Source organism: Nelumbo lutea, chromosome 2 (genome assembly GCF_056320005.1).
Source record: "Nelumbo lutea isolate HS-2025 chromosome 2, American lotus-T2T, whole genome shotgun sequence".
NCBI lineage: Eukaryota > Viridiplantae > Streptophyta > Magnoliopsida > Proteales > Nelumbonaceae > Nelumbo > Nelumbo lutea.
This window is the reverse complement of record NC_142685.1, coordinates 46,125,530-46,413,887: the sequence shown is the minus strand read 5'-3', so window position 1 is coordinate 46,413,887 and position 288,358 is coordinate 46,125,530. Positions and strand designations below refer to the sequence as shown.

Sequence of the window (288,358 nt, the reverse complement as noted above, 5' to 3'; positions counted from 1 at the left end):
TATATATTGTGTTTCAGTAATTATTTATTATTTTTGTGATAAATATATTTTCAATAATTATGTATAAATATATTTTTGTTTTGTTATTTAATAAAAAATTTTCAATAATTATTGAAGTTTAAACTATTATTATTTGACTTTAAATTTAATTTATTGTGTATTTTTGCTATAATTTTTTAATAATTATTGGAGATTAAACTATTATTCATGGATTGACTCGGCTCAGTTGTAAATTGTTTGCTCAACCAAATCGACCTCAGATTGAGGAATTGGCCACTCAGGTTATATCAATTTGGGTCAATTTTCGCTTTAGTCGGTAAGTTTAAAAGATTTAAATTAAAAAAATTAAAATTAAAAATTTAATTTATGATATAAACTATTTTAACCTAAAAAATATTGGAAATTTTCCACTTTCCTGTATTAAAAAATACATTTAAAATATAAAATATTAATATATATACCTATTGTTCAAAAGATCAGCTCATTGATCAATCCAACCTAGTCGGGTTGGAAAATTGTTCTAATGGCAACAAAATTATCCCCATCCCTGTAAGAATCCCTACTCCCTATGATTCTTTATAATGTCTACCATTATATTTTTATTTTTTATTTTATTTAAAAAATGAAAATAAAATATTTAAAATTTACAATTCTATTAGAGAAGATTCAAACATATTCAACGATATTTTTAAAAATATTAACATATAAACATATGCGCACATATGTACATATAAACATATACGCATTTATACACATATATTAGCAGGGATCGGGGTCCATGCGGGGCAAAGAATGCTCTCCTTGTTCCCGCCAACGGGGATGAAAATTTCCCCATCTCTGTCCCCATGGGAGAAAAAACATCCCTATCCTCACCCCATTTGGGACAGATCTCCACGGGAATCGAAAAAAATAAAAAAGCTTGCCATCCCTAAATTTGATAAACAACCTTATCTAAAAATAATAATTATTATTTTTATATTATAAAAAATATAAAAATTAATATATAAAATATAAATATTTATTATTTATTATATAAAACATTTATATATTCTCACATATTTCTATTATTTATCTTTAATTAACAAATCCCAAATCGCAAGGTCCCGCTAGTTATTAATTACATAATTAGTTTGGGGGAATTAATCGGTTCGAAACAGAAAGAATCAGTCGTATGACCCGTTATAACTGCAAAGCAACTCAGAATCAGAACCTATATATAATCGAGTAGATTGGTTCAGTTGTGTCGTATGGATCCAACCCATTAATAGCTCTACGACCACCGGTCCCAACTCCGAATAGGTCCTGCTGGTTAGGAGCAGCAGATCCGAATTTGTCAAACACGCGGTGTGGTTCCATCTGACCACAAGTGGTTCTATCTCCATGAGCATCAAAGATGTCACTGTTTCTTGTTCTTCCCACCGACATACATATATAAAACAAATATATGTGAACATCATTTTTTCTTGTCATAGAAGGAATTGAAATCAACTCATAAAGATGCAAGATGCAAAGTTATAATGAGACGATCCAACCATATCAATTCAGATTCTATCTACATATATATTCTCAGTTGTAAAAATCTCCTGCTACTAATGCTTCTACTGTCCTCCATTGCCAACACCTTTACTTAATTTACGTAAAGAGCAGCTCCGTTCACTAACCGTCAGTTTTGAAGCAATTTTTGTTGGATTTTTACACAACCCAATATTCCTGCCTCTGAGGTTGCTTCAACTGAAAAAAGGGTAGTTGCCAAATTAAAAAAAAAAGAATATAAATAAAAATAAACTGAAAAAAGGGTAGTTAAAGAATTGGATGTAAGCCTGCGACAACTTAGGGCATGAAAATATACATTGAATCCAATTTTATCATATTTAAAGTGAGACTCATTAAATTGTGGATTCTAAGTAGATTTCAAGAAGTGATTTCTCATAAATTATTAGAAAATTAACTTTTTTGTTCTAAAACTAAAATCAGAAAATATGTTAATGTTTACCAAAGTCAAATTGGTCTGATTATCTAATCTGGATTAAGGACTTTGCATTTTCTTTTGCTTTAAATCCAAATGCAACCAAAAAATTTAGGTGCCCAAGGTTGTATTTGGTACCATTGTTGTTTCAATTTAGAAACATTTTGGGTTGATCAATATAAATTGGCACCGTTGAAATAGGCATATCTTAAAAATGCAGAGGCTGTTTCTAAAAGTATCATAATGAGGCTTCTTGCTCCAAGGGAATGAAGTTTAATCATTCTAGCTCAAGTAATTCTCACATATGATGTGACAATACATCACCAATTTGTATTTTAACATCAATAGTACTAAATACAACCGAAAAATAATGCTTAAAAACTACTAATTCAGTAATAGACAAGAGTTAAGACTTATGACTGCTGATTGTCCTGGTAGAGAGAGAGATGGTTGTCTATTACGTGAATATATTGTTTTATCTTCTAATGAAACTTAAATCTAACCAAAGTGTTAAGTACGAATCAATAGGTTGTTCAGCATTCGAAGTTGACTTGGCTTGGTTGATAATAATGTCGGTGGACAAGATCACTAAAAATAAAACAAGAAGTGTGAAAGAAAATGTACTTAGTAGGTCTACTAAGAAACTGACTTCAACTCAGTCAACTGCTAAGCTTCAAAAGCTAATGTATATTTATTAGTGATCAAGTATGTATCACTTATTCAGAAAAAAAAAAAAAAAAAAACCTTTGAGTTATGAACCATGCGATGAAGGTTTTGATTGATGAACTATGAAATTTGGAATTTCCCTCCAACTTTTACAAATTGTCATCAACTTAACGCACTAGAATGCAGCACAAAAGAAATTCCTAAACTAGTCTTAATGTGATCCACCCATGTCAGTGAAGACTCTGAGTCCAGCTTCAGTCATTCCTCAAATGTTCATGTTTTGTTACCCAAGTGTAGTTTAACCATATGGAAAAAGACACCCTTTTCAATCTGGAGTATGAGTTTAACGTGATGAGTTTATTAACATGTAATTGTTCACCAATTTCGGACAATACTTATCCACCTCTATAGCTTTGTCAAATTGATTACTTACAGAATCCAAACTTCAATTCATGTTTGAAAGTCTTTATAGTTTTATATTTTGATACATAAGTTATTACTAGTTAAACAGATGTAAAGGACCCATAATTTTCAGAATTAAATGCCGTTAATTAAGTCTAAAAAATGAAATAAACTCATCCAGCCTGATTAATATTGTTAATGGCCAAAGTTTCCAAGCTAGAGGATCAAGAATTAACACTGATTCCTATCATTAGTGGACAGTATTCAAGATTAAGTAATTTAGTCTTTAGCTTTAGCACTGATCATTAATGCTAAGCCATTGCCATCAACTACCAAAAAGGTTTATCTCCATCATCAACTTAATTGCTCACATGATGCATCAACTTTTTGCTGGAAATAGTACAGTCATGTTCAAATTAATAATATGTCTACTCGCACAGCATAAATTTGAGTTTTATAGGATTCGTGTAAAATCAGGTTAAGTATATGTTATGCTCAATAGATCTGCAGGTCTCTGTTTAAATGTATCATCAGATTTTTTTAATATAATGAAAGTGAGGGTTTGATGGAATTTCGTATTTTGATTTGTCTGCAGGTCTCTGTTAAGTTAAGTGTCAATTCAGATTTATTTTTATTTTTTTTTATAGTGAGCGTTTGATGGAATTAATCGTTTTCTGTTTTTTATACTTTGGGAAGATGAAAGAATATTCAAGTACACGTTGACAAGTCTATAGGTACGTTCATTTATCGATATTCGTGTTATAAGTAAGAGACTGACACTATAAGAGGTATATATGTGTGAACGTAGAAAAACCCTCTTGGCTTGGTTTTCTAGAGCCTTACATCTATCAAAGCTTTTGCTTGTTGTTTCATATTTCCTTGATGTATCACTACTTACAACTAAGTTAGCTTTATTTCCCATCTTCTCATGCTTCTGCTATGCCAGTACTACTTCCTATCCTATGGATTGTCATTGTTCATTAATTGTAGAAAAATTTCAGTGACAATGTTGCTTAGCTTCTAGGTTTGATGAACCTTCTTGATACACCCCCCCACTCCGAAAACCTAACAAAGCCACACCTACTTGACCATGGATACATGTGAATGATCATTTGAAAAAACATATTTGATTATTGTGACTCAGAATTAGTATAGTACTAGGGGCATTTGATTTACAGCAAGAGGCAAAATTTTAGGCACTGAAGGCGTAAAAAACAAATTTTACGCCGGATTCTAATTTGTAATTTCTAAAGGTTTGGATATATAAAGCGTTCCTGATGAGGCAGTTGACCATGCCATACTGCCATAGCTATAGGATCTTTGTAGAGCTGAGAAAGCCATTGGCAAAGGGAACACGATCTGGAGTACTATGGTCTCAAGTACATTCTAGACAAACAAAACAGCAATAATGAAAAGCTCACTTGCACCCAACCCAACATGCAGGCTGACATGGCCCAATTCAATGAGGCTCATCAAACCGAAGACATTAATTTGCAGAGTAAAATATAGCCACCCTAATTACGCCTTTCAAGCTAGGTTTATTTACCAAAGCAGCTAACTAAAAGGATATCTTTATTAGGGACGACGAGTAAGAAGGAAATTAGTTATCGTAACAAAGAAATAATTCGAGATAGTAGTGAAGATGATAAGTACGATATTGTGGTAATCTCTAGACTCTACTAGTGTTTATAATCTGTTCATATGAACCATTAACAAAGAGCAGTCTGTTCATCCCACTAAAGTGACTATTCCCAACAAATATATAGTCTGATTCTCATCATGTAAACATTGAATTGGATCAACAAAAGTAAAACTTTATTCCTTATTTTAGATCTGTGATCTATGTTTCATTTTCGTTTTCTTTCCACAGCCACAACTAGATCTTGAAGCTTTCCCGGTTGATATTTATATATAAATTAAAGAAGAAATTAAAGTGGGTTTGTGTTCTTTCAATGGTGATAAACAATATAAAAATGTTCACTACTTAGCCTACTTTATACGCATTGAAAAAATGAAAACATTAGTGGGGGATGAAGAAGGGGGAAAACATGAGAGAAAATGGCGAACATAAAAGATTAATTAAGAACAACATAATAGTCTCATCTACAAACTGAGAGAAAAAGGAGAGTTCCAAAGACAAACCTCTCAGAGCTTCTCTTCGAAACAAGGAAAACAAGAGCAGCTAGCGCTGCAGCAGCTCTTGCCTGCAAAATTAACTTACATGTCTTCACGCCTTAACTTGTTCAGAAGAGCTGTAATGAGGGCGTCCCTTTTCTCAGCCCTGGCTTCCTCTCGAAGCCTTCTTTGTTCCTCTATCTCCCTCCACCTTCTATCCATCAACAACCGTTCTTTCTCCAAGGCTTCCATCGCTTGTCTCCATTCCATCTCCTTCAATCTTCTCTGCTCTTCCCTCGCCTCCACCGCCTCTCGCCATTGCACCTCCATCTGCAGTTGTTGCCTCATGAATTCCTCCAGTATCTCTTGTAAATTATTGTTAGCACTGCTACTGCTACCCGTACCGGTACTGTTATTGCTCCTACTCTTTTTCTTCTTCCTACCACTATCCTTGTCCTCGTAGCTTTCATCGTCGTCGTCATCGGATGATAATCGCCCCGTTTTCTTCTTTAAATTAGTACTACTGACTACACCTTCGGCTTCTTGCCATAGCATCCTCTGCATCCTGGCCGTGAAGATTGCTTGTAGCTCGTTGTAAAATGGGAATTGCTGTCTCATGGACTCGGGCTCAATAGTTTCGCAACCCTGAACAACACAAACCCAGATGGATAAGAAAGAAAAAACAGTAAGGAGAGAGATGATCGATGGGAGACGAAGCATTCGCTACCTTGTACCGGGTAACAAGGTTCTTCCACTTGCACTTGCACTGATCTGCACTTCGATTGTAGCCCTTCTCCTTCAACTTGGTTGAGACGACCTCCCAGAGGAGCTTGTTACGTTTGGTCTCCATGAAAGTTCGATCCAGTTCCGCTCGGATCGATAAGAACTCTTTGGTCTCCTGAAGGCTCCACTGAGGGAACCGATCGGTTGTGTCGACGTTGTAAATTGTAATCCATGATTTATCACAACATGAATTCCAAGCACAGGGGATCAGAACCGGAGAATGAGCGGGTCCCAGCTAAGAGACGATCAATGGCGGAAAAACTATCTGATGATGCTCTCATGCACCGACTCCGAGTAGGGTATAGTGGGTCCCATGAGCCCCGCTCGACAGATCGTTTCAAAGCATGGGATGATGGGACTATGGGTGCAGATATGCAGGCGCCCACTGTGATTGAATGCAATGGAAATGGAGCAGCTAGCTTAGGTGAGTTTGATTTGTGTTATTGTTTTAGGTGTTGGACTTGGACCGTTGGCGTGGGCTTCCCATCTATACCTCCTCCTATTCCACATCCGTATGCAATAAAAATTAGGTTAAGGGGAGTACTTTTCAGGCACATCTATCCGTCTACGCGGAAACCAGCATAGACGTTTCTTCTCTACTCTCCTCTTTTCTCTCATAGCTTTACTTCTCCATTTGTTCCCATTGCGTGGAGTGGCGTCACGCTTACGACTGCATCAGCTGTGGCGGGAGGCTTTATTCCCTGTGAGCTGTGAGCGAGAGTGAGCCCCCCCATTTTTAAGAGGAATAGATGACTTGTTCCCTAAGCTTTTATTGTAGACCGCGTGAGGTGCGACTCTGGAGCTGGACTGGCCGAATAGGAATAGGATTGGCCGATTGGGTTGGGACTTGGCCACTTGGGAGGGATTGCTCATTGCTGGGACTTGGGAGGGATTGCTCATTTCTGGGACTTGGGTTGGGAGTGGCCGATCGAGTGGGTTACGTGAATGAACTCAAGGCGGTTTCCCTTTCTTGGTGGTAGTGGACCCAGACTTTAACAACAGATGTTGCTTTGGGAAGCTTTTTTGCTTGGATTTGAATTTTATTTTTTATGGTTTTTATTGTGGGTCGTCCATTATTATTTTATATGGGGGACGCGGTATCTGAGATTGACCCCACGTGTCTGTTGTTTATTCTCACAATGTACGTGGCTCACATGCAAGGATCTCTATAACGCTTTCGATTAGAATTTAGACTTGGACCGGGAACAACGAACCAACGCCGGTTGTGTAGAACATGTTCACTGCAGCGCTCGGCAGGCAGCGACCGTTATCGAAGTCTGGTTTAAAATACACGCCACTGTAACCATCCAAATTCCATTGGGCAAAAGGAGGAAACAGCCCAATCGTGCAGAGAAAGAAATAAATTGAAATCAGATGGTCAAATTTCGCTTGATAAAATCCTTTTTAGCAGGTGGGGCCCGACAAATGTGGGTCTACATTTGTCCCCACGTGTTCAGCGATAATTCTTACTCTTTTGCTAAAAGTTCAACCATAATAATTAATCATTGCTGAGATCTGTCTGTTCATCACGGCATGAGATGTGATCTTTTGGAAACCGGAAATGGAATGAATTGGTTCCATCTTCCACCATTTGGTTCAACGCCATAAATATAGATGTCTGCTCATGGTCCAGAAATAAAAGAGAAATTAATTAATTAAAAAATATTTCAGATCTGAGTCTCTCTCTCACAGTCACAGAGCAAAAGTTCCATTTGGGTTTTTGGCGGTTGGGCCGGCTTTGGGCTGCAGATATTGTACTTAATTTGTTTCGACCAGTATAGATTACATTACAGGAGAGGAGCCGTGCTGGTTGAGACTTGAGATTCAATCCGAAACTACTCTCACCAGCTGCTGGTTTGTTATTGGTTAACCAGCAGTTTGCCCCCACTAACTTCTGTTATTGGAAAGGGATTAGGGTTTGCTCCACCAACTTTTGTTTGTCATTAGAAAGGGATTATAGCTATTATATATTGTGACAGTAGATGAGCTGGAGAAAATAGATAGAAGAGGATCTCACATCAGGCGCCACACAACGTATTGAGAATATCTCGGGGGTGATAAATATAAGACATCATCGAGAGGTGTTTCCATCTATACGTGACTGGGATGTGAGGGGGGCTGAACATCATATAAGAAGACTGCTCTAACAACTACTCTTGCCAAAATTAAGCCTCCAGTGCGCTGTGCGCTATTTATTATAAGGCAAAAAAAAAAAAAACGATTAGAACAACTTGTAGATCAATCTACATTATTTTCAGGACCGTAATTGAGAGGTTGCTTGAGTGAGCAAGTTTGCCAATCTGTCCACTATTTAAGCCCAAATCTCAGACTGAGAGGATTCGTGGTCATGAAATATGAGCTAAAACGACAACGTTGCCAGATTGGATTATGTACAACTTGTTGGAGAATAAAGGTCTTTCGGAGTCTTTCAGGTTTAAGTTTTTAGGTTTAATTATTATTTGATATGGTAACAGATAATAGTATTTATCAAAAACCAAAAAGATTCAAATCAAAGCTAAAAATTTATTTAACTGAATCAATTATATATATATATATATATATATATATATATATATTATACGTGATGAAGGAAGATTTGGCCCGAACTCACAGTTATGCACACAACAGTTCGGCACGAAAGCAAGCCTAAGGCACGAGCACCAAGGGGAGAAACCAGCGGTCCGAACTCCCTACTAGGGGCCCGAACTCACCCTTGGCCCCAAACCAGAAAGTAATCTGAACTGGCCTGCCTTGCAACAGTTCGGGACATACCTCGCTGAACTGTCCGGCCTTGTAACAGTTCGATATACACCTCGCCGAACTGACCTGCCTTATAACAGTTCGGGATACACCTCGCCGAACTGGCCTGCCTTGTAACAGTTCGGGATACACCTCGCCAAACTGGCCTGCCTTGTAACAGCTAGGGATAACCCTCGCCGAACTGACCTGCCCTATACATACCTCCGAACTCAAGACTTCGCCTCGCTCACCACTCCACATCACCTTCAGGGCACCAAAACCAAACAAACCGTACTATGCCTGACATTGAGGAAGTCCGTTCCCGAGGACGCTGCACCTGACTGACTTGGGATCTGACGCTCGATGGCCGCACTCTAAACGGCCACCTGCCACCGCCTCCTGACACTGCCATCTCCAGTTAGAGAGACGGTTAGGCAGTGACGGTTCTGTCCCAGCAGAAAGGACGACGGCCGAATCGACAGACGTAAGGGTAATCATACCTGACCTGACAAGGGCCTCGGAGCGAGTGCGCGAAGTGATTATAAGAGTCCCCTGCCCCCAACGAACAAGGTATGGGAGCTTTGCGCCATCTGGTCTACACTTTGCCTTTGAGAGATTACTGACTTGAACTTCGGAGTTATCACATCGGGTTCCCTCCGAAGTTCTCTCATTTTTCCCGTTTCAGGCTCCCTGACGCTCCAGCTCAGAGGCGAGTTCGTTGACAGCTAAGACCGACCGGATTACGCTCCATTAATTGGCGTCGTCTGTGGAAACGCTTCTAAAAGCCTCCCTCTAAATCTCTTTTAACTACCCTTCTTTCAAAAACTCCAACACCCACTCCAACACCAAAATGGCCTCCTCCAGCAATGCCGGACATGGAACCGAAACAGCCACTACCGGAGAGCAACTTCATGCTCCGGCAGTGTGCATTGGGCAATTCACCATTCCCCTTTCAGTGGATGGGATCCCAAGTTTGAATGTGCCACATGCGGTGGCACCTCTGAACACTCCCTCGCTGAACATCCCTCTCCCACTCCCCATCGAAACGAACTTCGCGGAACCAACTGCTGTCCCACTGGCAGCCCGCCAAAACCAGATAGATGATCTGATGCAATGCATGCGGGCAATGCAGGCCCAAATGCAGCAATTCCAACAGCACCAACTCCAGCAACACCAGGTGTTGCACCACCTCTCCCAACACCATTATCAACAACAATTCCCTCATCTACCCTTGAACCAGCTGCTCCCCCCCCCCCCCCGACACCCTGTTTCAAAGCCGGTCAAGGCCTCCCCCCAAGGTGGATGACCTCACCAAGGAGAGGCTTCCCGACCGCAGAACCCCCCTAACAGCCAGGCTTCATCCCCGGGCCGAAAGCAAAGAAAGATCACCCCCGCCTCGCAGCTCGCGGGTTGGTCAAGAACCTCGCCAACAAAGTCACCTCGACGCTCCAAGCCCGAGTTCCCACTCATGGAGAACCGCTTCAGCGCCTTAGCAGCAGGCCAGCAATCCGGGCCCATCGAGCTCGGCAACATAGAGGCAAGTAGCGCCAGCACCAAGCCCAATCAAAGAAGGCATCGGCGAAGTCGCCGAACTGCTACCCGCGTGCTACTCGAGATCAGAGGCAAGGAAGAAACGAGCTCGGGCGAGGTAAAAACCGTCCCCATTCTCTCAGTTCCTTCACCCCTTTCAAGAGAACTTTTGGCAGTCCCCTTGTCTAGATATTTCAAACTCCCTTCTCTGGACAAGTATGATGGGTCCTTTGACCCCAACGACCACGTCAACGCGTTTCGGTTGCAAATGCACCTCGCTAGGGCAAGCGAGTCGTGCATATGCGTGGCCTTCACCACCACCTTCAGAGGGGTGGTCCGCACCTGGTACCGGAACCTAGCTTCCGGGTCAATAAAAAGCTGGCCCCAGTTCGTGCAGATCTTCACTGCACACTTTGTTACCAGCAAAAGGTGTCCAAAAACCGAGGAAGTATCTTCGGGGTGATCCAAAGAGAGGGAGAACCCATCCGGAGCTACATCAAACGGTTCAATGAAGCATGTTTGCAGATCCCTCGGTTAGACCTCGCGGTACAGCTCACTGCGGCCAAAAGAGGAGTGACTCACAAAGAGTTCAAATGGCACATGGTAGCCAGCCAACCAGCAACCATGGCTGACTTCCTCAAGCTTACGGACAAGTTTATGAGAACATAGGAAGAGATCAACCAGAGAAACGAAGGCGGGGTTGAAAAAAGAAAAAGAGAAGGCGAGCCCTCCAACCCCGGCGACAGAAGAGGCCATAACCGAGAGGCGAAGCCAAGCCAGCTGTCCCGAGCTCCCTTAGCAGTTCGGACGGATTACACGCCATTGAACACAAGATGGATCGAGATCCTGATGATGATCAAGGACGCCCCTTACGTAAAGTGGCCACCTCGCCTGAAGAGCAACCCCAACGAGAGGAACAAAAATTTATATTGTAGTTTTCATAAAGATCACGGTCATAGCACCGAGCAATGTAATAATCTCCACGACGAGATAGAAGGACTCATCCGTCGCGGGTACTTAAGAAATTTTGTACATTATGACAATAGTAATAAAGCAGGTCGGCAAGGGGAACACGGGAAGGATGTCCCCGAGCCGAGCAATAGACCGGCCGTAACCTTGCAGCGACCTCCCCCAGAAGAAAGGCCAGTCCGGGGAACCATCCACGTGATAGTGGGTGGTTCGGTGGTGGCAGGATTCACTTCGGCGGCCGCAAGGATGTCATTTCGCGAAGCAGCCCGAGAGGAGCAGAACCCTCCCAAGAGGCCGAAGAAGGAAGAACCGATCTTTTTTACAGAAGACGACGCGTGAGGTGTTCATTACCCCCACGACAACGCGCTCGTCATAAAGCTAAGGATCAGCGACTTCGAAGTCCGGAGCGTACTGGTAGACTCAGGCAGTTCGGCAGACATACTATTCAAATCGGCGTTCGACCAGTTGCAGTTGCAGAAAAGCGATTTGAAACCCGCTCACACTCCTCTGGTAGGCTTCAGCGGAGAGGAAGTCAGGCCCTTGGGAAAAATAACAGTACCTGTGGAAATCGGTACATGGCCGTGCGCGGTAAGACTCGACCACGATTTCCTGGTGGTTGCAACCCCCTCCCCATACAACGCCATAATAGGGCGACCAATTACACATATTCTGCATGTAGTGGTCTCCACCTATTATCTGGCAATGAAGTTCCCCACGGACTTCGGTGTGGGGGTAGCGCGGGGCGACCAACTTGAGTCCCGCAAATGCTATGTTGCCGCCCTGAAGGGAAAAACCAAGGCAGTCGATGATCTCGAACTAGAACGACCTGTGGAGCAGGGCGAGGAACGAGCTTTGCCCACTGAGAAAACAGTCGCAGTCCCGGCCTCGGCTACAGATCCGACGCGAACACTACAGATCGGTGCCTCCGTCAATGAGCCTTTGCGAGCTGAAGTGGTGAGTTTCTTACTCCAAAATTTAGACATTTTTGCATGGTCCGCGGTAGATATGCCCGGTATTGACCCCAGCCTTATAACTCACAAGCTTAACATTGACCCTGTAGTCAGACCCATTAGATAGAAGAAACGCAACTTAGCCCCGGAGCGCTGGAGGGCGGTCGACGAAGAAGTCAAAAAGCTCCTCGCAGCGGACTTCATAAGGGATGTTCTTTATCCGAGCTGGGTAGCCAACCCAGTGCTGGTGAAAAAAGCCAACGGCAAGTGGCGCATGTGCGTCGACTACACTGACCTGAACTGAGCTTGCCCAAAAGACTGCTTCCCCCTGCCCCGAATTGACCACCTGGTGGACGCGACGTTGGGACACGAGCTGCTAAGCTTCCTAGACGCCTACTCAGGCTACAACCAGATTAAGGTGGACCAGTCCGACTAAGAAAAAACCAGTTTCATTATCGAGTTCGGCCTGTACTGTTACAAGGTCATGCCCTTCGGGCTAAAGAATGCTGGTGCGACCTTTCAAAGACTTGTAAATAAACTTTTTCGGCCTTTAATTGGCACGGAAATCGAATGTTATGTAGACGACATGGTCGTCAAAACACAGTTTTCGCGAGAATTAATAAAAGACTTGGATTATGTTTTCCAAATTCTGCGTCAGTATTACATGAGACTAAACCCAAACAAGTGTGTCTTCGGTGTCACCTTGGGTAAGTTCCTAGGGTACATTGTCAACGGGCGCGGCATTGAGGCCAACTCAAACAAAATAAAGGCCATCCTTGGTATGAGACCATCTCAAAAAGTAAAAGAAGTTCAAATGCTCAACGACCGCATAGCCGCTCTGAGCCGCTTCATGTCCAAGTCGGCAAACCGCTACCTGCCTTTCTTCAAGGCAATCAAAGGAAAAGGGTTCGAATGGACCCGAGATTGCCAGCTCGCGTTCGACGAGCTAAAGACTTACCTCGCCACCGTACCAACGTTAGCCAGACTCGAGGAGGGCGAGTTCTTAGAACTGTACCTCTCGGCAAGCGACGAAGTGGTCAGTTCGGTATTAGTAAAACAAGTAGATCAGGTCCAGCGGCCCGTCTATTATGTTAGTAAAATTCTACAGGGAGCAGAAACAAGGTACCCACAGATAGGAAAAATTGCCTATGCACTGATGATATCAGCTCGAAAACTTCCCCTGTACTTCCAAGCTCACATCGTCGTTGTCTTAACCGACAAACCCCTAAGACAAGTTTTGCTGAAGCCCGAGGTCCCCGGTAGGCTGACGAAATGGGCCATCGAACTCAGCGAGTACGATCTCCAATACAAACCCCGGACTGCAATTAAGGCCCAAGCTTTGGCAGATTTTATCGCCGAGTGCACTTTCAGCCACGAAGCCCTATAGGTCGAGCCCGAGGTCCCCAGTTTGGGCAAACCCGAAGCTCCCGAGCCAATAGAGTCTGAACTCCGTGAAGTAGCAGCCAGTGTGGCATCTCTCCTGGTCAGGCGAAACGCGAACTGGGATGAAGAGCCCTAGATCCTTCACGTGGATGGTTCCTCGAACCAGCAAGGCAGCGGGGCTGGAATAGTCTTATGCGGCCCGGGCGGCACAAAATTAGAATACGCACTACGCTTTGAGTTCACGGCATCCTACAATGAGGCAGAGTACGAAGCACTGATAGCCGAGTTGAACCTAGCGCGAAAGGTAAAGGCAAAGCACTTGGTCATCTGCAGCGATTCCCTGCTCGTGGTCAACCAAGTTACGGGCGAGTATGAAGCACGCGAGCTCTCCATGATCGCATATTTGGCGAAAGTAAAAGAGGCCCTGCTCAACTTACAGTCACATTTCATCAGGCAAATCCCGAGGTCAGAGGACACTGAGGCCGACGCTCTGTCCCGGTTAGCCAGCACAAGTCACAACAATATGAGAACCGTGTACATAGAGGATTTACCTCGGCCTAGTATTCTCAGGGGGGTAGAGGAGGCCGCTCCAGTCCTCGAAGCAGAGCCGAGCTGGATCGACCCACTCGCGAGCTTCTTGATAGATGGAACCCTCCCTGCATAACGCAATGCGGCCAAGAGGGTGCAGCGCCAGGCAGCCAAATACGTCATAATAGACAAACGGTTATACCTATTGTCCTACACGCTCCCCTACTTGCGTTGCCTGCGACATGCCGAAGCCGAGTTCGTACTCCGCGACACTCATGAAGGCCTGTGCGGCAGACACTTGGGGGGCGGAGCACTCGCCCAAAAAGCACTTCGACAAGGATACTACTGGCCAACAATGAAGGCAGAAGCTGTCGAGCTCGTCAGAAAATGCGACAAGTGTTAGAAACACGCCAATATCCACCATCAGCTTGCTTCCAACCTCAAATACCTCGCCAGTCCGTGGCCCTTTGCACAATGGAGCATCGTCCTCTTCGGGCCATTCCCGCCAGCAACAGGTGGAAGAAAATTCCTAGTTGTTGTAGTAGATTACTTCACGAAGTGGATAGAAGCCGAACCTCTGGCAACTGTTACGGCCCGAAACATATAGAACTTCTTTTGGAAGAACATAATATGTAGTTTCAGGTTACCTCAGATACTAATTTCCGACAATGGCAAGCAGTTCGAGGATATCAAGTTCCAAGAGTGGTGGCAGAACATGGGAATTCGACAAAACTTCACACCAGTCGCGCACCCGTAGGCAAATGGTCAGACGGAAGTAATGAACAGAGCCATCCTACGCGGACTGAAAGCACGTCTGGATCGTGCTAAGGGACTTGGGCCGAAGAGCTACCAAGTGTCTTGTGGGCTCACCGAACTACAGAAAAAACCGCCATGGGAGAAACCCCCTTCAACCTCACCTACGACACTGAAGCATTTATCTCGGCGGAAATCGAAGTACCAACATTGCGACTAGAAACATACGACAATCGGACAAACGGAGATGAGTTATGTACCAACCTTGACCTACTGGACGAAGTAAGGGACCTCGCGCACATCCAGACAGCGGCCTACCCGCAGCAGGTAGCTCGCTACTACAATGCCAAAGTAAAGCGACGAAGCTTCCGAGTCGGCGACCTGGTCCTTCGTAAGATTATGGTGCCCGAACCCGGCGTGGGCAAACTTGGACCAAACTGGGAAGGGCCCTATAAAGTAAAGAGAGCGCTCAGGGGGGCATACGAGCTCGAAACCTTGGAAGACAAACTAGTACCTCGAGCGTGGAACATCGTGAACTTAAGGCGATACTACCTATAAACCACCAAGCGAAGTAGACGAAATCGCTATAAGGTCCTATGGGCCACGATGCGGAGCCAAGAGGAACCTCGGCGTAAACAAGCAAAGAAAAGTTGGGCATATTATCAGCTCGACAAAAAATCAGTTCGCTGCAAAAGCCTTCGCGGCAAAATAGGTCGCAGAAGTACAATAACCCGGACAAGTGGCATATTATCAGTTCGACAAAGAATCAGTTCGGGAAAAAGGAACATGGACAAAAGGATTTATCTATTCCGTTGCAAGAAACAGGAGTACATTGGCCATCAGAATGCACTTCAAAAAAAAAAAAGATTATCTTTACATGCCCGGAACTACTTCTTCGCCATCAGAAGGCACTTCAACAACACCCGAAGGCCCTGCCTCTCCTTCAGAGTCTGGCTCGCCATCGGCAGCATTGGCCATCTCCTGAGTTATACGCGAAGTGGATATGACACTAACATCGAGGTCGGGGTACGTGTTTCGGATCATCCACCAGCTCAGCTTGAACCCCCTTCTGTAAGAATCCACCATCAGATTGTCAAAACGTGGAGAGGCAATATAGTCTTCAACAGCCTTCTTCTTGGCGTCTTCAATACCTCGGGAAAAAATCTGTGTCTTCTCCCTGATGTCCTCCTGAAGATATTCGACTTGATGCTGCAAGTCCAACTTCAAATCCGCCATGTGTTTGACGACTACCCCCATGGCCTTGGCATCACGCTGAGACATCGCCTGCCTGGCCATGGCAACGCGAGCAGCTTCTTCGGCAACATAAGCGGCCGCCTCAGCGGCTTGGGTATTCGCCTCGGCGGCATGGAAAGCCTCTTTAGCAGCATGGGCAGTAGTCTCAGCAGCTCGCGCCTGTCGCGAGCTCCTCCCCACTTGGGCCGCTAAGGCGTGAATTGAAGAGTTCACCTACCAAAAGAAACAAGTGAGCAACAGCAGCAAAAGTGATAGAAAGTGAAGGCAGACGAAATCTGACTTACCACCATAGCGTGTGTTACGGCACGGCAGGCGACCTGATTCAAAGGAAGATCGGTCCACGCCGTGATCTCCTCGGGGAAAGTAGCCTCCCTACTCTTCTGAAGAGCATAGTTTGGCGTCAACACACTCCTGAACTCCCCTTGAGCTCCTGAGCCCGAGGGCTGGGACCCAGAGTGAGCAGGAGCACTAGAGTATGCAGGAGCACCCATATGAGTAGTCTCAGCGTAAGGCGCCCTGGTAGTTTCATACATCGGCGGAGTCACCTTGGGCTCCCTCGGCAGATCCTCCGGCGTGTGGCCTGGAACTTGAGGCTCCTCATAGAGGGGCAGCTCGGTACGAGTTCGCTTGGCGACCCGCTTCCTCCTCTTCATGCCCTGGAACAGGCGCCCCCCACGAGTTCTCTCTGCATCCATCACAACTGTAGAAACGAGTTCGACATCAGAAAAAATGAAGGAAAAAAGCAAGCAAGAAACCGCAGAACTATAAACCTACCCGAACTCAGGTCGGCCGCAATAAGCTTGGCCTTCGTCAAGTACTCATGACACTTTAAACCTTGTCGTGCCCATTGCCGGAGGCCCTTCACCGTCTCTTTGTCGAGAGTGACACCAGAATCAGGAGCGGCCTCACCCCACCCGGTCTAAAAGGGCCATCCTTGCACACTTCGCACGCCGAAGTAGTCCCGCTTCCATGCCGGGACCTTATTAGGAAGATCGTGCTGAAGCTTAAAGCCCGGGCGAGTAGAAAGGTAATACGCCCGTCTTCCCCCAGGAAGAGAACCCGCTTGTCTCTTAAGCATCAAGATGGAGGAGAATATCTCCAAGTCTAAAGGGAAATTCTGCTCGCAAAAAAGGGAGACTGTCCCCACTAGGTTCCGAATAGAGTTCGGGTGAAGCTGGCCAATGGTAACGCCAAAGTGGTTTATGACTTCGACTAAAAGGGGGTGGAAAGGCAGCCGCAGCCCCGCGGCGAGCTGCTCTCGAAAAATCATGATCTTGTCAGGACCGTGTTCCCAAGGAAAACTACCCGAGGGAATGAAATATGTATACCCCCCAGGCAGATTGTAAGACATGAGTATAGATTGGAGCCCCTTGGGCGTCATGGTTGAGGGACCAAACCTATCTAGCATCCGACCTCGGCGAGAGGTAGACGCCAAACTGCCCGAAGCGGCTCGGCCTACGAGTTCATAGTCATCCTCAAGTTCCACCTCGGGATCACTAAGGCAGTCGGGGGATACGGCTTGGTTTGTAGAACCTACATCAGTCCTATTTGAAGAGTTGTCTGAGCTATCAAAGCTAGACATCGAAGAAAATAGGTGGATTCAAGAAGGTACTCACTAGAAGAAAGTTTTGAAGGCTCCGGAGACGGGAACAAGCCAAAAAACCTTGGAGGCTAAGTAACCAGCCTAGATGCGAGCTAAAAAAAAAAACTTGGACGCGAGCTCAATAGGCAAACCGCAGAAGTGACAAATCGACTGGGGTCCCCCACTATTTATAGATACAGTAACCAATAACTGACCGTGCAGATCAAAGACGATCTGGCGGTCCACATTCACGCTGACAGCACGTCCCCTGAGGTCGAGACGTGATTGGTGCACGTCTTTCCGAAAAGAGTGAAACGTCAGTGCACGTCTTTTGAAACCGACGTCGCGCCAGCGCACGTCTTTCTGAAACTGACCACGCCGCACGTCCCCCTGCAACGAAAACCGAAGGACGGGACAAATCCACTTACCACCTTGCAAAATTCCCCGCACCAGGGCAAGACCCTTGGCGCGAGGAGTGGGGGGCAATTGATGAAGGATGATTTGGCCCGACCTCACAGTTATGCGACACGTGGCAAAAGCAACAGCTAGGCACAAAAGCAAGCCTAAGGTGTTTTCACCAAGGGGAGAAACCAGCAGACCGAACTCCCTACTAGGGGCCCGAACTCACCCTTGGCCCCAAACCGGAAAGTAATCCACTGGCCTGCCTTGCAACAGTTCGGGACATACCTCGCCGAACTGACCTGCCTTGCAACAGTTCGGGACATACCTCGCCGAACTGACCTACCTGGTAACAGCTCAGCATACACCTCGCCGAACTAGCCTGCCTTGTAACAGCCTGGGATACCCCTCGCCGAACTGACCTACTTGGTAACAGCTCGGGATACACCTCGCCGAACTGGCCTACCTTGTAAAAGCCCGGGATACCCCTCGCCGAACTGACCTGCCCTATACATACCTTCGAACTCAAGACTTTGCCTCGCTCACCACTCCACATCACCTTCAGGGCACCAAAACCAAACAAACCGTAGTATGCCTGACACTGAGGAAGTCCGTTCTCGAGGGCGCCGCATCTGACTGACTTGGGATCTGACGCTTGACGGCCGCACTCTAAACGGCCACCTGCCACTGCCACCTGACACCGCCATCTCCAGTTAGAGAGACGGTTAGGCAGTGACGGTTTTGTCCCAGTAGAAAGGACGACGGCCGAATTGACAGACGTAAGGGTAATCATACCCGACCTGACAAGGGCCTCGGAGCGAGTGCGCGAAGTGATTATAAGAGCCCCCTGTCCCCAACGAACAAGTATGTGAACTTTGCGCCATTTGGTCTATACTTCGCCTTTGAGAGATTACTGACTTGAGCTTCGAAGTTATCACACCGGGTTCCCCCTGGAGTTCTTTCATTTTTCCCGTTTCAGGCTCCCCGACGCTCTAGCTCAGAGGTGAATTCGTTGACAGCTAAGACCGATCGGATTGCGCTCCATCAAGTAGTGCACCTCACACCAACCTCACAATGTTTCAGCCGTATAGCCGTATATTAGAAACATCTTTACATGAATGAATAATAGGAGATGATCGGGCTGTGAAGTTGGTGTGAGGCGCAGATGTGAATTCGGAAAAAAAATAGTTTCATCACTGAAATGAGCGTCGAATAGGTCTTTCATCCATCAACCATCAGTACACTGAAGGACAAGATGTGACAACTCCAAAATCCCGTGTGCTTGCGCAAGCGTAACCCCGAAATGGACCCTTTTTCACACAAGTTGGAGAATCATTCATCTCACAACAATTTTGGACCGTCAAGTATGATGGTAGTTCTCAAAACACTCTGCCCTTCCTTTATAAAAACCAAAAAAAGATCGTCTCTCTTGTTTTATGGGTGTCGGCAGGCGTGCGTGAAATGGTTCAATCTGAATCCAAGGTTTGACACCGCTGCATATCGTTTTTCTTTCTTTACAAGGCAGCTTCACATCGTATGTAACGTGTCGGGATCACGATGACGGTAAAGATAAACTTTATATGATATAATCACATTCTCATTTAACTTTTATGACCAGCAACCAAATCAAGGCAAATATATGTATATCAAGCCATTATAACCTATAATTTCTGCTGGTTTTCATGGTCCGACCGTTTGATCATTGTTTAAAAATCACTCACTTGGCTATATCTGGTCTCCAGATTATGCTTCTAAATGTGAAACAGCTTGGTTTAATGCATTTCAACAATCTTTTAAGGCTTTTGACTTTATTTTTTATTATTATGAATCTTATGACATATTGGCTAAGTACATAAAAAAAAAGTATTAAAATTTTCTAACATTTCAAAGTCTAATTATTTATGGAAAAGGCTAATTAAAATATAGTGAGAAGCATCATGAAAATGACTAGTTATTGTTAAAGTGAGAGTCATCATGGGAACGGTTACCTACCATTAGAGTGAAAGTTGTTGAGAGTCTTCACACAATGGCTGCATGAGTGTGGTGTTTTGTTAAGGTGTCTAAAAAGTTTGTTGTAAAATAATAAAGAATGAAAAATAGAATTTATTGGTAACCGATTTCTAAATCGAAACTTATAGGAGATTGTTGTTGCAAAATCTTGAAATTGGGAATTGCAGAGATGATGGTTGGGTTGTGCCACTTGGTCACTCTTCTTAAAATCACATTTGCCCTCTATAGTGCAGTCGGGTGATTGTAAAGCGATCGTCAAAAGATAAAATAGCCCACAGGCCACTGGTAGGCATGCACTTGCTTACTAGACCTTCGTGAACTACAAAAGGATGATTCTCAGATTTTACAGAGGAGACAAAGCAGAAGACTGTCAAAAATTCATGTGTGTAAACTGGGTCGACCAACATCCTTTTTATAGATTGGTCTCAAACCCGAAAGGACACAGAGGTGTTCGTTCAGATAGGTGCCTCTTCAAAAAAGTGCACATGTTTGAAGAGACATAGAAAAGAAGGGAGACTCAAATTTGTTCAAAGAGACATGAAAGGAAAGAGAAAATGTTTTTAAAAAAATTAAATTTGAAAATCAAACATTTAATCCGATTAAAAGAAAATGATTCGGTGCATCGCGTGCATGTACACGCACCCGCGCCCTTGCCTCGACTCGTCCTGGCTCGGCTCAGCACGCACATGTGAAAATCACCCCCAACCTCCTCACATTCATGGAACATCTATAGTTCTCCCCTCCTATGGGCATAGAGAGAGCAAAACTACAAATATACTCTACTTCCACTCCTTTCCCAAGCAATGTGGGACAAGGAGTCTTCACATGCACTCAAGAGTGGAAAGAGGAAAAGACAAAAATAAGAGAGGGAGGAGAGAAATTCTTTAAATTTTGAATCTCCCTCCAATAATCCTCCACAAGATTCAAAATTATAAGAAGATCAGAAAATTTGAGCATCGCGGTGAGAAAAGTATTCATGATGATGTCTTTTGAATTTCAATCAACACTTAGGTATGACAGACTATGTCACAGAGTACAGGTGGAGTCAGACTTCTTCAACCTTTCCTCTTTGTCGTAACTAGCTAACTTGCCAACCAACTCAACTCACCAGTCCTTTCGTGGTTCTTTTGTTTTGGAACATTTCGGCCTTGTTTTCCTCTTGGAATCATGAGTATTTTAGAAAGTCAGTCCTAGATCTCTCTTAGAAGCGGCCACACCTCATACTCACTTAGGTCAGTTATTAGCGTGCACTGCACACACTATTCTTAATTGATTAAGAGCCTCATACTCAACCTCCTCAAACTGCAGTGAGCACTATCTTACCTTAGCATTTGAAATGGGACACAAATGATAGTGCTTTTCTAAGTCATATAGCGACTCGCTTTTACCCATTCAACCTAATTCCAGGGATATCCTTTCACATAGGTTGGGTGTCCATTACTAATGACTTCGTAACGGGCTTCAGCCCCATTCCTATTGATGCCTCATAAACCACTTTAGAAGTTTGTGGTTTGGTTAAGACCTTACAAAGTCTAGAGCGATTGTACCTTCGATGAGGTATTGTCTTACCAGGTTATGCCTTAAGCGGATGTGCCTTCTTTTACTATTGTACGTCTGGTTCTTGGCTCTAGCTATTGTTGCTTGGCTATAACAATGAAGAGGTATGGATGGAACTAGTCGTGGTCAAAGTGGTATATCTGCCAATAAGTTCCTTAACCACTCTGCCTTGGACCCCGCCAATTCTAGTGCAATAAATTCCGCTTCCATTGTTGAACTTGTATCGCATGACAGCTTTACCGATTTCCACGATATTGCTTCTCCACCTAGAGTAAACACATATCACCTAGTGGAAGTACTATTCTTTGAATTTGAAATCCAATTCGAATCAGTAAAGCTTTCTAAAACAGGAGGAAAACCGGAGTAGTGTAAACCAAAATTTATGGTTCATTTTAAATATTTTAATAATCTTACTAGAGTTTCCCAATGTTCATTTCCAGGATTATGAGTGTGTTGACTTAATTTTCTCATAGCTATAGCTATGTCCGGTTTTGTGCAACTCATTACTAATCCAATTATACTTGCATACTCATTTTGTGAAGCAAGTTCTCATACATGTTTCCTTAAGTGAATACTATAGTTAATAGGTGTTTTAACCAGTTTACAATCATAGTGTCCAGATTTCCTAAGAATACTTTCTATATAGTGTGATTGGGAGAAAATGAAGTTTCTTTGTTGTTTATGAATTTTAATTCCCAAGATTACATCAGCCTCACCCAAGTCCTTAATGTCAAATTTGGACATTAGAAATTATGTTGTTTCTTTTACTACATCTATATTTGTTCCCATTATTAGCATATTATCAACATATATACAGATTATGACTCTTTTATCATTTTCACATTTTCTATAAACACATCTATTAGAATCATTTCTATTATATCCATTAGTTACTAACACATTATCAAAATTTTCATGCCATTGTTTGGGGGCTTATTTTAAGTCATATAGAAACTTAATTGGTTTACATACTTTATTTTCTTGTCCTATCATTATGAAGCCTTTTGGTTGCTTAATATACATTTCTTACTCTAATTCTCCATTTAAGAAAGCTATTTTCACATCCATTTGATGAACTACTAGTTTATAAATGGATAGTATAGCAAACGAAACTCTAATTGTAGTTAACTTTGAAACTGGGGAATAGATGTCAAAGAAGTCTACATCTTTCTTTTATCTAAAACCTTTAGCAACTAACTTGACCTTAAATTTATCTATTGTACCATCTAGTTTTAATTTTTTCTGAAAAATCCATTTACAATTCAAAGCCTTAGTTCTAGGTGGAAGATTTACAAGCTCCTAGGTGTGATTAGTGAATAAAGAGTCTATCTCACTTTTTATAGCTTCTTTCCAAAATACTGCATCAGGGGAAATTACGGCTTCTTAATAAGTTACTAGGTCCTTGTCCACCAGAAATGTGAACATTCCGTTACCCAAGTTTGTTTCTTTCCTTTGTTTTTTTATTTCTCCTTAGGTCTGGTTCTTGACTAAGTGAAGTACTGATTCTTTGAGCACTCAATTGTTTTTGGTTTTTTGTTTGGATTTGGGAAAGTTCCCTATTTATTGTTTATTTTCTCAAAGGAAAGATGTGCTCAAAGAACTCTGCATCTCGGGACTCTATTATTATATTGTTTTCTCTAACATTATTAATTGTTTTAATCACAAGGAACTGATAAGCTGCACTGTTTTGTGCATATCCAATGAACACACAATCATAGGTTTTCGGTTACAATTTCTTTCTTTTAGGTTTAGGTATTCCAACCTTTGCTAGTCAATCCCAAACTTTTAGGTAGTTCAAACTAGATTTTCTGTTATTCCAAAGTTCAAAAGGTATCCGTCCTTTCTTCTTGGGTGGTATTCTATTATATAAGTGACAAGCCATTAGGATTGCTTTCCCCTACAAATTCAAATCTACACCTGAAATAATTAACATTACATTCATCATCTCTTTTAGTGTTTTATTAAGTCTTTCTGCAACTCTATTAGATTCAGGTTGATAGGGGGCTGTGGTTTCACGTATGATTTCATTTTCTTCAAAGAATTTTCTAATGGTTTGTCCATCATATTTAGTCCCTCTGTTTGTTCTAAGTCTTTTTATTTTCTTTCCTAACCGATTTTCTACTTTAGTTTTGTAATTTATGAAAGTTTGATCAGCTTCATCTTTTGATCTAAGTAGAACTACTTTTGCATATCTAGAGAAGTCATCTGTAAAGGTTATATAGTATCTTTTTACTCCTCTATTTTCATGACATTTAAGGTTTTCTAGATCACTGTGTATAAGTTGTAATAATTTAATTTATCTTTATACACTTTTATGAGGTTTCTTAGTGAATTTTTCTTTTACACATGGAAATTTTCATTTGTAAAATTAATAGGAACATTCAAAACTCCTAATCTACATAACCATTTTAAATAAGGAGCACTATGATGCCCAAGTCTAGCATGCCAAATATCAAAAGATTCAACAATATAAGTAGAAGAAGAAACAGTTTTATTTATAACAATATCAGAAATATTCAATACAAACAGTCTTCCAGCGTTGTATCATTTTCCAATAAAAACATTATTTTTTAGTTAACATGACCTTGTTTGTTTTAAATGTGAGATTCAGTCCTACTTTGTTGAGGAGTGTTCCCGATACCAAGTTTCGTCGGATCTCTAGCACATTCAACACATCATTCAACATTAGTATTTTTCCTGAAGTCAGTTTTAGGAGCACATTTCCTTTACCGATGAACTTCAAAGTTTGTGAGTTTCTCAACTTGTGAGTTTCTCATGAAGATTTGCTCTTCTTTAAGTTGAGTTGTATAATCATAGAATGAGCTACGGTCTCCACATATATGCTTAGTAGCACTAGTGTCCAATACCCACTCTTTTGTATTATCAATTAAGTTTGCCTCAGTTACCATGGTTGCGGTTACATCCTCAGTTAAATTGACTTTTGGTTTCTCAGAGTCCTTCTTTCGGTACTGGTAGTCCTTCCTGTAATGTCCAAGTTTGCCACATACAAAGCAATTTCCTTTCTTTTGTTGCTTCTTAAAATTCTAATCATTTTTCACATTCAAATTCTTTTTGAATTTTGCAACTTTTTTCTTAACCATATTGGTTTTGGAAAACTTGTCATCATTTTTCTTTCAGTTCTTTTCTTCTATCTTAATTTAGACTACTACTTGGCCCAAAGTAGTTTCCTTCCTCTTATGCTTCATAGTAGTTTTGAAATCATTCCATGTATGTGGCAGTTTCTCTATGAGAGAAATGGCAATGAATTCATCTAGTAGTATCATGCTTTCTTTTGCTGGTCCCCCACAAGAACCCGAAACTCATCTATTTGGGCAACACATCCATGTCTTCTTTCATGGTGAAGTGCAGGAAGTTGGCAATTACATATTTCTTATTTCCAACATTTTCCAAAGCATACTTATTGTCCAATGCAATCCAGATTTCATATGCAAAGTTATAGGAAGAGTAAACATTATAAAGCTCATTGGAGACAATTGAGGATATGGTTGGTATAAAGGTGGTTGGTTGTAGTCCAATGTTCTGCAACAATAGAACGGGTTGGTTCCTCCAATGTTTAATGGGTTTGGTTCAGTCAAAGCAAAGGCTACCCCTAATTGCTCTAAGGCAAACAATAAGAGTTGTCTCCAAAGTTTGTAGTTGGTTCCATTGAAGGGTTCAATCTTAGAGAAATCGGGAACTGTTGATAGTATCTAGTTTCTGATGAAAGGGTTAGCATAGATAGGTTCCATAAATACAGTTTTAAGATTGTTGTAAAATAATAAAGAAGACTGAATGAAACTTATCGGTAATCGCTTTCCAAATCGGAACTTGCAAGAGATTGTTTCTGCAGAATCTCGAAACTAGGAATTGTAGAGAGAATGAGGGCTGAGTCGCGCCACTTGGTCACTCTCCTTAAAACCGCATTTGCCTCCTACGGTGCAGCCAAGTGATCGCAAATCAATCACCAAGATAAAACAGCCCACAGGCCACTGGTAGGCATGCACTCACTTACCAGACCTTCGCAAACCACAAAATGATGATGCTCAGATTTTACAGAGGAGACAAAGAAGAAGAATGTCGAAAATTCATGTGTGTAAACTGGGTCGACCAACATCATTTTTATAGATTGGTCTTAGACCCGAAAGGACACAGAGGTGTTCGTTCAGATAGGTGCTTTTTTAGAAAAGTGCACATGTTTGAAGGGACCCGCACACCCGCAGACGCACCCGCACCATCGCCCCAACCCGGCTCCGACTCGGCTTGGTGTGCGCATGTGAAAAGCACCCCCAACCCCCCCTCACATGCATGGAATATCTATAATTGCTCTCCTCCCTACCCATAGAGAGAAAAACTAAAAATATACTCTACTTTCACTCATTTCCCAAGCAATATAGGACAAGGAGTCTTCTCATGCACTCAAGAGTAGGAAGAGGAAAAGACAGAAACAAGAGAGGGATGAAAGAGATTCGTGAAATTTTAAATCTCCCTCCAACAAAATTAAATGGCTTGATTAAGACGTTGTGAAAAGGGCTACTTGCCGTTAAGTGAGAGTTGTTGAGACGTTGGCTTCATAACTAGGGTGATATGTTATAGTGTACTAAAAGTTAAATGGACTGACTTGGCCATTGTGAAAAGGTTAGAGTTAGTTATTGAAACATTGGCTATTTAAGTTTTATGGTTGTTGTTCATAAAATTGTATAAACTAATCAAACCTAATAAACTGGACCGGTTTGGCCTAAAGTTTCAGTTTTGAAATGAAGTTGGTCAACTTCAGTTTGATAAATGTTAAAAACAAATGAATCGGTTCAATTGCTGGTTATGTCCTTGTAAGCTGAATTCAAAACTGAAGTAAGAACCTATATTCCGATTAGAATACTTTGAAATGGGATTGAGAAGCCACCGACTTTTATCATTTCTTACTTTTTTTTGTTCTTTTAGGCTGCATTTGGAAACGATGCAAATAAGTAGAGTGTAAAACGGTCCATATAAATTGTAAAATTAGGTTAGTTTTGCACTCACAAATTTACCTTCTTATCAAACAAATTTTTAGCTGTAATAGATGCAAATACGAATTCCAATAAAATATATGCCTTTTTTATTAAAAGCCCACTTGAATGCAATTTTACTTATTTCTTATTGATGTATTTTTACATCTTATTATCAATGTAAATATGCATTGAAAAATGTGTTTCCTGTCATTTTTTAATGCATAAATGTAATGTTGTCAAACACATCAAAAGTGAACCAGAATGCAAATTTACCCTAAACTAAGATTTACACTCTATTTGCATCATTTCTAAACGCAACCTTATTATTTATCTCTCTCAGCCCTGCTTTGTTAGAATATCAGTCCTAGCATGTAACATTCTCTCTGTCTCTTCCCCCTCTAATGTCTCTCCTCACATTATCACACTAACTGATGATACAATTGACTAATTAGTTAGAAGATTCTCTCTCTCTCTCTCTGTATCAGGACAGGTTTCACAATTTACCCTTTATCATATCCACTTAGAAGTTGATTTCAGTGCTCACAAGGCCGTGTTATACGGTTCCCACGTGGCTCCCAGCCTTATTTTTGGGAATATCTCCCCATAAAAAATTAACATACAATATATGACATGAAAAATAGCATACAATATGGAGATATTCCCAATACAAGCCTGAGAGCGACTGCAAATAGTGTAAACAGAGTATTGTGAGCACCGAAGCCGATCTCATCCAATTGGTAGGTCTGGGTTTAATTAATGCACTTTTTTTTATCTGTTGCCCATGTTGTACACCTCCATTCAATATGTGACATGTGTACTTCTATTTAGTCTAGGACACCTGTCATAAATTGAATGGAATAAAGTGTAGCAAATAGAGACTATAACACGGCATTGAAGGCTAGAATAGAGAAAAGGAGAATGAAGTAGATGATGACGTTCCTGACTGGCTGAGAGGTATTGTTTGCAACCACCCATTCCTAGGGCACATCGTTTCCACTCTAACTGAAGATCACATGTCACATATTGATGCAAACACTTGTTGGAAAGTCAAGGATGGTCACAAGGCATGTGCTCTAACTGACCCTTGGGTCCCCACTTTAGCAGGTAAAATACCAATACCGAATGCCACTTTGGGGCATTCACGTATTAGATGCATGGTTTTGGATCTAATAAAATATGATGGAAGCTCGGATATACAATGCACATTCTTCAGTTATACCAAGCAAGAAATCTCTTCTTTCTTACTTTGGGAAATTCTGTGTAATGGTATACCTAATATGGCAAGCATGCAACAAGAAAATATTTGATGGAGTTGAGATGATGCCTTCGGATAAAATAAGCAAAGCCAAATACTATCTCTTCGGTGATAACAATCTATTGGCAAGAGGTATGCAAGCGCAACGCATTAACATTATCATTGTAGGGGATTGGGCTACTCTTCACATAGATGGTTCATTTCACCCAAACACAGGTGTTGCAGGACAAGCTTTCATTCTTCAAGACACTGATAGAAAGAAACCTCACAATAGCACAAGGAAGAAGTTGTTGGGCGATAGAAAGTTATGATGCGGAGCTTCGTGCCTTAGCTAGTGGTCTAGAAGCAGCTTTAACAGCCAATATATTCTGATTGTTAAAAACATGTTAATCTCTTGACAATTCACACCAGACCAAGTTCATGGGTAGAACAGATGCACTGGGCTCATATCCAGAGGGTGCTGTTTAGTTTCTAATCCATGAATTTATTCATGTAAAATGACAATTAAATCCAATGGCCCATCTTTTTGCTTATTTTGCTTGTAAGGGTAAAGTCACTCTAGCATATCAGGGCACCCCTAAGTCGTAGGGATCATTCTGATACAATCTTATGGACTCAGAACAAACAAGTAAAGTTTTTTTATTTGGCCTTCCTACACCAACAACCAGCATCATCAAACTCCCCTATTAAATGGTCCAGAATCTGGAGTACCAAAATGCCATACAAATTTCAAGTTTTTACTTGGAAGGCTTATTGGGGTGGTGTTATCGCAAAAGATAAGAAAAAACATAAATAAAAAGAAGAGGACACAAGTTGTGCTCTATGCAAGCACATTTAGAAAATTTCCACCACTTATTTTTCCTTTTTCCCATGCACAGTTGGGAATCAATCCTGAACTGGTTGCACAAAAACAATATTGTTGAGGAGTGGTGGCACAAAAGAATCTTCCTTCCTCACTTAACAAGAAAGAAAAATATAATCTTTTTGCACGAGTTTGCATTATCATGAGATTAATATGGGATGCAAGAAACGATGGAGTGTTTCAGAATAAATTCATTAACCCACAAAGCTCTAGTTTGTAAAGCTCATCATTACATTCTTCAGCAAGAGCAACAAGAATCGGAGCAATTGGACCAAAATGATGAGACAAATTAGGGTCAAGCTCAAGCAATGGGTCTTTTGATCCTTCACCTAGTAATGCTGGCTATGGTTTTGTTATACTCTCTGATCAAATTGCAAAAAAAGGGTAAAAAATGCAAAGCCAGAGGAAGTTATGATGCAAAACTATGGAACATAATCCTAGTTTCAAAACAACACAAACAATTGGGCTACACCAAGGTCACTATATTTTCTGATGCTCAAACTATAACTGAGAAGTTAGCAAGCAGAGACAATGAGCTCAATTGGCTGGATTGTATCTACATAGAGCAAATTCGGGATATTGTAAATACTATGGATCAGGTTAAGTTTATGCATGTTAGTAGGCATCATAATGCTTTAGCTCATATGTTAGCATATGAAAATGTTGATGTATGTAATCAGGAGGAAGTGGTGTACAACAATCCCAGTAACGAATGATTTTTATGCTTTTGATTGCCAAAAAAAATTGTGGATTGTTGTAGACTTCATGAATTTAAGCTTAAAAAAATAAAGAAGGTTAATTATTTATATATCCCATACATTTGAGAAAATACTTATTTATAGTTTAAACTTTGAAAAATCATTTTATATATGCCTTGTTGATCAGCCCCAGCATTGGACCATTTAGAGACATTAACAGCTCACTCCAAAAAAATTATAATGCCAAAATTGCCCCTAAATATTTAAAATGTTGGGAAAATAATTTCTTCTCTCTTCATCATCCCGAATGAACTAGAGCGGCAACCCCCTATTCTCTCTCTCTCTCTTCTTCTTCTTCTTCCTATCCCGGCCACTCAAATAAATAGAAGTTTGTTGTTTACAGAACCAACAGAGCCCAAGCGAACTACCTGAACCCCACCTCCTTGTTCCATCGGTTATATTTTCTTCAATGATTATTGTCACACAGTACTAGATAAGTTGGACGGACCAATGTCTCGAACTGCAACACATAAATTTCTCCAAAGAAGGAGGAAGCTGTGATAGAGAGAGAGAGAAGAGAAGAGAAGTGAAGTGAAGAAAACCCCAAAACCAAAACAACTTTTATCTTCAAAATCCAAAACCGAAGTGAAACAAAAAGACAATGCACATAGAGGGGGCCCATGGCTTTTTTGTACAAGGGCTTCATCCCTATGATTTAAGGGTAAGGGCCATTTGTGGTGGACAGTGAGTGATACCTTTCAGACTAGTCTGAACACGGGATTTACCATGAAGATGGAATAATAAAGAGTAATTTGGACAGACAGAAAATCGCAATTATTTATATGTTCTTTTAGGCGATATTTTGTTTTTCCTTGTATTCTCATTCGCTTCATTTTCTTTTTGTTTCAAGGAAACGGACAAGGCAGCTTCCCCAGTGATAAGTTAATGGCCCTGGATTCCAACCTTGGTAGAAGATTAGAAGAGAATCGATGGGGGCTTTCTGGGTGGAATATCTACATGACAACGATAACACAACCTCACATGCATGTGGAGATTCCACGGTATTAAAGCGATCCAACATTTGAGAGCACCCTTTGAATCACGAGTCACGATTCCTTCTGTTTAAGAACAATTTAATGTCAATCTCAATGGTGCTGTGATGGATCAGCCAAAGGAATAAGACTGTGAGTACCTTGTATTATGTCCCAAGGATACATGTAAAATCCTATTAATGTATATTGGGAATATTTCTAGTACACATATGTTAATTCCATGGCTGGATTCATTCCCATGCTTTCTGTGTACAGAGTTTTCGTTGCAGGGAATCTGGTAGCCTGATAAATGGGCTTTGTCTTTGGACTTGTTTAGTCAGAATTCTCTATGCATATAGAAATCAAGAGCCCACTTCAGAGATCTTGTAGGGATACTATCTCAATCAGACATTCTTCAGATTTCACCTCACTGCTTGAGGGATTCTTGTCTAAAAATAAACAAGGTGGGTCCATCAAGATATTAAAGTTAATAGGTGTTGGATTTTAATCTCATAAGATATTAAACCTAATGTGTTTGATTGGTCAATTACATGAGAAGTTGCACCTGTACACTTGATTGAAAATTAGCATTTCTCTTACAAAACCCATTTTTGAGCTTGTCCCACATTGGAAAATTATAAGTTTGTTTTTAGTATTTTAATAGGAGCTGATTTACATTCCTTAGAAATAGTAGAGAAGAGTATGGAAGTTTGACATTGTGCAACGTGTGTGCGTGCATGTGTGCAGTGCAATGAGACGCTTTAGACGTGCACCCGTGTGGCTCGCAAAGGGTAATTAACTAATTTTTAAATAGTCACAATTTCAAACATTGTGACTGTTCAAAGTGCCTTATCTGAACCAGCACCTACCTTTTCTTCATACCTCTTCATAAACTATTTAAGGAGCATGAATCATACTTCAAAAACACACATTTTCAAAATCCACTTTCTCTCTCTCTCAGTCCGGTCTGCTACACTCTCACAGAAGATTTCTTCGGAGATTCTTCAACTTTGCTGGTTGTAGATTCTCGCCCAAGGCTTTATTGTATCCTGGGAAATTTGCCTATAATCCAACAACAAACTCAGTGAAACTGAGTGGGGGCAAATAACGTTCTAAAGACAGTGTCTTCAGACGCGCCTCAAAGCTTCTCTTCCAAAGTTATAGTGACCCCATTTTTCAACAATTTTAGAACGTTATTCTGCAATGGAGGCGGAAGCAAGCATGACTTCGATCAAGATGATGAACCAAGATCATGTTCAATTAGACCAGTTCGATGGAGCAAATTTCAGCCGATGGCAAGACAAGATGATCTTCTTTCTTACCATACTAAAACTATACAATCTGTTGGACCCGAATCTGCAATCACTTCCTGAACCCACTAACAAAGACTAAAAAAAAAACTAAAGAAGGAAAGAGCAAAACGAGAAGATGACTCACTTCTATGTCGATGACACATACTGAATGCCTTATCAGATCGGCTCTACAACTTCTACAAGGAACTTACATCTCTAAAAGAAATCTGGAAGGCCCTGGAATTCAAATACAAGGTGCAAGAAGCATGTACGAATAAGTATCTTATAGTAGAATACTTTGATTTCACCACGAACGATGATAAACCCATACTAGAGAAAGTTCATGAACTATAGGTGATAGTCAACAAAATTTGATTCCTTGACATCATCATTCCTAAATCTTTCCAAGTAGAAGCAATCATTGCCAAACTTCCACCATCTTGGAATGATTACAGGAAAACCTTCTGCACAAGGCTGAAGAACTTACCTTGGAGCAAATTCAGCAACACCTTCGTATTGAAGAAGAGTCTCGGATTAGAAATATTATGGATAAGACCATGGCCGGTATGCTGAACTCTAAGGTCAATTTTGTGGAAAACGGATAAAAAAAGACTAACACTGCATTACAAGTAAAAAAGAAGGATGAAAAATTCAAAAAGAGCAACAATAAGAAATGATCCTGCTATGTTTGTGGAAAGAATGGGCATTATGCCCGAGTCTATTGACATTGGAAAGGCGGAACCAAGTCTACAAACATGGTAGAAGACAATCTAGTGGCCATGATTACTGAAATCAACATGGTAGAATCGTCTACTGGATGGTGGTTTGATTCAGGCGCCACAATCCATGTTAGCAAGGACAAGTCCTTGTTTAAGACATATGAAGAAGTGACTGATGGCCAGGAGGTACAGATAGGAAACCAAACATGTGCCAAAGTTGCTGGAAGAGGTAGCGTAGAGTTGAACTTCACATTCGGAAAGACACTAACTCTCCTAAATGTTCTCCATGTTCCTAACATTAAAAAGAACTTGGTTTCGGTAAATCTTGTCTGTAAGAGGGAATTCAAAGTTGCCTTTGAATCCGACAAACTAATCCTACCCAAGAATGGGATGTTTGTTGGAAATGTATATGGTTGTAATGGTATATTTAAATTAAGTATTAATGAAGGAAAAATTTCTGCTTATATTGTTTATTATTTCTCTTTATGGCATGACAGATTATCACACTTGAATTTTAAATCTATAAAGAATATGAGCAAACTTGGTATAATTGCTTACAGTAATGAATCAACTGAAAAATGTGAGATATGTGTAAAATCTAAAATGGCTAAGAAACCTTTCTCTAGTGTTGAGAGAAATTCCCAACTTCTAAAACTAATTCATTCTAACATCTGTGAACTCAATAGTATATTAACTAGATGAGGTAAGAGATACATCATAACATTTATAGATGACTTTTCTAGATACACCTATGTCTACCTTATGAGAATTAAGGATGAAGCCCTTGACATATTTAAACTGTACAAGATTGAAGTTGAAAATCAACTAGAAAAGAAAAATAAATTCCTTAGAAGTGATAGGGGTGTTGAATATTTTAAAAATGAGTTTAATTATTTTTGTGAAGAACTTGGAATAATACATCAGTGTTCTGCTCCCTATACCCCTCAACAGAATGGCTTGACCGAAAGGAAAAATAGAACACTTACAAAAATAATAAATCGCATGTTGTTAAAAGCTAATGCACCCTTAAACCTGTGGGGGGAAGTACTCCTAACAGCCTGTCATTTACATAACGGAATTGTTTCTAGAGTTAATAACAAATGCTCATATGAATTATGGATAGGAAGAAAGCCTAATTTAGCATATCTAAAAGTGTGGAGGTGCTTAGCATATTATAGAGTTCCAGATCCTAAAAGAACCAAGTTATGACTCAGAGCTAAGAGAAATATGTTTGTTGGACGCCAATATGGAAAAGTAGATACCATATTGGGAATAAAAGTTAAAAAACACAATAGGGGTTATGCATTAAGCCAATCACATTATATTGAGAAAGTACTTGAGAAATTTAAACTTTTAGGGATTAAAGAATATAGCATGCCATATGATTATAGTATAAATCTAGTAGAAAATACTGGTAGAGCAATTGCACAACTTGAGTATATTAGTGCAGTAGAAAGTTTGGTGTATGTTATGCTTTGTATCAAACCTGATATTGCATTTGTAGTAAGTAAACTCAGTCAGTTTACAAGTAATCCTGGTGCATAGCACTAGAAGGCAATTGGAAGAGTTCTTGGGTATCTTAAGAGAACCTTGGAACTTGGCTTATTTTACTGTGATTATCTAATTGTACTAGAATGGTACAATGATGCAAGTTGGATTACCGGTAATGGAGATGACAAGTCCACCTCTAGATGGATTTTCGTCCTTGGTGGGGGTGTGATCTCTTGGGCATCCAAGAGACAAACTTGTATATCTCACTCGACCATGGAATCCAAATTCATAGCTTTAGCGACTGTTGGAAAATATATTGAATGGATTAGGAACTTATTATTGGATATAAAACTTTGGCCTAGTCCTATGCCTCCAATTTCTATTTACTGTGATAGTGAGGCAATTCTATCGAGAGCTTACAATGGTAATTACAATGGTAAGTCTAGACATATAAGTCTAAGACATGAATTTATTAGGCAATTGATTCAAGATGGAGTCATCACTATAACATATATGAGGTCAAGTAAAAACTTGGTTGGTCCTCTTACCAAGGGCTTGGCCAAAGAATTGGTAAGAAAAACAACCAAAGAAATGAGATTAAAACCTTTTACTTAGTCACCTGTAATGGTAACCCAATTTGAACTAAAAAACCATCAGTGTTGAGATTAATGGGTAACAAGTTACAACAATGTAACTGTTAACACTATCATTAAGAAATTTTCTATCACAACATAAACAGTGTTGTCCGTTACGATGAGAGGTTGAGTAACTCCTAATGAAATTCTAAAATGTGTCAAATAACGGAACAAATAGTGGAGAATTTGGGTTTGCTCTCGAGATTGTTCATGAAAACAGGAAAAAAAACACATGGTCATAACAGTGCTAAGCAAAACTTGAAACTCTTGCAGAGATTGGACATTTTTGTGTGTATGGGTGTCTCTGGTCTGCCTTAAGAGTAATTGGTTTAAGGTCTTACCACCAATAACTTTGACAAGGCTCTGAGATATCTATACTAACAAAAGGTTTAAGTTGATAAACATGTATGCATAACTGTATTATAGTAGTTTTGATTGAGAGAGAACTATGTAATTGATCAATCAATGTGAGGGATTGTTGGATTTTAATATCATAAGAGATTAAATCCAATGTGTTTGATTGGTCAATTACATGAGAAATTGCACCTGCACATTTGATTGAAAATTAGCATTTCTCTTGCAAAACCCAGTTTTGAGCTTGTCCCACATTGAAAAATTATAAGCTTTGTTTTCAGTATTTTAATAAGAGTTGATTTACAGTCCTTAGAAATAGTAGAGGAGAGTATGGGGGTTTGATATTGCACAACGTGCACACACACGTGTGTGCAACGCAATGAGATGCTTTAGGCACGCACCCGCGTGGCTCGTGAAGGGTGGCTTTAGTTTTGGTGCGGTGTTGACCATTGATCATCGTTGATGAAATCAACGGTCACGATTCGATTGGGTGTGATCAAGAGACACAATTCAAAGTTAATAGTCATTAACTGTTAACTACTTTTTAAACAATCACAATGTTTGAAATTGTAACTGTTCAAGGTGCCTTCTCTGAACTAGCACCTACCTTTTCTTCATACCTCTTCATAAACTATTTAAGGAGCATGAATCAAAGTTCAAAAACACACATTTTCGAAATCCACTTTCTCTCTCTCTCTCTCTCTCTCTCTCAGTCTGGTCTAATACAGTCTCACAGAAGGTTTTTTCGGAGATTCTTCAACTTTGCTGGTTGCGGATTCTCGCCCAAGGCTCTGTTGTATCCTGGGAACGGATTTGCCTGTAACGCAATAGCAAACTCAATGAAACTGAGTGGGGGCAAATAACATTCTAAAGACAGTGTCTTCAGACGCGCCTCAAAGCTTCTCCTCCAAAGTTACAATGACCCCATTTTCCAACAATAGGCACCCAGATAGATCTTCATTTTCCAATTGTAAGCATGCAACAAAGTTATCTGACATACCCTTTCTTTTTATGATAAATTGCATGCATGTGAAATTAGATCCCATCTCACCCAGTAGCCAGGTGATCAGGTTGAATGGGTTAACAATTAAACCATACGGATCATGTGGTTTTGACCGAAAGGGCAGGTTTCAATAGAATAGGATATGGAAATAATTCTAGGTGATGGTTTGAAGGGTTCAAATGATTGGGTCAACAATGGGCTAAAAACACTGGTATCGGTTTGGTTGGTTGGTTCAAAAAATGTAAACTTTAAAATAAGGATATTATTAAAAAATAAATTTAAAATATAAAATATTTTGGATTAAGAAACATGGGAATTTTCCTACTTTTCTGTATTAAAAAATTATATTTAAAATATAAAATATTAATATATATCTATGATCGAGTCAATTCAATTTTGATAGGTTTACAAATGACTAAACTGAAACTTACTTGACATGATCGAATTGGGAAATTGCTGAACCAAATCCGAACAAAAATACTAGAAAGTGAAATAGCAAAAACAGAAATATTATTATTTTTGTATATGTTCAAACCAAATTATTTGTGCAACAGGGCTACTAAAAGGGGAAGCTAAAAGCATATTCTTTGTTTTTCGCCGCATTTGTTTACTTTTAAAAAAGAACTAAAGCTCTGTTGTTTGTTTAAGTACTTTCCCTCCAATTTTATTTTTTCCTTTTCTTCTATCAAACCAAGCATAGTCTAAAATAGTTTTCAGGTTAAAATATTGAAACATTTCAGTTGTTATTTTAACCTTTTTTTTACTTATTTGTTTTGAGGTAAATTATAATTTTTTATTTTGTTTTCGTAAAAAAAGGGTCAAAATATGGATTAATTATCAGTATGAAAATGTTTCTATTCTTTTTTTTTGGTTGAAAGAAGGGGAGCCTTTGTTTATTATTTTAACTTTTCTCCCCCTCAATAGCTTTTTCTTTTGATGTGTTATTGTGTTTTCAAGTTTGTTGTTTGTTATTAAAAGCAGAAAAGAGAATAAACGTGAACTGCACTACAAGACTACAACCAGCAAAACTGAGTTGCCTTCCGCCTTCCACGGAGAGCGAGAGAACATAGAAAGCTAATTGGACAAACCATTTCATGAAACATTATTTAATTAATTAGATATTGCCTATTAAGTATTGACGTAATGGAGGAAAAAATAAAGAAAGCAATTTTCAAAATATAAAAAAAAAGGAACGTACCAGCTGATCCGTTACCGTACGCATCACTAGTTGAAGAAGCTCTATTTATGAATTACTCACATTCTTTCGTCTTCGAACCTCGTCTGAACTTCCACTCTTACAGTCAGTACTTCTCCACTCACTCACTCTTGAAGGTTAGGGCTATGGTAGTAGGGTATCTTCACCATAATCTGAAACCCTAGCTAGGGTTTGAGGGCTTTTGTTCTCCAGAGTTCTGGTCTCTTGGAGCGATTGGATGGGAAACTGCTGCAGATCACCCGCTGCTGTCGCAAGAGAGGACGTCTCCACACATGATCATGGCCGAAAAGATAGAGGTGGTAGTGACACTGGAGCTGGCGGTAAAAAGACGATCACTGTCTTGAATGACGTTTCCAAGGAGAGGATAGAGGAGAAGTACTTGGTGGACAGGGAATTGGGAAGAGGAGAGTTCGGTGTGACGTACCTATGTATTGATCGCAATACGAAAGAGCTTTTAGCCTGTAAATCCATCTCCAAGAGGAAGCTTCGGACGGCGGTGGATATTGAGGATGTGAGGCGAGAAGTGGCGATTATGAAGCATTTGCCCAAGAATTCGAGTATCGTGAGCTTGAAAGAGGCGTGTGAGGATGACAATGCGGTTCATTTAGTAATGGAGTTGTGTGAAGGAGGGGAGTTATTTGACCGGATCGTGGCTCGTGGTCACTATACTGAGCGGGCAGCTGCTGCGGTTACTCGAACTATTGTGGAGGTTGTTCAACTGTGTCACAAGCATGGGGTGATCCATAGGGACTTAAAGCCTGAGAACTTCCTCTTTGCAAACAAGAAGGAGAATTCACCTCTGAAAGCTATTGATTTCGGCTTGTCTATATTCTTCAAGCCAGGTGATGATTTGAACACTATGCACGTCTCCATCTGTATATTTCTCTTATATTTTGGATATGTATTCATACCTCAATGCCAAATGAAACTAAGATTTGAATTCCTAATATATTGATCTTCTTTTTACCCCGTTTTCTTCCATTAATTGCTTCATTGGCATTTGTAAGATTACAGTTGCATGAGACTAGTCACAACCGTAGTGGTACCTTTTACTCAATTGCTAGCTATTTCATGGGATCTTGATTTCATATCCCTTTAATTCATGATCAGAATAGCTGGAGCGCAGAAATATTGGAAGGTTTAGAACTCTCCTTTTTTATTTTTCCCCTAGGATCCACAAGGAAACAAAATATACAAATCTTCTTGTTGCATCCGGTAAAATCTATCTTGCAGGAATGCTTTTTCTCTATTTGATTTTTTTATTTTTATTTTTTTTCATGTCTCTTACACGAATGTTCATTGTTCTGTTCATAGGGTTGTGCATTCAACCATGTAACTGTAATAGAGGATAAATTCTTGCTTTGTTCTTTCTTTATCCATCTGAATTTTGCTCACTGGTTTGTTATTCCTTGAGGTTTTCTATCACTGAGGACTGGATTGGGCACCAACAGTCTATAGTGATATTGAGTTATGTAGCCTCCCACAAGTATGGTGAATGATCCTCAATTCCCCATAAATCCTAGAGTGATATTAGGTTCCCTTAGACTGATTCACTCTCTTCTCTCTTTCCTTCTTAGATTCTTGTTCAAGAATTCTTCAACAACCACTAATCAGCCATCAAAGACTAGGGACAACTTCATTAGTGGGCTAGGATTGATTCCTGGTAATCATCTTGTTTCTCAAAACCTAGCCTTTCTCCACTTTCTCTAGAAAGAGAGAGAACTCTTTCTAATTCACCTTACCCTAAAGTTAGTGAAAATCAACTCCAATCCTGATGCCACCCATATTTGCCTAGAACCCTAGTTTCTAGAACATCCTCTGGGTTTTCTTCATCAATAAGATTTTTTCCATCACTTACCAATCAAAAGACAAGATTTTTTTTTATTCTTTTGTGAAAATGCTACTTACAGCCCTACTAAACTTGGCTTTCCCCATGTATCTCCAATATAAATCCTTCTAACAGAATTTGATTTAGAAATTCCCCTTCTACATATTTATTTTGAGTTTTTAAACTCCCCTCCAGCTTAGGGAGAATTCTCTGTTTGCTGAGTTTTAACCAGGAATCCTTCCATATCGTATCATACTCCTCTAATATCCCTAAAACCTATCCTAAATCTTCCCCTAAGCCCATAAATTAGCCTTACACCACCAAAGAAGCAGTTATTCTTCAGTTCTCTAGTCCTGGATCATACCATTCCCACACCGTATGCGGTTCAGAAATACAATTCATAGCATGCACTTTTCCAATCTTTTGGTATGTTTCTTCACATAACAATCTTTTCTTCATATGTACTCCTTGTTATCAGTGAAGAAGAATGGATAACAAGATGAGATCTCCTATGTGGTGCATGGTACCATCAAATAAAGCATTGATAAAATGAAAATAAAGAAAATCATGCAAAGTTGGTGAGGAACTTTATCTCATCTATTTAGTTCAAATTTGATTATCTTTGATTCAAATGGTTAGAATGGAAAAGTTATCCTTTCATCATCAGCAACACAAGGGAATTTTGTTGAAAAGATAAGGAGAAAGATACAAAGAACAGTCAAGGCAACCCAAGTCCTTCTGGAATTGGAGGGGTCATAAGAGATAAGGAAGGAAATATGTTAGCACTTTGTTCAGGATCGGTGGGGACTGGGGAATGGAGACTCTGTAAAGGCTGAACTGTATGCAGTTCTACAAGGTATTCAGATTGAAAAGGAAATTTACTTGGAGAACCTAGTGAGTGGAGGGGATTCCAAGGTGGTGGTGGGCTGGCTAAAAGATATGGATTCAGTGATATGGTGTTGTCGAGATGAAATGAAGTTCAGATGGTTAACACAACAGGTGAGTTTGATTATACAATGGGTGGGGATGGACGCTAATGCTTTGGCTGATTCCTTAGCTAACTAAGCAAGGGGTAATTAGGAATCAGTTGTTTTGGGCTCATTTGTAATTCTTGCACTGTTTTTTCTTTGAGAGTGAGACTGCACCTCATGTCTCCCTCTGAAAAGCTTGTAACAGTTGCTTATCCTTACTGATTTAATGAGTTTTTACTTATAAACAAAAGAGCAGTAATAATAGGGTCTTGTGACTTCACCCTTTCTTTTTTTAATATTTTTGAAATGGTGAAAAGTACTGTATTGCTTCTTTTTTTTCCTGTATTTTTGTTTCTTTTTTCTAATTTTGGATAAGCTGGATACTTCTGAACAAGTAGGTATATAATTGTGTCTGTTTGGTAAATCATGTTTAAGGTTTTTAGTCTTGGTTTTCACATCGAGTTTCATCCTGGTCAAAGTTGTAAACATCCTAAAATTGAAGAAAGAAAACTAACTCAAGTTTAAAACCCTGAGTACATCAGTCTAATGGTCTTTTAACGGTGGAAAAAGAAAAGATGAGGGCTTGATTTAGCATATGATACTGCAGGAAATTAAAACCTTGAAGAAAGATAACCATGATTTTTTTTATCAATAACAGAACCTTTTATTAAAAAAATAAAGAGACAATTACAAAGGAAGCTAAGGGGAGAGGTAAAATCTCTTAACCCTCTCCAAGAAGAAAACAAAAAACAACTTACAACACAGCCCAAAACATTTGTTCCCTTCCCACCCTTGTTTAGCAAGAGTACCGAAAGGAATTGGCACTTCTCTTCGCCCATTGAAGCTGAACCTCTATACCTTGAGTTAACCATTCGAGCTCCCTTTTTTCATTAGTAAACTCCATAGACCACTATTCTCCTTTTGCAACCATCCTATAACCAATTTTGAGTCCCCTTCAGCAATTAACTTTTGAATACTCCTTAGCCTTCTTTAACCCTTCAACAATTAACTTTTGAGCATTGATTTTAATTTTAGTAAATCTGTATTCTGTGCCCACTTCATGTTCACTAAGTCTGTTAATATTTTACCAAAAAAGTTGTTAATCTAAGTTTGAATCCTATTGTGCTGTCATCATTAGTTCTTCTATTTATTTTTTACTAGACACAGAGATATCAATGCATAATGCTTATATTTTCAAATATAGGTCAAAGGTTCTCTGAAATTGTTGGAAGTCCATATTATATGGCTCCAGAAGTTCTCAAGCGGAATTATGGACCGGAGATAGATATATGGAGTGCAGGAGTCATTCTTTACATCTTACTTTGTGGAGTTCCTCCATTTTGGGCTGGTAAGGCTCTTCCCTGGTGGAAACTAATCTTTTTTCCTCATCTTCAAACTGCTGCCTTTTCTATTTCATGCACCAGACTATGTAGAATTTGTAGCTGTCAGATAATTTTATTTTAACATTTTTGCAGTGTTGTGTTAATGGACAACGTGTCTGTGTTGGACACATGTTGGATTCTTACACTACTCCAGAGATTGTTGGACACTCCAGTCTTTTATGTAGCATTTCCTTTTTATCTTCTATATTTGACATAAACAAACAGCTAATGTACAAGATGAATGCTATTTTTATTTAAAACACTACTTGGTAGCAAAAGCAACATTTAGACCCCTTTTTGTAGGTATATAATGTTAAATTCAAAAAATATTAACAATTTTAATAGTATTTGCATTTCCATAGACATGTCGTAAATCCACGTTTTCTTGTCTTGCCCAGTCAAACTCTTGGACACACGTTGGGATCTGACTGATGTTGATGTCTATGCAATACTGCTCTTTTATATTATCTTTCTGTCTTTAATTGTATCTTGAGCTTAATATTTAGATCTTTTTCTACAAGTTGATATGCTTTCTTATAAAATGCAGAGTCTGAGCAAGGGGTTGCACAAGCCATTCTTCGTGGTCTTATAGATTTTAAACGGGATCCATGGCCAAATGTTTCAGAGAGTGCAAAGAATTTGATTCGACAGATGTTGGAGCCTGACCCAAAACTTCGCTTGACTGCAAAGCAAGTGCTTGGTATTTTCCTACTTCTTTTGTGCTACTGTACATGTTGAACATGTAATAATGCAAATCAACTTCTTGAAAAGCTACACTTAAGGCACACTCCTTACAAACTTACATGTACTGATATGGTTATTTGGAAAACATCTGGGGCATATTTCTCATGGGTTAATGATGCCCCAGGCGACCAGGCCATGGGTTCCGTGCCTAAAACTGTCTTGCCCAAATAGAAGGCAAGCTCTATGTCCATTTCAGAATCCTCATGTCAACAAGTGATCCAGCTCTAGGCATAGGTGCTACTTTACTGGTAGGGTGTTATATAGACTTTCTAAAGAAATGTACATCCTTCGAAGAGAACACATGCAGAAATCGGTATTGATATCTGAGTGGTGACAGCATAGACTTGGGTTTAATTTCTACCAAGAGCAGTTTTAATCTGATAGTATTACTCTTACTTGTGCCATTATTATTTTGTTATGGACTTACAAGAGTACTGTTGATTTGAATGTACTTGCAGTTGATTGTTTTTGTTATTATATTCTTCCTGGTTCTGTTTTGCTGAGCCAGTTGATTTCATGAATACTACCCGCAAGATTATCATTCTGCTTATTGAATCAGCATAACTTACAGCTTGCACTTGGGCTATCATTCTGCTTAGTATGATGATCAGACTTTCTGACATTTAGATGAATTATTGAACACTAGACAATTAGGATCTGATGCCTATATTCTTCCTCCCTTACAGAACATCCTTGGCTCCAGAATGCTAAAAAAGCTCCAAATGTTCCTCTTGGAGATGTTGTCAAGTCAAGGCTGAAGCAGTTTTCTATGATGAACAGATTCAAGAGGAAAGCATTAAGGGTTGGTTGACCTGTAGCACTACCCTATTTATTTTCTGTTTCTTTGATACTGTAATTTGTTCAAGAATTTATTACTAAAATGGGCTTTCAAATAGGTTATTGCTGATCATTTATCCATTGAAGAAGTTGAAGACATCAAAGAAATGTTTAAGAAGATGGACACTGATAATGATGGTATTGTTTCAATTGAGGAACTGAAAACTGGACTTCCAAAGATTGGCTCCCAGCTGGCAGAGTCTGAAGTGCAGATGCTTATTGAAGCTGTAAGTGCTTATTAACCCTGTAGCCCAATTCTAAACTTAAAGCTTCTTTATCGTACCTTTCAATTTACCTGTTTTATGTGGTTTATTTTTTTTTTTTATTCTTTATTTGCTTAATTGTTTTTCTCTTCTATTCTTAAAGTGAAGTTGTAAGCAGCTATCAGTAAGTCTAACTTGCAATATTCTACCAAGGAATGAATTACAATTTTGAAACTCATCATGGATGGAGCTTCATGCCTTTTCACCTATTTAATTGAACTTTGTTACAGTCCAGGCTATGCATCGGAAAAAGCTCTTATTAGATGATGTGTAAATGGTAAACCTTACTTTTGTTTGTATATTGACCTGAATTATTGAGAATATTGTGTCTTCTGCTTCTATTTGAATGATTAAGAGGAAGATATATTACATCTCACGAATAAAGTTTTTCAATAGGATGTTAGTCTTTTGTCTTAATTCTTGTTTTGAGAGGATATTTTGAATCTTTAGATGCTTCTATAAATTGAACTGTGCGGGGACAAATCTCATAAACTATGACAGGGTGTTTCCCCTATGGATTTTGCATTTTATTAGAAATTAGAAAATGTTAAATAATCTTCCAACACTTATGGTTTCATCTGCAGTAATATTGCAGGACAGTTGTTACATGATTCAACTTTATTTGTGAGATGTACTATATCTTCCTCTTAACCATTAACAAAAAAAAAAAAACCCAACTCAGCTTTATGCTCTATCAAGAGCAATGATTTTTGTCAAATTGTAAGTCCTTAGATTATTATGGCTTTAGCCAACATTTTATTTGATATTTCCCTTGCTCTTTTAAACCCTTCTTGAACCAAATTACTCCTCACTTGCAGCCATTCATTTATCTATTCACATGACCAAACCATCTTGATCTATTTTTCCTCATCTTGTTACCAATTGGGGCCTACTAAGTCCTCCTTAATTGACTTGTTTCTAATTAATTCTGTCCTTTTCTAGTCTTGCCACTCATCCATCTCATCGTCCTTGGCTTAGCTTATGTCCTTATTTTTTTACATGCTGTTTCTTGATCACTAACACTCTTCCATGACAATTACCAGTTGACATACCAATAAAAAGTGCAGACATGCAGCTTATTGTAATTAAATCCAAGCCAGGAGCTAATTAACTATTAAACCTTGACCATTTGACCATCAAATCCTTCTATAGAGCTGGAGATACAGTGAACCAGTGAAGTACTACAAAATTTGTTTACAGATCCATGTTATGATTATTCCATTGAGCTGTGGTTTTGCTCATTAATGGTTTTCCAATTTCCATATTAAGAAACAGAAACATGCTTTGAATTGGTTGGTTGGTTTTAGAGAGTGTTAGGGCAGTCCTAAGGATCATAACTTGGTTTTTGGTCTAGCACTACTCAGAGAAATGCTAGCAAGGAACATTCTGATTCTGATGGAAGAAGGTTTGTTGGAAATAGGTAGATACCAATGGGAAAGGTACACTTGACTACGGAGAATTTGTTGCAGTGTCCCTCCATCTACAGAGAATGGCGAATGATGAACATCTTCGTAAAGCCTTTTCCTACTTTGACAAGAATGGAAATGGTTATATTGAACAAGAGGAGCTCCAGGACGCCCTGATGGAAGATGGAGCTGCGGACTATGCAGATGTAGCAAATGACATCTTCCAAGAAGTAGACACCGACAAGGTCAGAATCCACGCTCTTTGAGTGTTGAATCTCTTAGTAGCTTACTATTATCATACTATCACTATGATAGTCATAAAATGCAGGATGGAAAGATCAGCTACGATGAGTTTGCAGCAATGATGAAAACTGGAACAGACTGGAGAAAAGCTTCTCGCCATTATTCTCGAGGAAGGTTTAATAGCCTTAGTGTAAAGTTGATGAAGGATGGTTCACTAAACATGAGCAATGAGTAGCATAATAGCTGAGGTGGGTTAACTACCATTGGATTTTTTTCTTCTTATATGCTTACGTATTCCTTCTTTTTCTTGATTAATTGTGGGTTATGTTTATTAGGTGGGTCCCAACTCCACTTTGATTTGTAGGTATGTTACCAAGGATCGTTGAGAAGCAAGCACACATCATTTATTACTTCCTGCGGTGTTGATGAGTTAAACACGGCATGTATGTATGAATGCTTAACGAGAGAGAGATGTGATGCTGTCCTGTGTCACCCACTTGGCCTCCCGACGGTGTTTCAACTTTCATGTGCAGAACTTGTACGTGGTCCGATGGATAGTACTGTACCGCTGTCTGCTGGTTTACCAGAAAGAAAAAAGATTGGAATTTTCTATTGGGCAAAGGTTGAGTGGTTTTGCTGCATCCCGCTTGGTGGAGACTCGTTGGATTTGGGCCAAAAGTTTTTTTCTATATGCCAAGATAAATATCAAGGTGCAAGTCGGACTTGGAACAACATCGCTTGGGACTTGGGAGTTAGGGACTTGGGATAAGGATTAGCCATATAGATTGTCAAACTTCAATGCATACCACGTTGTACTTTAATCTCCCCTCCATGTTTTGGAGAAGTTATACAGACAGAGTGACAGACCACTGTTGTTCGTTAAGAACATAACCAGATATGATGATGTATTTGATGTCATTACATAAAATTCCTAATTTGCTTATGAAAAAAAAGAAACGGGAAACAAAAATTAGACATGATTCCATCGTGGGGCGGGATACAAAGAAATTGCTGATTGGTTGTTTGCTTTGGAACTCTCTTTCCGTTGTAAGGACACATGCACCCCCAACAACACTCATCAATCAAGAGCCCTTTGCCCATAGGAAACCAACATCCGATTGCCAGCTTCCAATGAAGAATTATCACCATTTAATTTAACCATTGAGGGGTCTGGCCATGGGAATTATCAACCACACACCTATCTAATATCCGCTTATCAACTGCTCACGCAAACCACTCACCAGCTGCTTTCACTAATCACTCAACCATGGGGAATAGATAGAGCCATGGGAGCCATTGTGTGCGTATCATTAGTTCTGATACCACCGTTGGGGGGGAACCAGGGAGAGTCAATAAATTCACCCTCTTCCTTATTAGCGAGTATATATGTTTTTTTTTCTTTTTTTTTAATTTTGTAAAGAAATAGAGATTTACAGGTTCAATTCCCTGGTTCTAACTTGGCCAAGCTGAATTGGTCTTAGAGCCAATCCGTTCATTTCTCCTACAGAAAGACAAGAATATGGGACTTGGGTTGGTGAAGAATGATACCAGGAGTAGGAAAACAACTACCTGCGTTGGGTTATCTTTAGCAAATATGCCTACCAAATCCGCACTCTATCTCAGCGGGTTGGTTGATTTTGAGAGTTTTCTTATATATTTTCTCTAATCTGTAGTCCAGATTCAAGAAAATATACCAGATTATGAGGGTGTTCGACAACATGATGGTTGATTTTGTTTTTGAAAACAAAAACAACTGCCACATTGCAGATGTATCTGCTCATTCCTTATATAGTTATGTATGATCGGGCCTAGGAAGATTGGATTATATATGTGTTCTTTCTACTTGAGTGAGTGGGCAAGTATATAAAACAAGCATATTTCCTGGCCCAGGCCAATCTGCAAGTCTAAAATGAAAGATCCACCCATACAAAAACCTCGTTTGGTCTCAGACAATGAAATAGTTTCGGATTGGGCCCACCCAAAATTAGTTTAAGCAAGGTGGCAACCAGCTGGTTGGTAAGGCCTCCTGCTCGTCATAACCAGGATTGGGATCAAATACTGCTTGCACCTGGGTTGGGGGGTGGGCTACCCTCGTTGTGTAGCCCTTCAAAAGAAATCCCCCCCCCCCTTAAGAAAAAAAGCCATCCAATGCAGGTTGAGTGAGTGATGGGTTTACCCAACCCAGGTCGCAAAATACAATTACTTTCACCATGCTAATTTCTCTAGTGGGTTGACTCCGTTCATCAGGTTGAGTGAGTGATGGGTCCTGATCCAGATAATGTTAACACTAGCCCTTTGTTCCCAGGCCCAAGATTCTCCTCTCCTTCCAAGGGAATGAATACATCCTAGAAGAGGAAGGTAATTAAGGGGGTGTTCGTCAATATGTGTGATTTTGTTTTTTAAAACAAAAAATAACTGCCACATCAAAAAAATCATATCCAAGCCCATTTTCGTATCCTCTTGTAGATGTTAGATTAAAAAGGGTTCTCTGATTGGGTCAAATAAGGGATTTCTCCCTACTCTGCTCCACTAATATTCTGCCATTTGGATAAATTTTGTGTCCGTTTGGGCCATGTATCAGATAGGGGACCCACTGGATCGGTCATAATCCAAAATCCACAATCCGCGTCAGCCATATACCAACCATGTAGTGGAGTTTTCTCCCGATCAATTATAGTCATCCATGATTTCAACCTTCTAATAATAAAAGAGACTTTTATTCTATTAGTGCTTGATAAAAAATTTTTAGTTGAAATGATTTTCATAAATAAATGATAAGATTAGGAAGATGGGGACACTCCTTCTAAGCCCTAAACCAAGTTGCCATTTAATGATTTAAATAATCAGACTAGCAAATAGATTTATGAACATATTATACAGGGCAAGAAACCAGAAATGGGTCTTTGTTAGTAAATTCCCTTCCCAAAAGAAGCAATAATTCGATGAACCAAGACACCAACACTCACCACCACCTCAAAGTAGGCCAGGGCATTTTTCTATTCTATCATGCTCCATCTATTAAGGCATCATTAATGGCGGGCTGTGTTCCTTGTTGAAAACTTTTCTATTATTCCCTCCTTGTTGGGGTCTATCATTTTGTTCCATTAACTTGGAATTGTATTGTCATTTCTGTTTGGATTTGGGGTGCAGTATGATTATATTATCGACCATATTTGTTCATCAGTCGGAACACATTTTATAAAGATACATGTTCTCGTGTTCATATATTGTTCTCAGTTCTCACACAGAATTTGCATTCCAGTTCTAGATTGATTGTAATTTGTAACTTGTAAAACCTCTCCTAGTCCTTAGTCCTTGCTACAAGAACTGGCCTTTGGTTGGAACCTGCAACTCTTCCATTTGATTATATCTTTTGCAGTAGCCAAAGGTCTCAGAACGTCTTTAATTTTTCTCTTCACCAATGATTAAGGTCTACATAATCATCGTGATTCGTGAGATGGATTCATGACTCTGCACTCAGCACCATGTCTGAAGTCTGAACCCAATGGTGCAAAATGCGGATACCATACTTTCAGAACAGTCAAGTCAGGGGCCTTTTTCAGACATGTGATAATAAGAAAAAGGCACTAGAATTGGTAGCCACCTGTCAAGATTTTGTTTCGTATATGCGACATGACTATTGACTAACGAAGAAATCAAACGACAGGGAGATCCATGGCCGATGGGTGTCTACCACAGCATGCAGTAGTAATGCAGGTTCCAGCCTAACAGCCCCACCAAACAATGTGATTTAATTTTGTGATAAAGGGGGAAAAATCCCTTCCCTACTTCTCTCTGTAGTCTGTATTGCACCGTTTAAGGCAAAATATCTTTAATGAAACAGAAACCCACAAACCAAGACGCCACCCATTTACAGTCTTGCGAACCTTATCCTCTCATTTCATCTCTCACTAGATTGTAAATATGACAGAGAGGAGAAAACAGAGAAAAATCGTCAAAAGCTTTAGTGAACTGAACTTTGATTGGCATGTGACATCAATATGGTGTATTGCTGTCAGTGATGCAATGGTGTAACATTAATATGGCATGTGACATCAATATCTAATGTTAAAAACACTGCTGCGAATAAATTAGTACCAAATAAAATCATTATTGTTTTCTCGTAAAATAGTCTATGTGGCAGAAGAATGCATTTCAAATAAAAAATAAGCAATGATACTTATAACTCTATATGCCCAATATGATTTTTCTCAGAAAACGATGAAATTATCCCAGCACCAATGCCAAATACCTACTAAAAATTTTGGATTGAGGAAATAAAACTCAGGCTGTGGACATTCTGCTGGTTGTTTTAATTTCTTCAGGCATAAACTTGTCATTTCTCCCATTAGATCAGAATTGGTATTTTCTACCAACAAAATAAATTTCAACCCTCTACCAACATAATCTCAAACCTTACATCTTAACTTGAGACTGGGATCCACCATAAAAGTGAAGCCTAGATGTGGGGTGTGAAATAATGTTGGTAGAAGGTTAGAATGTATTTTATTGGTGGGTGATCGGGTCTCATCAGTGGTGGGTGATCGGGTCTCAACGAGAGATGTTACCAATGCAAGATGGGGATATGTTGTTGGGCATTGTGGAGCGCAAATGTGAACTCAGGTTGATATATTACACTCTTCTTTTTATCATCAAGTGAGCTGACGTCAATAAAAGCTCGATTATATTGAATTGCGTACACTCTTCTTTTTGCGCAATTCTACGACTTCACTTTGTGGTCACATTAGGCGCAGCCTGCAGAGGGGTTTATACACGCACACACCCCACCATGCCACACCTGAAAAGCACTAGCAAAAATTGTTCAGTGGTCCTCTAGATCTTTCTCTCTGACTCTGACCAAATTTCATTCAAACAAATGGGTCCAAAAAGCTACAGTGAATTCACTTTTGTACTGCTGCTGCTGCTAATTTTATGTAATTCTCGGTAAAAGAATTGACGAAGTCTGTCTGTCTACAACATTGTTGCCTTGTAAAATTAATGTGAATGCAATGCAGAGCAGTCCGACCCAGTTCACGGCGACAGGCGACTGGTCGTGTCATTGTCTCGACTCTCATGTGAGTATGCATAACACGTTTTACAAATTAAATCAATTCCAAGAGAGTGATTTGACATTTTCTAATATTCTACTACTTCAAGATCCAGCCTGTTAGGTTAGAATTGTTACATTTCCAACAATTTGTCATTTTTCCTTTGTTACAGTACCGATAGTCATTTGATAGGGGTGTTTGATTTACATTTTCGGGGATTATTAAATCGATTTTCCCTTGATGCAGGATTATGCAACATCGTGCTCCACCATACCTTCCAATAGATTAACCTATATTATCAATTTAATCATTTATATATATATATATGAAGTACATAGATCAATTATTTAGCATTAATTTAATTAAAGGCTTTCATTAGATGCTTTCTTATTGCATTTTATTATTGAATTAGAATAATTCATGAAACAAATTTACATTTAATTATTAAAAAAAAAGAGAGAAAAACCCGATAGCCCATGGAAAAGAGAAATGGTGTCTTTAGACTTTTATATATATAAAAAAAAGATTTGGTTCACCCCATGTACTTGGGTGGGAAAATTTGGGTTTTGACATTAATTTGGGTCTAACCTAGGGTTTATATTTATGGTTGGCCCTTAACCCAATTCAATGCATCTTATTTACACCTAGAGAGAGAGAGAGAGAGGTTGATTTAAGAATAAACTTATTGGAGAGTAAATATGACTTTTATGAGAGACAAAAAAGACCCATGAGAGTTTCAATTTTAACTTATTATATTTTTTATGATCTAATTTAAAAATAAATATGAGCATGTATTAGAAAGGAAAGAAAGAGGAGGTACATGTGTTTGATTTTATTATTAGTTGTTTTGGGGTTTGAGTGTGAAAGGGAGAGCTTTATTGTTGGATTTGGGACAAGGCGGGCTACGTCTTCATCTTCCCTTGTTATGTTTTATCTTCCTTCTGACAATGTTTAATAAAATTTAAAGATGGTCATCTCTCCATTTGGAGTAAATTTTGGGAATTAAAAAAATGGATAAATAACATTTTCACTTGGGCTTAGTTTGGAAAGAGTACAAATACAAATTTATAGAGTGCAAAACCTTATATTTTGCATTATTTTGAATTTATTTGCACTGTACATATTTGTATATGTACTCTTTCCAAACTGAGCCTTAGGGGAAAACTGTCAAAAATATTGTTAGATAAATCTAATAATGAAATATATAGATAAAAATGATCAATTGTTTAGATTATTTGAATAAATTTTATGACTAAAAGAACATGAGTAAATGCACTTAACTGAATACTCAAGCAATACTTAACGGAATAAGTACATTTATCCAAGTAAATGACTCACCAAATTTTAAAAAAAAAATGCTTTGATTTTCAGCATTTTGTGAGGGGTGGATCGAATGTATGTGAACCTGATCTTCGTCATTTTTGTACAATGTATGTGGCTGCTCTCTAAATTTTACCATTATGCCAAACAAGGGATGTGAAATTAGCCGGAATTGGAATTTGAAAGAAGCAAGATTAACACAATTCGCCAATTGCTTGTTCCTCTGTGTCGCAAGTGGAAACAAAGCTAAGACCTATTAAATATCTCTTTTGAATTAATATGATCACCAATTAATTCCACAAAATAACAAATGGGTGTTATTTTGTGGTCACTATGGGTTTTGAGCAAAGAAAAACTATATTAACAACCCATGTCGTACCCTGTTGATAGGCACACGAAAGGCTCCATCTAGGGGTGTAAATTGATCGAATTTGAATCGGATTAGATAATATCTGAATTTGAATCCAATTAGAAAATCTAATATTCAAATTTGATTCGATATTCGACGGATATTGAAAATTAATATCCGAATTCAAATCCGATTAAATATTTGAATATTCGGTTCTATTCGAATTCAATTAATTAATTATTTTAGATAATTAATAAATATATAAAATAAATTTTTTATTGATATAAAGTATATAAATATATAACTTAATTATTATATATAAATTATATAAAATATTTTATATATTATATATAAGTATTAAATAATCGGTCGAATTCGAATATTTATTGAATCAAATAAGATCATATCTGAATTCGAATCCAATTAACTATTCATTAAGAATGGAATATCCGAATTCAACCGATTAGATATTTGAATTATCCAAATTTGATTCGATTATACCGAATATCAAATTCAAAATCGGATTTTCGAATACCGTTGACACCCCTAACTCCATCTCATCTGTAAACTCCATCAATATCACTTTCTATTTTAATGTATCAAGTTTCATTTTAGCTGCACCTTCACATGGCGCAGGACAGACCTTGTTTGGGCATGTTCCCCATTGATATACATTTAGAGGGTAACGGTTAGAAAGGAGACTAGGACCACACCAAAATGTAAGGGCTTTATTTTGCCACATGGCAAAAAGTGCAAATTGTATTGTATATATTTATATTTGTACTATTCCCAAACTAAGCCTTAGGTTCAAACTTGGCCATGATCAGGAGGGGAGGAGTGGGACTCGCGTGAGGGCCTGAGGCATAGCAGCTTATGCTGCAGTATGGGACATTCAGAGGTTGTATAAAGCCTTTCTCTTTCGGGTACACAATAAAGTCTCAACCACAAAGAGTCAGAGAGGTTACCAACTGAGCCAGTTGATGTATGGTAGGTACACTTGGTGGCGGGTATTCTGCATGAAAAATGTGCTCAATACACTGCTCAGGGCTCAGCAGTTCCAACACGAAATCGGATGTGCTCCTCACATTAGGCGCCTGACACGCACATCTTATCATTCATTGAGTTTTACTTTATTTGGTTCCTGACTTATTGGGTGTATGCGTTGGACCAAGTTACCCAGTCTTTTCCTATGGTAGTTGGTGATACGGCTAGCAAAAAAGAAAGCTACTGTCAAAGCATGGTTCTACTCACCTGGGAAACTTTTGTGCATACGACAATGTTTAATATCAATAAAAGCCCCCAGCGAAGGTAGCTTTTGCAAGTTAAAAAAAAAGCTGTGCTTGGTACCGTGAATCCGTGATAGTTTTATTATTAAGAATCATTTGTACTTCACTGATATATTGGAAATCGGAACCATCGTTGAATTACGCATTTGTTTTTGTTATTTATTCGAGCCGGGTGCCTTTGGCTTCTTTGTTTATAATTTTGTAAGGGGTGGCTATTTAGTGTGGATGAAAAATTAGTAGGTATTACACTATATACTGTGATAGAGATTGATCCATACCATATCACAATTCAATGCTGGTTTCAAATGTGGATAAATTGTGTATTATACTTTTTGATTTCATGTATCTCATATGCATTTTATGAATAATCTATACAGTTAATCAAAAATATCTAAGTTTTGTATTTTATATGATTAATATATTGAAAATGCATCAATAAATTAATATTAATCAATAAATATTATTTTTTTATAAAAAAGCAAAATAATTAAAATTTTAAAAAATATATTTTAAATATTTAAAAATATCATTTTATTGATAAAAATATTAAAATTAAAAAAAAATAAAAATTAAGTAAAATAATTAATATTTTATTGACAAAAATATTAAAATGTAAAACAAACAATAGGGTTTCAACCTTAGGGAGAGTGTAAAGCACAGGATCAAAAATAGTTTGTGGGCAGGCCCTAACCACGAGTTTTTGTTGTGGATGAAAAATTGGGGTGTGGACAGGACCCCGTCCACAACCAACCAAACAAGACAGGATGAACATGGTGTCGAACACCGCCTAAATGTTTTATGTTTAGTATTTATCCAGTTAAGTTTACTTACCTATATTCTTTTGATTCTCATGTAAGTAATATAATTACCTTTTCACTCATAAAAAGCTAATATCAAAATGGACACTTATCCCATTATATTTTATAAATTTTCCCACATGGAAAATTGATAAATTTTATCTAGATAAGTGAATAATTAATTTAAGTCAAGTTGATTAATAGGAAAGAGATACCCATTGACCAACTCCCCCCCCCCCCCACCCTTTACTGGTAAACGAATAGGGTGTCATATAACAACATGGGATATGAAGTTGAAAATGCTTCTTTTGACAAGAAATACAAAATCATTTACTTAGTCTATGTTTGGTTTGAAGGAAAAGGTAAGGAAATGAAGGGTAAAATAGGGAAACCAATACAAGTAAAGGTCTCCCTACCTTTCCCTTCCTTTCCCTACATTTTCCTTCAAACCAAACATAGGCTTAAGGTTACTTTCACTTAAACCAACCAAGACATAATCTCAACCATCTTGATGGGTTTTGGTTCGGTTGTCGTTTATTTGAAAAATTGTGCCAATTCGGTGCCACATAAGTGTTTCTCCTAAAATGCTATTTGGTTAAATCATTTATTAAATAAACATTTTCTTCGATTTGTATGAGAAAGTCATCTATTGGGAGACACTTATTTTTAATATTTTCCCCAACAACTAAGTGTTTTTTTTTCAATATTCAGCTTATATTGCGTCTAATGGCATTTAATGGCACCTAACCATAAAAAATCATTAAAAAAATGTTTTTCATATATATATATATATATATATATATTTTTTTTTTCATTTTTCAAGATGAAGAAAGTACAAAATGTTTATTAAATAATGGTAATGAAATCAAACAGCTCCTTTGTGTAAAACTACCTAACCAAACAAAAAATAACATTAGATATGGTTAAAATGCTTTCATGATGCTGATGCAGAATAAAATTACAAACAATTTTTAGCCAAAGGTCAAAATTTTTAGGCCCAAAGTACAGTTGGGGTGGGTGCCAACTCAGAATTGATGCCAATTCACTGGCGGGCATTAATGTATAGAGTGAGTGATTTTGACATTTTGAATATTTATAACTCTGTAGTGGAAATCAGAAATCTGCATTGGGCCGTACTTCTCCGCAATTTTTAAGAAAATTAAAACAGTACCCAACACCATATAATATTCTCAAGACTGAGATTCCATTAGGATAGAAATCTCATATTCGAATAAAGTAGTTCCATCACTTTCTTTCTCGCTCTCTCGCCCACCCGCCCAAGTCCCGACCCAAATTGTGCAATATTACGGTGGGTAAGCCAATGTTAGCTAAGCCATGTAAAAACTAAAAGCTTCATATAGATACAGTACCAAATACCATCAATAAGCATTTTTTCTGGGGTCGTGGAAGCAGATAATGGGAGAGACCCCAGTGAATTATGATCCTTACAGAACGTGTCTCACACCAACCTCACAGTCACATCCCACTCTAAATTGGGAACATCTTCCCATAAATAATAAATACAAATATGGGATGGCTCTCTATCTGCGGCATATACTATGAGGTCAGTGTAAGGCATGCCTTGTGAGGATTGAGGAGCAGATCTGGACTCGACCCCAGACCCCAGTCCCCGGATTCCAGATGAATTGGGATTTACTTCTGATAAAGGGAGACTGGATCTAATAAAGCACACCTCATTGTGAGGTGTCCATTTGTGAGGAGCAGATCCCGCTTCCGATAAAGCACACCTCACGTCGGTCGACCTCACAGGAATAACCCGCCATGCATTGGGAACATATTCCAAGAATAATAACGGGAGATGTTCCCATACATAGTAGGTGTCTGTGAAGTCAGTGTGAAAGAGCAGATGGAGACTCAATACAGGTATCCTACTTTGGCAATGGCAACAATACAAATAGAAAAAGAAACTTACAGAATTGTCATTCAGTATTGAATCAAGAATAGCCATCAAAAGAGAAAAAAAAAAATTAAGTGCAAATGGAGTGGGTGAGGGTAAAGTCCGTTTCAATAGCCTTTACAGCCTTATTTTGAGAATACTAGTAGGGAACCCAATGTCTAATTTGCTGGTAAAAAAGATCAAAAGGATATATTGAATGTTGGCTCAAGGTAAATTTCTAAAAGTATATATACTAAATTATTGATTTTTTAAATATATTAAATAATTTATTTTCTTTTTATATATATTATTTACAAAATTACACTAATTTATCTTTTATTTTTCAATATAAGTTAATTAATAATTTCCTTTCCTAAAATTTTCCAATATTATACTAATTAATTTATATTAATAACAGAAATAATTTGTGTAATTATTGGTTCAAATTAATGTTTTCCTTTATAAATACTAATTTATCTTTAATAATTTAAAATGAAAATCATACAATTTTTAAATAATATTCCAAAATCTATCAAATGTAATAAAAATTCCCAAATTTCCAAAATATTCCAATAGTTTTCAATAATTATTTACTACATTTTAAAGAAATTTTCCAAAATTACACTAATTTATCTTTTATTTTTCAATATAAGTTAATTAATAATTTCCTTTTCTAAAATTTTCCAATGTTATACTAATTTATATTAATAACAGAAATAATTTGTGTAATTATTGGTTCAAATTAACATTTTCCCTTACCAATACTAATTTATCTTTAATAATTTAAAATGAAAATCACACAATTTTTAAATAATTTTCCAAAATCTATCACATGTAATAAAACTTCCAAAATTTCCAAAATATTCCAATAATTTTCAATAATTATTTACTACATTTTAAAGAAAATTTCCAAAATTACATTAATAATTTTTTTTTCTTCTCAAAATTATGATATTTTGTTTTTCAATTTGCAAACTCCACCAACTCTTTCCTAGAGCTATAATTGTTGAATTTATTTTCAATTTTATAATTTTTAATTAATTTTAAATGACATTTATAAAGAAATTAATGGTTGAAAATTTTGTATATTCATTGACTTAGAGTAATTTTTCTGGAAAATAACACAATTTAATTGTTAGTATAATAAAATTAATTTTAAGAAATTGTAACTATAGTAAAACATTTATTATAATGATTATTTAATTACTGTACCGAAATTCCAATAATAATTATTTTGAAAAAATAATTAATTTAACTACACTAATAATTATTATTGGAATTACAGTTATTTCAAAATTACTGTAATTACAGTATTTTGAAAATAACAAAATTTACTATAATAATTAATGTAACTTAATAATTATTATTACACTAATAATAAAATTACATTAATAAATATCTGAAAATGTAATAAGATGGAAATATATTTTAATGACAGGGGTATAAATGGAAGAATGAAATCAGGGTCCTTTGACGATAAGATTGAGCCATTCTTATTTTTATTAATGGGTAATATATTCGTATAATTTATTTTATGAAAAATATTCCTAAGATTGCAAGGGGTTTCTTGAACGATGCAAACACCGACTTGCCCTGACAGAAGAAGTAGGGTCTAATGAACAATGATTCAAAAAATTTTAAATTAGGAAAAAGGGTGAGTTGCTTTTGTGAAGACCTCAATCAAAAGGCACCAAATTGAAGAAAAAGTTAAATACTGATCCATTCCACCAACCAGAAATGTCCCCAACACCGCATGTGTGTGTGAATCTCATTTCGTCAAGATAACTAGTCTTAGTAACCCCAAAGTGAAATTCTTATTTAACAAAAAAAAAAAAAAGAAAAAGTAAAATTCTAGGGCCAGGATTATATTAGCTGGTGGAATAACCCATCAAGCTCTAGTATAATATAACAAGAAATGCACGCAAACTCATATAAATATTTAATTAAGTTTTGAACCAAAACCCATTAATTATGTCGCATGTCTGTCTCCTTTTCGTGCTTCGGCTCCCATTTTTTTCACGTTTTGAAAACCTAGCTGAACTCCTCAGTGAAGTCGGCAAATGTTCGTCTTGCCAAGTCTAAAACTAAGTACCTAACAGGAAGGGGTATGGTTTTTCACCCCACCCGCCACACACAGAAAAAAAAAGAAAAAACAATCAGTCTTAGATCTCCTCCCAACAAAAAACCAAGATCTTCCAATAAAAAATATAAACTATGTATTCACATCTCATAAATGGGTGTGTCTTAGTGTATATGTGCAGACAGGGGTCACATTGAAATCATGTCTCAGTATTATCATGGAAGTCCCTACCAACTCCCAACTATTCCCTACTGAGTAGTACTTTGATTTTTTTTTTTTTTTTCTTTCCTTTGATAACTACCCAATACCCAGTGAATAGTACCTTGAGATTTGAGCCCCATACATATTCATACGTGTAAAGGCAGTTTCACGTGGGCTTGGGCTACCCACAGGGCCCCGCCCACTACTAAATAGACCACTGAACCGATTACGTTTGATCATTTTAAGAACCCCTACTTGATTTATGCAAGAGTTTTGGAGAGAGATACTAATACGAGAGTTGTGATGATTGCAATGACGGCATGTGTTTTCTAGGTTGTATTTTGATGAACTTTTTTAGAAACTGTTTTGAAGTTTGATAACGTTTTTCAAAGCAAAAACATTGAAAGCAATATTTTGGTAATAAAACATAAAAAAAGTATGAAGCAAGAAAAGAATGCTTTGTGCTTCGACTGTGCAGCTTGAGGCATTTTTTTGTTTTTCGCAAAATTCAGAAGGCATGACCGTATGAAGCCTTCCCTCAGCTCAGGGCATTGAAAGCACATTTTATGCCATGTCACGTGGCACCTCTATGCCATGTGGCAAAAAATTGCTACATAACCTTAATTTATGTAATATATTATAATTATCGTCGTTTCCAACAACCCTTTTTGTGAACCACATGCGATGGTTAATTTAATAAGAATTGGCTGCTTAATGGGGTAGGTTCTTCAACAACATGTAGATTTGCCACGTGGCAAGATGAGCAGCGCAGGAATTACTGATACATTGAATTTTTCATTTCACATGTGGTAAAGCAATACATCATAACCTTAACATGGAAATTTTAATTTCACAAATTATGGATTCTTCAAAAATGCTTATTTATGGTTTTAATTGGTTTGCAATCAATATTTATCAAACTATTAAACCACAAAAAAGTACTTCATAATTTTTATACTCAAAAGGTAAAAGCAGAAGTTTATCTAAAAACATCCTTAATTAATTCCAACTACTCATTACAACTAGCTAGGAAAACAACCTCCATGATGGGTTCAAGTACCTCTATGAAGCCAAGGGAAAAAAAAAAAGGAGTTGCGTTTATGGATGGGTTCAAGTAGAAGTTTATGAACCTAAAGGCCAAGGAGGTTTGGGTTTTAGAACTTATAGTTCTACGAACCAAGTTATGTTTAGAAAGCAAATATAGAGACTGCCAATGGATAAGAGAAGTTTCTGCAGATCAAATCCAAATACTTTTCACACACTTTCATTTTTGCATCAAAAAAAGGTTGACCTAGTTCTCAATGGTTCAGAAATCTATGCAACTTCAGACCCTTGAGTCCCATCATAGCCTGGACACATATCACATCTTAACACATCACCCTCCCAAAATCAAGTGTCTGATTTTAAGGTATCAGAGTTACTCAACCCTGAAGGCTCCTGAAATCTCTCCAAACTCCAACAATTCTTTCAGGTGTCTTCATCCAACGTATCATTGCAATCCATCCAGAGCCAACCCAATCCACCGACATTATCTAGAAAAATAATACTTCAGGTATTTATACAGTAATCTTATCTTCTTTGGGTGCTTCAAGTTCGGCTACATAAGATAATCTAGATGCTCAAGATCCCATTCAGGTTCCAAGTCTTCCTCTAGAAAATCCTTTGGGATGGATTGCTCACAAAAAAAAACAAGTGTATTTGGTTGCGTGAACCATACAAATTTTATGTTTTTTGCAAGGTTCACGAAAAATCGACTCATCGTCTGCTCTTCCGGTGCCCATTTGCACGAACTATATGATGTGGGGCCCAAATCGGTTTAAATCCTTCTTCCATACCTTAGCTTTCCATCCACGCCTTCAAAACCTAGGAAAACAGTAAGTTCTAATGAGTCTCTACAAATTCGCATTGATTATCTACCATATATGGAAAGCCAGAAATAAGTGCATTTTCGAGAACATTAAACATGAACCCTCACAGATAGTTAAAGCCACGGGAATTTTCTCTGTTGAATATCCACTACCTCAATCACTTCTATCTCAGCCTCATCAGTTACATCAGTTACAACATAGTAACAAGCCATCTTTATTTACTAATGGTTCTTTTGATCTAGATTCAGGTTAAAGGACGAGGGTTCATCCTGCAACATGCCAATAAGTGGTACATCATTGCACAAGGTAAGCCTAATTCGGCATTCAACAGCTATGATGCTGAAATTCGAGCCCTGTTAAGAGGGCTTCAAGTAGCCTCTACAAAAAGAATTTCACATCTTATTGTATATACAGATAATACAGCATTAGTTGAATTTGCAAATATATATCAAGTAACTCAATGGTTCGAACTGCTGCACAGAAACTACCTTAGAAGACGGATATCCTCTTTTGAATCAATATGTTTTATACATATACCTAGATATTACAATCAAGCAGCCCACCTTTTTGCTTATATATCCTGTAAGGGCCAACTTAACTTATACTATAGTAACTCCAATCCTAATCATGTAAGCGTTTCAATATGATTTGAATGGAGAATCCTTTTTCAGCCAAAAAAAAAAAAAGTAGAAGTTTATGAAATCCAAACAGCTCGTTTCTTCCGGTTTAACCAACTATACCTGCTCACCCATCAATATTAGAGGGCTGTAATTGGGTCAGATTCGGCTCCGATCTATCAAGTCCAAATCTCCAATAACAAAAAACGTTAGATCCAAAAAATAAAAAATAAGAAAAAGATTTAAACAATTAATTACTTCTTATTCTTATTTATGTATATAATAAATTTATATAATATAAAATATTAAATTTATTAGTTATAAACATTATATGATTATATATTACATACATGCATCACATGGGATGTAGTTAAATCTGCGTTTAGTTCTAAATCCAGGATAATCGATCAAATGTTGGATTGAATTTCAGACTTTTTGACAGACTTAATCAATATTTATACAAGTAAACCCTTGTTATCTAGCAATCTTTATTGGAATCAGATTGGGGGAAGTGCAGTAATAGATGTCAAAGAGTGGGGCAAAAAGGAGAGACGTTTAGTGGGAGCTTTAATGGGAGAGAGATCTGAAAACCAGCCTAACAGGTTAGATGGTGTTTGGTAGCGTGGTTCTTTTTTTTTTTTTTTTTTGCCCAACTTACGAAAAGAAAATTGCCTACGCTCATGCAACACCCATACAGCCGTTGTTTTATATTTTTCCTGTTTGGCAACGTTTACGCCACATTGCTATTGAAGGAGGCATTTCCTTCAACGATTCTGTTTTGGTATTCGTTTTTCACATTGTTTATCAACTATTTTAAATGTGCTAGGTGATCCAAATTATGTATACCCATCTAACCGCCCAGAAAAATTGGACAACTTATGTATGCCTATCTATATCATTAACCACCCATATTCAAATCAACGGTCAACTTCAGAAATTGCTAATAATTTTTTTTTAGTGTATCAAATCCAACGGTCACTTTTGGTGTGTCCATTCTCAGGGGACCTCACACATTCACAATTGGAATATGCCAAGAATGGGTGCTATGGATCAATGATGGTGGTAGCCTTTGTTGCCAAAAGAGAGACCCTAAAAGTCCCATTCCAAGCCCATGGAAATAGCAATTTCAAGACTGTGAGAGTAGCAAATTCAAAGCAATTGAGCCCAGAACAAGGATCACTCTTTACAGTGGGTTATATCACAAACTGCATTATTTAATGTGAAGGCCTGTAAAAATTATCGTAGGGAGAGAGTAGGTTTAGGATCTCTAAACATAGAGAAAAAAATGCATTTCTCAAATACGAACAATTCATTCCATGGTGTTCTTAGACTCATGTAATAGAGTGAGTAACAGAGAGTAACAGAGAGATGTCATATATGTATATAGGGGGGAGGTGATGGGTACTCTCTCACCACAGATCTCACATACCTCCTCTTCTTCTCCTTTTTCACAAATATACATATTTATTTTTAAATTAAATCATTAAAAAAATAACAAGTCAAAATTAAAAACCACATGGATCTTCATTGTCTCTCATAAAATTCATATTTACTTTACTATCTAATAAGATCCCTCTTAAATCTCTCTCTCTCTCACCTTAATGCTTGTAACATCCCCCTCAACTCTACAATAACCCCCCCCCCTTTTCTCTTAAATCTCTTTATCCCTTTTGGTTCTCTCTAATAAAGTAGGGGTGTAAATTAGATGGGTTGGAATAAATTAAGGGCCAACACTAAATATGAATCCTAGTTTGGACCCAAACTATGTCAAAAATCAAAATCCAAAATTTCCTAGCTTTCCAACACTAAATATGAACCAATCTTCTTCTTAAGTTTAAAGAAATCGTTGCTCCTTTCCATGGGTTATCAGTTTTTTCTTTCTTTTTTTATTAATGTAGTGTAGATTTGTTTCATGGATTGTTCTGGTTCAATAATAAAATGCAATAACAAAAGAACTTAATTAATGAGCCTTTGGTTATCTTTGTTAGTTTAATTTTGAAATTGTTTCTTTAACTTGGTTCTTGATCTCATGCTAAGCACATTTTTTGGCTTCATAGGGCTACAGAACGGGGGTAGTCCATTCCCCCCAACCCCCAGTCTCCCAACCCTAGTGGCAATGGGATTTAATCCCAAGTTTATGCTACAACTAGCCAAAGAAGTGAATTAACCTACTAATTAAGCCACCATCAGTTGGTTTATGTACTTCTCATAATATATAAGTTATATAGAAAGGAAGAAATTTGTAATTCAATAAATAAAAAAAGAAAATAAATTATTTTTTCTACTATTTTATATGTAAAGAACTAGAAATATATAAAAATTTTGGTGAATCATTATTCATTTTTCCCTTGAAAATACATTTTTTAACAATCCACACGAACCTCCTTCTCCTCTCATTTCTCACGCTTATGGTTATTTATTTTTAAATTAAATTATTAAAAATAAAAACCCTCTTGATTATCAATTATCTCTGGTAAGGTCGATCATTACTCTCCCTCTCTCTCTCTCTCTCTCACGCACGTGTGTGCGTGCACACACACACACACACACACAATTCTCAACCCCTTTTGCTCTTAATAAATTAGATGGATTGGGTTAAGGGCCAATCCATGACCAACTCTAAATGTAGACCTTATCTAAACCTAAATTGACACCAAAAACCTAAATTTGCCAACCAAAACCTAACTTGTGCCTAACTCTAAATATGGATCTTAGCTTAAACCAAAATTAATGGCAAAAGCCAAATTTCCAATCAAAACCTAACTTTTTCCCAACTCTAAATATGAACCTTAGCCTAAATCCAAGTTAACACAAAAAACAAAAATTTTCTAATGAAAACCTAATTTCTGGCCAAATCCAAATGTAGACGTTAACTTAAACCCAAATTGATGCCAAAAACCCAAATTTTCAGGCCAAAACCTAAATTCCATTAAAACTATGCATTGCATGGTTTAGTTGCTAGTTCTTATTCTTATTCTTATTATTATTATTATTATTATTATTATTATTATTATTATTATTATTATTATTATTATTATTATTATTATTATTATTATTATTATTATTATATTGCAATAAATTATAAAATTGTTGGAATTCATGACGCATGTGTGCTAGATATACTTGTGGTAAGAAGTTGTTGATGGATTTTGGTTATAGGTCTTTTAGGTTGTGTTTGGTACTTCTACTTCAAACATTTTGGGTTGATGAATATGAATTTGTCAAATATTTTTTTCTCCTTGGAATGTCAAATTCGACTTTTCGACCATAAACATCAATGATCACTGACACACTTGCATCTTTCTGGTTGAAGTGATTATTGATGGTGCACGATCTGGTTGCTCCTAGCTGGATGGTAGCTCGAATGTCGGTCTACTTAGGTGGCCGATCGAACTACAAGAAAGCACGATCAGAGGACCCAGGGTGCTTTACCCAGTGTGGGCACTCCGATGCTTAAGTTAGTGAAGAGTGATTGCGAGCTTGAAAGCTTTGTAAATGAGAGAGCTAGAGAGCTAAATCACGCGTACCTTGTAAAGCTGGAGGTGAAGCCCCTATATAGGCGAGCTGTCGTAGGCCTCATGAAACACATCCAAGATCCCCGACCCATGTTACCCAGAGTCCGTTTCGCACCCAGAGATGGACTTCGCATAAGCTAATAAATCTTATCAAGTCCATCCGATCTGGGCAGGATAAGGATAAGGCTCATAGACGTGCGGCGTAATCCCGAAAAGGTTGGAGACAAATGGCTAGCTTTTAGAAGTGGGCTATGTGGCACCTCGGCAGGTTAGGACACCACGAACTGCTTAGACCTTAGTCCTAGACGAGGTACCCAAGATGCCCGAGCTGACCTGGCTTGCTGAGGTGGCCGAAAGTGTTGAGTTGTCGTCCAATGATCAGGTCGTTCCATGTGTCTACACTAACAAGCCGGGCCAAATTACCCCTCATCAATTGCCCCCCACTACCATGCCAAAGGTACTCAACTCGGGACAGGAATTCAGGACGGGTCTAGGTGAATTTGGCCTGGTCTCTGGTTTGGCCGATGTCCGGTCTATAGGTCAAACTTGACCGGCCCAACTGGCTCGACCTTAGAGCTAGATCGCATCTCAGGAATGCATGGATGTAATTCGACCTCAAAAATCGAGCAACCGTCCTCCTAGGAACTGTTGGATCATATCGATTTGGACCGTCTGTGTCTTCGATGTCACTAGGTCAGTGGTCGAGGTCGTTCTTTCTCTTATGTTCGGTAAGTCGTCTTTCTTGCTCGGTTCATTTCTTTTGACTTCCATTATGTCGAGTAGTTGTGAGTTTAGCGAAAAGAGGGAGGAGTCCAGTCAGGCCAAGGAGGGCACCTCGGTTCAAGACCGGCGAGGTTCCCACAAAAGAGCCTCATCTTCCCATCGGCCTGCTCGACCTAGAACCAGACCGCTTCGGTTCCTCCCAACTGTCCATGAATTCCATTCGAAAGTCCTGGCCTGGAAAAGTAGATATTTCTTTCTCGCCCAAGGCGGGGGTGGCCTTTCCCAACACACTAGAGGAAAGGTATCAAGGACACCAGGGACCAAATGGATGAGAAAATGCAGGCCAAGATGTGAGACCTGGCAGAGTGCAGCCTAAAGTTGGAAGATTACTTGACCGAGGAGAAGCTAGCTAAGGCCGGGTTGAGTCCTCTGGGTAGGTCACCACCTTGGGCTCAAGTACTTTGTCCTTACATTGTTTTGTTATATATTGTTTTGACTAACTTTTGACTTGTCTTCTATAGGCATCATGGAGAATCTTTTAACAAAAGGGCTTTTTGCCGACATGAAACAAAAGAAGAGGAAGAGGAAGTCCTGCGATGATTCTTCTCGGACACCAGCTGCTGAGCCTGTCGCCCCAACTTCGGCCAAGGAGATCCCAGTCGTTAACTTGGTCGAAGAGGACAAGGAAGAAAGGTCACCACCACGCCAACCCGAGGTCTAGCCCAAACATCTCGAGGATGGCTCTTCCGATGAAGGCCCCGAGGAGAGTCAGAGTATAATAGATATTCAAACTAGCCTCGCCAAGAGCAAGGAGGCAACTTTCCCTGAAGACATCTCCAAGTTCACTGAGATGAAGCCTACCGAGGTGGGCACAAAGATAATGCTGTGCCTCATGGTGTTATGTTCTCGAACCCTTTGTCGTGATGTCTCGGAGGTGCTTCTTTCTTTCTAGTAGTTAGTGAAATTTGTTTCTTTTTCCATGCCAACTCCATGACTCATGCCTTCATGAGGCAGTCTGAACAGCAACTTGTGTGGGCTAAAGGAGCCAAGACTACAACAACTGAATACAGGTCTAGGGTGGAGAGGGCCGTTGGCGTCATTGGTACATTGAGGGATGAGGTGCTAGCAAACCGTAAGTGCATTGAGGAGCAAGATCTTGAGATAGAGAGACTACAGAAGGAGGAGATAGAGAAGCTGAAGGAGGTCGAGGAGTAGAAGACTGCCTTTGCCGAGCGCGAATCTATCCTCCTCAACGGAATTGAAATCGCCAAGGCCCTCACCATCAAGGAGTACAGGGCTTCTCCAGAGTATCGTAAGGAGAGGTTGGACCTCGGTACCGTGACCTTCCGCAAGGGCTTTAAGCTCTATCGTATGGTTAGGAGGTCGGTATTTCCCGAGCTTGACCTCAGACCTGTCACTACTTCGTCCTGCACTCTGAAGATGATTAACAAGATCAATGAGGACCCTGAATCCGATGAGGTCAACAAGGGAATCATGGAGGAAGCCGATCTAGACACCGCTGCCGAGGACGCCAAGGAAGTTGAGGTCGCCAAGGATGACACCACAAGTGCTGAGAAGGATGGGGGCAAGGATCCCTAGGATGTCTGACAACTCTTTTGCCTCTTTTCTTGGACCCCCTGTACAAATGTTACTCTTTGAACCTTCGGGCTTGATCTAGAAGTTTTTCTTTTCTTATGTACAAAAATCAAAGTAATGAATGGCAATACAATTCCTTTTTTATCGCATTGCATACACTTGCTCTATAAACACTTAACTTCAAAATTTTTTCTAAGTGTAGGTTTGCTCGAGGTGCCTAACTTCCAAAATGGCTAGGCACGGTATGGGAGTAACCCAAGGTGACTGTATGCCGAGGCGACTAGGCACCGTATGGGATATAACCTGAACTACCTATGCGCCAACAAGGCATAATAAAAGATATACTCAAATTTCCCATATGCCAAAGCGACTGGACTTTACTTTATTGTGGTGTTGAGGTCATTACCAACTCAACATAGGGGCCCTTAGGCTTATAGTGACTCAACGTCCACTCCTCAGTACATAATTTAGCCGATGTGTAGCTTGACCAGGTCGCCGAAGCGGGTGGTCCTCCATACTTAGAATAATTTATTGATGTGGCGGATGCTTGAATCCCAAGCTCATAAATAGTACTTCCTTAGGTTGTTGACGTTCCAAGTGTAGGATACCTGCCTCCCTTCCAGCATCTCGAGCTCGTACGTCCCTTCTCCAAACACCCATCGTACTCTGTAAGGACCTTCCTAGTTTGATCCTATCTTACATACGCCGGGCTCAGGTACCATAACTTTTCAAAGTACAAGGTCACCAACTCGGAAGTGGCATCGTTTAACTCGAACATTATAGTACCGAGCTACTTGTTGCTGGTAAGCTGGAATCCGAATATAATCCAGGTCGTGATCTTCTTCAATTTGGTTGAGGTTGTTCCGCAGCTCATCATCATTGGCCTCCTCATCGTATGCTTCTAACTGTAAGGTCGATACTTCGATCTCGGCAAGGATGATGGCCTCCGTACCATATGTCAGATTGAATGGGGTCTCTCTAGTTGCTGTCTTGATAGTAATCCAGTAGGTCCAAAGGACGCTAGGCAGCTCGTCTACCCACAAATTCTTAGCTCGAGAGAGCTGAGCTTTGAGTCCGTGGAGGGTCGCCCTATTCATCACTTCAGCCTGACCATTCGCCTGTAGATGCGCCACCAAAGTGAAATTCTATTGGATCCCCATCTCATCACACCAATTCTGGAATTTTATGCCCTCGAACTACTTTCCATTATTGGATTTCAGTACTTGCAGGAGTCCAAATCTGCATACTATGTTCTTTTAGAATATGTTTTGTACATTCCAGGATGTGATGGTCACCAGTGGCTTGGCCTCCACCCACTACGTGAAGTAGTCAACTACTATGCCTTGAATGCAAATTGGAGAGTGTATTCCAGCTTTACCTCGCTAGGTCCATAAAGTATGAGTCCGACTTCGCTTCCTCACTGATTAGACAAGCCATTGATGTGGAGGATCTAGGGCACCTCATCCCAGGCTGGCATGGGTGCCACACTGGTTGACGCCTCCACTGCGTTAACTATTTCAAACACCTCAAGGACCGGCATGCTGAATGTACACACGACAACAAAGTCAGCTAGGACATGTGCCTTAATTGCTAGGCGCGACTCGAACCGAATGTCGTATTCACTCAACTCGATTGCTCACTTCATCAACCAACCTGAGACCTCGAGCTTCTGAAGGACATGGATAAGAGGTTGATCAGTTAAGACAACAACTATGTGGGCTTGGAAGTAGGGACGTAGCTTCCGAGCTGCTAAGATTAAAGCGAAGGCCAACTTCTCGATGTTGGGGTACCAGGTCTCAGCTGCCTGCAAAACTTTACTTATATAGTAGACAGGTCTTTGGACCTGGTCTACTTCCCCTATTAGTACCGAGCTGACTACCTCGTCACTCGCAGAGAGGTAAAGTTTTAGCTCGTCCCCGAGTTTAGGTCGGGTTAACATAGGTGGTGAGCTTAGGTATTTTTTGAGATCATCGAACGCAAGCTGGCACTCCTCGAACCACTCAAAGTAGTTGTTCTTTTTAGTGGCCTTAAAAAAGGGTAAACAACACCCAACCGACTTAAACATAAATCAGTTCAGGGCACCAATTTGGCTAGTTAACCTTTGTACTTCTTTTATTGACCTAGGTGGTTTCATATCTAAAATATCCTAGATTTTGTTTGGGTTGACTTCGATACCACGTCAGTGCACTATATAGCCAAGGAAATTGCCCGATGTGACCCCGGAGACACATTTGTTCAGATTGAGTTTCATGTTATATTTTCTTAGAATTTGAAAAACACAATTTAAGTCATCAATGAGAGAACTTTCAAATTGGGTCTTTACGACCATATCATCAACATAACATTCTACTTTATTTCCAATAACAGGTTCAAAAACTTTATTTACAAGTCGCTGGAAGTTTGCTCCAGCCTTTTTCGGTCCAAAGGGCATAACTTTATAACAGTATAGCATGAGTTCAGTTACAGAAGAAGTCTTTTCCTGGTCAGCTAAGTCCATTCGGATTTGGTTGTAACTGGAGTAGGCGTCCATGAAGCTCAACAACTTGTGCCCCAAGGTCGTTTCTACCAGGCGGTTTATTTTGAAAAGTGGGAAACTATATTTTTGGCAGGCTCTTTTGAGGTCGGTGTAGTCGACCCACATGCGCCATTTGCCATTAGCCTTTTTCAAGAGCATAGGATTGGCTACTCAACTTGGGTACTAGACCTCTCAAATGAAGTATGCTGCAAGAAGTTTCCCGACCTCGTCACCTACTATCCTCTACCTACCTCTCTCGGGCAAGGTTTCTCTTTCTCTACCTGATTGGCCTGACTAAAGGGTCAACATTTTACTTGTGAGTTATCACAGTTGAGTCTATGTCGGGCTCCTTTAGGAGAGCTCCAATCTGGATAGTCTTTATGGGCTCGGTATCAGAGACTGTGACAAAGACTGTATCCTCCATCGGTGCAGCTCGCTCATCGTTGTGCTCAGGGGACGGCTCTAGCTCGACGTCATCTACCAGCTTTGCTTTTCCCTTCAGCACCGCGACATAACACTTCTAAGATTCCAACTGGTCGCTTCGTACAACCCCTACTCCGTACCTCATCAAAAACTTCATCTATAGGTAGTAACTCAACACCACTGCATGACGTGCATGCAAGATGGGCCGACCTAAAATAGCACTATAGGAGGACGAGGTGGCAACCACCAAGAAGGTGTGCTCAAACCAGACGATGTTGGGCTCCGTTCCTGCTGCGACTGGCACCTTGATTCTACCGAGTGGCTTCACAACATCTCCACTGAAGCCAATGAGAGGCATGTCTTTCGGCTATAGATCCTTCCGATCCAACTCCATCTTCACAAAGGCCTCCAAAAATAGGATGTCTGTTGAACTCCCTGAATCGACCAAAATCCACTTTACCTCAAAGTCATTTATTATCATTTTGATAACGAGGGCATCATCATGCGAATATTGGATCCCACGAGCGTCGTCATCAGTAAAGTAAATGACTTCCTCCACTCGAGAGCACTTCGGCGGTTCTCCTCTTCACGCTCAAGCTCCTGGGATGCATTTTTCCCTGCCGTTGTGCTACACCCCGCTACTATCAAACCACTGGTGATCATGTTGACTATGCCACGGATCGGTCTCTCCGGTGTTGGTTGATCTCGAGGTGGCTGGTTGCAATCTTGCTGCCTGCTTGATTCTAGCACTTTTCTGTGTTTTTCAATAGGTTGGGTGTCTCTATCATCGCACTTTATGAATTGTCTAAGGTACCCGTGATGGATCAACTCCTCAATCTCATCCTTCAGGTTCTGGTAGCTTTCAGTGCCATGGCTGATGCCACGGTGAAATTGACAGTACCTGTTGGGGTTTCAGTTGGTAGGGTCTCCTCACATTCTGGACGACCACTTAGTGTACTCAGCCGTCTTGATCTACATCAAAACCTTGCTCTGTTTTGCATTCAAGGCGGTGTAGCTACGTGTTTGGACTGCCAGGGTTCTAGATCGTCGGCCTGACTTGGAACCCCAACGTGGTGATCTTCTTTTTCTAGGTGATCTACTTCGTTTGTTGCAAGGTGACTGGCTTCTTTTTGGTGACTTGCTTCTTCGCCACTGCTACTTGTTGTTGTTTGCCTCTTCTTTGATCTTTTCCTCTTCCCGGATTGCTGCAACTCTAACTAGGATCCGAGAGCCACCTCCGCCATAGTTAACTTGTCATCCTTAATGAGGAACACCTCAATGGAAGTCAAAGGGTTCAACTTGAGCTGCTAGCAAAAGTCAGGTAGCAAACTCCCTTCATTGCTACGGTGAGCTACACGGACGGGTCGAGATTTGGAACTTGTAGCCGCTCGAGGTTGAATCTTCTAATGTAATCACAGAGAGGCTCATTTTCTCACTAGACAACATTCAAGAGGCTAGTCGCGGATTTTGGGCACCTCTTGCTTGTAGCGAAGTGCGTGGTGAATAGTTCTGCGAACTGGTTCCAGTTTTTAATCGAATCGGGGGCAGTCCCCAGTACCACAATCGTGTTGTACCTTGGAATGTTGTCAAAAAATCCATACAGAGGCATGCGCCATCGGCCCCATGAAGCTGCATCAGGGGACTGGATCAGTCGTTTTGTCGTACATCTCCAGGTTTGGGGCCTTGAAATTCTTAGGCCATGGGGCCATAAGAATTTCCAGTGCTAAGGGTGATGGCCAAGTCACAGGTAGTGTAGGCGGCTGTGTTATGATTGATCTGACCTCACCTTTCTTCTCCTTCTTGATCTGCATGGTGTTGGCGGGTGCAAGATTATTAGATTACTCTTTCCAGTGCCGCAACGCGACGTGCACGTCTGCAGGGTCTCTTCTTCGACACCTCGATTGTGTTGTTTGCCTCTGTACTTGCCGATATCAGAGCTTTGGTGTTCTATTCTACCGGGGCCTGGTTCCAGTTATCAAAATGGTAGGACGGGTCTAGAACCAGGTCCCGATTTCTCACTTTGGGATGCTGGTCATTCTGACGACTGTTCTGTTGATTGTTCTACTGGCAATTGTTCAGTTGCTGATGGTTCTATTGTTGTTGGTTCAGATTTTTTTCCGGGGTGGTAGTGGTAGTGGCAATTGTGGCTGTTGCGGCTGTTATGGCGGCATAAAAGCGCTGAACCTCTCTTCCCATGCCCGCATCTGTAGGTTCATGCTACGGACATACTGCACGAGCTCGTAGAACTGCCGCACATCGATCCCTGTGGTGGATCTACCGCAGGGAGAGGGGTGTTCACCTAAGGGAGAGGGGCATTCACTTGGGGTAGAGGAAAGGTTGGGTTCGGCATGGCTGCTACTCCAAGAAGAGTCAGGGGCACTGTAAATTGCCCGATTGTCACAAAGGGGACCTCAGGATTCATTGCGGGCTGCTCTTGCCACCCTGTGACTGGTACCTCGTTGTTGTTGACATTGGTGTTGCTTAAAAATGCCATTGAATGAAGCAAAAGTAGAGAGAGAGAGAATGAGAACTTGGCTTTTTGTTGTTGGTTCCCACAGATGGTGTCAATTGATGGTACATGATCTGGTCGCTCCTAATTGGATGGCGATTCGGACGTCTATCTGCTCAGGTGGCTAGTCGAACTACAAGAAGCATGACCAGAGGACCCGAAGTGCTTTACCCGATGTGGGCACTCCGATGCTTAAGTTAGCGAAGAGTAATTGAGAGCTTCAAAGCTTTGTAAATGAGAGAGGTAGAGAGCTAAATCGTGCATACCTTGTAAAGTTGGAGGTGAAACCCTTATATATGCAAGTTGCTTTAGGCCTCACGAAACACATCCGAGATCCCTGGCCCATGTTACCTGGAGTCTATTTCGCACCCGGAGATGGACTTCAGGTAAGTTGATAAGTCTTATCAAGTTCATCCGATTCGAGCAGGAAAAGGATAAGGTTTGCAAACATGCAGCGTGATCCTCGATAGGTCGGGACTCCATGAGCTACTCGGACCTCGGTCCTGGCTGAGGTGCCCAAAATGCCCAAGCTGACCTGGCCTATTGAAGTGGTTGGAAGTGCTGAATTGACATCCAATCATCAGGTCATTCCACATGTATGCATACTAATAGATCGGGCCAAATTACCCCTCATCAATTATCATATATGATGGAACAACACATACTTCTTACCATCAATTTGTATTGATCTACTCAAAATATTTCAAGTAAAAAATAACAATGATACCAAAAACAACCTTCATTTTCTTTATGTGGTTTTTGGCCTTTGATCCATCTATTATTAAACAAGAACAGGCCATTTTCTTATCCCACTCAACAAGCTTACCAAACAACCCCCAGTCGGAAGGGTAAAGTAACGAGAATAGTAAAAGCCATGTCAAAGAGCAAGACAAGCTAACCAATGAGCTAACATATTTGCCTTGCTCCCTAAGTAATAGGAGAGGGATTGATGGCTTGAAAGGAAACTTCCAATTCAATTGTCAACTTGTCATGTTTAAAAGGATGTTGTAAACAGTGCATTAAATTTCCAATTTTAAGTTTAGCCAAGTGCCATTTTAGATAGTTTTTTAATTATAAATTAATATTATTATTCTCTTGGATTTATTTTTTGGGATACAAGAGAAATGTTATTTGTATATGAATAGCATTTTAAAACCAAGACATTTTAAATTTTCAAGTTTTTTTTTTTATTTTAGGTCTTTTAGGTTATGTTTGATATCATTGTTTTTTTTTTCTAATTGAAATGTTTTTGGATTGATTAATACAAATTGATATTTCTATTTAAAACATTAAATTTGACATTTCAACTATAAATGTTAATGATCAATACCAAACATGCATTTTTTTAGTTGAAGGGACTCTCATATGTGATGTGATAACTCATATTTAGGTGGAAATAAAAAAAAAATTGATTTAAGCACCCATAGTTTAATGATGGATATGATATTAAGGCTTTATTTGTTTTTGGATAAATGAGGTAGATAAGTTGGTCAGCTTCACCCACATTCATGTTCAGATGTTAGTGAGTCCCACAAAAATAACAATTCCCAAGCGGCACATTTATTGGGTAAGTATTACCCTAATGCCCTCTACCCAATTTGGTAAATATTTTTTTCTGTTCACCAAGAAAATTGCTAACACATGATGGGACAACATTGTTCCTTAATACCAGTAATTTCACTTACTTGGGCAAGTGTTAACCTGGAAATATTTTGCCTGGATAAATGCATTTACCCATTTAATGACTTCTAGAAAAAACTAGGCATAAAAATAGAATGAAATGATTGATTAGGATTCATGTAACCAATCCCATATAGTTGGAGCAAAGCTTTGATGATGATGATCATGATGACTCTTTTAAATGAATAAAATTTTAGTCTTTTGGTATCCTTTACCAAATAGAAATAGACTATATTTTTATCCCCTCAACACATTTATCAAACAATCCCAAAGTCTGAGGGGGTGTTCGTTTTTTTGGATTTTGAGAGGGGGAAAGTTGGTCAATAAGATTTTGGTTCCCATTGACCAAGAATCCCATGTTCATTTTTCAGATTTATGTGGGGACCAAGGAAAGTTCATTTTCTTGGGTATCAGATTTATGTGATACCCATCTCCTAGGTGGGTAAATAACTTTCCCATCTAGGGGGAAGTTGCTAACAGTTGAATGGGACAAAAATACTGCTTTTAATAATGGATTTTTAAAACTAAAATGGCCATTGCCTTATTTACCTAGGAAATAAAAGAACATGGGTAAATGCACTTACCCAAGTAAGTGTTTCCTAAGTAACTTACCGAAAAGTGAACAGGGCCTGAAAGGGAACCCAACAGGATAGAGTAACAAGAATAGTAAAAGCTTTGTCTAAAATCATGACAGCCTAACCAATTAGCCAACTTTGGGCGTTCACGATCTGGTTTGGTTTGGAGATCTCAGACCAAATCAGCAAGACTGTTTTGGTTGCAATTAATTTTATTTGCACTAGTAAATGCATTCCATTGCAAATGAAAAAATAAGGTAAATTTTATTCTACTTCAGGTCTTATTTTACTCCATTTGTATTGCAATCAAATTAAATAAGGTAAAATTTATTCTACTTCAGGTCTTATTTTACTCCATTTGTATTGCAATCAAATTAAATAAGGTAAAATTTGAAACAAAAATAGACTAGAATTTGTACCCAAATCATTTGCATTACCATAGTTTTGAACAAGTGCAAATTGCATAGCAACCAAACATAACCTAAATTACATTTCAAGAAATTCTCTAACCAAACCAAACCAGACAAAACCGTTCTATTATGGTTGGTCCAATTTCAATACAGTTTAGGCCATTCTATTAGTCTTAACCCATACCTATATAAATAACAAATATAATTCAATTATCGAATTCAAATGTTAACAAGTATATATAAATTACATTGACACTTTCTCAAACATAATTAAACAGCTTATTGAGCCTCAAATTACGAGTTAAAAATTGAAACAAACAATAACAATATATGAAATACTTATATAATCAAGAATTATGAAATTATGTTTAAATGTTAAATGAATGCACACACATATATATGGGGTTCGATTTGGTACCATAAAGACATGATACTAGAAAAATTTATAATCAACCAACCTACATCATAAAAGTAGAAACCTATCAGGTGGATTTTCACCGAAATTCATAAGGGGTTGTGATTGGTCCAAGCCTTTCAATATCATGTCTTTCCGGCATCATAGATTTTCACTATATAGCACATTTATTAATAATTGAGAAAATTAAAGCAAACCAAACCGTTCGGTTTGGTGGAATTGAAATCCCATTCCCATTCCGGATGGAATGACTTCCCCCATACGAAGGAATGGTCATTCCCTCCCCCTCCCCTGGGAATGAGAATTCATTCCAGCCAATTCTGATTTCGATTCCTATTCCAGACTGAACCAAACAGGTTAAGAGAATAGACCATTCCGATTTTAAAGTTTTCTAATTCCAAAGAATTCCGATTCCAATTTCAATTGTGGACCAAACGGACCTTAAGTGAAACTCTGCAATTTTTCCTTATCCTCTTCTCCTATTTAAGGAGTAAGGACGGTTCAGTTTAAAACTTATGTCCAATTGGTTGGCGTTGATTTGGATGGGTTATTGTAAACCCGTTCAATAATTGAACCAGCCAATATAGTGCCAGGTCCTAGTTCAAGTGTTAAACTATTATATTCCAAACCTTAGCCAACTAGTTTGCTGTATTAACTAATTTTTATGTGATAAAGATATCCCTAAATCCTTAATTTATTTATCTCCCCTATTTTATCATCTGTTTAATATTTATTCATCTAATAACCCCATCAATGATTCAAAAAATTAATCAATGATGTTAAAGATGTTGCATGTTCTATTTACTTTTTATTAGTTGATATTTCACAAGATGTATTTATCAATTATATCAGCAACTAACATATTGTCACTAACAACATTTCACCTTATTACGGTTCTTTTTTTTTCTTTGCCGTAGAGTTTTTTTTTTTTTCGAAAAGAGCCTTAGAGTTTATGTATACCATAGATTTTGCCTACTTATATTTATGTATTGATGCTTGTGCTATCAAACATCAAACTAAAATAATTAAAAGATAAGAGTATCAAATGAAACATTCTCTATATCACGGTTTTCAAAATTGGACCGGACCGGATGGTTGGAATGAAAAAACCAGGAACCGGTCAGGTGTGATTCCATTTTTCTTAAAACCGGATTTTTTTCAAAAAAAATGTTGATTTGGTCAATAAATTGTTGATCCGAACGTTTGAACTGTTCAACAATTTTGACCGTTTTTTATTTTTTTGTCAAAATGGGCCAATCATTCGGTTCAAATAATCCAACATTACACAGTTTTATCATGCTTCTCGCACTATAGCAGGCTGTGCCAGCATAGCCTGATAGATTAGGGAGGGGGGCACAACATGGGCCATGGCTCATAGGCCGCATGATTTTTTTTTTATAAAAGAAAAATTATATATATATATATATATATATATATATATATATATCGGCTGGTACTGCCCATTTACACCTATACTCTCTTTTCTTTTTTTCCCTCTTCCCCTCTTCATGTCTCCCCTTTTGATATAGAATGTGTTTAGTATAGCTTCTGTTTATTAAATAAATATTTGTATTTGATTTATTTTTAAAATTGAGAAAAATATTTGATAAATCATTTATGGACAATTAGACACTACATTAACGGAATAGTGAATAAACGCTCATTCGTTGGGGGAAGCATTAAAATAAATCAAAACTCACTTTGTGAATATCAATGCATATGGATGAATATAATAAAAAAATTGTTGATTTGACAATGACATGAAAATATTTTGATAAATACCTTTCATGAAACACTATAAAACAAAACACAAACATATTTTATTTAATTTAAGCATGTCTCACTCCTGATGAATCATCGTTCGAGATCTCAAATGGAATTTTAAAACGTCCACTCTGTTGAAAGAAATACTTGTCTTAACCCAGCCAGCTATAACAATATGCCCTGTTCAATACTATCTCTTATATACTATCTAATTGGGGTGCTCTCTCCGTACAGGAAAAAGAATCTCACATGAGAACACCCCAGTAATTACTGTTATAATAATTAACAATTATTATTGTTATTAATTACTATTGTCACTGTTATTATTGTTATAAATTACTGTTATTTATTTTTATTATTATTATTATTATTATTATTATTATTATTATTATTATTATTATTATTTTTTAACAGTAATTATTGTTTATTACAGTAATTTAATAAATCTACAATTAGTGATTATAATTAATAATTACTGTTACTATAAATATTGTTAATAAATAGATATTTACTTTAATATTACTTTAAATTAAAATTATAAATATTGTTATTAGTAAATACTGTTAATAAATTTAGTAATTATTGTTATATTAAAAATAATTAAAAATGCTATTAAATGTATTTTTATTGATTATTTAATAAAATATTATAACTACTGACTATTACTAATAAATACTATTAATTTAATTTAATTTTGGTAATTATTAATTTAATGAATATTGTTAATAAATCCTATTCATAAATTTAATATTTATTGTTATGTTAAAAATAACTAAAATATTATTAAAACTATCATTAATGATTATTTAATTAAATAATATAATTATTTACTATTATTAATAAATATTGTTAATAACGTTCTAACAACCGACAGTCTGACCATCCAATTCGAACAGATGACCCGTTCTGATAACAAAAATTACGAGCAAAAAATTATGGAACCGTTCTAGCCACCGATTTTTGGGTGGACGATTCAATCATCTGGTTCGAACGGATGGTCCATTCTGACAACAAAAATTATAAGTAAAAAATTGAGTTTGTGAGGTCCATTAAATAGTATCATATGTGTTAATGTCATTCGAGCGTGTGGATCATACAACCCGAAAACGGAACCATTTTGGCCACTAGTGACAGCCTGTTCTAACAACAAAAAATTATAAGCAAAAAATTACGGAACCATTAAGGCCACCGATTTTCGGGTCGACAATTCGATTGTCCGGTTTGAACGGAGGACCTATTCTGACAATAAAAATTACAAGCAAAAAACTGTGTGCGTGAGGTCCATTAAGCAGTATCGTAGTGTTATGTCATTCGAGCGTGTGACTCATACGACCCGAAAACGGAACCATTTTGGCCACTAGTTTTTGGGTTGATGGTTCGACTATCTGGTTCGAACGGATGGCCCGTTCTGACAACAAAAATTAAAAAAAAAAAAACGGCTAAAAACCATTGAATGGGTCGACAGGTTAATGGTTCCACCACTTGGGTCAATGGGTCATTGACCGATTCAACGGTTTTTGGTCAGGGATCGGGATTGGGGTAAAATGGAACTGGTTGCCTGGACGATACCCAATTAAAAGAAAACGAACAACCTATTCTAACAAAAAAATTACAGGCCAAAAATTGAGTGTCTGAGGTCCATTAAGCAAGACCATACGTGTTATGTCATTTGAGCATGTGACTCATACAACCTGAAGACGGAACCGTTCTGGCCACCAATTTTTGAGTCGATGGTTTGACTATTCGGTTCGAACAGATGGCCCGTTCTGACAATAAAAATTATAAAAATAAAAAAAAAATGACCAAAAACCACTGAATGGGTCAATGGTTCGATCGTCTAGGTCAATGGATCATTGACCGATTCAACGATTTTTTGCTAAGGACCAAGATTAGAATAAAACAACACCGGTTTCTTGAATTATTCCAAATTAAAAAATAAAAAAAAACAACCAAAAACCATTAAACGAATCAACACATCGATGATTCAACCGCTAAAATTAATAAATCATTAACCAATTCAATAATTTTTTAACATAGACCGAGTAAATGAATTAACGGATCCACGATTCCATTCCACCCCTCCGCTAATGAATTCAACTATGATGAATTTACTTGTATCCGTTTTATGTAACATTTACAACTCAACCAATAATCATGTTAAAGTTTATTTGTTTTATATTGGCTCATGTTTCACGAAATGTACTTAGATGTATTTTGATTGATATAAGCAGTAAATTTATAGATTTTCCTTTAAAAGGAAAAGATTTAAATAATTTTTCCACTTACATCCCGATAAAGAATGAAGGATAAGATAGAAATCAAGTTCCTGATAATGACGCCAAAGTCCAAACAATTTAGAGTATGCAAAATCTATGGTACAGATTGAAACAAAAAACATGAACAAGTATTTAATGATAAATATGTGAATCAATGAAAATTAAATAGACGATAAAGGTGTTGCAAATATTCATTTATGCATTTTCATTGTCAGAGTGAAAGAATCTGTCACTCTATCTGTGATGCAACGCACAACTGGAATCGGTAGTGTTGCGTGAACACTTGTATTGCATGCTGGGTTGTAAGTCTCCCGAGAAGACCATAAACAATAAAAAAACATACAACCCAGCCTTTTTCTATCCCTATTAAAACCCCACAAATAACACGTTCTTTTTTGCTCTCCTTCCCGCTTCAATTGAACAATCGCACAAGACTCTTCAACTTTCCACTAACCTTAGGCAACTGTTGCCCACCTTGCTCAAGTCCTCACAACCTCTAATATTCCTTTTTCCTTCTTCTCTCTCTCTCTCTCTCTCTCTCTCTCTCTCTCTCTCTCTCTCTCTTCTCCCTCTCCCCTCTCTCTCATATATGTATATCATTCATTCAAAGTTTTAAAACCGGAACAAGGTAGCTAGGTTAGATTGGTTGAGTTGTATCATCACCTCGCCACACTTGTATACTAGCGTTTAAAGTAACTATTAGAAGCTAGACGAGACGAGAGGCATCATCAGCCATGAGTTGCTTACAAGATTGGCCTGAGCCAGTTGTTAGAGTGCAATCTTTGTCCGAGAGCGGAATATCCGCAATTCCTGATCGATACATTAAACCACCATCGGAGAGGCCTTCCATAAAATCTGATCATCATCAGCTGGGAGCCGGCGAAGGAGGAGTTAACATCCCATTAATTGATCTGGGTGGCCTACTTGACAACCTTGACGACAAGACCACCTTGAATCGAATATGGGAGGCTTGTCGAGACTGGGGCTTCTTCCAAATTGTTAACCACGGAGTGAGCCCCGACCTGATGCATCGCACACAGGAGCTCTGGCGTGATTTCTTTCATCTACCGCTTGAGATGAAGCAAGTTTACTCCAACTCACCCAAGACCTACGAAGGGTATGGCAGCAGATTGGGGGTGGAGAAGGGCGCCTTTCTTGACTGGGGTGACTATTTCTTCCTCCACTACCTTCCCCCGGAGCTCTGCGACCAAAACAAGTGGCCTGCCTTCCCGGAGTCGTGCAGGTACTCAACCCGCCCACCAACAAATTAAAGCAATAATTAATTAATATATATATATATTAGTAGTAGTCTTATATATATATATATATACACCAGGAAATTAAAGGAAGGAACAAGCTAGCTAGCTAGCTGCAATTTATATAAGACTACTACTAGCTAGCAGCTACTTCAATTCATTCCTTTTCTCCTTAATCCTTCTCTTGGCTTGCCTACTGCTCCTAGCTACTTTGGCCGGCCGTTCAGTGGTGATAATTTCTGACGGTGATGGAGCTAGCCAGCTAGGCGGCCTAATTAAACACCTTCCATCAGGACCAAACCATTATATACAGAATATATATATATATATATAATTCCATTGAATAATTCGGCCGGCCTCGATCTTTTGTACTCTTCTCTTCCCCAGATAATCATATATAATAATTGATTTGTTAAATGTAGGGAGGTGACCCAGGAATACGGCATCCAATTGGTGAGATTATGCAAGGTGTTGATGAAAATTCTGTCTGTGAACCTGGGACTGCAAGAGCAGTATCTCCAGAATAAATTCGGAGGGGAGGACATCGGCGCGTGCATGAGGGTGAATTTCTATCCAAAGTGTCCACAGCCTGATCTCACTCTTGGTCTTTCCTCCCACTCTGACCCCGGAGGAATGACTATTCTCCTTGCCGACGACCGTGTCCCCGGTCTCCAAGTACGTAGATGCGATGATTGGGTAACTGTGAAACCCGTCCCGCATGCCTTCATCGTCAACATCGGCGATCAGATTCAGGTCTTCTGTCTCCCTCTCCTTCTCTTTATAATTTGCCTCATACACATATAAATAATTCTCTCTCTGTCTCTCTCTCTCTCTGTAGACTATACAGTCCATACAAATTGGTTGGACAGTATTCTTTCAAGCATAACCTCTGGAATTGTACGTACCTAATAACCAATAATTCATCCTCAGTCAAATACATATCTTAAAGGTTTTGCTGTTTGGGACCTTATTGCGCTTGTTTCGCCTTATCAACACTCGGCCTGCAGGGGCAAATTTTAGCTCCTACCAGCTGGTTCTGGTTGGAGGACCTGCGTCCTACGAAATGTGAAAATCTCAAAATCCCAAAATCAAGAGGTGGTTATCGGACGCTTTCGTCCCACCATGGTAGCAACGAATTAAGTAATGCCCCCTCCCTAACAATATACTAGTCTTAACTGTTAAACAGGACCATTAGTTTAGAGAGAGAGAGAGAAAGAGAGGGGGGTTTGCAGTTTGCATGAGATGAGAGAACTCAACAGTCCTAGCTCATAAATTCGTGGTTGGTACCCAACTACTAGCTTTATCATTACTCACTTAAATTATAAAATATATAATCGAGTAAAAAATGCGTCGCTTTTCATGTTATGTATACTGCGGCCCTACAATTTTCCTTGCTTATATGAAAATTTATTTTTCTTTTGGATAAAGGCCACTACCTTTGTTTTGAGCTAGTTGGGCCAAGTGAAGTGGACCACCTTTTTTGAGAGAATTTTCTTTAATTCGATAATTGTTTTTCTTCTCGCAGTCTCATTTGGTTCCATCATACATCATATATAGTATATAGAACTAGGGATGACAATTTTCCTTATTTTCCTGATTCTCCTGGGAATTTGTCTCGAATGAGTCTCATCCCCACCCTGCCCAGTTACCATTCCTAGATAAAACTTTAATTGAAAAATCTTCTAATGAAAACCTCGGCATCACACTATTTAGTATTATATATTATATATAATATTAAAGTAAAATCACGTTGTATGCATGTATGCAATTATTCATATACGATACAATAAAATATAGAAATTAACAAAATAGGCTAAACAAACTATATGTAGAGTAGAGGGTGAACATGTCAGCATTTCATATAGAATGAAACACTAGCTAGCGTATTCAGTATTCACTGTTGTTGATAAGTTGCCTAACCCACTTTATTTCTGCCCATCTGATCCTTACACAGAGATTTTCAAATTAAGATCAGTTGAGTCCGGATTAACTGAACTTAGGGGCTGGGCTGTGTAAGTGAGAGGCTGAGCGTTTGTGGGGCATATATAGATATATATATATATATAGATATATAATTATGACTGACTTGGGTTGTTATTAATTTATTATTGGTTACACAGCTATCTATCAAGTGCATTATCTAATCCGATCTCAGAATCTCAGATCAAATGGGAGGGGGGTTGATCTGAAGAAGAAGGCTGTAATTATATTCCAGCAATTAAACGTGAAATTTTGCAGAGATTTAATCACGTAAATATTTTCCTGTATATGTGGTTTTAATTAACTTGGTGGTTTGATTATTGAATAGGTGCTCAGCAATGCAGAATACAAGAGCGTCGAACACAGGGTAATTGCGAATTCAGTCCAAGAGCGTCTCTCCTTTGCCTTCTTCTACAACCCCAAGAGCGATTTACTCATACAACCAGCAAAGGAACTCGTGACCTCAGATCGCCCTGCTGTGTATCCACCGATGGCCTTTGATGAATACAGAATTTACATAAGGACGAAAGGTCCACGTGGCAAATCTCAAGTTGAGTCCTTAAAATCACCGTCACCATGTTGATGATGATGATGATTACTACGCAAATACACAACAGTACGTCCTAATGGCTAGATAGTGTTATCACACATCATGGGTCACTTTTGTATTTGGAGCAGAATCTCTATCTTTTAAGGGAAATATCACATTTGGCTCGGCTCTTATGCATTGTTGATTGGTTACTTAGAAATTGAAATTTGTGTATTGTCGGTTGGCTTACCCGTCTCTATTAGATGAGGATATATCATCAATAAGCCTTAAGCCAGCAAAAGCCATAGAATTTGGTCGTCACATCTACTACTGTAGCCGGCCCCCATTTCCTATAAAACTAAAAACTTTTGGTCTAGGCCATAATGCAGGCTATGAGTCGTACTTGACCCGCTAGTTCTGTTAAAACTTAAAAAATCAAATCAATATTTTGACTCAAACCCATATAAGCATAAACATAGCTAAGTGCATGAATCACAATGCCGGGACCCTTTCCATATTTTTATATAAACAAGACAACAATCATGGATGCACCACTGTCACGTTCATGTTGGGGTTGATTTCTTTTTAATACATTACCATTCAGTTTCTTGGGTCAACATTGCTAGGCTTCTCCTCCAAACAATCTCTTCATTTATTATATTGAATATAGAATCTCATATGAGATACTCAAAAAGCCCTAATTCTGTCTTTGAATTTTCTTTGGTTGGTATCAATTATCAAACTATCAATAGAGATTAGGGATGGCAGTTTTTTCTATTTTCCCGATTCTCATAGGAATCAGCTCCGAATGAGACAGGGATGGGGATGATTTTCTCTAGTGGGAACGGGGATAGAAAAATTTTCATCTCCATTAACAAAGACAGGATGAGGACAGGGAGAGCATTCGCCACCCCACGAGAACCCTGATTCCGGCCCCATAAGATCTCCATTATATATATATATATATATTATATATATGCATACGTTATATATGTATATATGTACATATAATCTATATATTAATATTTTTAAAAATATGGCTGAATATATTTGAATCTTTTCTAATAATATTATAAATTTTATTTATGTTATTTTTATTATTTTAAATAAAATAAAATAATTAACATTATAAAAACTCATAAAGAATGGGGATTCTCCTGGGGATGAAAATCCCTGTATTTGGTACCCAATCCCACATTTAATTAAGGTTGGGACATTATGGGATAGATGACTCTAGATTCTTCTTTGTCTTCTACCTGAAACCTGAGCTCAGCTTTGTTAGCACACCGTGAAATCAAACTCTTCACATTTTAAATTATCACCCCATATTGAATTAGATGAAATGCTGCTGTAATGGGCCATAGCCCACAGTAAGACCATGATTAACAGTTTTAGCCCAGTATTAAAATCAGATGTGTCTTAAAAGTGTATTGGACTCGTTGGCATGCCTTATAAAATAATATTTAATTCTTTGGCATAATCTATATTCTATAGTGCATTCGCTGAAACATAAAGCTTATCTCATATAGCCAAATTTGATAAATTACCTACTTGTGATGTGATGTAACCCGCTTGGTATATTTTATTAGGCAAATGATATAAACCACACACTTTAATTTTGTTAAAAGGGGTCTCTGTCCCTCTTCTTTAAGTCTTTTATTGTGCAACACAGAACTCTTAAGGAAGTATGACAAGTTTCATTAACTACACGAACGTACCATTTGGCAAAGTTATTTCAAGCCAGCAGTTATATACCGATTGACTCTATGCAGGTCGAGACCTAAAGAATTTACAGGAAAAAAAAGGAAAATATTATATAAATAATAAAAAAAATATAGAAAAATAAACAATAGATGGTATATGAGATAGATTAAAGAAAATGTCAAATACAGTATCAATTACACTGTTTTAGTTTTAGGCTTAGGGCCTTAGGCTGAGGGTAGATATATAGGACATCTAGTGGGGTCTGGGGATCCCCATGGCTTACCACCTGTCCCGTTTTAGGACATCTATTTGAGCTACACAGCGGGAATAACCCATCCCCATCCTTATCAATTCAGTTCCTTTGCAATTTGAAGAAAAGCCTCACAACCAATATTCGATGCTTGGTTATGCTGATTTTGGGCATTTAATTGTCTTGGTTGGGATAGATTCATCCATACAACAGTGGGACCCCTAGGGTGGAGCTAGGGTGGATCCATTCATACAACAGTAGGACATCTATTTTGGGTTTTTTTTTTTAGGGTTTTATAGTTCAATCCACCTTTAGGTTGGAGTTAAGATTTCTAGGCATGGACTGAATCTGACTGTAGATTTATATCAAATTTATGGGCAGTATGCGATTTATAAAGACTACTAATAGATTAGAAAAGGGCAATAGTCACTTGTGTTGTATATCAGCTCTCAGCCTCTCTCTCAGAGGGAGAACGTACGTCACTGATGACACAATCGTCCATTCACGCACGTTTTGTTTTACCATGTTTGTGGGTTTGTTAGCTCGTGGTGATGGAAACTCCTCCCTTCTCCCTTTTTTCTTTCTTTCATTCCAAACCAAAAAACCCAAAATTTCATGGCCCATAATGATTGTTTATCATCTACTTCCCCCAACTTCTCATTACTAGTCAACACCATTGTCTCATCTCCTTTCCTTTGACCCATTAAGTTTTTCTATTCGGCAGTCATCTGCTACAAATAATGGAGTATGATTTGAGATCCAATATCCTATAGGATCAGTTGAATCTGGATATATATTTCAATTTGAAATCAGCCTTCTTCTTCTCGGGGCGGGTCATTAGAAATTGCATTCAAATTTCGACCCATTTTTTTACTAGTCTAGCTTCGACATGTAGTTAGAAAAGTTTTTTTTTTTAGTAAATAGTTACAAGAGAATATTAACCAACGACAAATGGGACCCACATATTTTGGCATGCTTGACTCTCCATCTAGAAGTTGCCTGCATATTCCAAGTTTATATATGGAAATGTGCCTAAAACATGTTTTTATTTGTTTATTTATTTATTTATTTTGATAATGCGCATTTGAGTCAAAACCATATTAAATTCATGCTAACCCCCCAAAGTAGTTTCACTATTTGGTGCCAGTTTCTTGGTTTCCCATTTTTCAGCTAAAGTTATTTTAATGTCAAATTAACATCCAAATAAATGCATATGATCCGTATGTCGGATTGTTGGATTGGTGAATATTATATGATTGTCATAGACGTAAATCTAATATATTTTTAAAATTTACTATATATTTTCTACAGGGTAAATTAGTTAAATATACCATATTTGATGGTCCCACTTGATACAAAACGTTTAGGGTGTGACTTAAATGTGCATCATATATTTAATCATAAGGATCTGTTCATTTTTTTGGATTTGAAGAGAAGGAAAGTTGGTTAATAGAATTTAGGTTTTCATTAATCAAATATTTGTGTTTTTTTTTTTATATATTTATATGGGGTTTATGGGGTTATCACTTACCAAGTGACATCTATTTTCTAAGTGATTAAGTAAATTTTCCACCTATCCGAATTTGGCTTCCTTGTTCATGAGTGTTTCTCATTGTTACAGCAAGGTGTAAATTTTTAATGGCTTGTGTCAAAAGACAAGTTAATACCGTGGCCCACATTTAGGTAGGGCTTCTTGTCGTTTTATTAATCTTTATATTTGGTATGAGCCTCTAGTGTTTGTGGAGGACTTGCTTATTTGTGATATTTCTGATTGATTAATGCATTACAGTTTATTCTCAAAAAAAAATAAAAAATTCTACCTGAGAGAAAAGTTATCAACACTTGGTGTCCCCTTTTAATAATGATTATTTTAATTAAAATGGTCATTGTTGTATTTACATTTACTCAGATAAATAATAATTTTTTGATTAATTAATAATGATATTTTAATTACATTTATGCGGAAGGAAAGAAAATGGGGCGTGATTTTAGTTGTACCCTTAGAGAAGTGATAGGAAAAAAAAAAGGAGTAAAGAGAGTGAGTACTCTAGGGTAGGGTCTATAAATGGGTTGGTATAAAAGTTGACAATTCTCTCCTCGGGTCTCGGCCGACACACACACATATAAGTACTTGACCATTCTTATTGCTCTACATGCCTCAACTTGTTGATTACTTCCTATTATTATACATTTGATTTGATGAAATTCAATCTCTCTCATCTTTCTTTACTGTTTACTTTCTCTTTCTATAATATTGAAGTTAATTTATAGCAATTATCAATCCCAAATCCCAAATCCCAAATAGCTAGCGCCTGCTGCCACAAACAGTCCATCTTTATGGACCCCCGTCGGCCGTCACCTCACCTGGCGCAAAGAATAAGGGAACGCCTCAGACTGTTTTGGCAAGAAAATCTGAAAAATAAAAATGCATCAAAGAGCTAGCAGTCAGCAAAACCGTACGTCATCTACACCATATCATTAGACATTTGATATGATCAATGTGGATCATCGAATTTTTGTGATTGAACCAACATGTAATAATTTTGTCTACTAGCGATTTAGCATCTATATAAATATAAAAACAACTGACTTTATACACCTACCAACTGTCTTCTGTTTCCGCCACTACGTACCCTGCAGGTTCATTATTTCATCTGATCTTGTTTGTGGCAACGGCACAATATATAGAGACAAAAAAGATTAAGGTAAAGAGGAATTGAATTGAGTTCCTTCCATCGCAAAGATTCACACAATAGAGATAGATCTATGGTATGGTTTGGGAGTCAAGCTTATCACCGTCACTTCTGGAAGCAGCGATCGATGGAAGACTGAAGGGTTTTCATGTCTTTAATGGAAGAATAGTCAAGTGCATGTTTTAAAATTTTAAACAACAGTTAAAGAGAATTTTTGTTTCTTAATTTAATTTCTTTTTCCGTCAGTCTTTATAATTAAATGCTATAACAAGGTTTATTAAAGTAGTTTTGGAAACCACACATCAGTGCAAATGCATTCTACATGAAATTTTTTTTCATATTAATTAATTGAATTTTAGATACATCATAGTTAAGAAATTGAAAATTAACAAAATAACAATATAATTAATAAACTTAAATGCTTATAGCAAATAAATAACAATTATTATTATTATTATTATTATTATTATTATTATTATTATTATTATTATTATTATTATTATTAGTATTATTATTATTAGTATTATTATTATTAAATTTTGTATTCCATTTCTATCATAAATAAAAATAGTTTTATTTTTAACAATTATTTTTATTTAATATGATGAATATTACATTAATAATGCTCTCAAATATTTTCAACAAAATTTTGTACATTTTCATTTTTTGTGCTCTATCTTTTTTTAAATATTTATTATTCAATTATGACATCATGGGTTTCTTTGAAAAGTTGGATGATTGACCCACCATCTAGATAAGAAAATAGCTTGATTGTACAAGTGGTATAAGTGTGTAACAAAAATAAAAATAAAAATAAAAGTGATGTTTAATACCAATTTTTATCAAATTGGTATCATTACACAAATTTGATAAAAATTCACAAAATAACTCTTGGCTATGAAATTTACACCAACTTGAGAGAATTTTATAACTTGATTATACAAGTGGTTGGTCCATTTAGTTCTTTTATACAGTCTCATTAATACTATATAAGTTTGTAAAAAAAATAAAAAGAAAAGAACGAGAAAGGGAGCAGGAGAATGACCAAGGGAGAACAATAAGAGATTAAGGGAGAAGGAGATATTGATCGAGAGGTAGAGTGAGGGGAAAGAATGAGAGAGAGAGAGAGAGAGAGAGAGGGGGGGGGGGGGGAAGAAATAAAGGTTTTGATTTGGCTACAAACCAAAGGCAAGAGAGTGGGAGAGACAAAGGAAGCGGCAAATCCAGACATGACTGTGAGAATGAGAGAGAAGGGAGGAAAATCAAGAGACAGAGGGAGCATGAGAGAAACTTAAAACCTATTTTCGATATAAGCTTTTTGTTGTGTCCAACATGGATTAAGAGTCCCATGTTGGAAACAACCACATAAGACTCCGATGACATGGTGGGGATTTTTATAATTTGAAATGTTGAGTTAGTTGTTAGAATTTTGTTGGTTTTTGGGTCATTCTACAACCTAATTTTAAATGTACAATTAACTTTGACTATAATTTTCATTTAAACTATATATTTCATGTACATTATATAAACATTTTTTACTTATTATACTTAAATTTTTGTTTGTCTATGATATCATTTGACCCAAACCACTAACCACCTGTTGGGGTCATGGCTAAGCTAGCCCTGAGAGACACGTGGCCGCCCAGTCATCGCTTAGCCACGTCGGCATACCTCGGCCACGTCGGTTTGGCTTAGTCGAGCTATGTTATTATTGTGCCCCCCCCCCCGTCTCATCCCTCCAGCCACGTCAACTACACGCCCCACGAATAAGCTCAATTGTGGACAAGGAGGTGGGAAGACAACTCCACCGAGGAGTAAGACTCTACCCTAGTAACCTCGATGGAGAGCTCCATCCCGATCTCCCCGGAAGCCTAATCCAACCAGGAGACGAAACCTCGGATATAAGAAGGTGATCCATGCTCAAGGTAAGGATTCTAACTTCTAGCACCCATACTGTTACTTTGCTCGGACCAACACCCCCATTGCTCGGCCCGACCATTCACTGCCCTCTCACTAACTTAAGCATCAGAGTGTCTACCTGGGGACAACTCCTTAGGCCTCTGACTTCTCTTGATCACAGGATACATAGTGTGGCACCATCCTTGTAAGCTCGGCTCCGCCTAGTCAGCAAGGATTATCTGTTGCTCTCCTCAGTTCGTGCACCACCTCGGATTGAGCAGCATCACCACCAACTAAAAAGAAAAATAGTTTGATTTCTAGGTAGACATTAAATTTTGTATTACATTTCTATCATTGATAAAATTATTTCTTATGCACCCAAAAATAGTTTTCTATAAATATATAACATTAGATATACACCCAAATTTTTTCATGTTTTTTTTTATTTTTGTGATTCTTTGTATTTTCTATTTTTAAAAATTTTATGATTTGACTATGACATCATTTCATTAATAAAAATGCTTCTTACATTTCATACTTATTTATTGTATTTATTTTATTATTTAATTATGGCATTATTTATTAATTCATTTGACTCCAAATGGCCGAATTGCTTGCCCACCAGTGGCAGGGAAGAAAATGTTTTTGTTTTTAAATTACTTTTCAAAATATTCATTTTTATGCTATTAAAATTAATATTGTGGATTTAATTACAAGAATTTAATGATGAAAAAAATATATCTTAAATATACGATTTAATGAGAGAAGATAAAAAAATATTTTTATTTCTAATTAGTTTTAAATATTACATTCCATTTCCATCATTAATAAAAACATTTCTTATTTATCATACTTATTATTGTTTAATATGTATGTTAAAAATGTCCCCTTTTTTAATTTTTTTTTTTTATTTTATCTATTTTTAATTTTATTATTTAATCATGGCAACATGGATTGACCCATTTGACCCAAAATGGTTTAATTTCATACCACCACCTAGATGAAAACACTATTTTTTCTAGGTAGATTTTAAAAGTAAAATGATGAGAAGAAACAAAAATAATAACTTAAATATATGATTCAATGAACATGTATGCAAGTTAATAACTTAAATGTTGGACATAATGAGTGAGAATTGAATGCTTGAATATCTTAAAATTACCTCTTTTCAACTTATTTAATATCAATAACTGGTTACCCTATTTGCCCTCATTTTTTATCAATAAATTTAAATATAGAGGGGTCAATTTTATCCTCAAAAAAATTATAGAAATATTCTTAAGGCCATTCGTGCTTTTTAAAGTAGTATAGATTTTTCCTTTATATTATAACTAATAATTAAAATTTTAATATAAACTAAACAATATATTAATATGTAATGGGTTGCAACATATAATAATTGATGATGATAAGGCATTAAAATATATTACAAAATTTTAATAGAATGAAAGTTAAATATTAGTCAATGATTATCAATAATATTATTGCAAGATGTCTACATGTCCAACGTCCACATATGTTGAATGTAATGGACTTCTTCATTAAAACTATCAAAGCATTCATTTTTGATGTTTGTGTCTTGTTTATAATCATTTGAACACATATTTAGTGTTACTTTTGGATTTATCAATTTGCATAAATTATATTATTTTTTTTACAATATTTATGTGTATCCAAAGTATATCTTAATATATTTCTTAAAATTCCATTTTTGATACATACTCAATGTGATATTTTTAGTATCAAGAATACCAATACTTTGAAGCATGGTTTTGAAAACCATACTAGATTGAACGATCGGGCCGGTTGACCCAGGAACCATCCAGGTAACCAATACTTTTCTCCTTTTTTTTGAATTTTCTATTATTTTATTCCATGACATTTTTTAAACAACCAATGAGATGCTCTCCTTCCCCATAATAAATTATCTAAAATCTCTCTTATCCACACCTTCCCAATAACCTAAATGATATCATCTCCTAAAATTTCTCCTAAACTACCCCCCTACTATCCTCCACTCTTTCCTAAGTTATCTCTAATTCCTATTTATCTCCTAAATTATCTATAATTCTTATTTGTCTCCTAAATTATCTCTAATTCATATTTATCCTCTCCCGCACTTTTTATATATATCTAGCTAGAGAAAATTTGAATTAAAAGATTTTAAAATTATTTAAACATTCTAACAAAATTATATAATAACTTTAAAATATTTATTAAAAATTCAAAAAAATATATAATAGATGTAATAATACTCATATTATTAATAATTTTATATTTTTATAAAATTCATCGTGAAATTATGTACTAACTGTATAAATTATGGTTTTTTAGATTATTTAATTTAAATGTTATTCAAATAAAAAAAATTAACATTAAAAATAAAATATTATTTAAATAGTTCACTAATTAAATATTTTAAATAATAAAAATATTTAAAACATCTAAATAAGTATATAACAAAATATTTATATTATGTAATAACTTTAAAATAAATAAAATTCAAGTAATGAAAAATTTTAAATATTTTATATATTATTTAAACATCTAAATAACTAAATATTTTAACTAACAGAATATTTAATATACCTAGATTTTAAATAGTTAAAATAATGAAATTATGTAATAAATTTAAACGAGTTCTTAAAACTATAAAAATAATTATAATATAATATCAAATTAATGATAAGATAATATTTTACGAATTAATAACGAAATTAAGTAATAATAGTATAAACTATAATTTTATGGATTATTAAATTTAATAAATAATTAATATTTTAAAATTTAAATAATGATATTATTTAAATAACTATAATAAGATTCTAAATAAATCATTTCAACTATATCAATTGATAATTATAGAATATAACTTTAAAAAATAATATTTATTAATAAATTTTTTAAAATCTTAATCTATATTTATTATATATACTAAAATTAGTATTTATTGTATTTTAAGTAATCATTTATTGAATATATTTTCAATAATTATTGGAGATTAAACTACTATTATTTAACTTTTTAAGTTTAATTTATTGTACTCATTGTATTTATTGTATTTTTGTTATAGTTTATTGATTAATATTTATTAGATGTTAAACTATCATTTGAGACTACAATATTTATTAACTAATTTAGTATATTTTTAAGTATTTATTGTATTTGTGTAATTGTTGTATTCATTGTATTATTTATTGGATTTCATTATCAAAATATTTTCAATAATTGTATATTTTTGCTATAAATTTTCAATAATTATTAGAGATTAAATTATTGTTATTTATTAGATATTAGACTATGAATTTAGCAAAAATTAGGAGTGTTCACACGTTTATTCAGTTCAATTGTAGGTTGTTTGGCTAATCAAATCAACCTGATCAATTTGGGGAGTTGGTCAATTGAAACCGAATGACCATTAGTAAATTGGCCAACTCGAGTTGTAACGGTTTGGGTCAATTTTGATTTGGTCAATCGGTTCAAAAGATTTAAGCTTAAAAAATTAAATTTAAATTTAAAAAATTATAATGTCATTATTAAAAAATAAATTTATGATATAAAATATTTTAAACTAGAAAATATGATAATTTCCCAATTTTCCCTATAAAAAATTATATTAAAAATATAAAATATTAAAATATAAAGGAAAATCTATGATTCAGGAAAGATATGGTATCAAAAAAGTTTTGACTAATCAAAATGCACCCATGAATTTTGATACTTTACACACCTGATTGGCTACCATGTTTTGGATACCAATTGACTAGTCAAAATTTTTCAAATATCATATCTTTCCCATATCATAATCAAACCCAAAATATAAATAATTATTAATTATTTAAAAGTTAAAAATATAAAACAATTGTATACTCTTATGTGTTTCTATTATTTAGCTTTTTCTTAAAAAATCACGTGCATCGCACGACTCCTAACTAGTTTCACCCTAAAACCATTCTTGGGCGAAAAACTATTGACTTGGTCAACGACCCACTAACCTGGACAGTCAAACCATCAACCCATCAACCCAAACAACATTTTTGGATGTTTTCTATATTAATTATTTTTAAATCAGAACGTACCATCCATATGAACCACATGGTCGAACCACTGACCCGATTAAACAGTGGCCAAAGCAGTTCCAGTTCGATTGGTTTTTAAAACATTGCTTTGAAGCATGGATACTTTTGCCCCTCGTGTCCCATTATTGCAAACTCCTTTAGCAGAGCCATATGAAATACTTCACTAATAGTTTCCTCATGAAATTCCTGAACATCATAATGATCGATATTCATGAAGTTGTATATATAATATATATAACAAAATCTAATATATATAGTAACAACCACAGAAAGAAACTCCGACCTTATAATGGTCATAGTTAGACTAAAAACCAGAAATATCACAACATCAAGAATATTTCTAACTCAATACTACTGCTACTGCTACAATGCCAGGCACTAAAATAACGTTAATCTCATATGTTTTAGTGATTACTGCCTCCCTCTCTTCAAGCTGCAAGAAGGACACTTGTATTGTTTTATGTTCTCAGCTTTGGCAGGTGTTATTTTCACACATTTTCCATGGAACCACCTCTCACAGATGTCACAGCCAATCCAGAACTCATCAGAATTATAATTACCCCCGCAACTTCCACATAGGGTTTCGCTGTGTTCGTCATCCTCCTCCCCATAACTCTCATCAGCCAATTTTGAGTTGCTTTTCACCTGCCCATCACTTGACCTCTGCTAGATAGAAAAAACATCAGGTTTGAATCTTGAATTCAGATACTTAAGGAAAAGATAACAGTGTAACAAAACAGTATAATTCATGTTTGATCCAACTCACCTTTGTGCTGAGCCTGGATTTGCTTCCACTATCAGCACTGGGCTTGTCTTTAACAGGCTTCCTTTCTGCTACGACTTCAAAAACTGTTGGCAGATCATTAATCAGACTAAATAGGCGCTTCCTGTCAAGCAAAAGACATTTCTTACTGAACAAATGTAAGAAGGATCACAAGGGTGAGAAGATAGACCCATCTAAAGCACAAATACTGTGGCATCATGAATACAGACATAGATATGAGGTCTTCCTCTGCCATACACATAGCAGGCATCAAGAAAGTGGGTGAATTGTGCCAAAAAATAATTGACCATATTGGGCATTCCCAACCATAAGCTATGGATTATTTTGGGCCATCAGGAGTATCACAAAAGCACCGAAACATAGAAAATGTCCAGTCAAAAGTTGGGCATGTGGGAATGTTCCAGATTTACACAGCAAGAAGGATGGCACTACTACCATCTTTCCAAACAGGAATTTCCTTGTACAGCATGAGCCTACATGCATGAACTGAAGTGTAATTACAAAGACTTTATACATCATAATCATCAATGACAGGATTCCCCGCAAGCAAAAACTCTGCATACACTCTTGAAAGCATGGGATTCCAGCCGCACATTGAGAATATCCCCCCATGAATTTAACATACATATACAGAAGATATTCCTAATGTGTGGTTGGATGCTATGTGAACAGAGTTTTACTTGCAGGAAATCCGGGTTCTAATCATCATAATCATCATCATCATCTAATCCTTCTTTTAACTGTATGGGATTATCCTTCTTTTAACTGTATGGGGTTAGGCTACATGAATCTTATTCCACCTTTCCACTCTATTCAGTGTCATTATCCATTGAACTACATTTTACACAAAAACAAGAAAAGATTTAAAAAGAACAGACGTAAATGTATAGATTTTCTTTTCAGAAAAGTATAGACAGAACGATGGAGATTTCTGAATTCCATTGCAGACCTATAAACATTCAAAATGTCAAAAACCCCCACTCCATACACCAATGCCCCACCCATGAATTGGCATCAGTTCCGAGCTGGCACCTACCCCAACTGTACTTTTGGCCTAAAAATTCTGACCCTGGGCTGAACCGTCACTCTCCCTTTTCTTTTTGATAACCCAAAACTTTCCAAATAAAAGGGCAGTCACCATAGTTACCACTGAACTAGCGAAAAAGCAAAGCCTATCCTGGTCCACTGACATGGTGTGGGGGCTCAGATGGCTCCCTTTTTACTTCTACCAGCAAGTAGCAAGTGAGGAGGAGCAAATAAACATGGACGAGGGCCAACCATCCATTGAGGTGAGAGGACTCTTGGCCTCCATCTTTTCTCTATATAATATAGATATAGATGGACAATATCTACTACATACATTCAAGCATTAATTACTTCATTATATTGCTTATCTGTAATTAATTTTCTAAAAAAATTGTCATGTTTAGATTTAGCTCAATTTTCTTGCTGCATCAATGTGCTCCACCATTCAAGTCCAATAGCCCCAAGTACCAAAAAGATTGCAATTTAGAATTGATAGGTTCAAAAGATAAAGATAAATTAGTTTCACAACCACTTGCCCAATATGGTGCTTTGAAGAGTATTTAGAAAAGGATCCTAAACTAATACATACTACTTATAAAAGTGTCAATGATAAGGTATTGGCTTCTGCAATTTTTCTTCACTAAAATACCCTTCCTCTTGAATTTAGTTCATCTCCATTAAAAGGGCAAAAATGTAATTAAAACAATACCACTAAGTACATTCAATTACCTCTCATTAAGTCTCGCATTTAAGTCATTAAATAAATCACATTCTCGCTCATTGAATCCGACATTTATACTTTTGTTTATCATCATTAAATTCTACTAATAAATCCATACACTAAGTATTAGGAATGAAATTTTATATTTTTAAAATAAACATAGAAATGAAATCATATTTTTCATCTAGGTGGTGGGTAAGTAGTTCAACCACTTGGGTCAAATGGATAATTTCATGATGTTATAAATAGATAATACAAATTTAGAAATATAAAAAATACTTTTGTTTGTCATGATTAAATTCCACTAATAAATCCATACACAATAGTTATTAATAGAATGAAATTTTATATTTTTAAAATAAAGCTAGAAATGAAATCATATGTTCCATCTAGGTGGTGGGTAAGTATTTAACCATTTGGGTAAAATAGATAGTTTCATGATGTCATAAATAAATAATACAAATTTATAAATATAAAAAAATACAAAAAATATAGAAAAAAAAAAGAAATTAAAAAAAATGGACATGTTTCTATTATTATATATTTTTCATATTAAAAAATAAGTATGATAAAATAGACAATTTTATTAATGATGGACATCAAATATACAACTTAAAACCGATGGGAAATTAAACCATCTTCTTATCTAGGGGTAGGTTAGTGTATAAACAAAAATAAGTATGATAAACAATAATTATTTTATCAATTATATAAATGAAATGCAAAATTTAAAACCAGTTTGAAAATGAAACCATTTCCATATCTAAATGATAGGTAGGTCAATGATCTAACATTCTAGGTCAAATGGGTCAATCTATGATGTCATAACTAAGTAACGAATATTAAATATATACATACATACATACATATATAAACTCAAAGAAAAATATAAGCTTTGTATAAAACATTTTGATACAGTTCTATTGTTATATATTCACCATATTAAACAACAATAAATGTGAAAATAAGAATTACTTTTATCGATGATGAAAATGGAATACATGATTTAAAATCAACCGAAAAAGCAAAATGGTTTTCCATCCAAGTGGTGGGTTAGTGATTAAACTATCCACATCAAATAGATCAACACATAATGTTATTATTAAATAATAAAATACACAAAATTCTAGAAAATGTAGAAATTCGTCGATAATTTCGAGTACATTCTATAATATTATATATTCATCATATAAAAAAATGTGATTAATGAGAATTATTTTCATTAATGATAGAAATGGGATAAAAAATAAAGAGCATTAATGTCTAACACATGACCCTACTAACCATGTCAAATGGTTCAATAATTTAATTAGCTAGGTCATCGTGGGCAAGTGGTTTGGTAGGGATGCAAACAAATCACATCAGATTGGAATAAGGGTATATTCAAATCTGATCTAATCCAAAGATTCGACCGGATCTCATAAATACTAATTCAAATCTAAATCCGATCAAGATGTCGGATATTCGAATGTGACACGATCCGATTTAATTTAAAACAATAATAATAAATTATTAAAAGAAAAAGAAAATATAACAATTGAAATAAACAACAAAATATATAAGTAATTTTTCAACTATTTCCATCATATAAAAAATTTACAAAGTGCAATATAAATAACATATTTATAAATAAATAATAAATAACACATATTATATATAAATAATATATATAAATACCATATATAATAATTGATTTGACCATAGTATTAAAAACCAATGTTCAAACAATATATTGGAATTGCATTTCCTATTGGTAAATAAGTAATTTTTATTATCTCATTAAATAAATAATAAAAAATAAAAATATAGAATTTTTTATAAATGTTATAAAAAACTGAACATACATTAATATTATATATTCTTCATATTTAACAAAAATATGTTTGAAAAAAAATGAGAATTATTGTTAGTAAAAATAGAAATGTCTAAAATACAATGAAAAATATGAATTAATGTCTTAATCATAGTCCATTTTTCTTGGTTAAATAGGTTAACGATTCTACTAGTAAGGTCACTTGGTTTCTGATTATCATTATCATCATCATCATTTGATACTACCCCATGCAAAAATAAATGCGAAAATAGAATTACTTTTATTAATGATGAAAATGGAATACATGATCTAAAATCAACTAAAAAAGAAAAAATGTTTTTTTCATCCAAGTGGTGGGTTAGTTGTTCAACTATCCATGTCAAATGGATCAACACGTGGTGTTATTGTTAAATAAAAAAATTCTAAAAAACGTAGAAATTTGTAGATAATTTTGGGTACATTCGATAATATTATACATTTATCATATAAAAATATGTGATTAATGAGAATTATTTTCATTAATGATAGAAATGGGATAAAAAATAAAAAGCATTAATGTATAACACAAGACACTACTAACCATGTCAAATGGTTCAATGATTTAATTAGCTAGGCCATTGTAGGCAAGTGGTTTGGTAGGGATGCAAACAAATCGGATTGGATTTGAATCAAGGTATATTTGAATTCGATTCAATCCGTAGATCTGATCATATATCATAAATATTGCTTCAAATCTGAATCTGATCAAGATGTTGGATATCTGAATCTGATACAATCCGATTTAATTTGAAAAACAATAAATTATTAAAAGGAAAAGAAAATATAATAGTTGAAAAAAGAAAAACAAAAAATGTAAGTATTTTTTCAACTATTTTCATCATATAAGTTTACAAAAATGCAATATAAATAACATATTTATAAATAAATAATAAATAATATATATTATATAAATGATATATATATAAATAATTGATTTGACCACAATATTAAAAACCAATATTCAAACAATATATTGGAATTGCATTTCCTCTTGGTAAATAAGTAATTTTTATTTTCTCATAAATTAAGTAGTAAAAATAAAAATATGGAATTTTTATAAATTTTATAGAAAATTTTGAACATGCATTAATATTATATATTCTTCATATTAAACAAAAATATGTTTGAAAAATAAGAATTATTGTTAGTAAAGATACAAAATTACAAATGGCTTAAATACAAAGAAAAATAAATAAATTAATGTCTTAATCATAGTTCATCTTTCTGGTTAAATAGGTTAATGGTTCAATCAATAAGGTCATTTGGTTGCTTACTATTATCATCATCATCATTTGATATTGCCACGTGCAACGCATGTGCACTTTTACTATTGCTTTTGAAGAGTATTGAGAAAAAAAAGACTAGAGTAAACATTTCCGTGCATAGCCTAATTTTCTACTTCCCACAGCATAATTGTCGAGGCAACTCCTTAGAAAACCCTTAGGCAATATGGTGCTTTGCAGATACCTAGTTACCCTATATTACCCAAATATAACGAGGACACACAGCTGGACAAGGGGTAAGATAGTGAGAGGATTAGGGCCTCAGGAAGTAGCAGCCTTTTATCTAGGTTAAAACAAAGGGCCAGAAAACAAGAGATTCATCAAGTACCAAATGGTAAAAACAAAAACCAGCAAGGACCTGGAGGCACAAAAACACAAGGAACTAGTTGCCTGTCTCAAAGAGGTAACAATGAAATAAAGCAAGAATAGCATACAGAACTAAACAAGCAGAGAACTGCAATACATCACAATCCTCCCAACCCCATCCAAGACCCTTGGCTAAAGAGTTGGTGGATCTAGGAAAGGCATATGAGTTCTGAATAAGATATTTCGATGCCCAAATATGGATACCACCACAGACACAGGAAACGGGGATTTTATATCTAGTTTTAAAAATTTAGAGTCGATTTCCTAAGATCCACACAAAATGTATGCAGCTAGTTTTAAGATTAAGGGTCAATTCTCAATATTTATTTATCTTCAAACTTATTTGAACTCATAAACTGATTTCTGCAACTCAACTAAGCCTTATCACAACATACAGGCATCCTATAACATATACAGATTTTTTTTTTTGATATTTTATAACATATACAGATTTCCTTCAGTATATTTTTTAAGACATCCCATTTAATATATTTTAATGTGTAGTATTAATGCTATAATGTATTCTAAGTAAAAAGCTTCATTGCAGTTTCTGGTGTTGTATTGAGTCCATATCATCTCCAACACTAGTATGCTAAGCATGTAAAAGATATTCACGTATCATAGATAAGTTCACCTTGAAAACCGAAGTTCTTCCTTCCTAATAAAATCTCTCAAAACTCCATGGACCAACCAAGTTCCTCAACATGTGCATGTGTTTGTTTTCATGTGCAGAATAAGGGCTTCATGCCCACTGTTCTCATAATAAAGCCACAATTTTTCTTCTCATAATCTCTCAATGGTATGTATATTCAATCCAAGACTACAGGAAAACATCAAAACATAAGCATACTCTGTTTTGAACTAACACTATAATACTATAATACTATAATACTATAATACTATGATACTTAAATGTATCTTTGGAGCATGGCTTGTCACCTGGGCACCTCTATGCACCATCTAAGCCCCTAGGTGAAAGCACCATGCGGGCAAACCTTGATAATTATGTTCTACAATATCAAAAGGCCAAAAGAAAGTTTTACTGACATTTGCTTCATGAAGAAAACCTTCCTCAGCTAATAACACTTTCAAATTCAATTATAATGTGAGAATGGAAGCCAGAAAAGGGCTTATAATGAATATTACAACATACATCCTCAAAGCAGGTAGATAAAATGGAGATACATTGAGATGCATTTCAGGCATGTTACCACTTATCATGCTTGACAGAAATTGTCACACAAAAATAAAATAATACATCTATAAAAATAAACAGTCTGTAGTGGAGATGAAGATGGACAAGTGGTAAAATTAGGGGAGATAGAAGTATAGATGATGATTTAGCCATGTAAAAAGAAAAGATAAATGAATGCACTAGCAAGGTTTGACTTGGCACAAATTTCATGTTTTAATAAAGACAACATGGAAGAAAAAAAATTCCAAGGTAGTAAGAGACGAAGTTGCTTGTTGGTCCTACATTCCATGCATGGTCTTGCACAACAACCAACAGAGATTGCATACTGTTCAAGTTGTTATGCAATTTTTTTATTGGAAACAATTACTTTCATTAAAGTTAAAAGGAAATACCACTGTCAACCACCCAGAAAGAGGTGCTGACCCCAAAATAAACAAGTTACAACACAGCCCAGAACAAATTCTCTCTAGATAGAAACCCCTTGTTTTGCCAATGTGTCAGCTAAAATGTTTGCTGAACTCCTAATCCATCTAAAGCCCCAACCTCCCTTGCTAAATAATTGATTTCCCCACAAATTGTCTAAGTGCCCATACATAACAGTTTTTTTTTCTTTTTTGGCATCCAGGCAATGACCAGCTTAGAATCTCCTTCCACCTCAAGTTGGTGGAAGCCCAACTGCTTAGCCAACCTTAGACCTTGAAGTAGGGCCATCACTTCATCTCTTAACGAGTCCGCCACTGCTCAGAGAGATTGAAAATGGTTACATCGCAATATTCCTTCTACAAATTTTCTTCAAGGACAACTTAAATGCTGCCAACATCACCCCTATTAGTAATAACTTCCTATAGAGATAAACTTAGAAACAACATTTCCACTAACAGTCTTATGGGTACTATAGTTGTCCAGGTAATGCCTAGGCGACAAGGCTCCCTACAAAGGATCACCTTACCTAAGCACCTAGTTTTTTTTGTACAAGGCATCATATAATATTTTTATATATTTTATTAAAATTAGAATAGACATTATTACACTAATATTTACTTGTTGTCAAGCTTGTATATTGTTGGAGGTTTGGTGTATTTATTGTATGGTTTTTTTTTTTGATAGATAAAATTCAATTGATTTCATTAGAAGCGAATGATAAATAGTTCGTTACAAGCATCCCAATATGAGGCGCGAGGTGCAGCCTCACTCATTGATACAGAAGCATCATAAAGTTACAATTGGGCCCAGTACAACTGTTCCCTAGTTACCCCTTGTTTAGCTAGAGAATCAGCAAAAGCATTTGCCTCCCTCCCCACCCACTGTATGGTTACCTCCATCTGCTGAGTTAACCATTTGAATTTCTTCAATTCATTTCTGTAAACCCAGATCACTGAATCTGGGTTTTTTAGCCAACCCACCACCACCTTTGAGTCCCCTTCTATCACCAAATTTTCCAATCCTAACTCTCTTGCAATCTGTACACCTTGTAGGGCTGCGCACAATTCTGCCTTTAAGGAGTCTCCATTCCCCACTGGTCCTGAGAAGAGTGCTCTTGTGTATTTATTATATGGTTGAGGAGAGGGTTTGTATATTTGAGTTGTAGAGTTGAATTCTGAAACTTGCTTTCATTGTATGGTTGAGTATGTGGTTTGGGCAGAGGTTTTTAGTCTTTCTTTTGGTTTGGTGAGTTTGATCTAGGAGTGGATTTTGTGGTCGCAATGCTAAGGGTTAGGAGTGAGGTTATGGTTGGGTGTGGAGTTGTTTCTTTTTCTTTTCTCAAGTAGCTTGTGGTCACCTTTCTTATAATCTTCTTTTTTTAATTAAAAAAATATATTTTATTTAAAAAAATGAATATGGGAATCAGCATCACCTGTCTTGCCTCCTTTTACTACAATTGGCAAACTTTTCCTGTTTTGCTTCAAGGCCATATCTTCTGCTTGAAAATGAGTATGAAATCCTGCTCTACTACTAAAGTTCTTTCTAGCCTTTCACTTCCTCCTTTTCCAAACCTTCACAAAATAGTTAATGCATATTCGTGCATGTCTTCATCTGTTACAGGTTAATCATCTCAATCTACTTTCCCTTACTTGTTGCCTCCCCTCTGTTGTATGAATCCAGATTAGCTGAACGCTTTAGCTGTTTAGCAGGCTGTGGAACCAATCATAACGCCACACCCCAGGGCCCACAGTTAGGGGTTGGATGTATGTGGATCCCATGTATTTTATGATTGATGTGGAGCATTATTACTGGTTCCACAGCCTGCTGAACAGCTATTGCATTCGGCTAAACCTATCACCTATTATATTCCTTTCATACCTAAGCCTCCTATTTTACCACCCATCCATCTCAGCATGTTCACTTTTGTTGTACTCATTCTGTGTATGAGATCATTTTGTTTGCCTGGCATGTTGCTTCATGAGTCATGACAAGGAAAAATCAACACCACATGTCCCCTTCAATCTCTTGGTATATCTGGATCATAGACCAAGCCTTGTATGTGGATCATGCAGCAAGCCTAAAATACTTCTACCTTATCCATCCTGCCCTATGGCTGCATTTAAGAATTGAGATAGGACCCTTCTATGCTTCCTAAAGGGGAAACACTTCTGTCTTTTATTTATATTTGTTAATTTAAGTAAAGAATACAAGTACTATTTGTAAAAGGGGAAGGATCTATTTTCACTGTCTGCGACAAAAAAGAATCATAGGATTTCTTAAAACTGGGTTCACTCCCTTCATGATGTCAATGACTCGATCTCTATTGTAGTAGTGTAATAGTTAGTAGAGATATCTATGAGTATAAAAGCCAACTCAATTGCATGAAATATGTTTTATTTTTTCTAGATAACCCCCAGCAAGTGTGATAGAGTTGCTGCTTGATGCACAAACTGGGATCATCTGGGGCAGGAGCATCCAAGAACAGCAAATATGAATTTTTCTCTACTTTCCAGGTCCTATTGGAGTGGTGTGGGGAATTCTATTAGAATCAAGGTTCCTTCTCTTAGATCATCCCCATATTAGAGGATTGAGAATTGAGATACAGGATAACTTTCATGTCATGACATAGTGAACTGCTATGTCATTGACATCCAGGTAAACACATTGTCCACTTGGATTCCATGGCTTGCAAATTTCATATTTAATGATAATGCAAATCTAGCATCACCACACCTAATCATACTAGGAAAACTGAGAACTCCGTTTTGCTGATAAAAGCTTAAAAGTGTATCTTGACAAATCAACCCTAAGTCAAGCATTACATCATCGATATTCTAAAAGCAGTCATAAAAATGTACAAAAACTATATAAACATTCCCAAGGCTATCATCCTCAAGCAGCATAGTTCCATCATCACCAATAACTCAAAGTCTCTGACCACCACACTCCTGATCCTTGAATTGCTGGAAGCATCAAACAACAAGTGATGTAGAACTACCTACTCTGATACCAAATGGTGTAGGATCACCTGCTTAAATGCCACTTGATGTAGGATTCGAAATACCATGTGTAAAATGACCAAAATACTCCTGTTGTCCAAAATTACAAAAAAATACATAAAAATTCTGATATTTCCAATTGTGACTCTTTGTCTCCTGCATCAATGAATCAATTGAAACATCATCACCATCTGCCATGTCAAAACTACTTGGTGTGGCTAATCTAAGGTTCCATTTCCTAGGTGAATCAAGCACTTTCTATCTCAAGACACTATTCACCCCAACCTCTCCTACTGTTATCAGTAATCACCACTTACCAAAGGAGAATGAGCAAACAGAAAAAGTGAAAAAACAATTCTATCCACTTTGCCCATATTGATGTAGTTGGTTATCTCCTTCCAAATGGAGCTAAAAAAACAAAGAGTAGCAGATACGCCTTTACAGTTTTGCCCTTTAACTGGCCATGCAACCAATACTGATGTCAATGCCATGTCATGAGAAATCACCCTTTCTCTATGAATAGAATAACAAAGTAGTGGTCTGCTTTCAACAAAAAAGCAATACTGAATCAAAAAGAAATTTAGATGACTTCTCTTCAACCTTAGTGGTATCATAAGTCATAGAGAAAGTTGAGTCCAATCAAATTGTAAATATTAACAACCATACCTTACCATAAAAAGAATATCATTTTCTAGCAGGGGCTTTAAAACAAGTCTCCGTTAACAAAACTAAATAGGAACAAAGAAATGACAAAGCAGAGAGTTAATTCTTAATTGAATTGGTTTTGAACTATATAAATCATAAGACTCATTAATCAAATTGTAAGATTCAAACCAAACTTACGATTTCTGCAGAAAAGGATTCAAATATAAGATTCCTAGGGATTCAAAATTCAAATCATGAATCATATTGTAAATCACAAAATTTTGACAACATTCAATACTGGCCGTACAACACAAGAGGACTACAAATTTACAAAAATACCCCTGTAGGCACTAAACCTGCGTACAGTACATATAATAAACCTGTCAACACTCCCCCTCAAGTTGGAGCATAGATGTCAATCATGCCCAACTTGTCACAGAGAACTTGGTGTCTGGAATGGTTTAGCCCTTTTGTAAAGATGTCTGCTAGTTGGTCTTCAGAGCTGATGTATGGAGTGCATACTTCGCCTGTGATGATTTTCTCTCTGATAAAGTGCTTGTCAACTTCAATGTGCTTTGTTCTATCATGTAGTACCGGGTTGGCAGCAATACTTATAGCTGCCTTGTTGTCACAGAATAGAGTCATGGGTTTGTCTACTAGAAAACCCAACTCTCCCAATAGATTCCTTATCCACATACCTTTGGCTACTCTGTGTGCCATTGCACGGTACTCAGATTCAGCACTAGATCTAGCTACCACGGTTTGCTTCTTACTCCTCCAAGTAACAAGGTTCCCTCCTACAAAGGTGCAGTAATCACTAGTAGACCTTCTGTCACTTTGAGATCCAGCCCAGTCCGCATCCGTGTAAATTTCAACTCTCAAATGTCCATGTTTCTGGAATAATAAGCCAACACCCGAGAACTTCTTAAGATACCGTAGTATTCTTTCTGCTGCTTCAAGATGAGTGGACCTAGGTGCATGCATGAACTGGCTGAGGACACCAACAGCATATGCTATGTCTGGACGAGTCATAGAGAGGTACAACAATCTCCCTACAAGCCTCTAAAATTGCTTCACATCCTTGAGAGGTTCGCCTTGGCTGTCACTTAACTTATGGTTGGGGTCAATGGGAGAGTCAGCTGGTTTAACCCCAATCTTTCCAGTGTCCTTAAGCAAGTCTAGGACATATTTCCTTTGGGAGATGAAGATACCCTTTTTTGATCAGGCAACCTCAATTCCAAGGAAGTATTTAGCGGGTCCTAGATCTTTCACTTCGAACTGAGTAGCAAGGAAGCCCTTCAAACTTTGAATCCCATCCTTCCAGTCACCAATAACAATTATGTCATCCACATATACTATTAGGGCAGCCATTTTACCTTCTACCCTTTTTACAAACAGTGTGTGATCTGACTGACATTTCTTGTATCCTCTCTGCTGAATTGCAGTATGAAATCTGCTAAACTAAGCTCTTGGTGATTGCTTCAACCCATATAAAGATTTCTTTAACTTGCATACTTTCTGTTCACTTCCTTGAGCCAAAAAACCCGGGGGTTGAACCATATAAACTTCCTCTTCAAGGTCACCATTCAAAAAGGCATTCTTGACCCAATTCAGATTGACAGCAAGAGAGAAAAGTACTCTAATAGAGTTCATTTTGGTAACAGGGGCAATGGTTTCTGCATAATCAACTCCATATACTTGAGTAAAACCCTTTGCCACTAAACGAGTTTTATACCTCTCCACAGTTCCATCAACCCCATGCTTAACAGTGAACACCCATTTACATCCAACTGGATCCTTCCCCTTGGGGAGATCAACAAGATCCCACGTGCCATTCTTATGAAGAGCATCAATTTCTTCCTTCATGGCATTTGTCCATTCTGGTACTGAGAGAGCTTCTGCCACATTCTTGGGAATAGGAATACTGTCAATGGAGGTAAGGAAGGCACGAAATGAAGGTGAGATGTTCTCATAGGAAACAAAGTTGGAAATAGGGTGTTTAGTAGTGCACAACCTAACACCTTTCCTGTGGGCAATAGGAAGGTCAAGATCATTAGCAACAGGGAGGTCAGGACCATCATTGGGAGTCAAGTTACCTGAGAGAGTATGATCTTCCCCCGAGGAGTTTGATGGCACTTGAGGTATAGCTTCTGGATTCTCCACAGCTCTTGAACTTGGTTGGCTTTTATGACGACGAGAAAAAACACAGAAAGGTGGAGGATCAGGAAGAGAAGGGGGAGAAGGAGAAGAATTAGGAAGAGGAGGAAGTTGAACCAGTTTCTCCTCATGCCTACACTCCCCCTGAGGAGAAACAGGAAAGAAGGGCTCATCTTCAAAGAAGGTAACATCCATGGAGACATAGAATCTTCGAGAAACAGGATCAAAGCAACGATACCCTTTCTAAGAAAATGAGTAGCCAAGAAATATGCACAGGATAGCACGAGAGTCCAATTTCCCCCGGGTGGGAGATAGGTTTTGGACAAAGCACCGACAACCAAAAACACGAGAGGGATAGAAAGAAGAGGGGCCTTAGGAAAGAGAAGCTGATGTGGGGCTGTGTACTCTAACCAACGAGAGGGCATTCGGTTAATGAGGTATGTAGAACAAATGACAGCCTCAAGCCAAAATCGTTTGGGAACATTCATGTGGAGTAGTAAACCCGTGCCACTTCAAGAAGATGTCGGTTCTTTTGTTCAGCCACACCATTTTGTTGTGGCGTACGGGCACAAGAGCTCCGATGAAGAGAGCCATGTGAAGCAAAGAACTCCGTGAGGTCACTATGAAAAAACTCTTTTGCATTGTTTGATTGAAATATTTGAATCTCGGTCTAAAATTGGGTGAAGACCATCCGTTGAAAATCTTGGATAATTTTTTGTACTTCCTCACGGGTTCGCATTGGATATACCCAAGTGTATCTGGAATAATCGTCAATGAAGGTAATAAAGTACTTGTAGCCACTCTCAGAAGGTAAAGTAACAGGGCCCCACACATCAGAATGCACAATGTGAAAAGGAAACTCATATTTACTATTTCTTTGAGGAAATTGAGTTCTACGATGCTTGCTTAACTGACACGTTTGACAAGAAAGATTAGAAACAGACATTGACTTACACAGCTCTAGGAAAACAAATTTCAAGGTCTCAAAAGACAAATGACCCAGACGACAGTGCCACAAATACATTTTACTCTTTTTGAACTGACTCATAGACTCTGTAACATGAAGGTCAACCGTATTCTCCAGCATGTAGAGTCCATCAACCATACGTCCCCTACCAATCGTCCTCCCCGAGGCCAGATCCCGAATCACACAATAGGTAGGGAAAAAAGTCACATAACAGTTTAAGGAATTTGTAACACTACTGACTAAGAACAAATTCATAGGGAATTTTGGAACATGAAGAACATCAGAAAGAGTAAGGCCGAGGGGAAGAAAGAAAGTTCATTGACCATCTATGGAAGTGTATGATCCATCAGTTAATCTCACTTTATCTCTTCCAGAAAGAGGGTGATAAGTTTGAAAGTAAGAGGACATACCAGTCATGTGTTTTGACGCTCCTTTGAAAGTAAGAGGACATACCAGTCATGTGTTTTGACGCTCCAAAATCGATGATCCATGGAGAGTCAAGGTTGTGAGAAGCAGCATGGAAAGTTGTGGCAAGATTACCTGATGTGGATGCAAAAGAGATGGTGGGAGGAGCATCCACCTAGCGAATTTCTCTACCATAAAGCTCCAAATGGTCACGGAAGGAGTTTACAATATCCTCCTTTGGGTCAGATCCAAAGTAGCTATGTTGGCCATGTGGTGTTTGAGTCACAGTATAAGTGGAGGGCTAATTCTCCCGAGTAACCATATTAACCATGTGGTGTTTCTTGGTACCTTGTTGCCCGGGTCTTCTAATTACATATGAGCCTTGCTTCTCAGGAAAATCCAGAGCCCACTTTGGTTTCCCATGGAGATCCCAACAAGTATCTTTGGTGTGCCAGGGCTTCCGACAATTAGTGCACCACAATCTTTCCTTATTCATGATTCTAGGTTTAGAAGAACTCAAAACAAAAGTACACTGCCTTACAGAGCTGCTACAGTCCACAACTAGGCACTTGTTGATTTTCGGTTTCACAGAGAACCAAACACAAACACTACAGCTGCAGTACTAGTTTGTATGACCTACACTTTGTAGGAGTCCACAAAACAATATACGAACACTGCACTTGCAATGTAACCAGGTCTAAATGACCTACAATTTTACAACTTTCATGCAGCTTCACAGTAGGAACAGCAATACGAGTGCTAATATCCACACCTAATTAGTAGGAACAACAATACAGCAATACAAGTGGTGGTTCAACACACCTAATCGGCTGATATCCACTTTCCAGGGCAGCCAAACAGTCACTTAGGATTTAGGATTCAACAACAATCCCTTAGAGAGCTAAATAGAGCAACACACAATCAGAGGAGGGAAAACAAAAATAGCCAAACAGTCCCTACTCAGATTTTTTTGGACATTAATAGTCCATCGAAAGAGTGCAAGAAGAGAACCATAAACAGAGAAACTCCAGTTCAGTACCCAAGTCACCCGAACTATGAATAGGCAGTACACTCATGGACCCAATCTTCTCTACAGGCCAGAACCCTTCTTCGAACATCTGGGATGGTTTTCTACAGTCTTCTTAGCCGAGCGACCCCAGAAAAAGTGAAGCAAAACCCTTTTCTGCGCTAGGAAGTTGAACAGTTAGCTTTCTTGTAGCAGAACCCTACTCGGCAGTGAAGACTAATCGCAGCATTAGAGAATGCTTCCTCTTCCTTGTCTAGGACTATAGCTTCTACGCAGCAGTAAAGAAAGACCTCAGTTGGTTGTTTTCCAGGCCTAGTCAGTCCTGCTCTGATACCATGTTGAGTAGAAGAAGAAGAAGAAAGGAAGGAAGAAGAAGAAGAAGAGAGAAGAGGCTGCAGACTTAAGGCCTCAAAAGTACTGCTTCATGCGAGTGAAGCATTTGTATTTATACTATACTGGCCATACAACACAAGAGGAGTACAAAATTACAAAAATACCCCTGCAGGCACTAAACCTGCGTACAGTACATATAATACACCTGTCAACAACAACTTCCTTAAACCCTACATGAGGAGCACAATTATCTACAATATGTCTTCTAGAAGTAAGATGACCCACTTGAGTATTTTACCAACAAAGGTGGTCCACATTAAGAATGAGGTCTTGGGAAGGATATGAGGGTTCCAAATAAAATTCCCAGGAAATTTGTAATTTCATTGCACTTGAAGCATATAAAATTAAATGCACTCAGAAAATGTGTGGACAAATGCTATTTTTATTTATCTGCAAACAAGTCAATCATCTTATCTGCCCTTACTCATTCACATTTTGTCAGAATCATGCTATCCACAAAAACATACCACTAGCCTTCTCAAAAGCCGCAGCAGTCCCTCACCACCACTCTCTTTCTACAGAAAAGAGATATATGATAAAAGAACCATAAAACCACGCAGCCCTTCAAATGTGAACCTACCCGGTTCTATAACTTGGAAAGAAGTGTGACTGTTGAAATCTGCCAACACCTATACATTGCCTCTAAGAGGCAGCACAAATAGGAGATAAAAATAGGTAAGCTTTCACATCTTAATCTCCTATGCACATATTAATAATTGCCTCCTCAAAAGTTTACTCCCCAACCCTCCAAAGCATTTAAGATATTTGACTCCATTAAATGATTAATAAAGATTTCTAGCATCTAAGAAATCTAAAATTCAACTGAATTTTCTGTTGTTTCATGATGGTAACTTTTATCTTGAAATAAGCTTGCTTTTGGCATTTTCTCCATTTGATGGTGTTGGTTCAGAAGTACATAATATGGAAAAGTGTCCTTAAAACCACAAAATCATCTCTCCAAGTTGCTTCCTTCTCATTTTGTGACCAAAATACCTCTATTAAACACGCATAAAAATTTCCCCCTAATGTCCTTACCTAGAAGCTCTTATTAATCCCAAAAGAAACAAAATTACACAGCCTTGAACACTAAATCCAACCTGCTATTTAACTTGTCACTCATAGAAACATAGAACTTCAAAATGTTTAAATATCATTATCATATATTATATATCATAGGTCAATGCCATTGAACAACACAGCTTGATGCTCATATAGATCTTCCTTGTTCTTTTTTCCCATTAAACCATTTAGTGGAACCGAGTCAGATGTATTAACCTTTTTCAGTCAATGGGGACCAAAAAAGATTAGCGATTGAAAAATGGAGTGCCAAACTGATGAGCTTGGTAGCAAAGTACAATTAGTCAGAAGATCTAGAAAGGAAAAGATAAATGAGGCATGGTTACTATTTAACAGTGGAAATAATCTAGCAAGAAAAGAGCAACTAAGGTAATAAATAGTATTCATAAAGACCAAGTAATAACATTCATAAAGACAAAAGAAATGATTTTTTTAATATAAGCCCTATTCCTCAGTTGAAGGTCATTTGGCACTTACATATTTTTGACTTTTCCATTGAAGGGATTACAGAAAATTTGCGTGTGTATATTTTTTTTCTAGTCCGAATGAATATGTGAACAAATCTTTATCAACATACTGGTACAGATGCAGTTAGAAAGATCCCATCATAACCAATTAATAGTGGAAACTAATGCACTAATTGACAAAAGGGTAGGCAAGCATTAAGAGGATCAGAAATAACTGTTCAGGGGAAAAAACCAAAACCTAACAATTCTAAACACTGAATCAAGACGGACACAAAACAAACTTGGACATCAAACAAGCCACTCTTTTTTCTTTGGATTTAAAACCTAATTCTCCTGCCCCAGTATGGCATCTTTTAACAGGCATGTGGAATCCAATGGACAAAAAACTCAGATCAGTTTTTCATTAAAGGCATGTTGACATATAACTATGCTATGGCATCTCCAAAGTCCAATCCAAATGATTTTTAAATTCTGAGTCCACTAGTCATTTAGCAATAGAAAATACAAAATTTTATAGACCTAGTTGCAAGTTTAAACAATAAAACACCAATCCTTGCTGTTTGATATGAGAGTAGTGGTTTCTTTCAAGGCATGTGAAGTTTAGACTTTAGAAACCCTTCATAGACCCAGTCATATATTTATTCAAACCAATGAAAAGATTGAATGGATGCAAAATAATTATAATTACTTTATCTCCATATCCAGCAATTCCAGTCTAGATAGAATAACATGAATTGGCACTAGGGCTGTGAAATCAATGTCCAAACCCAACTTATTGTGTCGGAATTGTTGGTTTGCATATACCTTGCTTCTTCAGTTGCACCAAAATCAACAATTCATCAAGCCATATAAGAAGAAATAAAACCCATTAGATTATATAACGTTAAATTACTCCAATGAACCCATAAATTGGCGACTTGGAAGAACATCCAAAATAATCAAACAAGGTCCAATCAGCAGTTAAGACACAACAGAAATTCATGCAGTAAAACATTAAAACTACCTTCAGAATCGATGTGAGAGAGAGTAAATTCATAAGAGACATGAGCACCATTCAATCATTCCACTCTCAACACGATAAACCACCACAAGTATGAAACAGACAAAATGTACCTTTCGTTACGATTAAGGCGTGCACCAAAATAAAAGGCCACAGAGAGCAACCAAGAATCACTGTGCACAGCAACCAAGGAAAGCCAGTCTTTGCGGTTCATCCCGTCTCTTGCGAAATTGATCCCCAATGCGGGCTCTGGAAGCTCTGGGGGAACTTCCTCTGCAGGAAGAGTGACTTCCCAAGTCTCATTGGGATGACCGTACAGGCACAAATTATCTTTTTCTGCAAACATGCCAAAATAAAGCAAAAGGAATAAAAGTTATAAAAAAATCAAAAAAAGGAACCAAATTTTATTAGAATTTAATTTATCCAAACCAACAACGACCAAAGCAAATAACCACGCGAAACCCAAAGTAGCCAAGGAAAACACAACGGTTCGAAACAAAGGAAAATAAAATTATTATTACGTAATACGCATTTACGAGAATGCCGATCTATATTCAAAAAGAACAATTAACAGTAGAATTAAAAGATGAACCTACCTGGATCGCAAAGGGCGTAGAATTCATCGACATCTGATAGAAGAAAAACACACAGAGGTCAAGAGAATCAACAGATATCAATATATGCATATTGAGAGAGAGGTACAGAGACGAAGACTAGGGTTAGAAAATAAAATGGACTTGATGCAACGAGTACCGTAGATCAAAGCTCGGATGATGCCTTCTCTTCGACCACTATAATCCTTGAAGATCTCTTCTACCGTACGAGGACCCGAAGAAATCGAAGCCATTTCCATGGCGAAGGGTGATTTGTACAATCCGGCTGATGTTTAAAGTTGAAAATAGGGATCGATGGTCTGGTGGATTGAAAACTTTGATGGATTGGCGTTGCAGAGATTACTGAAAGGAAACGAGGAGAGCATTGTTTAGCAAGGTGTCAGACACCAAGACCCATCGAAGGGAAGGAGCGCGACGACGAGGCCTTCTAATGTACTTTTCTTCTTCTCTTTAACCTTTCGTCTATAATAATTAGAAACACCCCCCTGTATTATGGGGTCAGTGACAAATACGCCCTTTGAACTTTCATTTGTGACAAAACCCCTTTCCAACTCTTTGCAAGAAATGCCTCTTCCTAACACTTCAAAAAAACATTCTCATTCAATTGTTTAGAGTTTTTTTTTTTAAATCCTCAAATGTTGTTTTCTTATTTATTTGAATAATTTATGATTTAATTAATTTTCTAAATTAACATTAAAGTCCTCTCGGTTGCTTCAATTTTTTTTACGGTTGCTTCAATAGATCCATGCAAATTTCTAACTAAATCCAATATTCAAATGAAATTGTACAGGTTTCCTTTTTGATAAATATAAATTTATGTTTTTATTTTATTTTTCTTGATTCATTAGAGAAAAGAGTTGATAAATTTTAGGGAAAATTCTCTATTAGTACCTTTTACTTTGGGCTTACTGTCACTTTGGTTCCTGAACTTTTAAATGCAATAATCCAGTGCTTGAACTTTCAAAACATGCCATTTATATCACATGATGACATATACAATTTAAAACTTTTAAAATATCAGCACTATCCTTAAAAAAAACATTGTTCATCATCTTCTATCTTTGAGATTGGAATAGTGCTCCGTGACCCAAATCAGACTGCTTGAGAGAGAGAGAGAGAGAGAGAGAGAGTGAGTGAGAGTGTGTGAAGGGTGCTTACAACCAATCAATTTTCACAAACCCACCTCTTGTCGCCCAATCATTTACGTTCCATAGAAATGTTGAGGAAGAAGATGATGAACATTGTTTTAGTTTTGAGAAAGGCATTTGTATCTTTTCGCATGCCACTTAATAGTTGGTTAACAACAGGTACTAGATTGACACGCTTTGAAAGTTCGGGTACTGAATTGTCATGTTTTAAAGTTCAAAGACCAAAGTAGCATTAAGCCCAAAGTACAATGTACTAATCAAGAAATTACCCTAATTTTTATATTTTAAGATGAGGAGAGACACTCATGTTAGTTAAATGAATCAAGATTTAAAAAAACTTCTTCTTCTATGCAAAACAAGGTTTATATGGGTAATTTGGTAATTTAATTCATTTCCTCGTCTAAATTTAATGGCTAGCGAGTATTTGTCGCAAAGTAAAAATTAATGGGTTTTTGTTTCAAAAAGTTTAAGGGGTGTTTGTCTCTTTATAATTTAACTTTTTAATCAAGATAGGGCAATTTCCTTAAACTACCTACTATTTAGCTAATTAACTAACCTCACCCTTATTGTTTAACTACTATCTTAAAGTACCCTCAAATTTTCTGACAATTGTCTAAAACCTCTCTTGTCATTAATTTTCTATTGTTCACATGTGACATTATGTGAGTGGTAATTATTTTAAAATTCCTAAAATATTCTTATTATTCACCACCGCTGTTGGAAGTTGCAGCAATGGCGATGATTTTGGTAGATCCAAAAGCAGAGTTGAAGGGAGCGAAGGAAACCCTGATCCCTTTTCCCTTTCTTCCTTTCTCCCTCCTTCCATCTTCAAGGTTGTTGTTGTCGAAAGTTGTAGTGGCAACAACGATTGACCTTAAACAAAGAAAAGAAACACCAAAAACTCGCCCAAAGCCCCAATTTTCAATTTTTCATGTTCCCATCTTCAACTCAGAACCTATGTGAGGACCCCTAAATCTTTAGTAGTTCTTTGCCAAAACCAATCCAAAACAATAGGGCACTAATGTCAGTGTTAGCCCCACACTTCCATGCTGGCTTACCCATTACTATCTCCGACATGGCACAACCAAGAGCCCATATGTCGGCCAGCGCCTCGTGTTCGTTACAGGTGATGGACTCCAACAACATGTAAAGCATAGTACCTCTTAATCTAAATGCCCCACATTAAATCAGCAACTTTAATCTCATTGCTTCCATCCGAAGAAGGACAAAGGAGGAAACGAAAGCCTCGGAGAATTGATCTCGTGTAACATCGAACATCAGATTCCAATAATGAACCACCAGATTTATTGAGCAAATCAGCTAAAGTGCCTCTAGAAGCATATTTGAGAAAGATATTGTAAATTTGCTTCCCATTCTCAACGGTAAGATGGGTCAGATCTCTTTCTCCACTTACAGCGCGGAAGACTTGTAAAGCACAAGGATTTCACTACCATCAATTGAGTAACCTGAACCAACAAACTGTTATCACTTCTGGGTATTGCCAAATTTAGGGTGGCAAAGCTTCCCTCTCTTCCACTCCATAGATTTTACTGGATTAGACGTGATGCCAATGCATGATGATCAATAAGATTTTATTTTGAAATTTGAAGAATACTAAAGGACAAATTGAATATTTCGTTTCTTTTCATTGGCACTTAAACAGTAATGTCAAATTTTAGAAACAATAACGACACTTTAAAACAATACGTAACAGTACAGTCAATCAATAGTTTAAAGAAATTGCCCGACATAATTTAACAAATGTTACCACTCCTCCGTTAATAGACTGTTTACATGTGTAGTCAAATCACATTTTTAATTATTCGACAACTCAATTTTGCACTCACAACCGACCTTACCGGTTTCAGAGGATTGTTGATGAAATTTCCGGTGAGAACCAGAGAAGCAACAATCGATTGAGAGACCACCACCACTTTGAATCGAAATTAAGAAGATATTAGCTCATCATCTCTCGTTGCTGCAACCTTGCTTTCTACTCCCTCTCCAATACAGACGTCGTTGGGTTTGAGATCCATAGAGCAATGCAAGCCCAACTGAGCTCATTGAAGTAATTGATAAGCTCCATCTTCGTTTTGGTTCGGAGTTCATGAATTTCTTGTATTTTTGTAAGTGGATAATTCATTAAAGAGAAGAGCTACAGCGTTTTCATATCTTTTTTTTTTACATACAGAAAAAGTGCATAATTCAAAAGAAATAGATAAAGCTTGTATTTCTTCCAAAACAAACTCGATCCTTCCACATGCATTTGTTCTCAGGTCGTCGACGGAGTTTATCTACCATCCCCTAGCTCTAGCTCATCTCATGAACCTTAATCCACGTCAAGTCGCCATTTAATGCAATCGGTAGTGTTAAACAAACTTTCCGCAAACGAAAAAGCTATAGGAAACTGTCGGTCCAAAAATTTAACTTTCAATCTTGTTGAGAGCCTCCGGTCCAATCTCATTATTATCAGTGTTCTCCTTTGCAACATTGATCCCTGATGTTACACGGTCTGTTTACTCCCTCGTGTCAAGTGATTCAAATACTCATTCACGTGATTTTTTGTTAGGGTCAAGTTGTACCGGGCCAGTGTTTTTACAAGAGAAGATGTTAGAGTGCCTGGGTTATCTTTACCTAGGGAGGGCATTCCGATGCTTAAGTTAGAAGGTGTTTAAAGATTTATTGAGAGAATGAGAAAGATAGAGAGTGTATTATTGTGTGTACCTTTTCAGGTAGAAGTTAGTGCCTTATATAGGCACCTGTTGTCAAGCCCTCTCACAATGGGCTTCAACTTTTTGTGGAACCATTTCCATTTCTGTTTGGTTGGTGCAATAATGTGTCAGTTATAGGATCTGCGCAGAAGTTACAATCTATTTGGTTAACTCTGAGGCGTGCACCGCAATAGGTCGGTCTAATGGTTGAGGTATATGCACACCGGAGATCTCGGGCTGGTAACGTATTATCGATCCAAGTCAGCGGGTTCTCCTTGTAGGTTACCATCGACTCCTACAGCTCGGCCAGTACTCTGAGGCAGGTCACCATGAGTGGGGAGCCAATTAGTTCATCCTAGCCAAGGTGGAGGTCAGTTTGGATGAGGTGTTCTGAGCAAACTTGCCAAGCTAATTTGCTTACTCAGCACCAAGATGACACTCGAAAGCCATATGTCGCGAGATGATTAGGAGGATCAAATTATCCCTCATCAATCCCCTTTCACAAAACCCCACCAATCGTTGAACGCATTGCAGATCAAACAGTCAAAGAATTGTATGGAATTCTTTTTCTATATGATTTTTCTTTCATGTTGTCACTTTTACCCCACCCATTAAAGGGGTTGTAGAAGCAATAAGATTGAGCATACGAATTACTTTACATCTTCACTTTTGTTGCAGAAGCATTTGGCGCAGTTAAACATCTTTTGTAAATGATCTGCACCCACCACAGATTACCACTGTTGTTGAGATGTAAAAGAAGACAATGGCTTCCTTGAAATCTAGAATTCTTTTGAAACCTCTTTTGACAAGTCTCCGCAACCTTGCTTTCTCTTCGACCGGAGGAAGAAGTCCGGTTCTCGTGGTTGTCAGATTCTTTTGAAACTTTTTTTATACAACATATTTTGAAATTTTGAAAAATAATTAAAGACAAAAAAGTCTTTTGATTAATTTAATGACAACACATAACAAAAAATAAATTTCTGAAACTTTAGGGATACTTTAATTTAGTTCTAAAACGTTAGAGGTAATTTAAGTAATTACCAAATACTTCAAAGGTAATTTAAGTAATTAAGTCTTAACTAATTAAGGATGTTTACTTAGAGTAGGGAACCCACAACCCCCTTATTTCAAATTTTCAACCTAGCCCGCTTGATTACAAGGACAGTGCGCTATGTATCAAGGGCTGCTCTTATCCGTTTGGAATCAGTGTAAAACGTCATCAGTGAATTGATGTCATTTTATACTGAACCAAAAAGTGACAGTTGCTTTTTAAAAACAGTAATGGGTGGAAGAGTGTTAAGTTTTACATTGATAAAATTGATGTACCTTTTACATCGATTATCCATGTAAAACTTTAGAGTTGATGAAGTTGTATTACATCGATTATCGACATAAAACTACACTCCATCAAAATGCATGCAAAATTGAACCGGAGTATAATTTTACATTGATAATAATTAAACCCTCTTTCCAAACACATACAAAAACAAACCAATGTAAAATTTACATCAGTTCTTGATTTACATCACATCCAATAAAGGAGTCCAGATCAGGTAGGCGAGCACATTTAGTGAGCACTCAGCCAATTTTATGACACTTATTCAATAAAAATACCCTCAGCCTACCCTTGAAATGATTCAAACAAAATTCTAAGGCAACTGCTACAATATTCATTTTGTGCTTGTTTGTTACCCACAAGAGTGTAACCTCTGAATCTGGCCTGGCTCTAAATATCCAATTTTGGGTCATTTTTTCCCACACTTTCATGAGTTGTGTGAGGTGAGAGTGAGACAATATGGTTTCCCCACTAACGGTGAAGGAATCTATCACAATTCAAGAGGGATACTGTAGCATAGATGAGGGCTTGGGACAATACATTCAGAAAACCAATAAAAACTTGTGAGGGAAAAAGGTCAAAACCATAAATTTCCCTAGATTATTAAAAAAAAAGGCCTATTTATAGTTCAGTCCCCCTCAAATTCTTTTTATTGGCTTTCCAAATGTATTTACCCACCCCTAAATTGTGATGAAGTCTGTTTGTGATGGAAAAATACCAATTGGATACACGATTTCACAAAGCCTGTTTGTGATGGAAAAATACCAATTGGATACACGATTTCACAAAGCCTGTTTGTGATGGACAAATGTTCAGACGATGATGTTTTTCCTTGACCGTAGTCTTTGTAAGGCACATATGCGTTTTATAAGAAAACTAAAATGAATCGGATATAAATATCACTACTGTAACCAGCAATAGAGGGAGATCATTGAAATAAATAGCTGCTTGAGACATAAACTAGAACCAACCGTACATTCTCTAAATGCCAATTGATAATAATACACAAACACAGCCCGAAAAAGAAGAACCCCAATATAACCATGGGATCATCGGGCCAGCCAGACTTGAAGATGCTAAAAGCTAGCTACATTATACATCTAATTACAAAAGCATTTTATACATACTAGTTCAAAATAATTCGTGCAGGAAGGCAGATACCAAATGTTTGCTCCTCCATAAGGACACCCTCACAAGGAGCAAGCTTCAGAACAAACCCAGCAGAGAGGCCATCCCTTTTCCGTATCTCAGTAAAACATTTTCCCAGTACCTGATCCACCCAATCCTCTATTGTTCTCTTCTTATCTGATAACCAAGCAACCGCAAGTATCTGTTCCATGACTTCTGAATCAATCTCCAGCAGACTATCAGGACCAATCACCTTGTTGAAGCTCTCACTTATATCCTTTAATATTTTGTCAGCAAGACCATCAAAATCAAATGGCTTGAAAATGACTGTTTCATCAACTTGACCAAGAAAACCTTCCAACCAGGCCTCTGAGTTTTCTGATACGGAGTCACTGTCACAGCTTCCATAATCCATGTCATTTGCTTCCATTGCTTCTATGGGAAGATTCAAATCTAGATATGAATGTGAAACTTTGTGGACTCGCTTGGTCATCTCCAAGGTCTCATTTTGCTCTTTGGGGTCACCAGTTCCACTTAGCTTTCGCTTATTCACAACCAATAGGCCTCTTTTTCTTGAATTAATCAACACATTTGGATTATTTCTTCCTGCGGTATCCTCGAGAACACATTCAAGTAACATCTGCATTTGCAGACCTTGAGCTCCTAGAATTCTTTCCTCGGGGAAATTAACAGATTCCTTCCCAGAAAAGAAGTTTTTATTACCCTTAATAATTCTTGATGTTGTCACAAAGATTGCATTATTGATACTGACCTCCCTTCCATGTGAATCTGAAAACTTGCCAGTCCTTATAGCTTGGGACAAGCTATTCTGGACCAATAAATCAGCCTTATCTACATTTTCAAGGAAGACAATTGACAATGGTTTCTTGCCTAGCTCCCCAGTAATATAATCAGTAACTGTCTTCCCTCTGAGTTTCACATCACATCCATTCATTTCTTGGTGACCATAGACCATGCTAGAATGGGTAATCCCATCTTGGGAACTCAAATCCACACAGATTAGGTTTTCTTTGCTGCCAAATATCACTTCTGCAAGGGCCAAGGCAATTCTCTTCTTTGCAACCCTATCGGGTCCAAGGAAACTGAACCATATATCTCCTTTCAGGTTTTGACCACGGCATCTTCCGCTTTCTTTTCTACAGCGAGCTACAGTCTGACCAACAGCACATATAGCTTCATCCTGCCTACCAACCTTTTCAGTAAGACCTCTCCACAAATTCTTGAAATCTCTTGGATCAAGCTGTCCACCCAAATCAGGAGCAGTGAAAGGGGAAGATCGGGCAGGAGGGTTTAAAACATTCCCATTGACCACATTAAGCTCAGCAGAAAGGCAACTAGAGCAGTTCTGCAGTTGCCTATCATCAGGTTCCAATGTTGGTTTCTTCATCTCCTTATGATTAGATGCATAGAGTGTTCCCAGTCCTAAATCTGTTGTTACAGAAGTTGCAGACGAAGGTGACTTATGACCATCAGGTATGCTCCAATGTGGCAATGGGAATGAAGCAGACACGACGCCCTCTTTCTGATTACTTGCATCATTTGAACGTTTAACCTGTAGTTTTGATAGGAAACTGTCACTCTTAGTTTCAGAAACCAACATAACTGGCACATTCAGTTGTGGCAGGGGAGCTCTGTCCAGGGAAATGAAAGGAAAAACATTTTCACCTCCACTTTCATTCTGAGATGCAACTGTACCGTCACTGTTCTGATTCCCAGGTCTTTCGTTACCATCCTGATATATATCAGCTTTGGGTATTGCATGGCTTTGGTGAAGACGCTGGCAAATATCATTCCATTTCCTTCGCAGACCTATAATTTTAGCTTTCAAAACCGTCCCATCATCTTTGGCCTGCACTGAAAGGATGGAACACGGCATTTACAAAAGTATATTCACAAATCCTTCCATGCAGATGCTGTATGTAGAATAGAGAGATGGGTAAACCATGTCAAAGGTTTAAACAAAACCTTCAAATCCACAACATGAAGAAATTCAAACCTGATTATGTAAATGGGGAATCTAAGATAACAGTTAGAGTGAACCATAATGATAGACTAGTAATAGTATATGTGATACACACAGGCCCCTAAAATAAAGTGTACCCAGTGATTCTGTTGATGTCTACCCTATTTTCTATGAAGATTGTGACAGGATGGCTTTTGGTGATGCCTTGGGACCCCATTCATTGATCATGATCCTCCACCCAAATGAAGTGTTCATAACCACTGGATCTATACCATTTATAACATACAAACATTGATGAGCCATCAGGGTCCAAACTGGAACCTCAGATTTCCTCACTAATAATTGAAAAAAGTTGAGCATATCAGGGTGTTAGGCGTAACTCCGACAGAGATGCGCACCTTTACAACATCCAATCCTTTGCTTGTTGTGAGTTCAGGTGACTGCAGCCAGAAAGACAAGCTTGATTGGTACTGGTCTGCAACTGAAACAGTGTGGCCAGCCTTCAGAATAGAAGAAACTTCTTGTTCATACTTCTCATTGCATAGGTGACAACAAGATATGGTTTCACATATGCTGCTTAATGGGTCCTTCAAATCTGATGATGTGCAAAAAACTCCACCAAACGGAACAAATGATTCCATCAAGCTGTAAGTATAGCATGAGAATGGAACTGTGAGACCCAATGGGCAGAGATAGTCAGAAGCCAAAGTGAACACATGATATTGACGTCAGAATTCCTAAACAACGCACGATGAAGAGAAGGCATCTTTCTGTACTGTTATATATAAATTAAATGCAAAAGAAAAAGTGGAGGCTTCTATTGTTTCCAGTCGCAATGTAAGACTCAATTCATGTTACCCTATCTCCAACTCAAGTAAAACATTACATATTTGTGTACATACAACCTGAATTCTTGTGCTTACCACAAAGAGGGTATAAACTCCAATAAGTGACTTGCATTACATATAAATAATTAACAGAGAAAGAGAAACAAGTGATAGTTAAAAGAGTTATGAGCTAGAAGAAAGACTTGCACCAAATAGGTCTGCAAATGGATTGGGTCAAATTTGGATAGGGGTATATATCTGAATCCGATAAGCAGAACAAATCTACAAAACTAAATATAGCACACACACACACACACACACATATAAATCCAATCCACTTGCATCCCTAGCACCAAACTAGAGTGTCTATATCTTAACAGTACTCCTTTTGAATATAAACATACATATGTATGTCACCATGTCTGTGTGTGTGTGTGCGTACAGCTGATCTCAGTGTTTTAAAAGTGCAAGGCGCAAAAAAGGCATAGGGGCCAATTTGTGCCTGAGGCGTAAGGCAAGGCATGTGCCTTTTTGAAGCAAGGCGCAAAAATACAAAAATAAAAGCTAGAAAATTAAAAAAATAAAAAAAAGTCAGAAAATGCAAAAAAAAAAAAAGCTAAAATTTTCAAACAAATATTAAACGTAATATTAATAAAAAATATAAACATAAATTTTAAAATAAATGTTTTAAAAAAACTATTATCTAAAATTAAAATACATAAACATGTAAAGCATATTCAAATGAAAACTTAAAAATAAAATCAAACATATAAAACATTTTTAAGCATGTAAAACCCACAATCTCTTTATTTCCTCAATTGCATTACTTCAAGTAGCTAAATGTAAAACATATTACATTCCTGATTCTACGAGCTGCCTTTGTGCCCCCAACAAGCCCATGTTAGGGTCTTAAATCTTAGTTTTCATGCACAAAAAAAAATGATTTTATAATTTTAATTGCTTTTTAAGAAGATATTTTATTAGGATGAATGAATGAAAAACATTAGAAAATAGGGGGTTCTCGGAGCTTCGGTGAGCAAGTGAAGCGGAGCGAAGTAGAACCCCCTAATTTGCTAATGCTGTTCATTCATTCATCCTAATAAAATATCTTCTTAAAAAGCAATTAAAATTATAAAATCATTATTTTTTTTGTGTGAGAATTAAGAATTTAAGACCCTAGCATGGACTTGTTTGGGCTTGCATCAAGGGGTGTGGTACGGGGACCTGGGGGCGAAGCCCCGACCCAAGCACTAGGTTAAAAAAAAAGCAAAAAAGCGTGAAATTTTCAAAAGGCGCACATCTAGGTTGAGGCGCAAGGAACATCAGGCATGCGCCTTTTGAAAGGGCTGCACCTAGGACCTAGGCGATGCACCTCACCCGTGCGCCTAGGCACGCCTCAAGAACGCCTCTTAAATCACTGATTGATCTCACAATGATTCTGTGTTTTCGAAGTCATCATTTCTAGCCTGGAGATGGTACATAGTTTACCGGGAGAAATGTAACTTAACCAACTACTGGCTTATGCTGTTTCTTGGCCAAATTTGGTGCCCAGTCATATAAATCTAAATGTCTAGAGATGCTTCCCAAAGAAGAAGCAATCAATCATCAAAGATCCTTGAGTAAGATTTGGCATGCCTATTTTTGATTGACATAAATCTCTTTTCTAAAACTATTATTTTAAGAAAGTTAATGAGTATGTATTCAAAAAGCAAGAGAGTACATAGTGATGAACAAGGGAAAAACAACTCCCCCTACCGACAAAAAAGCACCATGTGGGAATCAAGTTGTTACTGTACAATAAAGCCTTCACAATTCCTGAATTAGCTAATCTGCTTCAATATTAAGGTCATTAAGAATCCATTTAATTCTAAAATCTCATTTAAGAGATCCGCAAGATGTCAAGGACCTTTGTCTGCTCTTTGGCACCTAGATAGCAGTTGTTGAGTCTACCCATAGAGCTATAGGGGCCTCCTCCATTGCTTATGTGGAATCCACATCTCCAATGGCCCACTAAAGGCCCCAAAAAAATCCCCATTATCCTCAAGACATGATCCACCCATTTATTTCTGCTTTCATACCCTTTTTTATTGGTAATTCTCCTTTCAAACCTATTTAAACCAAGAAAGATCCAGTCTCACTTGAAATGCTTCCAAATCTATCCCAGTATTGTAAGAACTGCTCAAAACATGCGTAAATTCCAAAAATTCCATCCAAGTCTCAACCATAAATTCCTAAAACTAGAATAATAGTTCAAAAATCTTAACCCATGGTTCAAATTTTTTGTGAAATTCCAGTTTCAGTTATCAAAATACCAAAATTTTCTGGAGGATTTGTTTTGAAAAAAAAAAAAAATCTGAATCTCTCCTGAAATCTCAGAAATTTCTCATGTATTTTGTCCAAATTTTCAATTTTTTTATAAAACCTATACAAACGAATAAGATAAATACAAAGAATGTTATAAAATATCAGAATTATTAATAAAATAAAAATATTGCACCAAAATAGTTACCAAGATCTCAACATTTTTTGAAATTTCATTTTGAACTGGACAAAATTTCTAGAATTTAAAACCTTGCTTTGGTTATTGAAAGCATAGGACCATACATTGTTCCAGACTTATTACCCAAGCTGAAATATAGATCATGCGTCAGGTTCAATATATGCAGTCATGTTAAAATTGAAACAAAATAAAACTATGATGAAATATCATTTCTCCATTTCGGGGCTCTACAATGTTCTCAAAACAAACTAGTTCTATCACATTTCCGACGATTTATCTCTGTAGAAGTAACCACCAAATAATTACTTCTCTTACTTGTTATATATTACAGTTGTTTATTATAGTTTTTTGAATCTTATGCATGTAAGTATACTTCTTTTGACATTCCTTTTAGTCCAATTGCTAAATTCTGCATTTTTGCTAATATTTTCCCCATCCTTCCTTAAATTTTACAGATTTTCCAAGATTTTATGATCCCATTTCCACACGGTAGAGTTGACATAAGATTTGCCAATTGCATAACCAACACATAAGGCAATGCAGGAACAGGGAGGTTTCATCCAATAGGCCTAAGATAACTTCATCAACTGTATCCTACTGTAATAACTATTTGGTATAATATTTCAGTTGGGGAAAATGGAAAAGAATACTATTGAACAAGTAAATAAAGATCGGATGGTCCACATCTGGTAAGGAGTTCCTATAAGGTGGAATTGAATGGTAGGTAGGTCGCAACATCCCTCAGCACATACACCACTGTATAAACAACAGGTACATCTATAAGATCAACATCCCTCTTTTTGGCCTGCCACAATCACAGGTTAGAAACCTTTTTTCTCCATAGAAAGGCCTTGCATCTTAAGCAAAATGTGTAAGCTAGGTTTGACAAGAAGCGGAGATAATATCAAACTATAGTAAGCTAGGTTCCCGTACCAATTAATATGCCTGCAAGAATCTGAATGCCAGGATGATTACCTTTTCAAAATACAAAATCAACAATACAGGTCGAATTTATGTAAATCCAATGTTTCTCAAGCTATGGCAGGATAATGGAGCCTATTGATTCATTGCTAACTAATAAACTGGTACTAAACTTAAGCTGTATAACAGATAAGTCCGGAAAAGCGATGCAAAAAGACAGGCAGAAAGATAATGAAGTGCAAGATAGCCTATCCACCTGTAGGGCCGTGAGTAGAGTCCTCCTAAGGAGGGTCTATGAGAGGTGATGGGCAGGAGCTGTAGATCCCAGTCCTTCTCTATGGAAGGAAACTTTGTTAGAAACTTCAGATAAGTCTCATAACTGGCTGCTGCCCCCATCAACCACAGTTTCTGACGATGAAGTTCCAATAAACTCGTCAGTTGGGAAACTACATAGCTCATATCATGAACCGAGTCATCAGCAACGAATCCCTTTAAGTCTCCAAAGCTAACGATCACACCAGACCCGGAAGAACTCTCTGCTGATCGACCTACCTCCTCAAACCTCAGACCGAGCAACCTCTCATTCCCATTCTCCGTGATAAACTTCGAGACCTCCTTCTCCATACAAATGAAGCTCAGTTCAGATACTTCTACAGGTAAAACGCCTCCTTTCCTTCTCTCTATGCAATCCCCGAAACTCCGCATGGCATCGTTTGCGTAGACCCCAACAAGCAATGGATTCCTTCCCTTCTTCCTTAAAAGAACCTCCCCAATTCTCTTGCTGTTCTCATCTCCATCCGCATAGACAGGAATTCCCGACAACCCAGAGAATGGAAAACTGAAATTCCGTCTACCCGGCTCAGAGTCAACCCCAGTTAAATTACATAAGAAAAGAGGTGGGCACCGGGAACGAGGATACCTAACGAGTGGTGGAGGTGGGCGAAGAACCGCCAACTTGATGTCGCAGCTACGAAAACCAGCTTCCCCAAAGACCCTGCTAACAACCGGGTCATCGAGAATCGACAATATCACCTGCTGAAGCTCAACCTTGACGCAGGACAGAGACGACTGTTGTTGCTGCTGCTGAAACAAATGAAAGCTCTCCGGGTTTCTCCTCTGATTCGCTTGCGAGCGTCTAATAGCGGCCATCAGAGAGTTGGATATGGGAGGCTCATCTAACGCTTGGGAGGAAGGAAGACGATCGAGTGCAACACCGAAGCACAACTCAAGAGCTTTGAACTGAAGCCGAGGCGGGTAAGCAGAGCTGCGCGCACGGGCACAAGCCTCACGCAGTGCCGAGGAAGGCAGCGCGAGGAAGGCTGAAACGGCGTGTAAAGACGTAGTCTGTGCATGCCCACGGCGGCGCGCGACAGCGACCGCCTCGTCGAGCGCGTGCGTAGCCTCGGCAGTTAAGCATTGCCTCGCAGCGCTAACCGGCGTCGGCATCACCGGCGACCATAAATATAACGCTCTTAAGTCTTAACCTCCAAGCAAATAAAAAATTCGAATGGAGTAGACTCCATCACCTTTTAATTTATTTAAGGTAGTCGAGAGAACTAGAAGCATTGCTGCTGATGCTGCTGTTGTTGTTGTTGCGACCGTGCGGTCCCAGGTCCCTCTCACCTTTTTCTCTTGGGACGTTGAACAAACAGATGAAGAGCACAGATTCTCCGAATAAAAAAATCTTCCCATTCCGCTTTGGACAGAGAAAACCAATCAGTGTGAGAGACTATTAGCGGGTGGGGGCGAGATCAGAGATGCTGTGCCCACTTATTTCAGTGGGGGCAACAACCCACGTCACTTATTCGAACGAACTTTTAGAGAGAGATACAGGTGGAGAGAGAGTATATCGCAGAAACTAGAAAGAAACTAAAGAAAAAAGAGAGGTCAGAGGTCGTTTAAATTACAAAAAAAAATTGCATGTGATAAGGTGGATGAGAGAAAAGAATAAGGCCTCCTCCACCAACCGGGCCAGGGCCAGGGGCCACCAGGCCCACCACTACACAATACACATACATAGTCGATCGTCATTTTGGAATATGAAAGCACTGGAAGAAAACATCTTCCCCCACCCATCCAACGGTTTTAATCCCCCCACTGTGTAGTGTGTAGAAGTAAAAAAAGGTGCTGATTGATGCGTTTTTGTTTGCTTTCCACTTTTGTCCAGTTTAGCAATTTTTTCATTTTCAACCACTTTTTGATGAAAATGCCCACAAAGTAGAATTGGGTGCGTTTGGTTCATAATTGGAATGGGAATCGGAATCTTTTCTAGTCTAAATGAGAACCTTTTATTCCTATGGTCTGTTTGCTTTTAATAGTAATGAAAATATTATGGGAATGACCATTGGGTCGAATGGGGATATGACATTCTCACAAGAATTAGAATCGGAATGTCCAGACCCCTATTCTTAGAAACCAAATGAGGTCTAAAACTTCAAAACTAGCAGTAGGATATACAAGTAGGGGAAAGTGGGAAATTAGGTAGGCTAGCGTTTTAAGTCATTCTCTGTCCATGGTCCATTGTCCGACCATCACTCCAGACTCCGTATAATATTAATATGGTTGAAGACTTACTCTAGTCGAGAGAATGGGGGTACCCATAGCTAAATAACGAAGGATCTCCTCTTTTCTATGTTCTCCTCCTCTTGTCTCTGGATTGGTTATAATGTATAAAAAATTAAATATTCATGTGATGCATGTCAATTTGAAATGCAGAGCATGTTATGTTACTACTGATACATAATATCCGCTTTAAATCTAATGTCATCCTTTTTTATGCCATTGCCGCCTTGCCGAGGCTTCCATTTGTCAATTGTTCACATCACTTTTCTCTATTTTCACACAGATTACACATTACTTCTTTACCCTTAGAACTCCGTGTTTTTTAATTGGAAAAAAAAAAAAGACTATATTTAAACTCATCTATAACCAATTCAATTAAAACCAGAGTGCAATCACTCCCTTGTAGAGCAAACATGGGCATCTTTTAACACGGGGAGATGCATCGAACAGGTCTCTTATAGATCCTAACGTCTAAATTCATGGTTGGTGGTGGACCTCTCCTCTCCACATATGGGAGATGCATGTCTAATTTACAGTCACCATGAAAGGAACTACTCACATCACACATCATAGAGGTGGGGAAGATGGTCCTGCTCCTAAGTCTTGTTTGGCGTATGACTTATATATAGTTATAGCTATTTTGAGTTGCGTGTATGCTTGCCCGCACATGAGTACATGACATGGTCATGGTGGGGACGTCCCTGCACCCGGACAGCCTGAATTATATCAATACATGGATACACACTCTCTCTCTCTCCTCTGACAAGGACAGTATTCTGTTCTACACTTCTATGCCATCAAAGCCAATGCCCAAATGTGGTTCCTTGAGGTTATGGGAGGCCATGCAGGAATGCACCTTGTCCACGGACATGGGCCTCTGCTACTTGTCACGACACCCTGAAAGATCGGGCCCATCACTAAATGGATTCAACCCTAAACTTAATTGTTGAGATACATTCAAATGCAATGGTGTTGTGGGTCTCAATTGTCTAGAAATTAGACGCATAGACTGATGGGCCGGCCGCCTCCGACCCGCTAACCTAAGAGGATATTTGCCCTTTACCGAATACACGTGCTGGACAGACATACGTTGTCAAGAGTGACCTAATCTATTTAGAGATAGAAAGGGGCACTTATGGTGAAAGTCCAAGAGTATTCGAGCTCCACGTGGCTAATTGCTACAGCTATGGTAGGTAGAAAAATGGTCCTAATGGCTACCTGTCAAAGGATGAAAAGCGAAAGCTATAGTAAGGACATGGGCGCAATTAAACGTTTACCAAATATCAAACAAAAGAAGGATAAAATATAGTATCTAGGAAGATCTGGAAATGGAATCTTACTTTATGGTCATAATTTATTTATTTTATGCTTTTAAAATGGTTCTCCCTCTTTCTACGCACTTATTCATTCTAGTGATTCCCTTTCACTCAAGCCCATTTGTTGCTCTTTTGAGTGAGCAGACACTAATCAACCTGAGAGGCTGGGACCTTGTCCTAGTCAATGCACAGGACTCATTTTGAGATTATTTCATATCTCTGTAACTGGGTAGCTTTTTATTGATGAGGCGTTTGGGCACAGATTATTTCCCCAGAAGAGGATTTTAATGATGTATGACAAAGCCACATAAAAGTGACGTGGCTTTGTTATTCACCATTGATAGAGGGAAGAGTATCATGGTGTGATGGCTCATTGGCTTGTGAGGGACGAGAGAAAAGTCTGGTCAGTGGTCTGGTGAATGAATGGGCATCTAAGCAATTGGAAAGGAAATTTTTTAAAAGAAAAGGACGGAGGGGTCCATTAAATTAAATGGGGACCAATCAGGCAATCACCAATGAAGCACACAAGAAAAGCAGAGGGAGAATGAAAGTTGTTGGGGCGTTGGCAGTGAGCGGTGGTGGCACTGGCAGGGGTTGGTGTGGCACTGGTAAAATTGATTGAAATCTTCTACTTCTAAAGTGGTAAACTGGCAATGAAATGAACATATTCAACCTTCCACTCGCTTAGGAGTTGAGAAAGAAAAGTGAACAACATGGCTGGCTTTACAAGCTTTTGGTATAAAGCTGCTTCTGCATCCTTGTCAGAATGTCGGATCGAGTCTCTCTCTCTCTCTCTGATTTCATCTTTTTCTTAGCCTTCGGTGCCTCGCACCAGCCTGACATGTCCCTCATTTTTAAATCATGGATTGTATTTTTAATTTTTTATCGTTACGCAATAATAGTTAAAGCCATTGTTTTTCCCATCACACCTCCACTGGAGGAATAGGACTTGCTCTATTAGTATTTGACTAGTTACCCCATTACAGTGAAGAGAAGGATCAAAGGAATTTGCCGTTGGGTTCTTTGTCATCGCTTTTCCTTTTCTCATCAAGGGTTTTAAATTTAATTTCGGTAAGCATCAAAGTTTTATCCAAATTTTCAGAATTCTGACCATTTATTGTGTCTGAATTTTTAAATCTATTATTGGAATAATATAGACTAAAATGTTATTAAGAATATTAAATGGGCCACTAGAATATATAAAAAAAAAAAAGATATATACCTCTATTATTTTTTTGATGACAGACCAAGGGTCCAAGTCAATCCATTGCTATCCCATGTCATATTGACCCACTCCAGTCGTCCCATCGAAAATTTAATGATACACCCACCACCACCACCACTACAACTCAATCCAACCTATTTCTTTTCTTCCGGCCTGCTTTTAAGGCAGGGTAAAGGTTCAGATTGGTCAGGTCAGTTTCCTAATTTTGGTTGCCATTATAGAAACCATTTTTATTTATTAACCAAAAGGCAGATGATAATGGAGAACTAATCAGCTAATCAATCAAAATCACAAACAACTGTTGTGTGTGACTTGGATGTTGTCTTATGGATTTGATTGAGAAAACTACTGTTGTTGTTGCTATCCACCAAAGCCCACATTGGACGGTTGTGCAGAGAGGCAGTGGAGGAGTGCCACTACCAGTTTTCCTTTTTCTTTTACCCTTGTTTGGAGCATCTCTCTTTAATATTTCGCCCAACCCAAAGGCCAAAACAACTGGTATATATGTTGGATTGTTGCCCATTTAGGCGCTAGACACCTGCATTTCAATCAAGGAAACTGCTCACCATCCAACCACATGTTGGCCATATGGAGTTAGGTGAACCGGTCGTTTGCTTCATTGAAAAAGCCCAAATATATATATATATATATATATATATAATATATATATATATATATATATTTATTTATTTATTTATTTATTTATTTATTATTTTTATTTATATTTATATATTTTGCCACGTCAACACTTGTTGCTTTTTGAATGTTTCTTTACATCTTTATCATTAAGTTGGTAAGGGGAATGCAAAGACAGGAGAGATGGAGCCCTCTGAGGAGGATAGTTGGGATTGCCTTTTAAGGCTACAACTGTCGGATGGGAACCTTTTGGATGGACTTGGAGGCCCATGTATGAAGAGCAGTTGGGTAGCCTTTAGCCTTACTCTTTAAGGCAAGTAAAAAATTGTGAATGGGGATGACGTGGGTCTTTTTTATAAGACGATGTTGGGCTTTGTTCTGTTTTGATAGGCAGGAAACAAAAATCCCTATTCCCTAGTCCTAGTCCATGGAAAGAGTTACTTTTAGTCTACTTGTTCCATGCAGGGAATCCATTATAAAAATGTAGGAGTAAAAGCGTAAATTATGAGATTGCGCTGCTGTTTGGTAGTCTTCAACTTTGAGTAATTGATTCACTCAAAATAGAAACTGATGTTTCTAGCAGTGGGGAACATGCACATACATAAATTGCTCTCAAAGGCCATAGTTTCCTCTACTTATCTTCACCAATTCTCACTCTTTCAAAAAAGGGCTGATGCCCCACCTCAACTAAATAAGAATAGGTATATATGTATGTATGTATGTGTGTATGTGTATATTTATACACGTATCTCATTCCACTTCTACTTTAAATTCTCTGCAATTGATGTTGAAAAATGGGGTCACTGTAACTTTGGAAGAGAAGCTCTGAGCCGCATCTGAAAATACTGTCTTTAGAACGTTATTTGCCCCCACTGAGTTTGTTGTTGGGTTACAGGTAAATCCATTCTCATGATACAACAGAGCCTTGGACGAGAATCTACAACAAGCAAAGTTGAAGAATCTCTGAAGAAACCTTCTGTGAGACTATAGCAAACTGGACTGAGAGAGAGAGAGAGAGAGAGAGAATGTGAATTTCGAAATTGTGTGTTTTTGGAGTCTGATTCATGTTCCTTAAATAGTTTATGAAGAGGTATAAAGAAAAGGTAAGTGCTGGTTTAGAGAAGGCACCTTGAATAGTCATAAATTCAAACATTGTGACTGTTTAAAAAATAGTTAATAGTTAATGACTGTTAACTTTGAATTGTGCCTCTTGATCACACTCAATCGAATCGTGACCGTTGATATCATCAACGGTGATCAATGGTCAATATCGCACCAAAACCAAAGTCACGATTCGTGAGCCACACGGGTGCGCGCAAAGTGTGCTTCTAAAGCGCCTCATTGCGTCGCACACACGCGTGTGCACGCGTTGCGCGGTATCAAACCCCCATACTCTCCTCTACTATTTATAAGGAGTGTAAATCAAATCTTGTTGAAATACTGAAAACAAAACTTATAATTTTTCAATGTGGGACAAGTTCAAAATTGGGTTTTGCAAGAAAAGCTAATTTTTCAATCGTGTGTATGTGCAATTTCTCATGTAATTGACCAATCAAACCCATTGGAATTAATCTCTTATGAGATTAAAATCCAACAATTGGATTCGGCTGAAGTTATGTTTGGTTTGAAAGAGAAGGAAGGGAAACCTCTTTCTTTTCTACCAAACCAAATACAGTTAGACAGCACCGAACAAGCTGCCTATTAACATTGCTTTGGATTCTTTGTAATATACTTAGCATCAGACCCCATCTTATATTGGAATCTCTCTCTCTCTCTCTTCTTAATTATATTTTGAAAATATCCTCCTCATTATCGACCTCGCAAGTTGATGCTTTCGAAGAATGGTGGAAACAAGGCTTTTAGAGAAAATTTTATTAGATAATTTCAAGTTTTAAAACGAAGATATTTTATTATGGATGAAATTCCATATAATACATCTTTCTTCATTGCAAATTTGCATTGCTTTCCCTTTGAGGAGAAGGAAATGTATTTAATGTTTATGCCAATAATTCATTTCAAGAGGCCTAGAAGGAAACCAGACTTACTTTTGAAAGGGGAAAAATAAATTAAACTTAAGATTTTCATTAATGTATTTATAAAAAATAAACACATAAACACCTTATTTTTTATTCCTCAAAAGTGACAAAAGATGTTTTCCCCCCGAATCTTCAAGATAAATAAATTAATATGATTTATGCTAGCATTTCTATCCCAGTATTTTCTCTATAATATGCAACATCTCAACCCAAAACTTAAATTTCATGAAACCTTTCTGTCATCCATTTCATGTTGCTATGTTTAAACGGATGATGGAGAAAATACTTTCTTAAAGTCAAAACAAATGATACACTAATCAGATGGTCAAAGATATCTCCGATTAAACTGATTTTTGATATATATATATATATATATATATATATATATATATATATATATATAAACCTACCATCGGATGGTAAAGTAATTCTACAAATGGTACCCTAATCAAAATCATCTGATTGAGTCCATACAGTGGTTTTCTTTTTTATTTTATTTTGTTTATTTATTTATTTATTTATTTTTGTTTTTGGCGCCTATTACTTCACACAGGATGCTTTTAATTTTCTTATCATTCCATTGCTTCGCATTGCCTGGTGACATCTCTGTGAACCCAGATTTTCTACTCACTCACTTTTCCTACCCTCTACCTGCCGTGAATTGCAGTCACAGACATCTCTCAATTCATAATGGAGATGTGTGGCTGCAATTCACGGTGGGTAGAGAGTGGGTAGGAGGAAAACCCGTTTGTATCTCCGTGACCTCTATACACATTGCCTAGGAACGAAGAGGGGGCTTGTACAAGGCTTAATCGTCAATCGTCAAAGTCAGAATAGATAACTTCAGCATTGCGCACGGATATCCATCTCATACAGTCATTATATCTTCCACTAAAAGGTCAATAATTGAGAAAGCCCCCCAAAGCCCAAGAGGAGAGGACCCATTTGTTTTCTTGGATAGGATGCAAAGAAGTTGTTCTTGCAAAGATGCTTATTCAATTACTTTGATTCTTTAGATGATCAAGATCAACCACTTCAGTTGCCAAATGCAAGCCTTATTTGTCGACATCTTTGATGCCTAATTCCACCTTGAGAGAGAGAGAGACTCTTTGTGTTGGTGTTGGGACTAGAGATGTTGACTATAGGTTTGCACGCACTTTTCCAATTCACTCGTGGGGTGGGTTGTGTCATTGGCCTGTCCTATGTTCAAAAGCCCAGATCTGCTGAAAGCAAAAAGTGTGAACACACACAGAGCACGGCATCCAGCTTTATGTAATGTGATTTATGGGTTCGTCTTGCTTTAAAGCAAAAAAGTGTATCAAGTGTGAACACATAGAGACGGAGAGCAGGAGGGCACGGCCAATTGATTTTTCATACTAAAATCAATTGGCCTAGCCTATTGCGTCACAAAATACATGAGAATTCAAATGATCTCTTCGCTTGTCTGGCATGCATGCACCAGAAATCCACCATTGCTAAGCTTTGATCTTAAATTTATTTATTTTCCTGAATTGTTTTTTCCAATTTCAACTTGTTGGCCGTCAAACCTTTTATAAATCTCTTGATATGATGAAGAATGTAAGATTTCTTATTAACTTCACTACAGAAGCTGGCGCTATCATCAAGCAAATCAAGGAGATTAACAATGCTGACTTGCACTTGTTTAAAGTTTAAACAAAGGCGCATTACATCCTTAAAACGCAAAATAGATACTTGCACACCGATTACTCGTCACTTGTGCTGTTTTAGGCAAGGTTCAAAAACACTTCCAGCATATCGGGCAGTATCAATAACTTTTTTTTTTTAATCTGGTTTAGAAGGGCTGGTTTAAGGTCCATCCACCCTCTGAACCGGTCGAGACCCCGAGAAACAGGGGTGGCTACATAATTGTGTGCTGATTTTAAGTTGCCAACAAATCGGTCCCATTAATTGAAATGGCTACATACTGGGTGCTACATCAGAAACGCTTCATGTGAGGGTCTTGACCTGAAACCATTAAAACAGTTTGGGCAGCTAAATTAACAAATGCTTTAACTTTTAAGCCTTTTCCAGACCATAATCACCCTAGTTCCGGAATGGTATCCAAGAGGCACACCATTATGGTACTTCTCACTTATAAAATTGGAACTAGAACTTCACACACAATTATGTACTTTCTATTGCTGAAAGAAAATCCTCAAATTTTGCAAAAAAAAAAAAAAAACAGCAAGTTACGTGCCAAACTAGGCATGGAATTCAGATCTATTTTCAGGCATTTTGTCAAGCTCATCTGGTTTCTGCAACTACAGCATTTCATTCCTTCACCTCTGAGAGCATTGTAATACTTGATACCAATATTTAGAACAGCAAAAGCCTAACTAGATTTGAGCCACGGCTGTATGGAGGGCACATTACTAATGCAGATTTCCTAAGATCATGTTCACCACTACTATGTTAGACCAAGCCAGAGCAATTTGCTGCAAATAATGCAGTCATCAAACTGTAGTGAAAAGATATTAACAGAATCTATTCTTGAATTGAAGCGGTTTTTAAATTAATATACACTAGAAGCAACCCAAAAAAGAAACACTGGATTAGTCATAAACAGTCATGGCAACAATCCAGAACTTTTCCCCATGAATTTCATATGACCACTTTACCAATTCAGTCCAGTACCATAAACTAAGTAAATTTGAAGCAGGGCATGAACATAGAGTTGATCTAGCTCTGGAGCGACTTTGCCCAGTTACTCAGAAACTATAGCCTTCCATTTCTTTTCGGCATCATGTCCTTTGCATTAAAAGCCACATAAAATCTAAAACTCCAACCCACCCCCAAAAATAAATAAATGAACAAAATAAATTGTCTTGCCAGTTGCCACTATGTTGATGAGAAGATATGCAATAATACTAGGCAATTGAAGAAGACAGCCCATGCATCAAAGAGAGAATATGTATATATATGGACATATACTGAAGCTCCACAACTATTGCTCCCATGAAATCCAAGTAAAAGCACAGTGCCTAAACTTCCGTACCTGAAAACACCAGCAAAAAAGGAAATTCTAGAGAACTTACATGAGGAAAGAGAGCTACTAATATTATTCATGAAGTCAACAACCGTTTGATGCCCGTCTTCTGCTCAGGTGTAAGTCGGCTGGGGAACTTGATGTTGAACTTAATTCTCAAGTTCCCTTTCTTGGTAGGCTCCTTTGGAATCGGCATTCCCTCCCCTTTAACAACTTCTTCATAGCTGGGGCTGATGACAGAGTTGATGGGGATGGTCAAACTCCGTCCATCCAGGGTCGTCAACTGTACTGTGTAACCTGTCAGAGCTTCAACAAGAGATATTTTCTGTGTGACAATTAGATCATTGCCATCCCTCTTGAAGACACTATGTGGCCTCTCATCAATGATAAAGACCAGGTCTGAAGGTATCAGACCTCTCTGTTCATTACCCTTCTCTGGAAAAGTGATTTTTGTCCCTTTCTTCCAGCCTGGCTTGATCTCTATTGTCAGAATTTCCTCTAGGGTTGTGGGTCTCCTGTAAAAACAAAATAATGAAGAACCAAAAAATGAATGGTTGTCACCAAGAAATGATGAGCCTATGAACTGCATTGTTCTTGACTTCTCTCAGTTTGGCCTTCACACTTTATTGTCTATTTCTGTCACAGTTCAGGAATTTGGGGCTATGATGCTTGGACCAGGATTGGTAATGAACTGACCTCAATTGTAATCAAATCGTTGGCCAACACCAAGTTTATAAAGTATGCAACAAAAAACAGGACAACGAATTCCATGTATAGGCAGATTTAGCTTATAATATTAGGAAGTCTCTTCCTTAATATTTTCCTTTTTTTTCTAATGAGAAGTAAAATTCACTAAAAAAGGATTCAAGAAAAGTACATAAGATTAAAAGAACTGTGGAAATGAACATTTTAGCAGTAGATAACAAAGAGTACAACATTGAAACTGCTCTTCTTAGAACTGTGTCCTCTTTAGTTGATTTGTTATAAAAAATTGTAGACTCCATCTGGACAGTCCAAATAACAGCTGCCAGATGGCTCTCCAGGTTGTCTTCCCCCTCTTATTCAGGACTTCAATATACTTCAATATACCATTATTCAAAAAAATCCTTAATAAGTCCTAGGGAAAAACCAGCATACCTTCAGAGGGGAAAAGAGAGAGAAAGAGAGGGCTAAGGAAAAAAAAACCAGATCTTCTTACTGCTTAGGCAGTGAATGAAGAGGTGATCATCAGACTCTCAAACATGCTCATGGAACATGTGCCAGTGATGGAAATTTTCAAGCCTCTTCTGACGAGGTTCCCCTTTGCAAGTCAATTTTTTTTAAACAGCAGTCCAAATCATGATGGAAATTGATGATGAGACCCCAGGATTCCACACAACCTTGAAGGGGTATTGCTACTTGGATTGTCACTTTGGAGGTTCAATAAAAGAGACAATGCCTGTTCGAATACCCAGTCATGGAGGTGTATGCAAAACTTAGGAACCCACATCGCCTTATTGGTCACTAATTCATAGAAATGCAACACTCATTCCTAGTTGTCTTCAACCAGAGCAAATAGATATGAAAAAAAGGATTTCAACAGTGTTGCATGGACCTTCCTAAATGGATGACATGTCCGTGTGAGACATGCATCTTAGTCCAACACTACAGGATTCTTAAGGACACTTCTATTTCTATATGACATTTCTTTTTATCTCTGTCTTGCCTAACATAAATGAACAGCTAATGTACAAGACCAATGACATTTTTCATTTCAAATATTACTTAATACTTAGTACTTAGTAACAGAGACAACATTTTTTGCAGGTATATAATGTTAGAAATAAAAAAATATGAACTATTTTAATAGTACATGGTTTCCAGAGATGTATCCGTGAGTCCATTTTTTTTCTCATCTTGCTGATTCAGACCCTTGGATATGACATTGGATTCTGACTCCTGTGTTGTCCATGCAAAATTGGATTTCAAAAGTCTATGATCACACCAAGCATCCCACCAAAATGTAATTTCAGAATCAGAACCATCATCCACCTTTATACATACTACCCAAGATGAAGGAATCAAAAAAATTGCCAATTCCTTCAAGAGCCTAATAACCATAGGTAGATTACAGCTAGGTCCCACCCACCATTTCTTAGCCCAAGTCCTCTACCAGCTCCTAGTTTCGGTACTAGCTCTCTTCCCTAAGGATTGCCTCCATTTTATTAGTAGATCCTAGTATTTGTAAACAGAAAATTTTCCATAGAACAAAATACAACCCCCTCAAAGACTCACCTAGAATAAAAAGGAGGAAATAGGAGCTAGGATAAGAACAAAGCTCAGGACACCACTTATCAAGAAAAAGAAAGCTCAGAACACTTTTTTTTTAATGTGGAAACCATATAATGTGCTCCCATCTAGCATCCATCTGGAACACCAATAATTTTTTTATTATTTATTTATTTTTATTAGCAATAGTATGTTGTATTAAAGTATGAGCACGAAAGATACAAAGGCCCACTACTCAATACATAAAACAACGCCAATGTTACCCAATAGTCATAGCTGGGTTCCTTATACCATGGTTAGCATTTAGCAATATTCCCAAAACTTGCCAACTATTTCCCACAAAGTTTCCCATTTTAAGGGATTCCAAGTATCTATCAACAGGATTCTCATAATCATATAATTTATAAGAAAATTGACAATACTTCTACTAAACAATCCATATGTTGATATTTAGGAAATATCACAAGAGAGAGAGAGAGAGAGACTGGGATTTTACATTAAGAGAGGTCTATATTTCCCCTTCAAACCAAGACCAACGAATCTGGAAGCTCCATCCAGCCGGTAAGTTCACAACTAATTCCTTTTTCAAAGCCTTGGTAATGGGTGACACAAACTATGGGTTCCCTTATAGAAGAGTTTGGATTGCCCACATACCCTCTAGAGTCTCTTTTTTTTTTTTTTTTGTGTGTGTGTGTGTGTGGAGGGGAGCTTGCTTGAGAAAAATAAACACCTGTGATCTATTACAGAAAAAGCACAAAGGAAGGTTGTACATTTCTCCCCATGTCTGTATCCTTTGTTTCAGTAATGGTTAGTCGGCAGATCATCTCCATTGCTCAGTAACAAGGAAGATATGGCTTTACTTAATTAACCTAGTAGGGTAGAGCTGGGTTTACCCAGAACACATAGAAGATTTCTTAAGACAATGGCAAGGTAGCTCAAGAAGTAATGTGGGATGTTTGGGAAGAAAGAAACAGTCGCATTTTCGATAGTAAAGCTAGATCACTTGGAGACTTAATCTCTCATATAATAATATACTTGTGCAATCAGTGGGTGCAGAATTCGGAAAGCTTCAAAGGAATATCCATGAATATGCTTCAACAGAATGTAGTGGAAGTGTTATTCTCCTCTCCCAGTCCTTCAAGAGGAAAGAGCCTCCCTCATCAAAGGGAGAAGGAAGTGACTTTATATTTTGATGGAAGTGCTACTGGAATTCTGGGAATAGCAGGAATTGGTGGTGTGTTTAAGAGAAGGGACGGTCACCCTATGTGGATCTTTAGTGGACCAATTGGGGTTGCAGATTCCACAACGGCAGAAATTTTAGCTGCTTTAACAGGGCTCCGTACCACGAGAGACCTAGGTTTCACTGATCTAACAATCAAAGGAGACTCCAGAAACACAATAAAGTGGTTAGGGGAGAGGGAAGGAGGTCCTTGGAGACTGGACCACTATTTAAATGAGGCTATAGATCTGTTAAATTCCTTATCTCTAAACCTTTGCTGGATTCCTAGGGAATTAAGCTCTGTAGCTGATAGTTTGGCTAAATCTGGTACACACAGGGATTTTTTGTACAGTGATAGAAATATGCCTTTGTAACCTGTGTGTACCCTAATTGTACATTATCTCATTACTCTCTGTTTTCTCAATCAAGATAACCTCTTTTCTCAAAAAACATTATAAGCTTGTCAAACTCTAACCTCAGAAAAGTCATCCTTTATCCTTTTGTTTGATGGGCTGGTCCATTCAACCCAAATGATCAAACTGGTGAACCATTGCCCATGCCAAAAAACAGGGTTAACCTCCTGTGCAGGTTTTAAAACATTGAGATTCACTGATATTTTAATCAAATCAGATTTGAACCGAATATCCAGATATGTAATCAAATTGAATTCAAATCTATGTTTTACATATCCATTCAATGTCTAATCAACTCCGGATCTTTATCAGATCAGATTCAGATATATTCCTTATCCGAAGTCAATCCAATCAGTTTGCATCCCTACCTGGATAAGGGAGAAGGGTTGTTTTAGGTTGGCAGCTGGCATTAAAACTTTTGCCAGACTTTCATAAACAATAATAATATTTTTGTTATCATTAAAAACATTAAAAAAACATTATAATTGCTCTGTTACGTATATTGTAAATTCAAAGGAGTGAAAGTGGAATACCCCAATCAATACCCACCTTTGCCACCATATTTTCTTAAATAGCAATCATGGATACAAGATAAAAGGAAACTTTGTTGCATTTAAATTCTGATAGCCAAATACCTAATATGCACCTAGTATACCTGTATTGTGCATAATAGACACATACATGGCAGTAGACACTGCATGGTCACTTCTAGAGTATATTTTGTAGTGTTAATACTAAACCATTGCGTATATTTTAACAAACTATACTATTAAAAATATTTGTATCTATTAGAAGTTTAACAAAATTTGGCAAGATGTAAATTTATACTATACTACTATTAAAAGTATGAATGACAGTGTGACTTTTATTTGACTCAAATACCCCTATTTTTTAAATTGGTTCCTCTCTAATTGTGAGGGTAGAAAATGTAATTAAACTATTACTTTTCACCCCATTTAAGATCCTCTAATTAAGTCTTATATTTAACATATTAACTCCCATCATCTTTCATTGAATGCTATTATTGACTAAAATACCCTTATCATTTAATTTAGTCCCTCTCTCACTGTGAGGGAAAAAAATGTAATTTAAACTACTTTTTACCTCATTCAATTCCCTCTCATTAAGTCTTATATTTAAAGTATTAATTCCCATTCTCTCTTATGAAATCCTATAATTGTACTAATTTTTTCACTAATAAATTCTATCATTATTAAATCTCATGTTTAAAACCAACCCAAAAATGACATTGTTCTTCCATCTTGATGGTGGGCATGTAATTCTACCATCCAAGTCAAATGGGCCAACCCATGATGCCATAGTTAAATAATAAAACTTTCTAAATGAAAATAAATGCAAAAGAATACAGAAAATTTGTAGAAATTTGGGCACATCTCTAATATTTTATATCAATCATATTAAAAAACACATATTGTTTTTATTGATGCTAGAAATGAAATACAAAATTTGAAAACCATCCAAAAAGTGAAATTGTGTTTCTAATTGACAGTGGGTCAACAATTCAACCTTTTGGGTCAAATGTGTTAATCCTTGATATTATAATTGAATAATAAAAATTTTAAAAAATGATAACAGCACAAAAATGAAAAAATACAGAAATTCACTAATATTTTATATTAGTCATATTAAACAAAAATAAGTGTGATAAAAAATAATTGTTTATTACTGATGATGAAAATGAAATACAAAATACAAAGCTGATGCAAAAATTAAATTGTTTTCCTATTTGGTAGAAGGTCAGCAACCTAACCTTTTGTGACAAATGTGTCAGCCTTGATATCATAATTACATAAAAAATAAAATAAAGAACGCGAAAAAATGTGAAAAAAGCAGAAATTTTGTAGAAAAACATTTGGGCACATCTCTAATATTATATATCCATCAAAACAAAAAATAAAAACAATTGTATAAAAATTTGGTGGTAGGTCAATAGTTCAACCTTTTAGCTCAAATGTGTTATCAATTGGGCACATCTCTAATATCATATATTCATCATATTAAACAAAAATAAGAATTATCTTTTATACACAAAAATATAAAAAAAATGTTGAAAATTTTGGAAACATATTATTATCATCATCGTCATCACTATCTAAAATTGCCACGTAAAAAGCAAGTGCTCACTTACTAATATTGAGAAATGATACTTGACTTCATGAGCTATATATAAACATGATATAAGCATACATGGGATACCCCCACCAAGATTCATGTCTTGGATCCCAGGAAATGAGGAGTCACATCCCCATTTCCTATATCCTCCACGTGACTAAAGTAGGGTAGGTTGTATAGGGAAGCAACCTACTTGACCCAATCAAGAACTCTTTTCCGTATCTAGTCATTTAAGATAATCCTAAATTACTAAATGAATAAAGGATCTAAACCCTACTTGATCATTATGAGGCTATCCTGATGTGTACTTCAGGTGTAGAAGAATTGAAGAAACAGAGATGCTTCTAATATAGCAAAAGCCTTCGCTGGCTTTTCAAAAATAAAAAAATAAGAAAGCAAATAATGTTTACTAGAATTGTTATCCATAACACTACTAATGCCCTAATCACCATAAATGACGAAGGATGTGTAATTAAAAAAATTAAGAACAAACCCAGGCTCCACATAATGTTCCTATTGTTATATTTAAATCATTCATAACACTAAGCATGCCTCCAGGATGCATGACTAGTAAAGCTTGGTTTCAATTCAGGCATCATGATTCAGTGACACCTACCAAGTTCCAAGTTTGAATCATAAATATAGAAGCCCAAGTTTAAGTCTAAGTATACTTCTGAAAAGGAATAAAAGCTGCCATGCAGATCATTTAGGAATATATCTGGTATGATCAAAGAATATCAGCTCAATAGCTCTGCTATCAAATAATCCAGATCCCCTTCAAATTTTCCATTAGTTTCTAACATTATGGATATATAAGATCTTGTTCCAAAACAAATAAAAGAAGGAAAGAAATTATGACAAATATTTAAACATAGAAGGCCGGGACAACCACATAATCTAAATCGGCACTAAAATTTATCAGCACCTCATTTTCCTTCTCTAGGATCATAAGAAATACTGACAATATCAAAATGATCGTTTGAAGAAACCCATGCAAATATAAATGCAAGGTCATTTCAATTTAGTTCAAATTTAATGTTTAAGTCATATCAATTCATGTAGAGATATAGGGAACACGTACATTATGAATCCAACGAAGAGTAAAAGAACAAGAAAAGAAACTCACCCACTAGAGTCAGCCACATCCCTCGAAATCTTCATTTTCTTGGTCGTTCCCTTGTACAAATCCTCCAAACTACAAGTAAGTGTCCGCTCAATTGGCGCTGCTTTGCGGGGTGCAGTAGCAGAACCTTCTCCTCCTCCGCCCCTAAATGAAGCAAAAATGTCATCACCAAACATGCTCCTCGGAAAACTCGAGCCACCGGCACGCGACCCTCCCATGTCTCCCATCCCTCCGAATGGACTAGAAAAGCCAAAAAACTCAGAGAATATATCGTCGGCGCTTCTCGGATTAAACCGAAACGTCGTGGAGCCACCGGCATCCGACATGCCAGAGAACCCACCTGCACCTGGGGGTGGGACCTGACCTTTCAGACCTTCTTCGCCGTACTGGTCGTAGACCGCCCGCTTTTGGGGGTCACTTAGAACCTTGAGAAACAAATAAGCAATTAAATTAAATATCAAATAAATAGAAGAGAGAGGGATACGAGTTGCAGAAAAAGCAAAAGGAAGAACGAAAGAGATTAAGAATTGAGAATTACATCGTAAGCTTCCGAGATTTGTTTGAATTTGGCTTCTGCTTCTTTCTTATTGTTAGGGTTCTTATCCGGGTGCCATTTCATGGCGAGTTTCCTATAAGCTTTTTTCAAGTCATCTTCCTTGGCGTTTCGGTCTACCTGTAAAACCTTGTAGTAATCCACCCCCATCTCCACTCCCTCTGGTATCTCTCCGTCCCTGCGTCTGTTTTATTACCTTATCTGAGTTTTTGGCCGGCTAGGTGAGACGACTGGAGTCTGAAGCGACTAGCGACTAGCGTGTAGCGAGCGAAGGGCCACGGGGAAGGGAAGCCTGAAGCCTGATTCGTGAATCGGGGTTTAGAGTTAGAGATGGGCCTGCGGACTCTGTTTAGGCCCATATGAGCTACCAAGCCAAGCCCTAAACAAAATGGCCCATTATAAGCTCAACTCAAGCTGGATGGGATTGGGTTGGGATGTCTGGTGTCTCGTTGTCTCATTTCACTCTCACAGGCTAGAGGCTATATCGTATTAAATTGGCCTTTTCGTGTTCTAGGCTTCTATAGCACCGTTTATTTTGTCGTGTAGTGGCCCATGGGATCTGCTTATAAGTTACAAGATGGAATGAACCGCACGACTGTAGTCTCTAGATACGGTATGACAACCATCGGATTTCCATAGAATAGTACAGTTGTACGTGGAATCTTTCCTCTGGTGGGTGGGGTCTACAGTTGCACGTGTAGTTCTTTAGGATGTGTTTGGCATGCTTTCAAATAAATTAATTCCGATGAAAATTTTTGTCATTCTAAGAATAATTTCCAAAGATTTCCCACCAAACATTACTTGTATTTCATTCCATTCCATTCCAGCGGAATGTAGCTCGGCTCACATCGCAAACCCAAAAGGCAAAAGGCTATCACGGGAATGCCCTCCCAAACAGGTCTCTAAATATCCACACATATTATTGAGATCATGCAAAACTATTAATGCGTATTCTATATGATTTGCCGGTTCCTCCTCTACTAGATTAGTTCCCCCGTAACCATGGGTATGTTTATTTCTAAATTATATTTTTAGCTGTGTAGCCCCACAACGTCCCACCGTGTATTGAGAATATCTCCTGATGATGATACCAGAAGTGATAATGTTATTATCGGGAGATGTTCATAATACATGGTGGGGATGTTCTGTGGGATGTTGTGGGGGGCAATTTGGTGGGGGGCATATTTGAACTCTTATGCAGTTTCTAATGAGGCATACAATATTCCTAAGTATGTAGATTTTCTGTTGTATTGTTTTAGGTTGTATTTGGTTTCATAGGTGTTTATCGACAAAATGTCACATAGACATTGGCGTTTATTGTATATAAAGCAAAATAAATCAATTGTTTAGTTTCACTGTTTATGATCAAATAAATGATAGAAAACTGAAACGTTTTGATTTTTGTGCATGGAACATTTGGGAAAACGTCAAATTCTTGTTTCCCCCAATGCCCTAATGTTTCTTGAAACCAAATGCTAATGTGTCACACTTTAATGGGTATTAATCTAAGGTGGAGAGTAAAAAAACATTTAAATTAAAACCCAACCAAACAACAAAAACAGGAAACATTTAAAATAAAAAATGCTTAAAGTGAAAAAAGTATAAATAAACTTTTAAAGTAAAAAAGTACAAATAAATGGCCTATCCATAAATGACCATGAAACCAAACACATATTTAGTGTTACCTTCAACCAAAATTCCTCTTTGCTCTTGGCCCTAACTTGACAATAATTTTAAAGGACTAAAGTAGGCAGGTTACATCAAATTCTAAGCCAATTCATGCCCAATCCTAGGATTTGAACTTTAGGTTTAAACAATGGCGGATCTATGTAGAAGCCAGTAGGCAGTTGCCCCAACTTAAATTTGAAACTACTTTATATGTATATGAAGAAGTTTAATTTTTTTTTTTACAATTGCCCCTACTCAAATAAAATAGTAGGGGATCAAATTTTCTTAAATGAGATATTTTTTTCATGCTTTTAAAAGTCCTCAGAGGTGAATCCACAGGTGTGCCCCCACTGATCAAAGGTCTTGGAACCGCCACTAGATTTAAATTCATCCAACTCAAGATTGAAGCCTAAGTTTGCCAATCCAGATCTTCGGCATGTGCCGGGTAATTGAGAAAACTTTGGCTGTTCATGCTTGACAGTTTTGAGTTGTTAGCAGAGTTTAACACTTGAACTCCCCGACAAATCGGCAATGCATCCAGCAATGATACTATTACAAGAAAATCTGTATGAACTAATGTATCGCATTGTGAGAGACCTACATTTATGGGTTCGATTACGATGACTGAAAGACATGATACCGGAAAAACTTATGACCAATCAACCAACATCATAAAAATAATAACCAATCAAGTGAGTTTTCATCAAACAGCAGATTTTGATTGGTCAAAACCTTTCAAAATTATTTCAACTTAGAAGACAATCGTTAACACATTATATTACATATACGAGATAAAATTACACTTCATAAATTTTTTAGGCTAGAAAACTTACAGCAAAGTTCTTAACAGACTATGCTGAAGCGGAACACAAATTTAGGAACTATGCTCGAGGCAAAAGGAAGAACAAACTCTATGCACTCAAAACACTCAACCTTACTATAGGAGATTATTTAGAACTTTAAACATAATACATAGGTACTTGAAACCAAATGCCCCTTCCTTCCCCTCTCGGCTCTTTATATCATGGTTTTTAAAAACGAATAGGTGACTGAACCTGTCAGGGTTCGGTTATCGGTTCGAACGGTCCGATCGTTCAACCCGAACGGCTGGTCCGTTCTGACAAAAAAAAAATAAAAGATTGGAAAACGTTCAAAACCGTTCGAATGATTAACCGGCCGGTTCAATGGTTTGCTTACCAAAATCAATGGTTTTAGGGGAAAAAGCAGTTTTGGAGGAAAACAAAACCAGTAAGGTGACCGGTTCCCAGTTTTCTGGTCCGACCATCCGATCCGGTCCGGTTTTGAAAACAATGCTCTATATAGGTAAATATGAGGGCATTACTCCTTCCTAGACCCAGGAATAAATCCCTTCTTATCTAAAACTTTTTCATGAATTAGAAAGCACAGTCAATGAAGTAGAGACAGCCCAAGGTGGCCCTGCATAGGGATTCAAGTCAAGCAGGTTGGACTGGGTTTATGATCAACCTAGGCCCAACCCTAAGATTTGGGTTTAAGGCCTGAGCCCAAGGTCAAGTTTGATCTTTCCAACTTGAGCCCAGCTCCCATTGTGATTTGATGCACTCTAATTGGCCAATGAATCTACTTTAAAATTATACATTTATGGTTTCATTTATGCAAATATGTATACATATATGTATGTATGTATGTAAATACATATCTATATATATATATATATATATATATATGTATGTATGTAGGAATGTGTGTAGTCGAACCAGGCTCAATCTACCTCTGCGGTAAGCCCGGGTCCAACACAAAAAAAATAAAAAACCTAAATTATTAGACATGAGCCAGCCAACCTAAAGACTGAAAACATACATACATATTACATACATACATATATACACTAGTAATTAAGCACATGCATTGCACATGAGAAAATTTTCTTCATATTAATTACATGAATTTTAGATATATCATAGTTAAGATAGAAATTGAAAATTAACAAAAGTAACAATATGATTAAAAATAAACTTAAATGCTTGTAGCAAATAACAACTGTTATTATTATTATTATTATTATTATTATTATTATTATTATTATTATTATTATTATTATTATTATATATATTAAATTTTGTATTGCATTTTTATCATAAATAAAAATAACTTCTATTTTTACAATTATTTTTATTTAATATGATGAACATATAATATTAGAAATGTTCTCAAATGTTTTTCACAAAATTATGTACATTTTCATTTTTGGTGTTCTATCTTTTTTAAAATATTTATTATTCAATTATGACATCATGGGTTTCTTTGAAAAGCTAGATCGTTGACCCCATCTAGATAAGAAAATAGCTTTGCTTTTGGATTAATTTTAAATTAGGGGAAAGTATAGTTGGGACTAGTTGTACATTTAAAACTAGGCTACAAGTTGGTCCATAAACCAACTAAACTCTAACAACCGACTCTACATTTCAAATTATAAAAACCCTCGCCATGTCATTGGAGGCTTATGTGGTTGTTGCCAACATGGGACTCTTAATCCATATTGGATACAACAAAAGCTTATACCGAAATTGCCCTTTAATGTTGGGTGATTGAAAAATAAAAAATGGTTTTTAGTCTCTCTCTCTCTCTCTCTCTCTCTCTCTCTCTCTCTCTCTCTTCTTTTTAATCTCCCTCACACTCTCTCACTTTCACTGTCATCTTTATCTACTCAACAACTATGTTATTTGAAAATAAATAAAAATGGTTTTTGGCTTATGTATTTACGTTCTCTATATCAATTTCTCTCATTCTCTCCCTCTCTCTACCTATTGTTCTCCTGCAATCTCTTTCGTTCTCTTTCTCTCATTCTCCCTTAATTTCTATCGTTCTCTCCCAGTTTCTCTCTCACTCCCTCTCTCATTCTTTTTTATTTTCTTACACACTTATGTGGTATTAATTAGATCATATAAAATAACATGAGATCAAGTTGGTATGGCTAAAAAATCATTACACCAATTTGATAAAAATTCATAATAAAATCAGAGAGAGAGAGAGAGTGATTTGGCTACAGACCGAAGCTTAGAGAGTGGGAGAGATAGAGGGAGTAAGAGATCAAGAGATGACTATGAGAGCGAGAGAGAAGGGAAGGAGATTTGAGAGACAGGGGAGTGGCAAAGAAACTGAAAACCTATTTTTGGTATAGGATTTTTACTATGTCTAACATGGATTAAGAGTCCCATGTTGACAATAACCACATAAGCCTCTGATGACATGGTAGGGGTTTTTTATAATTTGAAATGTAGAGCCAACTTTGATTATAATTTTTCCTTTAAATTATATATTTCATTCACATTATATAAAGTATTTTTTACTTATCACAATTTTTGTTTGTCTATGGTATCATTTGACTCAAACCATTAACCTACCATCTAAAAAGAAAAATAATTTGATTTCTATGTTAACATTAAATTTTGAATTACATTTCCATCATTATTTATTAATCCGTTTGACCCCAAATGGTCGAATTGCTTGCCCACCACTAGGAGGGAAGAAAATGGTTTTGTTTTCAAATTATTTTTCAAAATATTTATTTTTATACTATTAAAATTAATATTATGGATTTAATTACGAGAATTTAATGATGAGAAAAATATATCTTAAATATAGGATTTAATGAGAGAGAATAGGAAAATATTTTTATTTCCAATTGGTTTTAAACTTCCATTTCCGTCATTAATAAAAACATCTCTTATTTATCATACTTATTATTATTTAATATGTATGCTAAAAATGTTCCCAATTGTTTTAATTTATATATATTTTTATTTTATTATTTAATCGTGGTAACATGAATTAACCCATTTGTCCCAAAATGATTGAATTCCTTACCACCACCTAGATGAAATCACTATTTTTGCTAGGTAGATTTTAAATGTATAGGCTTTTATGTTATTGAAATTATTAATTTATTAAGTATAGATTTAATTAATAGAACTTAATGATGAGAAGAAACAAAAAAAAGACTTAAGTATATGATTCAATGAACATGAATACAAGTTAATAACTTAAATGTTGAATTTATGAGAGAGAATTGAATGCATTGAACATCCTAAAACTACATCTTTTCAACTCTTTAATATCAAGAATCGATTACCCTATTTGCCCTCATTTTTATCAGCAAATTTAAATATAGAGGGGTAAATTTTCTTTTTAAAGTAGTGCATATATATATAGTATGTGTGTGTGTGTGTGAGTGAGTGATACACACACATATATTAAGTGGGGTTGGGCTGACTGAGGTCAAGCCCAAGCTTCCAGGTATTGCCCCAACTTGGTAAGAGGGCTTGGCTAGGGTTGGGGCCTGCCTAATTGTAGCCAAAGGGGAGAAGGGTTAAGGCAATATTTTGATTCTTGGTCAATGAAAAGTACATCTATTGGACTTTGAGATAAATAGCACTATGAGATCATGGCATCCAATTGCACATCTAGAATATTTTTTTTTTCATAAATTTAACGTACAAGTTTAGAAGATATCTATGGTTGGATGTTGTGCACTCAAGGTATTTGCATGATTCAATAAACACCTTTATATCCACAATAAAAATTGAATTTTTTATTACTAATGAGGCACTTTTGATTAACCATCGGCTTTCTTTGGTTTATAGAAAATGAAAGAGAAATATAAAGTTGAGGAAAGGTTGACTTTGATCTTTCTTAGTGACACCAAACTTTGAGTGGGCCGGATCGTTGAGCCCGGTTCCAAATTATTTAATCATCTTTGTAGGTTGAATGATTTGACTGGTTCAAAGTAGTTTGGTTGTCATCGTATAACTCTTCTTTTTTTTGGTAAGAAAATAAATTCATTAAAACAAAGAAAATAGAAACAACCAGACAAAAAAAACTAAGAACATAGTTCCTGCTTGATGGGATCAGACAACGAGATGGATACAACATTACAAGAAGAAAAATAACTATCAAAACCAAGCTTGGCTGCCTCATGAGCTGCACAACTTGAGAACCTTGAGCACCAACTAAACTTGAAATTTCTCCTGGAAGCAAAAAAAATTGATGTCTTGGCATAAGAATAAAATATCAGGGGACTCCTCATCAAGATTTGCATTGAGAGCACTGATAAGATTAACATTGTCCGATTCAAAAGAAACATTGGAGAGGTTGTTTTGAACTGCAAAAAGAATAGCCTCCCTTACTGCTTTTGCTTTAGCTACTAAAGGAGAAAAGGCCTTTTGAGGACTATATCCAACCCCCCAACACACACCCCTATGATCCCTTAGAATAAAGCCATAGGATGCCTTCTCAGAATTGATGAAGTTGGCATCATAGTTTACCTTCAAACAGTCTTCTTCAGGGGGAGCCCACAAAAAGTTGTTAACCACTCGAGGTTCATTGGAACAGCCTTCCTATTTCCTCCGCCAGTAAAGAGATCTCTCCTAAATTGACCTATTCAATTTGTGCAAAATAGCAAGAGGATTCACATTATCTTTTTCTAAATAGTATAAATTCCTATCTTTCCACAATTCCCACAAACAACACATAATATTAGGGAGTAAATCAAAATGATAATTCTTCAACTCAAGAAAGATGAATTTTAACCAATCCTTGAAAGAGGTGAAAGTTTCTAGCCGCCTCAGGGTTTATTCCTAACCCCGATGCTAACCAAATGCACCTAGCTTTGTCACATAAAAGAAGGGCATAAAGGATGGATTCAACATCTTTGTCACACCTGTCGTAGGAATCAGAATCACATAATCCTCTTTTCCTATTATTTTCTTTGACAACTATGCCATTCACACAACATCTCCAAAGAAAATGTTTGATTTTTGGCTCAATTTGAAGACCCCAAAGCTCTCTCCATAAGGTCTTATCATTGGGGGAGCTATTTCGGAAGTGGGGATCTATATCATAGAGTTTTTTTGCAATGAAATAGGCAGATTTTATAGAAAACTTGCCATTCTTACTGCTTATCCATACTATTTTATCAGGCCAATGGTTGAAAGGGATATCTATCTCCACAATTTTTTTGAGCTATGAGTGTATTAAACAAGGTCAACAATTCAATTTCATCCCAAGTTCTAATATCTGGGTTCATTAAATCAGCCACCTTGAGATCTAAGGAATTTCTTGGTCTGGGGCCAATAGGCTTATGCTCTTCCAATCCTGGAATCCAAGGGATCATCCCAAATATTAACATCTGTTCCTGTACCAATTTTCCAACATATTCTTTTTTCTAGCACTTTCCTCCCTTCCAAAATGCTTCTCCAACCCCAGGAAGGTTTGCTCATTTGAGTAGCTTTAAGGAAAGAGGAATTTGGGAAATATTTGGCTTTTAAGAGTCTGGCCCACAGACTAGTGGAGTCATGACAAAGTCTTCATGCCAACTTTGCTAAGAGGGCTAAGTTAAAAGCATGGGGATCCCTAAAACCCAAACCCCATCATGTATGTCCCTACTTAACTGCCCACCTAACCCATCTAATTTTTTTCCTATCCTCTTTATCCCCCCACCAAAAGGCCTTTTGACTTTTTTCCATCATATTGCAAATTTCTTTTGGGATCAAAAAGCAAGACATGCAATAAGTCGGAATAGTAGTTAGGACAAATTTCATGAGAACTTCCTTCCTAGCTTGAGACAGGAGAGAACTCTTCCAGCTATTTGCTTTGCTAGCAACCCTTTCTGCTAAATAATCAAAGACTTGAGATTTTTTCTTCCCAATTAACGGATGGGTTCCTAGATAAATAGAAGGAGAGTCCATTTTTTTTTTAGCATTCTAGATAGCATTTTTTTTTATTTGGGATGTAAGTTCTTACTAAAGAAAACTTCCAACTTTTGATAGTTTACCTATTGACCCAAAGCTTTTTCATAGAGAGAGATTGCCTCAAGTAAATAACCTGCCTCTCTGAGATAAGCTTTGGTGAATAGATAGTTGTCATCTACAAAAAAGAGGTGAGATATAGTTGGAGCCCTTCTGCTAATTTTAATTCATGATAGCTCTTTTCTATCCATCTTATTTCTTAGAATTGTTGAGAGAACATCAGAGCATAGGAGAAATAAGTATGGAGATAAATGATCACCTTGCCTTAGACCTCTCTAGGGAAAGATCCTTCTTGAGGGAGAGCCATTTACCAGAATTTGGTATGACGCAGTGGAAACACAAGTCATAACCCAAGAGATCCATTTACTTCCAAATCTAGTTTCTCCATTGTTGATTTTAAGAAAACCCACTCCACCCTGTCATAAGCTTTGCTCATGTCTAACTTGATTGCCATATAGTTATTCGTGGCTTTGGTGTTAGACATATAGTGAAGGATTTCGTGGGCGATTAAAACATTATTTGAGATTGCTCTGTCATGAAGGAAGGCACTCTGATTTTTTGAAATTAGGCCTTCCAGGATTTGCTTTACTCTACTTGCCTAATTTTTTGCTATAATTTTGTACACCGTCTTGTACAGACTGATAGGCCTAAATTGAGATGCTTTGTCTGGATTCTTTTTTTTAGGGATTAGAGCAATGAAAGTTGCATTTAAAGAAAAGTCTAATCTTCCTTCATTGAAAAAAGTGTTAACCTCTCTCACCACATCATTTTAATGGTATCCCACAATTTTTGAAAAAAAATATTAGGGAAACCATCTGGACTCGGGGATTTCCTGGGAGCCATTTGGAAAAGGGCTATTTTTATTTCCTCTTCGGTTACATCCTTCTGCAATTCTTGATTCATTTCATCATCAATTAAACAATCCGTGCCATCAAGAGCTATAGGGATTTCAGGTGGGTAGGAGGTAGAGAAGATGTTACTGAAATTATTTACTACAATATTGTTAATATGCTCCTGGCCTTCCTTCCACTCCCCGTTCTCATCTTCTAGTTTTAAAATTCTATTTTTTGCCTTTCTCCTATTGGTGAAATTGTGGAAAATTTTTGTTTTCCTATCCCCATAATTTAGCCAGGCTATCCTAGCCTTTTGAGCCCATAGAATTTTCTCCCTCTTTAACTATTTATCCAACTCAACTTCAATCTCATATACTCTTCCTTGAATGTAGGTAGCCCCTTCTTTATTTAATTTAGCATTAAGATCATGCTTTAAATTTTCAATCCAGTTTTGAAATTTGCCAAATTCCTCCTTATTCCATTTTTTTAAAGATATTTTTAATCTTTCACATTTTTGAGAGATGGAATTAGGCTTTAACTGATTTGTCTCTTTCCAAATGGAATTTACCAGGTATTCACACTTGTCATGAGTTAACCACATTTCCTCAAACCTGAATGGTCTCCTAATTTTAAAATTTATGAGGTTTGTATCCAAGTAGATAGGCAAATGTTCCGGTCCCTGAGTAGGAATGACTAGAACACGAGCTTTAGGGAATAGAGCTCTCCAATTCTGGTTAACCAAACCTCTATCCAATTTGGCTTTTATATGATTCTCTAGATCTCTCCTATTATTCCATGTGTACTTTGGACCATTAATAGGGAGTTCCTCGAGGCCCCATCCTCTAAGAAGACTCCTATTTTTCCTTACTTGAGACATCCTCACCTCCTTACCCCCCATTTTATCATCCTAGTGAGAAATCATATTAAAATCACCAATATTGCACCATGCTCCTTGGGAGAGATTCGCAACTTGATTCAACTTACTCACAAAAAATTTTCTTATATTTTTCTCTAGTTCCCCATAAGCAAAAAAACACCACCATGGGTTGTCATTATTTTCATCCAAGATTCTTGTGTGAATAATGTTTTCGTCGGCTACTACTACATTGAGGTTAATATCTTTACTCTAGAAAAGAGCTAAACCTCCAGAATAGCTTATAGAGTCTACTATCCAACAGTTCCAATTCCACAAAGAACGGAGTTTTCTCCTACTTCTTAAGAGACTACCCTTTGTTTCACTAAATAAAACCACTTCTGCTTTTGTCTTCCTAATGGCCTCTTTGCTGCTCGAATTGTCAAGGGAAAGCCTAACCCTTGGCAGTTCCAGTAGAGCACTCTCATTTCCACCCTAGAAGTTGTGTAGGGACAACTCCTACAAGCCCTTTAGTTTGATTCTGGAAATGTTCATTGTTATTTGGAAACCCATCTTCAAGACTTAATTTTCGGGTATACAATTTCTTCCTTTAAGCAGTTCAGACCTAAGACTTTTAAACCACTTACAAAATTTTCTGTTGAATTTTTTTCCTTTCTTGAAAATATGTCTTCTCACATCATAGAACCCAAAGCTTTTTTTTTTTTTGACCTTAATCCCTTTCCTACCCCCTTATTCAATGGTGAAACTGCAGAAACGAATAACCAAAAATCCTTTCCAAATTTATTTTGTTTTTTCCTCTCTTTTTTTTGTTCCACCCACCCCATTTTGTTCTATTGTTAAAACATTTTAGCTTATAGAGTAGATATTCCAAAGGTTTTGTTATAGTCAGGTTTATGCCTTTACAATGAAAAATATTTGCATGAAATTTTGGTTCTTCTTCTCATAGGTCATTAGCTCCTCTATTATAAAAATTAATTAAATCAGGGCAATCGAGAGTTAATATTGCTTTGTTTTTTCTTTCAAAGTAATACAGTTCAAACATGTCACAGAAAAAGTTTAGGCTTACCTGATCTGAATTTGGCGAACACAACTGGAAGTTCTGTGCCGACGATTGACTGAGATCACAGTTGAAGAACTTATTAACTTCCTTCTCTATTCCATTGCTTTCCTCTTCAACTACTAGCTTCATCTTTTTTTCTTCTGAACTTCTATCATTTCCTGCACATCTTTAGTGTATTCTCTGGTTCTTTTTACCAGGGTAGCAACAACAATCTCTGAAATTTGCACTGAATGAATGTTTGGGTTGGAAATATTTCCTAGGATTTGGATCTCTTGACCTAGATCTGAACCTATTTTTGTTATCCCCTCTTCCCAGCAATCCTTTCTTGTTCGATTTTTGTTGAAGCTTCAGATTTTGGTTCAGAAAAATCTTTCTCTTTAAAGGTCTGTCCTATTACCAAAAATTTTGACTTCTCAAGACTACTTTTCGAATCTAGTAAGGCTTGCCTTGTGAGCTTGACTTTTCCTTTTTCATGTTCCATCGGTAGTATCTCAGCAATTGAGCTACTTACGCCATTACCCAGAAAGGAAAAAGCTTGTCTGTTGCTACTTCCTTTCTGTAGGCACCATGAAACTTCGCCGGAAGAAACTTTCCGGCGATAAGATTACCTTGAAACTTTGATTGAAGGCTTTCGGATTTGCCTTGAAAGCACCTCAACGTTCTTCTTCCTCCAAAAGTCGGCATCTAACTGGAGTTCTAGAAAGAATCAATTTTATCCCTTTCTGCGACTCCTGGTTATCTTGCTTGCTTCGAAATGAAATTTTCTGAACTTGGGGATCATCTCTAACTTTGTCTTCATTGACTAGATCTTGTGGCTCCATTTGATAACTTCTTTGGGTCTTCTTGATCCCTTCCTTCACCCGACCACCTGCATTCAGAAATGGTCTTTTTGATCTCCAACATCAGCTTTAAGCCAAGGCCCATATCCTTCAAGAATTTTTGTTTGGTCTAGCCTATACATGCCCAATGTATCCGTCATCTCCTCAAGTACCTTCTGGTTTGGCTTTTCTATCTTGCAATATTTTTCAACATGACCTAGGGGGCCACATCTGAAACAAAACACAGGGATGTGCTCATACTAGAAGGGGAACCATTCTTCTCTGTCATCTGCCAGCAGCCCTTTGGAGCCTGTTGCCAAGGGTTTCCTTGTATCTACTCTCACCCTAACTCTTAGCCCCTTATTCCATTCATCCTTGCTTCTCCTCAGCTTTCCTTCTTCTGGATTCACATATAGAACCTCATTTGCTTCTTTGGCCAGGAGCTTTGCTGTTTCCTTTGTTCAATATGCCATTGGAACATTCAAAATTCTCATCCACAGGCTGATGGTGTTGAAGCATACTTCCGAAGCCAGCATCTCATCAAATTGATTTTGAAGAAGCAAAGGATACTCTTTGATTGTCCATGGTTCCTCTCTCAATTTTTTTTTCAAATCTTTTTCCCTAGAAAATGAAATCCACAGAATATCATCACTTGCCCTCTCCATTTTCATTTCATCCTTGATCCTCCACCACATACTCCTGATTTGGTCAAGAACTCCTACAACATTCATGGGCTTATTAGCTAGCACCTTTACATACAATCCATCCTTTTTCAGCATCTTCTTGACTAAGACCTTTCGTGTTTCCTCTTGAATCCCTGTCTCCCTTCTCTCTTCAACCGCATCCATGCTTGCCGCTACAATTCACTCCCATTGGAAATTATTCTCAAATCTCCTCTGCTTACGCTAGCCCCGAGCTCATGTTCCCTTTCAGAACTTGTTGTTCCCTTTTAGAACCAGTCACTGCCTCACATAGTCCTCGTGCACTTTCGTATAACTCTTCTAAATATTCTTGATTATGAACCCACTTGTCTCAACTGTTTATATTTATGCCTCAATTGTTTATGATAAATATGTAGTTATGTAAGTTCAATAATTAGGTAGGTATGATATCTAATCAATGTTGGGCTTATAATTCAAATCAACTTGTGTAAAATTTTCATGCCAAAGTACACCTAAACCAAGCTCTTTTTTATACAAGGGTGCAACGTATAATTAGGTGCATGAAAAAAAGGGAGTTCTTGCATATAAGGGCAACTTTTGACCTCTAATATTAATAAAAACAATCTTTTTAATATAACCTCTAAAATAGGTTAATTTTTTTTTTAAATATGAAATAAGGGTAGAGATACTACTGTTCACCTCATTCATCCTCCCAAATGATGAACAATGACAACAAAACTCCCCCTACCTTTGATCTCTCTCTCTCTCTCTCTCTCTCTCTCTCTCCTCGCTCTTGTTCTTCTTATTCTTCTTTTTTGCATCTAAGTTATTCCAAACTCAAAGCAGAGCAGAGATTCCCTTTCTTTTGACCACAACCTATTTGTTCTGTCTGACTTAGATCTGATCCACGAAATTACAAACCGCAAGGTTCAAAGTATCGACAGGGCATATCAGCCTGTATTAGTGTTTTTTTTAGGTTTTATTTATTTTTTTTTTAAACTGGTTCAGAGGGGTCGGTTTAAGGCCCGACTACCCTCTAAACCAGTGTTTGACCCAATACAAGCCCAGGAGGGGCGTGTCGGGAAGCCATCGACACGATACATATTGGCCGATACATATCAATACTTTGAACCTTGATAGATTGCACTCTTTGAGCCACCATTGTAGAGCTCACCGTAGATGGGATGCCAACAAACCTGGCGTACTCAGGTGTGGTAGATGTCCTCCAGTGTCTAATATCTCCACCGTGTTTTAGCCACCCAAGACATCTTTGTATCAATGTCTTGGGTGCACCAAGACATCTTTGTATCACTGTATTGAGGGGGATTCGCCATTGATACTGCACCAAGACATCTTTGTCCGTTTGAATTATATAGCAAGGCAGCTTCACGAACCCCAAAATCCCCCTCAATTTGCTATTGAACACGGTTCGACACATGAATAGCGACATGTTGGGCCTCATGTTGAATAAGGTCCGGCTGAATTCTCTATTGGCATCCGACATGTCCACTACTGCTGAACCCATTAACCCATCCCATGCCTTGTAATTAGCCTCCATTGTCGAGAATACCATCTCGATCTCTCCTTGCTCGAATCTGCCATGATAACCTACATCATTTAAGAATCTGTCAAGTATATAGAAAATTAACCAGCATTATTTTCATGCTTATACAATTTAGTATTTTTTGTTTTTTAAAATAATTTTTAATCACTTCGGCAATGCACCAATGAAGACGAGTTTGGTGAAGAGATCAAGTCACTGGTACCGACGACCTTGACATTAAGGTCCTATTCGCTTTTCGGTAAGTTACTTACTTGGGTAAATGCAGTTACCTAGGTAATTTTTTTTGGGAAACACTTACCCGGGTAAGTGCACTTAATCATGTTCTTTTATTTCTCATGTAAATAAGGTAATGCCCATTTTAACCATAAAAATCCATTATTAAAAAGGGCATTTTTTTCCCATTCAAGTGTTGACAACTTTCCCCTTAGGTGGGAAAGTTATTTACCTGCCTAGGAGATGGGTATCACTTACCCAGGTAAGTTGTACCCAAGAAAATAAAAATTCCTTAGTCCCCCCATAAATCTAAAAAAAGAACATATGATTCTTGGTTAATGGGATCCAAAATCCCATTGGCCAACTTTACCCCCTCTCAAAATCTGAAAAAAGAACGCCCCCTAAGGGCTTTTAAGAGAGTGTTTCTCATTCTTTTTTTGTTTAATAAAAAGGAGATGGTGATTTGGGGGCGAGAGGCAGCCTCAGTAAGACTCTGTTGAACAGACCCTGTATGCCTATGACTCTACTAAAAGGTCCTAATATGATAGAGCATCTTTGATTAATTTAGTGAGTAGCATAATGGGTACAAATGGGGCAAGATTGGCGAGTTGTTTGTGTGTACTATGCGCTTCCTCTCTCTCTTTTTCATCGCTCACAATATAACAAAGTGGAGAGGGATCTCACCGTTCTGCTCTTCTCTAAGTTTGGAGGAACTCAGATGTGGAGAAGGAGAGGAAGAAGAAGAGAGAGAAAGAAAGACTGGATATGGGGAGATTTACCGCTGTTGTTCACCATTCTATAGGAGGAAGAAGGTCAATAGTAACTCTACCCTTATCAGCAAGACCCCCCCTCCAATTTGAAAAATTGGGGTTTTTATTGTTTGGTCCACTTGAGAAATCTTAATCCCACCCGTACAGGTGGGATGAATCCTGACCCTGGATCGATGCCAAATCCGCAAGCAGGATGTGGTTTATATGGGGATACTAGTAGACTAGGAGGGGGCTGTAATTTCAGATTTCTGAGGTGGACTACAGTCTACTTATCCCTTGAAAAAAATTTGGGTGCATTTGATCATGATATTGGCCCCGTCTAATTCAAATTTTAACAAAATCTCAATCAAAACCCATGATCAGATCGACTGCCTACATAGCGTGTCCCATTGCCCATTCTTTCTATGCATTCAGAATATCTCCCCTGGGGTGCCTGTGCAGCATGCTATGTGGGCAGCCGATCCCATCTTTCCAAACACACCCAAGTTGCATTATTACTCTTGAACTTCTGAGACTTGAGAGTCTCACTGGTCATAGTTTCTCAGCACATCAAAGTATCAATTGGAAAACCCAAAATACCAAATTACAATGTATCATATCTTGATTCCTTCCACATTTCTTGACCTCCAAACCAAGGGCTCATAGGCATATCTACATTAGCTATGAAAGAGCTCTAATTTTCAAAGTTTTAAAACCTTGAACCGTTATTTTTTCAAAAACCGCTGAATTAATCAATGAACTATTTATTTGGATGATTGAATTATCGGCCCATTTAACTCTGATAGATATTTTTGACAATTTTTATGTAGTTTTTTTTTTATTTTAAACTTTTTAAAATGTCATGTGACTCATTCAACCCAGATAATCAAACCATTGATCCGAAAACCGAAAACCTACACTTGTCTCCAAGGAGTTAAACTAGCAAAGACCGTCAACAGGGGTCCTTTTGTGATCGAAAGTGATAGTAAAACCTTAGTACAAGCTCTGGTCTCAAAGAATCATACTAAAGCTCTTGATGCTTTCTTTTTTTTGTAAAGATATTTTGGACGAATGTAAAGACTTGGACTGTTCTTTTTCTTTTCTAGGCGGGAGAACAATTTGCTAGCTCACAACCTTGCAAAAAAAGACCTATACAGATGCGATACCCCTTTGGCTAGCAAATTGGTTGGTTTCACTGCCCTCTCTGTATTTTTTCTGTTTTTCCTTTAGTTTGATCTCTCTTCTACCAAAAAAAGAAAAAAAAAAGTGGAGCGACCCAAAATGATGGGGCGACCCAAGAACCAAAGGACCATGGCTATATAGAGAGTAGAGAATAGGCCTATAAACGCTATTTGAAAATCTGAATTCAAATCCGAGATTCAGCATAGTCGATTCAAATTTGAATAATTCAAATCAGATATTCGGTTGAATTCGAATATTAATTTCTTATCAATTAAATTATCGAATCGAATTCGGATATACATTGTATATATAAATTTACAAAGAAGGTTAAAAATGTAAATAAAAATTTGAGATTCTCCATTTTTCGAATCTCCTTTCTCATTTCGCATTGAATCAAGAAAACATGAAACATTCGAATCTCTATATCTCTCTCTAGTCTCCATCTCCTTTCAAGATCTAACCCTAACCCTCCCTTCGTTGTCGCCGCTAGAGCAACCACACCGGCCACATCAACGACTCGACGGTCGAGTATTAGTCACCGGCCACCGCCCCTCATCCTATGCCTCTCCTTAGTTCTCTCTCGTATATCATCTAATCATCTTCTCCTCTTTCATATATCAATTCAGCATCGCCGCCACCCGAGCAACCACCATCACCAACAACAACGTCAATGACAATGGTCGAGTGACTGTAGTGTTGATGACAACCATCATCTTCTCCTCTATCTTTCCTTCACCGCACTGCCATCATCCGTGACAGTAGTCTCATCTCTAAGACTACAACCCAAACTAATACTGTGAGAGTGCCAACAATCCAACATCATCCAACATCACTGCTTCAAAGGCCACCATTGCCATCGGTCTAATTCGAATCAAATTGAATATTCAATTTAATAATCAAATTCGAATTTGAATTAAATTATTTGATGTCCACCGGATATCGAATCAATTTTTTAATATTAGTTTTCATAATCGATTTCGAATTTGAATCTAACCTGATTCAATTCGAATTTGATCTATTTATAGGGTTAATAGAGACCACACCTCAAGACCGCTGAGACAAATTTGCCCTTTTTTCATGACCCATGAATTCTATTATTTCTTTTCCTTCTTTTATCCGGGATATAACTGGATGAGCAATGGCCGAGGTCGTTGTGAACTTAATAAATAGCTTCGGATTTTAAGGCCCAACAAGTTTAAAAAATAAGAGAGAGAGAAAAAAAAAAAGGCCACAAACCCCTCAATGAACGCATCTTCAGCTTTTACTGGATGCACATGGAAAAGGAACCGAAAAGCGGCAAATATGTGTCACATTATACAAACAAAATCATAGCGTGAGGTGGGAGGGTATTTATTCATGTTTACTGGAAAGGTAAGTCCAACCAAACCAGTTTGAAATATCTGACCCAGCATCATCCTTCACCTTCCACAAATTTATATTTACTCTTCACTCTTTGGATATTGAATTTAATATATTTTATAATATGAACACATTTTTTTATTAATTTATAAATACATATATTTAGGAGTATTCTACTTCTAAGCATAAATGTTTTTTGTTTTTATTTGTTTTTGAAATCTTAACTGTCTTGTTTTCAAAAGGAAAAATAAGTTGATTTAATTTAAAAAAGTAATACATATTTTTGAATTATTAAAATAATACTTTTTAATCTAAAACAAAAATATAGGAATTGTATGACTTATACAACATGATGTCAAACCAAATAGTTTTTTTTTTTTTTTGAATTGCTTTTAGAACCTCCAACAAAAAATCAATTGACGCTGTAGAACCCCCCACCCCATAAGAAAATATTTCTTAACTTCTATTTAACCATGTAAGAAACCAAACTTGATTGAAAAATATAAAAAAGGTAAAAAAAAAAAACTCAGGGAAATGTAAAAGTAAAACTGGTCCCTCATCACCAACGACCCCCGTTTGGTCTGGATTGACATCCCACCGAATGCCAGGTGTGCTACAAACAAGACGTGTATAATGGACTACTTGATCCAATTAAAAGCGAACACGCAGCGATTCGTACTGGTTCCACTTGCAAGGATCAATGGCGTGTCAATTTCTGATTGGTTTACAAAGCTCGTTGCACATGCCTTGTTTGTAGCAGGTTCGGAGTGATTCCAGCTTTCTACCCTACAAGCTAACGCCCGATTTCGTTGCAAAGAATCTAGACGATGTGATCAAATTTAAAAAAAAACGAAATTGCGAAAATATTAAGGCGACGTGGAAGCGCAAAAACGACGCGCGTGTCGTTTAGTTTTATCGCTCACGGATTTGGGCCCACGAGAAGAGAAGAAATACGAAGGAAATACAAGTAGTACCCTTCTCCGAAAAAGAAAAAGGAACAAAAACTCAACTTTTCAAAGTTGGTGAGAACTTTCATTTCTCGTCGCGCTGGTGGCTCTGAAGTTGTTCAAAGCATGCAAACCTTAATTCCTCACTCTAACCGTTCCGGTTTACTTTTTGTAAATGAGTTTTTGGTCTCTCCTCTATCTCTGAATTTTTGTTCGCGCCTCCATGGCGGTCTCGGACGTCGAAGCTGTCTTAGATTTCTTGAGGAACAATGGGTTTCCCCAGGCTGCTTCCGCACTTAGAGACGATATCGTAGAGAGAGGGGAGGTTGGTTCCTTCGATTTCGAGAAGTTCATGTTCCCGATGGACCCGCCGCCCCCTCCGCTGAGAATTCCGTCCAGTAGCCGGCAATCAGAGATTTCGAATGGAGTTCTTTACTCCGGTTTTAGCTCTGACTCGTCGGATGATTTCATAAGCATGGGTTCTTCAAGTGTTGAAATGTCTGCTTCTGGTATGGATCGAAAATTCATTTTTTTTTCTCCCTGAATTATGGAACTCATAACTCGTTTTCAAAATCGTGGAAGCTTGTTAAAATGATTTGTTAAATGGGAGCACTCTATGAAGCGCATTGGTTAATCTTATTTGTATTTCAGTTTGTCTGGAACTGATGACTTTTGACTTCTTTTTTGGGATATAATAATTTTTATGTTGAAGCATTTTCCACTAGTGAAACTATTTTACACTAATCTTCTATGTTCTATCGCCAATTCGCCATTGATTAAAAATATGGAACTTAAAGGCATGAACTTTGCAATGATACTTGTTCTGTCGCCTAACATTGTTCCTTAACCTTTAGTGTGAAGAACTAGAAATTTCTTGTCTGCTGTTACTGCTTGTTTTTTTTTTTTTTTTTAGCAAATGTGAAAACCATTGATCCCTTCGTTATTTTTCCCCTGGCAAAACATGCCGGGTTGACTGTGACAGAGCGTTGCATTACTGCGAAAGAACAATGACATGATATTCTCTCTTCGGTCTACATCTAGACCTAGAATTCTTTCTTTTATATTTCTCTATAATCACCATGCTGATTGTAAAATATGTCTCCATTTCTGTAGTTTGATTGAGAATATATATCATTGTCTTTGCAGCCAAATCTATGTCGAGGGAATGTATTCTGATCACTAATTAGTGCTGGCTAGGAAATGGTACCATGGATTACTTCCCAGTTCCCACCGCACCTTTCCAGTTTCCTTTTTGGGTCTAGACTCTAGAGAACTTACCTCCTTGCAAATTCGTTACTTTACTATATCTGATTTAGATGGGCATCTGGAGGCTGATTTCAAGTGAATAGTTTGTGGGTAGAAGGACAGAAGCACTCATTGGTCTTCTATGATTTCTGCAAAACATACATGGTGTTTGGTTCTGTTGCTGTTTATTTGAAAAACAGCACCAGCTCATCACCACATAGGTGTTTATTCAAAAATGCCATTTGGTAAAATGTTTGTCTCGGTTTGTGTGAGAGCCAACCATTGGGGGAAGCTTCTTTTTAATGTTTCCCCCAACATCCAGGCGTTTATTTACTGTTCAGCTTATGTGGTGCCTAGCTGTCAAATAACAGAAAAAAAATGTTTATCAATTACTTTTCTTGTTTTTCAAGATAAATCCTGTACAAAACATTTCTTCAATAAATGGCCACAGTACCAAACATCGCCATAGTAATTTGTTTACTGTTGCTTATTATGCTGCTAACTGAGTTTCTAAATATGCTTCTGACATAGAGATTCACTAATCTAGCTGTTTCTGGCTCAGGCTGAGCTTATCCTTTCATTTTTCCAACAGGATTGACAAATCCATATGCAGCTCAGGATAAATCTGACGTATCATCAGATAGATTCTCTGAATTTGGTACTGCTCGTGATTACCATGATTCTGATATGCTCAATGACATTTACTGGTACAATGAGAAAGATGGGGGCTATCTCAAATGTACCTGTATTGGAGGGTCGGACTTACTTAATTGTCCGAGTGAGGACAAGTATATCACCACTTCAGAGGCAGACAGGAATTGTAAGAAATCATCAGTTCTAAATTCTGCAACAGAAGGGTTCCATTCAATGACAACTATTAATTACTTAGACAAGCCATGTCTTCTTAATAATACCTCCATGGATGACAGAATTCCAATTGCAGATTGTTATCAATGGGTTGAAATCACCCAACCTGAACAAGGTGATGAATCTAGGCCTGATGGATGCTCTGGAAAGTATAATTTGGATCCTCTTTGTGATTGCTGCATGGGAATAAAAGGTTATAATGGTTGGAAATTGGAGGATCACAACCAGATTAAAAGCTTGAAAGAAACTTGTTCAAGTGATGTTCAGTTAAAACATGTCTACGAGTGTCGTTCTGATCACGATTCTTCCTCAGAGCGCAAAAGGAGTGGGGGTGCTAATTGGTCTATTAAAAGTGTGGATGTGGATCTTCAGAATGACTCTCATTTACATCTTCAGGTTTCTGATGAGATTGTCCAATTAAATGGAGACAATGATCATGAAATAGGAGATTGTAGAAAAAAGGTTGGAGAGCACCATGAATCTGGAACTGCTGTTGATGGAGATGAGTGTATTACTCCAAGTGATCATCCGATGTATGGAAATTGTGAGGATGATTATGAAATATTTGACCTGAGAATTATGCATAGGAAGAACAGGTTGGTGACTGCCCAATGACTATGTAGGTTCCATCAAAATTTCATATATCATGACGCAAAAGAGGGGCAACACCCAAGGTTCTGGTATGAACTGATCCTTTGTGTCTATCTCACCAGTCAGAACTTATTGACTGATTCAACTTGGCTGACCCAAAGGACTTCTCTGTGTTCATACCAGGCTTGGTTAAATTGAAGGTCACTTCTTTTTTTTTTTTTCTTTTTAATTTCAGTGGGGGATTCACATATATGATTTGTAAATTGTAATGCTATTGCCTAGTGGTAATGGCTGAGACTACATTTCTTTGGTTTCATTTGGATGGTTTTTAGAGGAGCACTTATGCACATGAGTTATGTATGCAATGCAGGACTGGGTTTGAAGAGAACAAAGATTTACCCGTTGTTCTAAACACAATTATAGCAGGAAGATATTATCTTACAGAATACCTTGGTTCGGCCGCTTTCAGTAAAGTTGTCCAGGCTTATGATCTTCACACAGGAATGAATGTTTGCCTGAAAATAATAAAAAATGATAAAGATTTTTTTGATCAGAGTTTAGATGAGATCAAGCTTCTAAAGTTTGTGAACAAGCACGACCCCATAGATGAACATCACATTTTACGCCTTTATGACTACTTCTATCATCAGGTATGTAGTTGAAAGAAGGTTGATTCTTTTTATTGTTTTTACCACTTATGGTTTAGGGAATGTAGTTTCTGTTTAACCTTAAAATTAATGTTTTGATATCCAAACCAGACTGGCTTTTTGAACACTTGAACCAGGTGCAGCTGAACAGGATCCTTCCCAGATCACAAATTTAAATTGCCTGGAATATATAAAAATTCATTGATCTGGACCCAAACTACAGCTGAATCATGAACCATTGAGCTCATTTAGCTGGTTTCTGGTTTTTGCCATATTCTTGTTTTTATTTAATCAATTTATTTATGGTGTTTTGCTGATCTGACAGTTGAACTAGTTGAACTTAGGTGAAATGTTTGACCTGCGAACTGGGGCATATGAGCATATCCACATCAATGCCTGGTTCAGTTTTTAAAACACTGCTTGAAATTGTAGATTTATTTCATAGAGTAGCCTGCGTTTGTCTCCTTTTCCAACTTCTGAAATGTCCTATCTGATCATGTTCCTTAAGGAGTGATTTGTTAATGTTCCAAAATTCTTCCTTCCTGTTGATTGCAGCAACTTTCTTTTTCATGTTAAAGATACTACTTTTTGAAAAGAACATATGACCTGCTTAAGATCTTTCAATGTTTGCACCTTTGCGATAAAAAAATAAACCAATTATATTGCCCATGAAAGTACAGGATGAATGAGTGGTTATAGAGGGTTTGATTACTGTAATGAAGACACCAATACCTAATACTTGCTTTTCAATTGCTTTGTCTCTTGATGGTGTTCTGCTCTCAGTTCCCAAAATACCTTCTTCAATATTTAGGGAAGCTCCTTTTCCAGACCCTTGATCTGCACTTTGGAAGTGGATCCTTCTCCAAAACTTCTCCCATAAAGTTGGGAGTGTGGATTCTGTGTGTGTCTAATGTCAGAGATCTCTTATGGTGGAACTTTAATTCCTATTCAAGCCTCAGGGAACCTGATATAGAAACCAATCTAATGTTTCCTCTCCATAAGAATATGTGAAAAATCTATTTAAACATATGTCACACTGACTTGAACATGATGGAATTGAATCCCATGCTCAAACTTGGAGAACCTGTTATAAAAATAAATTCATTGCTAAGCATGCTTTTGCTTCTCCAGAAGTATGGTTAATTCATAGTTTTTCTCATGTAAATAGAAAATCAAACATTTCATTGAGAGCATGTGATGATAATTTTATCAAAGAGGTGAATGCAAGCCTGAAAATGCTGCTTTTTTTATTACTTACTATTTGTTATGTTTTATTTTGTCTCAAGTCCGCACGGATATTGGATATCTTCCTTAGAAAGACAAATCAGAAAAAGAAAAAGACTAAATTGACAAATTATGAGTACCATGCAATTTTTTTGGTTCTATTTTATGTTATCATGTCTAATGGTTTTGAAGCCACTGCAGGAGCATCTTTTCATTGTCTGTGAACTTCTACGAGCAAATTTATATGAATTTCAGAAATTTAATCAAGATTCTGGTGGTGAACCCTATTTCACATTACACAGGATACAGGTTAGTTTGATTGGTATTTATGAATTGGAAATTCCAAATCTTTTTTTTATTAAATGTTTACTTTCTTATCTAGTCAAAGCCTAACATGGATTTTTGGTTATGTTGCTTTTTTCAGATCATAACTCGGCAATGTTTGGAAGCACTAGAATACTTGCATCACCTGGGAATTATCCACTGTGACCTGAAACCTGAGAATATTCTCATCAAAAGTTACAGCAGATGCGAGATAAAGATTATTGATCTGGGAAGTAGTTGCTTTCTGACAGATAATTTATGCTTATATGTACAGTCTCGTTCCTATAGGGCACCTGAGGTCATCTTAGGGCTCCCATATGACCAAAAGATTGATATCTGGTCTCTTGGTTGTGTCTTGGCTGAGCTCTGTTCTGGTGATGTAAGTTATCAAGTTTGCCTTATTCTTCTCTTGTCTCATGGGATGACTTCTATTTTCTTTTTTATTTCATAACTTCCTCTTTGCTTCTGTTCTCCTATATATTCTGCTGCTCAGAAGATAGTTTTTAGACTCTTTCTTCACTGTTGAACTTTATGTCCTTTACTAACATTGACAGTAATTGCTAACATGAGGCACATATGGATCCACTAAATTGTTCTTTTTTGTAGTGACTAAATAGAGATGCATTTTTCATGCTGCAATAATTTTATAGTATTTGGATTTTTTTTGACATATTAAGTATATTTTAGGAAAAAGGAATCCATGGCTAGCTAAGATTCAATCAGTTTTAAACCTATGAACTATAATAAAATAATATCCAAAAAGTTAAAACACATTTGTACACACACACATACAAGAATAATACCTTTTTCATGTGAAGTTATGTATGTATTATTTGTCTTCTCTGTCTGTTGATTTTGTCTGTTTGTCTGTTCAAAGTGTTTATCGCATGACCTATTAGGAGGATTCCTTAATTGCATTGCTGAACACATGGTGTAGCAAGCATTTTGTACACATCAGTAAATCCTTTAGGTGGTTTTTTTATATAACGTATCCCTTTAGCTTTTTCTATTTGTTGTGGTATATTGGTATCTTTTTGTTATATAGGCACATAAAAGTGAAAAAGTTCATCTCTTTCCTGTACCCTAATTATTACTTTCGAACAGGTGCTTTTTCCAAATGATGCATTGGTGATGTTGCTTGCACGCATGATTGAGATGCTTGGTCTTATTGATATGGAGATGCTAGAAAGGGGCCAGGAGACACACAAGTATTTCACGGAGGAATATGATCTATATTATATTAATGAGGTTTCCTTGCAATCTCTTTATTTGGATCTAACAAGAACTAATTCCTTAAGAATACATAATATTGTAAACATTAGTATTTGGACATATTTTCTTTTGTTTAAAAATGGAACGTCAGTTATATGGTGTACTAAGGCAGACTAGGTGCTCTAAAGTTCAGGGTACCTGTATGATGCCCAAACATTGGGTGGGTGGATGGGTGGGTGGGTACAATTCTTTGGGCATGAAAACGTTGGTTTGTGGAACCAATGAATAAGCACTGCTGTGGAAGCAGTCTACAGGTGCAGCAACAGCTTGTTTAAACAAGATAAAATGGTAGAGATTCACTTCAGGATCGTCCTTGAGTGCATTGTCTAGTCCTCATTCAAAACTCATAATCCATTCTAGCATACATGTCAGGACCATGGTGAGGAAAAGGTAGATTACCAAAAAGAAGGATTTTTGACAGAAACAAAATAGCCTAGTGCATTTTATTTATCAACTAAATGAGCCAGTCAGTATTTCTATCAACTTTGGTAATTGGTTCTACTGAATTTGAATTCAATTCTTTTTGTCATTCCCTTTACAGGAAACAAATCAACTGGAGTATATAATTCCAGAGCAGTCCTCACTGGAGCATCATCTACAGGTTTCTGATGCAGGGTTTATTGAGTTTATCAGAGACTTGCTTGAGATTAACCCAGAGAAGCGGCTAAGTGCAAAGGATGCACTACAGCATCCATGGCTTTCCTATTCATACGAGTGACAAATTTTGGGAAATATCTGATTCAGCTGTTGATGGGGGGTGGGGGTATGACTTTGATGTTGCAAGTGCTTGAGTGCAGAATTCTGACACTGTGTAGGGAAGAATGTTTCTAAAATATGCTCTTGATGTTGGATGTTTAATGTATACGTGTATGTACAGTTACAAGATTCAAGTCATTAATAATGGGTTTATAAAAGATTTTTGTGGGTTTTCTTTTGTATAACAGTATAAGAGAGATGCATGTAGAAGAGGCTACTTCATAGTTCCAACGATTACCACATTGATGCAGCAATCATGTGAGCTATTACTTTTGGAGGGTCAGGATAATGAAATAGTTGCTACCTTTTTACCTGTGACCCTGACTCTGAGCGGCCAAAATGAAAAAGAAGACAAAAGAGGAAAGAAGGTGGTTTTATTTTTCTCGTGAATACAAACTTACAAAGCTATTAAGCTCACACGAATCCATATGGAACCTACAGATTCCAGTATCGGAAGATGCAATTAAATGGGAATCGATCTCCTTTTTCAAATATGAACCATGCATTTGGATGGTGATGCAGCTTATTCCTGGATTAATTGGGCAGAAGTGTGAAAGAAAGTCTCACCAAGCTGTGTCTGCTAAACATTTTGCACAAAAAAAATCTGTTTTTGGAAAGATATCAATGAAAGGTTCCCTTTTGGATGGTTATCGTCTTGATGGGCTGGAACACTGATGACTGATATCATCATTATCCTCATCCAAGCCTTATCCCAACTACATGAAATCGGAATCGGCTACATACATGACGTGGGTTGTGAAGTGGGATAGCATTGTTAATTAAGGGCTGTGCGAGCTGTCGCTGGGGTCCTCCTAAGTCCCGTGTGCGTCAAAGCTTGGAACATTTCTTATTCTTGGACAGAAATGGAGACCCACACACCCCAAAAGTCACATTCCACAATCGTAAGCCGTTCAAGATAAATTTGCCAACTCTCTTGGGAAGATTTTCTCATTATCCACTGTCCTCCCCTCCCCCTCTTTTCTTGCAGAGAAAGATATAAGTTATTGGTTGTGGAACATCCAATTCTTAATTCCTATCTGCTATATGCTCATGGGCCATGGGCCATGGGCCAGGGCGTCACCCAATCTGAGTTGTGTCCAAAAATAAAGTCAAAAGCTAACCCTGGCGTATTAAGAGCGACATTTCTTTGCTAATTATTCTGCTAAACGATTGCATGCCAACCGACCAAAATGGAATATGGATCACACAAGCTAAGCATGGCTTCCTACTCTCTTTATCTTCTTTTTCATTTTTTATTTTATTTGGTTTATTGCTATTAATTATTATTATTATTATTAAGCTTAATCAAATGAGAAGACAAATTCAGCCCAATCAACCACTAATCTCTCAAAGGAAGAAAGAAGCAATCTATTTTTAGGCCATACGTGGATCGAGTCTCCCGGTCAGACGGAATTGCTCAAATCAAATCAACATGTTCGGTGTTTCCACGTAACCAGGCCTCATGATTCGTGAGATAGCCCTTTTCTTTTTCTTTTTCTATATCAGGCTTTTACACAGTGGTCTCAATCCAACGGTCTTAACTTTACACAGACAGCCTATTCTATATTTCTATTCTTTCTGCTTGACAACTCAGAACTCAGAAGGAAGGAAAAGCAAGATCCCAATGCCAAGGCCGATGTCTATCTCGCCAATCGCCATGTCAGGGCCCACTTTTATTAATTTCTTTCAATATATAAATAAATATAAAAAATAAGGGAATTGGGTGTTCAACAATTGGAGCTCAGTCTCCGCCTCCGCCTCCGGCATCCCCCTATCTATTTCTACAGTGATACGTGGACGCTCATGATCATTGGATCAGTAATCAGTTTGACCTTATTCTGCCTCATCGATCACATGCAATCAAGCAAGTGAATCTGATCTCATCATCAAATTAAAAAAAAAAAAATAGAGCCAACAGCCATCGATCGGCAACAAAAAAAAATAAAAGTGAAAAGGACTTACCAGTTTGTCACTTTTCCTCGTAGGCATCTGCCGGGTTCCAACTCAGAGTCCGAGTCACCACCAAGGCAACTAATCCGGCGACTTTGTCCAACCGATCTCTCATCTCTCATTCTTTCTCCCAGGTCCCTAGTTCCAGAAGTCACCTGACTAATGGATCATCTTCTTAAAAAACGAGAACAGGGGGATTGGGATATGCTCCTCACACAGGGCACTTCAGAACGACTTCACAGAGGCACATCCCACCGTAAATTAGGAACATTTCTCATAAATAATAATATATAAATACGGGAGATATTCTAATGCATAGCGGAATGTGTGTGAAATGTCACGTGTAAGGAGCAGATCCGATCTCGAACAGAGGGATGTAACGATGAATCTCTTCTCTGATTGGTCGGTCTTGACTCTTGAAATGGGACCCACCAAAGTTTTTGTCCTCCTCCTTCCTTCTCCTTCTCTAGCCTCCTCTAGAGGAGAGAGAATAAGAAAGGAAAGGAGGAATTCTTCGTGGAAAAAAAAGCCACTACCACGACGCTTGATTGCCCTGAATTGATTGATTGATTGATTTATTGGGTTTGGCTTCTTTCTTTTCTTCCATTCGATTCAGGTATATAGAAGAACGACGAAGGCTTTTCCGGGGAGAACACGTTAACGTTCTTATCCGTCTCTTTGTCTACAAATATTATATTATTTCCATTTTTTGCTTGCTCTAAAGCGGCCATGGCCGAGCTGGCCCAGGCCGATGTTTATGCGCCGAGGCCACTGCAAGTATGGAGGACTCTGTTGAACTGGTTGGCCTTCTTCTTTCAAATCTTCCTCCAGATCCTCAGGGGAACACCTTCAATGGCGCAGGTTCTGTCTTTTATTGGCCTTCGACATCCCTTACTCGCTTCTTCATCCTCGTCCTCTTCTGCCTCATTCAAGCCCTTGCCTGTCGTTGAACTTCCCCATCAAGATTTGCCTTCCGTCCCTTCGCACATTACCAGCTATGACGATAGCGACCTTGATCAGCGGATCGAGAAGCTCACAGTAAGTTCCTGTAGTCGACGACCTCTCGTTTTTGGAATTATGGGATTTCGGGACTCCTTTCTTTTTCTTGTCTTTTTTTCCCTGATGGGTTCTCTCTCTCTCTCTCTTATTGTTTTTGTTCGTTCCGATCTTTTAAGTTTTATCATCAATTCATTGATTTTTTTAGTATATTTATTCTTGTAGTAATGGGCAAAAGCGTATGATCTAGCTTCAGTCATGTGCATTTGTTGATTGTGCATCTCGTAGTTTTTGATAGAATGATCAAATGGAATTTACATTTTCAGATGGTTTCTGCTTACATTGCTTGGGAATATTTGAAGGGATAAATATCGTCGGTATGCTAGGTAGATCCCAGATAACTGGAACCAAAGTTGTGGTAATGGCCTTTTATACGTGGGAATTGCTTTTTGCACCGTGATAGTTTAGTGTATGCCAAATGCTTTTCTGTGAACTAGATATAAATCCTTCATGTATCTGGTGCCCTGACTTGCTTATCTATACTATTGTGATTGATTGAGAAAACATTAATGAACCTAGGAGGGAAATTTTAAGATGCAAGGGAAATTAACAAAGTTGGTGTAATGGTATATTCTCGGGCCGACAAGTTTGAAGTTTGGGAATGTAGGTTAAAGTCTGAGAGCAGCCACTTTGTTAAACAAATACCAAAGGTTCAAGTCTGTGAAATCCTTTTCCCTTCTCCTCTCTGCACAGGATGTCGATGAAGTTCCTTGGAGGTGATTTTGGTCAATTATGCTCCCTTTTCCAGGAGGGGTGGGGATCAGTCAGTCACTTTCTTTTGCACCGCCCCTTTTCTTTTGCAGTGTGGACTCGTTTCGTAAGACTTTGGAAAAGATTGGGTTCTCCTCTTCTCAGTTGGAGGCAGTAATTGGGAAAGCAGAGAGGCTGCTGTTCAAGTGACTGTATGTCAAAAAAGAATTCCATGGCTTATCCTTTCCCCAAGCCTGTCATCAGTCGGGGTGTATCCTTGTCTCTTAGTGTAGCGTAGTGGTTTTGTATATGCTGTGAATCATACTGTCATGGGCTTTCCTCGTTTTTTGCTGCCATCACTGTCAAGCTTTTAGGAGCTCCAGCTTGAATCAGTAGTTTATATTGGAGTTTTGACAATTTTCAGAAAAATTGCAACTCCTTGTTGCACCTTAAATTTTGAGATATAAAACAAGTGGAACCAACTTCATTTCTGAAACTTTTTTTCTGCTGCCATGGCTTAAAAGGTGGAGTGTTCCACCTAAAACATCCTTCTGGAATCTACATGGTCTTCAATGCCAAACTTGGATGTGACTTTCTTGTAAATGTCCTCAAACTTTTGTGATGCATTTTCATATGCAGGTGTCCCAGTTTCTTGTCACCTCGGAAAAATCCCAATTTGTAAACCTACTGCCATATTTTACTTAAATGTTAGATCATCAATTTCCTTAATTTGCTTCCTCTCTTCCAATACCTATTTACCAAGGAGGGCTTGAATCATGCTTTTTAGGGGGTCTATTCCCAAAATATCCCACTGCTACTAGCAAGAACACCTGAATTCTTTAGTTGTGGTTTTCTCATCTCCTGTCCCATCCCATAACATACCCCTTTGTAGTTTCTCTGCAAGGATTGCTAACATCTAAAGGAATGACAAAAATAGAAGGCTTGACATGAAACTCTCAGTTGATTTCACAATTTCCATCTTTGGGGGGATACTTTCTTCTTCCATTCTGCCAAAATTCTATTGTTTCAATTGATGGAAATTCCAAGTGGGCAGATGAAAACCTGCCTAAGTCATGCATCACAGCGTATGCTTTTACCGGCTCCTCCAAGTTAGCATAGCATCACAGCCTATGCTAAAACAACTTTAATACAAATTAAGATTTAAATGTGTATCCAAGGTTCAAAATTTCAACATGATACGCCTTGTACCAGGTGTATTGTATTGTGTCAATAAGCCACCAATATTGCAAATGCAAGGGATTTGGGATTTTGGGCATTTTCAGGGGGTAGGCAGGCCTAAGAATGCCCTGCCCCCCCCCCCTCCCGCGCGCGGGCCAATTTCGAGGAAAAAAACCTAAAAAATGATGTTTTTTGGTATCAAAACACCCGATATGTTTGTTCATGTGTATTGTCTGTATCGATACTTTAAACCGTCTGAGTATACAATGATAAAATTTGGTTGAGTGGATCCTTTTATTTTACCTTTAAGGCAGGGGTGGAGCCAGGGGGTGGCGGAGGGGAGCCATGGTCCTCCCTATCCCTTCAAAATTCGAATAAAACACATTTAAATCCCACTTATATTTTGACCCTTTACCTATGTTTCCTAGCTTTTGGTCCCTCTCAAGAAAAGACTCTAGCTCCGCCCCTGCTTTAACGGAATCTGAAAAATATCCTTTAATGACAACCAAAAGGCCAAACCTTACATTGAAAACTCAGGTATGAGCTTCAAGCATGGTGCCTGCAAATCCAGTCAGTCCTTCCTACCCCTTCTATGGTCAGAATCAGTTAGGTTGTTTGCAGATCTGTGAGAAAGCCCTTCTCTGCTTTAGTGCCAATGGGACCAAGAACCTTTTAATGTTGCGATAGTGAAGAGTGATTATTCGAATTTTGAAATCTGAATAGTATAATTGCACATGGAATGTTTTTTCTCTATGCATCAGACAGTTGGGGCCATCATTGGGTAATGGGCCTTTGTACCATAATTTTTTTTTTCTCTCTCTAATTCATCCAATTCCTCTATAGGTTATAGGATTGATCAAGGATTGGATTTCAAAAGCTAATCTATCAAAGAAAGTTTCAAATTCATTTCTTTTCAAAAAAAAAAAAAAAAACAGAAGAAAGCTTCACATTCATAGGAACATTCTACTCCCAACATCTAAGTAAATTCCTTCTCTCTCTTCAATTCCCTTAGATTTAAACCACTTTTTAATTGTTCGAACTTCCATTTGCTGATAAAAAAAAGGAACTTCCATCCTTTTGTGCGCACACTGCTTAGAAACCATTTCAAATGTAGTTGCTTCTAATATTTTGATATTATTCTTCATTATAATTTATGCCACCAGGTTTCATCTAAGATTCCTCCTAGAACTATGGGTTTGAAAATTCTTGAGGTTTTGTAGGGCCGCAATTGGTATCCATTTATCCAAATTTGAATTTGATCCAGTTAAGTGTGATCTGAACTTAATTTGTTTAAGTTGGAACGTATACACACATACATACTTTTAAAAAAAGGTAAAGCCAACAGACATAGAAACTGGTGCTATTGCAGCTACACCTCCCGATTTGTCAGGTATACTACGAAGAATGGCATGGATCGGTAGGGCAGAGGCCTTTGGTGTCCCCTCCAGTCAAGAATTGGGGCCTCACAATCACTAGGCAATATGCTTTTCTCTCATGCCCTTCTTCGTTCATGGTTCGATATTCTGGTGTCCTAGGCGGATTATTCAGTCTAAACTCGGATTTGAGCTTTCCTGTCCTAGTGTGAACTGAAGTATTGGTGTGAACTGAATATTCAGCTGTAACTGGGATTTGGCACATAGATCTGAAGTTTCGATGCCTAGTTGTTCCCGTTCCGGAAAATCCATCATGGGCGGCTCGTAACATGGTAAAGGGTGACGTGCAAGGTGATCAGCAATAGCTTGTCCCAACATCGATTTCTGGGTGACGTAAGTGATATCGAACTCTGACAACAACATTTTCCACCTAGCAATTCGGCCTGAAACAACCGGCTTTTCGAAGAGAATTCATCATATTGGATGTTGACTCCTACTCCCGAAAGAAAAGATCTAAGGCATCTTGGATAAAGTCAGTTCTCCCGCTCGTGTATAGCCATCCATGGGGGAGGGATAGTGAACCGAGGAGATTAGTTTACTATATCTGAAAATATTAGATTATTTATTCCTCCGGCACCGCAGTGTCTTCTTCGAGGGTAACCGTGAGGTTACTTTTGAAGGCTACAAACAGGAGCTTTCTTTCAACATGTGCTGTTCTCAAGTCTGTATATATATATATATATATGTTTGTATTCTATTAATAAAGTTGGTTTGACTGTTCGGTTTTTACTAAAGAGCCATTGGTACAAGTTTTATAAAATTTATTTTCGACATATTTTGCTCATGATATACAATATCAAGATCATTTTTAGTTTAATTTATCAATACTATTTAATATCCAATTGCAATCTGGTGGGTAAGATTTGAATATTTGATTCGAATCAGAACAATCAAATTTGGGTCTACCCTATATCTGATTTGATCCAGTCTGTTTGCGGCCCTTCAGGTTTCTTCATAAAAAAGTATTTTTTTTCCTTTTTTGGTGCCACAATGCCATGTACCGGGCTTGGTCATCCCTTACAATCTTCCAACTGAATCCTGCATATTGTGGGATGGATTAGATGCTCTATCTCTGTTTGTGTATATAATATCTGGATGCATGTGTATGTGTGATGCAGGACAACCCAATTTTTAGTTGCCTTTCCTCTTCATGGTACATAAACTAGTTAAAATAGTTTATGAGAAACTTATAGAGTTGAATTTAAAAAGTTTTATCCTCAAATACAAGCAGGTGTCTCAACATCTGTGACCTTATCCCTTTTGGCATCTAACTACTAAGGAAGTGGTATTGATGCTTCAATAAAGGACTGGAAGACCTTGGAGGAAGGTCAATAGGTTATTGTCACAAATTATGGAATAAGAAATTTACAATGGGTAATGGGAGCAACAAGAGTCTTAAACAATCCTAGGAATATTTAATGTGGAATTGGATTGGAAAAGCTTACCACCATTTTATAATAGACATCAGACACAAAATTGGAGAAAGGAACTAGGGGAAAATTCTGGGTAGATCCCTGGCATGATGATCATCCCCTAATGGATATATACCTCTCTCTTTATATTGCAGTCCAGGATAGCAAATCTCTTTTTTCAAAGTGCTTGGAGATCTTCATTGGTGAGACAGTTTTGAACCCAAGTCTCGGATCACACCTAAATGATAGGGAAATTGAGCCAATGAATGAGGCTCTGCTCAAGATCCACAAACAAAAACCAGCCCCATGACAAAGGGATAAGAAGATCTTGCTTTAAGATTTTTTTTTTTTATCAGCAAGTAATTTCATTAATCATTAAATAAAATTAAGGAATGTACAACAGGTTGGAGCATTCCAACAAGACCCAAGAGGCAAATACTTAAAACTTAGATGTTAAGATTCTTTTACAGAAACGTCATTCTTTAGAAGACTGAATTACTCTTCCCCTTGTACATTTCCAAGCTCTAGAGTCCACTGTCTATATACCATCAAGAGTAGCTTTCTTTGCCTGGTTGGAAACTCTTGGTAAATGCCTAATCATAGAGAGACTCTTCACAAGAGGGATTGATCTGGGCAATTTTGATTGCATTCTCTGTGCTAGCAATGTGGAAACCAGAAAAGTGGAAATTACATCTTTCTCCATTGCCAATTTACTTCTTTCATATTGTCTGAGTTAATTGGGAATTTCAGATTGTAGTGGTGCTTACTAGGTTCTATAGAAGTCTTCTTGAATCATTGGAAGCTTAAGGGCTAACAAAAGAGGTAAAGCTCTATGGGCAATGGTGTTGTTTGCTGTTTTCTGCTTTGTATTGTGCCAAAAAAGGGAGAAGACATGGTCCAGGTACAAGGAACACTACAAATCTGGATTTCAGTGCACAGGGAATTTAGGAAGTTCCATACACTTATTTGACTTTAAATCCTTGTTTGCAAATAGAAATTCATGATGTGATATATTCTCTGGCTGATCTTTAAGCAACTCCCCAGTGTATAATACTTCAATGTACATTGGTGCTGATGTATATGATCTTTTTACTTGATCCATAATTCCGTATAATACAAAGCTTTTACTTTACCTATTAAAACAATAAGTTAAGACCAGATTTAAGAGATTCTAATAGTTGATACAAGGTTGATCAATGATGGTTGTAAAGAGGTTAAACAGGGCTTACAGGAAAGGTCTTAATCTTCATTTTTTGCCGTAAATATAAGATCCTGTGAGGTGGAATTAATTTTTTAAAGTTGCAAGGTGCCAACTAGCTGGTTGGTAAGGTTTCCCGCTGGTCGTAGCGGAGACTTTGGATCGAATCCCGCCTGCACCTGGGTTGGGGGATGGGCTACCCCCCCCGGTTGTGTAGCGCTTCAAAAGATATAAAAAAAAAGAATAATTTATTAAGTTGCATGTGTGCATGAACATTGCAAAACTAAAGAAATTTTTGAAACAATGTGAAGTCTGTCTGTCAACTACTTTTTCTCTATCGAGTCTAAAACATCTCTCATGCTAGACTTGAAAGTTGAAGGAAAATAATAGGCCAGCATTCTTCTTACTTGCCAGATCAATTATTCTCTTAATCCTCATTTGCCAGTTATATTTTTTTAGCTTTTGTTGTGCATAGAGCTTGCTTTTACTTCAGAATATAGAGATTTTGATAGATGCACTTTGGTATGTAGGTGGTCCTTGACTTGGATGAAACCCTGGTATGTGCATATGAGACATTTAGCTTGCCTGCAATAGTCCGTAATCAAGCAATAGAAGCTGGGCTGAAGTGGTTTGAGCTGGAATGTGTATCATCAGATAAGGTATTTTTAATAGTTTCTTTGTCATTTATCCAGTTATCTATCCATAACTCCATTATACATGGAAGAAACTTAATCAAACATACACTGTTTTTGAAGGAATCTGATGGAAAACCCAAGGTCAATCATGTCACAGTGTTTGAACGTCCAGGTTTGCGAGAATTCTTGAAGCAGACAAGTGAATTTGCGGATCTTGTGCTATTCACCGCTGGTCTTGAAGGTTTACGTGCTAATTAATTTTTCCTTTGATCACTTAATCTTTTCCTTTTAATTTCCTTAAACAGTTCATCTTTGGGTGCTCTACAGGTTATGCTAGACCACTTGTTGACAGATTAGATGTTGAAAAGCGATTTAGCCTTCGTCTTTATCGGCCTTCAACAATTAGCACGTAAGTAGAGCTGCTGTTTAATAGCTTCTAGGTAGTATTGTGTTCAAGTTCAAGTCATTGTTATCATAAAATAGGATATGCATCTAGGGGAAATGATAATCTAAAAACTACAGTTGGACAACTGAACCATCTCATCTGTTGATTATTGTAACTTTACTGGAATTTTTTTTCGTACTTTTTTCCCTGGTCCATCTTAAATAATGTAATAGACCACGTGCAGGCATTTTTGTCAGCTTAGAACTTTATTTAGATTTCTCATGTGGATCTTACTGAAGGTTGGATCCCTATTCTCTCCATGTGAGTGCAATTTGCCACGTTGTAGCCATCTAAAATCTCAGAGATACATTTGCACTAGGCAATTTCCTTCGCATTCATTATATTCATAAATCATAATAATAAGACATGAAAAGTTGTTAAAAGGGGAGGGGGCGAGGAGGACCATATTTGCCTAACCCTAAAATACATCTCCCTTGCTTAATCCTGTCCCAACAAAATTATAAAACCAGAAAAGCAATAACTTTGAGGCAGCATCAAGCTTTTATTTCTGCTTAAGTTCCCAAACCATGGACAGAACATACATATATTCCTTGAATTGCAATGAATCCCATAATTTGTGGTTAGATTCATGTTAAGGTGTATATTTTCTGAAACAGCATGCATGCATGGTGTCAAGTTCATACTTGACTTGCTACATAAAGGTTTATTGTCTTGATTAAATGTTGTTAATGCTGCTTCCACTTATGGAGAACTGCATTGAGGGTGAAAACCTGGACTTTCTGCAGTTAAGAGAATTCAAACTTTATGCTGTTACTCAGATGAAATTTCCACAATTTTGTGCATCAGAGAATACCGGGAGCATGTGAAGGATCTTTCTTGCCTATCAAAGGATCTTTGCCGAATTGTTATTGTTGATAATAACCCATTCAGCTTCTTGTTGCAACCACTTAATGGAATACCATGCATACCATTTTCTGCAGGACAGCCCTATGATGAGCAGGTACCCAGAATTATTTCAAACCAAGAAAATTAATATATTGTGTTTTTGTTCTGAACATTATATTTGGATTTTTAATAATTTTTGCACCAAATTATTTATTTTTCTTTACAATGTTTCAGCTTTTGGAAGTCCTCCTTCCACTCCTTAAACACCTCTCCCTCCAGAAGGATGTGAGGCCTGTACTTTATGAAAGATTCAACATGCCTGAGTGGTTTCAAAAGCATGGAATCCCAACTTCTGATTGGGTATTGTAGGAAGAGTTGGAAGGAGAATTGGCAAATCTTGGAGGACATGAAGTATATCTGTACAGGGCAGCGTGTCTACGTTTGGCCTGGCAACTTGTATATTATCATCATGTATACAGATGCCATTGGAGAAAACTACCACATTTCTTTCTGTAGGCATTTGCAATGAAAGTCGCGTCATATTTTGCTGCAGTATATGGGGAATTATGTATTTAGGGTGGATCAAGTCTAACTTTTGAAATTTGATTATATGTTTCCATCTTTTGGGCATGAGGATTTTTTTTTTTTTTTAGTTTTATAAGATTCATTTAAGTGGCAGCCAACCAGTAAATCGAACATCTTATTCTTTTCCCTTCTTGATGAGTAAGTTGAACAATTGTTAGAGAAGGTTTACCGGGTAGAACATCCCAATTGAGCTAGAGGGCTACAGGTCGTATTCTGAAGGTTGCCTATCATTTGGGTTCTATAGCAGGAGAAGTGACTATGACAAATTCCTCGTCTACTTTTCATGTTCCTTAAAATAACAAACGGCAAGCAGTTGTTCAGATTATGCATACTTTATGGTCCCTTCCTAACTTAACTGGTCAAATTTGCTATTAGAATATGAATGCAATGAGATATCGGCACTCAGTCAGGTAAGAAAAAACAGTTCTTTTATTTATTTATTTATTTGGGGCGGGGGGGGGGGGTGTATTTGGTGATACACCTGAATCCCCATAGGTTGCACGGGAAAATCTGAAAGATTTAATAATTTTATTTGTTTGATTTAATAATTTTATTTGTTTCATTTAATGTTGATTTATAAAAAAGTAATTATCGTTAATTGAATATGAACAAATAGTTTTTTAATAAATTTAGTTTTATTAATAATTTTTATTATTTTTAAGTAAAATTTTGATGAACTTTGAATAAATAAAAATAATTATAAAAGCTAACATTTTTATTAATTCCACTGGGTTCAGGGAAGGGCACCCCATCCATTTCCATGTCCCATAGTTTAAGACACTTTATCCAATCCCTTCCCCGTCCCCAGTGTTGTGTGGGTTCAGGGCAAGGTAACCACTCCTCAATGTTGGGCAAGTTCAGGGGCAAGCCACTCCACTCCATCAAGGATTGAGAATCCTCGAATTTCCTTGCCCTGTCCCTAGTGTGGGCGGGTTCAAGTAGAGGTGTAAATTGGGTTGTGCTAGGTCAGCGCGACATGACCTAGCCAAGCTCAAGGCAAGGCACCCACTCTCTGTCCAAAGTTTTTAAAATTAGACAAGATAGGGAACTGTTATGGGGTCAAACGGTCCAACTATTCGGTTCGAATGGATGACATTCTCTAACGAAAAAATAAAAAATAGAAAAACAAAAAAGTCCAAAAATCGTTGTCTAAGTTGACGGTTTGACCACCCAGGTCAGCAACTCGCTAACCAAATAAACGGTTTTTGGACAAAAAACGATTTTGAGGTGAAACGGTGTCCGGTTCCCAATTTTTCTGGTCTAACTATCTGGTTTGATCCAATTTTGAATACACTATCCCCGTCAACCCAATATTCAATTTGATGATAGAAATGATCAAAATGATATATGGAGGTAAATTTATTCAAATTTATTAATTTTTATTAAATAATTTATTTTCTTTTTAAATGGTTTACTTACAGAATTATACTAATTTATCTTATAATTTCTCATATAAACTAACCAGTAATTTCCTTTTTCCAATATTATACTAATTTGTCTTAATAATTTGTGTGATTATTTGTTCAAATTATAGTTTTCCATTTCCCAGTCATTTTTCTTTAATAATTTTCAATAATTTGCAATTAAAATTGCATAATTTTCAATAGTTTTCCAAAATCTATCTAATGTAATAAATTTTCCTAAAATTTCCAAAATATTCTAATAATTTTCAATAATTATTTAATGCATTTTAAATAAACTTCCAAATAACTTATATCTTTTAATTTCAAAAATGTCATTTTACGAAAATGTAGTTTTATGAAAAATTTATTACATTTGTGTAACTATGGGGATTTATTGATTTTTTTTAAATTGTTATTAAATATATATTTTTATTTGGTAGTTTACTAACAAAATTACACTAGTTTATCTTTAATTTTTTCAATAGAAATTAATTATTAATTTCATTTTCTAACATTATAATATTTTGTTCCCCCATTTGTATTTGGTTATTAATTATAATAATAACAATAACTAAAATTTTATATTTTTTGATAATTGTTAAATATAATTCTCAATTTTATAAAAATTAGTTAAAGAGTTTTCAATTTCTATAAAATGTTGTTAATGAGTTAATTAATAACAATATTTTTTAATTTTTATAATTTACTAACTGTATTTATTTACTTTTTGTAATAATTATATTTAATACTCATTGAATATGGGTGAGATTAAATATTAACCATATTTAACTATTTATTAATTAATATGAATATTTTAAATGAGGGAGAGTAGATATAGATTGGGGATGCATTTTAGGAATTGATTAGGGAGTGGGGCAACATGATAATTTCCTATTGGTTTAAATGGGATACCCTAGGAGAGAGATTATAGGAATATTTTTAGTTAATTGGGTGATATGGCTTAATGGGAGTGATGGGAAGGGAGGGGAGAGAAAGTCAAAGAAAATGTAGGGTAGGGATAATGGAGCAAAGAGAGGCGTGGTGACGAGGACCCATGCTATGCATGGGCTTTGTTAAGCGAAAGTCAAACAATGGAAATACATAAGAGTATATAATTGTTTTATATTTTAACTTTTTAATAAACAATCCGATCAAACTCAACTCGAGTTGGTATGTTTTCTAGTATTTTAGATCAACTTTGGTTTAATAAATATATATTAATATTTTATATTTTAAATTTAATTTTTTAATAGGAAAAGTAGGAAAATTTCCATATTTCTTAGTCTAAAATATTTTATATCATAGATTTAATTTTTGTAATTTATTTTTTAATATTATCATTGTAATTTATGAAATTTGAAGTTAATTTTTAAGTTTAAATCTTTTGAACAAACAAACTAAACCGAAAATAGACCCAAATCGATACAAACCGAGTTTGTGGGTTTTCACTGATGGTCATTTGGTTTCGAGTGACAAACTACGTACTTGACCAAATCGATTTGGTTAGCAAAACAGCCTCCAACTGAACTAAACTAATCAGTGAACACTCCTAATTTCAACTAAATTTATAGTCTAATCTTTAATAAATAAAAATAGTTTAATCTCCAATAATTATTGAAAATTTATAGCAAACATACACAATCATTTAAAATAAGTTTATAATAAAAATATAATAGATATATAATAAAATGCAATAATTACAAAAATATAATAAATACTAAAAATATACTAAATTAGTCAATAAATAGTGTAATATCAAATAATAGCTTAATCTCTAATAAGTATTAATTTATAAATTATAAAAAATATATAATTACTAAAATTAAATTTATAATAAAAATACAATAAATGTGATAAATTAAATAACAAAATTTAAATAGCAAAATAAAAATCAATTTATAAATAATTATTGAAAGTATTTTTATAAAAAGCAATAAATAATTACTGAAAATAAAATAAATATTAGTTATAGTATATATAAATATATAATGAATATACACTATTATTGTAAAATTATTACTAATAAATATAATTTTTTTGATAGTTATTTTCTATAATTATTAATTGATATAGGTGAAATTATTTATTTACAATATTATTTAGTTACTGAAATAATAAAATTATTTAAATTATTAGAATATTAATTATTTGTTGAATTTAAAAATCCATAGAATTATAATTTTACTATTATTACATAATTTATTATTAATTAAAATATTTAACTATTATTAATATGAATATTATGAATTCTATTATAATTATTTTTCTACTTTTAAGATTTTTTTAAATTTATTACATAATTTTGTTATTTTAACTATTTAAAATTGTCATGTTAAATATTTTGTTATTTACATATCTAAATAATATGTAAAATATTTAAAAAAATTCATTATTTAATTTATTGTTATTACATAATATTAAATAGATTGTTATATTATTAAGCTATTTTTAATGTTTTTTATTTAATATTCTAGTTATTGAAATATTTAAATAATGTGTATTTTTTAATGTTAAATTTTTATTATTTGAATAACATTTAAATTGAATAATTCGTAAAATTATAATTTTTATTGTTACTACATAATTTCATGATGAATTTTGTAAAAATATTGAATTATTAATAATGTGAATATTATTAAATCTATGAATTTTATGTGTTTTGAATAAATATTTTAAATTTAGTATATAATTTTTTTATAAAATTTAAATAGTTCTAATTTTTTTTTAATTGAAACTATCTTTACATAGATATAGATAAAAAGTGGGGGAGAGGATAAATAGGAATTGGAGATAGTTTACTAGAGAATCTCTCTACTAAATTAGAGATAATTTAAGAGATAAGTAAGAGTTGGAGATAATTTAGGGGATAAATAGGAATTAGAGACAATTTAGGAGGAAGTAGTGGCACTTGATAGACATTAGAAAAACAAATCCCTCTTTCTTTATGGTTGTTATAAATAGTTAAATATATGTGATTTCCTTATTGGGTTAAGTGATATTACGTGGATTAAAAAAATAAAGAATTCAAAATTCTGAAAAATTAGGAATGGGGTGGGGGAGAAAGGAAAGAGGTACTGACATGGATATATATATATATATATATATACATATATGTATATACATATATATATACAAACAATTATGCATCCCTTTTTTTTTGTATATACATATATATATATATATATGTATATATATATATATATACATATATATATATGTATATACATATATATATACAAACAATTATGCATCCCTTTTTTTTTTTTTAATAAAGGGGACACAACCCTAGTGAATAAACTAGAAGCGGTGGTTTGGAAAGAAATTTAGACAATGAGACATGGGAAAACCAACTAGGGCCAGGGAGGGGTGTCTTTTCAATGGTGAAAGCAGTACTTTAATAGAGAGAAAAAAAATGCAACAGTTGGGCCTCGGTCACAGAAAATTAGAAATGGTCTCATGAGTGCCTGATGGGTGTGAACTGGGAGTTGGGACAGAGATCTTAGAAGATACGTAAAGTCAAATTATTACAACCCCAGTGCAGTGATAGAATCTTGGTCTGCATCTGATTTGCCTTATCAACATCTTTTAGTGGGTGGCTATGGACTATGGAGGAGGTTTGCGGATGAACAGCAGAATATATAACAATACATGTTATATATGAACCTAATTGCAAGTAACGTAAATACAAGTTTCCCCGTCTTTATTTGATATAAACCCAGTTACCCAAGAGAGGTTGGTTCCTCTAGTTTCACAGAGCACAAGTAGCCTAATAGATGAAGATCAGAAGAAAACAACAAAGCATACCAACTGAATGCTTGAATGTGGTTATGACTTGATTAATTTAGAGCTTCAGGGCTGGAGACTGGAGTCGATTAAAATTAGGATAAAGAGAAATGGGACAATATTGGATACCAAAAGTTGGCCAATTTAACGACATATCTTTTATAGCAGAACATGAGTGAGTGGAGATCACTTTTAACTTTTAAGGGAATAAACATAATTAATTATTAGGCCAGGTAATAGTGAGTATGAGTGGCACTGTGTCTGTGTCCCTCCCATCCCTTTCTCTCTTTCTTGCCTGACCTTAACTCTAAGCTCCCACAACCATGCCCACGTATTTGTATTTCACCAACAAATGCAATAATAGCTTACTGGCCCAACGAAGCTACAAAAGTTGACATCGTGGGAAAATACAAGAAAAAGAGGAATATGGTATTCCGTATTCCACAAAACACAATTAATGGGGACAGCAAATCCAGAAACTCAGAAGAAGCTTTTCATCATTTTTGTACTTCTGGCCCATCTAAGGTTGCCTCCATGCCTCCAACCCTTACCATCCCATTTAATATAGAGTAAATTATATATATATATATACTTTGGAGGTAATCATACTTAACGGCCTCAACTTTCAATTGCAACATTTTAGTATCCTAAACGTTTAAAAATATATATTTGAATCCAACTCTCCTAAAACTAAATATTACAGTGAGAGTTCAATTATAAAATTGCCCATATTCAGATTTTCACTTTCCATTCAAATGTTTTTATTCTTTGTTGAAAAGAAGCATAGAAATGGTTTCATATGAAAAAAAAAATATAGTAAAATAAAAGGTCAATTAACAAAAGATAATATAAACATGATAATTTTTTGTAATTTTACTCTCATTTGTAAAATCAGTTCTAACATAATTTGGACTTAAGTGTATATTTCCAAAAGTTTAAATACTAAAATATTTTGTTCAAAAGTTTAAACCAAAGTGCCACTACCCCAAATTATAAGATACCTATTTTTAATTTACCCTTTATGAGGTGTTTTTTTTTTTTTTTTTTTGATTTTGAGATGGGGAAAGTTGGTCAATGGGATTTTGGCTCCCATTGATAAAAAATCCTATATATATTTCTTTTCAGATTTATGTGAGGATCAGAAAAAGTTTATTTTTCTGGGTAGGTAAGTGATACCCATCTTCTAAGCGGGCAAATAAATTTCCCACTTAGGGGAAAGTTGCCAATACTTGAGTGGGACAAAAATGTCTCTTTTAATAATAGATTTTTATGGCTAAAATGGTCATTATCTTATTTACATGAAAAATTAAAGAGCATGGATTTACACAAATAAATGCATTTACCCAGAATGTTAAGGAATTTACCCTAAAAGCGAACAGGGCATTAATCTAATAATATACAAGTCTCTAAAATCTTCCATTTGGTTAAAAGAAAAAAAGTGAAACAGAAAATTGTTAAGGAATTTTACAAACAAAGTTCCTCAAGAACTTATCCTCAACTTTCTATTTGTCTCTTCTTTTCTATCAAACCAAACATACATAGCTTAAGATCACTGTTCCAGACCCAAGTCCTTAAAAGTCACAAGGGGCAAAATCAACCGAACTAACTGGGTATTTCCCTTTGGAATCAATGCATCAGTCTGAACGTGATCCACTTCCCAGATACAAGAGTCAATTTCAACTTTCTAGCAAATAAAAGGAGGAGACCGACTTTGTTTGGGGACTGTAATTTCAAAATTGGACTACAGTGTACTTCTCCGTTTATTTATTTATTTTATCTCGGATTGACATTGGCGGACGGGATATCAAAAAGGGAATTCAAGATGCTCAGTTTATCATCTATCTCAATCTCCCCATGAAAATGTGGTTTCTGTTTCAGTTTCCAAAGATCCATGCCGGGGGAGGGAAAGTGTATTATAGTCGCTGTAAGTGAGGATGACGACGACCTGCTGCGTTTGGTTTGGCTTTATTAGCATTTAGCAGTGGACTTGGTCTGCGAGTCCGAGACAAACAACAATGAACAACCGATCGAGATCAAACAAGGATGGGTATAATTGTCATTTTGCAAGTGTTAGGGATAGAAGATAAACGATGTTCGTTCGTTCGTTGCCCTTGCATAGTTGCATCAAGTCCCACGGTCCCACCCTTTTCTTCAGTCCTGAGTCCTGAGTCCTGACAGGACCACCTCTGAATTTGTAAATTGTAATTTTGTAAATGCAACCATCCGATTCATGTTTCATCGTTGGGACCTACCGTAACGTGCAGATGTAGGATGGGGTTAGTCCAGTCAAGACTCACATAACAACAATAATTAATTAATGTTATGGTCCCACCCCTACAATGCCACGTCGGCACGTACTATCCAACGACGCACAAGTCACAACGACATCTTTTTCTATCTATCTATGATCTATTATCATCATATCAAAACCAGGACAAGGATTTGGAATTTCACGGTGGCCTCCTCCTCTTTGTCTTCAGTCCCTCTAGTCTATTCTGAATTTCTCAAGCGCGTTTTGACTTGACCCAGTCACCCAGCGCCAACTATGACCGAAAAAGTTTTTTTAAGTTCTATACATCAGAATCTGATGATCTGGCCACGTATGGGCCCACCAAATTATAGAGTATAGAACCAGAGCCAGACGTCGTCTTTGTCTTGCAGTGGGATTCTAATCCGACGGTTTCTACATCTTCAGTCATTCTGTTTTTTGGATTAGACAAAAAAGATTCGACTTCGCGTATTCTATCAAAATCCTCCCCGTAACGTATATTTTTACCGATTTTCGTTTTCAACATTTTGTTTTGATTTTTGCCTGCGCCCGCTTGCCTTATCGTGTTTCCTTCATTCCCCGCCAATGAAGAACAAATCGGAGCGCAGCGTCGTCTTTAGGTTCCACTCTCCCTCTCCCTTATGACGATTATCCCTCTTCCCTCCGTCGCCGTTCCCGTCATTTTCGTTGCTCTCTACTTCCTTTCGTCCGTAGCTGATGGGCTCGGCTCAGCCTCCACCGTCGCCGTCAGCTACGGCTCCGACACCGTTTGCGGGATCGTCGCCAGAGAACCTACGCAGAGAATTGAATGCTTTAATGGAGGTGCAAATATCTCTATCGGGCCGAATGTATCTTTCACAGCCATCTCTGGCGGTCGTAATTTCTTTTGCGGGCTGAGGTCCGGAGGGAACAGTCTGCTCTGTTGGAATAGGGATTTTGTACCCAAAAGGGTCTACTACAACGATGCGCTCAAGTTGAAGGATGTCTCGGTGGGCGATGACCACGTCTGCGCGTTGGTGGATGGAACCGGAGTTGCCAAGTGCTGGAGAGGGGAGAGAAACAATTTTCCGACACCAGGGGCAGGTGAAGGTTTTCTCTCCATTACGTCAGGGCGAGGATTTTCTTGTGGTATTTTGAACACAAGTCGTACAGTTAAGTGTTGGGGTACCAGACAAATTCGGCAGGAGATACAGGCTCAGTTTGGGAATGTCTCTATGGCCAGCTTAATTGCTGGTGATTCTCATGTTTGTGGTACTACGAACTCAAGTGGTGTTTTGATTTGCAGAGGGAGTAACAATTCTCGGCAGTTGGATGTTCCCTCAAGTTCACCATTTGAGTTTTCGAGTCTGGCGCTAGGATTGAACCATAGCTGTGCGCTTCGACAACCGAATAAATCGGTGGTTTGTTGGGGAGGAGGGGGAGAATTTTCGAACAACGTCACAGATGGCGTTTCTTTCGAGTTGATTGTCGCTGGTACAGAGTTTACTTGCGGTTTGGTGACGAGGAATTTTTCTCTGTTTTGCTGGGGACCTGGATTGCCTGGTAACAGAAGTACTTCCGCCGTGGATCTTCCATTACCAAATATTCTTCCGGGCCCGTGTGTTCAGGACTGCTCTTGTGGTATATATGGTGATTCGCAGGGTCTTTGCTCCGGTTCCGGGAATATCTGTATGCCATGCGATGGCCTACCGCCACCACCAGCTCCGCTGCCACCGCCGCCGCCAGCACAGCAGTCGCAGTCGAAAAAGACGAGCAAGGGTTTATTGGCTTTTGCCGTTATAGGATCAGTTGGGATCTTTTTGGGAGCATGTACTCTTATCTACAGCTTGTGGGCTGGAATATGCTGTTGCCAGCAGAAGAAAGTCCATAATTCCGTTCAACCTACCATAACCGGAGGCAATGCTAATGCTGGCACGCCAGCAAGCAGTGGTCCATTGAGCGCTCTGTCGAGATCATCCACCATCAGGCGGCAGGGCTCCCGAGCAATTATGCGGCAGAGCTCCCGAGCGATTATGCGGCAGAGGAGTGGGACCTCTTCGAAGCACGCGGACAGGGCCGAGGAGTTCACCCTATCGGAGCTTGCAGCGGCCACCGGCGGCTTCTCGTCGGAGAATAAGATTGGAAAGGGTAGCTTCGGGATTGTGTACAGGGGGAAGCTGGTGGATGGACGTGAGGTGGCAATTAAAAGGGGAGAGACGTCCCGCAAGTTGAAGAAATTGCAGGAGAAGGAAACCGCATTCGATTCGGAACTAGCCTTCTTGTCCCGTCTTCACCACAAGCATCTAGTTGGTCTGGTGGGCTTCTGCGAAGAAAGAGACGAAAGGCTTTTGGTGTACGAGTATATGAAGAATGGCGCACTCTACGATCATCTACATTCCGAGAGCAATATGGAAAAGAGCAGCAGTATTTTGAACTCGTGGAGGATGAGGATCAAAATCGCACTAGACGCCGCGAGGGGAATCGAGTATCTTCATGACTACGCCGTGCCGCCGATAATTCACAGAGACATAAAGTCGTCAAACATTTTGCTGGACGGAAATTGGACGGCCAGGGTTTCGGATTTTGGGTTATCGTTAATGGGGCCAGAGACGAATGGGGAGTACATGCACACGAAAGCAGCAGGAACGGTTGGGTACATTGACCCCGAGTATTACGGTCTGAACGTTCTGACGCCGAAGAGCGATGTGTATGGGATGGGAGTGGTGTTGCTGGAGCTGCTAACGGGGAAGACAGCTCTATTCAAGGAGGACGAGGAGGGAGGACCGATTAGTATGGTGGATTTTGCGGTACCCATGATTAACGGGGGAGAGTTGCAGAGGGTGTTAGATAGGAGGGTGGGAGTGCCGGAGGCGAACGAGGCGGAGGCAGTGGAGCTAACTGCACGAGTGGCGGTGAAGTGCGTGAGCTTAGAGGGAAGGGATCGGCCTACGATGGCAGACATTGTGACTAATTTGGAGAGTGCATTAAGTCTGATGGATCATTACGTTGATGATAGCCATTCTAGTGCGAGTGCCACATTCTCAATTGTTCCCGAATCAGATTGAATGTTATTGATTTTCGACCCTGGTTGCAAATTTTCTTCTCCTTTTTATGATTTGTTGGATTAAATTTCTCATTTTTTTTTTTGGTTTATATGTATAAGTATTGATCATTGGATGTAAACCAGAAGAGAATGAATGGGAAGAGAAGAGGAACAAAGTAGAAAACTATAAACAAAGCTGAAAGAACTGACGATGGAATGAGGACGGAGCTATAGGACTGGACCCTGGAGGAAGAGGTACTAATAAAAATCACAATTCCAGTCATGTCCCATGCTGGGTCGGCAAGGGAAACCCTCCTGAATCCTGACCCACCCCCATGCAACCGAGGGCGGATCGTTTGGGACAGAAAATTTCTGTCCCCTCCGGCAATCAAACACGTCGTTCTTCTTAGAAAATTTAAAATTAACGGAGTCTAGACATTAACGGCAGTATGAACTACAAAACTTATCAATTTTGGTTTAAGCGGCTTTTAGAATCCCACTTTCCAAAGTTTCTCTTCTCCATATTTGTTCAACGTTCTTTTCCCTCCCCTCATAACAAAAGTTCGCCCGCATTAACATCATCGCGCACCGCCATTGCAATCGAGCCACCATTGTTCGTCCGCTGCAATAGCCGGAGTCTTTCTCAACCACCGCTCATTCCTCCGCTGCAAGCTTCCGGAATATTTTCACCGCTCATTGCTGACGTTCAGAGCCACCGGTGATTCTTTCCAGAATCTTTCCATTACAACTCTTTGTTTTGCCTTCTAAGACAGTTTCTATCAGAGTACAGATGAAACCTGATGATCATAGAAGAGGAGGCTACCAAGTTTTCCCTTTTCTTTTCATTTTAGCAGTGCTTATTTTGGCTTGAAGCCGTTTCATCTATTTTTTTCTTAAGTTTTTCTTCCTTTCCCCTCTATCTTTTTGTTTGGAAAAATTCCGCACTGTAAAAGTGTTTTATTTCTTCTAAAATTTCCTGTAAATTAAATGATTTATAAAGGCAAGAATCTTCTATACGTGGCCTCTTTTTGTAGATGGAAGAAGAAAGTTATACGAGTTGATGAACATTGGAGATGATATTCCATGGCTTGCTAATAATAGATACAAGCTTTCCTTGAAACTTGTAATGTGAAGATAGAATTTGTTTCATTACCCGGTTGAATTTTGTATTTACATGCATATTATATGGTGTATACACACACAAATAAAAAAAATAAAGAAGTAAGATCAAAACTCCAGGGTTTGAAATTTTGAAATTAAAGAGAAGATGAGGTATAGCAAAAGGCAAAAGCAATTGGGATTATGAGGCATAGCAAGAGAAATTTTGAAATTAGAACAGAACACACAGAATCAGCAACGCCACCTATCCCCCATCCTCTTCATTATCATCAATCATCATAGTCACCTATCATCTCTGTAAGCTCTTCTTCCATGATCTCCTCAACATGGATCCTCCCATCATTACAATCGGCAAATACCAATACCAACGATATAAGAATCATGAAAAGAAGCCTATCAACATGTTTGTCATACCATTTATGATGAGGGCAGATTTGGCCCTCCACTAAAATTGTGACACGTGGCACCTCGTGACAACTAGGAAAACACTCAACCAACAAACTTACGAAGTTGGTGACCCACACGGGCACTAGTCTGGCCGGCCAGGCGCGACCTGCGTGTGGCACACGCGACCTGCGTGCGGCACGCGCGACCTGCACGGTGTGCGTGCAGCCTGCGTGAACTGCGCACGGCCTGCGCGACCAGGCCAACCTGAACCAGCCTAGCGCATGATCCGGCCAAGCTGCCATAAGGCGCCCACCGACAAACCTGGCCTACACACTGACCCACCGACAGACACAGGCGCCAGCTTGACGACCTGGTCTAGACACTGACCCACCGACTGACACAGGCGCCGACCTGACGACCCGGCCTAAACACTGACCCGCCAACTGACGCAGGCGCCCCCGCGACAACCCGACCCAGGCGCCGACCTGGCCGTCTGACACAAGCGCCAGCCTGACGACCTCGAGGAGTTCACCACCATACCCCGGTTCTGACAGGATGCGACGAGTCTTACCGTTTGGAGGCTTTTCACCCACCTAACCTGTGAGGACTCCGGTATATAAAGACTTCACCCCCAAAGGGGAGGGGGATGAAAAAAGGGAAGTAACCCTGCTCTTTAGCTCTCTCATATTATCTTCAAATTTCTCTATAATAAGAGTGCTAAGTTAAGCGTCGGAAAGCCCCCACTGGGAAAATACCCCCGAGACCTCTAATTCAGTTCTCGCAGGTCCTTCAGCTCCCACCGCCTACAAAGAGGAGGAAAAGATGAAGTTCTCGCAGGTCCATCAGCTCCCACTGCCTACAAAGGAAAGAAGACCACCTCATGCTGAGGGCAGTCGGATTGCGTCGCACTAGAGAGTTCCAGCATTCTCTAAGTCACCGGCCGCCTAGAGGCAGTTCGCCACTGAGCAGTTCACCACCAGGCAGTTCGCCACCAGGCATTTCACCACCAGGCAGTTCGCTACAAGACAGTTCGCCACCAAGCAATTCACCACCAAGTAGTTCGTCACCAGGCAGTTCGCCACCAGGCAATTCGCCACCACGAAGTTCGCCACCGAGCAGCTTGCCATCGGGCAGTTCGCCACCAGGCAGTTCACCACCAAGCAGTTCGCCACCAAGCAGTTCACCACCAAGTAGTTCGCCACCAGGCAGTTCACCACCAGGCAGTTCGCCACCAAGCAGTTCGCCACCAAAGAGCTCGCCACCAAGCAGTTCGCCACCAGATAGTTCGCCACCGGGCAGTTCGCCACCAGGCAGTTCACCCCAGGTAGTTCTCCATCGAGCAGTTCGCCAGTAGCCAGTTCACCACCAAGTAGCTCATCACTAAGGCACGCCACCACCAGGTCAAATAACGAGGTACTTAGCCAAAAAAATTTTACATCAGAAAACATTGGTACGTGGCCAAAAACGGTTACATCAATTGGCGCCGTCTGTGGGAACACGCTACAAAAAGCTAAGTTCTCATCCTACAAAAGCTAAGTTCTCATCTTGCCAAAACTAAGTCCTCACTTTTTAGAAATTGAAGCTATCGCTTTATAGTTTACATTTTTTATGAACTTAGAGACTATGCAGGGAGCTAACGGACTAAGTAGCTCTACCAACCTTACTTTCAATTCAGATAATGCCACATCAGTCCTCTCCGCAAGGACCCCCCTACAAAGATGAGCTCTTCGTGGCTTCCGCGGGAGTTGGCGGCCAACTAACTACATAGGCGCCCTTATCGGTCGAGCCTTCCAAGGCTCCCATGTGAGCTGGCAACCTAAAGTTAGTAATACTGCCCCCGATGGTCGAGCCCCTAGTAGCTTCTTGTAGGAGTAGGTGACCGGCATTACGAAGCTGATGCAGGCCAAGCCTATGGGCCACATTACTACTTAAGACCCGGTCGCCTCTCCGGCACGGGCAAAGTCAAAAAAGAGTAGACCACTAGTCACTCCAAAGCCTACGGGCCACATTACTACTTAAGACCCGGTCGCCTCTCCGGCACGGGCAAAATCAAAAAAGAGTAGACCACTAGTCACTCCAAAGCCTACGAGCCACATTACTAACTAAGACCCGGTCGCCTCTCCGGCATGGGCAAAATCAGAAAAGAGTAGACCACTAGTCACTCAAAAGCGTATGGGCCACATTACTACTTAAGACCCGGTCACCTCTCCGGCACGGGCAAAGTTAGAAAAGAATAGACCACTAGTCACTCCCAAAGCCTACGGGCCACATTACTACTTAAGACCCGGCCGCCTCTACGGCACGGGCAAAGTTAGAAAAGAGTAGACCACTGGTCACTCCCAAATCCTACGGGCCACATTACTACTAAAGACCCGGTCGCCTCTCCGACACGGGCAAAAGTCAAAGAAGAGTAGACTACGAGTCACTCCCAAAGCCTACGGGCCACACTAGTAATTGGATCAACACTTACTAGCTCATCGACTTACGGGCCAAAAGAAATATACTCCCTTCGCTGAGTTACTATCAGCTCGGGAGTGGGGGGCTATTGATGAGGGCAGATTTGGCCCTCTAGTGAAAATTATGACACGTGGCACATCGTCACAACTAGGAAAACACCCAGCCAACAAACTTACAAAGTTGGTGACCCACCTAGGCACTAGTCTGGCCGGCCTGGCACGACCTGTAAGCGGCCTGACGCGCCTGCGCGACCTGCGCGCGGCACACGCGACCGGCGCGCTGCCTGAGCGAACTGCACACGGCCTGTGCGACCTGGCCGACCTGAACCAGCCAAGCGCATGATCCGGCCAAGCCGCCATAAGGCGCCCACCGACAAACCTGGCCTAGACACTAACTCGTCGACTGACACAGGCGCCAGCTTGACGACCCGGTCTAGACACTGACCCACCGACTGACACAGGCGCCGACCTGACGACCCGACCTAGACACTGACCCGCCAACTGACGCAGGCGACCCCCTGACAACCCGGCCCAGGCGCCAACCTGGCCGCCTAACACAAGCGCCAGCCTGATGACCTCGAGGAGTTTACCACCGTACCCCGGTTCTAATAGGATGCGTCGAGTCTTACCGTTAGGAGGTTTTTCACCCACCTAACCCGCGAGGACTCCGGTATATAAAGACCTCACCCCCTAAAGGGGACGGGGATGAAAAAAGGGAAGTAACCCTGCTCTCCATCTCTCTCATATTATCTTCAAAACTCTCTATAATAAGAATGCTAACTTAAGCGTCAGAGATCCCCCATCAGGAAAATACCCCCGGGAAGTAACCCTGCTCTCCTTCAGCTCCCGCCGCCTACAAAGAGGAGGAAAAGATGGAGTTCTCGGAGGTCCCTCAGCTCCCACCACCTACAAAGAGGAGGAAAAGATGGAGTTCTCGCAGGTCCCTCAGCTCCCGATGCCTACAAAGGAAAGAAGACCACCTCATGCAGAGGGCAGTCGGATTGCGCCGCACTAGGGAGCACCAACATTCTTTAAGTCACCGGCCGCCTAGTAGGTAGTTCGCCACCGAGCAGTTCGCCACCAGGCAGTTCGCTACTACGTGGTTCGCCACCAAGCAATTCTCCACCAAGCAGTTCGCCACCAGGCAGTTCGCCACCAGGCAATTTGTCACCAGGCAGTTCTTCACCGAGCAGCTCACCACCGGGCAGTTTGCCACCAGGCAGTTCGCCACCTAGCAGTTCGCCACAAGGCAGTTCACCACCAAGTAGTTCGCCACCAGGCAGTTCACCACCAGGCAGTTCGCCACCAAGCAGTTCGCCACCAGGCAGTTCGCCACCAAGCAGTTCGCCACCAGGCAGTTCGCCCCCAGGCAGCTCCATCGAGCAGTTCGCCAGTAGCCAGTTCACCACCAAGTAGCTCATCACTAAGGCAAACCACCACCGGGTCAAATAACGAGGTATTTAGCCAAAAAATTTTACATCACAAAACATTGGTACGTGGCCGAAAACAATTACATCAATTGGCGCCGTCTGTGGGAACAAGCTACAAAAAGCTAAGTTCTCATCCTACAAAAGCTAAGTTCACATCTTGCCAAAACTAAGTCCTCACTTTTTAGAAATTGAAACTATCGCTTTATAGTTTACATTTTTTATGAACTTAGAGACTATGCAGGGAGCTAACGGACTAAGTAGCTCTACCAACCTTACTTTCAATTCAGATAATGCCACATCAGTCCTCTCCGCAAGGACCCCCCTACAAAGATGAGCTCTTTGTGGCTTCCGCAAGGACCCACCTAGGCACTAGTCTGGCCGGCCTGGCGTGACTTGTAAGCGGCCTGACGCGCGGCTGCGCGACCTGCGCGTGGCAAACGCGACCGGCGCGCTGCCTGCGCGAACTGTGCACGGCCTGTGCGACCTAGCCGACCTGAACCAGCCAAGCGCATCATCCGGCCAAGCCGCCATAAGGCGCCCACCGACAAACCTGGCCTACACACCGACCCGTCGACTGACACAGGCGCCAGCTCTACGACCTGGTCTAGACACTGACCCGCCGACTGACACAGGCGCAGACTTGACGACCCGGCCTAGACACTGACCCGCCAACTGACGCAGGCGCCACCCTGACTACCCGGCCCAGGCGCCGACCTGGCCGCCTGAAACAAGCGCCAGCCTGATGACCTTGAGGAGTTCACCACCGTACCCCGGTTCTGACAGGATGCGACGAGTCTTACCATTAGGAGGCTTTTCACCCACCTAACCCGCGAGGACTCCGGTATATAAAGACCTCACCCCCTAGAGGGGACGGGGATGAAAAAAGGGAAGTAACCCTACTCTCTAGCTCTCTCATATTATCTTCAAAACTCTCTATAATAAGAATGCTAACTTAAGCGTCACAGAGTCCCCACCATGAGAATACCCCCGGGACCTCTGATTCAGTTCGCGCAGGTCCTTTAGCTCCCGCCGCCTACAAAGAGGAGGAAAAGATGGAGTTCTCGGAGGTCGCTCAGATCCCGCCACCTACAAAGAGGAGTAAAAGATGGAGTTCTCGCAGGTCCCTCAGCTCCTACCACCTACAAATAGGAGGAAAAGATGAAGTTCTCGCAGGTCCCTCAGCTCCCGCTGCCTACAAAGGAAAGAAGACCACCTCATGCTGAGGGCAGTCAGATTGCGCCGCACTAGGGAGCACTAGCATTCTCTAAGTCACCGGCCGCCTATTAGGCAGTTCGCCACCGAGTAGTTTGCCACCGAGCAGTTCGCCACCAGGCAGTTCGCTACTACGCAGTTCGCCACCAAGATATTTGCCACCAAGTAGTTCGCCACCAGGCAATTCGCCACCAGGCAGTTCACTACCGAGCAGCTCACCACCGAGCAGTTTGACACCACGCAGTTCGCCACCAAGCAGTTCGCCACAAGGTAGTTCGCCACCAAGTAGTTCGCCACCAGGCAGTTCGCCACCAAGCAGTTCGCCACCAGGCAGTTCGCCACCAGGAAGTTCACCCCCAGGCAGTTCTCCACCGAGCAGTTCGCCAGTAGCCAGTTCACCACCAAGTAGCTCATCACTAAGGCACGCCACCACCGGGTCAAATAACGAGGTGTTTAGCCAAAAAAAATTACATCACAAAACATTGGTACGTGGCCGAAAACGGTTACATCAATTGGCACCGTCTGTGGGAACGAGCTACAAAAAGCTAAGTTCTCATCCTACAAAAGCTAAGTTCTCATCTTGCCAAAACTAAGTCCTCACATTTTAGAAATTGAAATTATCGCTTTATAATTTACATTTTTTATGAAATTAGAGACTATGCAGTGAGCTAACGGACTAAGTAGCTCTACCAACCTTACTTTCAATTCAGATCATGCCACATCAGTCCTCTCCGCAAGGACCCCCCCTACAAAGATGAGCTCTTCGTGGCTTCCGCGGGAGTTGGCGGCCAACTGACTACATAGGCGCCCTTACCGGTCGAGCCTTTCAAGGCTCCCATGTGAGCTGGCAACCTTAAGTTAGTAGTGCTACCCTCGAAGGTCGAGCCCCTAGTAGCTTCTTGTAGGAGTAGGTGACCGGCATTACGAAGTTGATGCAGGCCAAGCCTACGGGCCACATTACTACTTAAGACCCGGTCGCCTCTCCGACACGGGCAAAGTCAAAAAAGAGTAAACCACTAGTCACTCCAAAGCATATGGACCACATTACTACTTAAGACCCGGTCGCCTCTCCGGACGGGAAAAGTCAAAAAAGAGTAGACCACCAGTCACTCCAAAGCCTACGGGCCACATTACTACTTAAGACCCGGTCGCCTCTCTGGCACGGGCAAAATAAAAAAAGAGTAGACCAATAGTCACTCCAAAGCCTACGGGCCACATTACTACCTAAGACCCGGTTGCCTCTCTGGCACGGGCAAAGTCAGAAAAGAGTAGACCACTAGTCACTCCAAAGTCTATGGGCCACATTACTACTTAAGACCCGGTCACCTCTCCGGCACAAGCAAAGTTAGAAAAGAGTAGACCACTAGTCACTCTCAAAGCCTACGGGCTACATTACTACTTAAGACCCGGTCGCCTTTCCGGCACGGGCAAAGTTAGAAAAGAGTAGACCACTGGTCACTCCCAAAGCCTACGGACCACATTACTACTAAAGACCCAATCGCCTCTCCGGCACGGGCAAAAGTCAAAGAAGAGTAGACTACGAGTCGCTCCCAAAGCCTACGGGCCACACTTGTAATTGGATCAGCAGTTACTAGCTTATCGACTTACAGGCCAAAAGAAATATACTCCCTTCGCTGAGTTACTATCAGCTCGGGAGTGGGGGGCTATTGATGAGGGCAGATTTGGCCCTCCAGTGAAATTGTGACATGTGGCACCTCGTACTAAGGCACGCCACCACCGGGTCAAATAACAATGTACTTAGCCAAAAATATTTTACATCACAAAACATTGGTACGTGGCCGAAAACGGTTACATCAATTGGCGTCGTCTATGGGAACACGCTACAAAAAGCTAAGTTCTCATCCTACAAAAGCTAAGTTTTCATCTTGCCAAAAACAAAGTCCTCACTTTTTTGAAATTGAAGCTATCGTTTATAGTTTACATTTTTTATGAACTTAGAGACTATGCAGGGAGCTAACGGATTAAGTAGCTCTACCAACCTTACTTTCAATTCAGATAATACCACATCAGTCCTCTCCGCAATGACCCCCCTACAAAGATGAGCTCTTCGTGGCTTCCGCGAGAGTTGGCGGCCAATTGACTACATAGGCGCCCTTACCGGTCGAGCCTTCTAAGGCTCCCGTGTGAGCTGGCAACCTTAAGTTAGTAGTGCTGCCCTCGAAGGTCGAGCCCCTAGTAGCTTCTTGTAGGAGTAGGTGACCGGCATTACGAAGCTGATGCAGGCCAAGCCTACGGGCAACATTACTACTTAAGACCCGGTTGCCTCTCCGGCACGGGCAAAGTCAGAAAAGAGTAAACCACTAGTCACTCCAAAACCTACGGGCCACATTACTACTTAAGACCCGGTCGTCTCTCCGACACGGGCAAAGTCAAAAAAGAGTAGATCACTAGTCACTCCAAAGCCTACGGGCCACATTATTACTTAAGACCTAGTCGCCTCTCCAACACGGGAAAAATCAAAAAAGAGTAGACCAATAGTCACTCCAAAGCATACGGGCCACATTACTACCTAAGACTCGGTCGCCTCTCCGGAACGGGCAAAGTCAGAAAAGAGTAGACCACTAGTCAGTCAAAAGCCTATAGGCCACATTACTACTTAAGACCCGGTCACCTCTCCGGCACGGGCAAAGTTAGAAAAGAGTAGACCACTAGTCACTCCCAAAGCCTACGGGCTACATTACTACTTAAGACCTGGTCGCCTCTCCGGCATGGGCAATGTTAGAAAAGAGTAGACCACTGGTCACTCCCAAAGCCTACGGGCCACATTACTACTAAAGACCCGATCGCCTCTCCGGCACGGGCAAAGGTCAAAGAAGAGTAGACTACGAGTCGCTCCCAAAGCCTACGGGCCACACTAGTAATTGGATCAACACTTACTAGCTCATCGACTTACGGGCTAATAGAAATATACTCCCTTCGCTGAGTTACTATCAGCTCGGGAGTGGGGGGCTATTGATGAGGGAAGATTTGGCCCTCCAGTGATATTGTGACACGTGGCACCTCGTAACAACTAGGTAAACACCCAGCCAACAAACTTACGAAGTTGGTGACCCATCCGGGCACTAGTCTGGCCGGCCTAGCGCGACATGTGCGCGGCCTGACGCGTGCCTGCGCGACCTGCGCGCGGCACGCGTGCGGTCTATGCGAACTGTGCACGGCCTGTGCGACCTGGTCGACCTGAACCAGCCTAGCGCATGATCCGGCCAAGTCGCCATAAGGCGCCCACCGACAAACCTGGCCTAGACATTGACCCGCCGACAGACACAGGCGCCAGCTTGACGACCTGGTGTAGACACTGACCCGCCGACTGACACAGGCGCCGACCTGACGACCCGACCTAGACATTGACCCGCCAACTGACGCAGGCGCCCCCCTGACAACCCGGCCCAGGCGCCTACCTGGCCGCTTGACACAAGCGCTAGCCTGACGACCTCGAGGAGTTCACCACCGTACCCCGGTTCTGACAGGATGTGACGAGTCTTACCGTTTGGAGGCTTTTCACCCACCTAACCCGCGAGGACTCCGGTATATAAAGACCTCACCCCCCAAAGGGGAGGGGGATGAAAAAAGAGAAGTAACTCTGCTCTCTAGCTCTCTCATATTATCTTCAAAACTCTCTATAATAAGAGTGCTAACTTCAGCGTCGGAGAGCCCCCACCAGGAAAATACCCCCGGGACCTCTGATTCAGTTCGCGTAGGTCCTTCAGCTCCCGCCGCCTACAAAGAGGAGGAAAAGATGGAGTTCTCGGAGGTCCCTCAGCTCCCACCACCTACAAAGAGGAGGAAAAGATGGAGTTCTCGCAGGTCCCTCAACTCCCACCACTTACAAAGAGGAGGAAAAGATGAAGTTCTCGCAGGTCCCTCAGCTCCCGCTGCCTACAAAGGAAAGAAGACCACCTCATGCAGAGGGCAGTCGGATTGCGCCGCACCAAGGAGCTCTAGCATTCTCTAAGTCACCAGCCGCCTATTAGGCAGTTCGCCACCGAGCAGTTCGCCACCAGGCGGTTCGCTACCAGGCAGTTCACCACCAGGCAGTTCGCCACCAAGTAGTTCGCCACCAGGCAGTTCACCGCCAAGTAGTTCGCCACCAGGCAGTTCATCACCAGGCAGTTCGCCACCAAGCAGTTTGCCACCAGGCAGTTCGCCACCAGGCAGTTCGCCACCAGGGAGCTCGCCACCAGGCAGTTCGCCACCAGGGAGCTCGCCACCAGGCAGTACGCCACCAGACAGTTCGCCACCAGGCAGTTCGCCACCAGGCAGTTCGCCCCCAGGCAGTTCTCCACCGAGCAATTCGCCAGTAGCCAGTTCACCACCAAGTAGCTCATCACTAAGGCACGCCACCACCGAGTCAAATAATGAGGTACTTAGCCAAAAAAAATTTACATCACAAAACATTGGTACGTGGCCGAAAACGGTTACATCAATTGGTGCCGTCTGTGGGAACACGCTACAAAAAGCTAAGTTCTCATCCTACAAAAGCTAAGTTCTCATCTTGCCAAAACTAAGTCCTCACTTTTTAGAAATTGAAACTATCGCTTTATAATTTACATTTTTTATGAATTTAGAGACTATGCAGGGAGCTAACGGACTAAGCAGCTCTACCAACCTTACTTTCAATTCAGATAATGCCATATCAGTCCTCTCCGCAAGGACCCCCCTTACAAAGATGAGCTCTTCGTGGCTTCCGCGGGAGTTGGCAGCCAACTGACTACATAGGCGCCCTTACCGGTCGAGCCTTCCAAGGCTCCCGTGTGAGCTAGCAACCTAAAGTTAGTAGTGCTGCCCCCGAAGGTCGAGCCCCTAGTAGCTTCTTGTAGGAGTAGGTGACCGGCATTACAAAGTTGATGCAGGCCAAGCCTACGGGCCACATTACTACTTAAGACCCGGTCGCCTCTCCGGCATGGGCAAAGTCAAAAAAGAGTAAACCACTAGTCACTCCAAAGCCTACGGGCCACATTACTACTTAAGACCTGGTCGCCTCTCCGGCACGGGCAAAGTAAAAAAACAGTAGACCACTAGTCACTCCAAAGCCTACGGGCCACATTACTACTTTAGACCCGGTCGCCTCTCCGGCACGGGCAAAATCAAAAAAGAGTAGACCAATAGTCACTCCAAAGCCTACGGGCCACATTACTACCTAAGACCCGGTCGCCTCTCTGGCACGGGCAAAGTCAGAAAAGAGTAGACCACTAGTCACTCCAAAGCCTATGGGCCACATTACTACTTAAGACCCAGTCACCTCTCCGGCACGGGCAAAGATAGAAAAGAGTAGACCACTTGTCACTCCCAAAGCCTACGTGCCACATTACTATTTAAGACCCGGTCACCTCACTGCACCAGGGAGCTCCAGCATTCTCTAAGTCACCGGTCGCCTAGTAGGCAATTCGCCACCGAGTAGTTCGCCACCGAGCAGTTCGCCACCGAGCAGTTCGCCACCAGGCAGTTTGCTACCAGGCAGTTCACCACCAAGCAGTTCGTTACCAGGCAGTTTGGCACCAGGCAATTCGCCATTAGGCAGTTGGCCACCAAGCAGCTCGCCACCGGGCAGTTCGCCACCAGGCAGTTCGCAACCAAGCAGTTCGCCACCAGGCAGTTCGCCACCAAGTAGTTCGCCACCAGGCAGTTCGCCCCCAAGCAGTTCGCCACCAGGCAGTTCGCCACCGAGCAGCTCGCCACCGGGCAGTTCGCCACCGGGCAGTTCGCCACCAAGTAGTTCGCCACCAGGCAGTTCACCACCAGGCAGTTCACCACCAGGCAGTTCACCACCGGGCAGTTCGCCACTAGGCAGTTCTCCACCGAGCAGTTTGCCAATAGCCAGTTCACCAGCAAGTAGCTTATCACTAAGGCACGCCACCACCGGATCAAATAACGAGGTATTTAACTAAAAAAAATTACATCACAAAACATTGGTACGTGGCCGAAAACAGTTACATCAATTTCCTTCCGCTCTTCCAGAACACTAGTGGCACAACAATCACTCCAAATCCCAATCCTGTTGATATAAATTCCCAATCAAACTTAACCCCGGATTTTTCTGATAAATCGTTGTTGTGGCAATGAACTCTCAAAGTTGAGAAAGACTCCGGCTATGGCAGCGGACGACCGATAGTGGCTCGATTGCAATGGCGATGTACAATGATGTTTGTGCAGAAGAACTTTCATTGTGAAGGAGAGGGAAGAATGCAAAACGAAAATGGAGAAGAGAGACTGGGATCCCAAAAGACGCTTAAACCAAAATTGACAAGTTTTTGAAATCCAGACTGCCGTTGATGTCTGGACTCCGTTAATTTTGAAAATTTCTAAGAAGAACGACGTGTTCGATTGTCATTGGATTTTCTGTCCCCTAGGGACAGACGATCCGAGCTCCGACCGACCATGCCCAGCAGGCTGCAGCCACCAGGTGGGAAGTCGGAACGCGGGGTGGGACCTCTCTGACTAATAAAAGAGCCCGATTAAATAATAATAAAAAAAAGTTAAAAAACTAGTTTGAGTTGCGAGTTGTCGAGTACTCGAGTTCGAATTCGAGTATCCTTTTATCTGACTTGACTTTAACACGTGGGCGTTGCCTCTAGCCTCTGCCTGTGTCTTGGTCGACTTTGTCGCCAATATGGACCCAGGCTTATTTATCACAGTTAATCAGGTCGACCTCCGATCCATGACAATAGAAAAAAACATCAGAGAAACCGAAGGCTGACTGGTTGAGGGCCTTTTGAGGCAACAAAGTTTTATTATTTTCTACCAAACTAAACACAGGAAACAACGTGTTAAACGCGGGATATTAAGATGAGATAACCCCCTCTCAGTCAGTCGGTCACTTTTAAGATACCTACCTTCCGTCATCAGTCACCGTTGGACATACAACAGAAGTGGTTTACATTGCATACACTAATTATTTTTAATCGTAAACCTTATTAATTATTCTTTTATATAAAAAATGCCACTTATTTCTCGCTCCTGTTTCCCAGCAGTTCATTTCACTTTACAATTTGTCGGTACTCCCCGACACCAGAATCCGGATGAACACCTACCTCATTAGAGTGATCCTCACACTACTCTCATATCACATAGCAGCTAGAGCCGTAAGTTGGGCCAGGTTAGGTGGGGTTGAAATTATCTTTAATCCAATCTTAAGTTTTAAACCCTAAACTTAACTTTCAACTCAATTTATCTAATTTTAACTTAAACTTCAATTAAATTTGTTCAACACTAATTCAATCCAATTTAACTCCAAGTTAATTTTAGTTGAACCCAACCCAACCTTCTTCCCGTTTTTTTAAATCTCAGATCGTAACTCAACTTTTATTGGGTTGGATTAACATAAAAGCTAAACCACTACTGAATGTAGATGTGCATAGAGCTTTAACCAAAAACTGAACCATCATCCAAGCCTAGGCCCCTAACTTCATTGAAAGTTCATATACCTACTGATAATAAACCAGTTATTGAAGTACTACCCCTTTTCTTTAAAAGCAATTAGAAGCAAGTATATTTATATTTCATTTCAAAAGCATGTGATCAGAGTTGCTAATTCGATACAAATGGATTGCATGGAATTTTTAAATTGTGATGGTGGGCTGAATCAAAATTTCAAAATTATAATTATGAAGCTTCTTTCAGAAAAATTAGGGCTTGCAATGGAGGCAAATTTCTATATCCACAGAATGAAATAAGATATTACAATCCTAAAAAATAGGAAGATAATCTAGCATAATATTTGAAAAAGCCAATAACCAAATAACACACACACACACAAAAAAAAAAAAAAGAAAATATAAAAGATTTATGGTTCAACACCATGGGGGGCTTTTAGGAATCATTCAACACCTATTGATACGATTAGGAAATATCATAAATAAGAAAATATAATACAAGAAACAATGGCAAGTTTTTCATTCAAAAATTTGTAATTTAGTCACTCTAATCCATGAACTTCTAAATCCTCCAGACATTTTATTTGGTCGAAAGGAAACTGCCACAACAATAAACAACCAAAGAGAAAAGAAAATAAAACAAACAACTAAATCCTAAGACATTAATACATTAAACCTATTTTCAAAACTAACAAAAAAACTTTCTAAGTCTGCACCTTGTAAGTTGTAACCCACTACAATTTAAAGCCGGGTTTCCCCAGCAATTTTATTGATAAATTTTACTGATCCGGGGGGTTGTTTAATTTCATTGCCATTTATATAGCAGTTTTCTTGAAAAACAAGAAAATTGTTGAAAAACATTTCTTCGCATTTTTTGACAAATAGGTTCCATTACGCGCCACATGTGCAAACAGTGAAAAACACCTGGAAGAAACCTTTTCAGATTCCATTGAGAAAAATGCCTATTTAGCGCTGAACTGGTGCCAACAGCAATGGAACCAAACATCACCCTGATCATTCCTGGACTAGACAGACGGTGGCTTCGGTAAAGAAGGAACAACTCTATGAAAGTTGGCCGAACAGTTCGGGAAAAGTGTAATCGTGATATTTTCTTTTTAAACAATGTCAGATACTCTAAGTTATTGAGCACTTTTACCTTTGATCCTATACTTCTGCTAAGTTTAGGGGTTCTGAAATCCTAATTTTGTTTTTCATTTTTTTGTTTGGACCAGATCATTTATTATTTTTATTTGATGCAAGGCATCTGTTCGCACAGATGAAACTTAGCCAACTGTATTTGTAAAATGCTGTAGGAAGAGGTCATGGAAATTTAGTTGGGATGGGAGACCAAGAGAGACACAAACTTTTGTAACTTGCCTGCAACAATTCACGAGGTGATTTCATGGCCAGGGGAAATAGGTGGTATATCAGGCAGGCTTTCAGGGCGATGGCTTCAGTTCGGTGAAGGCTATTTTTCGGAGATGAATACAAATTCATTTATGCCTCTTCGCAGTGAATGTTCTGTTTCTTTCGGATTTATACGCTTTAATAATTCACATCCAAACTTCCTGCAGAATAGGAAGGAATGTCTAGAAGAATTTCTTCTAAAGAAAGCAGACACCTGCGTCTAATTTTCCATGATTTCTGCCAGACACATCACACATACAATGATTAAAAGGTAAAAACGAAAATGGTAAGTTGTGGTGGCTTACCTCACCAGACGTCAAATAAAAGTGAATAAAACCTCAGTTCTAAGAATAAACAAAAGCAGATCACAAATACGTATCAGATTACAACCCTGCAAGTATAACTGAAACTATATAAGATGGCCCTCCGTCATGATGAAACAAGAAGAATTTATTGGAATGCACAACACTATGAATGATACAGACATCCAACTGCAAGATACGTTTTCATATAATACAAAACAGAGAACGGAGGTATCATAACAGGATTAAAATAACTCAAACAAACTGAAAACGCATCAGAAGCTTTACGGAGCTGTACTTCTCTCCCTTACGGCTGTGCAGTGGGACTGCTCTGATCCCCGTCCTCAACTCTGACACGGGCAGACATGTCTGACCTCCAAAGTCGTCCTTCTCAGACATGTCATACTCGTGAACTTCAATCCGAAGCAAAGCAAGCTCCGGAACAGTTAATGGGAACTCAAACTCCTCGTCCCAAACTGGTGTCCAGTCATCCTCAATTGTCTTTGTTTTCTTCATTACTGAATCAGCCGGAACTCCAGCAATCCCAACCTGTAGCTTGCCAGATCAGTAACCATGCTTTCCTACATAGCTTTACAAAAAGGGTCAACTTTAATTTGGACTAGGAAGATTATGGCTCTTGTCTCTTCGATGTTGTCTTTGATTGCTTGCTGTCAGAAATGCTAAAACTGTAGCGTACTACCTTGCCACGTTTTAGTCTAGTGGTGAGAATTTTATCTCCTTGGGTCTCCAGGATGATGCTAAAGAATATCCATATATAGATATTTTGTGATTAAAATTCTTTACTTTCCAAAAACTGTGCAACATCAAAACAATGACATTGGATCTCATGTTATGTATGTTACGTGATACTCATTATCATGGACCTGGACCTAACCTTGAGTTTAGATCTCCTTAGACTATGTTTGGTTCCAAATAAAAAATGAGAGATATAGAACAAAATCCCTTCAAGAACCTTCCCTCAACTTTCTGTTTCACTCTTATTTTCTATCAAACCAAAAACAGGTTAAATTAAGTCTATCAAACTTTATGATCCATATAATCAGATCCTTTGAATATTCTCTGGAGTACCCAACCGCACTTCCTCTTATTGCATATAAAATCCAATCAAGTGGATGATATAAAGTCCACACACGAGAGTGCTTGCACACGGACAATGTAGGTACATACATACACATGTGTGTATATGTACATGCTACATGCATACATATATACATAAATACACGTGTATATGCACATACTCATGTACTCTGCAATAACCAGATGGATGGACCCATTCAGGCAAGCAAATAATCCCAGATTTCTAACTGAGGTCACTTTTTTATAATCTTACCCTAGTATAAAAGTCTGGCGGGGAGTAGTTATCAAAGTGTGTGCGCTTGAAATCAAAGTTCCATCCTTCCCCCATATATACTCTCACCTGTTTACAAACATGAAAACCAAAGCCAAACTTAGTTTTGAGATAAGACCCACAGCAAAAAAAGACAATTAGACTATATTGTATAGTCAAAAGCTCAGGAAAGATTCATTCACCTTCAAGGTTTTCTTTACTGGTAATGTTGCCTTAGGATCAAATGCCTTGTTAGCATTCAATAGAAAATCAGGTTTTTTCACATAACCACATCCTCCATTGGCTCGGAACATTCCATGCATCAACCAGAGTGATCTTCCATACCCCTGTCAAGGAAAATCCCACATGCTCACATTTCATTCTCTTTGAGTGGAAAAATATTGCCATAGGCCAAAATACCAGCTAACATATCATATTATACCATACATGTGACCTCGGTTATTGTTTTAACTGATGTCTCTTAGTTTGATCAAGTAGGTAATTTCTTGACAGAGAATCATTGAAAAACAAAATTCATTTAGGTGATGTTTGGTTCATCAGTAGGCTTATGGTAACTTATCCCCTAAGTTACTTATCATTAGTTATAAGTTTCTTTTACCTAACCTAGTTTACTTAAGCTTACTTATAAAAGATGTTTTATAGATGCCTCAGGAGTGGGAGGCATATTCAGGAAAGAGACAGATCATGCTATTGCATTATTCTTAGGCCCAATTGGAGTGGGTGATTCACTAAGGGCTGAGATTATGGAGGTAATGGAGGGAGCACAAAGAGTAAAGGATATAAAATATCAATGAAATGTTGATTGAAGGGGCTTCACACCTTGTAACAGGGTGGCTACAGAGCAAAGAAAAAGATCTTTGGGTTTACAGGAATGAAATGAAAAACATTCAAATGGCTAATAAAAAATGGTTACAAACAAGGTGACAAGCTATCACCTACAAGAAAGAAGAAGAACTCAAAGCCCACAACACCAGAACCCTCCAAGAACCCCTTAGAACACAATATTCCATTCTTAAACCTTAAGATATTAAAACTTTTCTACCCTGACCATAAATCACTGAATCCAGAAAAAGCTTACCCCTTACACACTTCTTTTCTGTGTATTTCCCCCAACTGGTGCATCCTGTGCAGATCTCAGAGTGAGGACTGCTATCATTTGTTAATTTCTTGCTCATTTACTGCAGAGTTATGGGATTGGCTTCTCTCTTTGTTTGGGAGCAGTTGGAACTTGCCAGATTTAAGAATGATTTTTGATCCATCTACTTTTGTTTGGCAACAGAAAAGGGGTAAAATCATGTGGAGGTGTGCAAGAGCTGCATTGATAAGGGCAATCTGGGGAGAAAGGAAAGCTAGAACTTTTTTGGAGAAGGAAAGGAACCTTCAAGAGATAAAGGACTGCATCTTGGTTAGGGTGATTCATTATCTGAAATCTTTGGACTTGTTCCACCAATTCTCCTTTAATGACATTTGGAGGAATTGGGCAGCAGTGGCAAGTTGTTCCTTTTCCAAGACTAAAGTGAGAACAAGCTGGTCATCACCTCCTGCAGGCTTCTTGAAGTTGAATTTTGACAGAAGCAGTCTAGGAAACCCGGGTCCCTCTGGGTTAGGTGGGGTATTGAGGAATGAAGTCGGGAATGTGACATTTATCTTCTCAGGTCCTAAAGGAGTGGGAGACTCTACTAGAGCAGAAATGTTTGCTGCCCTGCAAGGTGTACAGTTTGCAGCTCAATTAGGGGTGAACCAGCTAATAGTTGAAGGTGACTCAAAGGTTGTTATAAGCTGGTTGCAGAACCCAGGGCCAGAGTCAGTAGTTTGGTGCTTCAGGAATGAAATTAAAAAGTTTAAGGTTCTGACAAGAAACATGGACCTAAGAATACAATGAGTGGGGAGATCAGCAAATGCTATGGCGGACTGTCTAGCCAAGCAAGGGGCAGCTAGGGAAGTTTTGTATTGGGCACAACTGTAACTTATTACTTTTGTTTTCTTCTTTAGTGGAGAGATCGCAGCTCGCGCCTCTCCAAGGGCTGCTTGTATGTGATAATATTTCCAATTTAATAAAAAGTTCATTTATTTATAAAAAAAAGGGCACTTCTTTTCCAATTCCAGAAACATTTTTCTCACAAACTCTTCCCCTCCTAAAAAAGATATCCCCAGTAATTTGCTTGGACTTCAGTTTCCGCTATCTTTTCCAAATCATCTTTTTCCCTATTTTCCTTACTTGATCAATAACCATCTCATCTTCTCCTTCATCTTCTGATTTTTATCTTCTTCTACTTCCATCTCAGTCCCCAGAAACAACTCCTCTTCTAAAAATACGTCTTTGTTTTGTGTAACAGAGAATGGTCTTGTCTTCTTCTCGACCTCTCCCCAGAAAGACCTCCTCTTCTAATAATACATCTTTGTTTTGTGTAACAGAGAATGGTCTTGTCTTCTTCTCAACCTCTCCCTTCACCAATTCTGTGTCACTGCTGCTTCTATTAAGGTTCTGGTTGAGTGGTTTCTATTTCTGTTTTTTACCCCCTTCCTCTTACAAGTCCTTGTGTACTTACTACAAGGACCTACCCCCACAAAGACTTTCCTTCAGCCAATGGAATCTTTTGGTAACATAGACTAAATGACCACTATTTGAACTCTTTGGTTTTTTCACAAATACTGCAGCACCATCATCGTTTTTAGATCCTACTATCATAGAAGTTTCTCTTTTCCTCCCTAAATCCACTCCCAATTTTCCAATAACACTTGGAAAACAGAACCATGCTCCACCATCTCCACCTCCTCACATGGACTCTCACATCCCTTGGAGTTTTCAGCTTTATTTTCCCTCGTAGTCTCATCCCCTGCATTTAACAGAACTAACTCTAGCAAAACAAGGGGTGTGTAGAGATAAAATGTTTTAGTCACGGTTATGAATAAAAAAGAGAGGGAAGGATATCTACGTAGGGCTCCTCTATATGTGTACACCTTATTTTATCATTACTAAAGTTTTGAAGTTTTTGATAAAAATTAGTTGTTTGATAGATGGACAACCAAAGATAACTTTTTTAATTTTCTACTGATGGTCAGTTGAGGTGGCTCTTCAATATTGATGATTATGCAGTGCACCTTATCTACAGGCATTAAGATGCTTAGCCAGTGATCGGTGATTAATTCAATATAGTGATCAGTGATTTACTGAAGATAACTTTTTTGAGGGTGGATTTTTTGGGGATCCATAGTGGGTTGTCTTGTACAGTTTCTCTTTGTACAAAGGACCCTGATCAGTGATTAATTCAATAATACTTTACCTTGCCTTTTTCAAAAAAGAAAAAAGATGCTCAGTCAGTGATACAAAGTAGTCATTGAACCCAAGTGAGAAGCAGTCTTAGCTGATCCAACCAACTTGAGAGTTCCCCTGGATTGTGTTTCCACATAATCTTCTAACAGGTTCAACCAGCCAAAAAAATATCATTTCCTTTAGCAATTCTGATCACATCACCACAGTTTATTTGCAATTTTGCATATGGAAACCTAATATGGATTCTCTCTGCTCTGACTGACACTAGGATCCAATCCAATATCTCCAAAGGAGACACAATAAATATTCCTGTGGAAAAGTAACCTTGCCAGCAATAATCATATCATTGGAACATGCAGCATACCATGATGGGTCTTATGGCATGTACAAGTTAAATTGTGCATTTATGGCTTTAGATACCTTTAGATCATGTGTGCAAACCTTGAGAATTGTGATACTATCACAGAAATTTTCAATTGGAAGTTCAATGACCCTGGATACCATACGTGATATTTTACCATTGCTTATCCTAAATCTTGAAGCATGACTTTTTAATATTCAAATATTTGATTGAAGCAGGCAGAGGGATTAATTTTATCAACTATCACAAGTATAAAGGAAATGGATCAACTGATGCCCTTGCCATCTATGCATGTATCTAAAGAATAATACTACCTCCCTAACAAACAACCTGCTACACTCCATCTTGGCAATGATGGCTTGATATTCTAGCTCAGCTTTCTTTGTAATTATTGTTAAGTGGCGTAGTTTGCTTATGATGATGATCATAATCATCATTTTTTTTAATCCAAGTGCAGTGGCAGGTAGAGGATTCCCTGTATACAAACTGAAGGAACTACTCCCTCAAGGAGGGCAGAGGATTCAATGAGGCTCCTTCATTTTGGATTCACCTTTTTTTTCAAAGGAAAATACTGTCCAAAGATATTGTCCTGGTGAAAAGGGAAGTCTTTTTATACTGCATGCAATTCTTTTTGCCCAAACAGTTGCTTTGCACAGTGAAGATCTTAGTTTTAGGATTCGAGTCAAACAAGGAATGACATTAGGGTGTATAGATAGGAAATAAAAATTACTAATGATGGTAATAACATGAAAAAAATATCAGAAAACAAAAGAATTACAAAATAATGTACCAAAGAGGAAACCTAACCTGCATATTAAGGGCAACCATTTGAGCTCCATACATCCACCCAAGTAGTGGGTTGTAGTTTGATGAATCAAAGCGTATACCCTTTGGGTATATTCTCAGCAAATTCTGCTGTGTGAACCTAGAACAAGCCAAACAATCAATCAATCATCAGGAGAAAAAAAGGAAACAAAGATTAGAAAAAAAAAAAGCATAACTAGTTATAGTTTGTGTATCAATTCAGACATGATTTGCATTGGAGAATAAATAAGAGAAGAAAAATCTAAACTCTGAAGCATACATGTCTTGGGGTTGATTATTAGGTCACCATGCCATACATATAAGCAATGCGCATTCAAGGGAGTAAAGGGCCAACATTAGAAGAGATCATTCTAGGGAGATTTTTGTGTATATTATTGTTTGACCCCTCTAAGAAGAACTCTGAAGCCAGGAAGAAAAGGCTTGGATCACAATATTGTAACAATCAATTTATGAACATGTTGCTTGACCAGTAGCTGAAGAGCACCAATTCCCAAAAGGTAGGACTTTTTGAAGGCGGCTTCTGCATTGTACACCATATGATCACCAACATGCCACGGGCAGAATGACTTTTTAGTCTACCAAGTACCAAGACTGGCATATTATATTCCCAAATAGAGTGGATAGTGCAAAAGTGAAATTTTGTAGCTATCTCATATATCATTTCCAAATGTTCACAGTTGGACTGTTGAAATGTTTTAAAGTATTAAAAAATATTTATCCAGTTTCCTGACACAGATACACAAATGAGCTTGTGCACAAGATTTCATGCAAATGAATCTTGTTAAAAAACTTAGTAACTACCTGATTATTTCTGCTCCATGGGTTAGAACAGCCTTCTCAAGCTCTTGTTCACTCAAACTGAGACGCCTGACTCTGGTTGGCTTCACCTTTAACCATTCAGATAATCCACCCTTCAGCTTCCCAGCATGAATAGCAATTAAATGTTTATATTGAGGTGCTGTATTCTGCTGTAACTTCCGATCTCCATCATCGGTATCTTCCTCGTCCTCTGCTTCATCTGAACCATTCTGCTGTAAAATTCTAAGTGAGCAATTAAACAGACATCATCTTTGTCTATGTCTAAAACAAATAAACAACACCATAAACTATGATTCACATGCACCTTATCGACAGCTTCAAGTTCAACTTTAAGGTCAGGAACTTCTTTCCCCCAGGCTTCTTCCTCAGCTGAGTCCTTCCCCTTCTGTGAATCACTTTCCTTTAACTTAGCCTGAAGATACTCTTTTGGTGGTTTAGTCGATATGACAATTCGCTGCTTCAATGATTCTGGTGAAGGGAATTCCATTAAACATTCTGATTCAGGAGTAAATAGCACATCTTGAAATGTTTGTGTGACCATCTACAAAGGAAGTTATTTGCAATCATAAGATGCTTCATTGCAAACCACAATGGTGGTTAATGTGCACACTTAAAAGAAGAAAATGAAAATACATGCTTACCTCAGCTACTTTAGCCTGAAGATCTGGAGTAAGATGATCTTCTAGAGTTATAACTACAGGATATGAAGATAAAGCGAAGGCATGCTCCTTAATAGACCTCAAACATTTTATGAGTTCCACTGGGGTTGTCAGTGTCCTATACACAGAAAACCAGATTACTTGAAAGAGAAATTAGGATGCAATTATATCAGCTTGAGAAGATCAGCGAACAAAAAAGGCTGTGATTCCCTATCCTAGTCTACCCAGTTTGCAAAACAATCACTGTAAACTAAATGTTCAGTGTCATTCTTTTATTTATTTATTTCTTTTTGTAGAATTGTAGTCCATATTAACTCATTTATGAACATATCTTTTTTATTGACTAGTCAACACCTAGGTACCGACTAGCCATCACATTGAATAGAGAGGACAAAACAGCTAATCAGTGCTTAACCACATTGATTCCACTGATATTGTCTACTCTTCAGATGTATTAAAGGTTGATCTCCAAAATGCACCATGAATATCAAAGAATCTGAAGAAGGAGCTACTAATAGCTAAAGAGATGGACACAGTATGCTCTGAGTTTTAATGAAAGTCATCCTTTCTCAAAATAAACAAACAAATAAATAAATACTATGATAGAGATTTGACTTGCACATTAAATATATACCTTCCATGAAGAACATCCACATTATCTTTTGTAGAATTTGGCCATATATCTAGTTCAATCACTCTTACACTCATATGCAGTGCATTTACTATAGGGACATCACTGCAATCACTGCTAAGTTGATTCCCAGTTAAATAGGAATTATGCCCTGTATATATGAAATAATGGGACAATGGAGAGTTCATATCATGATGCACCTGGAAAAGGAGCATTTTGTCAGTCACCAGGAAAGCTAGAGATCTCCATGGTTTGTGAAATCAGTAATAAGAGAGACAAATCCAAGAAACGTAGTCAAGTACATATAGGTAATTCATGGTTTGAATGGATTGCAAAGAAATAGTGAAATATCATCCTTTATTCAAGGGATAAATTTCAGCCTAAACTACCTTGCAATGTGTCTAATATAAATCGTACCTTATAGACACCTTTAAAAAAAGAAAGCTTTGGGAACTATTATATTTTTATCATTAACATACACAAAAATACTTTATTTATAGTCATATAAAGAACAAAAGAAGAGGTGCAATCCCTTATCTGATTAGAGAAACGGACCAAGGAACACATTAATAACCCTTGACCAAGATCAACACAATCCAGAACCAATACATATGAAATAAAATACCATCAATCTGGATTGTTAGCCACTCAATACAACTGGTGTCTCCCAACCCCTCTCTTGTTATTTCATTGCCTTGTTGGCCATGGAGTTTGCTGATTTCAGGACCAATATTGTTTGATTATTTCTACACTCTCTACCACAGTACCAGTATCATCTCCCTCTTTCTGGTGGTTACCACTGTTACCACACTTTCTGAACTAGTTACCGTTGCAGTAGAGCTTGACCAATATTGTTTGATTATTTCTACACTCTCTACCACAGTACCAGTATCATCTCCCTCTTTCTGGTGGTTACCACTGTTACCACACTTTCTGAACTAGTTACCGTTGCAGTAGAGCTTGCTACCAATTTCCATCCTCTTATAATAGAGTCCTACAGAATAGGGAGTCCAGGAATCTTTTGTTGTTAATACACTATTACTGTAATTACATCTTTGAGGGTGTTTCACGCTTCTTTTCAAGAAAAAATGCTATCATTTCTTTTTTGTGCATTGTCATCTTTCTCTTTTAGTGGCTAGTTAGGGGAATATGGAGTAAATAGGTTCACGAGAACTGATTTCTTTCACAGCTTCTTGTTGTATCCTAAAGTTTTCTGATTATTGAAATCTTTTCAAAGTTATTGATAAAAAAAGAACTGAAAGAGGGAGGAAAAAAATGGTTGGCACTCTAACTTATCTTGCAATGAACACACACATGAGGTAATAAGACCCAGGTCTTCCATCTAATGCCGGCACATCTTATCAATATTTTTATTTTAAGAGTAGCTTCCCAAGAAAAGGCCTTAGTCGTGGGAGGAAGAGGAAGGTAAACACATGGATTCAGGACCTTCAAGAATGATGAATGTGTGACTTTTAGGTTAAGTTGCCAAAATTACCTTGTCATTGCTTCTAGGCTGAAGGACAGGATCCTTTAACAAGACTTGATCTGAGAACAATACCTAGCTATTCTTATTTCAGCCCTTAAACCATACGTTTATCAAGTATATGTTTGGCATTGATGCTGCAGATACAGCACTGTTTTCTTAGAAAATGGTGTTGCTGATGTGTGGGTTAGAAGCACTGTTTTCTGAGAAAATGGTGTCTTTTTTTGTTTGGAAACATTGCTGCCAGGTAGGACATTTCCTGGAGCAACAGCAACGTTTTCTGTTTGGTACCAATGCTCCAGGAAACATTTTCAGCACTGGTACCTATTATCCAGTGCCACATCATGTCCCTGTCACTGCCACCTCATGTCCCCATTGGCAGCAACGAGCTGCAGCTCCAGGAAAAGCCAAATTCGGCATTGCTCCAAGCCATGCCTTCCCGATTTCCAAGGCATGGCTTGGAGCACTGGTTTTTTATGGAAAAACGGTTCCAAACAAACAGGCGTTTCCTGGAGCAATGGCATTGATGCCAAACAGACGCCAAGTCAACCCAGTCTATGTGACCCATAACATGCTGAATTGAACCATTTCCAGCCCTTAACCTTCACTTTTAACTGAGAAAGAGCCAGCCCCTGTTCTTGCATAAAATCCCAGTAGAACCCATCCCACCAATTCCCTTAAGCAACCTTAAGCTTTCTTCTACTCAACCAGCATCAGATTTTCTTTTTAATTTTTAATAAATGGTGAAACTGTATTGAATAAGGAGGGAGAGGTCCGCTCAAAATATGAACCACATCAGTTGGTTTTTACTTGTTCTATGTACGAGTTGGTAGTTTATAATTTGGAACGTTAAAATGAACCCAGTTCTCTAGGAAATAGGCTTCTTTAGTTCAGATATTAGTTCGTAATTTAGTTTGATTTAACTTGTTATTATACATAGATGCAAGTTGCAACGGTACATAAGCAATAAGCAGTATATAGATGACAGCTCAAGGTGGTATCAGATCAACCAATACAAGCACCATAAAAGGATATTGATGATGTTTTATGCACAGTTGGTTCAAAATAAGATGTACATGTGGTAATTAATCCAACAAACATTATCTGTCAAAAAAAAATCCAACAAATATTTATATTTTTGTGTCAACGAAATCTCAGCATTTCCAACGTTTTGAAGAAATACAGTGTTCTTCTAAATTGGTACATTACAGGGAAAATCCAGTTCAACGATATGAACACGGAAAACAAATCGTGATAAGTGAAAGGGCAATTGCCAACACGAACATAAACTGCTATAAAGGAAACGACAAAACCAGATGTCAAAAAAATTCTACAAGAGCACAATTAAGTTGAAGAAACAAAGTGTAGAAGTATAATTACCCCGACAGAAGGCGAGAGAGGGGGATTAGTATCGCCGAACAGATAGCGGAAGAAGGCTTCGAGATGGATACCCTTTTTATGGAAGATATTGAGATGCTTAAGCTCTCTGAGACTATCGATAATGGCTTGTGCATCCTCCGTTTTCGCCGTCTTCTCTTCCTGAATTTCGATCAGAAAGCTACGGAGGTGATCCGCATTCATGATGCCATTTTCTGAGTACCTGTTGAAAAGGGCCTTAATCTCTTCCGGAGCTTCGGCCACTGTCTGCTTGAACCTTCGCCGGAAACAAAAACAAACCCTATAAGTTTGCTTCGACGCCATTATCTCGTAAAGAAAGAGAAAAGGACGAGTGGAGTTGCAGATTAATAGTTCGATGGCTTTGGGGAGAAAAAGGAGGGGGGGATCTTCGACTGTAAGAGGAGATTGTTCCTTGGCTCTGCTACTCTGTTGCAAGGAGAGACAGATAGATGGGATCCAGAGTACAACACTCCACTTCTCACCAATAAGAGCTGGCTGGCTTTGCTCCTGCTCCGGCGAAGTGAGCAACCGTTTTCGATGTTTGTAGCAGAATTGCTGAGAGCGGGTGGAAGTAGAGTAAAGCACAGTGGAGTTGCTGCATCAATCCTAATCGCATCAAACTTTACAAAGAAAACTCTAGCTCCTTTAGAAAAGAGAAAAGAATCCTATTTACAGTGGATGAGAAGGCCACGCCTCTTTGTTTATGAAAATTTTCGTATTTTCGACGAGTTCTTTCTCTTATCAAAGGAGCGAAGCCAACCCAAACTTTACGATTGTAGGTCCCGCCGTCCCGCATCTTCTGAGTTCTGACCTTTATATTATATTTTGTCGTTTTAACAAGTTCAGGATCTGCTGCATTACAGCCGCACATCTGGAACATCTCACTCCCAATATACGGCTGTGGTGTTCGGTCCGAAACCGTTACGATGTATATAGTATGGAACTATGGATCTTAGAGCCATACATAGCCTTCCACCCTCCACCATTTCTTACTGATCAAATTGATTAATCCAGGCCAAAGGCCGTTTTTGCCTTTTTGGTGCGTTGGGATCTCCTCCTACCACACAATATCCTTATTCATTCCCACCCATACATCACTACAACCGCTCATCATTTATGGGAGATGGGAGATGTTTTCAATATACAGCTAGTCAGCTACCGTGTGTGAATAGGAGATGTGCATTGGTTTTTGGTATGGCCGGACAATAACAGCGGACTTAGCTTCTAAAAACATAATGTAATGTTTTTTTAAAGAAAGCAGATGGAGGGTCGCATTCAAATTGAAGCATTGTTAAGGTTTAGTTTTGACTTTTGAAGGGGTACAAATATAAATACTTAGGGTGCGAAGTAATGCAAAATACGAGATTTGAGCCCTACATATTTGTATTTATACAAGTTCCAAACTGAGTCTAATAACATTTCGGGAAATATATAATACGGAAAATATTTTGACCAATCACAACCCCATTTCGTGAATTTTGATGAAAACCCATATCATTAATTACCATTTTTATGATACTAATTGATTGGTTATAAATTTTTCCATTATCATGTATTTTCCTCATTATAGTTAAAAATATAATTAATTGAAGAATTTTGATCAGGTCCACTATCCATGGGTGATACTGAAGAAGCATTATAATGGCTTTTAGGTGTTTTTTTTATATTTCCTTTTGGCAACGGTTCTTTTCGTGTTCTGTAGAATATACTAGCTCTATTAGTGAATAGATCTAGTATATTCCACCTGGAATTATCGACTAAAATATATGAATTAATGGTGCATCCATTCAAATAAATTTAACCAAAATCAATTAAAAACAAAAATTCATTTTTTCCCTTAGTAAAACACGGACAATCACTCCATTGTTTTTTCAATTTGGCCAATTTTGTTTTCTATACAAAAAAGTGTTAAGGGTACTTTTGGAATAAACAACCATGGATCATACTTTTGAACATTTTCCACTCAACTTAGGGGTATTTTGGGAAAAACAACCATGGGTCCATGCCCTTAAACATTTTTCACCTACTTTAGGTGATCATATTACTATTTTCATATGGCAAAACAAATAGTTCTTAAGGCTCAATTTGGAAAGAGTATAATGCAAATATATACAGCGTAAATACATAAAAAATATAAGGTTTTACATTCTACATATTTGCATTTGTACTCCTCCCAAATTCAGCCTAATGAAAGATTTATCAAGTAAATAGGTTGCAAAATATAAAGGATGTTTTAATAAAATGCAAACTATAAGATAGATTTAAGTAAATTTATAAAACTATAGGAGGTATTCTATTAAATGACCTAATAATAAAATATTGAAGAATCTGACAATGAATCCGACTTCAGCCATTAATTATCACATGAGACTGAATGAGATGGGATAGTGGTTGATTCGTATTAGGTCCAATCAGTTATAAACATATGGAATGAAGATAGCTTTAATCAGATTGAGATTGGAGTTCCAACTGTGATTGAATATTCCTACCAAAAAAGATTGAGATTGGAGTTTTGGCAAACATATACTACCAGTTGCAGATGTAATCACCTTGAGCTCATTACACGTGTAAGGATCAAGGAAGAACAGCATCTTGATCATAAGAAACCGACGAAACACAAAAGCAACCTTTCATTATTGATAGATAATTTTGCAAGCAAAGGATGTCCCATTAATTATTTAGGCATCCAAAAGAAAACAAAAGATGCCCAAACAATGTAATAAGGGCAATGCATTAAGAATATCTATGTATTTGTATGTTTTTATTTATGGGAGATATTTCCAATGCAGTTGCTGTAAAAACGATGTGATGAGGACTAAATTTTAACCATATATAAATTTTGCACATGGTTCTATTTTAAATATTTTTGTTTGTAATTATGATTTAAGCCTCTTATTAAATATAAAATTTGTGCTTTTTGTTCCACCAGCATGTGTGCATGTGATTTGAAGGTGACAATTTTAGATGATGATGATAATAATAATATATCTAATTTTGTTTATAAAATTTATGTATTTTTTGTTTTTATATTAAGTCATTTGACTTGTATGGTTGAATTTTCTTACTTGCCACATGGACAAAAGAAGCTTTTGTTTTTGGGTCATTTTTTTTAATATAAGTTTTATATTATTAAAATATTAGATATAGATCTAACTAATAAATTTATTTATAAGAAAAATACCTTAAATAAAATATATCTTATATGGCAAGTTGTAAATGGCACCGCTTTTAAAAATATTAAAAGAAATGTCCATTGGGTTATAAGAAAAATTAATGGAATAATAAATATATAGGATCTTGATATTAATGCCAATAGTGACATAGTTGTGTATAACATGTTAAACCCACCATCTTTGTCATATCATAGTGTTTTTATATCATATGTGATGAGGGGTAATTTGGTCCTCCAATGATATCACAACACATGGCAGCGTAGAACAGTAAAGTGACACCTCGGCACCACGTAGGTAGACCCTAGGAGTACTTTGGACACTTCATGACCGTCCTGATGACCTCGGCACCACTCTGATAGGCCGAACTACAAACAACTATGCAAGACCTCAAGTCGGTGTAAGAGGCGACCTGCTTCCACTGATCTAACCCGACTTTGGTTAGCGACCTGCTTGAAGTGTCGAGCGGCCTCCCCCTTTAGTAGGTTATCACCTCCGAATTCCCTAGGATCACGATGCCACATCAGAAGAGCCGGTTATCACCCCACCCACTTCAGGCAAGATTGGATAAGCATTACCCGCTTACGCAACGTCCACCTCTAGGCGTGAAACCACCTCTAAACCAAACGGGCCAGGGATCCTAGATGCGTTTCGTGAGGCTCATGGTAGCTCGTCTATATAAGGCCTTCACCTCCAACCTCACAAGGGATACACAACTTAGCTCTCTAAGCACTCTAGTTCTCTTGTTCTCTTGCAATCAAATACCAACTCGCTAACTTAAGCATCGAAGTGCCCACCCCAAGCCAAGCAGCCCGAACACTCTGATTACTTCTCTCTTGCAGCTCAACCAAGCAACCTACTCAATCCGGGGTCCAAGCTGCCAACCAGCAAGGAACACTAGATCGTGCATCATCAAATGGCATCGTTTGTGGGAATCACTACACAAAATTCGTATTCCCACGTTCTCTTTCTAACTACATCTGCAATGGCATCTTCCAACAACAACCTCGTCAACAACAACGTATGTGTTGACGGAACAGTCACAAGGGGGCAAGACCAACACGTCGTGCATACCAACGTCCCCTCTATCATTATCGGATAGTTCACCTTGCCCCTGACCTTACCAAGCGTCCCGGTCACATAGAACCCTAACCGCCCCCTACCCACTATGAACATGCCTCTTCCACCGGGCGAGCCCTCCGTGGTTCTTGTTGGAATCGATGGTCACCAGTTCAATGAGCTAGTGTAGTTCATCCGTGGGATTGACCTATAGTTGAGTATGTGGGAAGGTCATTTTGCAGCACTAGTAACGATGCAACAACAACAACGACAACAACACCAACAACATCAAGCCGCAGGGCAGACACTAACCAGAACTAGTAGCCCTTAACCAAAATCAGAACTAGAACCAAGTAAAGCACCCACCTTTCCATCACGATGACCAGAACCAAGTTCTCACTTGGAATCAACCCGAGCTGTGATGTCCGTGGCTACCAACTCCACTGAAGGGTCCCAAAGAAGGCATCGCAGATGTGCATGCCCCAACATAGGAAGGAGTCATCTCACTCTAAATGACAATGAGGAGGTGAAAAAGAAAGAGGATGAAAAGAAGGAGGTGAGCCGAATCGACACCTTGTCTGTGCAGCGATGACCCAAACCTTGCGAGTGGCGGTAGAAATCCTCATGGCCCTACGACCGAAAGATTTCAAGGCCCCCAACCTGAAGTCTTATAACGGAATCACCGACCCAGTTAACCACCTCGACAGCTTCCAGGCATTGATGCAGCTACGTGGGGCCAACAATGCAAGCCTCTACATGGCCTTCCTAAACCACCTTCTAGGGCACAACCTAGATATGGTACTCGAGGCTCGCCATGGGCTCCATTAAGAGTTGGAGTCAGTTTGCAACCTCTTCACCACACACTTTGCGATGAGTAAGTGGTGCCCGAAATAGGCAACCTGTTTACTAAATGTCGTCCAACAACCTAATGAAAAGCTTCGAGATTACATCAAGAGGTTCAACCTGGAGTAATTACAGATCCCTAACCTCAACCTAGTTGTACAACTCACCATGATAGTTAACGGCGTTTGGCATCTTGACTTGTGCTGGGGAGTTGAGTTGAACCCTCCAGCCTCTATGCAGGAGTTCCTTAACCAAGCCACGAAGTTCACAAAGGGTGAAGAGGCGATCAAATCTTGGTTAGAGATAAGCAAAAAGTGAAAGAGATTGGAGGATGAATCCGAAAGCAGTAAGCAACGATGGAAGAGCAAGTTGCCAAGACACAATAGGTCCCCACGTAGCCGGCGGAGTAGGTCCTCTTAGAGAGGCAACAGGTACTCAAGTCGGTGTTCTCACATCCCTCTTGTCCAAAATTGCAACTACACAGCACTGAATGCGAAGTGGAGAGAAATTTTGAAGCAAATAAAGATGGCTAAGTACATTAGGTGGCCACCCAGGATGAGAGGAGACCCAAGCAATAGGAGCTCGAATAAGTATTGCCACTTCCATTGGGACAAGATCGAGGAGCTGATCTGCCGAGGTTACATGAAGTAGTTTATCAAGCACGAAGACTGCCACTGACCTACTGACCAGCCTAGAGAAGTGCCACAATCGAGCAGGGATCGGAACAAGAACCAGCCTCCCTGAGACCCACCACCAACAGAGTGGCCCATTTGTGGTGTGATCAACATGATCATGGGTGGGTCCATTGTGGTAGGATGCAGTACCTCGGCGGGAAAGAACTTAGTCAGGGAGCTCATGCATGAGGATGAGAACCAACCCAAGCGCCCTCGTGTGGTGGAAGTCATTTACTTCACTGAGGATGACGCTCATGGGATCCAATATCTGCATGATGACGCCCTCGTGGTCAAGTTAGTGATAAACGACTTCGAGGCAAAGTAGATTCTAGTCAACTCCAGTAGCTTGACGGACATCGTCTTCCTGGAGGCGTTTGAGCGGATGGAGCTGGAGAGGAAGGACCTACAACCGACCGATGTTCCCTTGGTCGGCCGGCCGATCCTACATGCCCTCAGAGCCGTGGTGTCAACTTATCACCTGTCGATGAAATTCCTGATGGATTATGGAATAGGAGAGGTGCGAGGGATCAGCTCAAGTCGCAGAAGTGCTATGTGGCCGCGCTTAAGGGCAAAGGAAAGCTGGTTGTTGACGTTGACTTGGAGCCACCCCCGAAGAACAACGATGAGAGAGCTCACTCCATGGAGGACACCGTCTTGGTTCCAGTCTCTGATACAGACCCTGCAAAGATAGTGCAGATCGGAGCCTGCCTCACAGAACCTTTGCGTTCTGTACTGGTAAGTTTTTTTTAATTAATAATTTAGATGTTTTTGCTTGGTCGACAGCAAAAATGCTCGGCATTGACCCCTTTGTCATAACCCATAGGTTGAATGTTGACCCTTTAGCCATACCAGTTCGGTAAAGGAAAAGGAACCTTGCATAGGAGTGGTGAAGGATAGTGGATGAGGAGGTAGGAAAGTTCCTTGCAGCAGACTTCGTTAAAAAGGTCTTATATCCAAGCTAGATTGCAAACCCAATGCTCGTAAAGAAGGCAAATGATAAATGGCGCATGTGCATCGACTATATCGACCTCAATAGAGTTTGCCCAAAAGACAGTTTCCCACTCTCTAGGATAAACCGCCTTGTAGATGCGACCTCGAGGTTTGAGCTATTGAGCTTCATGGATGCTTACTCCAGCTACAACCTAATCCAGATAGATCTAGTGGACTAGGAGAAAACCACCTTTGTAACTGAAATGGGCTTGTATTGCTATAAAGTTATTCCCTTTGGTTTAAAAATGTTGGAGCAATCTATCAACGCCTTGTAAACAAATTGCTTTTTGATTTAATTGAAAATAAAATAGAAGTATATGTTGATGACATGGTTGTGAAAACCTAATTTTCAAATTCTTTAATTTCTGACCTAAATTGCATTTTTGACATTTTAAGAACATACAACATGAAGCTCAACCCGGACAAGTGCCTCTTGGGGGTCACGTCGGGCAAGTTCCTTGGGTACACGACGAACCAACGTGGCATTGATGCCAACCCAAACAAAATCTAGACCGTCCTAGATATGAGACCCCCTAGGTTGATTAAAAAGGTCCAAAAGCTAACAGGTCGGATAGCTGCCCTGAATCGGTTTATGTCTAAGTTGTCTATGTGGTGCCTTCCATTCTTCAAAGCCATAAAAAAGAACCAAGACTTCAAATAGACCGAAGAGTATCAGCTCGTGTTTGATGAGATAAAAAGGTATTTAAGTTCACTGTCCTTATTGATTAGGTCGGAACCCAGAGACAAACTAAAACTCTACCTCTCAACGAGTGACAAGGTAGTCAAATCAGTTTTAATTCGCGAGGTAGACAGGGTGCAACAACCCGTCTACTACGTAAGTAAAGTCCTACATGCTGTTGAGATCTAGGTATCCCAATATTGAGAAGTTGGACTTCTCGCTAGTGCTTGCAACCTAAAAATTGTGCCCTTACTTCCTGCCCCACACCATTGTAGTCCTAACCGGTCGGCCTTTGAGGCAAGTTCTTAAGAAGCTCAAGGTCTTGGGAAGGTTGACAAAATGGGCAATTGAGCCCAATGAGTATGACATTCGGTTTGAGTCGCACCCAGTGACAATGGCGCAAGTCCTGGAAAACTTCGTCACTGAGTGTACGTTCAACATGCCAACCCCTAAGGTTGCGGAGCCTGTGACCACTTCAGAGGCTACTACTAATGCAACACCTGACCCGACTTGGGATGAGGAGCCCTGGATCCTCCATGTGGATGGCTCTTCCAACCATCTCCCTCTATAGACCTAGCAAAGTGAAATTGGAATACACTCTCCAATTCACATTCCAAGCCTCGAACAATGAAGTTGAGTATAAGGAACTGATAGCCGGGCTATCATTGGCAAAGGAGGTTGGTGCAAAGCATCTCATCATGTGCGATGACTCATAATTAGTGGTAAACCAAGTGAATGGGTAGTATGAGGCTCAAGAGCTCACCATGTTGGCCCACCTAGCCAAGGTTAGAGAGCACCTACTCGACTTCAATTCTTGGTACATCTAGCAAGTTTCGAGGTCTAAGAACACCAAGGCCAGTGCACTCTTGAAGTTGGTCGGTGCAACGGACATCTCGAAGAGAACGGTCTACATTGAAGACTTGCCACGACCTAGCATAGAGAGGGTGGCAAAAGAGGTCGTTCTTGTTTTGGCTGCGGAACCGAGTTGAACTGATCCACTCGTTGACTACCTGCACCATGGGACCCTTCTAGCAGAATGCAATGCAGCTCGAAGGGTAGAGTGGTAGTCAGCTCGCTATGTTATCATTGGTGAACAATTGTACCGTAGGTTGTTAATGCTCACCTACATGTGCTGCTAGCGACCAATAAAAGCAAACTAGGTGCTACACGAGATCCACGAAGGTCTCTATGGAGGACACTTGGGGGGGCAGGGCATTGGCCTAGAGAGCTATAAATAAGGCTACTATTGGCCCACAATGAAAGCAGGCGTAATAGAGTTAGTTTGGAAGTGTAACAAGTGTCAATGACACGCTAACATACCACATCAGCCCATTGTCGACTTGAGGTACCTCACTAGCTCGTGGCCATTTGCACAGTGGGGAATAGATATTCTTGGTCCCTTTCCACCTACGACCAGGCAGAAGAGGTTCTTAGTGGTCGTGGTGGACTACTTTACCAAGTGGGTGGAAGTCAAGCCTTTGGTGTCTATCACAACTCATCATGTCTAGAATTTATTTTGGAGGAACATCACCCGTAGATTCAAACTCCCCAAGGTGCTGATATCGGACAACAGGAAGAAATTTGAAGACATTAAGTTCCATAATTGGTGTCTGAAGACAGAAATCCAACAGAACTTCACCTCGGTAGAACAACCCCAAGAAAACGGTCAGGCCGAAGTGATGAACAGGGCGATCCTCTACAGACTGAAAGGTCATCTTTCCCGAGCTAAGGGTTCATGGGTGGATGAGTTGCCCAATGTTCTTTGGGCCTACCAGACTACTATCAGGATGGCAACTGACGAGACTCCCTTTTAACCTGACATACGGAACGAAGATTGTCATCCCGACCGAGATCGAAGTGCCAACCTTGCGGCCTAAGACATATGAAAAGGAGGCTAACGAGGTCGAGTTGTGGACTAACCTTGACTTAGTAAAAGAGGTTCATGACTTAGCCTACATTTGGACTATGGCATACAAACAACGGGTAGCTCGATACTATAATGCCCAAGTTAAGAGATGCCAACTTTGAGTTGGCGATTTGGTACTCAAGAAGGTTATGGTACCTAAGCTCGATGTGGGAAAGCTTAGTCCAAACTGGGAAGACCCCTACTAGGGGCGGTCAAATTCAGTTGATAAACCGAAAACTGAACCAAACCAAACTGAATAAGCTAATTCGGTTCGGTTCCGTTTTGGTTCGATTTGATTGAAATTTTCAACCAAACCAAACCAAAAACCGAATTGATGTTGTTATTTAGTTAAGTATATTAAACACTAATGTTTTATTTAATACTTTATGCTAATTAATTATTATACTTTCCAATGAACAATTAATAATAGTTAATTAAAACCTAGACTCATTATTAATTGTTTATTAGTCATTAATTGTTCATTAATCATTAATTATTTTTGAAAATGGTCAATTTGCCAATTCCCCATTGGCATAGGGCTTTGGGCCTATTTTATCCTTTAATTAGTAATAGCTAATTAATTAAAACCATTGGGTTTTGGGCCATTTTAACTTTTCATTAATAACACTTATTAAATGGTTGTCATTTATGTGGAACTAGGGTCCAACCGAACCAAACTTTGTTAAGGTCAGTTCGGTTCTAAAATATAATTTGATTCGGTTTGGTTAGAGGAAATGGTAAAACTGAATAGTTGGTTAGGTCCTCGGTTTCAACCGAAACAAACTAAACTGGCCAATGAAGGCGTGTACGAGCATGAAACTTTGGAGGGGAGGCAGGTACCCCATGCGTGGAACATTGATAACTTAAGGAGATACTACTTATGAGAAGTTCGGGAGTTTCGAGTTGTGTCCACAAGAACAAAAGTATAGACTGCCCACTATAGAAACCTTGTCAAGTGAACAAGGAGAAGCCAAAACCACTTTCAGCTCTAAGGCCCCCTATGCCGACCTAAAAGAAATCGGCAACTCGGGACATCGGCAATGGTTGGACCAGCGATCAAAATTTTGTCATGTATTGGCCCGCATCGGATAATACGTATCACATCGGAGCCTTCCCGATATGCCCCTACAGGGGGTGTTTCAGGTTGGAAAATGGTTTAAAGGGTAGACTGACCTTAAACCGGCCCCTCTAAACTAGTTTCGAAAAAAAACACTTAAGAAATAGTACCGATACAGGTTGATATTCCCAACTGGTGTATCACCCTGTATCGATATTTTGAACCTTGGTTTGGACTTAGCCGAAAGTAGAAGGTGAGAAAGAGGGGCACAATATATGCAAAAAAGTCAATTTCATTAAGTAATGTAAAGGACATCATACATAGCTCAAAAAAAAAAAAAGAGAAAAGAAGAAAAGGAAGCAGATCTTTCTAAGATCACCAAGATCGAAGGCTTTATGTGTAACATATATATAGGGGGGTTCAAGAAAAGAGGCAAGAAGTTCAAATGTCCATGGGCTCCTCGGCATCCATGACGTCAGCTCCATTACTGCCAGTACCAGCTCCATCATTTGCACCGCCTTCGACGCTCCTACCAATCTCATCTTCCTCCTTGGAGTCAGACTCCTCATCGACCCGGTCCATCATCTCGTTTGTGCATGCCAAATTCTTCGGCTTGGCCAGGTCAAAATCAGGGCACACCGAGGCCACCAACATTCAACATAGTTTGAAGCCCTGACAGAAGTCGCTTGTGCTGAACTCCTCTCACTCCTTCAAAAAGTTGGGTGAAGTCTTGAAGTCCTCGACAGCTCAGACCTCAGCCACATGGACATCACTGAGAAGTTTCCCTTGAAGCTCGGCAGGCCCAGCTCCTTCTCTCATAACTTGCGGCCTTTGGCTTCTAGCTCATCGATCAGCTTCTCAATGGTGCTCGCCAAGTCGGCATTGTGACTTCGCTCTTGTACAATCTTGACCTACAGGTCGTGGACATGACGACTAGCTTGTTCCAGGTGAGACTGATACTACGTCATGTCCTCCTCAAGAACTTGGGATCTAGAAGCCCCCCTCCGGCATGTCTAAACAATGATTGGGCCATGGTATTCGCCTAAAAAAATGGTGTATAGCTGCAAGCTAAAATTTGGCTAAGTATGAAGGAAGAGATCAGGTACATACCACCAGGAGGCAGTGCATAAGCTTGCCACCTAGTTTGCTAGGATATGACTCACTAAGCTTTGCTACCTCCTCTAGAAAGATGGCCTTCTTACTCTTTAACAGGGATGTCTGGAAGTCCATGATGGTGTTCTTCTCCTCGGAAGTGGCCCTAGCATCCGAAGTAGTGGTAACCTCAGCCCCAAGTTGTGGAAGGGGCTCCTTGAAAGTCCAGGCGGCCTCGGGTTTAAGAGAGGTCCCCTTTGGCCATTCCTCTTTGACAAGGTCAACCACTAGCATGGTTTAGGCTATGCTCCGTCGTACGGGCTTGGAAGTTACTACCTGATGAGCTTCCTAGGGAGTCGCCTTCCTCTTCTTCCTCCTCATAGCCAGGAACAACTCAAAAATTGGTACACCCAACATATTTCTTGCACAAGAAGTTAAAGATAAGTCAAGACAAAAGAGAGAAAGAAATATGCTAGAGCTCGAAATGACAACCTATCTAAAGGACTCAGCCCGACCAGCTTCTCCTCGGCTAAGAATTCGCTCAGCTCCGACCTCCTGTCCACTAAGAGTTGCACCCTAATGTGCATCCACTCACTCAATGTATCCTCCTCGGAGTCCCTAGTCCCCACTCTCCAGGTTATTGAGAACGGCCATCCACCATTTTGATCGATAAAGAAATACCTCATCTTCCAGTCTGATACCTTGGAAAGGAAGTCATACAACAACTTACACCCAGGTCGGTAGGATAGGTAGTAGCTTTACATCCCAGGAGTACTTAAAGGATTTTTCTTTAAATGACATATGCTTACGAAGGTCTTGTTAGATAGTTTTGTATGCCCTTAGCTTCAATCAAGATGATGTACTTTATGAGTTTATTATAAATGAATAAAAGTGCATATTTGATTCGTGTTCCCTTGGTATGTTTCTGTGTAATACCCTTAAACTGGACACTTAATGAGACTCGTGTTAGTTTAGAATGTTCACAGCCAGTGGGTCGGTCTGGGGAGACCTATCCTGACAAGGCTGACACTGTGGTGCCACCAAGTCGATTAGGGTGGCTTGTCTCAGCTACCGGGGTAAGACCCTAGGCACATACATTGTAGGATTAATTGAATCTTTGAACTGGACCAGATTTTCAGTATTGCCCTGGACCTTGGAGATTGATGGGCAAAACTGGAAAGTTACACCCGACACGTAGACTCGTTGGATTGGACTATCTTTGATGTACCAATTAGCGAGATCCTTAGCGGGGGTCAAAACCTGGGTATGTTGGGACAGTCTGAGAATTCATCTCAGTGGGTGATCATAGTGATATGATCAGCCCCTTTGTCGGACAAAGGTAATGATCAGGGATGCACTCTCACTGATGGAAACCAAGACTGCCGGCAGCCGATTTCAATCGTTGAGATTTGTTTTTGCAAAATATATTTTATATGAGATATAAAAGTATATATATTATGGTTTTGAAATGATTTGCAAAAGGTTTTAATTCCCGGGATCCATATAAGCAGAGAGTGCAACACTGTTCCTTACAACCGAGGGAGAGGTCTTCTCTTGTCGGGTAGTGTATGATCATTATGGGCTGAGAGGTTAAGTGTAAGACCATTGAGGATAATACCTGATGTGCTAATCTTGCATCTGCCCACAGTCCCTGGGTGTTACAGGGTGGTTTGGCCCAGGGACCACTTAGGGTAAGTGTTGGGCCCATAGAGCCCATATGATTGGTTTCAGGGGGTGAACTGTCCATAACAATGTATTCGGTCAGGCCTTGTAACAAAGGCTGGGCTGAACCCATGTGACTAATGCGTAGATCAATGTTTGGGTCCCATGCCATACAAGGAAGCCCAACTAGGCAGCAGTTTGGAAGGCTAAATGAATACATAATCTTAAATGGGCCTTAAGCCCATTTCGAACTGGGCTAATTTGATTAGTCACTTAAGGGGCGAATTCTGAGATGGATTAGCTTATAGGATTGGGCCCAGACCCTATCCACTTAGAGAGTTCAAGATCTAAATAAGATTTAAATCTGGAAACCTCCTAATTAGATTAGGAGATGGCTGATCTGATTTGTAGATAAGATAAGGGTTATCCCTTATCACTTAAAGGGACTTCTTATCCAGATATGATTTGGATTAGCAACTCCTAATAGGATTAGGAGCTGATCCCTTTAAGTCTATAAAAGGAAGAGGGGGCGACAACCTTTAGACATGCAATGCAATCCAGAGATCCTTGTCTTCAGAGCTGAGATTACTAGAAGAGAGAATTCTGCACCCTACAAAATATTCTCTTGCCGCCTCCTTCCTGCAGCCGCCGATTACAGTAGTTCGATCTCCAGTTCTTGGGAGAAATCAAGATTTGATCTTGATACCAATCTTTTGGAGAAAAGATTGGTGGGAGTTGTATTCTCAAGCAGTCCAGTTGATTCTTGCGAAGGGTCAAGTTCTTTTGGAAGAACATTGTTGATTCTGCTCGACCCTACACTGCGCCATCTTCAGTGGGAGCAGATTTTGGATCCTTCCTTGGGCGTGAACACCTCCATTGGGAGATACTGCTTCTCTATCAGGTATTATCCCTCCCTACTCCTTTTGGTTCAGATCTGGTTCAGTTTATGGTTCAAGAATGATCATTGAAAATATGATTTTCTAAATGGGGAATTCGATTCCTAGTTGAAATGAGAGAAAATTTTTTGAAATTCACCCCCTTATTCCGCAATCTTTTGGCGTCCATGTGATGGATTTCCTATCCCTTCAGGTCTTGAGATCTAGGGGAAGCTGACATGGTGACAAAAGGAGATGGTGCCAACCAGGGTTCTAATAGGGTTGGGATGAAGTTAACCTAGGCTAATATTATAGTAGTTCAACACCTCGGGAATAAGTGGGTGAAAGGGGAACCAAACACCTGCTTTCAAGGCCTCCTCAAAGATAGTGACCTCGTCATCGTCATGCTTCCATGGGAATTACACAAGGGGAAAGGAATATCCAAACTGGTCTGGTATCATATGCCGATCTACAACCTCAAACATCTTCAACAGCTTGTTCGGTGGGACCAAACTCAAACATACTTCTGGGTTGACGATGGGAGGTTGAGGCTCCCTTATTGGAACATCGTCATTCCTGGGTCAAGGACCCCTCCTTGGCCTGGTAGGACTGGCCCCTCTCTTCCTTAAATTCGATACCCAAAATAATAAAAGCAAAGAACAGATCAAGGGGAAGATGACTCACCTAGAATAAAAAAACCAACCTCGCTGACTACATCAACGGCTTCAACATCGTTGACCTCCGCGACCTCACTATGCACCAAAACTCTAAGGTTAGGGATGAGTAAAATGGCCCCCTGAGGGTCTTATTTATAAATAGATGATGGATGGTTGAGATCAGTTGGATCCAATGGTTCACAATGATGTGACGGTTCATATTTCGAGGCAAAATCAGTTTAGCGCATTTTTGACGTCTACACGACCTAGTGGCTGCATGGAGCTTGTGTGTCCCTCGTACGACACCTTGTGCCTAGGTTGGATTGACCGAACCAACCTAATCTCGAGCCATTGGTGAGACCACGGTCGAGGAAGAAACTCAAACCAAATCACCTCAAGATAAGACTACTCCCTCACATGACATGTGACATTGCAAAATAGTAAAGTGACACCTCGGCACCATGTAGGCAAACCCTAGGATCACTTCGGACACTTCACGACCACCCAGACGACCTCGGCACCACTCTGGTAGGCCGAACAATGAATAGTCAGGAAAGACCTTAGGTCAACGTACGTGGCGACCTACTTCCACCGATTTGACTCGACTCTGGTTAATGACCTACTTGATGTGTCGTGCGACCTGCCCCTTTAATAGGTTATCGCCTCCAAATTCCTTGGGACTAGAGTGGCTTGGCACGATTTTGGATTGGCGCGGCACAGCATGTCATGACAACCCATGGGGCGTGCCAGGCCTGGTACGATGGTCCGTGTCGTGTTGAGCCTAGGGTTTGAAGTCCACGGACCAACACAATATGACATGATCAAGCAGGCCATGCCGCTCGTGGCCTGCATGCTTGCACGGCCCATTCCGCAACCCGCATGCTTGCACGACTCATCCCGCGGCCCGACCCGGCCCAACACGACCCATATATACTATTTATGTATATTATTATATATATACATAATATTTATATATTTATATATAATATAATATATTATATAAATTATAATCATATAATAATATATAGTATATAATATATTAATAAAATAAACAATTTTTTCAATTTTATTATACTAATTTATTTAATTATTGTATATATAAGCAATTGTATACGTCAAAATTCATATAAAATTAAAATTTTAATTTTTTTTTCAAAATTTTCAAATAAATAGGCAAAATTAGCTTTGGATCGGTCCATGGCCCAACTTGGGCCAAGGCTTGGCCCATAGGCCAGCCTGAACCGTGGCACGACACAGCATGGCATGGGCCCATGCGAGCTTGGGCCCTAGGCCGTGCCGGGCCAACCCCTAAAATTTTCACCGGGGAGGGTGGCATGGCCCGTGGGTCAGCACGGTATGACCCACACTTTGTGCGGGCTACCTGTGGGCCGTGCCGGTACACCTCTACCTAGGATCACAACACCATGTCAAAAGAGTCGGTTATCGCCCTGGTTGCTTTAGGCGGGATTGGATAAGCGTTACCCACTTACGCAGAGTCCACCTCTAGGTGTGAAACCACCTCCGAACCAAATGGGTTAGGGATCTCGAACGTGTTTTGTCAGGCTCACAATAGCTCGCCTATATAAGGGCATCACCTCCAACCTCACAAGGGACGCGTGGTTTAGCTCTCTAAGCACTCTAGCTCTCTTGTAATCAAATACCAGCTCACTAACTTAAGCATTGGAGTGCCCACCCCGGGTCAAGTAGCTCAGACACTTTGATTACTTCTCTCTTGCAGCTCAACCAAGCGACCTACTCAGTCTGGCGTCCGAGCTACCATCTAGCAGGGAGCACCACATCGTGCATCATCAATATGTAATGGGCATTTTATGAATGACAAGAAGGGGACTTTTGTATTTTGTATTTATAATTGTTTTTTTTAATTTTATTGGTATAATCGATAAAGTGGGTTTGGTTAAAGAGCCAATTGAGGTAGAGCTTATAACAGGTTTTAAAGCTTTGTCATTTACTTATCAAGGAGGATGGTAGCAATTAATAGTTGTTTCCAATGCGAAAGTGACGGTAAAAGCATTGAGTGGCAATGAGTCATCAATATCTTAGTGTTTAGGTCATTACACTAATAAAATTAAGAAGCTTTCCAAATAGTTTTCTTTTGCCACTTTTGTTTACAACCCTTGACCTTTCAACAAACCTACTTATAATACCTTAGAATGTTAGATTTTTTAATGAATGTTGTATATGAAAGAGTACCCTACTTATAGGTTGTAAACAAACCTGATTCAGATCGATATGAGCAAAATCCGAATAAGATCCAATTATTGAAAACTCGCATCCAAATTTGATCCAACTATTGAAAACTTGCATTTGAATCCAATCTGAAATCCAATTGGATTTGATTTTAATTTGACTGCATTCATTTATAAGATAAAAAATAAAAAGTTAATTAATTTTCAACTTTTATATATAATAAATTAATATAAACATAACATATTGAATATATATATATAATCATTTAATATATAATTTATAAAAATATATTTTTATAATTTTAAATGCAATTATATAAATATTATGTATCAAAGCCAATGATTATTACAATATAATCGGATTCAAATTTTAATCCAAGACCGGATGGATTCTAATATGAATTCAATTTGATTATTATTCGGATGCAAATTTCAAAATCTGAATTATAGATGTGTTCAATTTTTTTTTATAATTTTTTATATTTCTATGTGCATAAAAATAATTTTGATATATCGCACTTATTTTTTCTATTTAATATGATAAATATACGATATTATACATGATCCAATTTTTTTTTGCAAAATTTAGTATTTTTTTTGTGTTTTTATCTTTTATTAATTTTTATTATTTAATCATGACATTAAAGGTTAGCTCATTTGACCCAAAAGTAGAACTATTAATCTCCACCAAACATGAAAATGATTTCATCTTTGGTTAGTTTTATATATGTATTTCATTTTTATTGTCAATAAAAATAATTTTTGTTTATTATCCTTATTTTTTAATTTGATTAACAAAAGTATCGTAGATATGCCCATTTTTTCTACATATATTTTGTAATTTTTTATATTTATTTCTATTTTAAAAATTTTATTGTCTAACTGAATTCATGGGTTAACCAATTTGATTCAGATGGTTGAATTGCTTAATCACCACTTGGATGAAAGAATGTTTTTTTTATGAGACATTTTTAAAATGAATGGGTTTATATTGCTTAAAGTATTGAAGATAGATCTAATTCATAGCATTAATTAGTGAAAAAATTACTTAAATGTAGGATTTAATAAGAGATAATGGGAGTTAATACCTTAATATAAGACTTAATGTGAAGGAATTAAATGAAGTGAAAATTAATAGTTGAAATTATGTTTTAAACCCTCACAATTATTGATAGACTAAATTCACAAATATAAGTATTTTAGTCGACAAAAATTCCACACATTCATTCATACTTTTAATAATAATATATATAGATTTACATTTATTAACAATGTTAATTTTGATTCTCAAAAACTATTGCAAAAATTGCACAAGATTTGACCTACTTCAATTCTCTCATGGGAATTACATCCTCTTACTTGTTATAGTTCTATCTCACTCCCAAACAAAGAACAGTCTTCTCTCCATTATCTTGCATATAAAGCGAAGCAAAAACAATCCAAAATTTCCACTCAACCTATTTGCATGTAATTCCACGCATATACATCAGTTCAAATTTAGTCTAAAAATCAAAATTAACTTTGTAGGCAAAGACCCAAAGCTCAAAATTCGTTGGTGGTCTTGCTCCAAGGGTAAAGGTAGGTGGACCTCCCCACTGACCAATCAAGCCAATTACTATCTTCCTACCCACTGGTCAATCAAGCCCATTACCATCTTTTTTTATCTTGGTTGTCGAGTAGTAAAGGAAGGTCGAAATCATATATAGAAACATTTTTATTCTTAAGATAAAGATAAAGTTAAGATTAGCATGAGATAAATTGCTTGGGAGTTGGATTGAATATGAAACAGTGGTATATGGAGGATAGTTGTGATATTTAATATAATGAATGGTGATCATGACCATTAACCAAACACAATCAGAAGAAAATCGGTTTGTGTTGTTGTACTGTCATAAATTAGTACTACTTTTTTATGACTTTATATAAAACTTAATTTAATACTTGGCAATGGCATCATCGACGGGTCATCACCGAGCCAGAGGTCCACAATTAACAATTCCAATTTCCAACCAACACATTAATTATTTGTGTTAGCTGCCACTTCAGCTATGATAAGAGAGTTGTCGAAATTCTATGACCTCTCATGTTTTTTACGTGGATGAGGTTGAGGCACATCTAGATCTTTTTTTTTTTATTGGTTGAACATCGGAGGTTACCACTAGGACCCTAAATAATATTTTTATATTTCATTCATTCATAATATTATATTGAATTAGATTGAGGCATTAACCAAAAAAAAAAGAAAAAAAGAGTTGATAGTTGATACACATGCAAATTCGATGTTGCCAACTAGGACTTTAAATATTTTTTCCATTCATGATATTAGGTTGAGGTATTAACCAAAAAAAAAAAAGAAGTTGATGTACATGCAGGTGCTGCAACACTAAAACATTAAATAAAAAAAAAAGATAATAAAACATAAAATATCACTATTTTCATAAAGACTTCTGAGTAATACAAGTGCATTATTATCACCTCAAATGCATATAATTAATGCTTAAATGCGTATTACATATTGTAATACGTGTAATGCATATAATTAACACATATTACATATTGTAATGCATGTAAGCGTACGACAAGGTAGCGAGCATCGACGTAATAGATTTAGGATCCACGAATAGAGTCCATGTGGCAATTGTTTTTGTTTCAAAAAACAAATCATTCACATGGTTGGACACACCTTACTATTTTTAGTGATACCTGATACAAATTTAAAAATGTACTCTTTTTATTTTTTGATAAGCTGAAATAGAATTAATTGCCATAAGGTAAAAAAAGTTTGATCCAAATTAAACTTTGACTTAAGGATTAAAATATTGATACTTAGAGGCGTTCAAATTAAACTTAGATTTTGGGTGTTTGTGCATGCTTATACCACTAATATTCTCTTTTTGTTTCTTTTTATTTTTTATATTATAATCATTAAGGCTATATTTGGTTTGAAGGAAAGGGTATGAAAACGTGGGAAAACCTATACAAGGTTTGTAAAGGTTTTCTTATATTTCCCTTTCTTCCTACTTTTTCTTTCAAACCAAGCACAATATAAAAGGTTGGAAACCACATTTCTAAAGTTTTAAATTTATAAAATGCTTTTATATTGGTGTATGCATATCTGGATGCATCAATACAAATGTCATATTGATATTTTTAATCCTTATTTGGATTAAATCTAAATCACATCTTATGTAGAGTTTCCCTAAGAATCAATTAGGATTCTATTGACCTTACGTGTTTTGATGATAACAAATTTATTGAGAATACTAATAATCTAAGATTTAAGTGTGCAGTTATACCAACTATTCCCTCATATAGATTGAAGCCTATTCAAGGACTATAAGTTTACTTTTTTGATTAAGAAGGAGAAGATATCAAGTTATATAGTCTTCAAATTATTACATTTAGGGAAATTGTGTAAAACTCACATTACTTTTTATCATTTTTCTTAAATTCACCATGACTTTTCAAAATGTCTAAAACACATACTTTTTGTTTTCTTAAACTCACCATTAGTGTTCATTGACAGAAATTGTCCACGTTAGCATAAATATAATTTTTATGACCAAACTGCCTCTACACAAGTGCCTTTTGCACAAATTCCTACCCTCCCAATTGTAGGATGCCACATCAGTATCATAGCATATGTGTATTTCACATGTACAAAAAGCATTAAATGGACATCAATCATCTTTCTCTCTTATTTTGAAAGTTACATTATAATAAAAAGAAAAAAAAATAATAGATTGACGGTCGAGAGAGACATAGCGTTCTCTAGGGGCAGAGCTAGGGGGAGTCAGGGGACCCAAGGGAGCCATGGCCCCCGCTATGGTTCAGAAAATCTCCACTGTAATATAGCTTTTTATGTAAAATTTTCTCCTTCCCCCACTCTCCAACTTAATGGTTGGTCCCCCCTATGAGTCCATCCATACTTCATTTAGGCTCCATTTGGTTTGTGGGATGGCGATGAGAAAAAAGGAATATTCCAAAAGTATTTCCTTTTCTCTCATTTGTTTTGAGGGAAAGAGAGGGACGGGATGAGAAAAATGTGGGATGTTAGATCCCAAAATCATGGATTTGGGGTTGCACCAAAACCGTGCAACCCTGGTGGAAAAATTTGAGAAACCACTGTTCACAGACACGAACAGAGGAGGAAGAGAACCAACGCCTTCCCCGTTACCATCAGCAATCTGCTGCCTTCCCTTCCCCGTTCAAACCAGAAACAGAGCAGCGGCGGCGGCGACGACATTCCCTCTTAGCCACTCCCTTCCTCCCTCTCTCCTCTCTTCTTCTCTTTCTTCTTTTGGGTTCGCAGACACAGATCAGAGCTTCAGCCATGGAGTTCTCTTTCTCTCCCTCCATCTTCCTCTTCTCTCTTCTCCCTCGTAACTGTGTTTTCCTATTATTTTCCCATATATAAAACCAAACAATGAAAAAGTAGATTTTTACACTTTCCCATCCCACCCAAATTTTCCCACAAGCCAAATGGAGCCTTAGGTTTTGGGCTCCCTTATAAAAATTTCCTGGCTGCACCCTGAGGTTCTCTCTATAGTGCCAGGTAGCATGGAACAATGATTATCTATTTGGTAGGGTGATTTTTACCACCGTTTCTTGTCTTAATAGGCGGTATGGAATATGGTGATGCATGTTAATCCTATATCCTCTACTTGTTTAATGCCAATCTAATGGCTCAAATTCTTCATATGACCATTTTACATTGTTTATCAATAAAATTCAAATCCAACGGTTAAATTTGTTGTTGGATTTGTCCAACACCTCAAGATGAATAATGGTCGTATTACTCGTATATTTTTGCCATTTACTGCTCCTTGGTATTTTGAACAACAACCTTAACCAGTGGTTTCAGCCTGGTAAATTTTGCGTTCTTCTTAATAGCATTTTCACGACTGAACTATTATAGATATTTGTTTAATAGCGCTTTAAGCCTCGTAAATCCGATTCCTCCTTAATTAACCAATTGTTCTAACCTCCTAAATCTATGATTTGAGGCTTTAGGCAACAAAGAAAAATGGATGAGGCTTCAGGCAACTTGTTCTAAAAGCATAGAATGATGATACTGTGAGGTGAGTTTCTTCATAAAAATGGGGAGGAAAAACAAGAGAAATAGTATGCATGCTTACTGGCAATGGCCAAATGATGAAGAATTGCAGTGATCTCTTTCCAACTCTAAAAACCTAGAATGAAGGTACAATGAGATAATATGAATTTTCATGTTAAGATATAAAGGGAGAAAAATAGTATGTATACTTATCAGTGACAATAATGGTGAGGAGTTGTAGCTGTGGGGGGCTTGACGGTGAAGAATAACACAGGGTATGAATGCAAAACCATCAAAACCCTATATGAAAAAATTGTTGCACAGAACGAATCAGTACATGGAGAACCAGAACATTCCTATGCATTAAACATTAACAGACACATGGAATACACAATGGCCCCACATCATCCAGCCGTTGAGGGCAAGGGTGGGCTGATGCTTGTATGGAAAAATCTATGATGTGGGAAAGACATGAAATGAAAAGAGTTTTGATCAATCAAAACTTGTCCATGAATTTTGATAAATAACACCTGATTGGCTATTACATTTATTTCGATTTACAAGGCCATACCATTTTTTAGCCTGAACCAAATAGTAATTTATTAAAAAAATAGAAATGCTGAACTGGCTCCGACATGACATTATTATTATTTTTAAATGGGATGATACCAAACATTCCTAAGTATTGTGTGGGATGTTGAGTAACACAACACCACCTCTCCACTATCACCTCGCCGTCCACATCTCTCTTTTACTAAAAATTAACGCTGTAATAGACAATGGAATCTCCCGTGTCCTACTACGGTAGAGAAGAGGTAGGGGATAAGGGGGAGAAAAAGGGATGACGGAAAGAAAAAAAAAACTGAATTTTCCATTGGATCAATATTACCAAAATACCATCTCACTTGGTTGACTGAGGAACCCTAGATCCTCTTTTACTCTAAACAAAAACATAGTTTATCCACTAGGAAAGATCACCATTAATAGCACTCGGGATTTCCTACTCACTTTTCCTATCCACTCTCTACCCGCTGTGAATTGGAGCCACACGTCTCTATTATAAATTGAGAGATGTGTGGCTACAAATCATGACGGGTAGAGAGTGTGTAGGAAAAGTTAGTAGGAAATATGGGCTCCATTAATAGTCCTTTCGCCAGCTTCAGAACGACATAACGACCATTAGCAGTTCCTATGCCATTTGCATTCATCGTTTTGAAGGATGTCTTCGGTTGCAATGTAAATTTATTTGCACTAATACAAATGCATGATAGTGCATATGTAAAAAATGCAAATTCTTATTTAATTTTGTTTTGGATTTTACTTTATTCTGCTTCGTGTCTTAATTTACTTTATTTGTACTGCAATTAAACAAAATAAGATAAAATTTGAAACAAAAAATAAGTCAGAATTTACAGTCAAATCATTTGTACTGCCATGGTTTTGCAAATGCAAATTTATTTGCGTTGCAACCAAACACAACCTAAATAACAAAACGAATCACTACTTATGATTTCCACCCATGGGAGTTGAACCATATACGTATTTGGGCTGTAAAAGAAGTGGTGGAGAGGGATAATAAGCTTCGGAACTCAGGACTAACAACAATGGTGGGTAATTAGACATGGAAAACAGCGGAGAAGGAGATGCATGGTAGCAACAACACTCGGCATCCTCCATTGTTGCTCAGGTGGAAGCCTGTCGGTGCTATAGTAGATGTAGAAACCGTTGAGCCAATGGATGAAGAGGACAAGATACCTTGTTTCTCACATCTCAATTGTCAATCTTGTCAATTTTTTAATATATCAAAATAAAATAAAAGGGTAAAATAGTAATCTACCAACATCCGTTAACCTATTTGACGTCAACTTATTGACATGGGCCACTAGACATTTTAAAAATTTGTGGCAAGTTTTAGACAATCTCCTTTACATTTAGTACAACTTGATGTAATCACTTTGTAATGAACACTACTATGGGCTTAATTTAGGCTTACCTCGGTTTATCACAACCTGAAAGGCTAATGGTTAAATTTGAAAATGTTCTTAGGCTTTTTTCTTAACTCTATCTTGAACAAAATCATGAAAATTTTAAATTTGGAAGCTAAGAAGTTGACTTGCAAACCATAGGAATTGATTATTTTCGTGATATTACCCAAGTGGTAGTAGTTGATTGATTGTGATAACTGAGCTTGATATCACTTAGGGGGTGTTCTATTTTTGGATTTTGAGAGAGGGGAAAGTTGGTCAATGGGATTTTGGTTCCCATTGAGCAAGAATCCTACGTTCTTTTTTCAGATTTATATGGGGGTCGGGGAAAGTTTATTTTCCTGGGTATCACTTACTCCTCCTAGGTGGGTAAATAACTTTCCCACCTAGGGGAAAGTTGCCAACATTTAAATGGGACAAAAATACCCCTTTTAATAATAGATTTTTATGACTAAAATGGTCATTACCTTATTTATATGAGAAATTAAATAACATAGGTAAATGCACTTACCTGGGTAAGTATTTTTTAGGAAAAACTTACCTAGGTAACTGTACTTACCCGGGTAAATAACTATCCAAAAAGTGAACAAGGCCTTGATAGTTAATTAAAGTTGTAATAATGGAGTGATTGTGATAGTCGAACCTATTGTCACTTAGTAATCAACTACCTAAAAGGTAATAATAGATTTGTTGTGACAATTGAGATTGGGTTTACCATGTAGTCGACTAGCTATCAAAAGATAGTAGTTGACTACAAGAAAAAAAATATTCTGTCTTGTACATAATAGTTAACTACCTATTCTCTGATAGAATGAAGTGGTCAACTGCTTAGTCATAATTGTCAATTACTTTAAGATGCAAGGTTAAATTTTTTACCCTTTACTCTTTCATTTTTTTGATAAACCTTCAGCTTCGTTGGGAATAAGCTTTAAATGTTTTTTAGAGTAGTTTCATCACCTCCCAACGGCTCAATATCGATTACAAATGCTCTAGTTTTCATTCGTGCTATTTATGCATGAGTTTAAGTAGAACAATGTTATGATTATTATTTTCATGCTTGAAAAAATTACAATGTAATTAAGATAAAATAGTATAATATATAATGTATTGTGTTGGGCCCTGGGTTATGCCAGTATGGGCCATTTTTTTTTTTGAGTTATGTCATGTTGGTCCATGGGCCTGAACCCCCTAAGCCTAGCATGGCCTGAGTATTATAGTATGCAGGTCGTGCATGGGCAGCGCAACCCACATTACAGCAGCTGTACATTTATCTCAACCTTCACGATTTTGCACCTATGAAAACAAGCTATAAAAGCAGAAAATGTTGTAATTGACATTTATCTCAACCTTCACGATTTATCTCATTAGTGCAATGTCTGACGGCCCCTCCGACCCTAGTGGCAATGAGATTCTTGGTCCTAGTGGCTGTCAGCGATCAAAAATTAATTAGTCACGATTTATCTCAACCTTCACGATTTAGGGTAATCCATACCCATTACCCCATCCCTCACAGCCCCTTCGGCCCTAGTGGCAATGGAATTTAATTGCTGGCCTCTCAATAGAGAAGTCACACTTCTTCCAACTAGACCTGTTTATGGGTTGGGTAGCCCGATGGCCCAGCCCAGCTCGCACCCCGGTTGGGCTTGGATATGTAGTTAGGCCCGCGGGCCTGACCTCGGGCCCAAAACACCAAGCCCAATTGTGTTTCAGGCCGGGCTCGGGCTTGGGCTTTCAAAAAATCTGTTAATTAAGAATAAAAGCCCGACCCATGAATAGGTCTACTTCCAACTATGTTATCAATATGGGTGTTCACGGGTTGGGTTGGGTTGGGTCGGTTTGAATCATTTTCTTCAACCGACTTGACCCAATCGGTATATCTATTGACTAAACCGAAACCAATCGATCATGAAGTAAAACCGACCCAAACATGAAGGGTCAGTTTGGGTTGGTTTATCGGTTTAATCATTTTTTATATATATTTTAAACTAAAATATCTATTTATATTTAAGTTTATTTCTTTTTAGTTTTTATGCAAAATCAAAATATATATTTAAATCGATTAGTCTTTTATGTAAAACTGATTTTTTTGTCAATATATATTTAAATTTATACAAAACTGAATTAAATATTGTACCATTGTATTATATTTGTATTGGTTTTACATTTTACGTTTTTATCATAAATAACCATTTTTTTTCAAAGTTCAAACAAAACACAAATAAAATATATCAACATTTAACATATAGGGTAGGGACTAATTAATAATTACTTAAACATATAGAATCGGTTTATTTTCTCATACAAACAGAAATTGACCAGTGGTTTTTCGGATTGAGTCAGGCTGATTTGATCAATTTGACATTTAATGTAAACACCCCTACTTACCAACCACCAGGTATTTGCCACACATGTTGGATGTCCAAAATATCATGACTAATTAGTTTTTGCACATCAAAACTTAAAACTTTGTAGAAAGAGAGAAAAGAAAAAGACGTTGATGATTCCTGTACTCAATCATGTCCATTCCTTAGAAGGATGGAAAATGTGTTGTGGTACAAGCAAGCAAAATGTGTTTTATTCATTAAAAAGAAAAGAGAAAGAAAAAGCAAGCAAGGTAATTTTGAAGAATTTCAACTTCATGACCTCAGGTTTGTTTCAACTTTCAAGCCATTGAAAACTTATCAAATTCCCAACCTAACCCTAACCCGACCCAAGGTTGAACCTCACTCATGGGGAAGCACGCACATACTGAATACTGATAATATGTCATAATGCACATACTAAGATCATGTATTATTGTTTGGACTTTGGATCCGGCAGAATTTTCAGTTATAATTTCTGCCATTTTAAAGCAAAAATTTCATTTCTATCAATCTTCGAAACGATCTGGAAACGGAATCGTTTTGGCCATCGGTTTTTGGGTCAATTGTTCGACCGTCCGGTTTGAATAGACGGCCCATTCTGACAGCAAAATAAAAGAAATAAAAAAATAAAAAATAGTAAAAAACCGTTGAATGGGTCAATGAATCAACTGCCCAGGTCAACGATTTATTGACTTTTTCAACGATTTTTAACCAGATTTCGAGTTTGAAATAAAATAGAACCAATTGCGTGAATGGTTATCAGGCCAAACAGTCCGACAGTCCAAATCAACGGCGGTTTGAAAACGTTGTTTCAGGTTGTGATTTGTGAACGCCTGTTTTGAATTAATTGATGACATCATGACATACCTGGGTTCAGATCTTCACTCAACGCTTTCCCAACACAAGGGAGATGACATGTATTTTCTTCTTTCTATTGGTTGCGTTTTTCTCTATGAAATGGATGGACGTAAAACTTTTTTCGGACTGAAATATTTTATCTGCCACTTATTTTCCTTTAGCAGCTCACTCCTTCTAATGTTCATATGCAACAAGAGAAAGGCCGTATGCTCATTATTTCCATAAAACGAGAATTGGGTATTAGATTAGGAGATTCAAATTTATAGTGGAATGAAATTCTACATCTATATATACGACTATAAATGCTACATAATTATTTAGCTTAAAGAGATGGCCTAGAGGCTGACACCCATTAAGAAAAAATTAGAGCCTCCTTCCATAATTGAACAAAGAGTTGAGGCGGTCCAACTAGGATTAGACTTTCAATCCATCCCAACTAACACTGTAGTGCAACTTGGGCCAGCCTCAGACTAGCTCAGCAATTTTAAATGTAAACCAATGGTTTTACCCAACACGTTGTAAGTTATAATTCCTCTTAATTATTAGGATATCTGATAGTGATAAGTTAATCAATTGGCTAATTGACCAATTTCCTCACTTTCCTTCCTTCAATACATACTATAATGAGACTCATAGTAAAATAAATTTTTAAAGAGTATTATTGGCCATTCAGAAAACCGATACTTTCCTAAAGGGTGAATAAATCATTTATCCGCTGCTGAAAATGAAAAAACAAATAAAGCCTTAGGGGATAATCACCCTGACAATATAGATTAATTTAATATTTACTATTTAAATATAATGGGCCAGAAACAAAATCATATACACCAGTCTGAGCTGGGCAACGCTGTGTGTGTATGATTTTGTCTCCAATCCATCCGCTCCCTCATTATTTATGCTTATATAACAATAACAAAGTAATAACCACAAAGTCATAAACGGGTTTGTTTGAAAGATAAAGTCATAAAGAGGGTGGTAACGTCATTTCGACCCTGAGGTATATTCGTGATTAAGTGGAGAAAGCAGACCCAAACGTTGAAAGAAAATGCCGAGCTGGACAACGGGACCTTCTTTTGGCGGTTTATCGGGAGAGTTCTGAGTTCGTTCTGTTACGTTAACGAGAGTACACTTCCTTGGAGACATTTGCTGTATTTTCTCAATCCTTTATGTTTTCCTTTTTAAACATTCTCTCTTCTGCATCTATTTTCGATTCTGTTTTCTGCATCTATAATTTTATTTATTTATCTATTTATTTTTGGGCGGGACTCGGGAGTGAAGGATATGGGATTTCTCAGTAGTTTACTGGGAATTATTGGTTTTGAAATCGGGATTCCGGTTGGGCTTTTGGTGGGATATTTTCTTTTCATCTACTTCAAGCCCATTCATATAATTATAAAGGTGAATTCTTCTTATCTTCTCGTCATTATTTTTAGGTATCTAGCTTATCTTTGGTCGTCTGCTAAATCATCTGACGACACATTTGGTGAATGAGAGTTTCCTTTCATCCTCTTCTTTTATTTAACGGTCGGATACCCAAGTTGTATGCACTGGTCTTACTTTGTCAGTTTCAGGTGTCCTTGGTTGTGTTTTTTCTGAATTGTTTCCTTGCAAAAGAACTCTTTTCTTATTCAGTTTTTTCACATGTGGATGTTTTTCTTCTAGTCTAATTTGGGATCGTAGATTTTTCGTTTTTCGGGTCTCCTGATATTTATTTATCACTATTTTATTCTATTATTAGCTACAAGATTGACGTCTTGTTTAAAAGGTTTTAGGATCGTTCATCTTTGAGTACACATTTGAATAGTTTTATTGGGTGTTATATTTTGTAGGTGTTTTATTACGTGATCCTAGATACATATGTGATTCCTATGCCCTTCTCTCTGTTTGGTTCTCCATTTTTGTTTTTCTTAGGATATCTTTCACTTGCTTTTGTTCATATGTAGGTATCGGTTCTCTTTCTAAATTTTATTTTTCAGTGTAGACCATTCAAGCTGTGTTTGTTGTTATAACATTTATTGTCTGTTTTGAGTTGCATTTGTAAGCAAAATTGGGCAACCATACATATTGGTTGTCTATGTACTTGACAAATTATTTTATTTCCTAAGAGTTTATATTGTTTCTTCACATGATGTTTTATAATGTACTTTGTTTTGCTTTTTATGCCGCAAGCAGTTTCTTGATTAGTTATCCCCTTATGCATCTGAGGTGGTCAAGGAGGAAATAAGCTGATGTATAATATTTTTCAATTTTTATTTGGAACGAAACTAAATTTGATGCCAAATTGAGATCTGAAATCCTGACCGGAGCACCTTCTCTCTTTTCTGTTTCAAAATATCCATACTTTATCAGTTCAGACACCCACTCTTTCTATCTAAACATGTAAATAGTGATTTAGTTGGAGAACTATCTTCTCTTGTTTTGCAAGCCTACTGATGGTCTATGTTCATCTTCTGATTCTATATTTTGTCTCCATTTCATTTTCCTGATCAATACTTTTATGCTGCTATAGTTCTCAACATTCTCTGTAATAGTTAAACTTCTTGAACATACTTTTGCAGGACCCAGTCATTAGGTCACTGCATGAATTAGATTCAGATGCTTTCTATGAGCTCTTACCTGAGATTCCACTATGGGTGAAAAGCCCTGACTATGACCGGGTGAGTATTAAAATGTCTAGCTTAGTCGGTTCATTTAATACCAAATAGATATCTTCTTTTCCTTAACTTTTTGTTTAATTCAGTTTCTATGATGCTATTGATCTTCTTTTATGATGTGCAGGTTGACTGGTTGAACCAGTTTATTTTTGATATGTGGCCTTACCTTGATAAGGTGACTCTCAGTTTATACAAATTTCATCTTCAGGAAGGAAAAATACTATGCCCATATAAGATTTGATTGTCTTATTAGCATGTAGATTTGGACATTCTGCATGCAAGATGCAAATTGATAGGTTTCCATTCCTGTCAATTTTGTTTCCTCTACAGGCGGTATGTGGTATGATAAGAAGCACAGCAGGCCAAATTTTTGTAGAGTACATTGGGAAATTTCACATAAACTCAATAGAATTTGAGAGTCTAACTCTTGGAACTCTTCCCCCTACCATACATGGTAAGAGTTTAAGTTTCATTTGATGACAGTTACTGAGAATAATTCTTGTATTCCTCAACACATCCTAGGAATTTATAAGAAGCCCAAATTCCTTTTTGTCATGCACCATCCTCTGTCTCTAAGGTTTGTATAGCCAGTCTGGAGAGTCTAACTTTGCCTCATTATCTCTGAAGATCTCAAGGACCCAGTGAACAATCTATCACCGGGGTTAGGCTAAAATTTGTCTTCCAGGGAAGCTTTCCACCTACTTAAAGTCTTTGCATTTCTTTTTATTACTCTTTTTTTTTTCACATTTCCAATCAATAATCAATCTTATGAAATCCCTAGAAATAGAATTTTGACAATGGAGTATGCATTCCTATTCACAATATTCCTCATTCGAATTTCGTCTAGGCACAAGAGCAAGCTTGAGCACATTATCTACAATGGGATAATTTAAATCACCTATCAATGGACTGTAAGTCTCTGACAACGTAGTAGTATGTTAGAGCACATCCATGGCTGTTGCAACCACCTTTCATGGTTCCTTATTTTAATTTCTTTTATTATGTTTATATTATTAGTAGTAATAAAATGTTAACACAAATTAGCTGCTTCTTTTTCAACTTTCCAGGGATTAAAGTATATGAGACCAATGAGGAGGAAGTTGTTATTGAACCACTGGTTAAATGGGCTGGCAATCCCAACATAATTCTGGTGCTAAAGTTGTTATATCTACGAATCACTTTTCAGGTCAGAAGAGCTCAGGCAACATTATAATTCATAATAATATATTGTGTGTTTTCATTTTGAATATGAGGACAAAGCTTCTAAGAGATTGGTTAAGCTTGTTGTCAGTTGGTAGATTTGCAAATATTTGCTGAACCCCGCATAACTTTGAAGCCTCTTGTGCCAAGCTTCCCTTGCTTTGCAAGCGTTAATTTGTCTCTGATGGAGAAGGTAAGTGACTAAGTATTATCGAATTCATAAAAGTAGTACTTTTCTTTGGAAGTTGCTTGTCAAAACTTAGATTTTAACATGGTTTGGTTGATTGATAATGATGAAAACCATCATGCTAGGTTTTATATTTTTTTTACCTGGACATTTAACGACACTGAATTCTGTTTTTATGCCCGGTTTTTTTAGATGTTTAAGACTTTAAGGTGTTTTTTTATTATTTTGATTGTTGTCTTAAGGTATTTTTCTCAAGAAAATGAGCCCCATGTAATTAAGGTGTTTTGCTTGTTTTCATCTTCAGGAGTGGGTTCAACATAATATTTCAACAATAAGTAAGCATATTAGATAAAAAATAAGTGGCCCCCACTGTGATAGCAACTTTCTAGATTCTGAAAGCCTCTTTTTATAGTTTTCAAGATCAATTTCCTGGCATCGGACAAATCCCAAATTTTGAAATCAAAGACCACAATGGCAAATGGCTCTATGCATTTTTTGGCAAAAAGTTGCTGGCAATGACCACCATGCAGAAAACAGGAAGCAACCACAATTTGGAGCCTGTCCTAAGATTAGTCTTTTCCGTTTCCAAATGCATCTGAATGAATACTATTATTTCCTAATGTATCATGTTTTTCGTGACATTTGCAGCCACATGTAGACTTCGGATTGAAATTACTTGGAGGAGATATCATGTCCATTCCTGGCCTATATCAATTTGTCCAGGTGGTACATTAGTAATCCTTTATGAGGTCTAAGTTGGAGTGTTAATCAATGGTCTAATATTGGCATGTTTGGTTGATAATACAAGTCAACTTTGAGTTTTCAGTTTAATGAACTTTTTGATGTTTCTTGACCACATCTTTGAGTTTCCATTTAAGCATCTGAAAAGTCCAATCTGTCAAAATGAATTCATTGTGACTGTGTGCAGACTGATGAATTTGTAGTTTATTTTAGGAGGTGTAACAATCATATGCTCATAATAAGAGCAATGATTTTTTGTACTGTTTTAACTAATTACATTTAAGCATTTATCATTTCTTGCAGGAAACTATTAAAAAGAAAGTTGTAGGCCTCTACCTCTGGCCCCGAATCCTTGAAATCCCCATCCTTGACGGTTCAATGTAAGCTTTTGCAATTGAGATAATATAACTTGGATGATTTGTAACTTACGATTATCATTTTTTTTTCAAACTTCATTCTTTTTGTTTTCAAAACTAACGGAGAGGGAATTGCTCAGTGTCTGTTCTGGGAATTTTTTGATATCAACAATTGGTTGAGTAAATATAGTTTGATGAGAATTAGAATGCTTAAGTCCAGCATTGATCATATAGGAAAATTATCAACTTTTCATCAACCCACGGTTTTAGTATCCAAATTTTTGGAGAATAATGAGTTTATACCATCAATCTAGGCGTGAACCTATGCCATATGAACTCCTCCTTTTCATTCATCTTTTCTCTCCTTGAGAAATGATTTCTGAAGTCTCTCTTTGTATATCAATTTCTCTTTTGACAGAGGAGTACTGAAGGGCCCTGTTGGTATACTACACGTTAGGGTTATACGGGCTATCGATCTTTTGAAGATGGATTTCTTGGGAAAATCTGATCCATATGTCAAACTCAGCTTGAGTGGTAAGAGGCTTCCAGCAAAGAAAACCAAAGTCAAGAGGAAGGATTTGAATCCTGAGTGGAATGAGGTGTTCAAGCTAATTGTGGAAGACCCTGAATCTCAAGTCCTTCAATTACATGTCTATGATTGGGAAAAGGTTTAGATCCTTGTATGATTCTCAGTCTCAAAAGTCTTATGTTTCTTTTTCTCATTATCAAATTTAAAATGATTTTTGAGTTAACTCAAAAAGGTTGTCTTAATGTTCAACAATGAAATGATGAAAGATGAGCCTTGTTTGTAGAAGACATTTTAAGTCTGGATTTGGGGCTGGAAACAATTGCTTGGTGTAATGGTAAAATCTTGGCCTGAACCCATGATCAAATCTGAGAGTACCCACTTTGTGTGAAAAATGCCAAAGATTAGGTCCATATCCAGTGCACCCCTTCCAAGACCCACATGGCTGGGACCAAAAGTGGGTAATAGCCTTTTATTTGGGTTGGAATCCAGGCCAAACTAAGTTTGATGAATGAGTTGAGTTTTAACATTTTTATTGAACAGGTTGGGATGCATGGAAAATTGGGAATGCAAGAAATTCCTCTGAGATCTCTGGTTCCACATGAAGCAAAGGAATTTACACTTAATCTTCTCAAGAACACAAATTCAAATGATCCTCAGAATAAGAAGCAAAGAGGTAAAATTATGGTGGAGCTTACCTTCAATCCTTTCAAAGAAGATACTGACACATTCACCGGTCCTATGAGTGGAAATGGGAGGAAGGAAAGTAGGGTTGGAGTAGTTTCTGCAGATGCGGACTTGAGTGGGGCAGGGTTACTTTCAGTAATGGTCCAAGGTGCTGAAGATGTTGAGGGGAAGCATCACAACAACCCTTATGCTCTGATCATTTTCAAAGGAGAGCAGAAGAAAACTAAGGTTAGCTTTCACAAAAAAGAAACTTGGATTCAATATGAGGCTTTCTTGCAAGTTCTGAGTTAAATATTGCTGAGTCAGAAATAATATTTTGTTGGTTTCAGAGTGGTCAAACTAGCTTTCTATTGATCTATAAATATTTCATCCATTTATTGACTGGTATGTCAAATTTTGTTCAGGTCTACCAGGATTGATGTTAATTTATAAAAAAAAAGGCTGTCTCAGTTTCAGAGATTTCTCCTTAGAAGCTGCAAAGAAAAACCAATTTCTCTTATTTTGATTTTTGGGGTATTCTCTTCATCTCATTTTTGTGTTTAATGTTGTTTTCTACAGATGATGAAGAAAACCCGGGACCCACGCTGGAATGAAGAATTCCAGTTCATGCTAGAGGCGGCCCCTTTGGATGAGAAGCTTCTTATTGAAGTTATTAGTAAGCGGACATGGTTAGGTTTCAGAAAAAAGGTATTTCAATCATCCATTTACATTAGCTTACTTCCATATTTTACAATCTTTTGTTCTTGAGTTATCTCTTCATATTATGTAGGAAGCATTGGGGTATATAGACATCAATCTAACTGATGTTGTGAACAATGGACGCATCAATGAGAAATACCATTTGATCAATTCAAAGAATGGAATGATACATGTTGAGATACGGTGGAATACAATATGAGCGAACAAGAGATGCACTGTATATTCCTTCTTTCTGAGTAGGTTGTCTATAAATAATGTCTAATTCTTCTATTATAAGCACTGAGATTCTTTAAAATTTCATTAACTATAGATGTCGTCAAAACCAATAACACTTGGGTATGCCATGGGAGGGTGGGGGACAGAGAAAAGTTTGAAGGGAAAGGAAACCAGGTTGAAAAACAACATATCCTTTAGGATCAACTTTTTAAGCATGATCAACTCATTTTTTATATGCCTGCACCAATTGTTTCATTTGTTTCATTAACTTCCAAATATGTTTTGCAAAATTATGTTTTCTTGTTTCTTTTGCAAAATAGTTAGATTCTGCTGGTCATGGTGGAATCATGATGCACATACAGAGTGGACGTCCTTGCATCAGCCATCAGGGGGATTTTTTTTTTTTTTTTTTTTTTTTGTGAAAAAGCAGCAGTTTGAAGTTTTCTTCTTTGATGGAAACTCCCGACTGCATTTGGGGGTGGGCTTACTTCAAATGGGCTAGGCCGGAATTAAACATTCAGGCCAACTTTATCATGTTTAAGCCACAACAAGGTCTTTAATCCAGTTAGCTTGTGGGTTATCCATGGCCTTGAAGCCCAAACCATTTTACAATGTGAAATATGATTGAGCAAGTGGCTCTTGACAGAGTGAAACGGTGGAACAGGGCTTTTGTACTGTGTAGTCGGCTCCAAATAGTTCGGGCAATGCTTGAGTTGAATTGGTGATTTTATATTATATATACCAGAATAACAATTTGACATAAAAAGGAAGTATCCTTCCTCTGAGATTGCAGGGCCCATGAACGGACTTGATGATCTGAAACTCGCCAATCGCCATACACCCATCACCCGTGAACTAACAGGCTTCAGTAATCAGTACTGAGGAGATGAATTGGGTCAGCATCTACTCGGACATCTAATCGTTAAGTATCCAAATATTGAAATTAAAAGCCTGGCCATCGTGGTCGTGGAATAATGAACAGTTCAATCATTTATCAGCGTGAATTTTGATGGATTTTCATTGGTTCAGTTTAAGCCTTAGTACAAGGAGCCTTAAGTGTACGAGATCTGACTGCAATCTAACTCCACCCACCCAGTTCCAGTTGTTGTCCATGTTATCATAAAATATTTAAGATTTCTCTTTAACATGCGCAAAGTCGCAAACCATGAAAATGACTTGCAATAAAAATAGGTTAAATGGCTTAAATCTCCCCTGAAGTTTGATAACTGTAATTACCTCCCCTTTTAACTTTCTGACACAGTACAAGTAGACCCTATCTGTTAGAATCATGTAACAAGAGGCGCAAAAATGTCTAAAATACCCATATTTAAGATTTTCATAAAGTTTGTATTGTTTTTCTGTGAAAACCAGCCTCAGTAGTAATTGTGTAGGTATTTTGTATATTTTCTTGCATCTTGTTAAAAGATTCTAATAGGGGGGTCTACTTGCAACTATGCAGAAAATTCAAGGGAGGTAATTGCATTTATCAAATTTCAAGGTAGGTTTCAGCAATAGTCAGAAGGTTTTAGCAATTTACTAAAAATAGAGCTTGGATCTGCTACCCATAGGCTGTTCCCACATTCCTACCAATGGGACATCACAGCTAGGGTGTTCACAGTCTGGTTTAGTGTCGTTTAGAGAAGATCTTAGACAAAACCAGTAAATTATGATTTAAAAAATTTTCAAACCAAACCATTTTATTACAGTTTGGTGCGTTTCTAATACGGTTTGGGGAACTTTAGACCATTCTTTGATTCTATTAGGCTTCACCCAATTAGAAAGCTCAAATAGCACCCCTATAAATTAAAATTTAAAACTTTTATTTTATTATTTTATTATAAAATAAAATATTTCAGTATATATTTATATTTTTATACATTCGGTTTAGATATATTATATTATATTAAATATAATATCTATACATCATTTATTTATATAATTATATTGTATATTTATAGATTTATATTATATATAATTTCGGTTTTTGGTTTATGGTTTGGTTCAGTTTATATAGTCCAAAAAGCCAAACTGAAACTACAAACCACAATTTAACAAAATATGAAACCGAACCAAACCATTAAATCAAATTATAAATTTAGTTTAGTTTTGCAATTTGAACCAAACAATGAACACCACTAATACAACTGTGTCTGCACATTGAAAATATCTCCCATGAAGTTTTGCGGTTTGAACCAAACAATGAACACCTCTAGTCATAGCTGCGCATTGAAAATATCTCCTTGTCATTCATGGGAGATATTCCTAAGGCTTAATTTGGAAAGAGTTCAAATACAAATATGTAGTGCAAATAATAGGGAGCATTTTCTCCATTTGAAATAGAGAGTTATTAGGGGTGAGCAAAAAAAAAAAAAAACAAAAAACAAAAAACAAAAAAACTGAACTGATCAAAAAAACCAACCAAAAAATTTGTTAACCGAACCAGTCGGTTCATTTCGATTAACCAATATAGAAAACCAATAGTTAATCGAACCAACTGGTATACATATATTTCTATATATTTTATATATGTTTATGTATATTATATATATTATATTTTTTATATATTATAAATTAATAAATATGCATTATATATATAAATATATATTTATAATATATGATATATTATTTATTATTTAAAATATAATATTATATATATATATTTATAATTTTTAATATATTATAAAAATTAAAAAACCGAAAAACTGATGAATCAAACTGGTCAATCAATTAACTGATTGACTTTGATTTGATTTCGATTACCGATTTTCCAAAATCCGGTAATAGTGCTTCGATTCCAAAAAATGCCCCACCGTGAAAGGTTGAAAGATGGAACATGGGCATTTCTTTCTCTTTATATTGACTTTCTTTCTCATTATGTTATAATACCTGAAAGGCTGAAACATTTTCAACCAATTACATGCGTGTAGGAAAATTAGTTTTTGAAAGAAATATTGGGGCTTTGAGGCATATTTATAGATATTATTTTTAGAATATTATTTGCCCACAAAAATCTATTCTTAAAATATAAAAGCTTCTCATGAAAAAATGCAACCATAAAAGTTGATGGAGAAACCTTCTACTAAATAGCAATAATTTGAATTGAGAGAGACACAAGTTCTGAATGGAATTTTTCAGTGTATGAAACGTTATCACTTTCGCCCAGTTTATAGACATGGAGGATCGTTTTGAATTTTTGAAGAGGCTTTTGTATAGTCACAAATTTGAATCAATGGTCAAAGCTTCCTTTGTGTGTTCTTGGATGGACGATGGACCATACGGGTACAAGCAAAGTGAGCCTCTAAAGCAGCATTAGAGTTGTACATACATGTCTGACGTGGCAACATGTGCACACACTCTCTAATGTATGCTACTAAAGGTGTAAACAAATTTAAAAGAAATCTTGTAATTTTTCCATCTACACTTGGAAGAAAACAAGAGACAATGAGAGGTTTTTAGTGAAGAAATCAAAATTTTAGAAAATTATTTTATAAAAATCTGAAGGGGAAATTTAACTATATAAAACACAATAAATAACCAATCAAATCCATGAAAATTTCTAATGAGGTTAAATCTCAACAACAGATTATCAATATTATCACTTTCACCAACATGGACACAAATTCAATTAATTAACGCCCAACTTCACCTTATACAATGATATAAAAAGGTTCAATGAAATTTGTTGAAGAAATGCAAAGTGCCAACTAGCGGGTTGGTATGGTCTCTTGATGGTCGTAGCGGAGACTTGGGACCGAATCCTGTCTACACCCGTGTTCTTGGGGGATGGTCTTCCCTGTTGTGTAGCCATTGAAAAGAAATAAAAAAAATTGTTGAAGAAAATTATGTAACTGCAAGTAGGGATGGTAGGGTACGGTATTGGGTTAAACTTGACCCTCCCCGACCTGTATATTGTTGGAAAGCATATAAATTTTATGTACTAGTTGTTAAATTTAATAATATTTTGAGTTTTATGTGAAGGATAATTGATTGTTATGTGTTTTTTATATGTCTTAATCAAATAATTGAAAATTTTGTTATTTATTTATATTATTTTACTTATTTATTGTTTATATATGATAAGAAATAATAGGAAATTAGATGCGGGTTCTAAATCCAACCCGCCCCTACCCTTGAATGTGGGGAGGGTAGGGTCGGGGAGGGTTTGGCATTTTTATATGTGAAGAGGGTTTGAATTCTTAAAATCCAACACGCCTTAGGGCAGGTGCGGGTTGAGAGATTTAGGGAAATGGATAGGGTCTAAAACTTACAAAACCCTCCCCGTACCTGCACTAACTATACGAGTGGACATGAGAAAGGAGTATAAAGAATGTCCATGAACGACAGTTAGACCATGATATCATAAATACGAAAATATATAACTTATAAAAAATTATAAAAATGGGCATCTCTCAATAATTATATATCTACTTATATGATAAAAAAAACTATTGTTATTAGTGAAAATGGCTAAAAATACACATACAAACAGAGAGAGAGAGAGATATTATGGATTTTTGCTCTTCATGTTGAGGAACAGATGTCTCTCCTCAATGGGTATACAACAAAGTGGGGTATAAAGAAAAAACTGATCCCTATTGGTCCCGTTCATAAACATTTAATTTTATTGGCTTAACCTCCGGGCTTTCTAAGCCAAGCGGATGCATTGACACCCATGATTCTGAAAACACATTTTCGTGAACTGTAGAATATGGATAATGGTGAAATTGGTTCTCATCAAAGTCCACTACCACTACTGAATTCAAATTGTACTTGGCATGTTATTCAATAACTCAAATCCCAATCTGTATACCAATTTTGAACAACTCGTTCAACCATTGGTTCGGTTTCGGTATTTATCAGCTCAGGCCTCAGGGGTACACACCAACCATATATTACATTGACTTGTTTATCTTTGTATACTCCGCGTAGAAGCTGCATTTGGACCAACCACCCACTTCAGTCTTTTTGTTCTGATAATTAATGAGGTTTTCTGGATGCATAATCGCCAGCAACGCCATGTTTTTATACCAGAACCAGATGAGTGCAATCTCCGGTTTTGTCAATATATTTAAATGCTTCGGCTTTGAATTTTTCTTTAAACTCTGTTGGAGTTGGCCGGAGAGCATTTCCATTCGAATCTTCATCTTCATTTGCGTTTTTTGTTGCACTCGGCCTTTTTTTCCCCTAGACGGAATAATTAATTTGGGAAATAAAGGTAAGTGGGCTACAATAATGAAATGAATAATCCAAGGAAGAGCACGAGGGGCATTTTGGGAACTTTGTCACATAAAGACGGAGTCTGCTTTACCAGTCTTCCTCATTACTCAACTACATGGTAGGTGAACATTTAAAGTTTTGAAGTGGTACTCTAGTTGACAACTTGATTTTAATGGAGTGGTGGTGGTGGCAGAACTGTAGAACATTCCCCCTCCATTCATCAGTTAGGTATTCATGCATTAAAGTGATTCACTTGCTTTCATTCTCTCTTCAATGCCCATTTAAACCTCTTGGTGAACAGGTCACTGGTTTAACCATCAGGGTTAACAGGTTAATTCATGACTACTTGACGAAAATCTTGTGGCATAAATCATAATGAACAAGTCATCAATTCAATGGATCAATTTGAATTACCAAGTCAACAGAGGTTAAAGGTGGATGAGAATAGAATCACTATGTCGCCGATCCAACCGGCCGGCCGGATCAATGATGGGTTGAGAGGATGACTATCCTCTTTCCACACAGGCACACTTGCTCAGAAAGGAAGGAAAGGACTACACATGAGCCTGGCCTTTGAGTGGAGATGGAGCTCTCTGTTCCCGCTTTATTTTACTCCATAAAAAGTCCATCTTTCAGAATAAAAAGGCTCCATCTTTTAGATGTAAAGTTATTCCTCCCCAGAAGAGAACATGAACAAAGGGCCCAATATAGTGACTCTTTTTTATTTCGCTCCTCATTTTGAGAGCACATATACTTTCAACTTGCTCGCCAGAGAGAGAGAGAGAGAGAGAGCGTGGAATCATGGAATGGCGCTTCATTACATCAATTAAGTGGAGAGAGACAGAGAGAGCCATTAAGAAATGGAATCTCCATGGCCATGGCCCAAGGCTGGGGGCTGGGGCTTCCTTTTCTCTAGCCCCAAGTATGGTAGACTTTCTGGAGCTAAGTCAACAAAAAAGATAGATGACAGGCTTTTTGTAGAGGGACCTTGGCTGAGACTGGGGCCATGGCTTGTCTGGCACTTGATGATTCTCCAAGCATTATAATTAACCTTTATCTCGCTTTGCTTCAGTGAAATTGCGATTAATTAGCTAATGCTTTTTGGGTCACCAAAACCTTGAAGCATTCTGTTACAGAGGGAGGTAGGTTATTGGTTTTTGGTTGAAAACTTTTGCTGTTTATGTTATATATATCTTATGTTCTTGTTTATAAACCTAGCTTTATGGAGATATATACATTAAAGCTTAAACATAAAGAAAACAATATTGTACGTGGAAATTAAAGAGAAAAAAGCAGAGAACATTTTCAACATAGTCGTTGTCGTTGTTTTGGTTCTGTGCTTCAACAGAAAATCTGAAAAAAAAAAATGGAAAACCAACGTTTTGAGTCCACTTTCCATTATACATTATTAGGGCATCCATACCATATCCCACTGTAGTCAATCATCCACCCAATTCCTCATCCTGATGGTGATATCACGTATAGATGGATCATCAACAAAGTCAAACCCAACCCATGAAACCATGACTCCATCGATGCTACACACACATGACAATGGATATATTGTATCCTGTGTGTATTGATTAATGTATATCATCAACAATAACGATTGTAGATGTGGTGTAGGTGGGGCCCGACAAGAGATGCTTTTCGTGGACATGACACGAAACAGAGGCCTATGTCTCTTGTAAGGGTGGTATTTGGCAGAGCTCTCTAGTCTCTATAACATCAGATAAGGAAATCCACAGGCTGCTGGGGGTCCATCACCCACTTCATAAAATGATGCCTGGGCCCATGGGATGCGATGGGACCCAAAAGTTGCTGTTTTATCATGTTGGGGCAGCACCAATATCTCCATGTCCCTCTCAGGCCTTAGCCACCATGTTAATAACTCCTAAAGTGTTGGCCCAACCCAACTTCTTACAAAAATGGCATTTTAGTCATTTTATAATGAAGGAGTTGCACAAATTCATCAATCATTTAGTGATGGTTCCAAAACTACTAGTTACGGGTCAAGCACTATACCATTTTTTTCCTCCTCCCGGTGGATGTTACCAAATTAGACCGTCTATGACTTTTAAATAAGAAGATAGAAGTATGAGCGGGTTCGAGCTAAGTTGAGTCAAATGTTAAATTTTAATAGAAAGTTATGAGGCTCGAATATGATTTCAATTGGAAATATTATTCCAAATTCAACTTGGCTCAAAAACTTATATGCTTGAATTTGGTTCGGCTCAATTAATAAATAAGGCCTATATTTTAAAATTGAATTCAATTTGAAATTTAACCAATTTGAACCGAATTTTTCTTGAACCTAATTTAAATAATTAGATAGAAGCACTTTGAACTTGGCTTTGGCCTGATTTGTCTCCAGTAATAATGGCCATTCATTCAGACGTTCAGGCCTCAATCAATACAGACTAGCGGGAGTTTGAAGGTTGACAATTCTAATTAGTTTGTAAACATCAGACGCCCAAACCCGATGGGCGATGGCAATGTGGACAATTCTAGTTAGTTATAGTACTTACTTATTCATAATTCGTGATTCGTTTAGAATCTTTATTTTCGTTGCTCCACGTAGGCCGTGGCGCAACTGCGTTTCCCATTCCCATGTCAAACACAAGGTGACCCCACATGCAACTTTTGATGATGCTGTGCACGTGTGGTTGACTCATCGTAATCATCCTCTTACACGGGAATGACTACATAATATTGCTGCATCCCCAACAACCGTACATCAAGATGGACCCAGGCAAAGTGATTCAATCAGGGCCATGAAAGTACTCATGTGCCATTATTCTTTTCCCTTGTTTTGGTGTACAATGTCTGTAAAACTCTGTATTCATCTTGCTCGGTAACTTATAACAAAGCTTTGACAATTTTATATATTTTGACCGAAAATCATCAACAGTTTTACCTCATGATCACATGAGATGGTTACACTTTGTCTTACTATGCAATTATCTTTTTCCAAAGTCCACGTCAAATCTGGTTAGGTCATCATCCTTCATCTGTGTCCGTGTGGGTGCTAGCAGCATCAACAAATGAACGGTTTGGATAGCTATGGGCCGGGCCCGCTTATCGATAACAGTTATAACAATGACCCTACAGCGATTCTGTAATCCTCTGAAGCTCAAGGCATATGACATTATTATTATTATTATTATTATTATAAAAATTATATTTTTTTTTGCGTGCATTTACATTTCATTTCAATGGAGTACATATTGATGCTGGTTCACGGTTGGCGTTGCCCACCATTTTTCTTCTGTCTACCACTAATGTCCACAAAAGAAGCTTTTGTTTTCATTTATTTTTTTCCATTTATTTATACGAAATGTGTTTTTTTTTTTTTCTTTTGTTAGTTGTTGGTTGGTTTCTTCAAATTCGTTGAAAAGATCTTCCGCCTCGAATTGTTTATTGGTATAGATGTTAGAGGGAAGGGGTAAATTCAATCTTGAATCAGGTAGCGTAAATTCTTGACCATCTGGATACTGGATATGCTTCTGTTTTGGTTAGGTTAGCTTGCACGGTTTCATTTCTCGACCCGAAAATAATATGAATATAGTCGGTCCCACTCTATTTAGGGCCTATTTAATTCATAAGAATAGGGGTTTGTAATGGACTGTTTGGTTGGGTAGAATGGAAATCCCATTCTGATTTGGGAGAATAGCCATTCCCCTCTCTTCTGAATAAAATCCCATTTCAATTAATTTTAGTTTTTTTAACAAATTTCGATTTCAATTTCGACTGCAAATCAAACGGGCTCTTTTAGGAGAGAGATTTGAGAGACACCCAATTTGGCTCCCCTTGCCCCGCCCGCAAATTTCCGGGCCCGTTTCTTTGTAAACCGCTCCACGGTCACGAAATAAATGCGGGAGCGGGTTATTGTTCATATATATATATATATATATTTTTCGTAGAAGCGGGAGGGGGTTAGGCCGATTAGCAACGAGCCATCAAATACACAGGGCCACAGGGGCATTACTTCTTAATGATTTATTTTTTATATTTCATCTTTATATATTTATTCTCTAAAATACCCTCACTAATTTTACTATTTTATTATTTGGAACAAATAGTAGATGCAAATCCCATGGTTCCCAAGACTTGTTACGACCGTTCCGAATATTCCTATATTGACTTACATGTGAACAATGAGTGGCATCTACGGTAAATAAAGAGTAGAAAAAAATATAGGGGCAATGTTGAATAAAGATTCTACCTTTATTCAACCAAAGACATTTTTAAGGCGCTAACTAACTTATCCCCCCTTACGACCTTATCTTATCCCAAGGTCACAACGGATTAAAGAGGCTTGTGCTGTTGCTGTTGATGTTGGTTGCTTCTCTCACGGAGGTCAAAACCAGAGCTCCAATGGCGGCCAAGCTCAAGAAGAAGAGAGGAAAGCATTTGTTTTTGTTGTTATGCTTTACGACCTAGTCATTTTCTTGGTGTGGTTAGGGCTTTCATCATTATTACCCTTTTTTTCTCTCTTAAATAAAGCTCTTTTGTTGGTCTACAGCATCCTCCATTCAAAGCTCTTCGGTTTCCGTGTTCCACTTCTTTTAATCTTTTTCTCCTAAAGACCTCATCGCTCGTTACCTCGATTCTTGAATCTCAAAATACTCTTGTGAAGATAATATCTCTTCGTTTTAGAGGATCTCCGAAAGCATTTCGAGATCTGCTTCCTGGATTCCTTCTTTCTCGTCTTTTTCTTGGTTTTGAATCTCAAAAACCTAGACTTCAATGCTACGGATTGAAAGAGAGAGGGAGAGAGAGTTAAGGACTTAAGGCTCTCCGACTAGTTTCCTCTGCTTAAATGTTTCTCCGTCTGGTTCAAGATCTTTTAGCAGTTGAAAGAACTCGTGTGTATCTTTGATTCGAGGAGCTTTGCGTAGAACCGTTTTTAAAATCCAATTTCTTGTGTGTTCTTCTCAATAGAAGGTCAAATCTAATAGAAATGGGAAGTAAATGGAGGAAAGCGAAGATTGCTCTTGGACTTAATCTCTGCGTATACGTCCCTAGAACTTTAGAGGAAGCTTCTCCCTCTGCCGATGCCTGTGGAAGATATTCAGATGCTTCTTCACTTTCTCCCTCGGTTTCACCGGGTTCCCGAATCTTAGATTCTGTACCGACAATGCCCACCACGCCCACACCTTCTTCGTCCGGTCTTCGGCTGTCGAAGAGCAATAGCAGGTCCTTGAAGGTTTGCATCTCTCCTTCTCCTTTGCTATGTATTACTGAAGCCAGTGTTTGACGATTGATTTATGAAGCCGATTTTCTCCCCTCCAGCTTGAGTATTTCAATGACAACTTGCTTTTATTCAAAACGTTTCCAGTGTTTTCTTTTTGTCATTGATTTTCTTCTCTCTTTTCAAGTTCTGAATCTGGACTTCGCAATGAAATTTTAAGAGTGTAGGGAGTGGATTTATGCTGTTATTGTTTCCATCTCCTTCTGACACTTCTTCCTTTTCATATAATCTCTCGCTTATTTCTTCTTGGCGAGCGGATAAACCTGTTTAGAGGTTAATAGTTAGCGTAGATCGATATCTAACTTTATCGTCAAGCCTCTCATAAATCCTAATTTGGTTGGAATTTCTATTTCTGCTTGTTTTCGTATTCTTTTATTTCTCAAATAATTTATTTAACGTAAGCAAAATCATTCGTCAGGCCATTTTCGCGTTCCTCCTTTCTTTTGCTTTCTTTTATTTTTCACCTACTTGGAAGAATTAAGCAGCTGGGTTATCATTGTCAAGTAGTTTCCTGCACTATGCGACTTGTGGGGATAAAGCGTAGAGTCCTTTATGGACCATTGTCGTTTGGCTTATTAGAAAAGGAAAACAAAACTATTGGGTAATGGGTACTATTTCCTTTTCTCCATGCCTTGAAGGGAAAGTAGCTTCTTTGGTCAGCCACTACTACACTCTTCCATATGCATTTCTCTCTCCTTTTTTGTTCGTATTTTTATTTTATTGTTTTTAACAGAAGTCCGTAGATCGTTAATTGCCATCTTTCCAGTAGTAGACTTCTTCATTGAAAGAAAAGCGTGAAGGGTAAAACAAAAATCTTACTGTAACTCGTGATATCTTTCATCCTTTTGATGAGTTTTTGTTTTTGTTTTGTTTTCTTTTTTCTTTTTTTTTTTTTTTTTTTTTTTCTGATGAGAGATCTTTTGATGAATGGGCTATGTATTTTTTTTTTGGCCTGATCGTCGTGAAGGTCATCGTCATCATTATAATTTCATAGTTGCTTGATTACTCTTTTCTTAAAAAGTAGCACCTTTGGCTTTGCTTAACTTCTCCAATATACCCCTCTTAATGTAATAAATCCCTAATGCAAGTTTCTTCTGGTTGTTAATGTTTGCTCATTTTCTCTATGCTCCAGGACAAGTGAAATTAGTTGTATATAATTTATGTAAAAGCATTTTTACATTGGTTATAAAAATTAAAGTGCTTGGGTCAATTAGGCTTCTCAAATGATGATTCCACCCACTTCTCCCGCTGCCCCATCTAAGTCCTATGCAGCCCCGCCTTGGATTGGAGTTTTTCCCCCATCGTTACTAACCATTTGAATTTTGAAGTTTCTCGGTGCCCACTAGACAGGATATTTTCAGTTCTTGTGGCGAGGCTAAAATCTGCCATATGAGTAGAGATTGGAGATAGGGAGATATTGGGGGGGGGGGGGGGGTTCCTTTAAAGCTCCTTATTTCAAATATGGGGTCCTTTAATTGTTTCTCATCGCGGTCTATATTTCTTCGAAGTTCAAACGTTTTTTTTTTTTTTTATTTCAAATTGTTGTTTGTATTTTTGAATGTCATCTCTTTCTTACGTCATTGTATACTTTCTACCTTCTCACCCCAAGTTCCTTTATGACTTGCAGAGGACCTGTGCTATATGTCTGGCCAACATGAAACCAGGACAAGGCCATGCTATTTTCACTGCAGAATGTTCACATTCCTTCCATTTCCAGTGTATTGCATCTAATGTGAAACACGGCAGCAAAATTTGCCCAGTTTGTAGAGCAAAATGGAAAGAAATCCCATTTCAAGGCCCGAATTTAGATCCCCCTCATGAGAGTGCAAGAATTAATCCGGTGGATTGGCCTCAAGATGATGCCTGGATGACTGCATTGCGGCGACTTCCTCCTCCACGTCTAGCCTCCCATCGACAGATGGCATCGCCTTTCCAGGCTCCTGAGCCCAATGTATTCAATGACGATGAACCCTTGGAACACCAACTTGATTTGGCACAGATAAGCTCTGTAATCAAGGACGTTTCTGACAACAACTGCATTAGAACAGTAGAGATGAAAATGTACCCTGAAGTTACAGAAGTTCCGAGGGAAAACTCCCAAGATAATTTCACTGTTTTGATCCATCTCAAGGCTCCTGGTTCAGATGGTAGTTCAAGCAGAAATCCTGCCACCTTGCCAGTAATCTCTCAAACTTCTCGGGCTCCAGTTGACCTTGTCACAGTGCTTGACGTCAGTGGTAGCATGGCTGGTACCAAGCTTGCATTACTGAAACGAGCTATGGGATTTGTGATACAAAACCTTGGTCCTTCTGACCGGTTATCAGTCATTGCTTTCTCGTCCACTGCGCGTCGGCTTTTTCCTCTGCGACGGATGTCTGATATTGGACGGCAGCAGGCTTTACAGGCTGTGAATTCTCTGACTTCAAATGGTGGGACCAACATTGCTGAAGGCCTGAGAAAGGGTGCCAAGGTTATGGAAGACCGCAGGGAGAGAAATGCAGTCGGTAGTATCATATTGTTATCCGACGGGCAGGACACATACACCGTCAATGGCCCAGGAGGAACCCACCACCGCGCTGACTACCAGTCACTCCTCCCAGTGTCGATTCGTGGTGGTGGCAGTACAGGATGTCAGATTCCAGTGCATGCATTTGGGTTTGGTGCAGATCATGATGCCGCTTCAATGCACTCAATCTCAGAGTCTTCCGGTGGGACCTTCTCCTTCATAGAAGCTGAGGGTGTTATCCAGGATGCATTTGCTCAGTGCATAGGAGGGCTCCTGAGTGTGGTAGTTCAGGAATTGCGCGTCAGAATTGATTGTGTACACCCAGGTATTCGCATTGGGTCACTAAAATCTGGAAGCTATCCAAGCCGTGTGATGAATGATGCACAAACAGGCTCTATTAATGTTGGGGATTTGTATGCTGACGAAGAGAGGGATTTTCTGGTGTCTGTAAATGTACCAGCGAATGGCTCCCATAATGAGACACCGTTGGTGAAGGTGGAATGTGTTTATAGAGATCCCGTTACGAAAGAATTGGTATGTTTGGAAGGCAAAGAAGTTAGAATTCAGAGGCCTAACGTTGCAGGACAACAGGTGGTGTCCATTGAGGTGGACAGGCAGCGAAGCAGGGTGCAGGCAGCTGAGGCAATGGCGGATGCCCGAGCTGCAGCGGAACAATGTGACCTAACCGGTGCAGTTTCTATCCTCGAGAGGTGCCGCAAAGAATTGTCAGAAACCGTGTCAGCACGGGCTGGTGACAGGCTCTGTGTGTCACTGGATGCAGAGCTGAGGGAGTTGCAGGAGAGGATGGCCACCCGACGTGTGTACGAAACATCTGGGAGGGCGTATGTTTTATCTGGACTTAGCTCTCACTCATGGCAGAGGGCGACTGCACGTGGCGACTCAACTGATAGTGCAAGTCTTGTCCAGTCCTACCAGACACCATACATGTTGGACATGCTCACCCGCTCTCAGACCATGCCTCTTGGTGGTGCATCGTCCCAGCCTTCAGTCAGACCAGCTCGGTCATTTTCATCACAACCTCGGCCTAGGTAATATTACCAGATTTTCTGGTGGAATTATCATCAGATCACATCTGTATTTGCTTTGTTACTTTATTTTTCTTTCTTTATCAAGGGCGGGGTATATCTTATCTTAATCTTATATTGGAGGGATATAAGAGAGGATTGGGGGGGGGGGGGGGGTGAATAAAATTGTGAAGAGCGTGGATGGGAGGAGAAAAGATAAAAGAGCAGGAGATTTTTATACTTATTGTTTTTGGTTTTCGGTTGTATTGGGGGTGGTGTATCTTGTCTTGTACATAGAGACTGAGAAGGGTTTTCATTTCTCTTTGGAGGAGAGGGAGGGTATAAGGTCTTGGTAAATGTGGGGATCATGCAGAGCTTATCAACTCATAGCATGAAAAGTGTGGTAGACAAGGAGAGGTATGAAGATGAGCCAGATTGTTCCCTTGATGCAGAGAACTTGAGAAGAGGCTCTGCTTGGTCTTCGTTGCCACTACATGTGCATCGTAATTTATGTGTTGAAGACAATAAGAAAGAGGCAGGCACAGTAATGTCGGCTGAGTGTATAGAAAAATTGAACCCCGGTTTGAATTGCCGTTCTCCAGAGGATGAGATGGTGGACTTAACTGAACCCCGGTTTGAATCATTCCACATGGCAAACATTCAAAACCTATGATTTTATTAGAAAAATTGGGCAAGAATACCCAGAACCATGGCTAGTGCTAAATGCTCATTTCTTGGGGTTAAACGTGCTTGCTGATTGAACTTGCTCTTGGAAAAAGAAAACAAGAAGGCAAATCCATCTGAGGAAGGATTGGCTCTCAGATCTCACAGTCAAGGATTGGTTCTCAGCTTTCCTGCAAGTCGGGACTCCAGATAAGCAATACTAGAATGTCAAAAAAATTTGAAAAGCTGATCATGAAATATAAATGCTACATTATTGTTTCATTTATTATTACAGATGAGAAAGAAATTGTTTTACTGCAAAAAAAAAAAAAATACATACAAAGCAATCCTAGTTTTTGCTTGACTTGCCTTCATTTCGACGGGGAGTTCTTTTGCATTCATAGTTATTTATATCAACCTCTTGCAAATTTGAGTGAGATATATAGGTGTAATTGAATTTCACCTTGAGTTCTTCCTCCAATGAGATCTTTCTGGGTTTATACCCTTCTACTGGTCCCATTCTTGATAGTGCTTTCCTAGTCTCAATGATCTCCCATTCATGGTCGTCTTTCACCGAGCTTCAGAAGAAAAAGAAGATCCACAGGATGACTTCAAAAGAACAGAAACAGAACGCGTTTGTATTTATTGAAATTTGCAAATTCAATTGAAGCAAATCGCTTGGACTCCAAGAGAATAATCTGCAACATCCCATAAAACATGCATGAAAGCTCTGAAATTGTTAAGCAGGTCCATATGATAGGACATTCCTTTTCCCCATTAGCAGCCGTAGAAGAGAAGGGAGGAATAAGGTTAAGGTCTAGCCTGATCATATATTAGTACTTCATCTGCACAGTTCCACCAATTCCTAACTTCAAATGTGTCAAAACCAATCTATATTGAATGCAAGCATTTGGGTTTTCTTCCAGTGGACGATTCAATTTCGTATTTTAGGATTAGAATTTTTCAGATGTCGATGATGAGATTAAGTGTTGAAAATCAGATTGACCTTCTTTGCAAGAGGTGGGCAAGCCCAGCTGCGCCAAAAAACCGTCAGTGTAAAACATAGGATAGAAAGCCCATATCTGAGATATGGGTTTTTCCTACCCCATCTTTTGAACTCCAAAGCCGAACGACGAATCTCATCACATCAGTAGTCCCTTTTTATTTTCATTTTCTTTTAAGGATCAGTATGTTAGAATATTTAGTGTAGTACAGCTGCATAATCACGTGTCATCTACCACTCGCGTCAATTAGTTACAAGTAAGGCTGCAACTTGGGTCGGATTGGCCCGGATCCAACCCTAACCCAACCCGAAAAGTTGGGTTGGGTTGGGTCGGGTTGATGTTCGGGTTAGGGATAGGGTTGAAATTCATGAATCCGACTTTACTTCGGGTTGGGTGAGGGTTGACCTCTTAGTCAACTTGACCCAACCCAAACCTAAGTCAATAGTACGTGTCATATATAAATATATGTTATATTAATATATAACATACATTGATTTGTTTAGATGCATGATATTTGTATAGCCCCCACCACATAGTATCATGTATTTTTTTTAAGATAATCACTTCATTTAATCCTAATAAAAAAGACTAAAACCTTAATAACATTAATTATTTTATGTTTTTTGAAAATTTTATTCTTCACGTCATATATGTTATTTGCTGCACAAGAAAGACCTATCGTAAGTCATAACTCATAATAAACTATAGTCATTTCTAACACTTGTTTTTCTGAATTTTGTAATAAAAGAATAAAAAAATAACGTCAACAAACAAATACTAATGAAACAAATGATTAATATATGTAGTGAAAGTTAAGTTAAGATCTAAAATTGAGAAATTCTATGAGGTTTTAAAGGATGGGAAGAAGGTTGGGTTGTGTTGGGTTAGGGTTGAAGGAATTTAGTTAGGGTTAGGGTTGAAGGAATTTAGTTAGGGTTAGGGTTAGGGTTAGGGTTGGGTTGGTCGGGTTGAAGGTCGGGTTGGGTTAGGGTTAGGGTTGGGCTAGGGTTAGCCTCAACCCGACCTAACCCGGCCCTACTTGCAGCCCTAGTTACATGTCTGTTACACACTGACACGAAATGTATTTATAACTCATTCATTCACTCAATTTAATTCAAGAAATCCTGCGATGAGGTTTTACCCTTTTGCGATGAACTTCCAAATATTTGTGATAAGTTTGTGCACTCTACCCTCTCTATCTTAATTTTTACATGGTATCAAAGCCTGTAATTCCTTCCATTGTTGCCTTTCACTGCTGAGATGATCTATGATTCCTTTTTTTTTCATTGGTCGCTCAGCACTGAGCTCCTCCTTCTTGTTGTTGCACCCGCCATTGTTTCCAACTGTGACAGCCATGAAATCTGATCCAACTTCTCCTTACTACCTACACTCTTCTGATAACCCAGGGAGCATTCTTGTATCATTTTCTTTGACTGGAGACAATTATTCGACATGGCAACGGGCCATGCGGAATGCATTGAGAACAAACAATAAATACCGGTTTGTGGACAGATCTTTATCACGGCCACCAAGATCATCACTATAAGAGAAAGTTTAGGTTAAAGGTAACCCAATGGTGGTTTCTTGCCTGTTCAACTCTCTAGCCAAAGAACTCCACGAAAGTGTAGCCTTCATTGACTTGGCTTCTATGATCTGGAAAGATTTAGAAGAAAGATTTGCGTAGAGCAATGTCCCATGGCTGTGGGATGAACACAGAAGTCTCATTGATCTCCCTTAGTGCACCTGCGGAGCCTTGAAGCATTTCATTGCTGATTGTGAGAAAGAAAAACTCCACCAATTCTTGATGGGTTTAAATGAATCTTTCAACGTCATTCGATCGAACATTCTGGGATCGGATCCACTACTGAGTTTAAACAAGGCGTATTCTCTTGTAATCCAAGAAGAACGCTATCAGCTACCAATCTCTCTTTGAGGACCACCCAACCCTGAAGTTGTTGCATTGATTGAATACTGTATTAAGATCCATGCCTTGAGACTTTGAGAATCACAATCATTCAAAGTATGTTTGCGATCACTACAAGAAAATTGGACACACAAGGGGGCGATGTTACAAGCTTGTAGGTTACCCTACCAAATGGGAGAAAGGTATACCAAATCGCTCTATAAATCCCAAAAAGATTCCATAACATAGTTCATGTGCTAATGCATACACCAATGATAATGAATCACCTATCATTGGTCTGGCCATCCAGCAATATAACCAGTTGATAGGTATTTTGAGTAGAGAGAACCATGAATCAACTACACATGTGAATCTTTATGGTAAGCACTCCACTATTTCCGTTGGATGGATTCTAAATAGTGGTGCCTCTGACCATATGGTTTCCACTACACCATTGTTATCTAGTTGCACTCAACTACATTCTTCCAAACCAATTCATCTTCTGAATTGGACTATTACAACTGCATCCCATTACAGAAATGTGTATCTTGGACAGAACCTGATCATCAATCATGTTTTACATGTCCCAAAATTCCATTGCAACTTACTCTCTGTTAGCAAACTTACAAAGGAGTTGCAATGTGCTGTCCTATTTTTTCCTTCATTATGTGTTCTCCAAGACCTTGTCTCTCGGACCGTGATTGGGATGGGTAAACTCGTGGACAGACTATATTACATTACCACTGCTGGACCTGTAGATAATTCTACTGTGTTTACTGTGACTTTGAATAAAGGCCAAGAACTTTGGCATAGACAACTTGGACATGCCTCATCATAGTGCCTTTCTCTCATTCTAGAAATTCCGACCCTTCCTCAAAACAACTGTTGCAATGCATGCCACAGGGCCAAACAGTCCAGGATGCCATTTCCTATTTAGCAGTCTCGAGCCACTCAACCCTCTGACTTGATACATTATGATTTGTGGGGAGGGTACAAGACTCCATCACATACGGGTGCACATTACTTTCTTACCATTGCTGGTGATCATACGAGATGTACTTGGACTTATCTTTTGAAATTTAAATCTGAAGCTATTCGTCATCTTATATCCTTTTGTGCTATAGTTAAAAGGCAATATGGTCATTCCATTCCACAAATTCGATCGGATAATGGCAAGGATTCTTTTATGTTCCTCTTCTCAATTAATTTGTTGAACAAGGCATAACTCAACAACATTCTTGCATAGAAATCCCTCAGCAAAATGTTGTTGCAGAGCACAAGCACCGTCACTTGCTGGAAGTTGCCCATGCACTATGCTTCCAGGGTTCATTACCTGTCACATTCTAGGGCGAATGTCTCCTCACGGCCACATACATCATTAACCGGTTACCAACACCGTTCCTTTCTGGAAAATCTCTGTCAGAAGTATTACTACAACAAACCCCAAGTTACAACCATATGCGAGTGTTTGGTTCTCTATTATGCACAAGTACATCCTAAACCTCAGGATAAATTTTCTAGCATGGAAACACACTGTGTGTTTGTTGGGTACCCCTTTGGTCAAAAAGGGTATCGTGTGTTTGATATAGCCACCGAGTACATTTTTACCTCCCAGGATGTCATATTTTATGAAGATCAATTTCCATTTTAGACTTCACACTCAACATCAACTACTCGTGTCATCCAATTGCTTGTATCCAACCATGAAATGCCACCACCAATCACAAGTTCACTTGTTGGAAGCCCAGAAACAGAGGGCTTAGAACCATTCGAACATTTTCCTTCTGATATACTAGCTAATACAAGCTCATCTGAAACTAAAACTGCTATTGAAGAAAATCACCAAGTTTCAACCCGACTTGGTTCACGATCGCGTAGTCCTCGACAAGTCTCTACTTGCTTGCGGTCATATGACTATCAACTTCCACCTTTTCTTGCTAATGCGGTTACCAGCTTAGGTGCTTGTCTAGCTATGATTTTCCTCACAAATAGAACCATCTTCCTTTGTTGAGGTGGTTAATGATCCCAAGTGGCAACAAGCAATGGCCATCAAAATTGAAGCACTTGAGCGGAATAACACATGGACACTTGTAGACTTGTCACTCGAAAAGAAGGCCATAGGTTCAAAATGGGTCTATAAGATCAAGTTGAGAGTTGATGATAGTATTGAGAGTTATAAGGCCCGTTTGGTGTCAAAAGTTTACAATCAAGTCGAAGCCTTGACTACCATGATACCTTTGCACCTATAGTAAAGATTGTTATTGTTCGTTGCTTACTCACAGTGGTTGTTGCCAAGTGTTCGGAACTTCATCAACTTGAGGTAAAGAATGCATTTCTCCATGGTGAGCTCCAAGAAGAGGTTTACATGCACATCCCTCTTGGATTTTCTAAAGGTGGCGATCAACGCGTTTGTAAACTCTAAAAATCCTTATACAGCCTCAAACAAGCTTCACGGATGTGGTTCAAAAAATTGACTTACGCACTCTTGCACGCCGGTTTTACCCAATCAGTGGCAGACTACTCACTTTTTACAAGCAAACAAGACAACTCCTTTGTTATAGTCCTTGTGTATATAGATAACCTCATCATCACAGGAAATAATCCAAGATGTATTGCCTCCTTAAATCTTACCTCAATGAGTGCTTCAGCATCAAGGATCTCAGACCCTTGACATATTTCTTGGGCATTGAGGTGGCTTGTTCAAACTTAGGCATCTTCTTAAGTAACCACAAACAGATTTTTGACATTTTGAACGAAACCGGGATGCATGAATGCAAACTATGTTCAACTCCTATGGAACAACAACGACACTTCCACAATGATGCCAGTCTAGCTCTTTCAGATCCAACCCAATATAGGTGTTTGGTGGGACGCCTCCTGTACATTACGGCCACAAGGCCTGATCTTAGTTTTGCAATAAATAAAGTCAATCAATTCATGCAAGATCCACGAGAAAAGCACCCCCAGGCTGCTTTACGGGTGGTCAGATATCTCAAGTCCACTCCTTATCATGGCATATTTATCCCATCCACTAATGACTTTGTGGTCTATGCTTTCTATGACTCCAACTAGGCTAGTTGTCCACTTATCTGCCGCTCCACAATAGGTAGTCTCCAATCTCTTGGAAGACCAAGAAGCAGCACATTGTGTCACAATCCTCTACAGAAGCCGAATATTGAGCTATGATAGTCACAATCTCAGAACTCATTTGGCTTAAACGGGTCTTTACAGATTTAACAATTCACATTGCAACACCCATGGAATTGTATTGTGATAGTTAAGCTGCTCTCCATATCACTACCAATCTAGTTTTCCATGAATGCACAAAGCACATTGACATTGATTGTCATTTTGTTTGAGAGAAAATTTAGAGCAATGAGATCAAAACATTTCACATTAGTAGCAACAACCAGCCAGCAGATCACCTAACCAAAGCTCTTGGGGTGTCATCATTTCAAAACCTCATTCTCAAGTTGGGCATTACATCTTCTCATGCTCCAACTTGAGTGGAGGGTGTTAGAATATTTAGTGTAAGACAGCTGGCTAACCACGTGTCATCTACCACTTGCATCAATTAGTTACAAGTCGGTTACACACTGACGCGAAATGTATTTATAACTCATTTGTTTACTCATTTTAATTCAAGAAATCCTATGATGAGGCTTTACCCTTTTGCAATGAACTTCTAAATATTTGCGATAAGTATTTGCACTCTACCTTCTTGTCTTAGTTTTTACACAGTATCTATGGCAATGGGTGTTGCTCCAAGTTGCAGGTTCTCCTCTACCTCTAGGTCACCAGGCACCAAGACAGGAGAAGCCAAATAGACGGATATACCCTTGTATTGCCCTATGAATCATGGGTCTTTGTTTGTTCTTTTATCCCTCTCGCTCCTTTAAGGCTGTGTTTGGGTCCCAGCAAATATTTTGGCATACCAAGTATTTTACTGGGAAATGCCTTCTTTTGTTTCCGGTATAATGGGAGAAAATAAAATTAGGCCATGTTTGGTTCGTGGGAATAAGGGTTTGGAATCGGAATCGGAATAGGCTATTTCGATTCCAATCATTTGGTTGGGTGGAATTAGAATATCATTCCATTCCTGCTGGAATGGTCATTCACTGGCATTGCCCCTCCCTTAGGAATGAAATCCCATTCTTATTGATTCTAATTCTCATTCCCATTCCTGTCTGACCCAAACAAACTATTGAGAATAGACCATTCCGATTCCGAATCCAATTTCAATTGTGAACCAAACAGACCCTTAAATTAACTTCATAATATATATATATATATATATAATGATTATTTTTAATAAATAAAATTGCATACATTTGATTTCTTCCATTAATGTTTGCTTCAATTTTGAATTCAATCCTCACAAAACTGTTCCCACGCCATCAACCATGTATTGAAATCATCACCAACATAGCCCACAAAAGTGGGCTGTTCCAGGCCAGCATAGCCCACTTTTGTTATTCCTTACACATGGCTCATGCTGGGAGGGGCCCAGCATGGGCATGGCCATGGGCCAGTATGATTATTTTATGAAGAAAAAATACATAATTTACATTTTTTCATTAAAAGAAATGAAAATGGTGCCCTAGCCCAGAATTAGCCCAGGCTTGTGTTGTGCCGGGCTCCCCAGTCCCCTCCCTGCAAGCGTGGGCCGTGTCGACCCGGCTCGCTACGGTGCGGGCGACCCCGAATATCCATAAGGCTATTGGCTGGGCTAAGCGTAAATTTTACAAATATTGGGGTCATCTTTCAGAAATGAATTTTATCCGTTCCAGTTGCAGCATAAATATCTTCTCCAAGACTCCGACCTTTTCTCGACCGTTTTTTCGTTATCTATTTCTTTGTAATTTTACCAATGCGTGAGGGAGCATTTTCGAACAATTGTACGATGGAGAGCGGAGGAGCGATGCTCTCCGCTGATGAATTCTAGATCATCAAGTTGTGTCCCGGTGGTCCAACAATCAGACGGTTGCAGTTCAATGGTTGGTCCTGCACATTGTCTTCGTTTGGTAATTCTGTTGAAAAATAGGGGCATTTCATTGTCAAACCTATCCGTTTTTCTATAAATAAATATCTGTGCCATTCCAATCTTTCTCAAACTCTCTCTTGCTCCCTTGAACCTTATCAGGAGCGCCATTGTGTTAGCCATGGCCTCTTCTTCTTTGGTCCTCCCATCTCTCTCCCTCAAAACTCTGGTTTTATCTAAAGAGAAAAGCCCTTCCATCTGTCTCTTTTCTTCCTCTCTGTCTTTGACAAAGGCCCAGAACACATTCATTTCAATTTCCTCTTCGTTTTCCTTCGACAGAAGGTACCGCAGTCTATCATCTCGTTTTCTCCGAAATGTAGCGGTTTCGTCGGACTTGGAGCAAGAGGAGGAGGTTTTGAGTGATGAAGGTGAAGTTAATTTTTCTCCTGACCTGAAACTATTCGTTGGTAACCTCCCCTTCAGCGTCGATAGCGCTAAACTAGCTGCTTTGTTCGAACAAGCTGGAAATGTTGAGATGGTTGAGGTAGGCTCTGCTTTTAGTTTTAGTTCTACTTTTTTGTTTGGGAAATTATCGAACTTTCTTGTTTTGGCCTGCGATTTATGGTTTAAGTGCTATTGGATTCTTTCAGAATTTTCTTTTATATATTTAATTCTTTTATTTCCATTTCTATGTATATTACTTCTTTATTTGAATGGTATCTTACCTGCCCATATGCATAGGAATAAGTCACAATCTTCCGCGTGAAGCATTACGGGCCTGTGAACATGCTTATTTTGTTCCATGTTGCACTGATATAAATAAGAAATGAATTCAATGGTTTCTCTTGACAGGTAATTTATGACAAAATAACTGGAAGAAGCCGAGGTTTTGGATTTGTGACCATGTCCACGGTTGAGGAAGTGGAATCAGCTGTTCAGCAGTTCAATGGCTATGTAAGCTTGCTTATTCTTTATTCTTCATTTGATGACCTAGCGGTATAAGATGTTTCCTTTTGGTGATTGAGAAGGTCTATGCTTTTCAGACATGATTAATAAAGACATATACCTTTGCATATTTATTTGCAACAGGTGCCCCACTATTTGCTCCAGTTATCTTTACATTTAGAAAGAGAAATATCAGGTCAAAGAGCACCTCTTTATCCTAGAAACAAATATATGGCTCACAGCCCTACACTGTGACTGTGTAACCACTCATCATCTCACTTGTACATTTTGCTTCAATTTCATTTAATTGAAAAAACATGACAAATCTGTCATGCTTTTAACAAACAAAAGATCAAAGGTAAGTTTGTTCTTTGTGAGGAGTTTATATATGAATTTTTGAACTAAGAACTTGTCCTAGTATTACATTTATATAATCCTCTAGGAAGTTCTCACCTTTCTTAAGTTCGAGTTGAGTTTCAAACGTTTTGATTGGTTATACTTCATATCCCAAGTGGTAGGATAAGTCTAATGCTCTACATTTCAAAAATCTCAGTTGGTCCCCTGACAAAAAATTCTGTTAGTACAGGAACTTCAAGGGAGGGCATTGAGGGTGAATTCTGGACGTCCCCCTCGTAGGGAAGATTACCCCACAAGGGGACCTCGAGGTGGGGCGAGTTTTGATGCTCCTCACAGGGTCTATGTAGGCAACCTTTCATGGGGTGTGGATGACTTGGCCCTTGAGACTTTGTTCAGTGAGCAAGGAAAGGTGATGGAAGCCAAGGTGGTTTATGACAGGGAAAGTGGTAGGTCAAGGGGTTTTGGATTTGTAACCTATAGCTCTGCCGAGGATGTCAACAATGCAATTTCATCCTTGAATGGTGCTGTAAGTCTCTAGAACTTCTTGTACATGATTTTTGCGACTCCATTTCTTAACAGCCATCGTATTCTCTGTATCTGTAGCCACTAAATTAATTTCCTTTTAGTTGGATGGTTCACAAAAATTATAGTTCTTCTTGTTAACCATTTCTTTCAGATGTTAGAAAGACTGCATATCAACTTATGAAAATGTTCCTATCCAATTCCATTCTGATTCATTTGCCTGTATAACACATGTTGCAGGACTTGAATGGTAGACCAATTCGAGTAACAATGGCAGAAGCAAGGCCAAGACGTCAATTTTGATAGCCATTATCTTTTCAACTTCCGTAAGAGTGAAAGTAGTTATGGTTAGCTCTAAATTTCCCTCATTATTTAAAATTATATTTATATCTTCTGCAATAGTTGATGTTAGTACCCTTTAATCTCAACTCTTTATTTGGTGTTACTGCTTCAATGGGACTTGGGAGTTGGGATAACAACAAAGTATGACAAGCAGAGGAGAAAACCTCTTTCCTTCCTTTTAGGGAAGGTTGGTCGGTGCATTAAGCAGTATGGAAAGTTTGACTAGGTGGGCCTTTTTTTCTTTTTTAATTTACCTTCCTTATCCAGGTCCTCTGTGTTACACCCTTGCCAGAGCAAATGGCATAGCAATCCAGATTCCAGACCAATCATCAGATGGGTGATTGTGTGGCTGTGCTATTTGGCTTAAACTTACCAGAGGAAAGGAATACCAATAGGAAATATAGAACCCTTTTAAGCTGCTAAGTAAGATGTCACAAAGATTTTTAATATTGTTTGGGTCCCTCTGCCTAGCTGCTTAAAGTTCTCAATTATTTGGTTCGTCTTTCCTTACATTGCTTTTGTTGTTGCAATTATTTTCCTGAAAGATGAACTTTTTTTTTATCAAATAGGTCAGGTGTTAAATGGGTCGTTGAGATGTATTAACTACACGGCTCTTAGCCCCGCAAGCGCATCTGGGTGTCATTGCCATCAACTTAACGTTACTTGATTCAGGATCATCCAGCGACCATAACGCTCTTGGTTTCTTGTGCTGTATGTTTTCTATATTAGATTTCTGTGTAGAAGAAAACAGTTTGTCAGCTAAATTTGTAGCTTATTTGGATAAGTTTTCTGATTATTAAATGGTTTTGGAATTGGTTTTACGCCGTAGAATGAAAGAGGAAAGCGCAACATATTGCAACTTTATGGACATTATTTACATCAGCTGAATTATTTAAATTTTATGTTTTCCAAATTATTCACATATTTTTTCTATATTTTTGAAAACTACGCAATTAAAGTTCTGCAAATTTGCTAAACATTCCCTTAAGATGCAATAGTTTTTCTTTGTTGTCCATATGATTCAACAGTTGTAGACTTAGTTAAGAGTATCAAGCTTTGAAGATCGTCCAATTTGCATTTGTCATGCTAAGTTCAGTTAACTAGAATGCCATTGAAGATGAATTCTGCATGAATGGTTAAATGGGTCTCTAGAAACTAAAGTAGGATTTTCTGGTCCAGGTGGGGAGTTCCCTCGGACTTGGGGACAAATATAAAACTCATTACTCCCCAGTCCCTAGTAATATTCAATTGAATCAGGGTAGTATTAGCATCTCTCACGATTCCTTTAAACACCGATGCCGACAGAGACAGATGAAGGTGACGGAGACCGTGTTTACTTCCGCGGTTCCGCCCGTCTCCCTTTTTTGGAGCGAAAGTTTTTTTTTTCTTAATGGTAACTACGAAGTACAAACTGCCAAGCAAGACAATAAAGAAACAGAGAAGTCAACGAGAACAGAAAGCCAATTTTCCCATTTTGATCTCCTCTGTGTTCCATGAATTTATTATCACTCTGTTTTTTTTCTCTTTGTTCATTTATTTCTTAAGAAAACAAAGCATATTTTATCAGTGATTCTCTTAAATTTTTGAATAACTGGAGGAAAAACCAAGTCATATAGTAAGAGTAAAGAACAAAAGGAGTTCCCAAACCACATATGCTTTAAGTAGTTAGAAATCTCAAGGTTAACGGTCAACAGGGAGATAGATAGAAACTGAGGAATACAAAAAACAGAAATGGGGAGAAGATAAATAGAGAACCAGAGAAATTGATTCCGTGCTTGGTGGTTATTGGGTGGGTAATAACAATGTTTGTAAGTTTCTAATTACTCGACAAAGCTTCATCAATTTTGGTGATAGCTTTTTGCTATTGCATTACTTTTTTGTAACTGTCTCTTCTTGATGTTTGTTTCTCTTTTCTTTTGTAACTGTCTCTTCTTGATGTTTGTTTCTCTTTTCTTTTGTAACTGTCTCTTCTTGATGTTTGTTTCTCTTTTCTTTTTGCCTTCCTAGTCTCCTACTGCTGAAAAAAAACTTAGGGTCCATTTGATTCGCAGGAATAGAATGTGAAATCGGAATGAATTCATTTTGATTCCAGGAGTATGGTTCAGTGGATTTCAGGTGGAATGGTAATCTCCCATTTTTTTAGAAAGGATACAAAGCAACAAGCAATGAATAGAAACAACAAACACAACACAGCCAGAAACTACAAAGACTAACTACAGCAACAGCAAAACAACCTTGAACTAGAAACTAAACACTAGTAAGACTGAAAAAGAACACACCACAATATCTAAGGCGGACAATCCTGAATCACCTCTTCAGTTGAGAAATCTTATCACAGCAAACTAATGACCGAACTAGGAGCCTGAGGCCAGCCTTCAGGGCTCGAAACACCCTTTCTTGCCAACTCGTGGGCAATAAGATTTCCACTCCTGCCAATGGAGCTGAACCTGATACTTTTATTTATAATAGAATAAATATTATTTATCAGTGGTCAAACTACAGGACTTGCTTCAAAAGAGTTTGCCAAAATAATATGAAGATCATTCTTTTTGCATCACTTTCAATAATTAGGTTCGAAAATCCCAACTTCGTTCATGTTGGGTCAGACTACGCCATGTTTAATTTTTAATTTTTTATTTATAAAAAAGGAAAAATTCCTGAACAGTACCTTTAACTTTGGGGGTTGTGTCAAGTCAGTTCCCAAACTTCAAAATACATTTATGCAGTACTCTAAACTTTCAAATTGTCTAATAGGTTTTTACCATTAGTCAGCACCATCATGTGACATCAGGTGAAGGAAAGGGGAAGAAGGGCTATGAAACCGGACACCAATCAATTGTTGAAGCTCTCGCTTCCCTTTTCAAGCTCCCCTGTTCAAACTGGACGATCACATAACTGGTTTCATAACCTTTTTTCCCATTTCCTTTGGTTACTAGAAATGTGTAAAATGAACAAAGAATTATCATAAAGAGTAAATTTGCCATTTTGAAATTATTTAATGCACATCTAATGTCACGTGGCGATGTTAACTGATGGTAGGGACCTATTAGGACAACTTAAAAAGTTTAGGGCACTAAAGAGACGTTTTGAAGTTCAGCGATTGACTTGACACAACCCCCAAAGTTTAGGGTATTGTTTAGGATTTTTTTCTATAAAAAATTGTTAAAAATTGGAATTTGACGTTAAAAAAGGGTTTTTTAGTGAAAATAGTGGAACAAGTTTGAAACCCCAATCGGACATCTAGGTGCAAAATTATGGCCTTTGGAAGTTTGTATCAATGTTTTAAAAACTGACCTGGAACCAGAATTGCTTTGGCCATTGATTTCCAGCCTTTCAAGTCAACAGTTCAATCGTCTAGTACAAATGGATGGTCTGTTCTAATTTAAAAAATAATTAAAATAAAAAAGGGTAAAAATAGAAAAACCATTGTCCGGGTCTACAGATCAACAGTTTGACCGCTTGGGTCAATGGGTCGTTGACCAAATTAACGGTTTTCGCCCAATAATGGTTTTAGGGTGAAATGGAACCGATTGCCTAGATGGTTCTCAGGTCAATTGATCCGACCATCCGATTCGGTCCAATTTTCAAAACATTGGTTTGTACATATCTTTAATGTCAACCCATAATTTGGTGACTAGGTGGAACAAGTCAATGATTCAATCACCTAGGTCGAATAGTTTTTTATCAAAAGATGGGCTTTTTTCCTGACCCAAAATTTTGATCGAATGGCAATTCAAATGTTTAGGTCAAATAGTGGATTGAAAACATTGAACACACCATGGATGGAGTCTAGGAATATTCTATGTAGGACAGCTTGTGATCCATGTATGCTTATGAAGCGAGATGACTCAATGGGATCACTAAATACAATATCCAAATCCAACCAAACTTTCAAACAAAATCAAAGTTTTATCTTTTTAATATGATTTTGTTATGTTTTGAATATCCATTAAACCTTGCTTAAAAAGGACATAGGAGCTTGTTGGTACCCTTTTATCAATCGAATGACAAAAATCATGCTAGAAAAAGGTTTGCAAGTGGCCATAAAATACTATCTCAAAAAACCGTTCAATCTAAAAGCTTAAGCTAGTGAGGTCCCTGAATACTGAATATGTTATTTTGTATCTTCTTAAAATTCTTTTTTATTATTTCATACTTAAATGTGTTGGAAGGGTTAGGATCCAAATCATGGATGGCTAAACTAGGTTTAATGGTTGGTCAAATTTCAAAACTTTTTCTAACCCCACCCTAAAACCGATTTTTTAGAGATTTTGAAATCTAAAATTTTTTGATTGATCTTGCATTGTACCAGGCTAGACTTGAAACAAAAAACAAAGCTGATTGTACCTAATATGGAGACCACAAATCATAGCTCCCAAAGTGAATGTTCATGCCCAATATTAGTCCCAAAACTAGCCTCTAGTTGAAGATGGCCTAATGTACGGGAGAATAAGTTATGTTTTCCCTCTTTCTCTTAACCCCCTTATATGGAGCACTCTCCTAATCTAACTAAGAAATTATCCAAATCTGATTTGGATCTGGACTCTTTTAAAGGATAAGCATTTCCTCTTAAGGGGATAGGTACTCTACACTCATTTTTCTTAAAGGCTTACGTCCCCATGTGTTGCATGGCTACTTTGGGCATGCTATTGTATGGCGTGGGTCCCCATAAAGGTCTCATACAAGAACATAAGGGTTTAATTCTACCCCTGAAAGAGGCTAAGCTGAATTCACTACTCAGGGCAATGAACCCCTTGGCCCAATCAACACTAGTTCAGTTTAGCCCAATATTTACATCTAAATGATCATTGGATTCAACCATCCTATGAAGACCCAAGTATTATGGACTTATATGAGATAAAACCCATCAGGTAATTAACCTTGTAATGGTCTTTTACACTTAACCTCTTGGCCCATAATGATCACAACACTGCCCAATAGAAAATGACATCTCCCATGGCTGCAAGGTGCAGTGTCACACTCTTTGCTCAAATGGATCTTAGGATTAAAATATTTTTCATAAAATAGCAGTATAACATATAAATACATTTAGCAAAATCAAATTTCAAATACAATTGAAATCCACTGCTGATCCCATCACTATGATCACCCACTCAGATGAATTCTCAAACTACTCCAACATGCCTAGGTATTTGACCCTTGATGGATTTCACTAGTTGGCATATCAAAGACAACACAGTCCAACACCTAGTGCATTACCATAGTGAAGTCCAAGGTAAAATGTAATTTTTCAGTTTTGTCCATTTATTTCCAAGGTGTAGAGCATAACTGGAAATTGGTCCAGGTTCAGTGTTTCTTCCAAACACCCACTACTTGTGCTTGGGGCCTAACCCTAACAACTAAAACAAGTTGTCCCAACTATTTGATAGCACATCATGGTTGGCCTTGTCAGGATACACTCCACAAATTTATCCAATGGCTAAGAACATTTTAAACTAAAAAGAAAACATAACAATATAAACATTAGGGCTATTCACGGGTTGGGTTGGATCGATTTATTGAGATTTTTCCAACCAACCCGACCTGATCGGGTTACTTGAAATTGAAACCGAAATCGACCCTGTGTTAAGCAAAATCGACATAGTCGGTTTGAGTCGGGTTGGATTGGTTTGGGTCGGTTTCGGCTCTACGTTCAACCATGGTAATAAATTGGTAGATTGGATGTCAAAGAAATAGCTAGCAACATCATCGAGTAAGGAAAGCACGTCAATTAAGAGAAAACATGCCAATAACTTTGTGAAGCAGGAGCACCTCCCCAATCAAGCTATTAAGAAAATAGAAAGTCAAATTGTATTAGAGAAAGAAGATTGAAATTTGTATATTTCAAGAAACCTTCTAATCTAAGTAAAAAATGACACCTAATTCTAATTGTAATTGGTTGCCTATTTGGTGTAAAAAACCATAGAAACTAGGATTTTTTTATTCTTTTCTTTAAACTTTTCCAAAAAAATTCATTGTCTAGTTGTCTTACAATACTTGCCATTAATGTCATTCCTAACTAGAAGACTATAAATTAAGTTAGGTTGTAACTAAGATAGAGACAGCTTAATTAAGTAGGAACTAATTAGGTTGTAACTACTAAGTAGGAACTAACCACTAACTACTAAGTCGGTTTGGTTTGGGTCGGTATGAAAACCGAAACCGACCCGAACCATCGGTTTGTGATTTTTTACAACCCAAAACCGATCGGTGCTGAAGAAAACCCGGCCGACTCGGGTTGAATTGATTCGGGTTGGTTGGCTTGGTTGGGTTGGGTCTTCTTACGAACAACCCTAATAAACATGAAACAACAATGTACCTTATTCATTTATAGATAACTATTTATGTACATCAGTCTGATTGGAGCTAAGGGTATACACTATCTAACAGAAGGGTAAAACTAAGAGAGGAGAGAGAACTACTTTTATGAAAGGGTAAAACTGAAATTTTAACTCTTCTTAGTCAACTTTAAACCCCCCTCTCTCTTTCTCTCACTTTCCCGCTTTGTTTTAAATGAATTCAGATTGGATTCTGTGGACACCATAGATGTCTCTCTAGTAATCCAGTACAAGAGTGTCAAAGCCCAAATTTGGGACACAACACAAAGGTTGTTGTATTACAAACCAACAGTGTTTCATCCTTTGTTGCATTTACCGCTTTCCTGATTTTGAGGCAAAAAGGATTAATTCCAATCACAGGCATGTTCTAGGGTTTTACTAGAATTTATTTTCTTTTTTCTTTTTAATTCTTCACAGAAACGTAAATGAAATTTCAGATGTGGTTGTGGTTGTATGTGAACCAAATAAACAATAGTTCAGATTTAGATGGAATGGAAAAAATGCGGACATATGAGTTGTAGGCAGGAGTGTCAATTGGACCGGGTTTCGTCCAACCCGATCCAGTTCAATGTGAGTCCATTATAAATGGATCAGGTCCAATCCAATCCAATGAATATTTTGGATCAATTTGGACCGGTCTAATTCAATGTTTGGACCGTTTAATCTGTTCAAATTCATTTTGATTTGGATTGGTTTCAATCCAAACTTGGACCATTGACACATATATTCTTATCTTGTATCAATGGACCAGATATTGGCTTAATCTAACCCAATCCAATATAACTTTGCTATGGACGGACCAGGTCCAATCCAATCTAATAAATATTTTTTACCAGATTGGTCCAATCTAATATGTCTTGTTAGTTCATCCAATCCGTCCAAATTGATTTTGGAGTAGACGGGGTCCAATCCAAAGCTAGTTCATTGACACCCTTAGTTGTAGGTAGGGATGGCATCGAGCTCGGCTCGACTCGGTTTTAACTGAGCTTCAAGCCAAGCTCGAGCCCAATTCACTGTCTCGATTATGAAACGAGCCGAGCTCGAACCTATTAGAGCTCGACTCGCAAGTTGACTTGAATATATATATATTAATAAATATAGAAAATAATATATATAATAAAAATATTATAATTATAAATTTTTTAAACATCAAATAAAAAAATTTTTCATATATCATTTTTATTTTTATAAAATATTTTTTCTCAAAATAAATTTTGAGCCAAGCCGAGCTCGAGCTCAAGGTTTTGGCTCGAACTCTACCCTTATAGAACAGTCTTGAGCCGAGTTCGAGCCTTAAACTTTTTAGCTAGGCTAGGCTCGAATCCACCCCTAGTTGTAGGAGTGGTTTATGAGATTTGAGTATTTGTGTTATGTGGTTTGCAAAGAGCGCCAATGTAGTTGGCTAAAGCCACTGTTAGGGTTTCTTTAAAATTCTAACTGGTTGTAAATCCTTCTGTGACCATAGATTAGACTACTTCTGAATTTTATACTCAGAGAAAGATCAGAGAACTTCAAAATTTGGTATCTCTACGGTGATTTTTCCAAAAACCAATCTTTTCTATTTAGGTAAGGCCGAGGCAATGAGAATGTTGCAGCGGTATAGCATTTGTTATTTTTCTGCAATTTCTGCAAAATTTGGTATCTCTACATGACGATGGTGTGACGCAGAAGATGAAATTTCACGGTCTTATATTTTTCTTCATTTTCTATAATTTTCTATAAATTCTGTTATATTATTGTGTAGCATTTGTTATTTTTGTGCATTCTTATGACTTTTTTTGTAATTTTTCTGCAATTTCTGTTATTTTTGTTTATTTTTATGTTTTTCTATAATTTTTGTTATATCGTTTAGCATATTTTTTTTTTGTTTTTTGCAATTTTTGTTGGTTTTCTGCATTTTCTGTTTTTATAATTTTGTGCAATTATTATTATTTTCTGTAATTTTTATTTTTTCTTTAATTTATATTATTTCCCCCAATTTTTTATGTTTTTATAATTTATGATTTTATGTTTTTTTCTACAAGTTATATAGTTCACATTTAATGAATAATAGATTAACGGTTGGGTGGATTGGATTGGATCAAAGGTGGTTTGGGTTGAATTCATCCATTTAATTTAATATTTTTTTGATAAATATCCATTTAATTTAATGTTAATGGGTTAGATGGTTTCCGCCCAATTGCGACCCCTAGATTTAGCACAATGTATTCAATGTACCTGTCCGCTCTTCCAAAGCTGACCTGTTTCATGTCCCGAGTAGCCCCATGTCGATCACCTCAAGTCCTCTACATTTGGATTTACAGTTTTATCATAGCAATTTCAAAAAGTGAATGAATTAAAATAGTTCAAAAAAACAAATATTGGCAAGGAGAAACTTGAGCTTTCAAATAATTCAAAAGACAAATATTCAGGCGATTGTTTCAAAGGAAGTTGTTGCTTAAGGTTACTGAAAAACTTGAGCTTTTTTTGTTTATATTTTGGTTCTGGTTTCCTAGAGTCGAAGTGGTTTTACTGCCATTGAGAGGGGGAAATCTGGCGGGTGAGGGTTTCTGGTCCAAGATTAAGTCTTTGGAAAACCATGATGCTGGAAAAGGTATGATTATGAATAATGTATGATATAGAAAGAGCTTTCACCAATCAAACCAGAAACCACCTTTCGCGGCGGCAAAAGCCCAACCTATCCAAACCCAGTCCATTTGGGTTAGGGTCGAATTTGGGTCAAGAGGGTTAGGATTGGTTGGGTTGAGGTTATCCACAGGGTGGTGGTTTCATTCTGCAACTCTGCTGTCTGCTCACCACCTCCGCCTCTTCGTTGTTTGCTTCGAATACATGGAAGCGTTTATCGTAGACTTAGGTATATCTCCCTCTGCTCCTCCCTCCTTCTTCTTCTTCTTCTTCTTCTTCTTCTTCTTCTCATGTTGCCTTTCTTTTTCCATGACTAGAGCAAGAATTGATGGCTACTATTTTCATCGTGTTCTTAGCCACCATTCCATCCCCCAACCCCCCTTCAATCAATAGTTATAGTGGCTCTGGTGTACCAGGGAATTTTCTTTGTTTGTGAGAGTACAACAGTCTAGAGTACATCAGTCCAGGGCGTCTAAATGTTCCTCTTCTTCCTCTCTCGCTCTCTCTTATTAATGATCTGGGATTCATGTATGCTTCCTATTTTCTATTTTCAGTTCTTGCATTCTGTTTGCTATCATATCTTGTTATTATTGGGTATTCTAAAGGCTGTAGCATAAAATTGGGGTTGTTTATTCTCTCGATAAGATTAGCAGATTTATTTTTGGATTAGCATTAATTTAAAAGTAACCTAGGTTCAATGGTTTGAGATTTTGTTCTGCATTAAGAGCCTTCTAATAGATAGCTACTATTGTCTCTTTCCTAATCTGAAGCCTGTACATGCCAAGTTTACAGATTCAAAGTTGTGCAATAATGGACTGTTATAATGGTGAACATAAGACTAATTTACCTTTAATAAGCAACAGAATAACTGATCAATTTCTTTTTTCTTTTCATTTTCTTTTTTATCATTGATGGATCAACGAAGGGACATACTAGTGACTTCCCAGTTCAAGGGTGTGAAACAATAAGTTCCCTTGCTATCTTTTTTGGGATGGTCTGTGGCTCTAAATAAAATTTTAACAAGAGAGAATTTAATCAGAAGAGGCATGGAGATGGATAATATGGATTGTGGTGTTCTGTGTAGCAGGTGCATGGAAACATCAGATCACTTGCTACTTCATTGCAGTTTTACCTGAAGGATATGGGTTGGTATGTTGAATCTGTTTGGGGTGGAGTGGTGCTTTTTGGGTGATTGGAAGAGCTTCCTTGGTGCATGGTGTTTAAAAAGTTTGAGCAAAGAGGGTAAGGTGGTTCGGGGAATTATACTGCCAGCAGTTGTTTTTGAGCTATGTGGGTGAAAGAAATGGCGGATTTTTTGAGGGTGAACAGGGCTCAATAGAGGATGTAACCAAGAAAGTGTTGGGTATTCTGTTTAATGGGAAAAATTACAACCTTTTTTTTAGCTAAGGGAAATCTTTTTGTTATGGGTCAGTCTTGAATAGGGCTCAGGATATTTATTTTGATTGTATATCCTGTGTACAGAACCTCTTTGTACAGGGGGTGGCTTTTTGTATTACATCTTTTTGGAAATGGAATAGTTGCTTTATATTTTTCGAATTTTGTTAGATGAGATATAGATGGAATATAGTAGTACTATAAGCTCCTCTTCAGGAGTAAAGATTGATCCAATGGGCCCATCTACTCCCAGTTTTATACAACTATGCAAGAAAGGTAGAGCCTCAGTACAACTCATCTTGATTTGCCCTTGCCCTTGCTAGTGAATCTGTTAAATCACTGTCAGATCATCTAATCCACCTGAGCCAGGTGTTGATCCTTTGGGCTAAGGGTTGGGCCTCCCTAACTGCATGCTGATGTAACTATGGAACTTCTTCACCATTTTGCTCCATCCAACCACCACTTAGGTATCTCCCTCAATTTCCAAATGAAAAGTAGATCAGAGAAAGACTGAGTTGAAGCACCTGAAGAAGTGAGGACATCTCTGTTATAATGTCGTCATCATCTCTTATGCGGTTTCTAAATATTTCATTAAAGAAGTGATAGCAACTTCATGCACAAATGCTCGATAACGGACAGCTTGCTTGGTGAGAAAGATTTCTTTTTTATATTTCTTTAGGTCATCCATGGAAAGATCTAGGATATTTTGATATATTTCTTTCTTTTTTCTTCATTTTTCTCTACAAGAATCATATATTTGGAAAATTTTAGTTCATTTTGCAGCTTCTTTCTCTCTACCCTCCTTATCTTCTAGTAATATATTCTCCTATCACTTGTAGGAAAAGAAAGAAATGCCTATTTTGCATTCCTTAAAATATTATTGGTTTTTCATGACATCTGGTTCCCTTCTTGAAAGCATGCAGGATTTCCTTTTGATGCTCAGAATGTATGGAATTACACCTCCATCACCATTATCAAGTTTTGGATATAGTTGGGTTAAGCCTGTAGCTCAATTTATTGATGCTTTGAACTGCAACCATATGGTCATTTGTTCGGTCCCAGCTAATCATAGGGAAGTCTATGGACACATAACCTACGACTTCTATGTAGTTGAACTTGTGGTTCTTTTTGGGATGAGTACTCTAAACTTGAGAATACGGTAATTGCAAGCTCGAGTATAATGTTTCATAAAATCGATGCAAAATCAATATCTGATCATTGGAGTCCATACGATATGGGTGTACTGTCTGATAACTATATAAAGGACAGAGATGGTTGCATTTACCATCGAGATTGTGTTTCTTGCAAT

At 38.1% G+C, this 288,358-nt stretch overlaps 12 protein-coding genes, 2 long non-coding RNA genes and 1 pseudogene across 30 annotated transcripts in view; 9 read left to right on the top strand and 6 right to left on the bottom strand.

Annotated features, from left to right (window-relative positions):
• Window positions 1-1,402: 1,402 nt before the first annotated feature.
• LOC148870363 (trihelix transcription factor GT-3b-like) lies at window positions 1,403-6,084 on the bottom strand. Of its 2 annotated transcripts, XR_016106878.1 has the most exons (3): window positions 5,877-6,084; window positions 5,177-5,794; window positions 1,403-1,731 (listed from the first exon to the last, which is right to left on the bottom strand). XR_016106878.1 is itself a non-coding variant. In XM_088968317.1 (2 exons), exons 1-2 carry the CDS (start codon window positions 5,997-5,999, stop codon window positions 5,252-5,254), a joined length of 666 nt encoding a protein of 221 aa, XP_088824443.1. In that variant the 5' UTR covers window positions 6,000-6,083; the 3' UTR covers window positions 5,084-5,251. The 2 variants fall into 2 exon arrangements, 1 of the variants encoding a protein (XP_088824443.1); XM_088968317.1 differs by lacking the exon at window positions 1,403-1,731 and having other exon boundaries at window positions 5,084-5,794; window positions 5,877-6,083.
• A 30,832-nt stretch (window positions 6,085-36,916) lies between these two features.
• Window positions 36,917-45,732, top strand: LOC148870362 (calcium-dependent protein kinase 13-like). Of its 2 annotated transcripts, none has more exons than XR_016107335.1 (8): window positions 36,917-37,972; window positions 41,134-41,277; window positions 41,859-42,011; window positions 42,742-42,857; window positions 42,952-43,119; window positions 44,576-44,806; window positions 44,877-45,052; window positions 45,140-45,732. XR_016107335.1 is itself a non-coding variant. In XM_088970325.1 (8 exons), exons 1-7 carry the CDS (start codon window positions 37,348-37,350, stop codon window positions 45,037-45,039), a joined length of 1,587 nt encoding a protein of 528 aa, XP_088826451.1. In that variant the 5' UTR covers window positions 36,917-37,347; the 3' UTR covers window positions 45,040-45,052; window positions 45,140-45,732. The 2 variants fall into 2 exon arrangements, 1 of the variants encoding a protein (XP_088826451.1); XM_088970325.1 differs by having other exon boundaries at window positions 44,890-45,052.
• A 33,146-nt stretch (window positions 45,733-78,878) lies between these two features.
• LOC148870361 (jasmonate-induced oxygenase 1-like) lies at window positions 78,879-82,682 on the top strand. Its single transcript, XM_088972183.1, has 3 exons — window positions 78,879-79,911; window positions 80,347-80,677; window positions 82,233-82,682. Exons 1-3 carry the CDS (start codon window positions 79,403-79,405, stop codon window positions 82,485-82,487), a joined length of 1,095 nt encoding a protein of 364 aa, XP_088828309.1. The 5' UTR covers window positions 78,879-79,402; the 3' UTR covers window positions 82,488-82,682.
• A 10,584-nt stretch (window positions 82,683-93,266) lies between these two features.
• LOC148870360 (PHD finger protein ALFIN-LIKE 1-like) lies at window positions 93,267-113,016 on the bottom strand. The gene is made up of 5 exons (XM_088972602.1): window positions 112,599-113,016; window positions 112,442-112,474; window positions 111,959-112,181; window positions 93,825-93,945; window positions 93,267-93,721 (listed from the first exon to the last, which is right to left on the bottom strand). Exons 1-5 carry the CDS (start codon window positions 112,696-112,698, stop codon window positions 93,470-93,472), a joined length of 729 nt encoding a protein of 242 aa, XP_088828728.1. The 5' UTR covers window positions 112,699-113,016; the 3' UTR covers window positions 93,267-93,469.
• Window positions 113,017-118,585: 5,569 nt separating this feature from the next.
• On the bottom strand, window positions 118,586-127,106 carry LOC148870359 (protein SMAX1-LIKE 6-like). 2 transcript variants are annotated; one of them, XM_088973017.1, is made up of 3 exons: window positions 125,271-127,106; window positions 121,165-121,411; window positions 118,586-120,652 (listed from the first exon to the last, which is right to left on the bottom strand). In XM_088973017.1, exons 1-3 carry the CDS (start codon window positions 126,458-126,460, stop codon window positions 118,781-118,783), a joined length of 3,309 nt encoding a protein of 1,102 aa, XP_088829143.1. In that variant the 5' UTR covers window positions 126,461-127,106; the 3' UTR covers window positions 118,586-118,780. The 2 variants fall into 2 exon arrangements, with proteins under 2 accessions (XP_088829143.1, XP_088829144.1); XM_088973018.1 differs by having other exon boundaries at window positions 125,934-126,612.
• Window positions 127,107-135,269: 8,163 nt separating this feature from the next.
• On the bottom strand, window positions 135,270-143,990 carry LOC148870358 (uncharacterized). Its single transcript, XM_088972601.1, has 3 exons — window positions 143,491-143,990; window positions 142,956-143,377; window positions 135,270-136,311 (listed from the first exon to the last, which is right to left on the bottom strand). The coding sequence occupies exons 1-3, from the start codon at window positions 143,653-143,655 to the stop codon at window positions 135,873-135,875; spliced, it is 1,026 nt and encodes a 341-aa protein (XP_088828727.1). The 5' UTR covers window positions 143,656-143,990; the 3' UTR covers window positions 135,270-135,872.
• Window positions 143,991-162,265: 18,275 nt separating this feature from the next.
• Window positions 162,266-169,303, top strand: LOC148870357 (uncharacterized). 2 transcript variants are annotated; one of them, XM_088968819.1, is made up of 7 exons: window positions 162,266-162,728; window positions 164,057-164,927; window positions 165,293-165,572; window positions 166,995-167,102; window positions 167,218-167,496; window positions 168,222-168,365; window positions 168,931-169,303. In XM_088968819.1, exons 1-7 carry the CDS (start codon window positions 162,443-162,445, stop codon window positions 169,105-169,107), a joined length of 2,145 nt encoding a protein of 714 aa, XP_088824945.1. In that variant the 5' UTR covers window positions 162,266-162,442; the 3' UTR covers window positions 169,108-169,303. The 2 variants fall into 2 exon arrangements, with proteins under 2 accessions (XP_088824945.1, XP_088824946.1); XM_088968820.1 differs by having other exon boundaries at window positions 162,603-162,728; window positions 164,027-164,927.
• Window positions 169,304-170,492: 1,189 nt separating this feature from the next.
• LOC148870356 (uncharacterized) lies at window positions 170,493-171,685 on the bottom strand. The gene is made up of 2 exons (XR_016107042.1): window positions 171,108-171,685; window positions 170,493-170,983 (listed from the first exon to the last, which is right to left on the bottom strand). It is a non-coding gene; the product is annotated as an uncharacterized LOC148870356 (long non-coding RNA).
• Window positions 171,457-180,619, top strand: LOC148870355 (Haloacid dehalogenase-like hydrolase (HAD) superfamily protein). Its single transcript, XM_088968821.1, has 6 exons — window positions 171,457-172,133; window positions 178,594-178,722; window positions 178,819-178,939; window positions 179,026-179,107; window positions 179,951-180,104; window positions 180,224-180,619. The coding sequence occupies exons 1-6, from the start codon at window positions 171,825-171,827 to the stop codon at window positions 180,356-180,358; spliced, it is 930 nt and encodes a 309-aa protein (XP_088824947.1). The 5' UTR covers window positions 171,457-171,824; the 3' UTR covers window positions 180,359-180,619.
• Window positions 180,620-188,527: 7,908 nt separating this feature from the next.
• Window positions 188,528-192,067, top strand: LOC148870354 (putative serine/threonine-protein kinase-like protein CCR3 pseudogene; annotated as a pseudogene). Its single transcript, XR_016106632.1, has one exon. The product of XR_016106632.1 is annotated as a putative serine/threonine-protein kinase-like protein CCR3 pseudogene (transcript).
• A 14,818-nt stretch (window positions 192,068-206,885) lies between these two features.
• On the bottom strand, window positions 206,886-218,381 carry LOC148870353 (phosphoinositide phospholipase C 2-like). 2 transcript variants are annotated; one of them, XM_088969333.1, is made up of 9 exons: window positions 217,557-218,381; window positions 214,697-214,893; window positions 214,045-214,180; window positions 213,708-213,944; window positions 213,386-213,615; window positions 212,567-212,684; window positions 208,307-208,450; window positions 208,107-208,193; window positions 206,886-207,304 (listed from the first exon to the last, which is right to left on the bottom strand). In XM_088969333.1, exons 1-9 carry the CDS (start codon window positions 217,875-217,877, stop codon window positions 207,011-207,013), a joined length of 1,764 nt encoding a protein of 587 aa, XP_088825459.1. In that variant the 5' UTR covers window positions 217,878-218,381; the 3' UTR covers window positions 206,886-207,010. The 2 variants fall into 2 exon arrangements, with proteins under 2 accessions (XP_088825459.1, XP_088825460.1); XM_088969334.1 differs by having other exon boundaries at window positions 213,386-213,612; window positions 217,557-218,369.
• Window positions 218,382-245,628: 27,247 nt separating this feature from the next.
• LOC148870352 (synaptotagmin-3-like) lies at window positions 245,629-252,051 on the top strand. 6 transcript variants are annotated; one of them, XR_016106543.1, is made up of 13 exons: window positions 245,840-246,104; window positions 247,265-247,363; window positions 247,485-247,535; window positions 247,691-247,814; window positions 248,428-248,546; window positions 248,652-248,753; window positions 249,396-249,470; window positions 249,792-249,868; window positions 250,263-250,512; window positions 250,914-251,285; window positions 251,387-251,441; window positions 251,616-251,744; window positions 251,827-252,051. XR_016106543.1 is itself a non-coding variant. In XM_088967531.1 (12 exons), the coding sequence occupies exons 3-12, from the start codon at window positions 247,515-247,517 to the stop codon at window positions 251,953-251,955; spliced, it is 1,398 nt and encodes a 465-aa protein (XP_088823657.1). In that variant the 5' UTR covers window positions 245,629-245,854; window positions 247,265-247,363; window positions 247,485-247,514; the 3' UTR covers window positions 251,956-252,051. The 6 variants fall into 6 exon arrangements, 5 of the variants coding, with proteins under 5 accessions (XP_088823657.1, XP_088823654.1, XP_088823656.1 ...); XM_088967531.1 differs by lacking the exon at window positions 251,387-251,441 and having other exon boundaries at window positions 245,629-245,854; XM_088967528.1 differs by lacking the exon at window positions 251,387-251,441 and having other exon boundaries at window positions 245,828-246,104.
• A 9,412-nt stretch (window positions 252,052-261,463) lies between these two features.
• On the top strand, window positions 261,464-267,011 carry LOC148870351 (E3 ubiquitin-protein ligase WAV3-like). Of its 2 annotated transcripts, none has more exons than XM_088968041.1 (2): window positions 261,464-262,398; window positions 264,071-267,011. In XM_088968041.1, the coding sequence occupies exons 1-2, from the start codon at window positions 262,153-262,155 to the stop codon at window positions 266,000-266,002; spliced, it is 2,178 nt and encodes a 725-aa protein (XP_088824167.1). In that variant the 5' UTR covers window positions 261,464-262,152; the 3' UTR covers window positions 266,003-267,011. The 2 variants fall into 2 exon arrangements, with proteins under 2 accessions (XP_088824167.1, XP_088824168.1); XM_088968042.1 differs by lacking the exon at window positions 261,464-262,398 and adding an exon at window positions 262,508-263,244.
• A 7,364-nt stretch (window positions 267,012-274,375) lies between these two features.
• On the top strand, window positions 274,376-277,604 carry LOC148870350 (30 kDa ribonucleoprotein, chloroplastic-like). 4 transcript variants are annotated; one of them, XM_088968827.1, is made up of 5 exons: window positions 274,376-275,069; window positions 275,378-275,479; window positions 276,057-276,353; window positions 276,590-276,696; window positions 277,261-277,604. In XM_088968827.1, exons 1-4 carry the CDS (start codon window positions 274,707-274,709, stop codon window positions 276,650-276,652), a joined length of 825 nt encoding a protein of 274 aa, XP_088824953.1. In that variant the 5' UTR covers window positions 274,376-274,706; the 3' UTR covers window positions 276,653-276,696; window positions 277,261-277,604. The 4 variants fall into 4 exon arrangements, 2 of the variants coding, with proteins under 2 accessions (XP_088824953.1, XP_088824954.1); XR_016107047.1 differs by having other exon boundaries at window positions 274,431-275,069; window positions 276,590-276,917; window positions 277,266-277,604; XR_016107046.1 differs by having other exon boundaries at window positions 274,431-275,069; window positions 276,590-276,917.
• A 7,680-nt stretch (window positions 277,605-285,284) lies between these two features.
• Window positions 285,285-288,358, top strand: part of LOC148870349 (uncharacterized) — a 5,693-nt gene continuing 2,619 nt past the window's right edge. The window contains exon 1 of one of the 2 annotated variants that reach the window (XR_016107045.1): window positions 285,285-285,883. This is a non-coding gene — a long non-coding RNA (uncharacterized LOC148870349). Of the gene's footprint in view, window positions 287,697-288,358 lie in introns of both variants that reach the window. The other variant, XR_016107044.1, reaches the window with a different exon arrangement.

Excerpts from the sequence above, each read along its gene's own strand:
- LOC148870363 (XM_088968317.1), bottom strand. The coding sequence starts at position 5,999 with ATGGAGACCAAACGTAACAAGCTCCTCTGGGAGGTCGTCTCAACCAAG. Across the intron at positions 5,795-5,876 it reads ACCTTGTTACCCGGTACAAG|GGTTGCGAAACTATTGAGCC; the intron begins GTAGCGAATGCT and ends TGTGTTGTTCAG.
- LOC148870362 (XM_088970325.1), top strand. The coding sequence starts at position 37,348 with ATGGGAAACTGCTGCAGATCACCCGCTGCTGTCGCAAGAGAGGACGTC. Across the intron at positions 41,278-41,858 it reads AGTTCCTCCATTTTGGGCTG|AGTCTGAGCAAGGGGTTGCA; the intron begins GTAAGGCTCTTC and ends TATAAAATGCAG. Across the intron at positions 42,858-42,951 it reads TCAAGAGGAAAGCATTAAGG|GTTATTGCTGATCATTTATC; the intron begins GTTGGTTGACCT and ends GCTTTCAAATAG.
- LOC148870361 (XM_088972183.1), top strand. The coding sequence starts at position 79,403 with ATGAGTTGCTTACAAGATTGGCCTGAGCCAGTTGTTAGAGTGCAATCT. Across the intron at positions 79,912-80,346 it reads GCCTTCCCGGAGTCGTGCAG|GGAGGTGACCCAGGAATACG; the intron begins GTACTCAACCCG and ends TGTTAAATGTAG. Across the intron at positions 80,678-82,232 it reads ACATCGGCGATCAGATTCAG|GTGCTCAGCAATGCAGAATA; the intron begins GTCTTCTGTCTC and ends ATTATTGAATAG.
- LOC148870360 (XM_088972602.1), bottom strand. The coding sequence starts at position 112,698 with ATGGAAATGGCTTCGATTTCTTCGGGTCCTCGTACGGTAGAAGAGATC. Across the intron at positions 112,475-112,598 it reads CATCCGAGCTTTGATCTACG|ATGTCGATGAATTCTACGCC; the intron begins GTACTCGTTGCA and ends TTCTTCTATCAG. Across the intron at positions 93,722-93,824 it reads AATCCAGGCTCAGCACAAAG|AGGTCAAGTGATGGGCAGGT; the intron begins GTGAGTTGGATC and ends TCTATCTAGCAG.
- LOC148870359 (XM_088973017.1), bottom strand. The coding sequence starts at position 126,460 with ATGCCGACGCCGGTTAGCGCTGCGAGGCAATGCTTAACTGCCGAGGCT. Across the intron at positions 121,412-125,270 it reads CTCTACTCACGGCCCTACAG|CTTGATGGAATCATTTGTTC; the intron begins GTGGATAGGCTA and ends CTATACTTACAG. Across the intron at positions 120,653-121,164 it reads AAGGATTGGATGTTGTAAAG|GCCAAAGATGATGGGACGGT; the intron begins GTGCGCATCTCT and ends CTTTCAGTGCAG.
- LOC148870358 (XM_088972601.1), bottom strand. The coding sequence starts at position 143,655 with ATGGGGGTGGATTACTACAAGGTTTTACAGGTAGACCGAAACGCCAAG. Across the intron at positions 143,378-143,490 it reads AAATCTCGGAAGCTTACGAT|GTTCTAAGTGACCCCCAAAA; the intron begins GTAATTCTCAAT and ends TTGTTTCTCAAG. Across the intron at positions 136,312-142,955 it reads GATGTGGCTGACTCTAGTGG|GAGACCCACAACCCTAGAGG; the intron begins GTGAGTTTCTTT and ends TTGTTTTTACAG.
- LOC148870357 (XM_088968819.1), top strand. The coding sequence starts at position 162,443 with ATGGCGGTCTCGGACGTCGAAGCTGTCTTAGATTTCTTGAGGAACAAT. Across the intron at positions 162,729-164,056 it reads TGTTGAAATGTCTGCTTCTG|GATTGACAAATCCATATGCA; the intron begins GTATGGATCGAA and ends TTTTTCCAACAG. Across the intron at positions 167,103-167,217 it reads TCACATTACACAGGATACAG|ATCATAACTCGGCAATGTTT; the intron begins GTTAGTTTGATT and ends TGCTTTTTTCAG.
- LOC148870355 (XM_088968821.1), top strand. The coding sequence starts at position 171,825 with ATGGCCGAGCTGGCCCAGGCCGATGTTTATGCGCCGAGGCCACTGCAA. Across the intron at positions 172,134-178,593 it reads AGCGGATCGAGAAGCTCACA|GTGGTCCTTGACTTGGATGA; the intron begins GTAAGTTCCTGT and ends TTTGGTATGTAG. Across the intron at positions 179,108-179,950 it reads CGGCCTTCAACAATTAGCAC|AGAATACCGGGAGCATGTGA; the intron begins GTAAGTAGAGCT and ends TTTGTGCATCAG.
- LOC148870353 (XM_088969333.1), bottom strand. The coding sequence starts at position 217,877 with ATGGCGTCGAAGCAAACTTATAGGGTTTGTTTTTGTTTCCGGCGAAGG. Across the intron at positions 208,194-208,306 it reads CAGTAAAGAAAACCTTGAAG|GTGAGAGTATATATGGGGGA; the intron begins GTGAATGAATCT and ends GTTTGTAAACAG. Across the intron at positions 207,305-208,106 it reads CGCCAGACTTTTATACTAGG|GTTGGGATTGCTGGAGTTCC; the intron begins GTAAGATTATAA and ends GGCAAGCTACAG.
- LOC148870352 (XM_088967528.1), top strand. The coding sequence starts at position 245,988 with ATGGGATTTCTCAGTAGTTTACTGGGAATTATTGGTTTTGAAATCGGG. Across the intron at positions 247,815-248,427 it reads TCTTCCCCCTACCATACATG|GGATTAAAGTATATGAGACC; the intron begins GTAAGAGTTTAA and ends TCAACTTTCCAG. Across the intron at positions 248,547-248,651 it reads ATCTACGAATCACTTTTCAG|TTGGTAGATTTGCAAATATT; the intron begins GTCAGAAGAGCT and ends GCTTGTTGTCAG.
- LOC148870351 (XM_088968041.1), top strand. The coding sequence starts at position 262,153 with ATGGGAAGTAAATGGAGGAAAGCGAAGATTGCTCTTGGACTTAATCTC. Across the intron at positions 262,399-264,070 it reads GCAATAGCAGGTCCTTGAAG|AGGACCTGTGCTATATGTCT; the intron begins GTTTGCATCTCT and ends TATGACTTGCAG.
- LOC148870350 (XM_088968827.1), top strand. The coding sequence starts at position 274,707 with ATGGCCTCTTCTTCTTTGGTCCTCCCATCTCTCTCCCTCAAAACTCTG. Across the intron at positions 275,070-275,377 it reads GAAATGTTGAGATGGTTGAG|GTAATTTATGACAAAATAAC; the intron begins GTAGGCTCTGCT and ends TTCTCTTGACAG. Across the intron at positions 275,480-276,056 it reads TTCAGCAGTTCAATGGCTAT|GAACTTCAAGGGAGGGCATT; the intron begins GTAAGCTTGCTT and ends CTGTTAGTACAG.